General features: G+C 56.0%; 10 protein-coding genes, 5 long non-coding RNA genes and 1 other non-coding gene across 44 annotated transcripts; 9 read left to right on the plus strand and 7 right to left on the minus strand.

Moving 5' to 3' along the window:
• Positions 1–51,835: 51,835 nt before the first annotated feature.
• On the plus strand, positions 51,836–82,983 carry PDZD4 (PDZ domain containing 4). Of its 5 annotated transcripts, none has more exons than XM_077890108.1 (8): positions 51,836–52,214; positions 76,421–76,674; positions 77,641–77,731; positions 78,238–78,336; positions 79,263–79,325; positions 79,821–79,922; positions 80,229–80,339; positions 80,448–82,983. In XM_077890108.1, the coding sequence occupies exons 1-8, from the start codon at positions 52,155–52,157 to the stop codon at positions 81,972–81,974; spliced, it is 2,307 nt and encodes a 768-aa protein (XP_077746234.1). In that variant the 5' UTR covers positions 51,836–52,154; the 3' UTR covers positions 81,975–82,983. The 5 variants fall into 5 exon arrangements, with proteins under 5 accessions (XP_077746234.1, XP_077746235.1, XP_077746236.1 ...); XM_077890109.1 differs by having other exon boundaries at positions 76,421–76,656; XM_077890106.1 differs by lacking the exon at positions 51,836–52,214 and adding an exon at positions 52,980–53,183.
• Positions 82,984–85,316: 2,333 nt separating this feature from the next.
• Positions 85,317–90,387, minus strand: SSR4 (signal sequence receptor subunit 4). Of its 3 annotated transcripts, none has more exons than XM_077889658.1 (7): positions 90,299–90,387; positions 89,924–90,000; positions 87,907–88,025; positions 86,292–86,366; positions 86,011–86,100; positions 85,655–85,720; positions 85,317–85,477 (listed from the first exon to the last, which is right to left on the minus strand). In XM_077889658.1, the coding sequence occupies exons 1-7, from the start codon at positions 90,370–90,372 to the stop codon at positions 85,373–85,375; spliced, it is 606 nt and encodes a 201-aa protein (XP_077745784.1). In that variant the 5' UTR covers positions 90,373–90,387; the 3' UTR covers positions 85,317–85,372. The 3 variants fall into 3 exon arrangements, with proteins under 3 accessions (XP_077745784.1, XP_077745782.1, XP_077745783.1); XM_077889656.1 differs by lacking the exon at positions 90,299–90,387 and adding an exon at positions 88,486–88,684 and having other exon boundaries at positions 87,907–88,045; positions 89,924–90,192; XM_077889657.1 differs by lacking the exon at positions 90,299–90,387 and having other exon boundaries at positions 89,924–90,177.
• IDH3G (isocitrate dehydrogenase (NAD(+)) 3 non-catalytic subunit gamma) lies at positions 90,287–99,643 on the plus strand. Of its 2 annotated transcripts, XM_077889654.1 has the most exons (13): positions 90,287–90,451; positions 94,113–94,151; positions 94,430–94,441; positions 94,659–94,756; positions 95,131–95,243; positions 96,692–96,752; positions 96,853–96,985; positions 97,127–97,260; positions 97,595–97,697; positions 97,789–97,935; positions 98,919–99,013; positions 99,097–99,157; positions 99,443–99,643. In XM_077889654.1, the coding sequence occupies exons 1-13, from the start codon at positions 90,371–90,373 to the stop codon at positions 99,542–99,544; spliced, it is 1,179 nt and encodes a 392-aa protein (XP_077745780.1). In that variant the 5' UTR covers positions 90,287–90,370; the 3' UTR covers positions 99,545–99,643. The 2 variants fall into 2 exon arrangements, with proteins under 2 accessions (XP_077745780.1, XP_077745781.1); XM_077889655.1 differs by lacking the exon at positions 94,430–94,441.
• Positions 99,644–99,677: 34 nt separating this feature from the next.
• On the minus strand, positions 99,678–104,046 carry SRPK3 (SRSF protein kinase 3). 2 transcript variants are annotated; one of them, XM_077889652.1, is made up of 15 exons: positions 103,945–104,045; positions 103,732–103,862; positions 103,525–103,633; positions 103,348–103,435; positions 103,069–103,156; positions 102,554–102,660; positions 102,310–102,475; positions 102,189–102,214; positions 101,574–101,703; positions 101,241–101,480; positions 101,031–101,131; positions 100,564–100,671; positions 100,426–100,495; positions 100,253–100,345; positions 99,678–100,115 (listed from the first exon to the last, which is right to left on the minus strand). In XM_077889652.1, the coding sequence occupies exons 1-15, from the start codon at positions 103,998–104,000 to the stop codon at positions 99,931–99,933; spliced, it is 1,698 nt and encodes a 565-aa protein (XP_077745778.1). In that variant the 5' UTR covers positions 104,001–104,045; the 3' UTR covers positions 99,678–99,930. The 2 variants fall into 2 exon arrangements, with proteins under 2 accessions (XP_077745778.1, XP_077745777.1); XM_077889651.1 differs by having other exon boundaries at positions 100,253–100,495; positions 103,945–104,046.
• A 1,547-nt stretch (positions 104,047–105,593) lies between these two features.
• On the minus strand, positions 105,594–121,282 carry PLXNB3 (plexin B3). 8 transcript variants are annotated; one of them, XM_077889647.1, is made up of 37 exons: positions 121,129–121,282; positions 119,560–119,683; positions 118,283–118,399; positions 116,986–118,026; positions 116,464–116,643; positions 115,708–115,836; positions 115,514–115,614; positions 114,954–115,083; positions 114,637–114,793; positions 114,439–114,547; positions 114,242–114,356; positions 114,017–114,142; positions 113,831–113,947; positions 113,454–113,547; positions 113,201–113,370; positions 112,846–112,997; positions 112,481–112,586; positions 111,687–111,817; positions 111,260–111,436; positions 110,958–111,153; positions 110,586–110,777; positions 110,341–110,502; positions 110,100–110,251; positions 109,839–109,939; positions 109,537–109,760; positions 109,243–109,421; positions 109,010–109,076; positions 108,446–108,773; positions 108,213–108,316; positions 108,030–108,123; positions 107,495–107,679; positions 107,223–107,383; positions 106,899–107,046; positions 106,641–106,726; positions 106,498–106,573; positions 106,306–106,380; positions 105,594–106,006 (listed from the first exon to the last, which is right to left on the minus strand). In XM_077889647.1, the coding sequence occupies exons 2-37, from the start codon at positions 119,617–119,619 to the stop codon at positions 105,902–105,904; spliced, it is 5,847 nt and encodes a 1,948-aa protein (XP_077745773.1). In that variant the 5' UTR covers positions 119,620–119,683; positions 121,129–121,282; the 3' UTR covers positions 105,594–105,901. The 8 variants fall into 8 exon arrangements, with proteins under 8 accessions (XP_077745773.1, XP_077745772.1, XP_077745769.1 ...); XM_077889646.1 differs by having other exon boundaries at positions 106,641–106,705; positions 110,586–110,825; XM_077889643.1 differs by having other exon boundaries at positions 110,586–110,825.
• LOC144308732 (uncharacterized) lies at positions 105,778–113,125 on the plus strand. 2 transcript variants are annotated; one of them, XR_013375071.1, is made up of 5 exons: positions 105,778–108,815; positions 108,916–110,618; positions 110,730–111,325; positions 112,381–112,483; positions 112,763–113,125. It is a non-coding gene; the product is annotated as an uncharacterized LOC144308732 (long non-coding RNA). The 2 variants fall into 2 exon arrangements; XR_013375070.1 differs by having other exon boundaries at positions 105,784–108,815; positions 110,730–110,857.
• Positions 121,283–121,309: 27 nt separating the features above from the next.
• On the plus strand, positions 121,310–130,769 carry LOC144308731 (uncharacterized). Its single transcript, XR_013375069.1, has 3 exons — positions 121,310–122,668; positions 129,421–129,571; positions 130,199–130,769. It is a non-coding gene; the product is annotated as an uncharacterized LOC144308731 (long non-coding RNA).
• A 4,185-nt stretch (positions 130,770–134,954) lies between these two features.
• On the minus strand, positions 134,955–153,365 carry ABCD1 (ATP binding cassette subfamily D member 1). The gene is made up of 10 exons (XM_077889659.1): positions 152,038–153,365; positions 149,177–149,357; positions 143,143–143,285; positions 142,887–143,055; positions 142,205–142,299; positions 139,465–139,610; positions 138,905–139,050; positions 136,594–136,678; positions 136,222–136,347; positions 134,955–136,096 (listed from the first exon to the last, which is right to left on the minus strand). The coding sequence occupies exons 1-10, from the start codon at positions 152,935–152,937 to the stop codon at positions 135,886–135,888; spliced, it is 2,202 nt and encodes a 733-aa protein (XP_077745785.1). The 5' UTR covers positions 152,938–153,365; the 3' UTR covers positions 134,955–135,885.
• On the plus strand, positions 138,817–144,769 carry LOC144308736 (uncharacterized). Its single transcript, XR_013375072.1, has 2 exons — positions 138,817–141,143; positions 141,257–144,769. It is a non-coding gene; the product is annotated as an uncharacterized LOC144308736 (long non-coding RNA).
• On the plus strand, positions 148,595–183,733 carry BCAP31 (B cell receptor associated protein 31). 4 transcript variants are annotated; one of them, XM_077889662.1, is made up of 8 exons: positions 148,595–148,722; positions 154,916–155,051; positions 156,783–156,883; positions 163,827–163,974; positions 180,278–180,413; positions 181,279–181,402; positions 182,163–182,263; positions 183,343–183,733. In XM_077889662.1, exons 2-8 carry the CDS (start codon positions 154,960–154,962, stop codon positions 183,379–183,381), a joined length of 741 nt encoding a protein of 246 aa, XP_077745788.1. In that variant the 5' UTR covers positions 148,595–148,722; positions 154,916–154,959; the 3' UTR covers positions 183,382–183,733. The 4 variants fall into 4 exon arrangements, with proteins under 4 accessions (XP_077745788.1, XP_077745787.1, XP_077745789.1 ...); XM_077889661.1 differs by lacking the exon at positions 148,595–148,722 and adding an exon at positions 153,701–153,849; XM_077889663.1 differs by lacking the exon at positions 148,595–148,722 and adding an exon at positions 153,900–153,924.
• LOC144309260 (U2 spliceosomal RNA) lies at positions 165,842–166,026 on the plus strand. The gene has a single exon (XR_013375319.1). It is a non-coding gene; the product is annotated as a U2 spliceosomal RNA (small nuclear RNA).
• A 3,773-nt stretch (positions 183,734–187,506) lies between the features above and the next one.
• On the minus strand, positions 187,507–195,798 carry SLC6A8 (solute carrier family 6 member 8). The gene is made up of 13 exons (XM_077889927.1): positions 195,522–195,798; positions 193,750–193,881; positions 192,469–192,718; positions 191,912–192,044; positions 191,117–191,251; positions 190,931–191,034; positions 190,722–190,846; positions 190,212–190,324; positions 189,955–190,092; positions 189,772–189,874; positions 189,595–189,695; positions 189,341–189,511; positions 187,507–188,977 (listed from the first exon to the last, which is right to left on the minus strand). The coding sequence occupies exons 1-13, from the start codon at positions 195,781–195,783 to the stop codon at positions 188,837–188,839; spliced, it is 1,908 nt and encodes a 635-aa protein (XP_077746053.1). The 5' UTR covers positions 195,784–195,798; the 3' UTR covers positions 187,507–188,836.
• A 3,536-nt stretch (positions 195,799–199,334) lies between these two features.
• Positions 199,335–201,187, plus strand: LOC144309116 (uncharacterized). Its single transcript, XR_013375224.1, has 2 exons — positions 199,335–200,027; positions 200,180–201,187. It is a non-coding gene; the product is annotated as an uncharacterized LOC144309116 (long non-coding RNA).
• A 4,373-nt stretch (positions 201,188–205,560) lies between these two features.
• Positions 205,561–209,447, plus strand: PNCK (pregnancy up-regulated nonubiquitous CaM kinase). 6 transcript variants are annotated; one of them, XM_077887683.1, is made up of 12 exons: positions 205,561–205,632; positions 206,593–206,662; positions 206,822–206,953; positions 207,163–207,237; positions 207,323–207,461; positions 207,584–207,707; positions 207,895–207,970; positions 208,066–208,178; positions 208,268–208,346; positions 208,437–208,524; positions 208,670–208,814; positions 209,168–209,447. In XM_077887683.1, exons 2-11 carry the CDS (start codon positions 206,595–206,597, stop codon positions 208,805–208,807), a joined length of 1,032 nt encoding a protein of 343 aa, XP_077743809.1. In that variant the 5' UTR covers positions 205,561–205,632; positions 206,593–206,594; the 3' UTR covers positions 208,808–208,814; positions 209,168–209,447. The 6 variants fall into 6 exon arrangements, with proteins under 6 accessions (XP_077743809.1, XP_077743810.1, XP_077743807.1 ...); XM_077887684.1 differs by lacking the exon at positions 205,561–205,632 and adding an exon at positions 205,845–205,914 and having other exon boundaries at positions 209,089–209,447; XM_077887681.1 differs by lacking the exon at positions 205,561–205,632 and adding an exon at positions 205,845–205,914.
• A 16,704-nt stretch (positions 209,448–226,151) lies between these two features.
• DUSP9 (dual specificity phosphatase 9) lies at positions 226,152–234,884 on the minus strand. 5 transcript variants are annotated; one of them, XM_077887613.1, is made up of 7 exons: positions 234,717–234,882; positions 233,765–233,895; positions 233,201–233,468; positions 231,841–232,168; positions 229,621–230,022; positions 227,912–228,361; positions 226,152–227,668 (listed from the first exon to the last, which is right to left on the minus strand). In XM_077887613.1, exons 5-7 carry the CDS (start codon positions 229,985–229,987, stop codon positions 227,343–227,345), a joined length of 1,143 nt encoding a protein of 380 aa, XP_077743739.1. In that variant the 5' UTR covers positions 229,988–230,022; positions 231,841–232,168; positions 233,201–233,468; positions 233,765–233,895; positions 234,717–234,882; the 3' UTR covers positions 226,152–227,342. The 5 variants fall into 5 exon arrangements, with proteins under 5 accessions (XP_077743739.1, XP_077743741.1, XP_077743742.1 ...); XM_077887615.1 differs by having other exon boundaries at positions 234,727–234,881; XM_077887616.1 differs by lacking the exon at positions 234,717–234,882 and having other exon boundaries at positions 233,765–233,953.
• Positions 234,885–239,040: 4,156 nt separating this feature from the next.
• On the minus strand, positions 239,041–240,974 carry LOC144308006 (uncharacterized). Its single transcript, XR_013374653.1, has 3 exons — positions 240,733–240,974; positions 239,892–240,151; positions 239,041–239,549 (listed from the first exon to the last, which is right to left on the minus strand). It is a non-coding gene; the product is annotated as an uncharacterized LOC144308006 (long non-coding RNA).
• Positions 240,975–269,369: the final 28,395 nt, after the last annotated feature.

Raw genomic sequence — 269,369 nt, forward strand, 5'->3', positions numbered from 1 at the left:
ATACTATAGATGTCTTAGGGGGACATGGACAAACTAGAAGGTGGGAGATAAACCCCCATGAACGTTTAGGGTAGTAAAGCCTTCGTAGAGTTTCTGGAAATTTACTGCTCTAAAGCACATAACGATATCCTCTTCGAGGTGAAAGGCTAGATGCTACGCCTGCACCAACTACCTCTAAAAATAATGTCCGGTGGACCTTTTGGGATTGTGGAATATATATCACAAGTGAGTGTGATATGATGACTCATTTACTGTGTAATTCAAGGCTACCAGTTTGGCGTGGGGGAGCAAGAGACAACTCTGTGAGTCCAGACTTCAGGGCAAGCTACTCTTCCAACTGGACTTTGTGACCCAGCAGATCTCGGAATAATTGAAACGCCTGTGGAAAGTAGTGATATTGCACGGAGCCTCTGGCTAACACCAACAATGGGGTCACTGCGCAGACGTCTAGGGTTCTGTAGAAAGTCCACGCCTTTTTCGGATAACCACTGTCCTTCAGAGAAACAGATTTGGCTTCCTCCTGGGCCCTGGTAGAGGATGAATTCTTAAAACTATGGGTGACCATATGCCCTGAGTTTTCCATCAGGAGCTAGGTGTTTGCCTAACCCATCCAGCCGTAGGTTGAGCATGTGCAGCAGCGAACCGCAGTGAGCGGAAATGGAATTTTAGAGATGGAAACTCAGGTGGTTTCAGAAAGTACAAAAAGCTGCGTGAGCAAGTGCTTCTGATTCCCTTGGCAACCACCTCGAGCAGCATGACTTCCTCGCCCCTTCCATGTCTATACTTCAAAAGGAAGAAGTGTTGCTTTTTTCAAAAAAATATTTTATTTATTTATCCATGAGAGACACAGAGAGAGACGCAGAGACACAGGCAGAGGGAGGAGCAGGTCCATGCCGGGAGCCCAACGTGGGACTCGATCCCGGAACTCTGGGATCGTGCCCTGGGCCGAAGGCAGATGCTCAGCCACTGAGCCACCCTGGCGCCCTGGAAATGATTCGTATGATCAGCTCACTGAGGAGGAAAGAAATTCAAACCTGCTTTATAGATGGTTCTGTACAATCTGCCGAAAGTAGATGGCTGCAGTGTTACAGCACCACTCGCGGTGACCCTAAGGACAGTGGCAAAGGACAATTCTCCACACGGACAGACTCTTGAGCAGTAGAGCACCTTGTCCATTCTTTTTTAAAAATTGTTTTCCAGGGACGCCCGGGTGGCTCAGTGGTTGAACGCCTGCCTTGGGCCCAGGGTGTGATCCTGGGGACCCGGGATCGAGTCCCACATCGGGCTCCCTGCGTGGAACCTGCTTCTCCCTCTGCCTGGGTCTCTGCCTCTCTCTGTGTGTCTCTCATGAATAAATAAATAAAATCTTTAAAAAAACCTGTTTTCCAGAGGCACCTGGGCAGCTCAGTTGGTTGAGCATCTGCCTTTGGCTCAGGTCATTATCCCAGGGTACTAGGATCAAGCCCTGAGTCAGGCTTCCTACTCAGCAGTGGGTCTGTTTCTCCCTCTCTCTCTGCCCCTCCATCTGCTTGTGTGCATCTTTTTCTCAAATAAAAAAATAAAAACTTAAAAAAATTGTTTTCCAGGGGATAGAAGGTAGGCATGAATCAATCAATCTTTGCCAGCCTTATTGAGATATAATTGACATATACCATTGTGTAAATTTAAAATGTACGGGCAGCCCGGGTGGCTCAGCGGTTTAGCGCCGCCTTCAGCCCAGGGTGGGATCCTGGGGACCCGGGATTGAGTCCCACGTTGGGTTCCCTGCGTGGAGCCTGCTTCTCCCTCTGCCTGGGTCTCTGCCTCTCTCTGTCTCTCATGGATAAATAAATAAAATCTTTAAAAAATTTAAGATGTACAATGTGATAATTTGGTACACGCATATGTGCCAAATTTGCAGAATGTTTATCACACTAAGGTAACATAGCCTTTATTTCCTAAAATTACCATTTTGGGGTGCTTGGGTGGCTCAGATGGTTAAGCATCTGCCTTCAGCTCAGGTCATAATCAACAGGTCCTGGGATTGAGCCTCACATCAGGCTCCCAGCTCAGCGGGGAGGCTCCTTCTCCTTCTCCCTCTGCCCTTCCTCCTGCTGGTGCTCATTCTCTCTCTCTCTCTCAAATGAATAAATAAAAATTCTTTAAAAAAATAAAATTACCATGTTGTTGTTATTATGAAAACATTTAAAATCTATCGTCATAGCAACTTTCAAGTATACAAGAATGGGGAAAGTTAACAAGGCAGGAAACAACACATGTTGGAGAGGATGTGGAGAGAGGGGAACCCTCCTGCACTGTGGGTGGGAAGGTGACCTGGTGCAGCCGCTCTGGGAAACCGTGTGGAGGTTCCTCAGAGAGTTAAAAATAGACCTGCCCTAGACCCAGCAATTGCACTGCTGGGGATTTACCCCAAAGATACAGGTGCAGTGAAACGCCGGGACACCTGCACCCCGATGTTTCTAGCAACAATGTCCACAGTAGCCACACTGTGGAAGGAGCCTCGGTGTCCATCGAAAGATGATGGATAAAGAAGCTGTGGTCTGTGTATACACTGGAATATTCCTCAGCCATTAGAAATGACAGATACCCCCAATAAAAAAAATAATAATAAAAAAAAAAAAAAAAAAAAAGAAATGACAGATACCCACCATTTGCTTCAATGTGGATGGAACTGGAGGGTATTATGTTGAGTGAAGTAAGTCAATCGGAGAAGGACAAACATTATATGGTTTCACTCATTCAGGGAATTTAAGAAATAGTGACAGGGATTATAAGGGAAAAGAGGGGAACTGAGTGGGAAAAATTAGAGAGGGGGACAAACCATGAGAGGCTCCTAACTCTAGGAAACACACTAAGGGTAGTGGAAGGGGAGGTGGAGGGGATGGGTGACTGGGTGACGGGCACTGAGGAGGGCACTTCATGGGATGAGTGCTGGGTGTTATGCTATATGTTGGCAAATTGAATTTTAAAAAACATTGAAGTATACAACAGTATTTTTTTTAAGATTTATTTATTTATTTATTTATTTATTTATTTATTTATTTATTTATGATAGACATAGAGAGAGAGAGAGGCAGAGACACAGGAGGAGGGAGAAGCAGGCTCCATGCAGGGAGCCCGACGCGAGACTCGATCCTGGGTCCCCAGGATCACACCCTGGGCCAAAGGCAGGCGCTAAACCACTGAGCCACCCAGGGATCCCACAACACAGTATTTTTAACCATAGTCACCACGTTGTGCATTTGAGTCCCAGAACTTATTATCTTATAACTGGAAGTTTGTACTCTTGACCAACATCTCAGGACTCGTCCCCTAGGCCCTGACAACCATCATTGTATTCTCTGCCTCTATGAGTTCAGCTTTTTAAGATTCCACATGCAAATAAGGTCATACAAAAATAAAAAATAAAATAAAAAATAGAAAATAATAAAATAAAATAAAATAAATAAGGTCATACAGTATTTGTCTTTCTCTGACTTATTTCATTTAACATGATGCTCTCAAGGTCCATCCATGTTGTCTGAAATGACAGCATTTCCTTCTTTTTATGGCTGAATAATATATTAATATATATATACACACACCCACACATAATATCATCTTTATCCGACCATTCATTAACGAACACTTAGGTTGTTTCCATGTCTTGGCTACTGTGAATAGTGCTGCAATGAACACGAGAGCGCAGTTGTCTCTTTCATTTTTTTTAAAGATTTTATTTATTTATTCATGAGAGACACACGGGGGGGGGGGTTGGGAAGAGAGAGAAGCAGGCTCCTCGCAGAGAGCCCGATGTGGGACTCGATCCCAGATTCTGGGATCACGCCCTGAGCTGAAAGCAGACCCTCAACTGCTGAGCCATCCAGGTGTCCCCAGTTGTCTCTTTCAAATAGTGATTTCACATCCTCTGGATATATACCCAGAAGTGGTATATCCATATATCCATGTAGTAGGTTTAGTTTAGTTTTGTTTTGTTTTGTTTTGTTTTCTTGAGGAACCTCCATACTCTTTTCCACAGGGGCAGCACCAATTTGCATTTCTACAGAGAGTGTAAGAGGGTTCCCTTTTCTCTAGATCCTTGCCAACGCTTGTTATCTCTTGTCCTTTGGATGATACCTATTCTTTTTTTTTAAAGAATTTATTTATTTGTACCATCAATAAAGTATACTGTACCCAGCCAAAAAAAAAATTATTTATTTACTTGAGATAGAGAATGCATGAGCAGGGGGGAGGGACAGTAGGAGAGGGAGAAGCACACTCCCCACTGAGCAGGGAGCCTGACCTGGGCTTGATCCCAGGGCCCTGGGATCATGACATGAGCGGAAGGCAGATGCTTAACCCCCTGAGCCGCACAGGCCCTCCTTATTTTTTTTTAAGTGTATTTTTTTTTAGTAATCTCTACACCCAATGTGGCACTCAAACTCATAACCCTGAGATCAAGAGTCCCACGCTCTTCTGACTGAGCCAGCCAGGTGCCCCCCCCATGATACCTATTCTAATGTGTGTGACGTGATATCTCATTGTGATTTTGATTTGCATTCCCCTGATGATGAGCGGTGTTGAGCATCTTTACATGTGTCTGGTCGCCATCTGTATGTCTTCTTCAGGAAAATGTCCATTGAGATCCTCTGCCCATTTTTAAATTGGATTATTTGGGGGTTTTGCTATTGAGTTGTGGGGGTTTTTCCAAAAAATATATTTTGAATACTAACCGTTTATCTTATATATGGTTTGCAAATATTTTCTTCTATTTTGTAGGTTGCTTTTTGGTCGTGTCGATTGTTTCCTTGGCTGTGCAGTAGCTATTCATTAATTAATTCATTCATTCATTTAAAAGTAGGCTTCATGCCCAAACATGAAGCTTGAACTCACAACCCTGACACCAAGAGTTACATGCTCTACCAACTCAGTCAGGTGCCCCATGCAGTAGCTATTTATTTATTTTTAAAAATAATTATTTGAAAAAAGAAAAAAGAATTATTTGGGCAGCCCTGGTAGCGCAGCGGTTTAGCACCACCTGTGGCCCAGGGCCTGATCCTGAAGACCCGGGATCGAGTCCCACGTCAGGCTCCCTGCATGGAGCCCGCTTCTCCCTCTGCCTGTGTCTCTGCCTCTCTCTCTCTCTGTGTCTCTATGAATAAATAAATTCTTTTTTTAAAAAAAGAATTTATTTATTTGAGAGAGAACATAAGCACGCAGGAGCGGGGATGGGGGGGCAGAGGCAGAAGCAGACTCCCCGCTGAGCAGGGAGCCTGACTGGGCTCATGACGTGAGTCCAAAGCAGATGCTTCACCAACTGAGCCACCCACGTGCCCCTGCAGTAAGTATTGAATTTGCTGTAGTTGATTGCTCATTCTGACGGCCTGAGAGAAGGCTAGAAGTGTGGGTCTACACTGGAAACTGCTAATGATTTGGGTGAACGATCACGACTTGGAAAGAATAGGGTTGGAAATTTGGTGACAGACGTTTGGGGAAGAAGAATGTGGATGGACCTCTCAGAGGGCATCCACTGCTGGGGAGACTCTCAATACCCAGATGAGTAAAATGACACGCTTTGTGAATGCCAGTCAACCAGTTTCCCAGCCACCCCAGTATTTTCTCAATGGGCCCATGAACAAAGTGACCATGGTGACTGGAGGGCTTATGTATAGGACTTCAACAATATAGACTCTCCCTTGCCAAGGCCAACCTGGCCCTCACTGCTGCCGGGGCCCTAATCCACTAACAGCAGAGGCTCACACCGCCCCATTCGTGGCACCATTTGAGAGCAGCCAACTTCTGGTGGAGACAGCAGTCTGAAAGGTGTTCAGACCCTCAGGAATTAAAGTTGGAGAAACTCCACATATAGAACTGCAAGCAGCCAAAGTGCCAGCTGATAGTAAGAGAAATATGAAAAAGATAGCAGAAGAAGGAAGTTATAAAAATCATAAAATCTTAAAAAAAAAATTGGGGCAGCCCGGGTGGCTCAGCGGTTCAGCGCAGCCTTCAGCCCAGGGTGTGATCCTGGGGTCCCAGGATCGAGTCCCACGTCAGGCTCCTTGCATGGAGCCTGCTTCTCCCTCCTCCTGTGTCTCTGCCTCTCTCTCTCTCTCTCTATGTCTCTCATGAATAAAGAAATAAAATCTTTTAAAAAATCAATTTTGGACTGACCATTGATAGAAATAAGTGTTACAGCTGTGCACAATTTCTTCCTCTATTATATTATAATATAGTATGGTATAGACTAATCTCTTTTCTGCTTCCTCTCCTTTCCCTTTAGTACTTTATATAGCAATTGTTTTGATGAGTAATTTTACAATTTAATCTCTGGGTCACAGAATATTCAAGCAGGGCTCTGACTTACTTTGAGCAGAAATCAACATCATCAATACTGTGGCTGTGATTGGGAGATGATTGCAAAGGCAGTCAGGACTTTGTGTCTGTCGACCTTGAAGACAGGGTGTGAGCATATTTTTATCAATAATGCTGGCATTTTGTCAGACAGAAACAAAAAGTTGTCACCGTCGCTGATAGAAGTTCAAACACACATAGAAGGGTTTGTACTGATGCTGAGATGCCAAAGGGGCTTGGGGATGGTAAATACACCACATTTGGCTTTGTGATGCTCGCACTGGAACTCAGCAACCACATGTCTTCCTTGTCTTCTGGCTCTCTGTTAGGTTCCACCAGCAGGGACAGGAGAGGAAGACGGCAAGCCCGGAGAAAGGGGACAAGGATCTGTTCCTTCCTATTTGCTCTCTGTTCCTGTTGCTGTCCCCCAGCCTTGGTCCTCAGCCTGGGAGCATCAGTTGATTGCCAGCTAATTTCAGCATTCTCAGAACTAGTCAGAGGTCACCCTCCTTAGAGGTTGAAGTCCCAAACCTATGTGGCCCTTCCCCTAAGCCTTGGCAGGACAGGCAGCACCCATTCAGCACTCTCCCTCAGAGTCTGATTTCCTTTTTTTTTTTTTTAAAGATTTTATTTATTAAAAAAAAGATTTTATTTATTTATTCATGAGAGATACACAGAGAGACTGGCAGAGACACAGGCAGAGGGAGAAGCAGGCCCCACGCAGGGAGCCCGACGCGGGACTCGATCCCGGGTCTCCAGGATCACACCCTGGGCTGAAGACGGTGCTAAACCGCTGAGCCACCCGGGCTGCCCAGAGATGTCACTTTATACCCATTAGTTGGCAAATGCACATCCACACCTAGAAACATATATGACAGTAAATGCTGGCAGAGATATAGGGATAGAGGAGCACTTGTACAGTGCTCCTGGGAAGGTAGACGGGCACAGCCGTTCTGGAGAATAACTTAGGAGTATTTAGTGAAGCATCTACCTGGCCTATATATCTAATAATTCCACTTTCGGGTATACATCACAAAGTAATTTTTACACGAGATGTAAGGTGGCATGTGTGAGGAAGCTCGTTGCAGCTTCATTTGCAGTGACTGGGAAGTACAGGCAATCTGGACATCCATCACTGAGGAAGCAAATAGGACATTAGGGAGCACTATGCAGTATTTGCAAGCAATATTATATGTAGATCCAGCAATCTAAAGAAAGCCTAAAAGCGTGGTGCTGAATAACTTCTGTGGCCAGTAAGGACAGAGTAAGTAATTTGAGTTAACAGTTCTCACTGAGAACAGGGATCCCGGGTGGCACAGCGGTTGGGCGCCTGCCTTTGGCCCAGGGCGCGATCCCGGAGACCCGGGATCAAGTCCCACATCGGGCTCCCGGTGCATGGAGCCTGCTTCTCCCTCTGCCTGTGTCTCTGCCTCTCTCTCTCTCTGTGACTATCATAAATAAATAAATAATTAAAAAAAAAAACCGTTCTCACTGAGAACAACCAAATAAGCTCGACAAGATATGAAAAACATTTGCTTAAAAATATCCAAGTGATAGGGGTACCCAACTGGCTCTGTTGATAGAGCATGTGACTCTTGATTCGGGGTTGTGAGTTCGAGCCCCACATTGGGTGTAGGGATTACTCTAAAAATCTTAAAAAAGAAAAAAAATCTTAAAGAGAGAGAGAGAGAGAGAGAAAATATTCAAGTAATATCAGGTAGTGAAGCATTATGGGGCCAACATATGGGAGAAAGGGGAAACAGAGAAAGGTGAGCTTACTTACTGATTCCAGAAGATGTGGCTGAGAGCACGAGAAGCTGAGCAGTTGACTTCTGCGGCAAGGGATCAAGACTTGGAGTTCAGGGCCCTCCAAAAAGGTGGCATCTCTTGCTTTAGGTTGAAAACCCAAAGGTCTAGGAGTAAACATAAAGTATAAATAGATAAGCCCTCTGAAAGGACTGTAGCCTGTCCCTTATGGGACTGTAGTCCAAGATCTGAGCCATTTCAATACCTGGAAACTGGATTAAGGAAATCCAGGATTTCCATTGTCCTAGTTGCCTGCTGGAAGCAAATATAATAATATAATATAATATAATATAATATAATATAATATAATATCTTTTCTGGAGGAAGATAGTATCATCCTTGGCCTCAATTTATTGATGCAGTTTCCCATAGACAATATCCAACACTCACTTAAAAACAACCAGGCTATAGGGGGGGAAGAAATTGTAATAAAAATAAAGTTAGAAAAGCAGCAGATAAGAGTAGCAGAGGGGCACTTGGCTGGCTCAGTAAGTAGAGCGTGCAACTCTTGATCTTGGGGTTGTGAGTTCAAGCCCCACATTGGGGGTAGTGCTCATTAAAACCAACAGGGACGCCTGGGTGGCTCAGCGGTTAAGCAGCTGCCTTTGGCTCAGGGCATGATCCTGGAGTTCCAGGATCAAGTCCCACATCAGACTTCATGCCAGGAGCCTGCTTCTCCCTCTGCTTCTGTCTCTGCGTGTCTCTCATGAATAAATAAATAAAATCTTCAAAAGAAAAAAAAAACAGACAAACAAAGTCACGGTAACAGAGCTACAGAGACTCCAATAATGGAATCATCCAATGCAGACTGTAAAATAATGAAATCCAATACATTCAAGGAAATAAAAAGACAAAATTGAGAAACTAGTAGACAGTTTGAAACTACGAAAAAGGGATCCCTGGGTGGCTCAGAGGTTTAGCGCCTGCCTCCAGCCCAAGGCGTGATCCTGGAGACCTGGGATCGAATCCCATGTCGGGCTCCCGGTGCATGGAGCCTGCTTCTCCCTCTGCCTGTGTCTCTGCCTCTCTCTCTCTCTCTGTGTGTGTGTGTGACTATCATAAATAAATAAAAATTAAGAAAAAAAAAGAAACTACGAAAAGAATAAAATAAAAATTCTAGAAATGTAGAGTACAACCACCAACATTAAGAGTTCAATGGGGGGCGCCTGGGTGGCTCAGGTGGTTAAGCGTCTGCCTTCGGCTCAGGTCATGATCCCAGGGTCCTGGGATCAAGCCCCGCATCAGCTCCCTGCTCAGAGGGGAGTCTGCTTCTCCCTCTCCCTCTGCCCATCCCCCCACCACCTTGTTCATGCTTGCTCTGTCACTCTCTCAAATAAATAAATAAAATCTTAAAAAAAAAAAGAGTTCAATGGGTGGTTAAACATGGTCTGAAGAGAAAATCTGTGAACTGGAGTCTATGTGAGAAGAAAACAACCAGAACAAAGCCCGGTGAGGTATAAGGATAGTAAAAGACAAGGTAAAAGGAGGTGAGAGACGGAGGGAACACAGAAAGAAAGTCTACTGTATGTTTATTTATTTATTTATTTTTATTTTTTTAAATTTTTATTTATTTATGATAGTCACACAGAGAGAGGAGAGAGGCTGAGACACAGGCAGAGGGAGAAGCAGGCTCCATGCACCGGGAGCCCGACGTGGGATTCGATCCTGGGTCTCCAGGATCGCGCCCTGGGCCAAAGGCAGGCGCCAAACCGCTGCGCCACCCAGGGATCCCTACTGTATGTTTAATTGGAGTCCTGGAATGAAAGGAGAGGAAAAATGGGGCATAAACCACATTTCCAAAATTGACGACAGACATCCACTTACAGTTTCTAGAAATCCTATGAATCCGGAGCAAGATAAAACAAAACAAAACCACACCCAGGGACATCAGAGTAAAGTCTAGGAAAAGCGAAGGCAAAGAGAGAACAGGCAAAGCAGTAGGAGAGGGGGAGCTGGATTACCTTCACCGTCATGCCATTAGCCTGACGCCAACGTCTCAGTACAAACTACAGAAACCAGAGAGCAAAGCAAGGTAACGGGATCCCCGATTTGCTGACAAAAATGACTACTCGAGTGAGAGAAAATATCTGTGATGGATCACAAAAATTCTTCTTATTCCGTATTCATAGCCTTTTGTGCCATGACTTTGCAGCTCCTCCCTTGAAGACATGGAGTCCATTCCCGCAGGTTCGAATATGGCCTTGGCCATGTGATGTGCTTTGGTCAACGGGACACTAACAAGTGGGAAGCTTAAGAAGTGTTTGTACGTCAGGACCTTCTCCCTTGCTGCTCTCTGGGACGCTGTGACCGCTACCACGTGAATATGCCTGGGCTGGTCCAGTGGAGACGCAGGCCCCAGTCACGCCATCGCTCCAGCCGACCTGTCAGCTGGCAGTCATCACACCAGTGAGCCTGGGGGAGACAAAAGAAGAAGCACGCAGCTGAGCCTGCCCTAAATCGCTGACACACAGTTGTGAGTGGATAGATTATTGTTCGGTGGAGGTTCACTACGTAGCACACCTAGGGGGCTCAGTCAGTGGGGCGTCCGACTCTTGGTTTCGGTCCACGTCATGATTTCATGGGTCATGAAATCGACCCCTGACTCAGGCTCTGCACTGGACTCTCTCCCTCTGCCCCTCCCCCTTCCTGTCTGTCTCTCTCAAATAAATAAACAAATCTTTTTTAAAAAATAAATAAATCTTGGGATCCCTGGGTGGCGCGGCGGTTTAGCACCTGCCTTTGGCCCAGGGCACGATCCTGGAGACCCGGGATCGAATCCCACGTCGGGCTCCCGGTGCATGGAGCCTGCTTCTCCCTCTGCCTGTGTCTCTGCCTCTCTCTCTCTCTGTGTGTGTGACTATCATAAATAAATAAAAATTTAAAATAAATAAGTAAATCTTAAAAAAATAAACTTTGAGGAGGAAGTGAAATGGACACTTTCAGGAAGAAAACACCTGAGTGAATTCCTTATTAGTACAACTTTGCTAAGGAAAATCCTATGCTTTTTCTTTTTTTAAAGATTTTATTTCTTTATTCATGAGAGACACTGGGAGAGAGACAGGCAGAGGGAGAAAGAGGCCCCAAGCAGGGAGCCAGACATGGGACTCGATCCCGGGAATCCAGGATCACGCCCCGGGCCGAAGGCAGGCGCTCAACCGCTGAGCCACCCAGGGATCCCCAATCCTAAGCTTTTGAAACATTAACGGCAACTCAACAATGCTGAGACATCGGAATAGCGTGATCAGTGGCCTTGCCTTGTGGAATAGGATGTAGGTCAGTTGTGATGCTGTCCAACTCGGTGGTGAATCCCATGCGGAATGTTAGGGATGCACAGCAGGACCAAGTTACAAGGTGCGTCTTAATATACTTTGTCAACTGTAAACCTTAAAGTATATAAAATCTGAAATCTAGGGGCGCCTGGGTGGCTCAGTGGTTGAGCGTCTGCCTTCAGCTCAGGGTGTGATCCTGGGGACCGGGAATCGAGTCCCACATCGGGCTCCCTGCATGTCTCACGAGACATGGGACTCGATCCCGGGTCTCCAGGATCACGCCCTGGGCCAAAGGCGGCGCTAAACTGCTGAGCCCCCTGGGCTGCCCTAGGTAAAACTTTAAAATGAATATCTTTAGTTTATGAAAATCACTTTAAGAACTCCTTTTCCTGGGACGTCTGGGTGGCTCAGCGGTTGACCATCTGCCTTGGGCTCAGGGCGTGATCCTGGGGACCCAGGATCGAGTCCCACATTGGGTTCCCCGCAGGGAGCCTGCTTCTCCCTCTGCCTGTGTCTCTGCCTCTCTCTCTGTGTCTTTCATGAATAAATAAACTAAACTAAACTAAACTAAACTAAACTAAACTAAACTAAAAACTCCTTTTCCATTCCTGACAATATATCCTCCTTGTCCACCTAACATGACATTTTGTTTTGATTTTGGATTTTTTTTTATTAGTTTCAAAGGTAGAATTTAGTGATTCATCAGTTGCATATAACACCAGTGCTCATTGCATCAAGTGCTCTCCTTAATGCCCATCACCCAGTTACTTAATTCCCCCCCACCTCCCCTCCAGTAACCCTCTTTGTTTCCTACAGCTCAGTGTCTCTTAAATCATGACATTTAAAAAAATAAAACATTAGGGGCGCCTGGGTGGCTCAGTCGGTTAAGTGTCTGCCTTTGGCTCCAGTCATGATCTCAGGGTCCTGGAACAGCCCTAGTTCGGCCTCCTTGGTCAATGGGAATCTGCTTCTCCCTCTGCCTCTGTCCCTCCCCACTCATTCTCTTTCTCTCTCTCTCAAATAAGTAAAAATCTTTGGAAAAAAATAGAAATAAAACACTAAAACAATCGAGATGTATATTATCATTTGCAAGTAAATTCTCATCAATCTGACCTAAATTCAATAAGATAACATGCAAGAAGCAAGATAATATATCAAAATTTATTTATTTATTTATTTATTTATTTATTTATTTATTTATTTATATTTTTAAAGATTATTTTATTTATTTATTCGGGGGGGGGCAGAGACACAGGCAGAGGGAGAAGCAGGCTCCATGCAGGGACCCCGACGTGGGACTCAATCCGGGGACTCCAGGATCACACCCTGGGCCAAAGGCAGATACCAAACCGCTGAGCCACCCCAGGATCCCGTATATCAAATTTTAAAATTTAAAATATTAGTATATGGTATCCCTGGGTAGCTTCACGGTTTAGCTCCTGCCTTCAGTCCAGGGCCTGATCCTGGAGTCCCGGGATCGAGTCCCACATCGGGCTCCCTGCATGGAGCCTGCTTCTCCCTCTGCCTGTATCTGCCTTTCTCTGTGTGTCTCTCATGAATGAATAAATAAAATCTTTAAAAAATAAATAAATAGGGATCCCTGGGTGGCGCAGCGGTTTAGCACCTGCCTTTGGCCCAGGGCGCGATCCTGGAGACCCGGGATCGAATCCCACGTCGGGCTCCCGGTGCATGGAGCCTGCTTCTCCCTCTGCCTGTGTCTCTGCCTCTCTCTCTCTCTCTCTCTCTGTGACTATCATAAATAAATAAAAATTAAAAAAAAAATAAAATATTAGTACATATGGTATTCATTCCACCATGGAAGGGGTAGTGGTTTGTCTTTACTGGACCACACGCTGCTCAGGACATGGATGTGCCTTCCCAGCACACAACGCTCCTACCCCAAGCACCACCTGTGGACGTACAGAGTGCCTTATCCCCCCTCGTGGTCCTCCACACAGCATTGCTTCTGATCCAGGAAGTCACTTCACAGCCAAAGAAGTGTGTCCCTGGGCCTGTGCTCCCCGAACTCACGGGCCTTACCATGTTCCCCACCATCCTGAGGCAGCTGCGTTATTGAAGAGTGTCACGGGCTTCCGAAGACTCCGTTCCAGGCCTGGCTACGTGGCCACACCTTGCAGGGCTGGAGCAAGGTTCCCCAGAGAGCTTACGTGCTCTGAATCAACATCCAGTAAACGGCACTCTTTGTCTCACAGCCAGGATTCACGGGTCCAGGAATTAAGGGGTGGAGACGGAAGTGGCACCAACGACCCACTGACCCCCAGCAAACCCCTAGGGGGGTACCCCTAGCGACCCACTGGCAAAACTTTTGCTTCTTGTTCCTGTGACCTTATGCTCTGCTGTCCTAGAAGTTCCAAAGGGAGGAAGGTCTTATTTCCAACAGGAAGCACAACACTGATTCCATTGAACTGGAAGCTAAGACTGCCACCCGGCCACTTGGACTCCTCGTGCCTGCGAATCAACAGGCCGAGAAGGGGGTTCCTGCACTGGCTGGGGTGATGGATCTCGACTACCAAGGGGAAATTGGACTGCTGCCCCACAGGGGAGGTGAAAAAGACTGTGTCTAGAATACAGGCGATTTTATACATACCATGAGATTTATTATAAGAAATTGGCTCCTGCAATTATAGAGGCTGAGAAATCCCATGATTTGAGGTCAGCAAGCTGGAGACGCAGGAGAGCTAGCGGTATGTATTCCAGTCTGGCGTCAAAGGCCCGAGAACCAGGGCAGCGGATGGTGTAAATCCCAGGCCAGGGGCAGGAGAAGACCATCGGTCGCCCAGCTTCCACAGTCAGGCAGAGACAGCAGATTCTCCTTTCTCCGTCTTTTGGTTTTGTGCAGCCCCTCAAGGGATTGAACCACAGGTGCCCACATCGGGGAGGGCAATCTGCCTTCCTTTTTTTTTTTTCTTAAAGATTTTATTTATTTGTTCATGAAAGACACAGAGAGAGAGGGGCAGAGACACAGGCAGAGGGAGAAGCAGGCTCCATGCACCGGGAGCCCGACGTGGGACTCGATCCCGCGTCTCCAGGATCGCACCCTGGGCCAAAGGCAGGCGCCCAACCACTGAGCCAGCCAGGGATCCCCCCGTACAGGCCTCTGTGTGAACGTAACACTTCATTTCTCTAGGATAAATGTCCCAGATTACAATTGCTGGGTCATGTGGTGGATGCATGCTTAGTTCTGAAACTGTCCAACTGTTTTCCAGAGGAGCAGCTCAATTTTGTATTCCCACCAAACGATAGAAGGGTGATCCAGGTCTCTGCATCCTCACCAACATTTGGTGTTATCACTATTTTTTATTTTAGCCATTTTGATGCCTCATTACGGTTTTAGTTTGCATTTCCCAAGTGGATAATAACGTTGAACATCTCTTTATGTGCTTCTTGGCCAACTGTGTATCTTCTTGGATGAAATGTCTGTTCATCTGTTTTGCCCATTTCCTAATTGGATCATTGGTTTTTTATTGTCGGGTTTTGAGTTCTTTATGTATTCAAGATACCAGTCCTTTGTCAGATATGTGGTTTGTTAGTACTTTCACCCAGCCTGTAGCTTGTCTTTTCATCTTCCTACTTAGCAGAATCTTTCAGAAAGCAAAAGCTTTTAATTCTAATGGAGTCTTTTTGTTTTGTTTCGTTTTGTTTTTTTTTTAAATTCTAATGGAGTCTAATTTATCAGTGTTTCCTTGTATGGATCATGGTTATGGGTCAAACCTAGGAACTCTTTGCCTAGCCCTATGTTCCAAAAGTTTTCTCTTTTATTTTTTTCTAAAAGTTTTACATTTATGTCCGTGATCCATTTGCAGTTAAAATTTTAAGATTTCATTTATTTATTTGAGAGAGAAAGAGACAGAACGAGTGGAGGGAGGGACAGAGGGAGAGGGAGGAGTAGACTCCCTGCTGAGCAGGGAGCCCAATGTGGGGCTCGATCCCAGGACCCTAAGATCATAAGAACTGAAGGCAAACACTTAACCAACTGAGCCACCCAGGTGTCCTGAGTTAATTTTTGTAGGATGTGTGAGACTTAGATCAACGTTCGTTTTTTGGCCTGTGGATACGCAGTTGCTCAAGGACAATTCCTTGAAAGTCTATCCTTACTCCATGGAATTGCTTTTGCATCTTGATCAAAAATCATTTGGGAATATTTGTGTGTGTCTATTTCTGGGTTCTCCATTCTGTTTCTTTTTTTCTTTTTTTTTTCTCCATTCTGTTTCATTGATTTGTGTGTCTTTCCTGTACCAATAACAAACCATCTCAACTGGTGTAAATATAGTAAATCTTTAAATTGGGAAAACTGATTCTTCCCACTTTACTCTTTTAAAAAAGTTGTTTTAGTTATTTTAATTTCTTTGGCTTTCAATATAGATTTTAGAATAATATTCTCTATATCTATAAAAATGTTGCTGGGATTTTTATAGGAACTGCATTAAATCTGCATGTCGATTTGAGGAGAATTGATCTTTTCTATGTTGCGTCTTCCAACCCATGAATAGGTTATGTCTCTACATTTGTTTAGATCTTTCCTAAGCTTTTTATAATTTTCAGCATAAAAGTCCTATACATATTTTGTTAGATTTACACCTAGTATTTTTTGGGTTCTTGTAAATGATATTGTATTTTAATTTTGGTGTCCTGGGATCCCTGGGTGGCGCAGCGGTTTGGCGCCTGCCTTTGGCCCAGGGCGCGATCCTGGAGACCTGGGATCGAATCCCACGTCGGGCTCCCGGTGCATGGAGCCTGCTTCTCCCTCTGCCTGTGTCTCTGCTTCTCTCTCTCTCTGTGTGTGACTATCATAAATAAATAAAAAAAATTAAAAAAAAAATTTTGGTGTCCTTATGTTCATTTGTAGTATACTGATTTTTGTATACTGATCTTGTATACTGCAGCCTTGATGAATTCCTGTAATAGTCCTAGGAGTTTTTTGTAGTCTTTGAAATTTCCACATAAACATGCCATCTACAAATATATCTGTTATCTACAAATACAGACAGTTTTATTTCTTCCTTTCTGATCTGTGTGCCTTTTATTTCCTTTTCTTGCCTTAATGCATTGGCTAGAACTTCTAGCACTATTTTGAATAAAAGCAGACATCCTTGATTTGTTCCCTCTAGATCTTAGGGGGAAAGCAGTCTTTCACTTTTTTTTTTATTGGAGTTCAATTTGCCAACATATAGCATAACACCCAGTGCCCATCTCGTCAAGTGCCCCCCTCAGTGCCTGTCCCGCAGTCACCCCAACCCCCCGCCCACCTCCCTTTCAACCCCCCCTTGATTGTTTCCCTGAGTTAGGTGTCTCTCATGTTCTGTCTCCGTCACTGATATTTCCGACTCATTTTCTCTCCTTTCCCGTTTATTCCCTTTCACTATTTTTTATATTCCCCAAATGAATGAGACCATATGTTTGTCCTTCCCCGATTGACTTACTTCACTCAGCATAATACCTTCCAGTTCCATCCATGTTGAAGCAAATGGTGGGTACTTGTTGTTTCTAATGGCTGAGGAATATTCCATTGTATACATAAACCACATCTTCTTTATCCATTCATCTGTCGATGGACACCGAGGCTCCTTCCACAGTGTGGCTATTGTGGACATTGCTGCTAGAAACATCGGGGTGCAGGTGTCCCGGCGTTTCACTGCATCTGTATCTTTGGGGTAAATCCCCAACAGTGCAATTGCTGGGTCGTAGGGCAGGTCTATTTTTAACTGTTTGAGGAACCTGCACACAGTTTTCCAGAGTGGCTGCACCAGGTCACATTCCCACCAACAGTGCGGAGGGTTCCCCTTTCTCCGCATCCTCTCCAACATTTGCGGATTCCTGCCTTGTTAATTTTCCCCATTCTCACTGGTGTGAGGTGGTATCTCATTGTGGTTTTGATTTGTATTTCCCTGATGGCCAGTGATGCGGAGCATTTTCTCATGTGCATGTTGGCCATGTCTATGTCTTCCTCTGTGAGATTTCTCTTCATGTCTTTTGCCCATTTCATGACTGGATTGTTTGTTTCCTGGGTGTTTAGTTTACTAAGTTCTTTATAGATGTTGGAAACTAGCCCTTTATCTGATGGGTCATTTGCAAATATCTTCTCCCATTCTGTAGGTTGTCTTTGAGTTTTGTTGACTGTATCCTTTGCTGTGCAAAAGCTTCTTATCTTGATGAAGTCCCAATAATTCATTTTTGCTTTTGTTTCTCTTGCTTTTGTGGATGTATCTTGCAAGAAGTTGCTGTGGCCAAGTTCAAAAAGGGTGTTGCCTGTGTTCTCCTCTAGGATTTTGATGGAATCTTGTCTCACATTTAGATCTTTCATCCATTTTGAGTTTATCTTTGTGTATGGTGCAAGAGAGTGGTCTAGTTTCATTCTTCTGCATGTGGATGTCCAATTTTCCCAGCACCATTTATTGAAGAGACTGTCTTTCTTCCAATGGATAGTCTTTCCTACTTTATCAAATATCAGTTGACCATAAAGTTCAGGGTCCACCTCTGGGTTCTCTATTCTGTTCCATTGATCTATGTGTCTGTTTTTGTGCCAGGACCACACTGTCTTGATGACCACAGCTTTGTAGTACAACCTGAAATCTGGCATTGTGAGGCCCTCAGCTATGGTTTTCTTTTTTAATATTCCCCTGGCTATTCGGGGTCTTTTCTGATTCCACACAAATCTTAAGATGATTTGTTCCAACTCTCTGCAGAAAGTCCATGGTATTTTGATAGGGATTGCATTAAACGTGTACATTGCCCTGGGTAACATTGACATTTTCACAATATTAATTCTTCCAATCCATGAGCATGGAATATTTTTCCATCTTTTTGTGTCCTCCTCAATTTCTTTCAGAAGTGTTCTATAGTTTTTAGGGTATAGATCCTTTACCTCTTTGGTTAGGTTTATTCCTAGGTATCTTATGCTTTTGGGTGCAATTGTAAATGGGATTGACTCCTTGATTTCTCTTTCTTCAGTCTCATTGTTAGTGTATAGAAATGCCACTGACTTCTGGGCATTGATTTTGTATCCCGCCACACTGCCAAAGTGCTGTATGAGTTCCAGCAATCTTGGGGTGGAGTCTTTTGGGTTTTCTATGTCCAGTATCGTGTCATCTGCGAAGACGGAGAGTTTGACTTCTTCTTTGCCAATTTGAATGCCTTTAATGTCTTTTTGTTGTCTGATTGCTGAGGCTAGGACTTCCAGTACTATGTTGAATAGCAGTGGTGAGAGTGGACATCCCTGTCGTGTTCCTGATCTTAGGGGAAAGGCTCCCAGTGCTTCCCCATTGAGAATGATATTTGCTGTGGGCTTTTCGTAAATGGCTTTTAAGATGCTGAGGAATGTTCCCTCTACCCCTACACTCTCAAGAGTCTTGATCAGGAATGGAGGCTGTATTTTGTCAAATGCTTTCTCTGCTTCTATTAAGAAGATCATATGGTTCTTGTTTTTTCTCTCTTTTTTTTTTGTTTTTGTTTTTTCTCTTGTTGATATGATCTATCAGTCTTTCACTTTTAAGTGTAATGTAAACAGTAGAATTTTTGTAGATGCTTGTAATCAAGTTGAGGTGTTCCCCCTCTGTTCCTATTTTTCTAAGAGTTTTTAATCATGAATAGGTGTTGAATTTTGTCAAATATTTTCAATTAATACTATTATGTGGTTTTTCTTTTTTTAAAGCTCTTAATATGGTGGATGGCATTGATTAATTTTCAAATATTGAACCAGCCTGCATCACTGGAATAGACCCTCTTTGGTCTTGGTGTATAATTCTATATTTTGCTGAATTCTATACACTAATATTTCATTAAAGATTTCTATTTTGGGACGCCTAGGTGGCTCAGTGGTTTAGCACCTGCCTTTGGCCCAGGGCGTGATCCTGGAGTCCCAGGATCAAGTCCCACGTTGGGCTCCTTGCATGGAGCCTGCTTCTCTCTCTGCCTGTGTCTCTGCCTCTCTCTCTCAGTGTGAGTCTCTCATGAATAAATAAATAAAATCTTTAAAAAAAATTTTCTGGGTCTAGTCTAGAAGTTTCTTTTTTTGGTGGAGAGAGATTTTAAATCAACTCTATTTCCTTAATAGTTATTGGGTTATTCATATTATTTTATATTGGGTGAATTATGGTAGTCATTTTTGAGGAATGAGTCCATTTCCATTTATATTTTTGTCAAATCTATGTGTATGAGTTTTTGGTAGAATTCCTTATTATCCTTTTGATGCCTGGAGGGTCTGCGTTGACATCCTCTATTTCATTCTTGATAGTGGTCATTTGTGTCTTCTCTCTTTTTTCTTTGCTAGTCTTCTAGAGGTTTATCAATTTTATTGATCTTTTAAAACAACCAGCTCTTTGTCTTATTGATTTTCTCTTGTTTTTTTTTTTTTTTTTGCTTTGGGTATCCTCTTTTTTATTTTTTATTTTATTTTTTAAGCTGTATACCCAATGTGCGGCTTGAACTTGGAATCCTGAGATCAGGAGTTGCATGCATTACTGACTGAGCCAGCAAGGCACCACGTATGTCCTCTCATCTTTACTGTTTCCTTCAGCTTGCCCTATGTCCATTCTGCTCTTCTTTTTCGTTTTTTTTTTTTTTTAAGATTTATTTATTTATTTATTTGTGACAGAAATAGAGAGAGAGAGAGAGAGAGAGAGAGAGGCAGAGACACAGGAGGGAGAGGCAGGCTCCATGCCAGGAGCCCGACGTGGGACTCGATCCCGAGTCTCCAGGATCACGTCCTGGGCGGAAGGCAGACACTTAACTGCTAAGCCACCCAGGGATCCCCTGCTCTTCTTTTTCTAGTTCTTTGAGGTGGGAGCTCAAGTTATTCATTTGAGACTTACCTTTTTTCTAATGTGTGCATTTAGTATATAAATTTCCCTCTCAGCACTGCTTTAGTTGTTTCCCACACATTTTGCTATGCTCCATTTTCATTTTCATTCAGTTCAGTGTATTTAAAAAAATTTCCTTGACACTTCTTCTTTGACGTATGGATTGTTTAGAAGTGTGTGATTTAGGTTCTATGTGTTTGGAGGTTTTCCTGTTGTTTCTCTGTTATTAAAAAAAGTGTTAAGCTGATGGGTGTCAATACTGGAAAGGAGACCAAAATGCCATACAATCCTACATTTTTCTTGCCTGAATGCAAGGAAAACCAGCCTTTTCTATTTGGATGGCCAGAAAGCTGATGTCATTGAGTAGCTACTTGGTACTCTGAGGTCATCCACTTGTCTTTTTTGTCATCTGATATTACCCGTTTAAGGCCTTCTTCTGGAGGCACTTGGGTGGGTCAGTGGGTTAAGCATTCAACTCTTGATTTTGGCTCAGGTCATGATTTCAGGGTTGTGAGATCAAGCCCCCCATCAGGCTCTGTGCTGGGCATGGAGCCTGCTTAAGATTTTCTCTCTGCCTCTCCCTCTGCCCCTCCCCCCTATAAAAAAATAAAGCCTTGGGGTGCCTGAGTGTCTCAATCAGTTAAGCCTCTGACTCTTACTTTCAGCTTAGATCATCATCTCAAAGTCCTGAGATCAAGCCCTGCATTGGGATCCATGCTGGGCGTGAAGCTTGCTTAGGATTCTTTCTCTCCCTCTGCCCCTCCCTTCCTTGCTTGCTCTCTCTCTCTCAAAAAAAAAAAAAAAAAGAAAAAGAAAAGAAAAGAAAAGAAAGATGAAAAAAATAAATCCTTCTTTTTACTGTGCCCCAGAAGTTTGCAAAAGCACTTAGTAGTGTGTTTTCAATTTACAACCCCACACGTGGATTCTGCAACCAGAAGATGTTGCTCATTTGATGGAACAAGCATGTTGGCTTCTGGACACGACATCAAGGGGTGTAGTGAGCAGGGGAAGCCAACTAGCAACCACTCTCTATAACTCTGGAAGAACTAAAGGCATTCAGAGACCCATTGAGAGGGGTTGCTGACAGCCATACGTAAAAGGTGAGGTAAGAGAAGCTGCAGTAGCATACTCAGAAGATAGTGAGTCCCTTGTTTATTTTTGTCTCTCAAAATTAATTTTTATTTATTTATTTTATTTATTTCTAAGAAGATTTTATTTATTCACTTGAGAGAGAGAGAGAGAGAGTGTGTGCACAAGCAGGAGAGGAGGGACAGAGGGAGAGGGAGAAGCAGACTCCCTGTGGAACAGGAAGCCTGCCACAGGATAGATCCCAGGACCCTGAGGTCATGACCTGAGCCCAAGGCAAATTCCCAACCTACTGAACCACCAGGGGCCCCTGTTTCTCAAAATTTATTGTCATGGTTCCAAGGGTAAGTCAAAATCACTCTCTGGCCCTGACCACCTTTGTCTTGACTCTTGAAACTCAAATTGAGAAGACAAGGAAGAAAAGAGAAACTAAAAACTGCTGTTAGTTGCTCAGTTGGAACTATTTTCTAAAGACGGTGACTTCTCCTTTGGCCGACCTATAAGGAGGAAAAAGGAAGAAAGACACTGCATGTTCTTTTTTTTTTTTTTTTTTTTTTTTTTTTTTTATTTATGATAGGCACACAGTGAGAGAGAGAGAGGCAGAGACATAGGCAGAGGGAGAAGCAGGCTCCATGCACCGGGAGCCCGATGTGGGATTCGATCCCGGGTCTCCAGGATCGCGCCCTGGGCCAAAGGCAGGCGCCAAACCGCTGCGCCACCCAGGGATCCCCGACACTGCATGTTCTTATCTGAAGAAACAAGGATGCTGGAAGAGGGATTGTAGAAAGAGACTGGAGGAGGCAGGAATCACAAGGACAGGAGATCAGGAGCCTACAGGGACAAGAGGCTCAGCTAAGAAACAAAAGGCTCCACACTCGGGCACTTGGCTGGCTCAGCCGGTCGAGCATGCAACTGTTGATCTCTGGGTTGTGAGTTTGAGCCCCACATTGGGTGTAGAGATCACTTTAAAGTAAAATCTAAAACAAAACAAAACAAAACAAAACAAAAAACAATAACGAAAACAGCTGAAAACTCAAAGGGTGAGGGAATCTCAGAGGTGAGAGCTGAGGAATCTATGTTTCAACAGTGCTTCCTAGGGTAATTCATCCTTGCCTTTTTGGTTAGGTACAGGTTGCTGGTATCTTTTTTGTAAGATTTATTTATTCATGAGAGATAGACACACAGAGACACAGGCAGAGGGAGAAGCAGGCTCCTCCCAGGGAGCCCGCTGTGGGACTCGATCCTGGAATCACACCCTGAGTTGAAGGCAGACGCTCAACAGCTGAGCCACCCAGGCATCCCAGGTTGCTGGTATCTTGAATTAGCTTCCTACTCTTCCTCTTCCTCTGTGTTTCCCACAAGATAGGTTCTCTGACTGGGGTTGTGTGTTCTTACTTTCTTCCTAATTGCCCAGAAACTTGCTGGGGAGAGGCTGCCCTACTCTCCTCCCAGAGGGGATGTCTGAAGAGCTCCTAGAGGAAGATGCTTGCTTCCTTACTCTGCGCCTTCTGAAAGAAAAAGGGGATGGTAGAGAGTGGCCACCTCACACCACGCTGGAAAAGATCCCCACGCTGAAACAAATTATTGCATACTTTTGGGCCTTTGGTGGTTGACTTTGAGATACAGAACCAATAAAAAAAATACTTTACTGAAGAGATGAGCCATAATCATGTGTAAAACAATATCCTTTGTCAAAATCTCAAATAGAAGAAATAAAATCCATTATAAAAGAATTACAGGGCAGCCTGAGTGGCTCAGTGGTTTAGTGCCGCCTTCAGCCCAGGGCATGATCTTGGGGACCCGAGATCGAGTCCCACATCGGACTCCCTGCAGGGAGCCTGCTTCTCCCTCTGCCTGTGTCTCTGCCTCTCTCTCTCTCTGTGTCTCTCATGAATAAATAAATAAAATCTTTAAAAAAAAGAATTACAAAAACAAGAGAACACTTTGAAAAGACACTCACCCTCTAATACGTCCACACTTCCAATAAAAAAAGAAAAACATGCTTTAATCAGCTTCGGCTGCTATGAAAAAATACCAAAGACTGGGGGATTTTTTAACAACAGACATTTATTTCTCACAATTTGGGAGGTTGGAAGTCCAAGATCAAGGTGCTGGCAGATTCAGTTCCTAGTGAGAGCCCCAGTTCCTGTAGACAGCTGCCTTCTTGCTGTGTGCCCCAACAGCCTTTCCTCCAGATGGAAGAACCGGATCTCTCTCTTCCTCTTCTCATAATAGTGTTAATCCCTTCTAAGGGCTCACTCTCCTGACCGCTTCTAAACTTAATTATCTGCCAATGTCCCCACCTCCAAATATCATCCCACTGGGGATTAGAGCTTCACCATATTGTTTTTTATTTTTATTTTTTTTACCATATTGTTAAAGCAGAAAAATTCAACTGAGTAAATTCGAGGGTGCACTTGGCTTTATTGATTCATGATTCGGGCAGCATGCTGTCTAGCCAGTAGAGGCTCTAAGGAACTGTACAAAACGGAAAGTTTTTGTAGGAAGGAAGGTAGGCCCCAAAAGTTATTAGCAAAAGAAGAGAAAGATTATTCCAGATAGGGTCACCTTCCCTTAGGTGGAAGGACAAGGAGTCTTATTAGGTGGATTGCCTAGTCTTCCTTCCCAGGAAGGAGAAACCCCACGGACGGACTCCCTTATAGGCACTGGTGAGAAAATTCCCCACTGACTGTTAAGACTAACATTTCTAGGGGAGGTTGAAACTGCAATTAGATAACGTATTAAGGGGATCCCTGGGTGGCGCAGCGGTTTGGCGACTGACTTTGGCCCAGGGCGCGATCCTGGAGACCCGGGATCGAATCCCACGTCGGGCTCCCGGTGCATGGAGCCTGCTTCTCCCTCTGCCTGTGTCTCTGCCTCTCTCTCTCTCTCTCTCTGTGTGTGTGACTATCATAAATAAAATTTAAAAAAAAAAAAAAGATAACGTATTAAGCCGTTGATGAACTCAGCTTATCTGAGAGATGTGATTGAAATTTAAGGCATGGGATGTCTGGGTGGATCCATGGTTGAGCGTCTTCCTTTGGCTCAGGTCATGATCCTGGGGTCCTGGGATCGAGTCCCGCATCGGGCTCCCTGCATGGAGCCTGCTTCTCCCTCTGCCTGTGTCTCTGCCTGTCTCTCTGGGTCTCTCATGAATAAATAAATAACATCTTTAAAAAATTAAAAGAAAAAGAAAGAAATGTAAGTCGTTAGCGCTTCTTTCAACTATGGCTCTGTAGCTCCTCGAGCTTTCACTGAGCCTCTGTGTGACACTCAGAGGTCCGGGTTGTTGCTAAACCCCTGTGATCTTCACAGGCCACGAGTTCGGGTCCACAACCCTTTAGTCAGCCATTCTCTTCACTTTTCCTCTGAGGTTTCAGTCTCAGGGAGATCATTTGCTTGGTAGTTACTAGCTGTGGACAGGCATTTACCGCTTTTGAGAGGATACAATACACCAGGGAGATTATGGTAACTATAAGCAGGATAATTCCTAATGTTGAGTGCACTTCAGAGCCACGGTCTGCAAGACCCAAACCAATCAAAGAAAAACTCACTGAAGGAATCACGTTTTTAAGCCAAGTGGCTTGCTCAGTGATTGTACGTAACTGGATTTCAGCTTCCCTGGAAGTGTTAATCCAGATATAACAGGTGACGTTAGCCACAGTACAGACACCTCCTTGCTCAGCTGAAAAATAATGAGAGGCTATCCTATTAACAACAACTACTTGGGCTAGAGAATCTAAGGATCCTTAGCACCAGGTTCTTTTTTTAAATATTTATTTATTTATTTAAAGATTTTATTTATTTGTTCAAGAGAGACACACACAGAGATAGAGAGAGAGAGAGGGAGAGACACAGGCAGAGTGAGAAGCAGGCTCCATGCAGGGAGCCCAACGCAGGACTCGATCCTGGGACTCCAGGATCATGCCTTGGTCGAAGGTGGGTGCTAAACCACTGAGCCACCCAAGGATCCCCTAAATATTTATTTATTTATTCACAAGAGACACACACAGAGAGGCAGAGACACAGACAGAGGGAAAACAGGCTCCCCGCAGGGAGCCCAACATGGAACTGGATCCCCGGTCCCCAGGATCACGCCCTGAGCCGAGGGCAGATGTTCAACCACTGAGCCTCCCGAGGTGTCCATTTAGCAGCAGATTCTGCAATAATTTCAAGAATTAAGGAAAAACCCCTGGTTACAGCCTCATTTACATTTATCCCTACTTAGGGAAGTCGGGATAGGCCAAAGCAATGAATCCTAGTTCAGGAACACCTCCTGGTAGGTCCTTTCTAACTCAACAATGTAAATTCAGGGGAGTCAACCAATGAGATGTCATTTTGCTTGTGAAAAGTTGGGGGACATCTGGGTGGCTCAGCCGGTTAAGCTCTGCCTTCAACTCAGGTCCTGATCCCAGGGTCCTGGGATTGAGCCCTGCTCGGCAGGGAGCCTCCTTCTCCCTCTCCCTCTGCTGAGCCCCTTGCTTGTGCTCTGGATTTCAAATAAATAAATAACATCTTTAGAAAAAAATTGGGACAGTTACAATTTCTCTTCGGTTGAAATAAAAGGTTGGTCTAATTTCCAGAATTGACTTTCCCACTTAGCATGGCCTGGGAGATACATATTAGGACATTATCTTTCTCCACTAATGCTAGAGTAAAGGAGAGGAAAAGGAGAAAGGGTTTCATTTTTTTTAAAGATTTATTTATTTGAGCGAGAGCGAGAGCGATCACAGAGGGAGAGCTTTGCAGCAGCAGAAAGCTTCCACCTGTCTGGAAAACACAGATATAAGAACAAGAACATATTGACAACCCAGGCTAAGTGGCAGCTGAATGAAGTCCAGCTGCAGGTGTTTTAAGCGGCCAGAAGGAGACCTGAAGCCTCAGACAACAAAACCAGCTCTTCCAGGATGATGGGTCTAACAGTTCAGACACAGCTGGTAGATTGTTTTTATGACTTTATAGAAGTCTTTCCACTACTATCTTTATAAAATCTTAAAAAAAAGAAAAAGAAAAAGTCAGGCGGGGATCCCTGGGTGGCTCAGCAGTTTAGCGCCTGCCTTTGACCCAGGGTGTGATCCTGGAGACCCGGGATCGAGTCCCACATTGGGCTCCCTGCATGGAGCCGGCTTCTCCCTGCCTCTGTGTGTGTGTGTGTGTGTGTGTGTTTCATGAATGAATAAATAAAATCTTAAAAAAAAAAGTCAGGCAGTGAAGAGCCATTTTTTTTTTAAACAGATGTGTCTTCATGTAACCAAACCAACATGAGTCCACTCCTTGGGCCGTCACAGACACACCAGGTGTAGCTGTGGCATAAAGGAAACTTTACTGGTAAGAAATAAGGAGTTGAAGGGGAAGACCTTCCAAACCCATGATTCCTCAAGCAAGGGTGAGTGGGTTCCTTTCCTTTAGGGGTTAGGATGAATATTTAGATGGGGAAGCCTTGACACCGTGTGTAGAGATGGGCAAAAAAGCTGCTTGTGGGGAGCCTGGGTAGCTCAGCTGGTTAAGAGTCTGACTCTTTTTTTTGTTGTTCAATATTTTATTTATATATTCATGAGAGACACACACACAGAGAGGCAGAGACACAGGCAGAGGGAGAAGCAGGCTCCATGCAGGGAGCCCGACGTGGGACTTGATCTCAGGACCCTGGGATCATGACCTGAGCTGAAGGCAGATGCTCAATCTCGGAGCCACCCAGGCCCCCCGACTCTTTTTTTTAAGATTATTTATCTTTTTGGGGGTGGGGGGACTCGAGTGGGGTAGGGCAGAGGAAGGAGAGAGAGAAATAATCCTCAAGCAGACTCTGCACTGAGCGGGGAGCCCATCATGGAGCTGATTCCAGGATCCTGAGACCACAACCCAAAACCAATACAAGAGCCAGAGCTTAACTGACTGAGCCACCCAGGAGACCCCTAAGTGACTGATTCTTGATTGTGGCTCAGGTCAGGATCTCAGGATTGTGAGATTAAGCCCCAGGTTAGGCTCCCCTCTCAGCAAGGAATCTGCTCCAAATTCTCTCCATTTCCCTCTGTCCCTCCCCCTGCTTGGGCCCTCTTTCTCTCAAATAAATAAATAATAAATAAATAAATAAATAAATAAATACCTTAAAAAAGGTATAGGCTTCTAAAAATCATAAGATGTACTCAAACTTGCAAATCAAAAGAATCCTGGTGTAGGGATCCCTGGGTGGCGCAGCGGTTTAGCGCCTGCCTTTGGCCCAGGGCGCGATCCTGGAGACCCAGGATCGAATCCCACGTCGGGCTCCCGGTGCATTGAGCCTGCTTCTCCCTCTGCCTATGTCTCTGCCTCTCTCTCTCTCTCTCTCTGTGTGTGTGTGTGTGTCTCTCATGAATAAATAAATAAAATCTTAAAAAAAAAAAAAGAATCCTGGTGTATTTCATGATTCTTTCTTGTTTTCACTAGAAATCAAGGTTTCTAAGATTTAAGAATTCTAAGTAATATAAGTAATTAAAGCTACTAGAAATAATAAGGGAAACAGCTTTGAATGCCACGAGAGTAGATATGCTTTTGGTAAGAGAAGGTATAAGGAATGGAGATGTATATATATTTTATTGAGGGAAAAGAAAGCGATTTTGTCCTAAAGTGAGATTGATTGTTTAAGGAAGAAAAAACAAGGGTACCCAACTGGCTCAGTGGGTATAGAGCATGTGACTCGATCTTAGGGTTTTAAGGTCGGGCCCCACATGGAGTATAGAGATTACTTTAAAAAAATCTAAAATAAGGATCCCTGGGTGGCGCAGCGGTTTGGCGCCTGCCTTTGGCCCAGGGCGTGATCCTGGAGGCCTAGGATCGAATCCCACCTTGGGCTCCCAGTGCATGGAGCCTGCTTCTCCCTCTGCCTGTGTCTCTGCCTCTCTGTGACTATCATTAAAAAAAAAAAAAAATCTAAAATAATAAAATGAAGAAGAAAACATAGGGTGCAATCAGAATGTGGAAAGGAATCTTTGACAGGGAATTTTATTTTTTTATTTTTATTATTATTATTATTTTTTGACAGGGAATTTTAATGTGTGATCAAGTCGACTAAGTGTAAAATGAATTTATTTAAAAATGTGTGTTAATATCAAATGTATGTGGGGAGCTAGGGGCCCAGAAATCTGTACAAACAAACCTTGTTAAACTCACCTTTACCCATGTCTTGTCAATTTTTCAGATGCATTTTTTTTCTTTGTATATAAGGTAGAAATAGCTGCTTGTTCCGGTCACTTCCTCGGGTCTTCATGCTTCCCCGGGTACCTTCAAAAATTCAACAAAATCGGTGCTTTCTCTCCTGTGCATCTGCCTTACATCAGTTTCTTTCGTAGGCCCAGCTAGAGACCCAAGGAGAGTAGAACACAATCCCCTGGGATCCCTGGGTGGCGCAGCGGTTTGGCGCCTGCCTTTGGCCCAGGGCGGGATCCTGGAGACCCGGGATCGAATCCCACGTCGGGCTCCCAGTGCATGGAGCCTGCTTCTCCCTCTGCCTGTGTCTCTGCCTCTCTCTCTCTCTCTCTGTGACTATCATAAAATAAATAAATAAAAATTAAAAAAAAAAAAAAAAGAACACAATCCCCTACGCACTCCCATCCGGGTCACCACCCCTTCCGAAAGGCACAGATGCATTTGCAAAAGCCCCCTCCAGGAGCCGCAGGAAAGATGGGTGAGAAGGGTGGAAAAAACTGGGTGACGGGCACTGAGGGGGGCACTTGATGGGATGAGCGCTGGGTGTTATGCTATATGTTGGCAAATTGAACACCAATAAAAAAATAAAAAAATAAAAAATAAAGAAAGTAAATACAGCAAGTTGTTCTGGAAAAAAAAAAAAAAAGAAAGTTGTTCTCGGAGGCCACAGCCAGGTCTGTGCGGAGCTGGTGGGGCCCAAGGCACAGAGGAGAGGATGGGCCCATGGGAGAATTGGCAGCGGGATCTACTCACAACATCCACTCCGCAGGAACTCACAGGATGCCTGTGTTTCAGGAAGCAACCAAGACCTGGCCCTGAGAACTTCCAGGGGCCCCCTTACAATTTAAAAGTAGCCCAGACCCCGTATGGATAAGCAAATGCCTCTGCCCTCAAGGGGACTTGCATTTCAATGAACTTTGGTTTTTAAGAGGAGTGGAAGGTTGCAAAAGAGAGAGAAGGACAATATCCCCTCGGCGGGAGCTCCTCGTTTGCATTTACTCCTGGAGGCAATTGTGATCTGACCCTAAGAATTTCCAGGAGCTTCTCTTAAAATTTAAACGTACCTAAGACCCACGTGGAGAAGCAAATGCCCCCAGGTCCCCAAAGGGACTTGCATCTCCTTGCAACGTCCTTTTAAAGGAAGGGAGTACTTTGGTTGGCTTCCTGGCATTGTTAGAACAACAATCCAAACAGCCACCCTGGGCCTGGTGACGAGCCTCTATAGAGCCCTCCTGAGCATCTTCAGCCTGGGAAAGTCTTTTTCTCTCCTTTCCTTTCTTTCTTAGAAAAAAAAAAAAAAGAAAAAAAAAACTTGACTGCTGCCTGACACTATACATGAAACCAATTCCAATTGTATTGAAAATCAAAAAAAAAAAAAAAAGAAAGAAAGAAAAGGACACAACAACAACGCTTGTAGAAGACGATGAGAGAGCATCTTAGAGATCTCGGGGTTGGGAGAGACGTCTTAAGACACCGAAAGCACTAGCCCCAGGGAAAATGTTGATAATTTAGCGTCTTCTGAGCTCCATAGCACTGGGCCAACTTGGTGCTCCTCGGTGTAGACCGCCCCCCACCCCGCAGTGTGGATTCTCCATCTCCATCCTCTCCGCCTCAGTTCTCCAAGCTGCTGTTTTCTGCAAGACATGGAGATTTCCCACGTCGGGGCGAGTCCCTCAGCTACAGAAGTGTACTTCATTTCTGGTGTTTTCTTTTCTTTTCTTTTCTTTTTTTTAATTTCTGGTGTTTTCTGAGAAATGTTGCCCCTTGGCTGTTTTGCTATATTCTTTTTTTTTTTTTTAAAGATGGGAGGGAGGGATCCCTGGGTGGCTCAGCGGTTTGGAGCCTGCCTTCGGCCCAGAGTGTGATCTTGGAGTCCAAGGATCGAGTCCCACGTCGGGCTCCCCGCATGGAGCCTGCTTCTCCCTCTGCCTGGGTCTCTGCCTCTCTCTCCCTCTCTCTCTCTGTCTCTCATGAATAAATGAATAAAATCTTTAAAAAAATAAAGATGGGAGGGAGGGGCAGAGGGAGAGAGAAGCTCAGGCAAGCTCCACGCCCACCATGGAGCCTAACTTGGGGCTCGATCTCACCGACGAGGGGGCAGAAAGCGAGCTGAGGACAAAGCACAGGCTGACACCCCACCGCCTCCCCCTCCCACACTCCTGGGTGCGACGCTGGTGACATTCCTCCAGGAAGCTCCCAACCGTCTCAACGTTAATGCCTCGCTAGAGGGAAAAACAACCTCACCCCGACAAAGGCAAGGCCCCCAGTATCTCGCAGGTCCTCGTTAGCATATGAAAGTTGTTTTGAAAACCTCGCTTGACCTTACGTGTCCCCACCCCCGAGTATATAATCAGCCACCTCGCACAACCCCAGTGCAGCAGCTCTTTCTGCCCAGGGGTCCTGTCCCCGAGCTTTAATAGGAACCACCTTTGTGCACCAAAGATGTGGCAACAGTTCTTTCATGGGCATCGGCTCCGGACCTCACCCCACCAAGCCTCACCTGTGTTCCAAAACTACGTCGTATGGCGCTCGGACTCGGGCCTTTGAGTCTTTAAATCTGGACTCTGAGCTTCGGTGCAAAGCTGGTGAGTCTTTCCTCTCCTCTTTCTTTACTTTCATTCCAGGGGCTTTTCAAGGAGCACAGTCTTATTGGAGCACCTGATGCCAGTGGCTCGGGCTGCAATTCTCTAGCCTGTGGCTACTCTACGGGGAGGAGAAGGCCTGCCTTTTGGCTGGAAGTTAGTACCCTGGTTGGAATGGTAATAAGACCTACAGACTCAAAAAAAAAAAAAAAAGACCTACAGACTCGATGCCCTCTCTTTATTCCTGTCCCCCTACAAAGCTGTCTGTCTTGGGCACAGGACAGCCACCTAAGTCACCAGGACGGCTGCCAATCTTAGGACCCCCGCGTGAGCTTTCCTCCTCACTGGTCTAGTATGATCCCCTCTACATCCCTGTTCTGGCCACGTCTGGCCCTGGCCAAGAGACCTCCACTGGGAGCCATCCCAAACCAGTACCCAAGGGAATTAAAACCCAACTGGGGACCGTTTAGACCGTGATGGATTCCCTATCCTTACTGCTTTCCTCTGCTAACTACTTAAATTGCAAAATTCGGTCATTTCCCCTTGTAAAACTTTTCTAGTGTTTTCTGTGGGTTAAAAATGGCAAAGTGATGTCGCAACCTGCAAGGCATAGGAAATAAGGCGTGATCCTTGTGGCAGGGTGATAATGTGGCTTTCAGGGAACGGGACAGCCCAGTATGGTATTTTATTTTATTATCTTTAAAATATTTTATTTATTTCTTTATTCATGAGAGACACAGAGAGAGGCAGAGACACAGGCCGAGGGAGAAGCAGGCTCCATGCAGGGAGCCCGAAGTGGGACTCGATCCCGGGTCTCCAGGATCAGGCTCTGGGCTGAACCTCTGAGCCACCCAGGGATCCCCCAGTAGGGTATTTTAATCCATCCCCGAGGCACCCATTTGTAGCCTAGGCTGTGATGTGGAAGGGGAGGGAAGTTGGCATCCCTCCTACGGGGCCTTTACCCTAGGAATGCCTTCATGGTAAGGTAGGATGGTGATCAACAGCGATTTTTCGTTTGAGGGACACTTCCAGTGGCTTTTGACACGCGGAACCTCTGACATACCCTGCGCGGGATGCCACTCGGGAGTGTGGGGGGGGGTGGATTTAGGTAATGGGCCTTCTCTCCTTTTCTAGGACTATGGTCTCAGTAGGCTTCTTCAGTCCCCAAGGACTGTCCCTTGGGATGCCTTTTTCACCCACTGGAAACCATTTGGATTGCAAAATGTAGGAAAAGACTGAGCTCCTGTAAGGGGCATGGCCTCAGTGGGATCTATCTGCTAGATCTCTTCTGCAGGAAACAGGGCAAATGGACCTAGGGTACCTTCATTGCTCATCCCCAGGCCCTCATTACTCTACACCAGGACCCCAACCTAAGGGCCTCTTGCAGAACACGTTTGGTGGTAACTCGACCAGTAGACGCCCCTCCTGGAACATTGGATGATAATAAACCCAGGTTCCCGGAGGAACCGTAGGCCCTCCCTAGCAAAGGGGATGCTGACTCTGCCTCTCTCTCACTGTTCCTCCTCCTAATAGATGTGGGGCTTCTTCCTCACTTATCTCCTGGGTTAATGGCTATAATTGGAGCCAACTGAGGTTAGTCTACTCGGGACGGGGACTTTAAGGAATATTTCCAAGCAGCCGCAGCAAATCCCTTTGTTTTGGGGCAATTCCCTGTCTTCTCGGGCCTGACCTGGACGGCCCAATTCGCCTTGCTGGTGGGAAAACATGGCATCGGATCCTCTGTTGGAGCTGATGAGCTCTGGAACTGGGAACCCTTGCTCTGCCTTCTGGCAGCACCTCCCCTCTCCCCCTGTTCCTGTTCTGGCACCACCTTGGTGCGGCCTGCATAGCTGGCTTCTAGACCATTCTCAGTGCTTCTAGCGCCATTGACTCCTCCTATCCTCTCTTTCAAGGAGCAAAGAACAGCACCCATCCCCTGTGATGTGGGAAACAGGCAGAAAAGAAATCATTAAGTTTCCTTACTCCCTAGAGCCCATTGACAAGTCCTTGAAACGGGCAGTAACCTTCCTCTAGGAACTCAACTGCCTCGATGTTTATACTTTATACTTTGCTAAGGGCAAAAGGCAATCTTAGCCCAACCCCCAGGATCCTGTGGGTCCACTTTAACATATAAAAATTCCTTTAGAAGTTCCCTTATCTCTAAACCCCCCAAGATACATGTTGGCAATCATCTCCCAAGCATATGACCCGCCCATATACATCTGAAGGGTCTCGGCCCAACACTAGCTAGCCCCTCAAGGTCCTGGAAACCTGCCTTCCAGATTCCTTAGAGACTAAAGCTCTCCCTAACCCCCTCCCAACTTGAAAGAATGTAACGGGCCACCTCTCATGACCCCAGTGCAGCTCTTTCTGTCCAATAGTCCTGTCCCGGTGCTCTAATAACACGACCTTTTAGCCTCAAAGACATCTCAAAAATTCTTTCTTGGCCATTGGTTTCAAACCCTAACTTTCCTATATCACCCTGGATTTAACACAGCCGCCTGCCCACCAGTGTCTCAGGTAAAAAATTGACAATGGGGGATCCCTGGGTGGCACAGCGGTTTGGCGCCTGGCTTTGGCCCAGGGCGTGATCCTGGAGACCCGGGATCAAATCCCACATCAGGCTCCCGGTGCATGGAGCCTGCTTCTCCCTCTGCCTGTGTCTCTGCCTCTCTCTCTCTCTCTGTGACTATCATAAATAAATAAAAATTTAAAAAAAATTGACAATGGGGTTAAACAAATTGAGTTTTAAGTGGACCCAGCCGGAACATAATTCAGTATTTAAACTAAGTTAACTTCGTTGGCTTAAGGTAGACATGTTCTTTACAGTTCTTGGGATTAAACGTGAAACTTCCTCTACCAAGATTTGCTAAAGGTCAAATAAGCTCATGTTACCTCTGTAGCAATTTGTTAGTAAAAAGATGACTCAAATTGTGTTAATTTTCCATCTCAAAGTTTCCATGGATAATTGCTTTTTTTTTTAAATCTTATTTATTTATGAGAGACACGGGCAGAGGGAGAAGCAAGCTCCATGCAGGGAGCCCGATGTGGGACTTGATCCCGGGTCCCCAGGATCACATCCTGGGCCGAAGGCAGGTGCTAAACTGCTGAGCCACCCATGGGTAATTGTTAAGACAGCTTTCAAAGTCTTCAGTAGCCTGAAATTTTAAAGTTTTGTTTGGATGATAAATGGGATTTGATTCATTGGACATCTAGGTCTTTTCTAATAGGATAAAGTGCTAAATCATTGATTGCTAGACATAGACTTGTGCTTTTGACTTCTTATTGCAAAAAAAACTAAGAATATTTAGGCCTTTTGGTAAACATGCTTTGTGCTTAATCAGTTCCTAAGTCTGCCATCTAAAGAATTCTGGTGCAGCAGTTCAAAATCGCTTACTACTTAGCTTTCACTGGAGATTAAGGTTTCCTTTTTTTAAGATTTTATTTATTTATTCTTGAGAGACCCAGAGAGAGAGGCAGGGACACAGGCAGAGGGAGAAGCAGGCTCCATGCAGGGAGCCCGATGCGGGACTCGATCCCAGGACCCCAGGATCACGACCTGAGCCAAAGACAGATGCTCAACTACTGAGCCACCCAGGCGTCCTGAGATTAAGGTTCCTAAGGAGTTAATATTTCTGCTAAATGTAATTAAGACTGATGGAAATAAAGGAAGCAACTCTATGTGGAAGACAGACATAAGGAAAGTGAATGCATTTTTGTTGAAGGTAAAAAAAGGTAATTTTGTCCTAAATGAGACTGGTGGGTTGGAGAGACATGGCTTGGGACAAAATGTGAATGCAAAAAAAAAAAAAAAAAAAAGGCTGTAGTAGGTTTGCTGTAGTAGGTTTGTGAAGGGAAATCCTTGGAAAGGAATTTTAGATGTGGTCAGGACAGACTAAAATTGAAGTGAAGGGATTTTTTAAAAAGTACATTGGTTAAGATTGAAATTATGCTTCTCTCTGTGTTCAAAAGAAAGTTTTCTTGGATCCTTGATCTGCTCCTGATAAGAAAATGTAAACAAAGGTCTGTTTTTTTTTTCTGCCCAGAAAACCAGTTTCTCAGTTTTGTCAATTATCAGGTCTTCCATTGGCTAAAACTATTAAAGGAGCTAAGTTTTGCTAGCAACTATATAAGCGAACACATTTGCCTTTGGAGTCTCTTATTGTCACCCTGATTAAACACATTTTGAGTTTTGTAATGATCTGTAATCCTATTTAGGTGTGTGCTATAACTTTCTGAGTTTAAAAAAAAAAAAAAAACACAAACATCCCAAGATTTAAATTGTAAATGAAGTCTCTGACACATTAGGCCTTTTATTTGGTGTGTTAGTCTAGAAGCACTGTAAAATAATAAGCCTTCAGTTACATTTGGGTAAATGCTAGAAGTATTCTGGAGGTCATATGCAATTCCTAAGGTTTTAGTGTTTTTTTAAAGATTTTATTTATTTATTCATGAGGGACACACACAGAGAGAGGCAGAGACCCAGGCTGAGGGAGAAGCAGGCTCCCGGGGGAGGGAGGGGAGCCCCATACAGGACTTGATCCCAGGACCCCAAGATCACACCCTGAGCCAAAGGCAGATGCTCAACCACTGAGCCACCCAGGCGTCCCTATCATGTTTCTATAAGTCAGAGATACCTTAAGAGAAAGTTTCCTTAGTCTGGAAAAGCAAACCTTACAAAACCAGCGATGTTTTAAACAAGAGTCACAGAACTCTAATCATCTTCCTCAGTTCATCCCATGTTACTAATTCTTGTTCAGTTTGAATGCAACTTTAGTTAGTTCTGGAAATTCTTACCCATTTCAGTTTTAGGATTTTAAAGATATCAAAAACTTGTATTTGTCCTAAAAGTCCTTTTAATGAATCTCCTTGAAGATGAAACGTGGTTTTTTAAAATTTTTTTTTTTAAAGATTTTATTTATTCATGAGAGACACAGAGAGGCAGGGACACAGGCAGAGGGAGAAGCAGGCTCCATGCATGGAGCCCGATGCGGGACTCGATCCCGGGTCTCTAGGATCACACCCTGGGCTAAAGGCAGTGCTCAACCACTGAGCCACCCAGGCGCCCCATTTATGGTTATTCTGCTGTTCCTGAAAAGCTCCTTTCGGGAAGCTGGGCTTCTGGCCTGGAGGGGCTGCTAAAAGTTCAACCTAGAGATTCCTCATAAAAAAATTCCAGCAAAGCAGATTCTAAAAGATCTATACGATCAATCATTATTCTTGCTGAGCTTATGGAAGTCCTTAGGACCAGTTTGTTAAAACTGGACTTATTAAAAAAAATAAATAAAACTGGACTTGTTTTACAAATGATTTAGCCCTAATTTGGCTATCTCTGATTTAATGAGAGGTTTTATAGATAGAAAATGTTTCAAACACCCACCTGTGCTTTGCAATTGGCAACAGCACCTTGGCAGATGTTAAATCCTGGTTTGATTGCCCTTAAATGTTATTTACCTAAGTTAGACAACTGGGGTGAATTTCAGAGAGATTGACACAATAGCTCACATAGGGACAGATTTTGTGCTTTTTATTCTGCGGGGATAATAACAGGACCCCATGGGCATATAATTATTTGAACAGCTAAAAAAAAATGGGATTGATTCCCCAACAATTGAATAACCTATAGTTCAGCCATCACCTTGGCCAAGTCTGTGTGGCTGGGATGACAAAATCGCTCCTTAAAAACCAGAGCATACCTCACCCCACTTCATGGGGTTAAATATGTACTTGTGGAGATAATGGATGACCCCACTTTCTTTATGATTGGATTGGATAATGCACTTTGGGGATGCCCTTATCCCCTGAGACAAATCTCCCACTTGCCAATGAATCCTTGTAATTAGGATATTGTTAAGGCTGGACCGCTAACAAAAAGGGCTTCTTGATGGATTCATCCCTCATAGCCATATTTATCCTAGAAGCCACCTCTCTCTCTCTTTCTTTCTTTTCTTTTCTTTCTTTCTTTTTTTTTGTGAAGCCACCTCTCTTGAGTTACAATTGCAGACAAAGGCTTTAGCCAAGCACACAACAGCCCTCCTGGTGAAAGGAGGCTCAAAGCTCACCACAGAACAATCCCTGACTGTAATGACTTCACATCACGTCTGGAATGTTTTAGAGACCAGAGGCCACCAATGGATGATGGAAGGCCGACTTATTAAATGCCAGGCAATGCTTATAGATATACCTGAAAAATACTTAAAATCTGTCAAACTTCACTTTTTAAAAAAATATTTTATTTCTTTATTTAGAGATAGAGCACGAGAGAGCAATGGGAGGGAGGAACAGAGGGACAGAGAATCTGAAGCAAACTCCTCACTAAGTGCAGAGTCCAATGCGGGTCTCAATCTCACAACCCTGAGATCACGACCGGAGTCGAAATCAAGAATCAGACGCTTACTTGGCTGAGCCACCCAAAACCGCTCACCTCACCCAGAAGCCACCCAGGAGCCACCCAGGAGCCACCCCCAGTCAAACTCTAAACCCAGGTGCCCTTATGCCTGGGTAAGGGTACTTCCATAGAGCCCAAGTGTTCAGAGATTATTGATCTTTATTCTAGTTGAGCACATTTAAAAGATGTCCCTATTGAAAATGCAGATGACAGTTGGTTTACCGATGGCGGTAGTTTCGTGGAAAAGGGAGGAAGAAAAGCTGGGTAAGGGGCGCCTGGGTGGCTCAGCGGTTGAGCATCAGCCTTCAGCCCAGGGTGTGACCCCAGGGTCCTGGGATCGAGTCCCACGTCGGGCTCCCTGCGTGGAGCCTGCTTCTCCCTCTGCCTGTGTCTCTGCCTCTCTTTCTGTGTCTCTCATTAATAAATAAATAAAATCTTTAAAAAACAACAATAGAGTCATTCTGTGTTTCATTGGTATGGCCACCTAGTTCCCTCTTTGGCCATCCTTGTTCCCTCTTTGAGATTGGACAATGGCATTTGGCACGCGGAAGCTCTTAATCAGTACCCAGTCAAAGCCCTAAATGATACTCAAAGAAGCCTTTCCCTATTAAATACTAAAGTAATACATATGCGTCAAGCAGTTTTACCAAATAGAATGGCTTTCTCGATGTTTTAACAGTTACACAAGGTGGGCCTTGGGCTATCATAAAAAGAGAATGCTGTGCATACATTCCAGATTACCACAAAATACTTCTGGGTTTCCACCTTCCATCAATGCTCAGATTGGCCCTTTAAATGATCTCTTTTTCCTTTAATACTTGGTTGAAAGTCCTGGACTGGAGGAAATGTTCAAGCCTATTCAATTCCTATTTCTCATAATAATATTCATCTTTGTTGTCATTTCCTGTGTCTCCCTGCCTGGTGCCAAGACCTCTTCACTGCCATACCTTGCAGCTGACAGATGATCTTTTCTTCTCAAGGACTTTCGTATATGTTGTCCGCTTTGGATTCAGCTGCCTGCCCTTTCATAACTCCCTTATATGTCCCCCAACTGACCAATACTGATGCATAAGTAGGGACAGCTCTATACCCCTGTGCAGCAGGAAGAAGCCACAGAAGGTAAGACCTTCCATCCTCAGCAGCCTTAGAGATTTAAGGGTCAAAACTGCTCAGGGGAGAAATGACGAGGGGGCAGAAGGCGAGCTGAGGACAAAGCACAGGCCGACACCCCACTGCCTCCCCTTTCCACACTCCTGGGTACGACGCGTGTGACATTCCTCCAGGAAGCTCCCAACTGTCTCGGTGTTAATGCCCCGCTAGAGGGAAAAACAACCTTACCTGGACAATGGCAAGCACCTCCCCCCCAGTATCTCGTAGGTGCTCGTTAGCATATGAAAGTTGTTTTGAAAACCTCCCTTTTCCTTACCTGTCCCCACCCCCAAGGATATAATCAGCCACCTCTCACAACCCCCAGTGCAGCAGCTCTTTCTGCCCAGGGGTCCTGTCCCCAAGCTTTAATAGAAACCACCTTTGTGCACCAAAGATGTCGCAAGAATTCTTTCATGGTCATAGGCTCTGGACCTCACCACCCCCCAACCTCACCTGTGTTCCAGAACTACATCATCACAACCGTGAGACCATGACCTGAGTTGAAATCAAGAATCTGGACACTAAAAAAAATAATAAAATTAAAAAAAAAAAAAAAAGAGTCTGGACACTTAGCCAACTGAACCACCCCAAGCGCCCCTGGTTTGCTTTTTAACTGCATATATCCCCTAAGTGGCTTCTGTTCTATCTCCTGCTGTTCCCGAGGTCCTATAGCTCTTGCTCTATGCAAGGGACTAGGTTTACCCCCTTACAGTAAACCCTGTACTTAGACAAAGTGCGCTGGTCATATCTGGGCTATGCTATCCTGAGACAGGCCCGCTCTTTCCTCGGCATCCCCGTCCCCTGTGGCTTCCATGCAAATTCTAGCTGCTTTGGGAAACCCTTACATTCTGCTTGGGGCTCCATTTTGCCGAAAATGGAGTTGGTAGGGGGTTTCCATGCACCTCACTGGTTTTGTGACATCACCAGAAGGGTCAAAGCACTGTCTCTCTCCCCCACGTTCACGTTTGTACTCGGTTTTAACAAGTGAATGTTGAATTTTACGAAATGCTTTATCAGCACCTACTATTGTGATCAAATAGTTTCCTCTGTTTTCCTGAGTAATGACTTCCCAAGGTTGAGCTATCCCTGTATTTATGAAGTAGACCCTACTTGGTCATATGTAGTATCTTATTTTTCTATATTGCTGAAGTCTTGCTTATCTTTAGAATGTTTGCATTTGTATTCAAAAGTGAGAGTTGTCCATAGATTTTGTTTTGTACTCTTTTTTTTAATTTTTATTTATTTATGATAGTGAGAGAGAGAGAGAGAGAGAGAGGCAGAGACATAGGCAGAGGGAGAAGCAGGCTCCATGCACCGGGAGCCCGACGTGGGATTCGATCCCGGGTCTCCAGGATCGCGCCCTGGGCCAAAGGCAGGCGCTAAACCGCTGCGCCACCCGGGATCCCTGTACTCTCTTTTTAAAAAAGATTTATTTATTTTTATTAGAGACAGAGAATCCTCAAGCAGACTCCACACAGAGCACAGAGCTGGTCTTGGGGCTTGATCCTAAGACCCTCAAACATGACTTGAGCTGAAATCAAGAGTCAGATGCTTAACCAACTGGGCCATCCATGTGTCCATGTTCTGAACCCTCTTTTTTTTTTTTAAAGATTTATTTATTTTTTCAGAGAGAGAGAGAGAAGAGAGAGGCAGAGACACAGGCAGAGGGATTAGCAGGCTCCATGCAGGAAGCCTGATGCAGGACTCGATCCCGGGTCCCCAGGATCACACCCGGGCTGCAGGTGGCACTAAACCACTGTGGCACCGGGGCTGCCCTGTTCCGAACCCTCTTAAGTAGGTTTAAGTGTTACTTTTATTGTTGGCTTTATGGAAGAACAAAGGTCAAGACTAGGCAATACATGGGGCTCCCGGTTGGCTCAGTCAGAAGAGATCCTATTCTTGATCTTGGGCTCGTGGTTTCGAGCCCCATGTTGGGTTTAGAGATTACTTAAAAATAAGTAAATAGGGCAGCCCAGGTGGCTCAGCGGTTTAGTGCCTGCCTTCCGCCCAGGGCGTGATCCTGGAGACCTGAGATCGAGTCCCGCGTCGGGCTCCCTGCATGGAGCCTGCTTCTCCCTCTGCCTGTGTCTCTGCCTCTCTCTGTGTGTGTGTCTGTCATGAATAAATAAATAAAATCTTTTAAAAAAATAAGCAAATACATAAACTTAAAAAAGGACTATGTAATACACCCCTGAGGAAGATGAATGAACAGAAGCTTGCCCAGCATATAACCTGACTTGTCATAAAGTCATAAAATTTGTATAAGAAAAGGTATCTTTCTGGCCTTGGGGTCAAGAAGATCTCTGAAACCAGACATAAAAGATAGTAATGCCCTGAAAAAAAAAAATTGGTACATTTAACTATGTTAGAATTGGGAACTTCTACTTACCAAAGATTTCTTAAGGTGAAAAGGCAAACCACAGACTGAGGGAATATTTGCAGTACCTGTAACTGGCAAGGGATTAGTATTCAGAGTATGTAAACAATTCCCACAAATCAATAAACAAAGGGAAGAAAATACAAAAACTGGAAGAAGACAAAGCCAGGTATAACACAGAACAGAAAACACATATGGCCAAGAAACCCCTGAAGAACCACTTGACTAGTAATCAGGGAAATGCGAGACTGTAGAGAGAGACCATTTCTACCCACCCACCTGGCAGAAACAGTCTGAAAATACCAAGAGTTGAAGAAGATATAGCTTCCAAAGCATGTTTTACCTCTTGCTAGGAGTACAAATTGGTAGGGCCACTTTGGGAAGCAACTGGGCCCCACCTATCCCACTGAACACATGCAGATTTTCCACTCCTGGACATATATGGGAAGAAAAACTTCCCTACGTTGCACTATGAGATGTGCAGACAAATGTTCACAGCATTGCAATAGCACCAAACTGGAAACCACTGAAGTGCCCTTCAACAGGAAAATGGGTAAATAAATTATGGACTATTATGTATCAGTAAAAATGAATGAACTACGGCTACAAAAAACATCATGGACAAAAATCTTAGTTCTATAAGGTTGAGGAGAGAAAAGCAAGTCCCAGAAGACTACAGACAGAATTATTTTTCCATAAAGTCCCAAAATAGGTAACCATGGGACACTTGGGTAGCTCAGTCTGTTGAGCATCTGACTCTTGGTTTCGGCTCAGATCATGATCTCAGGGTTGTTGTTAGATTGAGCCCTGCATTGGGCTCCATGCTGGGTGTTGAGCCTGCTTGGGATTCTCTTCCTCTCCCTCTCCCCACTTCCCCTCAGCTCACTCTTTCTCTCTAAAAACAGAAATAAATGATAAACTATATTGGAAAAAAAAACAAGACAGAGAAAGATAAATGCCACATAAGTTCACCTGTGCATGGAATCTAAAAAGCAAAACAGACAAACAGTAACAGACTCGTACAGAAAAACTGGTGGTTGTCAGAGGGGAGGAGGTGGGGTGATGGGCAAAATAGGTTGGGTGGGGACGCCTGGGTGGTTCAGCGGTTGAGCGTCTTGCCTTCAGTTCAGGGCGTGATCCTGGGGTCCCGGGATCGAGCCCCACATGGGGCTTCCTGTATGGAGCCTGCTTCTCCCTCTGCCTGTGTCTCCGCCTCTCTCTGTGTGTCTCTCATGAACAAATAAATAAATAAAATCTTAAAAAATAGGTGAAGGGGGGGATCCCTGGGTGGTGCAGTGGTTTGGCGCCTGCCTTTGGCCCAGGGCGCGATTCTGGAGACTCGGGATCGAATCCCACATCGGGCTCCCAATGCATGGAGCCTGCTTCTCCCTCTGCCTGTCTCTCTGCCTCTCTCTCTCTCTCTCTCTGTGTGTGTGACTATCATAAATAAATTTAAAAAAAAATAGGTGAAGGGGATTGAGAGGCATAAATAAACTTCCAGTCATAAATAAGTCACAGGGTTGAAAAGTACAACGTAGGGAATACAGTCAATAATAATGTAATAATGTAGATGGTAGTAACTACACTTAGTGAGCCGAGTGTGATGTACAGAATTGTCAAATAGCTATGTTGTATACCTGAAAGTAATATAACATTGTATGTCACTTTACTGCAGTTTAAAATTTTCTAAAAAATAAATAAATAAAAAATAAAATAAAATTTTCTTTTAGGGACGCCCGGGTGGCTCAGTGGTTGAGCCTTTGGCCCAGGGTGTGATCCTGGGATGCTGGATGGAGTCCTGCCTTGGACTCTCTGCATAGGGCCTGCTTCTCCCTCTGCCTGGCTCTCTGCCTCTCTCTCTCTCTCTCTCTGTGTGTGTGTGTGTGTGTGTGTGTGTCTTTCATGAATAAATAAATAAAATATTTTAAAAATCATTTAAAAAATGAAATAAAAATAAATATTTCTTTTAAAAGATTAAAATTAAAAAATAAAACTAGGGATCCCTGGGTGGCGCAGCGGTTTAGCGCCTGCCTTTGGCCCAGGGCGCGATCCTGGAGACCCGGGATCAAATCCCACGTCGGGCTCCCAGTGCATGGAGCCTGCTCTGCCTATGTCTCTGCCTCTCTCTCTCTGTGTGTGTGACTATCATAAATAAATAAAAATTAAAAAAAAATAAATAAAACTAAAAGGTTGGGCAACATGGGTGAAAGGGAGTAGGAGGTACAGGCTCCCAGTTATGAGATAAGTAAGGTCATAGGAAGGCCACCTGGGTGGCTTAGTTGTTTAAGCATCTGACTCTTGATTTCTTTTTTTTAAATTTTTAAAATATTTTATTTATTTATTCATGAGAGGCATATATATATAGAGAGAGGCAGAGACACAGGCAGACGGAGAAGCAGGCTCCATGCAGGGAGCGTGATGTGGGACTTGATCCCGGGACTCCAGGATCACGCCCTGCACCCAAGGCAGGCGCTAAACCGCTGAGCCACCCAGGGATCCCTGCTTTTTTTTTTAAAGATCTTATTTATTTATTCATGAGAGACAGAGAGAGAGAGGCAGAGACACAAGCAGAGGGAGAAGCAGGCTCCCCACAGGGAGCCCAATGCAGGACTCGATCCCAGGACCCTGGGATCATGCCCGGGGCTGAAGGCAGGCACTTAACCGCTGAGCCACCCAGGCGTCCCAATGAGCTTATTTTTAAAGTAAAATGAAAGTGCACCTTGAGTGAACAAATTTGATGCATAGTGAGTAATCCGATTCTGTGCATCTGGATTAAAAAAAGAAGAAGAAAAGGAAATACCCATGTTCCCATAAGCCAGGATATGTTCTCACACAGAACATGAGAAGCCCCCTGGGCCCCCCATTTGCTTCCTCCACGCTATCAACAGGGTTTTCAGTTTTGCCAAGTGGGATAGCAGGAATAGTCCCTTACAAATGCTGTCAACTTACCTTTGAAGAGCAAAAGCAATTCAGTGGAGAAGGGATAATCTGTTCAACAAATGCTTTGGGAACACCTTGGACATCCGCATGCAAATAAAATGAATCTAGACACAGACCCTTCACAAAAATAAACTCAAAATAGATTATAGACCAAAACACAGAATGCGAAAGAACAAAATCCCAAAAGATGATAACCAAGGGGAAGACCAAGACGACCTTGGGTTTGGTGATGACTTCTTTGGATACGAAGTTTCCGCTGCCTTTGGAGAGGGCCCTCTCACCACTTGAAGAGAAGCTGGACAGAGTTTCTGGGCTGGGGTCTGGCCTCAGCTTTCCTGAGAGTTCCCCTCTAGGGAAGCCAGTGGGCAAGGTCATGAGTGACTACTGGGAAACAGGGTGTCCCAGATGGGCATCTGGCACATTAGGGATGGGAACAGGAGCCATATCTAGTGGGAAAATGATAAGTTAGCTCCTGACCCCCTTGCAGCAATCAATGTTGGGTTTAAGTGGAACTCTTCTATAGGGTGATGTAGGGTGATACAATGTCCCCAGGAAATCCAAGCTTCAGGGCATGGAGGGAAAAGGGCACAGAGTCATGACAGGACCAGTCTGGATAAGAACTCCGGTAAGGCTCCCCTTGGCATTTGTATTCACACTAAGGAATGCGATAATGGCCATGACAGCCCTCCTGCTGTGCGGGGATGTCCCTCCACTCTCCTCCTTGCTGAGCACAGATCAAAGTAGCTACCCCTGGTTCAATCAACTGTCTCTTGATCTCTTCCTCCCCCACCGTCTTGGAAGGCTTTGTATTTGTTAGGATTTTGTTTTCTTTTTTTTTTTCTTAGTTGAAGTATTTTTATTTTAGGGATGACTGGGTGGCTCAGCGGCTGAGCATCTGCCTTTGGTCCAGGGTGTGATCCTAGAGTCCTGGGATCGAGTCTCACATCTGGCTCCCCGCAGGGAGCCTGCTTCTCCCTGTGTCTGTGTCTCTGCCTCTCTCTCTGTGTCTCTCAGGAATAAATAAAATCTTGGGAAAAAAACAAGTATTTTTATTTTATGTATAATGAGATACTTAGCATTAAGGTAGGTATCTTGGATGACCCATTCAACGAAGCTCACTTAATCCGCCTTAATGAAGCTTGTATCCTTCAAGTATTTTTTTTAAATTTTTATTTATTTATGATAGTCACACACACACACACACACAGAGAGGCAGAGACACAGGCAGAGGGAGAAGCAGGCTCCATGCACCGGGAGCCCGACGTGGGATTTGATCCCGGGTCTCCAGGATCGCGCCCTGGGCCAAAGGCAGGCGCCAAACCGCTGCGCCACCCAGGGATCCCGTATCCTTCAAGTATTGTTGGAAACACTGGCGGCACATTTTGAAGCCTTATTTCTGGATCAGATCGTGCCAGGTTGAGCAGACACGGCAAGACCCTGGCCAGATTTCCTCAGATGGCTCCAGAAGAGCTGCTGGTGACCCATCTTGTTCTCGGATGCAAGGAGGAAAAAGGCTATAAGGATTTTCTGATTGCAAAAAGCAACAGACACTAACTCAAGAAAGAAAGGGGATGTACTTGGCATGACGCTGAGTAGATCCCTGAATTGATGGAATGTTTGATCAAGCAGGTCTTTGGGTGCAAAGGCGTGACCTGTTTTGAGTGGGGCGCAGAGCAAGAAAGGGTCCTGCAGAAGGTCTGGGCTGGGGTGCGGGCTGCTCAGCCATGACCCCCGCAAGACCTGTGGTGCGAGAGGACCTGTCCATGGTAGACCATGATGTTGTGGGGCATCCGTGGGAAGCCCCCATGGAAGGATCCAAGCACAGACCCGTAGAGGTCTGGAGCTGGGCCCTGACTTCTGTGGCAGAGCTACTTACAGAGCTACTTACTATTCAAAAAGCAGCTGCTGTCATGCTACTGGGCTTTGGTGCAGGCTAAGAAGCCGACCGTGGGGCATCAAGTGTCCGTTTGACAGGAGCTGCCCATGAGCTAGGTATTGGCAGAGTCACCAAGCCATGTGCCAGGCAGGCACAGAAACAAGACAGTGAAGATGGCACCTTCAGGACCAGGCCCACCTGGAACCAGAGGCTCAAGTCAGGTACATGGGGAAAAAAAAAAAAGAAAAAAAAGTCAGGTACATGGACAGGAAGTCCAGACCCCAGGTCACCTGCCTCCCTTGCACTGGTACTCCCTCTCCGGTAGCTCACACCTGTGGACTCCTCAGCGGTGGGAGGGGGGGTCACTCTGTCTGACAGGTGATGGGGAAACACTTCAACCTGGTTCATCCATGGGTCATCTTGGTACTAGTCAACACGGACTGCTGCCTAGCTACAGTCGCACTCAGGGTGGCCCTGGGGACAGTGATGAGGAGAAACCCTCTCCGTGAGCAGTACACTTGGTTTTCCACTTGGTAGAGAGAGAGAAATGGCCTGAGATAAAGCTGTCCATGGAAAATGATTTGGAAGATTGGTCAGGGGCCCAGGAGGATTAAGAATGGAAGGTCATGGGACACCCGGGTGGCTCAGTTGGTTAAGTGTCTGCCTTCCACTCAGGTCAGGATCCCAAGGTCCTGGGACTGAGCCCCACGACGGGCTCCCTGCTCAGCGGGGAGTCTGCTTCTCCCTCTGCTGCTCCCCCTGCTTGTGCTCTCTCTCTCTCTCTCTCAAGCCAATAAATAAATAAAATTTTTATAAAAAAGATCCGAAGGTCAGTAAAAAGCCTCCTGTACCCAATCCCAATGTGTGGTGGGAGTTTTTCCAGGGCACCAAGCAATTCCTGGCCACCATGTGGTGCCCTATAATTTAGCTCATTTCTGCCTGGAGATAGCATCAGATCCCACAGGTTAAGCCGTCATTCTTTTAAGACCTCACCCCACTTCAGACACCAGTCTCAAATCCAGGTGTTGTTGTTTTTTTTATTTTTTAAGAGTCTATTCATTTATTTGACACAGAGAAAGAGCACACAAGCAGGGGAAGAGGCAGAGGAAGAAGGGGGCTTCCTGCTGAACAGAGAGCCTGACGCAGGGTTCCATCCCAGGACCCCGAGACCATGACCCAAGCCGAAGGCAGATGCTGAATTTACTGAACCACCCAGGCGTCCCCCAAGTCCAGGTTGCTACCTGTACTTTTACCGACTGGCCATAAATCAGAGGTTCCCAAGACCCCCTCTGCGGGTTGGATTAATTTGCTGGAGCAGCTCACAGGACGCAGAGACACTTACTCGATCATCAGTTTATTATAACTCAGTAACAGCCCGTTGAAGAGATAGGTAAGGGGCACCCGGGTGGCTCAGTGGTTGAGCCTTTGGCTCAGGTCATGATGCCAGGGTTCAGGAATCGAGTCCTGCATCAGGCTCCCTGTGGGGATCCTGCTTCTCCCTCTGCCTGTCTCTGCCTCTCTGTGTCCCTCATGAATAAATAAATAAAATATTAAAAAAATATTTTATTGATTTATTTTTTCATGACTGACACAGAGAAAGGCAGAGGGAGAAGCAGGCTCCATGCAGGGATCCCAATGTGGGACTCGATCCTGGGACCCCAGGGTCACGCCCTGGGCCAAAGGCAGGCGCTCAACCGCTGAGCTACCCAGGGATCCCGAATAAAATATTTTTTTTTAAAAAAAGAAGAGATCTGCAAGACAAGGTATGGGGAAAAGGCACAGGGCTTCCATGTTCTTTTCAAGCAGGCCGCTCTCCTGTACCTGCAATCCGGGTCTCTAAACCCTGCTCCTTTTGAATTCTAAAGGAGGCTTCGTTACAAAAGCATGATTGATCAGATCATTGGCCATAGATTCAACCTCCAGTCCCTCTTCCCTCCTTGGAGGTCAGGGAAGGAGGCCTGAAAGTCCGAACCTTCTAATTATTCAGTTGCTTCTCCAGGCAACCATCCCCCATCCTTAGGTGTGGTCCCAAAGTCCCCTCATTCACATAACAAAAGACACCTTTATTGCTCTCATCACAGGAAATTCCAAGAGTTTTAGGATCTTTGGGACAAAACGGACAAAGACTAAATAATATATATTTTTTTCTTTATAAACCACAATGTTACAATCAGCGATCAGAAGGCTTGGAGGAGAGGTGTGTGGATATATCTCATGTACCTCGGGGAGTGCATAAGAAGGGTATGTGGAGGGACGCCCGGGTGGCTCAGTGGTTGAGCGTCTGCCTTCAGCTCAGGGCCTGATCCCAGGGTCCGGGGATTGAGTCCTGCATGGGGCTCCCTGCAGGGAGCCCGCTTCTCCCTCTGCCTGTGTCTCTGCCTCTCTTTGCGTGTCTCTCGTGAATAAATAAATAAAATCTTTTAAAAAAAGAAGGCTATGTGGATTTCTGTGTCTCCACCAATGGCCCTCAGCACAGCAGGAACTCAAACTCCGCCACCAGGCAAATAGAGGGAACCCCATGGTGGAGGTCAACCAGCTTCTCTCCAAGGTGCAGTGGATCCATGAAGGCAGTGGCCTTGGTGGGAAGGGCTGGAGGTTCTGCACGGACCCAAAGGGAAGGGTTCTCTCTCAGCAAGGCTGATCCCCACACTGCCACTACGCAATGCCCAACCCACCAGCAGCAGAGACCAATGCTGAGTTCTTGGTATGGCGCCATTCCTCAAGAGGACCAGCCAACCGTTTGGTAGCAGGAAGGTTACCTCAGGATTCCTCTCCCCGCAGAGGGGGCAGTAATAATTCACGCGTTGGATTTGGATTTGCCTTCCCCGTGCACAACATCTTTGCTAGCAATCCATCCGAGGGCTTACACAACACCTGATCTAATGACATGGTATGCCACACAATACTTCTGAGTAAGGGACTCTTTCCAAGAAAGATGGTGTGACAATATGCACTTGTGCATGGGAGCCACTGGCCCTGCCCTATACTGCATCACCCAGAAGCACCCAGGGCCTATTGAAGGCTCAGCAAAGATTCTGGCTCAGGGAAAGCACCTTATGGCATTGGGGGACCTTACTCCACAAGGTGACAAAGGCAGTGAATCAATAATCATACGTGGTGCTGTGAACCTAGGAGTGGCAGCAGGATTGGCTGCTCTCCCCATCATTTGCAGTGACCCACTTGAATCAGGGTTTCCCATTTCTGAAACCTTAGGCCTTCCTGGGCTTGAGGTCCTGCTTCTTGGGATAGGGGTACTGCTTCCATCAAGGGTCATGGTAAGGGCTCTGCTGAACTTGAAACAAAAGCTATAATCTGGGGGGGGGGGCGCTGCCTGGGTGGCTCAGTGGTGGAGCGTCTGCCTTTGGCTTTGGCTTCAGTTGGGATCCCAGGGCCCTGGGCTCGAGCCCAGCATCAGGCTCCTCGTGGTAAGCCTGCTTTTCCCTCTCCCTCTGCCTGTGTCTCTGCCTCTCCCTGTGTCTTTCATGAATAAATAAATAAAATTCATGAGACACAGAGAGAGAGAGAGAGAGAGAGAGAGACAGGCAGAGACAGGTAGAGCGAGAAGCAGCCTCCATGAAGGAAACCCGAGGTGGGACTCGATCCCAGGACTTTAGGATCACGCCCTGGGCCGAAGGCAGATGCTCCACCATTGAGCCACCCAGGTGTCCCAATAAATAAAATCCTAACGACAACAACAAAAGCTATTATCTGGTCAACGTAGGTTCCTCATGCCCATGGACCATCCAGTCAAGAAAAGATTGTCATATTGGTGGGGCAGTTGATCCCGTGTGCGTCAGGAGCTAGCCCTGCTGCTGCTCTCTAAGGACAAGAAGTATGCCTGCCACTGAGGACATCGATAGGGTGTCTCTGGGTGTTTTGTAAATAGACAATTGCACAACTGTGGCCCGCCAAGGAGGAAAGCAATGAAAGGTTCAGACCTACGTAGGATGAAGATCCAGTTCAGCCCTCCCGGAAAAAAAACCTAGCCTGGCAGTGAGGCTTTCCAGGGATGGGGGAATCAAGAACAGGTGATGCAGGTGCAGTCAATGGTAAAATGGCCACAAAGTCCTCCCATTCACGTGTTCGCAGACATTTACATTCCGAGGCAACGTGACTTCGTCCCTCCACTCAAGAAGCAGTCTATGTAGTCCTTAAATCTCCCCTCTGCCCCGTGTGGTGGGTACAATTATGCCCTCCACAAAGTTCAAGTCCCAATCCCTGGTAGCTGTGAACGTGATCATATTTTGAATTAGAGCCCTTGAACATGTGATCAAGTTAGGGGGAGGTCATGCTGGAGTAGGGTGAGCCCTAAATGCAACGACCGGTGTCCTTATGGACACAGGAGACACGAGGGGAAGAAGGCCAGGTGAGGACAGATGCAGAGACTGGTGTGATGCCGCTACAAGCCAGGGAACAGCAAAGGCTGCTGGGAGCCACCAAGAAGGGAGGAAGGGGCAGGGAAGGACCCTCCGCTGAGCCTTCAGCGGGAGCATGGCCCTGCCCACACCTTGATTTTGGACTTGGAACCTCCAGAACTGGAAAAAAACACATTTCTGTTGTTGTAAGCCACCAGGGTTGTGGTGGTCCTAGCACAGCAGTACCGTCTTTGGGTTTGGGGCCGAGAATTCTCAGATGCACTCTGTCCACCTCCTCGCAGGGTCAAGTCCCGGCGGCTCTGAGCCCCTCCAACCTGCATGTACCCTTGTACCGGCTCTCGGCTCTCCTCCCCTGAGACCACCGTCAGTGTAGGCCACCGGTGCACCAGCCCTTGCCCCGGGGCTGCTCTCCCGGACACTCCTTGCCCTTCTCCAGACCCCGCAGCAGGCCCGCGTCCCGATTTGTAGCCTCTAACCCAGGAGTCGGGGAGGAAGAGGGCTTTGGAGGGGCCTTCCCCAACCGCTGCCGTCTAATTAAACGGCTCCGTGCGGTTAATGATCCCATCACTTGCCAAAGCCTGGAAATGAAGCGTGCGGCAATTTAATCAAGCGACCTTCCGCGGCCGGGGGGCTCGGGCGCAGCGGCTCTGCCCGGGCACCCCTGGGAAACGAGCCCCCAGTCCCACGCTGCTTCCCAGGCGAGGGCCTTCTCTCGGGCTGGTCCGAGCAGAGGGCAGGCGGTGGCAGAGAAGAGCAAGGGATGGGGGGACAGCCCGAGCGCGGGGCTGCGGCGGAGACAGGTAGGCGGCGGACCGGGGGGGGCGGCCCCGCGCGCGCGGGGCTCCCAGGGCACCCCAAGCCGTGTGGCGGGCTCTGCGCCCTCTCTCCCCCCCCTTCTTTTTATCTTATTTTAACAAAGGTGTCGGTGTACAGGACAGCGAGGGAGGGCCGAGCGGAGGGAGGGAAGCAGTCACTGAAGGGAGGTCGGAGGGAGGGTAGAGGCACGCGGGCTGCGGCGTGGGGGCCCCGGGAAGCGGGCTGCGATCGCGGCCCCGAGCTCTCGGGGGACCCCGGAGGCGCCTTGCCGGGGCCAGGCCCCCCGCCTCCCGGGCCCGCCCCGCGGCGGCCGCGCGGCCGGAGCGGGGAGCCCGGAGACCCGACGCCGTCGGGAGCGGGGAGCGCGGAGCCGGGCGCCGGAGCCCCTAGCACCCCGGCCGAGGCCCCGCCCCCGGCCCTCCGCGCCGGCTCCCGCGGCCCCCGCCGCTCGCGCCGCCACCCCGCCCCGCTCCCCTCCCCGCGCGCGTGCGCCCCGTCCCCGCGCCCCTCCCCCCCGCCGCCGCCGCGCGCGTGCCCGTCGTCCCGGGCGGGAGCCGGAGACTGCGGGGCCGACTGCGGGCCGGAGAGCGGGCGTCGGGAGCGCCGTGAGCGCGGCCGGGCGAGGCGGGAGCGTGGGCGCGGGCCTGGCCGCGGGCGGGGGCCGCCGCCGCGCCGCCGCCCCCCATTCGGCGGGCCGGGCCGCGGCGCCGAGCGCGAGGGCCGGGCTCCCGGGGCCGGTGGCCATGGGTGGGAGCCGGAGGCGGCAGCGGCAGCGGCAGCGGCAGCGGCAGCGGCGGGCCCCGCGGGCGGGGAGGCGCGCGGCCCACGGCCCCTGACGGCCCCCGGCGGCCCGGCGCGCCCCCGCGCCTCCTGGGGGGCCGTCGCCCAGCAACGCCCGGCGCGCCCGCCCATCCCCCGCTGCCCTTTTTCTCCTGGCCGGGTGCGAGGGAGCATGCCCGCGCCTGGCCTCCGCCGGCCGAGGTAACCGGAGGGGCGTGGAGCGGCCCCTCCCTGGGGGGCGTCCTCCCCTCCCCCGCTCGGCGGCCCGCCCCCTGCGCTAGGGTATGGCCCGCGGCCGCGGCCCGGGACCCGCGGTCCCGCACTCCGGCCACTGAAAGGCGTCTTCCCGCGGCCGCCCTCCGCCCCTCGCTGGCCAGCACCATGGGATGTAATATGTGCGTGGTTCAGAAACCGGAGGAGCAGTACAAAGTGATGCTTCAGGTAGGGACCGCCGCGGCGGGGGCGTGGGCGCCACCTGGGGAGGCAGCCGGTCGCCTACCCGGGAGGGCTGGAGGGCGCGGAGAGGAAGAGGTAGGGAGCCATTCCCGCCCTCAATTCGGGGGGCTGCTGGGTGTTGGCGCTCCGTGGGAACCGCGCACAAACGGGGGGGCTGCGTGGGGATGGGGTGCCGCGCGCATCCCCCGGGCGCCCGGAGTACACTGGGGGCCTGAACCCTGGGTCCGGATCGGCCTGGTTCGGGAAGTTGGGCTCGGCCCGGGGCCGGCGCGCTTGCACCCCGGCCGGGGAGCGGGGAGGCGCGGTGCTGCCGGCGCCGGCGCGGGATGGAGGTTGCATAGCAACGGGCTCCGTTCCCTGCACACGCTCGCCCCGCTGGACCCAGGGCGGGGGAGGGAGCTGGGCACCCGCGGCGCGGGCGGCGGCCGAATCCAGGGCCCCGCGGGCGGGCGAGGGGCGCAGGAGCGCGCGGGGGCGCTGGGGCCGGGGCGCTCCTCCTGGCAGCCGCTCCGCTCCGGCCCTGCCCAAACGGCGCGCGCCCAGGCCGGGTGCCGCGGGCTCCGCGACGGGGAGGCTGCCTGCGGGCAGCGGTGCCCCGCTCGCTCTCCGCCCTGCGGGGCCTCGGGTCCGGAGCCGCGCGGGGCGTGGGCCGGGGGGTGCTCGGGCGGGAGGGGATCCGCCCGGCCGCGCGCGCGGAACCCAAGCCCAGCCCGGTGGCCCGGAGCGGGGCTTCCTTGCCTGTGCGTGGCGTGACTTCGTGAGTGCGTGCCTGTGCCCCGTCTGTGTGTGCGCGGAGGCTCCTCCGGCCCCGCGTGTGTGTACTTTCTGTGTGCGCTCAGAGAGGTGTCCAGGGAAATGTCCCGGATGGTGTGGCCTGAGACGCCCCCGGGGCCAAGTGGCGGGAGTTCAAGGTCGGAGGCAGTCGGGACCCAGGGGCGGACCGGGCGCAGACAGGTATGCACTTCAACTCCGGGTTTCTGGGTCACGACCGGGGAGCAGGCGCTGCTGCGCGCGGCGTGGGCCGGGGCAATGAGGTCTCCTTAGAAGAATGGGGGGAACTCCTGTAAGGGGGCGCGGGGGCGCGGGGGGCGGGATCGGTGTCTGGGGAGGGATGGGGGAGGCCGCGGGAGCCCCGTTGTGGCCGCCGGGAGCGGGCGGGGGCAGGACGGGGAACCTTGCTCTGCCCTGGCCGCGCCACCCAGCTCCCCTGAGGCCCTGTCCCCGGGGGCGCTCGCTGCCCCTCGCTGCCCCTCGCTGCCCCCCGCCTTTCTTCCATTCTCGCCGTGCGCCCCCGGGCTGTTCCTCTCGGCCTGTTCCCTGGAAATCTTGCCTGGCCATTGTCATTGCGCGCTCGTGGAACGGGCTCGGTGATGACCCGGGCAGGGACCGAAAGGCAGCCCGCGGGAATCCCAGTGGTGGGCACCCGGGCTGCACTGGTTGGTTGGTGCCGCCGTGGGATCCCAGCCTCACCGCTTTCTTTCTTGGAATCTTCCACCCAACGGCCAGCGATTCCAGAGCTGTGCGCTCTTGACTTCCTCAGACAGGGATTGAGGTAGTATTTCGTGTAAGGCCGACCTGGTGGGGAGGCGTGGAGAGCCCCCCGCGCTGCCCTACAGGCTTGAAAGGAGCCTTGGTTGAGGGACCACACTGGGGCGACCCTCGGGGCTCCCCCTGGCAGTGAGTTGGGGGGGCTGCCACAGTTGGGCTGGGACTGCCCTCAGGGAGGCTCCTTGTTGGAGGAGGGCTTGAGATGAACCCCGGGCAGGAAGGTTCTTGAGAGAGAGCCCCAGGCTCTTGGGGACACATGCCAACTGCCCTCTGCAGTTTCCTGCTCTGAGCCGCAGCCATCACAGGCCAGTGTCTGGGGACACCGCTCCCTTTTAAAGCTCCTGCTGAAGTTTGGGCAGAATCAGAGCCTGGGATGCAGTTTTAAAAGCGGGACTATCAGTGAAAATGAAGGGGAGGGGCGCCTGGATGGCCCAGGCTCTTGATTTCAGCTCAGGTCCTGATCTCAGGGTGGTGACATTGAGCCCCGCGTGGTGCCTGGGCATGGAGCCTGCTTAAGATTCTCTCCCTCTCCCTCTGCACCTCCCTCCCTCCCAAAATAAAATAAAATAAAATAAAATAAAATAAAGGGAGACAAAAGAAAGGGTGAATAAAAAGGAGCCGGAAAGCAGGGAAAACCATTAGTAGTCTGAGAAGACCCCGTTTCCGGGGTCTGGAGTCCCAGGCAGAGCAGGGAGGGGTTTCCTGGCCCAATCCGACCCTCTTCTCAGAGCAGAAAGAAGCTTTTGTCCCAAAAGACCAGTCGGACCCCTTGCCTGGCTCCCGTCCTCCCCTCAACACTGGTCCTCCCCTAGCGTCAGTGGTGCTTCTCCTGTCCGGTCTCTACGTGCCTGCGGCCTTGCACCCTGTGAGAGAAGGGGACCCCAGTGGGGTCCAGTGCAGCCCAGGGAAATGCACATGCACACCCGCATCACTTTGCCAGGGGACTTCCTTGTGCCAGGACCCGGACTCCCTGGGGCCTCTTCTTGGGTTCTCCAACCCCCAGGTTACCGCCAGGTGTCTGTCCCAGCCTTGGGTTCCACGCCCTTTTCTCCTCAGGGCTCCCAGGCACAAAACAACCTACAGCTTTATTGAGCTAAAATTCGCACACCCCGGTAAAGTGTGCAGTCAGTGGTTTTTAATAGATTCAGAGACTTGTGCAGCCATCACCACTGTCTCATTCCAGAACATTCTCATTACCTTAAAAAGAAACCCCGCCTTTAGCACTCCCGTACCCATTTCTCCCAACACCTCCCAGCCCCTGGCAACCAATCATTTACTTTCTATGGATTTACCTGTTCCAGACATTTCATCTAATGAACTGTATGAACCATACAATATATGATTTTTATGTGTGGCTTCTTTCTTTTATCATGTTTTTTTTTTAAATGTTTTTGTAAAGTAATCTCTACACCCAATGTGGGGCTCAAACCCACAACCTGAGATCAAGAGTCAGATGCTTTTCCAACTGAGCCAGCCAGGCTCCCCCTAAATTTCTTTTTATTGCTGGATAATACTCCATTGTGTGACTATACCACACAGTATCCATTCACCCGTTGGTGGACACGGGGGTTGCTTCCACCTTTTGACTATTGTGAATAATGCTGTGAACATGAGTGTACAAATATCTGTTTGAGTCCCTGCTTTTATTTATTTTTTAAAAGATTTTTTAAAAGTAATCTCTATACCCAACGTGGGGCTCAGCTCCACAACCCTGAGATCAAGAGCAGTACACTTCACCGACTGAGCCAGCCAGGCACCCCGAGTCCCTGCTTTTAATTCTTTTGGGTATATAGCCTGAAATGGAATTGCTGGATCGTAGGGTAAATTCTGTTTAATTTTTTGAGAACCTGCCAAACCCTTTCCCACAGGGGCTAAGCCACTTCACATTCCTACCTGGAATGTCACAGGGTTCCACTTTCCCCATATCCTCCCAATGCACGTTTTTGATTAGAGCCATCCTACTGTGCGTGAGGTGGTATCATTGTGGGTTTTTTTTTTTTTCATTGTGGTTTTGATTTGCAGTTCCTGATGCCTAAGTGATGCTGAGTATTTTTTCATGCACCATTGGCCATTTGTTTATCTTTTCTGGAGAAATGCCTATCTTTATGCCAGTACCCCTCTGCTTTTACTGTGGATTTGTAAGTAAGTTTTATTTTTAGGATCTTTAAAAAGATTTATTTATTTATTTGAGAGACAGAGAGAGAGAGAGAGAGAGAGAGAATGAGAGCATGAGCAGGAGGAAGGGCAGAGGGAGAAGGAGAGAATCTCAAGCAGCCTCCATGCTGGGTGAGGAGCCTGATGCAGGGCTCCACCTCATGACCCTGAGCTCACCACCTGAGCACAAACCAAGAGTCCGATGCTTTAACCAACTGAGCCACCCACGTGTCCCTGTAAGTAAATTTTAAAATCAAGTGTGAGTCTTCCAATTTTGTATTCTTCAAGATTGTTCTGGTTATTCTGGGTCCCTTAAGTTTCTATATGAATTTTCGGGTCAGCTTGCCAGTTTCTCAAAAGAAGCCAGCTGCAATTTTGTAGGAATTGAATTCAATCTGTAGATCGATTTAGGTAGAGTATTACCCATGAACATGGAATGTCTTTCCAAACGGGTCTTCAATTTCTTTAAACAAGGTTTTTTACTTTTGTTACATTTATTCCTTTTTTATTTTTTTATTTATTTTTATAAAGATTTTTCTTTTTTTAAGATTTTATTTATGGGGATCCCTGGGTGGCGCAGCGGTTTAGCGCCTGCCTTTGGCCCAGGGCGGGATCCTGGAGACCCGGGATCGAATCCCACGTCGGGCTCCCGGTGCATGGAGCCTGCTTCTCCCTCTGCCTATGTCTCTGCCTCTCTCTCTGTGTGACTATCATAAATAAATAAAAATTAAAAAAAAGATTTTATTTATGTATTCATGAGAGACACAGAGAGTAGAGAGAAAGAGAGAGACACAGGCAGAGGGGGAAGCAGGCTCCATGCGGGGAGCCCAACGTGGGACTCCATCCCGGGACCCCAGGATTATGCCCTGGGCTGAAGGCGGCGCTAAACCGCTGAGCCACCTGGGCTGCTCACATTTATTCCTGTTTTAAAAAAATATTTTATTTATTTATTTATTTATTCATGAGAGACACACAGAGATAAGCAGAGACACAGGCAGAGGGAGAAAGAGGCTCCATGCAGGGAGCTCGACGTGGGACTCGAGTATCATTGCCCTGAGCCAAAGGCAGGCGCTCAACCACTGAGCCACCCAGGCGTCCCTGTTACATTTATTCCTGAGTATTTTATTTTTTATGGTGCTATTGTGAGTGGAATTGTTTTCTTTTTTTTTTTAAGATTTTATTTATTTATTTATTTATTCATGAGAGACGCAGAGAGAGAGAGAGTCAGAGACACAGGCAGAGGGAGAAGCGGACTCCCCGCAGGGAGCCCGATGCGGAACTCAATCCCAGGACCCTGGGATCACACCTTGAGCCGAAGGTAGAGGCTCAACCACTGAGCCACCCAGACACCCCTTTTTTAAATTTTTAAAGGATTTTAATTTATTTATTCATGAGAGACACACAGAGAGAGGCAGAGACACAGGCAGAGGGAGAAGCAGGCCCCACGCAGGGAGCCCGACATGGGACTTGATCCCGGGACTCCAGGACTACACCTTGGGCCGAAGGCGGCGCTAAACTGCTGAGCCAACCAGGCTGCCCCCTTAAATTATTTTTAAAGATTTTTTTTTTTAGAAGTTCATTTATTTAAGCAATCTCTTCACCCACCATGGGCTCAAACACATGATCCTGGTATCAAGAGCCACATGCTCTTCTGACTGAGCCAGGAATTTTTTTTTTTTTAAGATTTGTTTCTTTATTTGGGGAGGGCACAAAGGGAAAGGGAGAGAAACAGAGTCCGTGCTGAGTCTGGAGCCCTAAGTGGGGCTCGATCCCAGGACCCTGAGATCGTGACCTGAGCTGAAACCAAGAGTCGGATGCTTACCTGACTGAGCCACCCACTCGCCCTGGGAATCGGTTCAGCTTCCTTTCATCTTGCTCATTGGCACTGTGTAGAAGCGCAGTTGATTTCTGTATATTGATCCTGTGTGCTGCAACCTTACTCACCTCGCTTATTAGCTCTGATTGCTTCTTAGTGGATTCTTCAGGATCTTCTGTATGTGGGATTATGTCATGGGCAAACAGAGACCGTTTTACGTCTGCCTTTCCAATCCGGATGCCTTTTATTTCTTGCTCTTGCCTATTTGCTCGGGCTAAAATTTCCAGTACAGTGTTGAATAGAAGTGGTGAGAGCAGACATCCTTCCCTTGCTCCTGATCTAAGAGCGGAAGCCTCCAGTCTTTCACCAGTGAGTTGGAAGTTGGCTGTAGATTTCTCATAGATGCTCTTTATCAAGTCAAGGAAGACCTTTTCTTTATGTTTTATTTTATTTTATTTTTTAAGATTTTATTCATTTATTCATGAGAGACACACAGAGAGAGGCAGAGACACAGGCGGAGGGAGAAGCAGGCTCCATGCAGGGAGCCCGACACGGGACTCGATCCCAGGACCCCGCGATCATGCCCTGAGCCAAGGGCAGACGCTCAACTGCTGAGCCACCCGGGCACCCCAAGGAAGACCCTTGTATTCCTAGTTTGAGTGTTTTTATGATATGCAGGGTGGTTAGACTTCGTCAGGTTTCTGGGTGGCTGTTGAGGCGCTCGCTGGTTTGGGCCCCTTATCCTGGTGAGCCGGCCTCCCGCAGGCGCCCAGCGCGGCCTGTCAGAGCTCCAGCTCCACTGGCATCGTGTCAGTCGTGTCCTCCACCGGCTTTAGCCGGGCACAGGTGCCAGGCTGGGGGCGGGGGCGGCAGTGGGGCGACACACTGACAAGCTTGCAAAAGGTAGAAAGATCCAGGGTGGGGGGCGGTCTTGCAAATTGAGTTAGGGAGAGGAAGGAACGGCTTACGGAGGGCGGAAGGTGGGGAGGAAGGGGCGTCAGCACCAAGGCACCCAGTGCCTTCGGAGAGCCCTTCCCGGTGCCCTTGCTCACCGGGATCCTTTCCTGGGGTCCCTCAACCCCTTTATTGTGGATCTAGTGTCGCCCCACTCTGTTGGGCTTCTCTCTGCTTCTTCGTCTTTGCCCTGCCACCCTAGTCTTCTAGATCTTGGTCCCCCTCTCTGACATCGTCACGTGCTTGCTCGCAGGCCTGGTGCACAGGAGACCTATGTGACAAAGGCAACTAACTGGCCTCCGGCCCACTCCACCTGTTCCCAACGAGGTCCTGCCGGACCTGTCCTCTTGTTTCAGCCTTGAGGCCTAGTGAGTCAGGACCACCATTGTCTCCTGTCTGTCTTCATCCAGAGAGGCCACACCACAGCCCCCCAGGTCTTTCCTGCGGCTCCTGCCGGCTGAGCCCCCCTGTGGCAGCCAGCATTCTGTGCACCGAGGAGCCACAGCCCCCTCCTTCCCTGGGGCCTTTTTATAATGGGAGAGACTGGTCAGGAACAAAGTGGCAACGGCTGGGGAAAGCAGGGCCCAGTGTGCTGCGAGAGCAGGGTGGGGGGCTGCGGGCCCACACTTGTCCCCTCTCTCCATCTTCCTCCGTCCTCCATGGAAGCCCCCCCACATGCTCCCTGCCCCCCGAGTGGGGGCTTCCTGTGAGCAGGGTTTGGTTCTGTCCTTGTGCCTTGCTGCTGAGCGCCCTGCCTGTCCTGAAGTGGGCCCTCTGGAAATAATCGTGCCGTGGTGAATGGGCCCTGAATTCCAATAGCTATCATCTGCACGGGGTCACCACGCTTTTCCATTGTCTCAGAATTTTAAGATGCCCTTCCTTCCTTACCTCAGTTCCAAGTGCTGGCTGAGGCATCAGTAGAAAATTCTAGAAAATGCAAACTAATGCATATGATGGAAAGCAGATCAGCATTTGCAGGGATGGGCTGAAGGCAGTGATGACAAAGGGGGCATGAGGATCCTTGAGGATGATGGAAATGGTCACTGTCCTGATGGTGATGATGGTTGCACAGACATATTTACAAAACCTTAAAGTGTTTGCTCTAAATATGTTCATTTGATCATATGGCAATTACACCTCAGTAAAGCTTTAACAACAAGAAATACGTGTAACACACACATCAAAGGAAAAACACATCAGAGCACTTAGCCCAGCATGGGGGCCTTAGTAGGGTTGGGTGGGTCTTTCTTTCTTTCTTTCTTTCTTTCTTTCTTTCTTTCTTTCTTTCTTTCTCTTTCAAGATTTTATTTATTTATTCATGAGAGACACACAGAGAGAGGCAGAGGCACAGGCAGAGGGGAAGCAGGCTCCCTGCCGGGAGCCCGGTGGGGGACTTGGTCCCAGGACCCTGAAAGCAGATGCTCAACCCCTGAGCCACCCAGGCACCCCTGGGTGGGTCTTCCCTTGCTTGTACTTCGGGGTCCCCACAGGGGAAGACAGTGCCATGTGGGAATAAAGAGTGCCTGCCCCCCAGGGTCGCTGCTGGGGGAAATCCGCAAACTTTGCTCCTGGCACTTGGTCCCCTGGGGTCTCATTTGGCTAGAGGGTGGAGTTGCTGCCATTTGGTGGGTGGCCAAGGCGTGGCGGTGGATGGAGACAGCCTTACTCACGGACTGGACACAGTTAGTGTCCAGTGACGGAGGACCAGTATGATTCCGAGGGTTTCTGTAACGTGAAAGGGGAGAAAACACCCAGGAAGGAGAGCCCTGAGTTGCGAAGGAGTGTCAGGCCCCAGACTAGTTAGGAGCTAGAGGAGGAAAGACAGAGGAGCTGGGGCCCGGGGGCTGCTTTGGGGCCGAGACCAGGCATCGCCCCTCGCAGGGCAGCCTGCCTCTTGCTCGGCTTGCTTTGAGCGGTGGGGACGAAGGGCACCTCACAGAGACTCTCATCCTGATGACTCCTGGACTCGCTCTGCTCATGCCCTCGGGCCAGTCGGGTTAGCCCAGAGGTGGGCGGGTGATGTTTTCACTCGGGAGCTTACACCCCGAGGTGGATGCTTTTTAAAAAAGATTTTATTTATTTATTTGAGAGACAGAGAGAGAGTGAACCCAAGCAAGGGGAGCAGCAGAAGGAGGAGAAGCAGGCTCCCCGCTGAGCAGGGAGCCCGATGCGGGGCTCAATCCCAGGACCCCGAGATCACGACCTAAGCCAAAGGCAGACGCTTCACCGACTGAGCCCCCCAGGTGCCCCCCTTCTCCCCTGAAGGTTGATTTTGATGATGATCTTAGGAATTGCTTCGCTTTTTCACACAGGCCCTCTGGGGTGCCATTCCTTGTCAGCCACTTCCAGGCAGCACGTCAGGCCTGCCCTCACCTACAAAGGCAGGGGGGCCAGGGCACTTGGACCAGATTTCAGCAGACCCTGGGTGGGCAGCACCATCCACTCAGCAGCTTTGGGGAGGGAAGGGTTGAGAGGGAAGGAGAAACCCTTTGAATCACTTGTCTGGTGTCTGAACCCCATTCAGGTATGTGTGCGTCCTTCCTGGTTCGTTGAGGGGGTGCTCTGGGCCAGCGCACCTCCGCCCTAAGGCCCTTGTTAAACTGCAGGGTTGGGGCAGGTCCAGGGCCTGAGAGTCTGCGTTTCTCACAAGCTCACAGGCGGCGTCTGTGCTGCTGGTCCTTGGACCCCCCGCACCAGGGGCAAGGACGTCCGGGGGGATCTTGGGATGAAGAAGTGCAGCCCTGAATCACATCAACATCACCTAGGAAGTGAGTTTCCTACAAATAAGAGGCAAGGCATCACCTGAGACCTACCGATTCGATTTCCAGGGGTCATTGCACCACTAAGGTCCCAAGGGACAAAGTGTGTTCCAGCTTAAGCAAAGCTCCTTTCCCGCCACCCCCGCCCTCACCGACATGCAGACAGCTCACCTGGGTACCCGGACCAGCATACCACTCCCGAACTACTTAAGAAGGCTTTGGAGATGAAGCCCTCCCACGCTTCCTTTTATTTCTCCTGCCCCTGGGCAAGAAGGGGTGGGCACAGTTCTGGGGTTGGATGCCTAGTTTGTCCAGGCAGCCACCGCTCGGGCCAAGCCATTGGCTGGGCCAGTCTAGTGATGATGGAACAGACTGTGGTGGCCCTGCTACAATTCTTACAAATTAAGGCATTTTGTAGCCCGATGCCATTCATTTAGGCAAGGATCATCGTGGGATGGTAAAACCATTACGTAGAGGTTGTTAGGGAACAAGATAGTCGCAGGGTCTCAAGGTGTTACCCCAGGTGTCTTGTAAATTAGGAAGGCAAAAGGAGAGACCTGGCAGCCATGACTTGGACCATGTGACCAAACCAAATCAAGGTCCCCAGCAGTGGGATGGCCTGATCCCGGTGTCTCCTGATGCTGTTCGTTGGGAGGGGGTAGGACCCAGCAATTTGTTAAAGCACTTAAGCTAAATCTAATGAGGGCAGATCCAGACTTGGGCATTCTGCAAGGCAGGTGCCCTGGACTCTGCCAAGAGGTCAGTGCCATGAAAGTCCAAGAAAAAAAAAAGTGGGTTGTTCTAGACTAAAGGATAGTAGAGACTTAACAACCACGTGTGATGTGTGTGGTCCTTGATTGCATCCTGGGTGCAGAAAGAAAAACAAGCTGTAAGGGCCTTAGTGGTACATTTGTGGAGGGGGTAGGGGGGCTGATGATGGCATCAGTGCTGAGTCCACGAGCATATCAGGGTGGTGTGGTTTCCCCCCGAATGGGAGCCCTGGTGTTGGCATCTTGCTTCCAACACGTGTGTGTAGGAAGGAGAGAACAGGTGTGACCATGCGCCCTCCGGGGGAGATCTGCCTGAAGGGCATGCAGGTATCCCCTGTCCCGTGTTGCAAGGGCCCTGTGCGTTGACCCTTCCCAGGATCCAGGGTGGGCAAAATAGGAGCGACGACCCGTGCTGGGCCATTGTAAAGGCGGGCTGCAGCCGGCCCTTGGCTGCGGCTTCCCTTCTCTGCTTTCTCTGCCCCTATGGGTGTGGGGGCCCCCTGACACTTGGCTGAGCCCCGGCAGCCAGACACAGGTCCGTCCTAGGTGTCCCTTGGACACGCCCGTCAGCGGAGCTGAGAGCCGTGGATCAGGACCTGGGCCCCAGGGCAGAGGGCAACTTCCAGTTTCGGTTGTGTCCTCGGTGTGTTTGTCCGTCCGCAGAGTGGGGTTAGGACGGTCGTGCTGTGGCAGCCGTGGGCCCCACTAGGTTGTTTTTTTAAGATTTTATTCATTTATTCGTGGGAGACACAGAGAGAGCGAGAGAGGCAGAGACCCAGGCAGAGGGAGCAGCAGGCTCCACGCAGGGAGCCCGACGCGGGACTAGATCCCGGGACCCCAGGATCCCGCCCTGGGCCGAAGGCGGCGCTAAACCGCCGAGCCACCCGGGGATCCCCCACTAGACGTTTGTGGAGTTGACCCCCTCGTGGCCGGGTGGGCTCGAGCGAAGGGGCCTTCCGCGGGCGTCCGTGGGGCGCAGGCCCCGCCCGGACGGCCAGGGCTCTCTTCTCAGCCCCTTGCTCCCGCCTCCCCGGAGCCCCCACCCGCTGCGCCCGCCTCCGTGGGTCGGGGGGTGGGGGAGGACTGGCGCCCACGGCCCGCCCTGCCCACGCCGCCACCGCCGCCACCGCCGCCGCCGCCGCCGTCGCCTTTGTCTGCGGCTCCGGGCCGGGAGGGGGCGGGGCGAGCGCGCCGGGGCTCCGCCCTCCGCCACCCGGGGCGCCGCCGCCTCGCGGGGGAGGGGGGAGGCGGGAGGAGGGGGCGCCACCCGGCCGCGCCCCCGCCCGAGATCGCGGCCCGCCGCGGGCTCCCCGCGAAGCCGCTGTGTCCCGCACCCTGCCGCGGGGCTTCTCCTCCGCCCCCGCGCCCCGCGCCTGCTGCCAGCGCCGCCCACGGGCTCCGGGCCGGTCCGGGTAGAGCCCCAAGGCGGCGTTCTCCCCCCGCCCCGCCTCCGCGACCGGTGCTCTGCGGAAGCTCCCGAAGGCGGCGTCTATGCGGGCCGAGCCGCACTCCCCGCCCAGCGCCCCGGGCCGTGTGCCCCCGTCCACCCCGAGCAGATGCCCACGCGTGCTGCCTGCCGCGCCCCCGTCCGTCCCCGCGATGCTCTGTCTCGTTCAGCCCTTCTCCCCAGCATCTCTCTGCCTGAGAAACCCTGGGTCTCGCTCTCCTGCGGCTCAGCGTCGGCGGCCTCGTGGGCTCCGTGGGCCTCTTCGGGGGACATTCCATCCCCCCTTATCTCCTCCATCTCACGATTTTATTTACATTTTTTTATATTAAAGTAAACCCTAGGCCCAGCGTGGGGCTCGAACCTACCACCCTGACATCAAGGTTCGCCGGCTCTACGGGCACACACGGCCAGGCGCCTGGTCTCTGCTTGCGTGGGTGCTTGCTTATTTTTTAATTACTTATTTTGGGACTCTTGGGTGGCTCGGTGGTTGAGCGTCTGCCTTTGGCCCAGATCATGATCCCAGGGTCCTAGGATCGAGTCCCGCCTTGGGTTCCCCACGTTCTCCCTCTGCCTGTGTCTCTGCCTCTGTGTGTCTCTCTCATGAATGCATAAGTAAAATCTTAAAGAAAAATAAGATTATTTATCTCGAAGACAGAGAGGTAGGGAGAGGAAGACGGAGAGAGAAACCCAAACAGGTTCCGTGCTGAGTGCACAGCCCATCTCAGAGCTGGATCCTCCGACCCTGAGATGAGACCTGACCCGAAACCAATACTAGTGTCTCAACCTGCTGCACCACCCAGGCACCCCGCTACCCCCCAATCTCATGCTTTACAATCAAGAACAATCCCTAGTGGAATTCGGTGACAATGGTCACATGACAGGTGATTTGGTGGCGTGTGTTTGGGACACATTTAAGTGCAGTGGTGCATTGGAGGTGTTTGTTTTGGGAACTTCAAATTGGAAGGAAAAAATTCCATTAATAAAGCATGCCCATGGCCCATGTGTACCCCAACCCCTGCCTCGCCCCCACTGACCCTGACCTTGGTGGTCTCTGTGGATCGGCACGGCAGCCCTATATTTTTATTGTGGGGGAAAAAGTATATGACATTAGATTTACCATTAGTGACACGTACGTTCTCAGTGCTGTGCAACCATCACCACTATTTCCAGAACATGTTCATTACCCCGAAAAGGGAACATGACAGCCATTAAGTAGGCATTCCCCATTCTCCCCATTCCCCCAACCCCTGACAACCACCCCTCTGCTTTCTTTCCCTGTGCATTTGCTTGTTCTGGAATCATACAGTACGTGGCCTTCTGGGCCTGCCTTTCACTTGGCTACACTGTCTTCACGCATGTGTGTAGCATGTGCCGGGCCTCCGTCCCCGTCCCTTTATGCGGTGGAATGATGCACCTTGTGGATGTTACCACATTGCGTCTCTCCATCTGTTGGTGGACATTGACGTGGCTTCCAAACTGGGGCTGTGATGAATAGTGCTGCCACGAACTGGTGTGTGCACGGTTTTGTGTGGATGCCTGTTGTCAATTCCTGCGGCATTGCTGGGTATTGCGGGACCTCTAGACTTTTCCATACCCACTGCCACATCTTGCGCCTGCACAAGCACATCAGCACTTCTCTTCCACTTTGTCATCCCAGCCATTCCTAGTAGGGGTGAGGGGGGGTCTCACCGTGGTGTTGACGTGCACTTTCCTGATGGTGAGTGATGTCAGGCGTCCGCTCTGTGCTTGTCAGGCATCCTTCCTCCCTCCCTAGTCCTTGTCCCTGGCCCAGCAGCAGGTCCTGGCGTCCCCGTCTCCGCTGCCACCTCCATCCCGGGCCAGGCCACCATGATCTCTGGTCTGGTCCACTGGTTGCCTGCTGCTCTTTCCTCTGCCTCCACTTGGTCCCCTCCTCCACGTTCTTCATAGAGGCCGGGGTGAAGGCCGGCCTCTTCCGTGTGTGCGCATTACTCTCCAGCGGGCACCAAGGGCTTAGCGCTGGCTGGAATGTTCTTCAGAGTCCCTACCGTGGCAGGCTCCTTGTCATCCCTCAGGTCTTAGGTCAAGTATCCCCTGGGAGGCTGTCCCTGCACACTCGTAAAACAGTCCCCACTTTCGCATTTTCCACCACGTAACCCAGGGCTCTAATGCGATCCAAAACGGCTTGTGACTTGTCTGGGTCCCGCTCCTGGCACTAGCCTCCCCGAGCACAAGGATCACGTCTGTCTTTTTTTTTTTTTTAAAGATTTTATGTATTTATTCATGAGAGACAGAGAGAGGGGCAGAGACACAGGCAGAGGGAGAAGCAGGCTTCCTGCGGGGAACCCGACGCGGGACTTGATCCCAGGACCCCGGGGTCACGACCTGAGCCGGAGGCAGCCGCCCAACCGCCCAGCCACCGGGGTGCCCACGTCTGTCTTACTTATGGCTGTTCTTCCCATTTTTCCAGCGCTAAGCTGGAGAAGGCAGTGGGCCTGCCATGCTCAGGAGCCTGTGCCTTCTGCCTTCCAGTGGTTCCCCGCTGACCGGGGACACAGAGGGTCACCTGTGCACGCATCGCCCACATCACCTCTTCCGCTGGGCTCTCTGCCAACCGGGCTTCTGAAATGCGGCTTTGCCCCCTCCCCCTTGCACCTTCCGACCAGGCTTGGAGCAGTCTGCCTCTCAGCTTCCAGAAGGGTGCCCTGGGGCGGAGGGAGCCCTCCCCGAGCGGGCTCGTCCTCCACTGTCCCCCTGCATCCTGGGGAAGCCACATGGAGACCAGACATGTTTGTCCCAGGAGTCCCTTGTCTTCAGCTCGCTGGGAACAAGAGAGACCAGTGGGCAGTGGCCCGGTCGCCCAGGTCCATCCCCACTACAGCCTCTGACACCCCATCTAACCTTCCTTGCTCACCCCCAACACCTCTGATTGCTAGAAAGTTCTTCCCACTCCTATTACAACTTCCTCTCCACCTTCCTTTAGAGCCTGGGTTGAGGTAGGTCCCTGCCCTAGCTTGTGTCTTGTCTCCTCAGCCCACTACCAGATTGGCTTGTCTGTTCGCTGGTGGGGAGGGGTCCCACCTCTGCGACCTGGCTTGCATTGAGGGGCCGGGGTGGGCACGGGCTCCTTCTGAAGGCAAGCCTGGGGCATGTCCGCTCTGCCTCCCTGCCTCATTGGCTGGTGCTTATGGGATCAGTGCTCCCCCGACCCTAGGGATCTCCTGTCCCCTGCTCACACGCTGGGGCCTACACCTTGATCACGCACAGAAGGCCTTCTGGAGGGCAGCCTGGGTGGCTCAGCGGTTTAGCGCCACCTTCGGCCCAGGACGTGATCCTGGAGACCCGGGATCGAGTCCCACGCTGGGCTCCCTGCATGGAGCCTGTTTCTCCCTGTGCCTGGGTCCCTGCACCTCTCTCTCCCTTTCTCTGTGTGTCTCTCATGAATAAATAAATAACATCTTTTAAAAAAAAGAAAGCCTTCTGGAAATCCCACCTCCCAGGGAGCAGTAGGAGGCAGGTAGAGGGGCTATGCTGGGGGCGGGAGGGTGTCAGCTCCGCCGCGTCCCCCGGGGCCTGAGACCCATGGAGGCTACACGGCCGGGCCCTTCTTCCGTCTCCCAGAGCCAGTCTCCCAGTGGCCCCGGGGGTGGGCGTGGGGCCCGCGTGGCCACCTCCTCTAGGGATGGGTGACTGCGATTTGTCCCCCCTCAACTGGAGCCCCCAGCCCGAGCTTCCCGGGGCCTCCTTCACTCCCTCTGGGACTCCAGCTCCTTTTTTGGGGACACCCAGGCGGGAAGTGGAAAGCAGTAGAGGGAGACAGCAGTGCCTCCTCAGATCGGGTGTGGATGTGGAGTGTGATGTGACTTCATTAGCGCTGCTCCCCTTTCATGGGCACCCAAGGGGCCCGAGCCCCGAGGCTACAGTCCCAGCCTGGGCTGCCCTGCAGCCAGGAGCACAAAGCAGTCGCCTGCCACAGAGTCTGGGGAAACTGAGAGCAACTCAGAATATATCATGGGCTAGATTGCTGTTGTGTGTTTTCTCTCCGATTACAAAAGCAGTGTTCATTGGAGAAAATATGATAGGGAAGAAAGAAAAGAAAAGTCTTTAAGGAAAGTGTTGTGTGGTGCTGAATGCACACGCGCATACCAATGACTGTACATGTGTAACGTCCACATCCATCTGTGAAAAAGTCTTTCAAAAGCCTGTGAGCTCCGTGCACCCTCCAAACTAGCACATCTGTGGCAGCACGATGTCCCAGCTGCCTCCCTCGCTCCCCACCTCTGCCCGAGCCAGGCTGCCTCCCACTCGCCCAGCTCCATGCTCGCAAAATTGGGATCACACTGGTCTAAGCAGGTCTTTGTGCTTAAATTTTATTGTGAGAATTTTCCAGCAATGGTCTTTTTTTTTTCTTGTTCATAAACGCTTTTTTCCTCTCAAAAGTATAGCCATGTTATGTAAAGTTTGGAAAGAAAGGGGGGAAAATCTCAGATTTCCCTCACACAATGTTTTTATATGTTTCCCAGGCTTTTTCCATAAACATTTTATATGGTAATCATCCTAGTTCAAATGTGTCTTTTTATATCTTTTTTTTAAAGATTTATTTATTCATAGACACAGAGAGAGAGAGAGAGAGAGAGGCAGAGACACAGGCAGAGGGAGAAGCAGGCTCCATGCAGGGAGCCCGATGTGGGACTCGATCCTGGGTCCCCAGGATCACACCATAGGCTGCAGGCGGCACCAAACCGCTGCACCACCGGGGCTGCCCAATATATCTTTTTTTAAAAAATGATTTATTTACTGGGGCGCCTGAGTGGCACAGTCAGTTAAGTGCTGGACTCTTGGTTTTGGCTCAGGTCAGGATCTCAGTTCCACTCATGAGATTGAGCACCTCGTGCTCCGTGCTCAGCACAAAGTCTGCTTGAGATCCTCTCCCTCTACGCCTCCAGCTCGTGCTCTCTTTCTGTCTGAAAAATAAAAAAAAATATTAAAAAAAGATAATTATTTTATTTTATTTTTTAAATTTATTTATTATTTATGATAGTCACAGAGAGAGAGAGAGAGGCAGAGACATAGGCAGAGGAAGAAGCAGGCTCCATGCACCGGGAGCCCGACGTGGGATTCGATCCTGGATCTCCAGGATCGCGCCCTGGGCCAAAGGCAGGCGCTAAACCCGCTGCGCCACCCAGGGTTCCCAAGATAATTATTTTAAAGATCATAATTTTATTTTATTTTATTTTTTTAAAGATTTTATTTATTTATTTATTCATGAGAGACCGAGAGAGAGAGGCAGGGACACAGGCAGAGGGAGAAGCAGGCTCCATGCAGGGAGTCCTACGTGGGACTCGATCCCGGGTCTCTAGGATCAAGTCCTGGGCTGAAGGCGGCACTAAACCCCTGAGCCACCCGGGCTGCCCAAAGATCATAATTTTAAAGGATTATTCGAGAGGGGAGGAGCAGAGGGAGAGGGAGAGAGTCTCAGGGAGACTCTGTGCTGCGCACGGAGCGTGACCCTGAGATCCTGACCTGAGCTGAAACCAGGAGTCTGACACTTAATTGAGTATGCCGCTCAGGTGCCCCGTTCTATCTTTTTTGAGAAACAGGATTGTTACTGGAAGATTCTGTGGTGGGTCAGCTGTACATTTTAATGAGGTAGACACTTAATGCTTAAGATGGTTGTAAGTTTGTTGGCATTTAAAATAATGCTGATACCTCACTGAGTTAAGTGCAGAATGAGCATAGGGCCCGGCAGTTCCCCTCCTAGGTATACATCCCAAAGATTTGCAAACAGTCTCAAAAACTTGCACACAGGGATCCCTGGGTGGCGCAGTGGTTTGGCGCCTGCCTTTGGCCCAGGGCGCGATCCTGGAGACCCGGGATCGAATCCCACATCAGGCTCCCAGTGCATGGAGCCTGCTTCTCCCTCTGCCTGTGTCTCTGCCTCTCTCTCTCTCTCTCTCTCTGTGACTATCATAAATAAAATAAAAAAAAAAAGTACAAATTTAAAAAAAAAAAAATAAAAAATAAAAAAAAAAACTTGCACACAAATGTTCATAGCAGCCTTCTTCACAGTGGGCAAAAAGTGGAAACAACCCAGTGTCTATTGACGGATGAATGGATAAACCAAATGTAGTCCATCCATATAAAGGGATATTATGGAATACAATGGGATATTATTCAGCCATAAAAGCCATGAAGCACTATTACTTACTACAATATGGACGAACCTAGAAAATGTGTCAAGGAACGATGCCAAACACATCATACTACATGTTGCACGATTCCATTTATATCTGGACAGAAGAGAGAGTGTTGGGGGCGGGGGTAACGTGGAGAGAATGGGTAGGGGTCCCTGGGGGACGAAAATGTCCCAGGAGACAGAGGTGATGGCTGAGAACAGTGTGAAGGAGCTGAATGCCACTTGCAAGATGGTCAAATGGCAAATGTTATGTGTGGTGTATTTTACCACAACAAAAAAAGCTGCTCTGAACATCCTTGTAATTCACGTAATAGTATTATTAATTAGGATCTCTTGCTTAGAGCAAGTTTATTGGATCCAGGGGGATATGGTGAACATTTGCAAGATTCTTTTTTTTTTTTTATTTATGATAGTCATACAGAGAGAGAGAGAGAGAGGCAGAGACACAGGCAGAGGGAGAAGCAGGCTCCATGCACCGAGAGCCCGACGTGGGATTCGATCCCGAGTCTCCAGGATCGCGCCCTGGGCCAAAGGCAGGCGCCAAACGGCTGCGCCACCCAGGGATCCCCATTTGCAAGATTCTTAATCATTACTGACAAATTCCTCCAGAAAGCTTGCCACTTTACAGGGCGTCAGACTGAGACCGAGACCGTGTGACTGGGTGGCAGGGTTAGCCAGGATGAGGGATGCTTAGTGCCCAGGGGCCTGGTGGTGGCCAGTGCCCTTGAGACCTGCGGAGACTGGGCTTGCAAGGCGCTTCCGTGCCTGAGGGCCCAGGGCAGCGAGTGCCCTCCCCGTGTGTATGCGGGGACCGGGCCATCTGCCAGGGGAGTGGGAGGGCCACCTGGGCCCCATTTGAGCAAAGGGGGCCTCTAGGGCTTGGATCCCCTCTCCCCGCAGTGGAAGTGAAGCGACTTCCAGCTCGCTGGCCTCGGGTTAGAGCTGTGGGTGTCAGGTCAACCCACTTGGGCGCATCTGGGCAGAGGACTGGATCCGTGCCTGGAGAGCCCCTGAGTGGAGAGCACGAGGCCTGTGAGGCGAGGCGGTGCTTGAGGGTTTGTTTGCCCTGCGAGCTCGCTGTGAAACAGCAGGACCGGCGGCCAAAAGCTCGCTCCAGCTAAGGCGAAGGATAATAACGCCTGGCACCTGGCACGGCTGGCAGCGCCTGCCCCGGGGTGCTCGAGGACATGAGAGTCCTCGGGAACTGGGGCGAGCGCGGATGTGGGACGTTCAAGTGGCCTTCAGGCGTATGTGGAGTGTTGAAAGACGAAGTGGATTTCTTCTGGATTGCTTCAGAGGAGGGAGGTTTGGGCAACATCTACTAATGAGGGTTTCCGACAAGGGGCTCGGCCTGCAAGTATTGCTCTCTGGGAACTGGAGATGACATTCCCCATGTGATCCTGATTCTGGATTCCTTCCGGCTATCAGAAGGTGCCCTGGGGGCACCTGGGTGGCTCAGTCGGGGAGGCATCACTCTTGGTTTCAGCTCAGGCCGTGATCTCAGGGGTCATCCGATCCATCCGATCGAGGCCCGCGTCTGGCCCTCGGGAGTCTGCGTGGAGATTCTCCCTCTGCCCTTCCCCCCACTCGGCCCTCTCTCTCTCCCTCTCTCTCTCTCTCTCTCTCTCTCTCTCATATAAATAGATACATCTTTAAAAATGTTTTGTAATTAAAAAAAATTTAAAAGGCGCCCTGGCCTGGTAGGAGAGACAGGGCCACCTTGGAAGCTCAGGTGGGGCCCCTCGGGGCCTGGCTTCCCCTCCTCGCTGAGGATGAGGATGTGCTGTCTGCCCTCAGGCCCTTGCTGGGACTTTGAGCTCCGCTGGGCCTTCTCGGGCCTTCTCGGGTGGGAAGGTGAATAAGTCCCGCGCTCGGCCTCCTTGGCAGCCTGACGGGGTCAAGTCTCAGGGCTGTGGAGCCCTGCCCACATGCTGGGACTACCCGGGTCCCCTCTGTGCTCCGCTTTCTCCCCGGGTGGCCGTTGGCCCTTTCGTGACTCCCTTGACATGTGCCCAGGAATAGGTACACCTGGCACCTGTCCTCGCGTGGCTGTAGGTGACGGGAGGGGGGCAGGAAGTGATGAGCAGCTACTGAGGGAGGAAAGAGGGATGCGTGAGGGAAGGGACAAAGGAGAGCGGCTGATCTAGGCCACCGAGCTGAAGCGGGAGGTGGCAGGGGGAAGGAGGGGGGGAGGAGACCCTCTCCAAGGAGAAGGGGTTCAACACAGGGTCAGAGACCCGCCCCTATTACCACCCACACAAGCCACCCAGCCCCAGGCCCCCACCCCCATGCACAAAGGCCACCCTGACACATCACCCTACCCCCACGTCTGTGCTCACACCCCCCTCCGCCAGCCCACATGCTCATGCCCTCCGCCCTCACCCCTCCCACATACCCCCAACCCCTGGGCCCCTGGGCCCGAGAAGACGCCTCTCCCCCCGCCACCGCCACCGCCACCGCCACCGCCACCGCCACCGCCACCGCCACCGCCACCGCCACCAGGGCTGGTTCCTCCACCTCCAGCCTCCGCTTCCTGTGCTCCCACCGCGCGATGCGCCTGTGCAGCCCACTCCCCGCAGCGCCGGGCAGAGCAGCCCGTTCGCGAGTGGGCCGGGGCTACGCTTAGCACCCCCAGGCCATGCTTCCGCGGATCTGGCCACGCAGGCCGCCAGGGAACCCCCTTCTCCTCCAAGAGCTGTGCAGCGGGCCTCCCTGGCCCCGGCTGCCCCTCCAGGTGCAACTGTGGTGAAACACTTTTTATCCTTTAAAGATTTTATTTATGTATTCATGAGAGACACACGGAGAGAGGCAGGGACACAGGCAGAGGGAGAAGCGGGCTCCCTGCGGGGCTCGATCCCGGGTCCCCGGATCATGCCCTGAGCTGAAGGCACACGCTCAACCGCTGGGCCCCCCCAAAACTTCTCAAGTCCAGAAAAAGTATCACATCATCTTGGCATCGGGGCCGTACAGCCACCCACCTCAGTTCTGGCCTGTGGGCCTCGGCATTTTTCCCTTAAAAAGGCGGATTTGGAGCCGCCTGTGCAGACTCATCCCTGACCCCATTCCTTTCCCTTCCCTCGCTTTGTCATTCTGATGCCTGTTTTTTCCTGTTCGTGCCATTGAGCGAGCGGGGAGGGCTTCCGGATACCGCAGGTGGGAACAGGGCCCAGGTGGGAACAGGGCCCCACTTAGGATCCCTCTGCGGAAGGTGGGCCCTTGGGCTGTTTCCAGGGTTGGTGTCGCGGTGCTGCTGCTCACAGCCCAGCTCCCTCTTCTGTGACCGCTGGTTCTCCTACCGTATTGGTTGCATTTTCTTACTGTTTGGTTGGAATTCTTCAGAGAATATTCCGGATAATCCTTTATCAGTTCTATGCCTTGTACGCATCGTCTCCTCGCCTGTCTTACCTTTTCACTGTGTTTATGTCCTTTGTTCAGAAGTTTGACCTTTTAACATAGTCAAATTTGTCTTTTCCATTCTTCCTTGCCCACTGTTCGTCTTAAGAATTGCTTCTCTGTTCCAACATCATTGACATTGTTCTCTCACCTCCAAGGTAGGCAGTTTTGCTTTGTCCATTTAGGACTTTGCTCCATTTCGGATTGTTTGTGGGGGGCTTGGAGTGGTGGCGGCAGGGGAGGGAGGTGGTGAGCAGGGGTGGGTCTTGGCAGGACGAGGGCAGGGCTTCCGAGGAAGACGTGTTAGCAGAACGCTGGGTCGATACTGTGTGCCTGGCCCCTGGACCCCGGCTGCTTTGCTCATCACCCCACACACTTCCCCACCGCGCCGGTAGCGCTCATTGGCTCTGGCAGGGGCTCACTTCCAACTTGTCACGGCCTGTCTCTGCCCCACTTATCTTCATTAGCTTGGGAGCACCCCCTGACTGAGGAAGAGGAGCTGAAGGAGCACATGGGTCAAGGGAAAGGCTGCCCGGCGTCCTGGGCATCACCGTGATGACCCCATCCTCCTCTTCAGGTCCCAGCCCACCCTGCATCCCCCCCCCCCCCACTGTCTGGGCCCAGTTTCCATAGCAACGCGGCTGCAGGAGAGCCAACAGATGCCAGGGAGAAAGACATTCCTGCGTTTCTCACTGTCACCTGAGCCTCCCCTTGCACACTTGTGGCTCTGCTCCAGGACTTTCGGGGGGACACCTAGCCCTTGGAGATCTCGAGGACAGCCCAGCCCTTCTGCGTTTTAGGGAAGCCCTTGAGTTAAGGGCGGTGGGGAGCTGGTGAATGTCCGAGACAAAAAGCCCTGGTCTGGAGCAGTTGCTGATTTCCGTGGTGGAAATAAATACTCCCATTGTGGCCACCAGCATGGTGTCCCTCAGCACGGAAAGAAATGCACGGGCACACGCCATCGTACAGTGTCTCCTGTCTCCACACACACGAGGCGTAAGTCACCCTAACAGTGCAAACAGGAGAGTGGAGTAAAATAATTAGAAGGTCATGAGCTTGGAGTACTTACTGCCTTTGTTTTTAATATAATTCATGCCGTTGGAAGATTATTCCATCAAATGTTGGTAACGGCCGCGCTGAACAGCTGGCTCGCAGATCTCCTGACAGCTTCACAGCCAGCTCTGCTGGGGTCTTCGAGGCCATTGCGCACGTTCCCTCTCTACAGCCTTGCCCCCGGCGCCCTGCCCACAGCTTTCCAGATTTCTCCTGGGCCCCCCCGCGCCGGTCCCCGGCTGGACCGAGCTCCTGCGTCTCCCCCGACCACACGGTCACACTTAACCTTTACTTGGAAACTAATACCTTCTTGGCTGATTTTTCTTTTCTTCCTTATGGTTTTCTGTATTTTTCAAAGGTTCAACAATGAACCTGTGTTTCTTTTATAATCAGACCACATTGGTTAAAAAAAAAAAATTCTTTTCTGACCAGGGAAAGTTTGTAGGGAGGGGAGCCATGGATACCGAGATTCTCTTCTACAAAGACATAATCAAGTAGCAGATATTTGGGTTCCATGCCTCGGAGGAGCCATCGGTTGGCCAGGGGGTCGTGGGACTCTTAAGACGGCCATCTCCCCGGAATGACATCCAGGGCTGGTCTGTTGAGTGGTGGCCAGGAAAGCCGAGTTGGATCGGGCATCTCCATGTAGAACTCCCGTCCCCCTGAGACCCCCGGGGACAGAGGTGGCACTGTGGGAATTCGGAGACTGGGACGACCCGGCCACTGTGCCCAAGTGCGGCGCTTCTCCCCTCATCCTGCGGAAGCTCTGTCCACGGGCAGGTGATGGGTGGCAGGTGCCGGGTCCACGGGCCCTGCATCCTCTGTGCTGACTGGTGAGGACTCCGCTTCCACCTGCAAGCAAGCCTCCCTCTCTCCCTTCCCCTGATGCGGGCCAGGTGCCCCCCACTCAGGGAGCCTTTCCTACCCGCCCCCTAGGTGGGGTGTGGCCGGCCCTCTGCTTCCTTAGGGGCCTCCCGAAGGTCCGGTTCCTTGGTTACCCACTGGGCGTAGCCATTTGGAGTATCCCCTGGTGGGTGTCCTGCCCGGGCCCAGAACAGCCCTTCCACGAGCTGCTGAGTGAACCAGGAGACCCTGCCATGCCCCCTCCTGTAGGACCCGCTTCCTGATTCCCACCTCCCACCCCTCACGGTCTCCTGGCACATGCCCTAAATTCTGACTGTGTTTGTTTGGTCCTAAGTCTACTGGCGTCCACACCAACGAGCCCCTCGAGGTCGCACTCACCCGACAGTGACCATCCCAGGGCCCGGTGCATATAGGCTGCTGCAGAAATCAGTGTCCGGACTGGGGCCAGCCTTGTGTCCCCAGTTCCCTTGAGGGCGCATCTTGCTCCACCCAGCTGGGCCCGGAAAGCACTGCACCCTCCACCCCCAACCCATTGTGGTTCTGCTCTTCCCGGGAGGCTTCACCAGGCCCGCCTTCTGCCCAGCTCTGACCACTACGCAGCCTGGTCCGGCTCATGACCTTGACTCACTGCCTTCGTTTTTGCTAAACTTCGCTTTCCTCATCTGCACAGTGGGTTCTTGGGGTCAGGATTCAGGGGAGATGCACGTCGGGTGCCCAAGAAATAGTGGTGGTCTTATGAGGGTCACTTCCTCGGCCCCTCCCTCAGGTCACCTTGCCATGTCAGGACGCTCTGTGCGTGTCCCCTTTCTCTTCAGCGATTCTGTTGTTGCCTTGAGGACAGAGGTCCTGTCCTTTGTGTCTGCGTACTTTTTCCAACCCTCCCGCCTGAACCCATTTATTGACTGACTCCCATTGGGAGAGGAATCAAGATCTTCTCCAGCCCTGACAGCAGATGAGCACAACTGGTGCACAGTCGCTGCCGAGGGCCACTCTCCGTGGATCTTCTAGACCCTAGCTCTGGCCTCAGTGCTGCTTGAACGACGAGCTGGTCCCGGAGCGAGGAGGATGGGAGCGTGGCTGGCTCCCGAGGGAGGAGAGCTGGAGGATGTTCTAGGGTGGGGGCTGAGCCCCCAGACCCGGTGCATAGTCACGGGGGCGCCCTGATCCCCAGACAGCCCTGTGTAGGGGCAGGGCTCAGGAGTGGGGCTCACCGGGGTGCGGGTGGGCGGGTTCTCACGGGGGCGTGTCTCTGCCACAGGTGAACGGGAAGGAGCTCTCCAAGCTGTCTCAGGAGCAAACCCTGGAGGCCCTGCGCTCCTCCAAGGAGCCTCTGGTGATCCAGGTGCTGAGACGCAGCCCCCGCCTCCGGGGGGACAGCTCATGCCATGACCTGCAGCTGGTGGACAGTGGCACCCAAACCGACATCACCTTTGAGCATCTCATGGCGCTGGGCAAGCTGCGCCCGCCCACCCCGCCCATGGCCATCCTGGAGCCGTACGTCCTGTCTGAGCTGTGAGTCGCCCTCAGGAGGGCCCCGGGCCCTGCCTCCAGAGAGGGCACGCCACCCAGAGGCTCCGTTGCCGCAGCTCTGGGCGTGGCGGGGAGACCCCGAGCGGCAGGCTCCTTGGCCTCCAGAGCTTGACCGTGGCATCCCAGGGCTCCGAAATCTCTAGGCCCTCTGCAGCCTCCGGCTGGACAGCAGCCGCTGAAGGGCCCGGGGAGGCTGCCACACAGGCTCCCTAGGGCATCTGCCCCCCAGGGCCGGGGGAGGAGCATCCCGGGACCTGGCTTCTGGAAGGTCGCGGGCCTCCGCTCCTCCTCCTCCATCCTCTCTCCTCCTCTGCCGTCCATCGTCTTCTGCCTCTCAAGCATCCTTCCTTGAATCTTCTCACATCCTTGTCTGTCCCATCTCTCCCCCCGCTCTGAACTTCCTCCATCTCTTCGGCTTCCTTGGCCCACTCGGAAGAAGGGCCTCTCATCCACGCCTGGTGGCTCATTCTGCTAATCCAAACCCCGTGCTGCAGGGCGGTGGTCCCGGGATCCCCTCCTCCGCAGAGAGTGAGGCCCCTGGCCGCCGGCAGCCACGCTTAGCCGTGGGGCAAGGAGGGCTGCCCTGGAGGTAGCGTGGGTCCTCCTCTACTCCCCAGCAGTCCTCTGAGGCCTGGATAACTCCTGGGGGCGTTGCATGAGTGGGGCCAGTGCCGGGCGGGAGGGGCACGTGCACTTCGGAGAGCTCGGTACCCTGCCGGCCGGGCTGGGCGACAGGGCGGGATGGGGTGGGAGAGCTAGGCATGCCTGTGTCCTCCGTGCAGCCCCCTGCACACCCCCGTTCAGGAAGCATTCCTGGTCTTTGCATGGATGCATGTAGCTCAGACGGACGGGCTCCACGCTGAGCTCACTGGGACCGGCCAGCCCGGGAGCCGGGGCTAGGGCGTTAGAGGAGCAGATGGCTGGCCTGACCCCCCTTCTCCTGGGCAGCCCCCCCATCAGCCATGAGTATTATGACCCGGCGGAGTTCATGGAGGGCGGCCCGCAGGAGGCAGACCGTATGGACGAGCTGGAGTATGAGGTGAGCCGGGCGGCCAGGCCAGGCCAGGGCCCCCCGCCAGCTTCAGGAGCCAGCCCCCCGCTGGCTGGCTGTAGCCCAGCCCGGGCCTGGCTCCTGCTGTCCCCAGGCGGCCGAGTCCCGTGGCCCTTGCCCACGCGCAGCTCGTTACTCCGGCTCACGGGCCGCACTGGGTCGAGCCGGGCCGCGTCGGGGAGGGCGTGGGTGAGGTCCTTAGTCAGTCTGTGTTGGTGAGTCTGTGTCCCACGCATGTCTGTGTCCCGTGTGTCCCGTGTGTCTCGTGTGAGTCTCGGGTGTGTCCCGGGCGTGTCCTGGTAGGGGAGACCACGGCACACGTGCGCCGCTTGGGATGGTAAGAGACCCTCCGAGCCGGAGGCTGCGACCTGGGCTCCGGTGACGCGCTGCTGGGGTCGGAGCCGGGCCGTGGCTGCCGCCCCTGTAGCGTGCCTCCTTGCTCACGTGTTTTGGGGGCTTTCTTCCTTTGCTTCTCCCCCCACTCCCTGTGGCAGGAGGTGGAGCTGTACAAGACCAGCCACCGGGACAAGCTAGGCCTCATGGTCTGCTACCGTACGGATGATGAGGAGGACCTGGGCATCTATGTTGGAGAGGTAGGAAGGCGGGGTGCGGGACTGGGGTCTTCTGGGAGGCGGGGGAGCTCGGTGCCTCCTCCTCGTGTGTGAGGACACCCAGGCTGGACTTTGACAGCGTTTGTCTGTCTGGCACCTGCAGTGGGGACGGGAGGGCACCGTGGTGGCAGGTGCTGAGGCGCGGTCTGGCACACGGAGAGTCCCCACGCCGTCTCATCCCTGTGGCCTCTCCATGCCACCCAGGGCTCTGCGGCTGCCCGTAAAGGCCCGGCTGCCCGGGGTGGGGCCTGCTCAGCATGGCACAGGGCCGCTAATGGCTTCAGTGCGTGTTCATCCAGGAGACTTGTGCCCAGGCTGGGACAGTGAGCAAGGCTGAGGTCCTGGCCAGGCTTCGTGGTCCCTCCCACGTCCTGCAGCCAGCCCCTCCTGGGACTCGCGGTGGTTGTGCTTCCCCACTTGTCTGTGGTGGACACACGTGTCCACAGGAGGGTGGGTGGCTCGCCAGCCAACCCCCAAACTCTGGCCAAGTCAACCTCTCTGTGAATATCTTAACAGCCTTGATCAAGCCCCAGGACTGGTGTGTGTGTATCTGTGTGTGTCTGTGTGTGTGTGTGTGTGTGTCCGTCCATCCAGCTTCCTCCATTTACCCAGCCTCTGAAATGGAAAAGAACGGTTTTTCATGCAGAAGAGTATAGGAGTGCCAGTGGGGGGTGTGGGCATGGGCCTGGGGGTGATAGGCAGGGGCTGGGGAGAGGTGATTAGCCCAAGACCCACCGTTTTGTCCCTGCCTCGTGGAGCTCGGAACCTTCTGGTCTGAGCTGAAGAGGGAGCAAGCAAGAAGGAGACCTTAGCTTGCTTCGGGAACCCCCAAGGCGAGGCTGCCCCCTGTCACCAGAAGGGAACCTGAGTGAGGGGCGCCAGGTCCCCATGATGCATCTGCCTTGCAGGTGAACCCCAACAGCATTGCAGCCAAAGACGGCCGGATCCGTGAGGGAGACCGTATCATCCAGGTGAGTGGGGTGGGCAGGCCTGACCGTGGTCCCCACCGCCCCGGCTGCCCAGCGACCTCTCGGTAGCCAGTCCAGCTCTCTCCTGCTGAGAGCCTCCTCCGATGGCCCGGCGTCCTGCCGTGCCTGAAACCAGGGCTGGGTCTCCTCTCTCCGGTACAACTGCCCCGGGTGGCTCCCACGTGTTGTCAGACCTGCTGGCGTCAAGGGCCTGTGCTGCGGTGGCACCTGGCCAGCCTCTCCCTCCATCCCCCAGATGTGAGCATGTGTCCCACTATACACTGTTCCCGGGGCACATGTGCCAGACAGGAGCACAGGCCAGGCTCCCGTCCCCCTGGGCACTTCCACTTGGTTTCCATACTGTCAGAGCTCAAGAACCCTTCCTAGCCCAGGGTGCTCTGCTTGCAGCTCCCTACGACGGGGTCCTTGCGGTTCAGCCGGGGCCCACCCCAGAGCCGGTGCCGGCATTCTCTTTGATTGTCCCTCGGCTTGTCACAGATAAATGGTGTGGACGTCCAGAACCGGGAAGAGGCGGTGGCCATTCTGAGCCAGGAGGAGAACACCAACATCTCCCTGCTGGTGGCCCGGCCTGAGAGCCAGGTGTGTGTGTGTGCCCGGCAGGATGTTCTGGGACCCCTGACAGCGGGCTTTCTGTGGGGGCTGCTGATCTGTGACCAGGGCACAGACATGCCAACAACCTGGCACTGGTGGAGGGTGGGTAGGGTCTTTGGGGCCCATTTCCCCTTCCGGCCTCTGATGGCCGAGTGTGCTGGGACCACCCTCTCTCTTGGGTCATTCAACTTGATCGAGACCAGGAGGCCGGGTATGGGACCTCGAGGCCCACTGGTGGGTGGTACCCGGGAAGGTCCTTAAAGCCGTGGGGACAGCACAGCCCTGTGTCTGCAGCTGGCAAAGCGGTGGAAGGACAGTGACCGGGATGACTTTCTGGATGACTTTGGCTCCGAGCATGAGGGGGACCTGCGTGCACGGAAGGTGAAATCGCCCCCTGCCCAGCAGGTGAGGAAGGAGCGGGGTGGGTGGCGGGGAGGGCGAGCCGGAGGCCCTTCCCATCCCGACCCCTGCCCGCGGGACCCACACTGAGCGCGGCTCGTCTCTCTGCCCCAGCTTGGCAACGAAGAGGAGAAAGGGGTCCCCGATGCGGGCCCGGGCCTGAGCAACAGCCAGGAGCTGGACAGTGGGGTGGGCCGCACGGACGAGAGCACCCGCACGGAGGAGAGCTCCGAGCACGACCTGCTGGGCGACGAGCCCGCCAGCGCGGCCAACACACCCGGGGCCCTGCGCAAGAGCCGCGACCTCCACTTCAGCATGGACTCCCTGCTGGCCGAGGGGGCCGGCCTGGGGGGCGGCGACGTCCCGGGCCTCACCGACGAGGAGTACGAGCGCTACCGCGAGCTGCTGGAGATCAAGGGCCACCTGGAGAACGGCAACCAGCTGGGCCTGCTCTTCCCCCGCGCGTCGGCGGGCAACGGCGCCCTGGACGTGAACCGCAACGAGAGCCTGGGCCACGAGATGGCCATGCTGGAGGAGGAGCTGCGGCACCTGGAGTTCAAGTGCCGGAACATCCTGCGGGCGCAGAAGATGCAGCAGCTGCGGGAGCGCTGCATGAAGGCCTGGCTGCTGGAGGAGGAGAGTCTCTACGACCTGGGGGCCGGTGAGCCCAAGAAGCACGAGCTGTCCGACATCTCCGAGCTGCCCGAGAAGTCGGACAAGGACAGCACCAGCGCCTACAACACGGGGGAGAGCTGCCGCAGCACCCCGCTGCTCGCGGAGCCCCTGCCCGAGAGCCCCCTGCGGCGGGCCGCCGCCGCCACCGGCAACTCCAACCTGAACCGGCCCCCCTCGGGCCCCGCCGTGGCCGCCCACCCCAAGGCCGCCGCCGCCCCGCAGGGGAGCCCCGCCAAGTTCCGCTCCCTGTCGCGCGAGCCCGAGGTGGGCCGGAGACCGCACCCGGAGGAGCGCGTCCGCCGAAGCCCCAAGACGGGCGCCGCCCTGGAGCGCGTGGGCCCCGAAGGCAGCCCCTACCTGGCCCGGCGCCACCGCGGCCAGGGCCAGGAGGCCGAGCACTACCACAGCTGCGTGCAGCTGGCCCCGCCGCGCGGCCTGGAGGAGCTGGGCCACGGCCCCCTGGGTCTGGCCGGCGGCCCCCGGGTGGGCGGGGCCGTGGCGGCCACCGAGGCGCCCCGCATGGAGTGGAAGGTCAAGGTGCGCAGCGACGGGACCCGCTACGTGGCCAAGCGGCCGGTGCGCGATCGCCTCCTCAAGGCCCGGGCCCTGAAGATCCGGGAGGAGCGCAGCGGCATGACCACGGATGACGACGCGGTGAGCGAGATGAAGATGGGCCGCTACTGGAGCAAGGAGGAGCGCAAGCAGCACCTGATCCGCGCCCGGGAGCAGCGGAAGCGGCGCGAGTTCATGATGCAGAGCCGGCTGGAGTGCCTGCGGGAGCAGCAGAACGGCGACAGCAAGGCCGAGCTCAACATCATCGCCTTGAGCCACCGCAAAACCATGAAGAAGCGGAACAAGAAGATCCTGGACAACTGGATCACCATCCAGGAGATGCTGGCGCACGGCACTCGCTCCGCCGACGGCAAGCGCGTCTACAACCCTCTGCTCTCCGTCACCACTGTGTGAGCCCCTCCCGACACCCCGGCCCCCACCCTCCCTTAGCATCTAGTGTGTGTCTGCGTGTGTGTGCACAGGACTGTGTTACCAGACAGCGGCCCCCGAGGAGAAGGGACACTTCTCTCCATCGGCCACTTCCTGCTCCCCAAGTGCAGCCACCACGTTGACACCTGGCACGGGGTGGGGGGAGGGGGCAGACGTGTGACAGGCACCCCTCCAGCTCTGTGCGGGCCGTGTGCGCGCACACACACCCCCCACCCCACCCCCGGCCCCCAGAGCTCTCAGCGTGGGTACTTGGGGACAGGAACGTCGGACTGCAAAGGAGAGGCGGAGGGGACTGTCCTAAGCACAAGAGAAGGCCTGGCTTCCAAGCTGAGCACAGCCTCGCCCCCTGCCGGGAGCCTTGGTTATTTGTTAGACAAAGGCAACCCTGAGTTTTGTGGTTTTTCTCCCTTTCTGTGCTTGCCAATTGTTGTTTTTCTGTTTCGTGGACCTGCTCTGGGGGCTGGCAGCTCCTTCAGGCAGCCTGACAAAAAAGTGGAACCCCCGGTGATGGCTGGGAAGGAGGTGGGTGGGGGGAAGGAAGAGAGGGAGGGCTGGGCTGGGGCAGGGGGAGGGAAGGGTTGGGGAAGAAGGGGACAATGGGAAGCAGCTTTCTCTGTGGTCTCCACTCTGAGGCGTGGGGACGGGGAGCCTCTGTGTGGCTCGGGAGGCCCACCCTGGGGGCCACTTCCTTCCCCGATGACCGAGGGAGAGCCAAGACGGAAGCAGCAGTGGAAGACCTTGGTGACAAGACCCACGCCGAGCTGAGGGAGAGGCCTGGACCCGAGAGAGACGGGCCCGGCCAGCTGGGCTGACTGGGGAGAAGATGCTCTGCACCCCACTCTGCAAGCGTGGACCAGGCCCAGCCCCCAGGGCCCCTGCGGCTCCGAGGGCCTCAGACTGGAGGCAGACAGGCTGCCCACCCCTGCCCCCCATCGGCATTGAGAGAATAAAGCAAGCTGCCTTTTTGAGGTGACTCCTGGCGTCTGTGTTCATTCTCACCGGGCGGGTTTGGCGGGGGTGGGGGGGCCGGGGGGGCCAAGGCGCGCCTCTGTGCTTCCCCTGTCCTCGAGGGACGGCAAGGCCTTCTGAAGTACCCAGAGCACAAGACAGTCCACCCGAATGATGTTAGAAGTGTGCCGTGGTCACACGGGTGACCCCGAGGCAGGCCTCCGCCCCGCGAGGCCAACCCTTGAGAAGCGGGTTCTGGCCTCCTCCACCCCCCAGTTCAGGAAGAGCCCTAGAAGAGGCACGGAGCTGGGACCCTCTGGGAGGCACAAACTACCCTTGCTTGTCTGGGGACCCGCACGGTGCCCAGCACGGAGATTGCCGAGTAGACGCCTTGTGGCCAGATGCCTGAACACCCGGGTGGCTGCGGAGGACCCTTCCGTGTTGGGAAGGAACTCCCAGCGGGGCAGCCAAATGCTCGAGGTTCCCTTCAGTGCAGCAAACCACTGGGCATCTGCTAGGTGCTGAGTGGGGCCCCGGGGCCCCAAAGAGTGCCATTCCGGGAGCCCCAGCTTGCAGGGGGGGGGGTGTACCTCCTGGGGTGGGCGGCTGCCAGCAGCTGAAGCGGGCAAGGATGCATTAAGATTCTAAGGAAACATCCGCGCAGGCTTCTCATCAATTCCCCTAATTTGCTGAGATGGGCGTGAGTGAGAAATCCGAGAAATCCAAGCAAGTGTTCCCAGAAGCCTGGGCCCTGCAGGGCAGGCTGGGCCCTGAGGGTGGCCGCATCTGTGGGAGCAGCTGGGCGTGGGGGGGGGGGGAGGCCCGAACAGTGGGAGGGACGAAAGCGCTTGTTGGTGACAAGGAGCCACGGGAGCCGAAGGGGTTGCGGGGGGCCCTGGGAGGCCTCTGGAGCCCAGCACCGGGAGGATGGCACATCTTCCTCGGGAGGGGTACCTGGGTCCCCGAGCAGGCCCTGTGGAGGTGGGGGCTCCAGGGGCCCATCCCTGCTGCGTGAAACTGGCTGGCCGTTGCTGCAGGCTCACCTGGTCAGCACTAGAGGCTGCCTCGGGGGACAGGGGAGGCCGGAGGCCCAGTGCTCCTGGGATGGAGGCCGACAGGAGGCTAACCTGCAGTCCCCTGCCGCCTAGAAGCCGACACTGGGGCTCTGGGACGCTGGCGCCAGGAGGGCCATTAGCTACAGCTGCCCTGGAGTAGTGACTTCACATCGGGGCCCTCTGGCCGCTGAGCAGAATCAAGAGCTGCTGAGCGGCCAACAGCTGCCATTGTCCACGCTGCCTGCCCTGCACGGGCTGCTGGCAGAACGGGAGGACCAGTCTCCTTTCACTCCTGGGCAGGGAGGGGGAGCAGCAGGCACCCCTTAATTACCACTGTGGGTCTGATTCCAGAAAGCTCTCCCCGCCAGGAGTCGTAGCCTGGTCGGATTATTAGGGGACTCAGCCCCAAGCGTCCTGCTGCAGCCCTCCCTTGGGGAATAAGGAGCCAGCTCCTCCCCACTCCACCCCACTTCCGGAGGAGTAAGGGACAAGGAACCGGGAAAGGCTAGTGTCCCCCAGTCTGGAGGAGGTCCCCAGGCAGTGCCGGCTCACAAGCCACCCTCCACATACCCGGCCCCTCTCAGTGCTAAGAGCAGTGGGTGCTCAGGAGAGGGGACACAGAGAAGGCGCCAGGCCAAACTGGAAGCTGGCTCTTCAGAGATGGGGGGGGGCCCACGTCATCTTTCCGACGTCCTGGGCCTTCCACGTGTCCCACCCGACGCCATGCCGTGAGAACCCACTGGGAGGCAACACAGAGGTGGGGTGGAGGGCGTGGAAGGAGCACTCCTCAGCCGCCAGGCGTCACAGCTTCAGCTACAGGAGTAAGCTAGGGGGACCCCTGGCGCTCTACACAACCAGCAAGAGAGGTTGTCGCCCCTGCCCAGAACCCCACACGGGGCACTCAGAAGGCAGCTCAGGCTGCATCTACACGTGTTGCCAACTGCTGGACCTCAGGGAAGCTGGGGGCGGCCCGACCTTGTCTGGCACTTGCCCTTCCAGCAGCAGGAGGTCGGGGCAGACCAAGGCAGTGGCAGGATGAACCCACACCCTGCCCAGCCCCATGGAGGCAGCTGGGAGAGACCAAGGCAGGCACCGGGGGCAGCAGGCAGGGCAGGCTGAAGTGGGGGCCGAGGAAGGAGAGGCTGCGATGGCCGAGCACGCAGCACACACGTGAGGCGGGGGAACTCCGGCCCCGTCCCCACTCAGAGCCTGCGCAGTCCAGGTGGAGCGGGGTGCCAGCTGCCAGCCCCTGCCGGTGTGTACATGACACGACAATGCGAGGCAGGAGCTCGTGTCCTGAATACTGGTTAGAGCCAGCAACTGTTTATTTAAAGTAGCAAGAGCCCAGGGGTGCCACCTTCAGGCCTGGATGTGACTCTTGGCACTGAAGGCCAGGTAGTAGATCACTAGGCCGATGGCTGCAGCCAACACCTCCGTAGAGACCCAGGGCCCGTTCCAGGTGCCCTGTGAGAGGAAACCAGAGTTAGCTCGGGGCAGAGCCGGGCAAGGAGCCAGCCCACCCTAGTCACTCTCCCTCCAGGGCACAAAGATACACTGGCCAACCAAAGCCCGATCCCACCCCTCAAAAATGGCAAGGCTTGCTGTGTGCTCCCTGCTTCCCCTCGAGACTGGGCCACTCACCCGATGGTCCACACTGACCGTGAACAGGGGTGGGATGATGGAAATGTCCTCATTATTTCTCTGAGCCTGCAAGGGAGATGCTGGTGTCAGGGGTGCTGCCAGGTGGGGCACGGAGGGGCCGGACAGGCAGCAGCGTTGGCCCGACGCATGGAAGAGAGGAGAACCAGGCAAGAGACGAACATGGGAGGTGCAAAGACAGGTGCGGCAGGCGGTCAGGAAGGTGCCCACCCGGCCGTTGTAATCTGTGAAAGTGAGGTCCCCGCTAAGAGGGGGCTGCAGGGTGGAGACGACTGTGGTAGTGGGGTGTGCCCTCCCTCCTGGAGGCCTGGGCGGGGCCCTGGGTGACTGATCCTCACCTTCCTCAGGAGGCTGTAGGACTCCTCATCGAAGAATCTGACCTCGTAGGTACCTGCATGGGCGCTCTTGTGGTCTAGGCTCCAGGATACCTGGGTTGGGTATGTTCGGCAGGGGGTGAGCACAGTGGACACACCAAGGTTCCCTGCTAGTGGTGACAGTACCACTACCAGCATCACGAGTCACAGAACCTCAATCCTCCACCGGGCCACCCCTGCACCTTCAAAGTTGTGCCTGTGAGCAGATGGCCTCCCCTCAAAATGACAACTGCAGCATCCCTTACCTGATAACGCCCCACGTCCTGGCCCCGGGTGACAGGAAACTGTTTTCCACTGACGTCAGCATAAAGAGCCATGTTCTGGGAGAGGGAACAAAGAGAGAGTCACCTTCTCCCCTCTCTGGTGGTCAGGAGCCCCCAATGTGGGGCCGATGGGCAGCAAGGCTGCACACAGTCAAGGACTGGAATGTGTCTGGCAGGGGGCAGCACGTGAGAACCATGGAGGTAGCCTGCCATGACCCAGAGACATGCCAGGAAGCCAACACCCAGATGCTGTTCCTGCCTCTCCACATGTCTCCCCTATGTGGGGGGCACATACCCCACCGTGGCCTAGCCTCCCTAACCCACAGCAAGCCTGTTAACTGCGAACAGAGGCAGGATGACTGAAGCGTACTTGTTATTCCTGAGCCTGGAAGCAGGTGTTAGGGTCAAGGGGTGCCCAATGAGCCACCCGAGGAGTGTTGTACCCAGAAAGGCCACCTTGGCAAACCGCAACCAGAAAAGGGATACAGGAGCCTGGGAGCTGGCTATACCCCTGCTGTTTCTTACTTCAGCGTCTGCTGTTATAAGGCACAACGAGAGATCTACCTATGTATTTCACATCTAGGCCGATCAGATTAGGAAAATGTTCTTTTAACACCTTTATTTATTTTATTTATTTTAGAGATTTATTTATTTATTCATGATAGAGAAAGAGAGAGAGAGAGAGAGAGAGAGACACAAGGAGGGGCAGAGACACAGGCAGAGGGAGAAGCAGGCTCCATGCACCGGGAGCCCGATGCGGGACTCAATCCCAGGACTCCAGGACCGCGCCCTGGGCCAAAGGCAGGCACCAAACCGCTGAGCCACCCAGGGATCCCCTTAACACCTCCTTTATTTTTATTTTTATTTTTTAAATTTTCTTAGCAACATTTTAAAAAAAATATTTATTTATTTTTATGATAGACATAGAGAGAGAGAGAGAAGCAGAGGCACAGGAGGAGGGAGAAGCAGGCTCCACGCCAGGAGCCCAACGTGGGACTCGATCCCAGGACTCCAGGATCGTGCCCTGGGCCAAAGGCAGGCACTAAACTGCTGAGCCACCCACGCGTCCACCCTTTTTTTAAAGATTTTACTTATTTTTTTATGAGAGATACACAGAGAGAGAGAGGCAGAGACACAGGCAGAGGGAGGAGCAGGCTCCATGCAGGGAGCCTGACGTGGGACTCGATTCCGGGGCTCCAGGATCACACCCTGAACTGAAGGCAGCGCTAAACACCTCCTTTAAACAGCCTGGCCTGGAGCAGCCCCTGTGGCTCAGAGGTTTAGCGCCAACTTTGGCCCAGGGTGTGATCCTGGAGACCCAAGATCGAGTCCCATGTCATGCTCCCTGCGTGGAGCCTGCTTCTCCCTCTGCCTGTGTCTCTGCCTCTCTCTCTGTGTCTCTCATGAATAAATAAATGAAATCTCTTAAAAAAAACCAGCCTGGCCTGGCTGTGCCCTGACCTTTCTCTCCTCACCGTCCGTCTGTTCACATGGGTCTGACCCCACCAGCTGCCAGTGAGGAATTGATGCCCCAGGTCCCAGGCTCAGTGCCCACCTTTTGCCCCACACTCTCCTGGCTGAACCCCCACTGCCTCACCTGGACCCTGTTCTTGCACGTCAGGGAGATCTCCACGATGAAAACAGTCTCAGTGGAAATGACGGCATCCGAGGTGGTGTAGTAGGAAGGGGTGATCTGGGGCTCCACGCAGGCCTCCGCTGTGGGGAGGTAGACATACCTACGTAAGGCCCAACTCGTGGGTAATGGGCTGGGGGGCAGGAGGGACCACCCAGACCCACTTCCCAGACCTTGTCAGCTGGCACATGGGGCCCTTTGCAATCTGTCAGGTGGGGTGTGGGCAACAGATCCAAATGCTCAGTCAGAAATGCAGCAGTAAGTGGGGGGAGGGTGAGACAGTTTTGAAGGAAGGCTAGGCAGATGGGGCAGATAGAAAGGCTATTTTCAAAAGAAGAGCAAGGGAGAGAGAGAGAGGGAGGAAGGGAAGAGAAAGAGAAAAAGATTATGTGTTTATTGGGGAGAGGGGCAGCAGCAGCTGGATAGATTCACTGGATAACTGGTGCCTATGCCTCGACCTATGGACAGGGAAGCCATGCGATGACTCTGGGCTGCAGCCTGCCCTGGAACACCCCAGAAGCCCTAGGGGAGGGGCAGACAGACCTCAATTCAGAGCCACGCATGGCCCTGGTCAGTTTACTGAAGGCATCCTCCGCAGACAGCAAGCGTGGTGCTGCCTGCAATGCATGCAGGCTTGAGATGAAGGGATCTCTGGCTCCAGCCACGGGTGATAGAAGGCCAAGACTGGACCCAGCATTTCCCAAGGGAAGGAAATGGGCCCAGTTTGTCCCCTTTAACAGGGCTGCCGGGAGAGAAAGGATGCTGCCTCAGCCACCTCCACATTGCTGGAGACTGAACTGCTACAGGTTAGGAAGGGCACTGCCTAAAACACAGGGTGCCAAGCAGATGCTAACCAGTGGGGAAGTTGTCAGCCAACTGCTCTTGGAATGTGTCCTGGCAGAGCCATGCATTAGGCTGAGACAGAGAAGCTCCTGAATCTGGGCTGGAGGAAGATGCCTGGGAACATCAGTAGGGAGTGATTGTCTGGAGCCACATATGTGGCTTCCACTAAGCTTGGCCTTTGCCCTATGGACCCTGAGGAACATCCAAGAGTTTCACAGCCAGGTTTGTCCTTTCCAGACATCGCAGGCTACACGGTGGGTAATCCCCAAGGGGAAGGTGAGGGGGGTGCAGGCAGGAATGCCAGTTAGGCTGATGAAACACTCCAGGCACCAAATGCTCTGGCCTGAGCAGGGCAGGTGAAGTGAATGTGAAGAAGGCATCCCCAACCGAGTCTAAGCACCCCCCAGGCTTAGCAGTGGTTCGGGCAAGGATCTCCTCCTAAACACACTTCTGGACTCCGGTTTGAGCTCAACCGTGCCACCAGGTGTTAAGAATCTCTCAAGAATGTTCATTGATCTGACTGTGGCTCAGCTCTGCTGAAAAGCCCCTTACCAATACACCAGGACCTCAGGGAAAAAGTCAACAGTCCGGCCTGGCACCCCAGCGCCGCACCCCCAATCTCTTCTACCTTTTTCCCCTCTTCTGATGCTCCTATCTAACTTGCCCATGCTCACGGTCCCTCTGCCTGGACCGTCCCTGCTTCCTCTCTTTACAGCTCCCTGCCTGGGGAGGCCTGGTCTCACCTCACCGGGTCAAGTGGCTCCTCTCCCCCCAGCCCAGTTTCTCACTCCGATCGCACTGCGCGGCAGAGTTTTGCTCTTGTCCGCCCCCACCCCCGCCCTCCGGGACTGGGAGCTCCGAGGGGGAACAGGGACGTGTGTCACTTTCCTTGCTGGGGCTGGGAAGCGGGCGCACAGGGCAGGCTCTGGGGCTCTTCCTCGCGGGAGGAGACGGAAGGAATCTCTGGCTGTTTCCCCCGCAGCCTGGCCGCTGGCTAAACGGTCGCCGCGCCCCGAGGCCACCTGCCTCTCGGAGGAAGAAGGCCCAGAACCCTGCTTCGCCCGCACCCCTCCTCCCCCACGCACCACCAGTCGTGGGAAAGAGGCTCGCCAGAAAGGAGCCCCGGCCAGGCCGCTACCTGAGCAGCAGGAGAGGCTGGACAGCAGGAGGAGCGCCAGGGCGCCGAGGGATGCCAGCGCCGCCATCGCCTCTTCTCTGCCGAGGGAAAAAAGAGACCGACTCCCCTCGACACGAGGGACAGACGAGGAAGCACGACGCGTAAGCAGCAGCGGCAGCCAATCAGGCGCCCGCGGGCCGGGCGGGCCTGTGACGCCGCTGGCGGCACTGACGTGTCCCCTCCCCAGACCAGAGTTCCAGGTGGCCGCCCCACCAAGATGGCGGCGGCGGCGGCGGCAGCGGCGGCGGCGGCGGCGCTGTCCGCGCCGGAAGGGGGCGTGGGAACCGGCGCGGCCGTGCGCGTGCGCACTGCCGGGTCCGTGCTCGCTTCCGGCACTTCGCACCCTGCCGAACTCTCGCGAGAGCGGTGTCTCTGTGTCTGGACGTGCGACGGCTCTCACGTTCCGTCATGGCGCTGAAGGTGGCGGCGGTCGTCCGCGGCGCTCCAAAGGCGGTGCTCAGACCCGCTCTCCTCTGCCGTCCTTGGGAGGTGAGAAGGGACAGCTGCGGCGCTCGCTGGCAGGCCACAGGCTTGCAGAGCGTCTTGGAGCCCGATTGGCTGTGGGCCCCGCGAGGGGCGGGGAGAGGGCTAGGCGCCGCACTTGATTGGCTGCCTCTGCTGTCAGTGAGGGGCTTGGGTAAAGTTGGCCCCTGTCCTGCTTTCCCAGGGGTCTGCATCTTGGGCGGGGGGAGCTCCGGACCGGCGAGGAGAGTGGGCAGCAACGGGCCAAGTGTCACCTCTTAGTGTCATTGTGGGAGCCTCGGGATCTTTGGTCCCGAGGCGGTCACGTGTCCCGGCCCGCGGGACTCTTGCCGTCTTAGGAATCCCGTTCCCAGTCCCCGTTCCTCCTCGGGATTTTCTCTTACGGACTGCTTTGTCGCTTGTCCCAGTGGAGTTGGAGAACCAGACTTTCCCGGTATCCCTGATACCACACCCTCCCCCTGGACATCTTTATAGCCCCAGATGCCTTCTCCCCGCAGGCGCCTGAAATGGAAGTGAGCTAGATTTTCTGAGACTGGGGAGGTGGGAAGCCGTGGGGGCTTTGCTTCCTCAGTTCTCCGTTTAGGATCTTGGTTATTCAGGTCTCATTCCTCTTTCTTTTCACACTTAAGCGAGGGTAGTTTACTCTGGGTGAGTCAGAAGCCATCGGAAGCATCAGAGAGCCCGGACTGGCTCTAGGGGTCAAGACGTATGACCTCCAGGCCTGGCTCCCCGCACTGACCCACAGTATGGCCACCCTCCTGTCTCTGAACTCCAGTTTCCCCTCCGGCTCAAAGGAACTAGCCAACCTTGACCTTCCAGAATCCTGTGACTTTGCTAACACACCTTGTGGACACATCTGCTATGCTTCTGCCGTCTGACCCCTCAGGAAAGCTATCCTGTGATAGCTTATGCTTTATGAAATTCTGATTTCTCTTAACTTAAACCCCTCTGAGGAGGGGTTTTCCAGAGGCCCTGGCGGCTCTGGCAGTTAGGCTCCCACGGGGTCTTGGTGAAGATATTTGTCTCTTCCCTGATCTCCTCTTCTTTGTGTGCTTGTGCCCATGTTGGGGTGGGGATGGAGGAAGGCAGCAGTGGGTAGCTGGGCAGTGCCTTACCCTGAGACCGTCCTGGGTATGGAAAGCTTTAGGGATGAACCTCAGATCTTTGGTCCCACCAATTGGGGTCTTGTGGGAAAACATGCAGCCACCATTGGCACTTGATCTAACAGAACACGCTGAAGAATGAAGCCTCACTAAGATTTGGAATGTGGGAATCCTTTTGCAGGGACACATAACCACCCTGGGCTCCTTTCTTTCTGTGGCACTGTCAGAGGATGACTGAGAACCCACCCTCCCACTTAATGCTCAAGCAGTAGCCCTGTGCATATATCCCATCCTGCTTTAAACGGGGCTTCTTTGACAAGTGGCTTCAGAGGGCGGCGTAGGTGCGAGGCAGAACTCGTATAACCCCCTGAAGGAAGGTGCCTGTATCTGTCCAGAGCAAGATAGGGAAGTCAGTCTTGAGAGCTCTCTGGGTCTTTGGCTAAAGCCTGGAAGAAACATCTAGCATAGGGACCAGGTGAAGGAGAGGTTTAGCTTAGGTGGTGATGTCATCCAAGGGAGAGGGTAGGGGTGGGGGTGGTTACCCAGATACAGAGCTAGGTGCAGATGGTGGCTCACCACCATGGCCAAGTTACTTGCCTGGTGCCGTTGGACTCCTAGGAGGAATTACTTGCTGGGAGCTGCAGGGGTCCACCCAGTGCTGAACACCGGCTTGAGGAACTGGTGGGGTGAAGGGGCGGGTGTGCCCTGCTGGGAACCAAATGGCTTGCTGCATCCTCCCAGCAACCACATAAAGTGGGCATCTCTATTCCATAGGTTTCAGGTAAGGACAGGAAGTTCAGCCAGGTTAAGCTGTTTGTTACCAGAAGCAGTGGATGGTGGATTTGGACCAAGGCCTCACTGGCCCCCCCAAACCCACCACCCTTTCCTTCAGTTTCTCATGTACTTGTTAATTTGGGAAATGTTTCTTATGTCCAAGCTCTGGACCAGGCATTCTGCTAGGTCTTGGGATGACAGTATGGAACTGGACAGACATGGCTTCCTCCCTCAGGGGCTTAGGGGTTGGGGAGGGAGCAAGGCAGTTGATAGGGACAGCCTAGGGAGATTGTGGTTGGTGGGGGAGGGAGTAGGTAGGGCTTTGGGAGCCCAGAGGGACCTCCAGTTCCACAGCCTTAACACATCAGGGAAGGCTTCCTGGAAGAAGGGCAGTGGGAACCTCCTTCTGTAAGTCGAATCAAGAGCCTACAAATAAGATGAATTCAGATACTGACAAGTGGTGGAAAGAAAACTAGGAAAGCCTCGAGTGTGCCTGTCACTGCAGGCCCAGGGGCCACATGGATAAGCAGGTACCTGCAGCCTTTTGTCTTAGTGGTCACTGCCCTCCTGGCCTCTGGCTTGGGTGGGTGACCGGCACACCAGTGCTGCCAGAGCTTGTGCAAGGGGATGGCTTGTGAATACCAGCCAGGTAGACCCCAAGGGGATGGTCACTCTCTTTCTGAGCTTTCTAGACTTCTAGCAAGAGGGCATGGCTCTTTGCAGAATGGCCGGGGGATTATGCTATTGGCTGGAGCACTCTGCTTTCCCAGTAGGCAAGGGGCAAGGGCATCTCAAGGGACAAAAGGGACCTTGGTTCTGTCCCTTCCCATTTGGGTTGAGGGACACCTGGGTGTGTTCCCAGGTGGGGCATAGCAGGGAGGAAAGTGTGAGGATCTGTAGCCCCACTGTAGAGGGACCTGGCACACAAGCTTCTGCCTCCAGACAATGTGGGGGACTCTAGATGGATCATTTCTCAACACCTGTCTCCTTTGGCCCAGATAGCTTTTACTCTGAAGCTGTCAGACAGGAGTGGTGTGGCTAAATGTGGCTGTTTCGGAGTCAGGGGGTTGGGAACATTTATCTTCCATGTAGGCTACGAAGCAGTTTTGCAATCCTTTATGAAACCCTTCTGAAAGCTTGGTGTCTGTGATTTTTCTAAAAATGGTTACGTTTTCCGTGGCGTGTTTGCTTTGGACTTGTGATTGTGGAGGGTCGTTCGCCACAGTGCCAACCGTGGTGGTCTCTGGGCGGCCAGGGGGCTGGGTGCTCTCTTTTTCTTTTGATCTTCCTGTTAGGACTGTATGCTGATTTTATAATAAGGAAAACAGATTTTAAAAAAGATAAAGTGGTTGTTGTGATGGCCTTGCGGTTGGTTATGATTTCCCTATCGTTCCACATTTAGTGTGCCAACTTTCCCGCGTTAACAGACAACACACATCACTGAGCAGGAATAATCGGCAGATAAAGAATCACACAACAAAAGGGGGAGGGAGACACATTTCTTAACTGACTGTGGAACTCAAGGAGGCATAAAGGGTTGCGGCGAGCCTCCCGGGTGCTTTGACGGGCTGGTGCTTGGGAAATGGAGGCTCTGGAGCCATTTGTGTGGGCACGTACTGTGTGCTCTTCACCAGATGGTGGTGCGTGGTTGAGGTGAGCGGATGACACGTGGGGCCTGTCTGGGGATGGTGGGGACGGTCCCTCTCCCCTGCAAAGAGTTCAGTTGGCCTTTGCCAAACTGACTTTCTGGGCTCGGCAGCAACCTCTGACATCTGGGTTCTCTTTCCCAGGTTCTAGGTGCCCATGAGGTCCCCCGGAGGAGCGTCTCGGTAAGTACCCGCCAGGGTGTGTGCTTGCATTCGCGCAGACTGCTGTTGATGCGTGTACGTCCATCTGTGCGTGTGGAGGTGTGTGCGTGCTGTGCCTCTCTGTTCCCTGGCCCTCGGTTTCCTTCCCTCGGAGGCGTGGTCTCCAGAGGTCGCCCACCCCTCCTCACGTGAACTGTACTACACAGTGTCCCCAGGGAAAAGGCCCTGTTCCCTGGGCACAGCCTTGTTCCTCCAACCTTGGCTGACTAGTGTCTTCTTCCTTCCTATTCTCTCTCTAGCAACAAACAATTGTGAGTATTCTTCTCATCTGCCTTTTAAGTTTTGGGGCTTTTAATTGCTGTCAGATTGACCCAAGTCCAGGTGGGGGTTGGGCCTGCTTGTGCTGCTGTCCCCCTGAGCAGCGAAGCCCCCAGGAGTAGCCCTGTCTGGGGTGGGGTGGGGTGGGGTGGCGGGGTAGGATACCCCAAGCTGGCACCTGGTCCCACCTTCAACCTCCCCTCCTTCCAGCCTCCATCGGCTAAGTATGGTGGGCGGCACACAGTGACCATGATCCCAGGGGATGGCATTGGGCCAGAGCTCATGTTGCATGTCAAGTCTGTGTTCAGGTAAGCAGCCCCTGGGCCCACTTCCCCTTGACCTGTACCCCCAGGGGAGGTTGTATCCCGGGCCACGGGTTGGGGGTGGCTTGAGAACCGTGCCAAGAGGGGCAGTAACCCCAGGCCTTTCATCCCAGTGCCTGTGATCCTGCCAGGCTGGCCTGGGCGTGGGGAAAGTGCCAGCAGTCCTGCTCACTGTGTTGTGGAGTTTGAGTGTCTCCCTGTTAGTTGGTGCAGATGGGCCTAGTCTCCTCTCAACCAGAGCCAGGTCAGGGTGGGCAACAGCAGTGGAGAGGCCTCTGCACCCAGTGGTCCGGGAAGGCTTCCGGGAGGGGGCCTGGCGTTCGCCTGGGGCCAGCTCCCTTGACCTGCTTCTGCTCCAGGCATGCGTGTGTGCCAGTGGACTTTGAAGAGGTGCACGTGAGCTCCAATGCTGATGAAGAAGATATCCGCAACGCCATCATGGCCATCCGGCGGAACCGCGTGGCCCTGAAGGGTGAGTTCAGGTTGGGGGTGGGCACAATGTGATACCATGCATGATTCCTTTCACTTTTTTTATTATTATTTATGAGACACACACAGAGAGAGGCAGAGACACAGGCAGAGGGAGAAGTAGGCTCCTCGAGGGGAGCCCGATGCGGGACTTGATCCCGGGACCCCAGGATCACACCCTGGGCTGAAGGCAGGCGCTAAACCGATGGGTCACTCAGGGATCCCCTGATTCCTTTCACTTTTAAGCTGACACTTGTCCCTAGGACCACACGACTCTGACCTCAGGGTTTTTCTGGCTAGGGAAGACCCTTCTGCTTGGAGAATGGACAGAAGCTTCCAGGGTCCTGTCCACCCTGCGGTTCTGAGATCCTGGTGGCTGTAGACTATGTGGGGGCCTGTTTAGTCAAGGGCTTCTGCCCACCCCCTTCCCTCCTGGGATGGCCCTGTCTGCTGGGGTCAGCTTTGACCCTCAGAACCTTTTTCACAAACCACATGTCGCAGAGATGCAGTGTTAGCCTTCTGCCTGCTGCTTTGGCTCTACCCACCACTACCGTGTGGGTGTTACACACGGGAATTCTAGCCCTTCCTGAGGTCACCTCGGTTTGGTACATGTCTTTAAACTCTTTGTATTACTCATTTTGTAAGCTAGAGCCCATCACCTGCTCTGTGTGAGCAAAGCCAAACCCGGCTAGAGTCCCAGGCCCTGGCAGTCAAGAGGTGGAGCTGACGTGGCATCTGCAAGGTGCCTAAGACACTGGGCGAAGGCAGCGTGGGCAGGATGTGACTCGGAGGGGGCCATGGGCCCCGTGGGCTCTGAGAAAAGCCTACTCGGCACCCTCGGGAGAACCGCCTTTTCCCAGTGGCAACTGGCCCCCTGCTGCTCCGTTCTCTTTTGCCCTGGGTCCAGCCCGGGCCAAGCTATAGTCTTCTCCAGGCAGCCCCCATGTGCCCCTGAGCTGGGGCTCATGTGGCACCTCGACACAGGGCCTGACAGTGACACTGGTCAAGGTCACATTGCTGGCGCCAGCCTGGCTAGCCAGCCTGTTAGTAAGCAGGAGTGGTCACTTTCTAACCAGCCAGACCCTGATCTTGCCGTTTCCTGCCCAGGGTCTGGCAAGATCTCTTGGCTAGCTGCCAGCCCTTGTTCATTCATTTGTTCATTCATTCAGTCAGTGAGTGTTTATCAAGTGCCTGCTATGTGCCAGGTGCTGCTCTAGGTCCTCGGAACCCATCCATGAAGCAAACGCATGCACACACGCACACCCTCTGCCCCCACGGGGCTTACGGTGCAGGTTACACTCTGGCGTTCTGTGAACTATTTCTGCCGTTGAAAGCCATCTTCTCTCCTGGTTGGAGCTGCCTCTGGCATGCGTTCCTTTGTTCAGGGAGGGGAATACGGTGGTATGACTGAGCCTGGGGCCCCCCTCCAGCCTGTCTTCGTCTGTCTTGCAGGCAACATCGAAACGAACCATAACCTGCCACCATCCCACAAATCCCGAAACAACATCCTTCGGTGAGAACCAGGTGCACAGGGTTGGGGCTCAGTGCAGGTGTGGAGCGTGCCGGCAGACAGTTGTGGAATTGGCCATCTCCTCTTCTCTCCGTGTCCCCAGCACCAGCCTGGACCTCTATGCCAATGTCATCCACTGCAAGAGCCTGCCAGGAGTGGTGACCCGGCACAGGGACATCGATATCCTCATTGTCCGGGAGAACACAGAGGGCGAGTATAGCAGCCTGGAACACGAGGTGGGTGAGACCCGGGCTGTCCCCTTCTCCCCTCGGGTCATCAGGGCTGGGGATAAGCCTGGCTGGGGTCTACAGTAACAAAGGCCAGGCCTCGAAGAGAAACCTGGGCCAGAGGGTCTCTTCTCCCTGTCCCTGTCCCAGAGTGTGGCTGGGGTGGTGGAGAGCCTGAAGATCATCACCAAGGCCAAGTCCCTGCGCATTGCTGAGTATGCCTTCAAACTGGCCCAGGAGAGCGGGCGCAAGAAAGTGACTGCTGTGCACAAGGCCAACATCATGTATGCCCCGCCGCTGCCGTGCTCCTGCCCGTTCTGCAGGCGCCTGGGAAACCGCTGAACCGAACACGCTCCTGGGGCTCGCTCTCAGGGACTTGGAGCCCGGAGCCCTGGCCGCCCACCGAGGGGCCACACTCAGGGCTGTGTCCCCTTGCCTGGTTCCCAGGCGAGGCTCTACCGCACTGCATGCTTCGGGGAGGGCAAGCGGGATTATGCCTGTCTCACAGGCGGGGGGCTGGTCGGAGGTTGGAACCCAGCTTCTATGGCCATCCGCACACCCCATTCCTCCAACTGGCTGTTAGAGTGGCCAAGCTGGTGTCTTGTGTCCCCCTCCTAGGAAACTGGGCGATGGGCTTTTCCTCCAGTGCTGCAAGGAAGTGGCAGCCCGCTACCCGCAGATCACCTTTGAGAATATGATCGTGGACAACACCACCATGCAGGTAGCTGGCCTGCTGGGCCCCATGGCCGCCTGCCTCGGGCACCGTGGGCTTCCCGTGCTCACGCTCCCGTCTGTCTCCTCCTTTCCTGTAGCTGGTGTCGAGGCCACAGCAGTTTGATGTCATGGTGATGCCTAATCTCTACGGTAACATTGTCAACAATGTCTGCGCGGGACTGGTGGGGGGCCCTGGCCTTGTGGCCGGGGCCAACTATGGCCACGTGTACGCTGTGTTTGAGACGGTGAGTGGCGCCTAGGGCTGCTGGCCCCTGGGTGCTCTATAGCTCGCAGACCATCCAGTTTACTGGAAGTGTGAGGATTCAGTGGTTTTAGGTTATTCAGAGTTGTGCAACCATCACCATTGACTCGTTCCAGGACGTCGTCATCCCCCCAAAAAGGAAAGCCTCGTACTTGTTATTTGTCACTGTCACCCACACACCCCCGCCCCCCCCCCCCCGCCCCTGGCCACCACTCATCTGCTTTCTGCCCCTGTGCATTGGCCTTTTCTGGCCATCTCCTACAAATGGACATGGGTTTTTATTTTGTTTTTTTTAAGATTGATGATTGATTTGAGAGAGTGAGAAGCATAAGCGCACATGAGTAGGGGCAGAGGAGACGAAGGAGCAGACTCCCTGCTGAGCCACACGGGGCTCTGAGATCATGACCTGAGCCGAAATCAAGAGTCAGACGCTAGCCACTCAGGTGCCCCTACAAATGGAGTCTTATGGCATGTGGCCTTTTATGATTAGTTTCTTTGCCTTAGTGGAGTTTGTTTTTTTATTTTGCCCCAGTCTAGTGTTTTTAAGGCCCATCCACGCTGTAGCACAGCTCAGAGCTTCGTTCTTTTTTATGGCTGAGTCACATTTCATTATACGGAGAAACAGACCACATTTAGCGGACCTATTAGTTTCTATTTTTTAGTCTTTTTTTAAAAAGTGAGGCAAAATTGACATAACAGAGGGAAACTATTTAAAATGAGTAACTCCGGTATTAAGTGCACACATGGTGTTGGGCCACCGTCTCTTCTGTCTAGTTCCAGAGCATTTCCATCACCCTGAGAGGGGACTGTGGCCACATTCACGAGCATCCCCGCCCCAGCCTAGGGCACCCACTGACTTGCTCTCTGTCTCTGTGGGCTGGCCTGTTGTGGAGGCTTTGCGCCAGCACAGTCACATACCAAACACTGTGACCTTCGCCACCGCCTCCCCTGTCTCACCCCTTCTAGGCTACAAGGAACACAGGCAAGAGTATCGCCAATAAGAACATCGCCAACCCCACAGCCACGCTGCTGGCAAGTTGCATGATGCTTGACCACCTCAAGTAAGTGACTTCTCGATGCCCCACTGGCAGCCCCCCTGGCAGCCCCCGGCCCCAAGGGTTTGAAAGCTGCTCTCCCTCCTTAGGCTGCATTCCTACGCCACTTCCATCCGTAAGGCCGTGTTGGCATCCATGGACAACGAAAATGTGAGGCTCCGCTTCTCCCCTCCCCTGCCTTCCCCCCAGCCCCTTCCCCCAGGAGGGCTGGAGCTGGTGTGCCATCTGAGGGGCAGGAAGTGGTGACCTGGCACCTCCCACTGCCCCCAAGGGGAGGGCGGAACCAGGCAGGGTAGGGCTTTCTGGACCTGAGCTGGTCCCGCTGCCCCTCCAAGCCATGGGAGATAGTGGGCCGCCCTCGGGCTGGCTACAGGGTGGGGGTCAGGTGTTGGCGGGTCCCGGGTGTGTGTGCCCGAGCCTGTCTGTCTCCCGCAGATGCACACCCCCGACATAGGAGGCCAAGGCACTACATCGGAAGCCATCCAGGACATCATCCGCCACATCCGCATCATCAACGGCCGGGCCGTGGAAGCCTAGGCGGTCCCTGGGACTGCCTCCACCCGCTACCCCTTCCCACTGCCGGCACTGCAGCCAGGTGGGTGGGCAGACCGAGAATAAACCACCCTCTGTCCCCTCTCTCGGCCGCCGCGCTCCTGTCACTCCAGGATGCTGACGTTTCAGCTCACACTTTATTAAGAAAAGAAATACGCACACTTCCCACTCAGGGCCCTTTGTGAGGGTTGGGGGCAGAACGAATTCTAAACGGTGGGCCAGGCTCCAGCATCTTCCTGCCCTGCCACGGGCTATGAGAAAGCTGGCACCCAGGAGGGTGGCAGGAGGCATCCCGCCTTCCCTGAAGGCACTGGGAGGGGCATGAGGGTGATCAAGGCCCGCCTCAAGCTGCACAAAGTGCCCGTCGAGGCCTAGGGGTTGAGCCAGGGGTGCTGGAGGCAGTCGGCGGCGCTGGCCCGCTTTTCGGGGATGTATTCCATCATGGGCAGCAGGAAGGCGCTGAACTGCGTGGCCTGCTCCAGGGGCCACTCGTACTTCTCCATGAGCACCTCGTACAGGCCCCAGTGCTTGAGGTTGTGGATGTGCCGCAGCTCTCCTGGGGGGTGGGGGGGCAGTGGCCTTGGGTGAGGCTCTGCCGGGAAGGCCCCGGGACCCGGCACTCCCCCTGCTTGGGAGCCTGTGGGCCCTGCCCTACCCTGGACATCCAGGAGAACGGAGCCTGCTCAGTCCTACCTCTCCGGTTGAAGAACTCCCGGGAGTAGCGGCCTGAGAGGGCAAAGGCTGGGGGGATGTCTCCCAGAAGCTCCACAATGTGGGCGATGTGGTCTGTAGACAGAGAGGAGGCTGGGGGGCAGCCGGGCGGCTGGGAGGCCCCGAGGCTGAGCCCAGGGCCGGCCTCCCCCTACCCTCGTCACGACTGTAGTCTTCTCCAGAGTGAGGCTCGAATAGGTAGTCGCCGGTGGCCAGCTCGAAGGCCTGGAAGGGGGAGAAGGTGAAGCTGCCAGCCGGTGGGCCGGCCCTGGGCAGCAGCAGCTGAGGCATACCATGCACGCCGTGCTCCAGATGTCGGCAGGGGGCCCGTATTCCGCTCCGATCAGCACTTCCACAGCCCGGTACTGGCGAGTCTGGATGTCCTCGGTGAAGTGCTTGTGCTGGAGGCAAGGGGAGCCCTGGGGAGCAGCCGGGGCCACAGCCGGCCTGCCCCCACTGGCCCCCACCATCTCCCACCGCCTCTGGGCCCATGAACCCAAGGAGCCCAGTGGGGTTCGCTCAGCCTCAGGGTCCCCAGAGGTCCCGAGAGGGACTGGCCTCCCCGCCCCTTGCAGTGGGTCCAGTTCTGCTGACTGGATGGGACAGATGCTGGTCTGGGCCCAGTCCTGGGTCTGAGTCATGAGGCAGACCCTGGGGTCTGGTCGAGTGGCACTGTGGGCCCCAACGGGCTCCTTGGGAGCGGGCCTGCGCCCCTGCCCTCAGCAGGGTGCCCAGCTCTGCTCTCCAGGCCAGCTCATACCACCCAGCAGGCGTTGCCCAGGTCTGCGATCTTGATCTTGATCTTGTCTGCGTTTTGGGGCTCTAGGGGGTTCACCAGGAGGTTTGAGGCACCAAACGGTGCTGGAGAAGGAAGAGAAGTGGGGAGAGACTGAGCTGGCCTGGGGTGGGGGCAGGCAGCCCTGCCCGCCGGCCACCCACCAAGTCTACCCACAGGCCCTGCCCAACTTACTGCTGGGTGACAGGAGGCCCCCGGTCTCCCGTTGGTTGGAGGAGCCTGAGAGGATGGAGCACGAGGCAGGAGAGAAAAGGGAGCCGGAGAAGCCTGAGGTCTGGGAGCCCGGGCTGAGGCTGCGCTCGCCCCCTCCAGCGGGGGAAGAGGAGGCAGGGGAGAGGCCAGCCCTGGTCCCCCCAGGGTGGCAGCCGGAAGAGGAGGTGGAGCCGCTGCCCCCCTCTAGCCTGGAGCCGGCGTCTGGGGAGATGGGCAGAGGCGGCGTGTGAGCAGAGGCCCTGGTGGCTGTGCTTGGTGGGCACGCCCTTGGGCCCTCACCCTCGGGGCCCTCACCCTCAGCCTGCGCCGCCGCCTCCATGGCCTCCAGCCTCTGCAAGTCCCGCAGCCGCTCCTCCAGCAGCCGCTTCTGCTGCTTCCGTTTGCGCCGCATCTTCTTCCTCTTGTTCTTTGACAGCTTACCGGTCTGCCAGTAGAGCCAGGGTCACCCCCGGGTTCCCTTCACCCACCCCCTGACCAACCCAAGCCTCTGCCGGTGCCTGCATGCCTTGCAGGGGCCAAGGTCTCCGGGCCCCAGGGCTACTTTGGGTGACTGAACATCACCAGACTCCAGCCCCCCACCCCTGGCACCAGCCCTTCACCTGCCTCCTGTCTCCATCCCCCTCTGGTCTCCCCAAAGCTGCAGTTTGCAAAGGAGCTGATGGGTCTGCCTCTGGGGTGGGGGGGCTCCCCTGGGGATGCTCTGGGCCCCACCTGGCCCTAGACGCAGCGTTCTTCCATTGAGGCAGTGGCAAGCCCAGCAGCCCCCGAGGACAGTTTAGGGTTTGTGACCCACGCTGTGTGTCACCCTCATCCTGGGGGGAGAGGTGGGGGGGTGGGACCAGAGACCCAAGGAGGGAGCTCTGAGGAGGCAGGGAGAGGAAGCCCAGGGAGAGGGGCACCCCAACTTACCAAGACCTCCTGGGGGGCAGTGCTGACTGGGAGGGCAGGGGAGCGTTGGGGGAGAGAGAGGAACAGAGACTCAGGCAGGGGCTGAGGCCCACAGGCCCCCCCGCCCACCAGCTCCTGCTACCTGTGGAGCGGGACGGGGGCGGTGCCCCTGACTGCTGCCACTCGGTGGCCTCAGTGGCCAGGCGCCTGATGTAGGCGTCACCCACACACAGCAGGATGTTCTCGGGTTTGATGTCGGTGTGGATGATCTTGCACTTGGTGTGGAGGTAGTCCAGGCCGTGCAGCACCTGAGGAGGGCCAGGTGAGCTCGAGCGGCCCCGTCCGTCTGCCTGTCACACTTGTCCCGTGGAGCACACGACGCTCACCTGCCGCACGATGCTCTTGACGCAGGGCACGGGCAGGCCCTGGTAGTTGGACTTGATGATCCACCTGAGGAGCTGGTGGCCCAGGACTTCCAGCACCATGCACACATCTGGGGCTGGGAGTGAAGGGCGGCCAGCAGGCACAGCTGGGGCGCAGGCCCCACCCACCCGAGGCTCTGCGGGTGCACAGTCACCACCCTCCTGATGTCATTAGAGGGTCCCTGTCGCTCTCAGGTGTGCCAGTTGGAATGGTACCTTCTGTGCTCGTCCCAGAGCCCGGGTGAGGCCACAGAGGCAGCTGCTGCCATTTGGGGTAACTCAGCAATGCCCATGAACAACCAGTGTCAACCTGGCCGTGTGCTCCCCCTCCCCCCACGTATAAACACAAACCCCCAAAGCGCTGGGGCTATTCTGTAGACTAGTGTCCCTGGAAGGGAGAAGTGCAGATCGGGAAACTGAGGACCTAGTGGCTGGGATGGCAGTAGCTGGCCCTGCCGTTGCCACACTGGGAAGGATACGGACCCCGTTAACCCCTGAGATCCTGAAGTCATCGATGAGCTGGACGATGGTCTCTCTCTTGGGGTCACTGGGGTCACTGTCTCGGACCTGGAGCGAAGGGGACACTACTGGCTCCGGCGTGCCCCGCGCCAGCTGCCGCCTGGGGCACCCCCGGGGCACCTCGGGCCCTCGTCTGGGCCTCGGGGCCTGCCTGCCAGCTGGAGCCTGCCCCTCCGGGAACTCCGGGAACTCCGCCCCGCCGGAGCGGGGAGCGGGGAGCGGGGAGGGAGGCGCCTCACACATTTCAGGAGCTTGATCTCATCCACGGCCGTCTCCGTGTAGTGCCCCGCGCTCTTCACCACTTTCAGGGCCACGAAGCGCTTGCGCCTGCAACCCCAAGGCCTGCGTCGGCTGCCGGCGGGCCAGAGCCCGGGGGCCTCGCGGCGGGCCCGGGGCCGGGGGGCGGGGGTGCTTACTGGATGTCCCAGCAGAGCCACACGGTGGAGAAGTGGCCCCAGCCCAGCTTGCGCACCACGTGGTACCGCCCATTGAACAGGTCGCCGATCCTCACCGGGTAGTAGCCGCCTGCGGACGGGAGCCGGGCGGTGGGCGGCGGGGCCCCGCGGTCGGGGTGCCGCGCCCGGCCCACCCCTCCCGCCGCCGGGCCGCCCGCCGGGCCTCACCCTTGCAGTAGTCCTTGGGGTCCTCCTGCTCCTCGTCGTCGGAGCCCAGCAGCCCCTGCAGCATCCGGGGCGCCGGCGCGGCCGGGGCGAGTTCGGAGCCCGACGACTCGGGGCCGCAGGACGCCTGCGAGCTGCGGGTGCGGCGGGCGGGCGGGCGGTGAGCGCGCGGTGCCGGGGTGCGGGGCCCCCCCGAGAGCCCGGGCCGAGCCCTACCTGCTGCTGCTGCCGCCGCTGTCCCCGCCGCCGCCGCCGCCCGCGCTGGCGCTCATCCCGGCCGCGGCCCGCAGCTCCCGCGCCCCGGCGGCTGCTCCCGTGGGGCCGGCCGCCGCCCGGCATTTATAGGCTCGGCCGCTGAGCTCACCCGCCTTTATAAATAGCCTCCCAGCTGCTCGGCTGTGGGCAAGGTATGCGGCGGGAGGAGGCGCCGGCCACCGGCGGCCCCCGCCCCACCCCCACCGGCGACGGGCCGCGCTGGGGACCGTCGGGGCCACTGGCCTCCACGCTCGCGCCGAGGGGGACACCCCCCGCCCCGGCAGGATGCCCTAACGCAGTGCCCAGGCTGAGGCCTTGTGGCGGGGCGGGGCGGGGGGGGGGGGCCCACTGAGTGGGGGTGTGTCAGCGGCCTGCTTCCCAGGCCGAGTCCCCACACGGCAGAGCTGGAGCCAGCTGAGGGGGGCAGTGGGCAACCTGGTCCTCAGGCCGCCCCCCGCCCCCCCACAGAGCTCACATGCCCTAGGACAGCAGTGACACTTGGAACATTCTCCGGTTTCCTGCTTGGCCCCTGTGGTCGCCTTCCCAGAGGTGACCCTCCCTGTTCCCTCGCAGACCCCATTCCCTGCGCACACTCCGTGCTCTTCCACCTTACGTGACCTCTTGACCCTTTAGGCCGGCAGGAGCCTCCTCCCCCCGCTCCCCCCCCTCTGGCCCCGAACGTGGTGCGTGGTGTCACTGGGGATTCTGGATGAATGAGTCAAGGCCTGAGCTGAGGGCAACTGGTTCCTCCCACCGGAGGTGCCGGGACCGGGTCAGAGCCTGGAAGCCTACCCGCTCAGGACTCCAGCACCGACCCCGTGTGCTCTCCCTTCCAGCTCCTCTGGGCCCTGCAGCCATCCCCGCCTTCCTCGCTGGGCTCACCATCCACCTTGCCCTGTCCTCGGATGTCCTCCTCTAGGGACCAGACAAGCCCACAACTCTCAGGACATACCAGAGGGATGCCAGGGTCGGGTCCAGCAGAGCCCTCTGGAGCCTGTGACTTGGGACTGCATCCAAGGGATGGGGGAGCGTTGGCTCCCCAGGAAGGGGTAAGTGGGTAAGCATCCAGGGAGGTGCGGGGTCTGGCTGGGGTGAGGCCTACAGCCCAACAGACAGGAGGACACCTCCTGGGCCAGAGTGGTAGGCGGGGGTGGGGTGGGGTGGGGTGGGGATGGGAGGGAGGCCGGGAGGCCTGGGCACTAGCCTGAGGCTCCCGAGGAGGCTGAGGGGCACTTGTGCTCTTTAGAAGGATCACTCTGGCTGCTCCCGGGAGGGAGTGGAGGCGCCAAGTGTGGAGCTGGGAGGCCAGCTAGGGACTGTTGGGGAGTCAGAGAGGCGCCGAGGGGGCTCGGCAGTGACGCTGGTTAGCCTAGGATGGGAGACACTAGGTCATATTGTCCCTGGGCCCGGAAAGAACTGGCAGGGCATGGTAGGCAGACAAGGGGGCTGGTGGGCCAGGGGAGGCGAGGGGAGAGAGGAGAGCAAGGCCTGGGGGTGCCTGGTGACCCCCTCTTCCTTAGGCAGGGAGTAACAGCCATGGGGCTGGGGGACGGCCAAGCGAGGAAGCGCTGAGTAGACTCATAGGGCCAGGCGGGGCCTGGGGATCGGGCTTTTGCTAAAAAGATGTATTTCTACTTTATTTCCAGATGTGATTCTCCAGCAAGCAAATAAATACAGTGGGGGAGGTGGGAGAAGAGGTAAGGATTCCTATAAATTAGAAAGAAGCCCAGGGAGGGGAGCGAAGGGCCGGTGGCCGTGGCGGGAGAGGTGGCAGGGAGCCTCCTGGTGGGCACAACCCCCTTCCGCTCCCAGCCGGCCCCTCCTCGGTTGCTGGCTCCATCCAGGGGTCAGAAGGCACCGTGGTGGGAGGGCCTGCTTGTTCCTCTGCAGGCCGCTGGGCGTCCGCTATGGCCCAAGCTTACAGGTCCGTCACCTTGTTCTCCACCAGCGCCGCTACCTGCTGCAGACGGCAGGCCAGCTGCATCTTCTGGCCCACAGGGTCCTCCTCCAGGGCGCTGATGATCTGCCAGGGAAGAGGAGGGTGCCCTGCCTGACGCCTCTGCCCTCGGTCCATCAGCTCAGGGACACCCCAGCCCTGTGTCCATCTCAGCAGAAGCTTCCGGATCCGGCAGGGGCTGCCCCATGCCTCCCTGAGGAGTCTGGATTGAAGTCACGCCTCTTCCCTAACATGGGCCCTCCCTCCCCTCCGCCTGTTGGGCCTGGATACCTCCTTCAGTCCCACACCCCACCCCCAAGGTCCCTGGGGCCTCCCTCTGGGCTCTGGGGGTGTGCCCCTCCCCCCTGGAGTACCGCAGGCCTCACCTGGTCATAATACCTGTGGATGTGGTTGTAGAGTTCTTGCAGAGCTTCCAGACAGTGGGGAGCAGACGTGTAGTTCTGGGGACCGACCGTGCAGAGGTGAGGCCCCAGCCTGGACCTTAAAGCCCAAGCCCCGCCCCTCCCCTCTGCACCCACGCAGATGTGCAGCCGTGTGTCCCCTGGGCCGTGCCTCACCCCAGAGAGCTCTGCCAGAGCCGAGTTCATCTCCTGGTAGCTCGCCGGAGAGCTCTGGCGGATGTCGGAGTAGTATCTGGCAGAGGAGACGCTGTTAGGGGCGGGCAGCCCCTGCCCCCCGGGCCTGGTGCCCCGACACCTACCTCTCCACCATCTGCTTGTAGCGAGGGATCTCCCGGGCATACAGCAGTTTGTTCACTGGGGAGTCCTGCTCCGGGTAGGAGTGGGCCTGAGCGGGGAGGTGGGGGGAGCTCCGGCCCTGTCACCGGATGTACCCCCAGCGCCCCCTCGCCCAGCCTCCTGGCCCCTGTTCTGTGCCACCCGTGCCCCAGCGCCACTCAGGGCTCTGTACTGAGCCCCCGCGGCGCTCACCCCGTAAGCCGGGGCGGCCCTGCCCTTACCCTGCCCACTTTATGCTCGGAGACCGTGCAGGAGTCGATGAAGGTTTGGGCGATGACGGCGAGGATGGCATCCACGTTGTCTGACACGCGCACGTCAAAGATGAGCTGCGGGTTCTTCAGGGCGTTCACCCAGAACCGCAACAGCAGGCTGGGGGGCACAGGCCCGCAGACGCGCCGTCAGCCCAGGCCCCCCACCTGACTTCCACGGGGAGCTGTCTGCCAGTCCGCGTTCAGGGTGGCTGGAGATCCAGGCCGGGGGCTGCCCAGCTCGGCTCCCTGTGGCCCCCGCCCTCCGCACGGGGTGGGGGACAGCCGGCGACCTACCTGTTGGTCTTCCAGATGTGCAGCGTCTCCGGGTCCTCGATGCCGTGCTTCTCGGCCAGCTCGTCCAGGAAGTCGAACAGGTACTTGATGGCGATGGGCACGGGCCTGTTCACGCTGAGGATGGCCTGGAAGGTGTCATCCACAAACTTCTGCAGGGTGCCCTGGAAGGCGTGGGCGGGCCGTGTGGGCGGTGTGCGCTGGCGCCAGGCCCGACCCCCAGCCCGGTCAGGGGCCCCCCCCGGGGCGCCTTCCCAGCCCCGGAGCCCACCCACCTTCATGGAGAGCAGGCGGGTGAGGTAGATTTCCGGGATGGCCTTGGCCCGCGCCCGCTCCCGCTCCCGCTCCCGCTCCCTCAGGCTGCTGCGCCGGGCCTTAGCTCCTTCTGGCTCTTCGGTGCCTTTCACCAGGTGCCAGAGGTGGACCCCACCCTCCTCACCATCCTCCAGCATGGGAATGTCTGAGGGCCCGGAAGTCTGGCCTCAGTCCCGCGCCCCGTCCCCCCTGCCCCAGCGCTGGCGGCCGTTGCCCAGCCTGCTCACCTGGCCCGGTGGGGCTGGGGGTGGCAGCAGAACCAGGGCAGCGGGAGGAGAGCTCAGCCCAACAGCCCCCGGTCCCGGAGCTGCCCGGCCAGGACGAGCTGCTGCCCTGGTCCGCCCCAGGTCCATGGCCCTGCGTACAGCTTTGGCGGCCCCCCTCCCCGGCAAGGTGTGGGGGACACCCAGGCGATGCAGAAGGCAGGACCGGTTGTCCCGCCTGCCCGCTCCAGGCTCTGGGGCACGTGGGGGCACGTGGGGGCACAGGACTCACTCTCCCCCGGGGTGCAGTTCTGGGCCAGGCTCTGGGAGACGGCCCCTCCGTTGTGCAGCTGGGGGATGAGCCCCACGGTGGCTCCATCCGGGACCTGGGGGGCAGGTGAGCAGAGGCTGGGCTCCTTCCTGGGCTGGCCCGGGGGCGGGGGCCTGCCCCCCCCAGCCCCTGCCCGCCTGGCACCTTGTAGTGCTGAAGAGTGTTGAGTCTCTTCCAGTGGTTCTGGGTCACTGAGGTCAGGTCCTCATCTGACAGGGTTAGGTGACCAGCAAGGCCCGAGCGCCACTCTGGGGGCACCCAGGGAGGCCAGTCAGCCCGCAGCCTGCTCTCCCAGTCTGCCATTTGGAGCCAGGCGGGGCTCAGCGTGTACAGGTGGCAACGGCCCCACGCAGGGACGGGGGGTGGTGGGCTCTCACCGAGATCTAGGGCGTGCGCTGAGGGCCTCTGGGAGAAGGGGGTGCCCTTGTAGACTTGCTCCAACACCTTCTCTTTGACCTGGGTGATGGTGTCTGTGTCGAGCACCCGGGCGGGCACGCGCTGCACCGCGCCGCCCCCTGCGGCCCCGCCAGCCCTGGGGCCCGCCAACACCATCAGCGTCAGGGGCCGGAACTCCACGTCCTCCCGAAGCAGCCGGCTGTCGTTCAGGGTCCGTTTTGCCTTGCCGGTCACAGCGTCCACGGGGCCCTTGTCCACCTGGTACTGTATGGCCCGGAGGAGCATGTACAGCGGCTCACCGGCCACTTCCTGCAACCATCAGGACGGGCCAGAGTCGGCGCCCGGGACAAGGTAGGGGCAGGGAGGGGCTGTCCACTGTGGAGGGAGGACGATGACAGCCGGCCTCTGCCTCACACCTGACCCTTCACTTCCCCACCCTTCATACCCCGAGGCCCCCAGGGAAACTGTGGGCACAGGTCGGGGAGGCCACAGCAGCAGCCTTCAGATGAGGGGAAGGTGACGGTGCCATCCCGGGCGCCCCTCACCTTCAGGAAGGCATAGAGACAGATGGACAGCCAGTTGGTAAGCAGCTTCTCCACCATGGTCTCTGTCCTGTGGGGAGCAGACCCCAGGTCAGAGAGAGGGTGTCACTGGGCCACCCTGTCCCTGGGCTGATGTGGGCAAAGGAGGGAAGGCGGGATGGGGTGGGGGGTGGGGGTGCAGCTCAGCGGGGAGCCTCCACCCCTGCTGCCAGGCCCACGGTGGGGCCAAAGCCAACCTGCGCAGCATGAGCTTGGGGTTCTTGTGCACGTAGTGGGCAGCCAGGTCACTCAGCAGCGTCCTCAGGATGTCCGTCAGGTACTCGAGCTTGCCGTGCAGCGCCAGGGACAGCAGAGAAGCCACGTGGCAGCGGTCCCGCTGGGAGAAGCTGGGCTGCTCCTCCAGGGTGTGGATGAGCTGGCGGGAGGGGCGCCGGCACTCAGGGGAGGCCCCCCACTGGCCCCCCCGCCCCCGTGCCCGCTGCCCCCCTTCCAGACCCCGCGGGCGCCCCGCCCAGCCACGCAGCCCTCACTGTGAGGAGGAAGAGCTTGCTGTTGAGCAGGTTGGAGAGCTGAGTGAGGCCCTGGCGCACGGGGGCACGGCGGCCCTCCTCCCCGGGCCCCTCGAGCGCAGGCTGCAGGGGGCAGCCGCCGTGCCCCGGGAAGAAGACCCGCTCGGCGTAGGTGTGGTAGTCCAGGAAGGGGATCCCGCTGGCCTCCAGGTCGCTGCTGAGGTCGGTCATCTCGGTCATCAGGTCTGCGGGCGGGGAGCCACCGAGGTATGCGCTCGGGCTCAGGTGGGCCCCCGGCGCCCTCCCCGCTGCGCTCTCCTCACCTGTGAACTCCTTGCGGCACTGGTCACCCACACCAATCTCCAGGTTCTCCAGTTGCACCAGAACCTTCTGATAGTCCCGCAGGGCCTGCTTGCTCTTGTGCCTGCACCCCAGGGGCCAGGTGTTAGTCACTGGCCCTAGACGGTGGGGCCCCTGAGGCCACCAGGCCTGGAAGCCCACCTCTGGCACCTTTCCCGAAGTGCAGAGGGGAGTTTGTGCAGGTGCCTGCGGCACCGGCAGCGGCACCAGGAGGGGCCTCTCACCTGTACATGAGGGTGAGGAGGAGGACAGCGGCGATCAGCACGGCGGCGCCCAGGCCCAGGCCCACCTGGGCCTCCACGGGGAAGGCAGACAGAGTGGGCTCAGTCTCGTACTGGACGGGGCCCAGGGCCAGGCGCACGTTGCCCATCTGAACCTGAGGGCAGGGTGGGGGGCAGGCTCCTGAGTGGGGGGGCCCAGGGCTCCGCCTGCCCAGCCACCCGTGCCCCTGGAGCCCCGGCTCACCACGAACTGCGGCAGGGCACTGGAGCCGTTGGCGGGCTGCGGGGCCCGGGAGGGCGGCTCGCAGTACAGGTGGGTGAGCGTGAGCGTCTTCACCAGGCACTCGCCGTCGCCGATGTGCACGCGCACCTCCTCCTTGCTAATCCCCAGGTTGAGGCCCTGGCCCTGGGAGAGAGACCCGAGCCTGAGCCGCGGGGCCCGGCCTGTGTCCCCGCTCCCCGCACGGAGCTCGCCAGCGGAGCCCTCACCTCCACGTCCAGGACGTTGCCCGGCTTGAGGCGGTAGGGGCGGGTGGGCTCCTCGCGGCTGAGGGGCGCCAGACGGGGGTTGGGCTGGTACTGGAAGTCCTGGCCCCCGTTGGCGCTGGCAAAGTCCACGTGCACGTTGTCTAGGGTGAAGAAGACCCGCTGGGGGTGCACCCCATCTGGCACGGCAGGGCTCTGGCACAGAAGGAGGCTGGACGAGTTGATGGAACAGACAGTGGAGCACTGCGAGGCGGCAGGGGCCGGGACAAGGAGGGGTGAGCCGGGGCTCCCTTGCTCGCCCCCAGGGGCAGAGTGGCCCACCCCACCCCCGCCCCGGGTGTGACCAGCCCTGCCGCCTGCCTGTGGGGTGCTCACCTGCAGCAAGCCCTCCCGAAGCTGGATACAAGCCTGGGGCGCTGCGGCGGGGCCCCCACAGCTCGTCCTCGGGGTTGGGTCCCGGGGCTCGGCACCTGCAGCCTGCACCTCCGCCGTGGCCGCCAGCCACACCGACAGCAGGGGCTGCTGCACCACGTCCAGGCCCGTGCCCCTGACTCGGATCAGCCGCCCGCCCCTGTGTCAGGGTGGCAGTCAGCAGCGGTGGGGGTGGCAGGTGGCCCGGCCCGGCCCCACCTTCCCGGCCAGGAGCAGAGGCTGCCTTGAGGGCGCGAGGTCCTCACCCCCGGAAGCTGACGCTGGGCTCCGCCGCCACCAGCTGCGGGTTGGCCGTGTACTGGAAGGGGCTGGTGAGCAGCGTGCGCTGGGCGTGGCCAAAGACCACTCGAACCACAGCTTCTCCTGGGCTGGCCTGGGACATGGTGTGGCACACGATGGCCTCAGGACACACCGGCTCCTGGCTGCAGGGCGGAGGGGCTGGCATCTCGGCCTCTAGCCTGGGCCTGGCCACCCCCACCCAGAGACCCACTTGCCACCCTCAATGAGGGCACCACTAGGGGTGGGCACAGCGACCATTTCTCTTGGACTCGGTGGGGGGCCTTAGAGAGCCCCGCGCCCACTGCCCCCACGTACACGAGGGGATGATGAGGCCCACGGCGCATACCCCCAGCTGACAGCAACTCGGTGGGGACCGGGAGGAGAGATACTCACATAGGGCAGGGCTGTGCACCCACAAAGGCACTGATGTTGCCTCCCGTCTGGAGGTGCTGCCCGTGGATAGTGAGCTGGGTACCCCCTGCCTGGGGGCCCCACTGAGGACTCAGGCTCAGCAGGATGGGGTCCTGGGGGACAGAGCAGGCTGGGGCAGCCATGGCAGCCTGGCCCGACACTCACCCAGGCTCCAGTCCCCGAGGTGCTTGGCCTTTATCCCTTGGGCTACAGCTGACCTCCCCCTCCCCTGACCTCACAGCTCTGCTCTGCCCCTCAGGAGGCCTCGTCCTCTGCCACGGGCCTCCGCCTCCCGCCCCCCCCACCCCCGCTCTAAATCCTGAGATGCGGTCGCCAACCTGGGGGGCTGCAGACCCCTTGATACTAGCCTGCCGCTGCCTCCCACTGCTCCCGCCCTGGGCCTCCTGGCTTCCACTCTCCCTCAGTCCCCTGCTAGGCCTGTAGACACCAGACGTGCAGCGAGTCCCCACCGCTCTGAGTCCTGCAGCGGCTCCCTTCCCTTGTCACCCCCACCCTCGCCCTGGCCTGCCTGCCGCACTCGCTGCTTCCACCGCCCTCCTTCCGCCTGGACAGATGCCAGCAGTAGGGTCCCCACTGTCCTGCTGCTGCCCCTCGCCCGTCCTCCACTCAGCGGCCGGAAGGCTCGATCAGATCACATGCTTTTCCTCCTGGACAGGTGGGAACTCTGCCCGCTACCCCGAGGCCAACCTTGAAGTCCTCACCTAGGTTTCGCTCCGGCCCCTCCCTCCTGCTGCCCCCCCGGGCTGGGCACTGACCTGGTAGGTGAAATGCTGGGTTGAGATGCCTGGTGGCCGATTCTTAATGGCCACTTGGATTGGCCCAGTGGTGCCATTGGGGGCGGGGGATGTCACACACACGATCCTGTGGAATGGAGGCCCCGGAGCGGCTCAGGGCTCGCATAGACCAGGCCCCTGACTCAGTGGGAGCCATGGGCCACCCACCAGCCACTGCTCAGAACCTCCCCCGTCCACCCCTCTTTCCCTCCCCTGGCTCATCTGTTGGCGCTTCTGACCCGGGCCCACGTTTCTTGGCTGCAGGTCGCCCCTCTCTCTCGGTAGCCACTCTCCGAGGGCTTCCCCAGGAAAGCAGTCCTCAGCTCCTGGCAGCCAGGATGGCTCACCGGGCAGAGGTGCGGTAGAGAGAGGGCTCGGGGCTGCAGGGGCGGCCGGCCACGTTCACGGCGTCTTGCACCTCGGCGAAGTCCCGGCCCAGGTTGGAGCCCCAGATGGTGAGGGCCAAGCCGCCCTCGGGGGGCCCCGTCAGGGGCTCAATCTGCAGCGGGGAAGGATGGCGATGGAGTCTCCCCAACCCACCCCCACTGTGTGGTGGGGGTGCCCCAGCAGCCAGCACCTGGGGCGGGCTAGAGCTGCTAGGGCTTGGGGGCCTGAGCTGGGGGAGGCCAGGACGGCGGGGGGCATGGGGCAGGGAGGGCAGACAGGACGAGGCCGGGCGGGGAGGGAGGGCTGGAGGCTCACTCTGTCGATGCGGGGAGAGGGACACAGCAGCTCCACGGCCTCCGGGGGGCAGAGAGGGCCATAGCGACAGGCGGGCTGGCGGTGGCTGCACCACACGCAGCCCAGGCTCCCATTGGCCGCCTGGCAGCGGCTGCAGTCGGGGTGGCCCACGGCGCAGTCGTACAGGGTCACTGGGGAAGGGCAGGCAGCGCGCTGAGGCACCTCCCCTCTGCCACATGCCCTGTCTGGCCGGCCCTGCCGCCCCCAAGCTCACCATGAAGAGTGTGGGCATTGTCCAGCCGCTGAGCCTTGCCCCGGGTGACATAGATGGGCACCCGGAGCTCCCGCTGGGCCACGGACGGGCGGAGCTGTGGGTGGAGGGTGGGGTCAGGCCGGGCCCGGCTCGGGACACCCCGACCCCCGTCTCCTCCGGGGCCCTCCTCCCAGAATGGGTGCCTTTGTTCCGTGCCCCCGGCTCCCACCAGACCGCAAGCCCGGGGCGGAGGCCGTGGGTGCCGTGTTCCTGCCGCGCGCCCAGCGCCCGCACCGAGCCTGCCTCACGAGGGACGGCGAGACCCTGACGGCTCGGAACACTGTGAGGTGTGGGGTGCGTCTGAGGGCGGCAGGTGAGGCTGTGGGGCGGCCACACACCTGCTGGGCCTGGCAGGAGATGAGGCCCACGTCCCCGGACGTCTCCTCCAGAGAGGCCGGCAGCCGTTGAAGTTCTCCGGGCAGCTCCAGCCAGCAGTGGTAGGAGGCGGGCAGGCTCTGGGAGGGGACACCGTCAGGCCCCTGGACACGGCACCCCGCCCCCACCCCTGCCAGCCCCCCACTCACTCCGAAATGCTGAAGGTTCCGCACACGCAGGGCCAAGCGGCTCTTCCAACCCACGGGCAGCAGGACGGGGCCGGCCAGGCCCTCCACCCGGGGACAAGCCCCCGGGCCACGCACCTGGACGTCCGCCTGGGGAAAGGAGACCTTTTAGCCCTCCAGAAGTTGAGAGGCTCGGGCAGGGCGTGGGGCGGGTGTGCGGTGGTGGTCGGGGCGGCCAGGCCCACCCACCTCCTGGGCGCTGTAAATGGTCCCCTCGCCCTCTGGGCAGTGCTCCCCGTACACACAGCGGCTGCTCCGGGGGCACCAGTGGCACCGCCAGATGCTGCCCACACAGGCACGGCACCTGCAGGGGAAGGCGGGTGCTGCTCAGGTCGGGCTCCATCGGGGGTCGCCACCCCTCCCCGGCTGCCAAGCCCAGCACTCACGGGGCGGCCACCTCCAAGGCCTGGACAGCACTGCAGTCGTAGAAGGAGAAGTTGGTGGCAGCCACAGCCACATCCTCAAACATCAAAGCCAGGGGCAAGGTGATGTGGTCTGGGGGTGGGGGTGGGGATGACGGTGGCACGGCGCGTCATGTGGCTCCTGCCCCAGCCCCCTGTCCCCTTGCCCCAGGGGCCCCTCACCTGTGCCTGGAGGGTTAAGCGGCAGCTGGTCTTGGGGTGGGGTGACACAGGCCACGTGGGGCCCTTCCACGTGGGCCAAGCTGTCATAGTCCCCAAAGGCACAATGGAAGTATTCATCCGCGGCCAGGGTGGGCAGCCGGGGGACAGACAAGGTGACCTGGGATACATGCAAGGAAAACAGAGCAGGCAGGGGCTCCTGGGTGGGGGGGGTGCGGCTCTGTTGCCGAAGGAGCTGGAGCTAGGGCAGAGTGGGGTAGGAGCAGAGGCAGCGGGGAGGAGGAGGAGGACGGGGGGCAGCCTAGGGGCCGGCGGCTCACCTGGCCCTGCTCCTGGCGGGGGCGGTAGGCCGGCAGTAAGCTCTGGACGTGTGGGCAGTGGCTGTCCTCGTAGCTCCACAGCCACTGGTTGGCCTGGGCTGCCCGCCCGCATTGGCCCTTGAGGGTGCACCTGTGGGCAGGGGCCTGTGGGGTCACCGTGTGGGTCTCAGGCTCCCCAGGTGATCGGAGGCACAAGGGTGGGCAGGGTGGCCCCGCTGGGGAGCGGGAGCCGGGGCTCGTGGGGGGAAGCTCAAGAGGGAAGGGCTGGTGTGCAGGCTTGGGCCTTGACCTGAGTAAGAGGGGGCCACCGCTACAGAGGGGAGGGTTGCCGGAAGGGGTTCCTAGAGCCCAAGTGGGTCTGGGAGCACCTGGGTGAGGCGACAGAGGCCTGATGGGGCGGTGGGGCCACGTGGGGCGGGACGCAGGGACTGCACAGCGGCCCTGCACCTCCACCTCAGGAGGCCAGGCTGGCCTCCCGGCACGGCCAGGGCCACTTCCGGGTGTGCCCTCCCTGCACCGGCACCTGTTGGCCCAAGTCCAGACGCAGGCCTTGTGCTCACCTGCCCTGGAGGACGCACCAGCCGCACAGCGGGTCCCGGGCCTGGAGGCAGCTGGTGCAGTCAGGGAACTCGGGGCAGGCTGCCACAGGTACCCGGTCCACCTGGATGGGCAGCGAGGGACAGGGGCAGTGGGTGCAGAGATTCGTGCCTGTGTGCTGCCCCCCCGTCCCCCCCATCCCGGGGACAGGCCTCACCTGCTGGGCAGTGAGGACATAGACGTGGCTGCCGTTGCCGTCCACCAGCAGGTCTGGGCTGATAGCTGAGCCCCGAGGCCCCACTTGCTGGGAGTGGTACACGTGGCCATGGGAGCCATTGAGGAAGACCTGGAGGGACGACGAGGCCTGCTCTCGAGATGGCCACGGGCTGACCGTTCACGACACGTGCTCTCCCCTTGGTTGGGGCTCCCGGGGAGCATCCCGTCCCACAGAGCCAGCTCTCCTTCCTGCTACCCCAGGGAGGCCAGGCCAGGCCCCTGGGCATCTTGCTCTGCTCGCATCACCTCCCCCTGTTCGCCATCACCCAGCCACCCTGGGTAAGGAAGGGCCTTGGGTGCCAGGGGCAGGCGGGCAGCTGCAGGGAGATAAGCGGGCCAGGGGGAGACAAGACTTCTGGGGCCAGGTGGGCTCTGGGGACCAGGCACTGCCCAGCCCGCCCCGTGGCATCCCTGCCCACCCGGACTGCTCTTGGCTAGAGAAATTGGGAGCCTCCTGGCAGTCATCCTAAGTCATGCAAGGAGGAGCCCCGAAAGGTGGCACCCGGCCAGCCAGCGGCGTGTGGCATGGCCTTTCAGCCTGCCGGCGGGACACAGCCCGAGAGGTGGAAGGTACCCGGGGCTCCCGGAGCCACGGTGGGGCAGGGCACACCCAGGCAAGCCAGCAGGCCGGGCCTAGCCGAGCAGCGGGAGGGCTTGGTGTCGGGGGTCCAGGGCTGGGGCGGCCCGGTCACCTCACCTTATGCAGCTGACCCTGCGTGTCCCCCAGGAAAGCGATCGTGTGCCCGTCTGCCTGGAGGCCGGCCACGGCGCTGACGGGCTGCTCGAGCTGCAGCAGGGGCTCGGCCTCCAGGGGCTGGCAGCCAGCAATGGGGCTGGGGGTGTGCTCGTCGCCGCAGGGGTACGACTCGGGGGAGTCCTGGGTGGACAGGGAGGGCAGGATCAGCCCCTGGAAGAGGCGGGGGGTGCCTTCCCGGGGCCCAGAGCTAGTCAGGGCCGCAGGGCAGGGCCAGGAGCCCTGGGGGATCCGGGCCACAGTGGTCACGCCCCCCCACCCGTGGCAGGACAAGCCGACGCGTCGGAGGAAGAAACACCAGAAGAAGCTGGCCCAGGGCAGCTGGGAGCCGGCGCCTCCCTGACATCCTCCACCCAGGCGGTCACACGCGGCTGTCACACGACAGCGCCCGGCCACCCGCAGCCCGGGACTACGGCGGCAGCTCCCCGAGACCGCGCGGAGGGACTGGGCGGGAGGGGCACTCACGGCGGGCAGGGCGGCGCAGCGGGAGGTGACTCCGTACTCCACGGTGGCTTCCTCGGCGCCGCCGGGGCCGCGGCCACCCGCCGTGTAGCACAGGCGCCGCGCGTGCTCCATGCTGGCGTCCAGCCGCGCCAGGGGGAAGGCGCACAGGGCGGCGCCCGCCCCGCCGGGGCCCGCGGCGAATGCCCCCAGCAAGGTGCTTGGCGTGACGGCGGCGGCCTGGATGAGGCCCTGGCCCCGGCAGGCGAGGGGCACCTCCACGTACGAGTAAAGGTTGGCATCGCCCAGGCACACGCGGGCCGCGTAGGAGCGGTAGTCGGCCTGCGCCCGCGCCCCGCGGCGGCGGAACACGAAGTAGGCCGAGCGGCCGGCCGCGAAGGCCCCCACGTAGCTGTTGTTGTAGTCCGAGAGGTCGCCCACCACCAGGCGGCCCAGGCCCTCGCTCGAGAAGGGCTGCGGCCCCGCCAGCTGGCGCACGGTCAGGGGCGGCACCCCCGCCGACAGCTTGCCCGCCAGGCCGCGGGCCACCAGCAGCAGGTCCCGGTCCGGCGCCTGCACCACCAGGCCCACCGTGGCCACTCCCGGCGCGTTGGCGGCCACAAACTGCCCGTCGCCGGGGTCCTCGGCCTGGTACAGCACGTGGGCCACGTCGTCCAGGCGCCGCTTGTCGCACACGCCCTGGCGCACCTGCCCGCAGGCCACGAGCTCCCGCGCGCGGCCGCTCACCAGCAGCAGCTGGTTGGCGTTGTCGGTGAGCCGCGCGTGCGGGCAGTCGGCCGGGTCGCGGAAGGGCACGCAGTCGGGGCTGTCGAGGACCGGCCCGGTGACGGCCACCGCCTGGAGCCGCAGCTCGGGGCTGAGCTGGAAGAGGCGGTTCACGGCACCGACGTAGAGCGTGCCCAGGCCCGGCGCCAGTGCCAAGTGGTTGAAGGTGGCGTTGGGGGCCGAGAAGTGACGGGCCCGCGTCGGGGGCGGCGGCAGGCTCAGCAGCAGCGCGAGCAGGAGGTGGGGGCCGAGGGGAGGCCGGGGAGCCATCGCAGGCACCTGGGGGGGCGCGGAGCAAGTGAGGCCCGGCGGGGAGAGCACCCCGGCCTGCGCCACCAGGGCGGCCAGAGGCCCAGAGGAAGGGGGCGGGGAGAGAGTCCCAGAGGGAGGGAAGACCCCGGGAGAGGGACAGCTACAAGGGAGGGAGAGGACAGAGCAGACAGGGGGAGACGCGGAGGAAGGGAGGGCCCGAGAGGCGGAGAGGGTGGGGGCCCCCCCACGTGTGCCCAAGGAAAGAAATGCTTTCATCTCCTACTTTTTCTGCATCTAGATGGTTGGAGGAGGGGCAGATCCCGGACAGCCGCAGAACACGGACAGAAGGACTCCCGCGGACAGAAGGGCGGTGGGAGAGGCAGGGAAGAAGCCAGAGGTGCTGATGGGGAGAGACCAGGGGAGGCAGGGGGTGGGGCGAGGGGAAGGGGGGGCAAGGACGAGGATGCGGGACCAGGAAGGGTGGCGGAAGGCATGTCACGGGGATCCTGTGCCTGCCACTCAGGCAGGAGGCCACCGTGCTGGGGGGGCATCCGTAGCGCAGGGGACATCAAAGGCGGGGAGAGAAAACTCAGCCTGGGCAGGCAGGGCCAGCTGTAAAGACTGGACCCTTGGCGGTGGGGACAGGCAGTGCGGGCCATGGGAGAGACAGCCAGGGAGAAACTGAGGCAGCCAGAGACTGGCAGGCGGAGACCGCCCGCAGCAGCGGGGGCAGAGCAGGGGCTGGGGTGGGGGGAGATGTGAGAGCCAGACAGAGCGGGGGCTGGGGGAGGTGGGGAGGGGTGCAGGGGGAGGCCTGTGGGCCCCAGCCCCTGGGGGTGTTGACCTGGAGGCATGAGAGAAAAGAGGGGCGAGCCTCGCTGAGGAGGGGGCAACCCCCCCCACGACCCATGCGGAGCCCTTCGTTCACACCACAGGGGTATCTCCCGTGGGCCTTGCGGGGGGGGGGCGGGGGGTGCAAGCCTCCAGAGAAGGCTCGAGCGGGGCCCCTGCTGTGGACCCACACCCCACCTGCTGGCCGGGGCCGTGGGCAGCCACCCCGCTCAGCCACCTGGGCCCCGGCCGGCTGTCTAGGGGACCAGGCGCCACAGGCACAGAAGGAGAGCCCGTGCCGGCCGGAGCTGCTGGGCACGGACCCACGGAGAAGGGGACAGAAGCCAGGGCCCGCCGTGAGCTAGGGTCCTGCACAGCCGGCCACGTGCGCCTGTGCCAGCGGGGTAGGCCCACCGTCAGTCCGCGCCCTGCAGCCTGGCAGCAGAGACGGAGCCGGGGCCCTGGTGGGTGTGCCAGCTGGGGCAGGGCCCCGAGGGGGGCCCCCAGCCCCTTATCTCCGGGACACAGGCAGGAAGGTCAGGCCTGGCCTGAGGACAGGGACATTTCCTCTAGATCTGGGATACTGGCAGCAGCGTCTGGGGCGTGTGGGTGTGGGGGTGGAGGGACAGCATCTGGGGCCCCACGCCCGGGCCCCCCTGTGCTACGGGGCCGGGCCCGGCCCTGGACCGCCCGGGGACATCCGTGTAGACGGGGGCCCCAGACACTTACCGCCTCGCAGGGGAGCAGCGGAGGGGTCTCCCGGGCAGTGTGGCACCAAGGGAGGCGCATCTCCGCAGTTCAGCTGGCCCAGGGCAGTGGTGACGGGCACGAGACGGCTGTGGGGGGCATTGTCCTGAGCGGGAGGGAGACAGTGGAGGCTTGGCCCTGAGGGAGGAGTGAGGCCAGGGGGGCCAAGGGCCTGGCGGCTGGGCTCCACCACAGCTGGCAGCTTTGTCAATAGTGGCCCTGCCTCCACCCCAACAATGTCCTCTCTGTCCACGGGCCCAGGCCAGGGACTCACTATCTGGTGCTCTTACCCCCCACCCCCGGGGCTGTTCTGGCCAGGGGGCTCCCTGCCACTCCCCACCCCCAGAGAGACACCCCCTGGGACCTGGGGACAAAGGACAGGGTTTCTTCCAGCCAGAAAAATGGGACCCACACAGCCCGCCCCGCCCCACTCCCGCCCCGTGCCAGCCAGCGTGGTCCTCTCTGTGTCCCCCTCCCGGGTCCCCGCCAAGGGCGCAGGGTAGGCCACCGAGCCTCCGCGGGAAGGTCAGGCTGCTGAGCCCCTGCCATGCCAGCCTTAGCCTTGGTAGCCTGGGCGCCTGGTCCAAGTGCCAGTCGTGGCCCTCAATGCCTGCCTTTGTCCGGGCTGGGGGCAGGGAGGTGCTGACGAAGGCAGCGCGTCCAGGAGACCTGCTACCCCCCTGCTCCCCCCCCGCCCCCTCGGCCGGGAATAAGACTGGCCAGAGAGCAAGGGACCTGTCTCCATCCAGCCCCACCCTGGGGGACCCATAAATCGTGCCAGGTACGGCGTGATGGGAGTGGGCAGTGCCAGGGGAGGATGCTGCTGGAGGGGCCGAGGCAAAGGGGGTGCACGGGACGGGTAGGGGCCCGGTCCCCAGGAGCTCAGCACTTGGCTTCAGGCATGGCAATGGTTGCCAGCTGTTCCCTCCCCCCCCAGCCCCCAGGGGAGCAGCATCCCAGGATGCTGGGCTCCCCTCTGAGCGCGGGGTGCCAAGGGGGTGGGGGAGGGAGTGGCGACCGGCAGCTGGTCTCCTGCCAGCCGCGCCGGGCACCGTCTGCCCACGAGGCTGGCGGCGCAGGGGCTCCGGCCTGTGGCGCAGGGGCAGGTGCGCTCAGGTTGGGGTCCCCGCTTTCTCCGTGGCGCGGCGGCGGCCACGGCAGGCTCCAGCAGCTCGCTCCGGGGCGAGGTGGCAGCAGTGGGGCTCGCTGCCACCTGGCTGGGCCGGTTGGGTGGCTGTGGGGGTGGGGAGCCAGGCGGGCCTCCTCCCTACCCTATGCCTTGCCCCCCGCCCCGCGAGCTTTCCCATGGGGGTTAGAAGCCAGGGGTCCTCCCCCAGCTCCAGGGCCACCGCCTGGAGGGGTACCGGGCCCCTGAGGCATCGGGGGCTGTCGTCCCGGGGCTCTGGCTGGTGCCCGAGGGCCTTTGCCCTGTCGGGCGAGGCGGCTCTGCAGACCCCTGGCTTCTCCCAGGTCCCAGCACGGCCCGTGGCGGTGCCCCGCGACGCGGCGGCCCCGGCCCCCCGCGCCCCCGCCAGCCCAGCCCCTGCCTACCTGGGTGGGCCGCTGGCAGGGGTGAGGAGCAGCTGGCAGTGCCAGAAGTGCGGCCCGGCGCAGCCCCGGCCTCCCTCCCCACAATGCAATCGCGCCCAACCCGACTTATCCTGGCGGGGCCTGCCGGGCTGCCCAGCCCCTCCCCGCCCGCCCAGTTGCCTGCTGGGGCAGGGCGGGGCGCTGCTGCCCCCTGCCGGCCCTGGTGGGCACCTGGCCGAGCAGGTGAGGGCGGGCGGGCCCTGGGGCTGGGGCCGGCGCCTTCCCGCTCCCAGGGTCTCGGGCCTCGGGACGGAGCCACCTGCCGCGGCCCCACTGCCGGAGGAGCCCATCTCTGGGGGACACCCCCCACCTCTGGAGGGCGCCAAGGCGGGGAGCCTAGTCTCCGGGAGAGTGAAGCTGACCTTGAACCACACACTTCTGCTCCTGCTGATGCCTTCCTGACAAGCGGGGCGCTCTCCGTGTGCGTTAACCCCTTCGCTCCCTCCGATGAGCCCGGAGGGGGTACAGTTATTTCCTCCAGTTCACAAGCGGGGAAACGGAGGCACGGGAGGTTAGGAAGCTGCATGGCCAGTTGGTGGCCAGGCCGAGAGTCCACCGCAGGGCCCCTGTACTTCACCATCGGGCCACGTGGTCCCGAGCCCTGAACCAAGCGGAGAGGGCCTGCGGGTGACACGCGCACGGGGGTTTCCCCCTGCCCGGAGCACAGGCGTGCTCGAGGTGGGTGCAGAGGTGAGCAAATGAGGGAGGACCTGGACTTACGTACGTCACCACGACCTTGTAAATAGCTGTGAATTTGGACAAGTGTAAGCTGGTGGCCCTGGGTGGAGAACGTGGGGGAGTGTGGAGCAGTGGTGGCTGTGGGCATGGAGAGAGGGGGGTGCGTGGCAGATACACTGGAGGGGACGGAATCCTAGAGGCCTGGTGTTGGATGGGTGGGGGCAGTGGATGGAGGAGAATCCAGGGGACCCCGGGCCCTTTCTGCTGGAGCGTTGCTCCCTTCAGGGCAGGGGTGCCAGCGGAGAGGGGTGGGCAGTGTGGGGAGGGACGGGCGGACTGAGGGCTCCGTGAGCAAGAGGAGCCGGCCAGGGGAGTCGTTGGGGTCTGAGTGTGAGAAGCTCAGCACTGGGATGGGGGCGGGAACTCGGAGGGGAGATCGGGGTGCCCCGGGAAGCGGGCGACCCAGAGCCCAAAGGCCCGGCAGATGTGGATGTGACTGCCTCCAGCCATGCACTCTCCAAGGGGGAAGACCAGGTGGCTGAGAGGGGGCCAAGGGAAGGATCTAGAAGCTCCAGGCGGGGCAGGCTGTTGGGGAGGGCCGAGGAGGGGCTGGCTCTGACCCATAGGATGGGAAGGACTGCCCTCAGCAACCCCGTAGACAGCTGGCCCTCTCTCCCCAAACCTTTCTCCGTCCACACCTAACACCCACGTGTGTCCTCGGTGACGTCAGGAAAGACAGCTTCTGGCTCAGCGGTGGGAACAGCTTTCCTACCTCTCCACGGAAGAAAAGAAACCTGCCCTCACTCCACCCGGTTTTTAACAGGTGTGTGTGCGTGTGGCCTGCAAGGGCCCCTCGTCCCAAGGCGGTGGCGCCCGTGGACGCCGCCCGCTGGCTTTGTGGGCTTTCCTCCTACAGAAAGGGAGTCGAGCTGGAGGATTCGGGCGGTGACCCCGGCCCCTTGCCACTGCCTTGCCCGCGTCCCCGGGAGGGCTGGGGGGCGGCCTCCGCCATCCGTCGGGGCGCCCTGTGCTGCTGCGCCCAGCGTCTGGGTGAGCACCGGGGTCCGGGGCGCCGCGAGGAGCTCCCTGGGTCCCCGGCCGCGGGCACTTGGGGTTTCCAGGCTGGGGCATCGTCCCAGCTGCTGTCCCACGTCCGCCGCCGCCACCGCGTACGCGTTTCTGTGGGCCGCATGGTCACCGACACTTGCTACGAGGGCTTTTCCTTAGTCCTTCCTGTCCGTGCTGTGGGTCCAGGTGGTGACACCTCGTGGCGCTCTGACTTGTCATCCGCTGCCTACCAGTCCCGTTGAGCTTTTCCATGCTTCCTTTGCTGCAAAATGCCCAAGCGTGGCTTTGCCAGGGTTTGTTTTTTTGTTTTTTGTTTTTGCCAAGGTTTTGATGTGGGTTGTCTTTCCCCACCAGCTGACGGGTTCTGTGTACAGTGTGGGCACCAGTGTCCGATCTGTTGCGTCTTCTCCGGGCCTGTGACTTGTCTTCTCAGATTGCCAGTGGCATCGTTGGGTAAGCAAGTCTTAATGTAGATTTAATTGCCCCTATCATTCTTCTCTTTTATGCTTTGTCCTTTTAGTCTTGCTTGAGAAATCTTCCCCTACCCGAGGTCAGAGAAGTTGTCTCCTGGGTTTCTTTTCTCAATTTTCTTTAAAGATTTTATTTATTTATTCGAGACAGAGAGAGTGAGCACACAGGCAGGGGGAGTGGGAGGCCGAGAGCAGGGAGCCCAATGGGGGGCTCCATCCCAGGATCATGACCCTAGCTGAAAGCAGATACTGAACCCACTGAGCCACCCAGGTGCCCCGTTTCTAAATATTATAAAATTGGTTTTCATATTCAGGTGCTCTTTAATGCCTCTGGAGTGGGTTTGTTTGCAGCTGGTGTGAGGTAGGGGTCACGTTTTTCTCCTTTTCCATGCGGAGGGCTGTCCACTGATGTGCACTGAGCCCTTGGTCACATGCCCTGTCCCAGGTCTGGGAGGCTGGCAGCTCTGTCCTCTGTCCCTTTGGTGTCTTTGTCTGCCTCTACTACACTTACGAAAGCTTGAAGGCTTCCTTTTCCTTCTCCTTGCTTTCCCCGTCAGATTGTTGCTCCCCCTCCTCATCTTCCAAAATTATCTTGCCAGGGCACCCGGGTGGCTCAGCAGTTGAGCGTCTGCCTTTGGCTCAGGTCGTGATCCCAGGGTCCTGGGATGGAGTCCCACATCTGGCTCCCTGCGAGGAGCCTGTTTCTCCCTCTGCCTCTGCCTCTCCCCTGGCTTGTGCGTGCACCCTCTCTCTCCTGCTCACTCTCTCAAATAAATAAATAAAATCTTTTAAAAAAATTATCTTGCCTATTCTAGGGCCTTTAGTTTTCCTTAAAACTTAAAAAAAAAAAACCCAGCTTGTCAAGGTTTAGGAAAAAGTCTGTTGGGATTTCTTTGAAGGGGTAAATAGAGATTTTGTTGAATTCTGAATTACTTTGGAGACTAGCTGTCTCTAGAATACTGTCTCCCCATCCATGAACATAGTGTATCTCTCTCTTTATTAAGATAGCTTATTTTTTTAAAAGATTTTATGTATTTATTTGAGAGATTTAGAGAATGAGCAAGGGTAGAAGCAGACAGAAGCAGGCTCCCCACTGAGCAGGGAGCCTGATGTGGGGCTCGATCCCAGGATCCTGAGATCATGAGAGCTGAAGGCAGACCCTTAACCGACTGAGCCACCCAGGCACCCTTATTAACATCCCTTAAATACATTGTTTCCTAGAGGACTGGCATGTCATTAATTATGATGCCATAGTAAATGCTATCTGTCTTCTTTCTCAGTGACCTTCTGTGTCACTGGTGTGAAATACTTTTAAAAATATTTTTAATTTATTTATTCATGAGAGGCACAAAGAGAGGCAGAGACACAGACAGAGGGAAAAGCAGGTTCCCAGCAGGGACCCTGATGCAGGACTTGATCCCAGGACCCCGGGATCATGCCCTGAGCCCAAGGCAGACGCTCAACCACTGAGCCACCCGGGCATCCCACATTAATTGATTTTCTAATGTTAAACCACCTTTACATCTTCTGGGCTAGACTCAATCTCATCATGGTGTGGGGTTTTTTTTTAGGATTTTATTTATTTATTCATGGAAGACACAGAGAGAGAGAGAGGCAGAGACCCAGGCAGAGGGAGAAGCAGGCTCCTCGCAAGGAGCCTGATGTGGGACTCGATCCCCGGTCTCCAGGATCACTCCCTGAGCTGAAGGCGGCGCTAAACCGCTGAGCCACCAAGGCTGCCCGTATTTTTAAAATATATATATATATGTATGTATAGTTCTGGATTGGCCTGCCTGCCTGTCTCCCTGCCTTCCTTCCTCTCTCCCTCTCTTCCTCTCTCTCTCTCCCTCCCTCCTTCCCTCCCTTCTTTTCTTTTGTTCTTTCTTTTTTTCTCTTTCTCTCTCTCTTTCTGCCTTGTATTACTCTCGTTGAGTTTTGGTATAGAGACATCATAAAATATGTTGGGAGAGCGTTTTTTCTTTTTCTGTTCTTTGGAACAGTTTATCAGAGAGGGGATATTTGTTTCTTGAAGATCTGATAGACTTCATCTACAAACCTTGGTTTTGCGGTCTCTTGCCCCTCTATCCATACATTGTAAACTACTGATCCAGTTCCTTTTTTTTTCTTATTTAAATTCAATTTGCCAACATATAGTATAACACCCAGTGCTCATCCCATCAACTGCCCTCCTCAATGCCCGTTGATCCAATATCTTTTTTTAAAGATTTATTTATTCATTTATTTATGATAGACATAGAGAGAGAGAGGCAGAGACACAGGAGGAGGGAGAAGCAGGCTCCACGCCGGGAGCCCGACGTGGGACTCGATCCCGGGACTCCAGGATCATGCCCTGGGCCAAAGGCAGGCGCTAAACCGCTGAGCCACCTGGGGATCCCCTGATCCAATATCTTTAATGATTATGGGACCATTCAGGTTTTCTGCTTTATCTTGAGTCAATTTTTTTGGCAGTAAAAAATTCATCACATAAAATTTCCCATTATAGTGACTTTCTAGACTTTTCTGACCTTGATTCTCAAAGCTCTCAAAGTTTACTTTCACTAAACTCAGAACAAGGCAGAAGCATGTGGATGGGGGCTCACTGGCATCTGAGCAGTAGGGACTGGTGTTGGGCCCGCTCTTGGGCAGGGCCAAGCGTGTAGTTTTAAGTGCACAGTTCAGTAGTGTTAAGTATGCTTAAACTGTTATGAAACAGATTTCCAGAACTTTCATCTTGCAAAGCTGCAACTCTATACCCATCAAACAACTCTCCCTCGGCCCCTCCCTCCAGCCCTTGGTACCTATCGTTTTACTTTCTGTTTTTAGAAATTTGATTACAGGGGATCCCTGGGTGGCGCGGCGGTTTAGCGCCTGCCTTTGGCCCAGGGCGCGATCCTGGAGACCCGGGATCGAATCCCACGTCAGGCTCCCGGTGCATGGAGCCTGCTTCTCCCTCTGCCTATGTCTCTGCCTTTCTCTCTCTCCCTGTGTGACTATCATAAAAAAAAAAAGAAATTTGATTACATTCACTACCTCATAGAAGTGGAATCATACAGTATTTGTTATTTATGACTGGCTTCTTTCACTTGGCATCATGCCCTCGAGGTTCATCCATGTTGTAGAGTATGTCAGGATTTCCTCCCTTTTTCAGAAAGAATAATATTCTATTGCGTGGATAGGCCACATTTTGCTCATTCATTCATCAGCTGATAGGTGCTCAGGTTCTGTTGTGAATAGTACTGCCATGAACTTGGATATACAAATATCTCTGCTTTCAATCTACACATTCAATGCAATCCCCAGACTTTCTTCACAAAGCTGGAACAAATAATCCTAAAATTCATATGGAACCAGAAAGGACCCTAAATAGCCAAAGGAATGTGGAAAAAGAAAACCAGAGCCGAGGGCATCCCAATGCCTGACTTCAAGCTGTATTCCAAAGCTGTGATCGTCCAGACAGTGTGGTGCTGGCACAAAAACAGACACATAGATCAAGGAACACAATAGAGAACCCAGAATAGGCCCTCAACTCTATGACCAACTAATATTCAACAAAGCAGGAAGAATCTCCATGGAGGGGATCCCTGGGTGGCTTAGCGGATTAGCACCGCCTTCTGCCTGGGGCGTGATCCTGGAGTCCCGGGATCGAGGCCCACATCGGGCTCCCTGCGTGGAGCCTGCTTCTCCCTCTGCCTGTCTCTCTCTCTCTCTCTCTCTCTCTCTCTGTCTCTCATGAATAAATAAATAAAATCCTTAAAAAAATGAATCTCCAATGGAAAAAAGACAGTCTCTTCAACAAATGGTTGGGAAAACTAGCCACATGTAGAAGTATGAAAGTGGACCATTCTCTTACACCAGACACAAAGATAAACTCAAAATGGATTGAAGACCTAAATGTGAGACAGGAAGCCATCAAAATCCTAGAGGAGAACACAGGCAGCAACCTCTTGGACCTCCCAGCAGGGTGCTGGGATCAAGCCCTGAATCGTGGTCCCTGCTCAGTAGGGGATCTGTTCTCCTTATCCCTCTGCCATGTCCCCACCTCCTGCTTGTGGTCTCTGGCTCTATCTCTCTGTCGAGCAAACAAATAAAATAAATAAATAAATAATAAATAAATAAAACAAATAATAGATAAAACAAAATAATCTTTAATTATTTAAAAATATATTTTTTTAAAGGAAACAAACTGAGGGTTGCTGGAGGGGAGGTAGGTAAAGGGACGGGGTCACTGGAGGATGGCCATTGAGGAGGGCAGGTGATGTGAGGAGCACTGGGTGTTATATGCAACTGATGAATCACTAAATTCTACCCCTGAAACTAATAATACACTATATGTTAATTAATTGAATTTAAATAAAAATCTAAAAAAGTTAAAAACCCCACAAATATCTCTGCTTTCAATTCTTTTCATAAGTAGGATTGCTGTATCATATGGCAATTATTTTAGGTCTTTTAGGTACTTAAAATTTTTTCAGGAACCTCTATACTGTTTCCAGAGCACTTGCACCATGGTATCATTCCCAACAGTGCACAAGTTTCCAATTTCTTCACATCCTTGCCAACACCTGAGATTTTCTGTTTTTTTTTAAAGATTAATTAATTTATTTGAGAGAGATGGAGAGAATGTATATGAGCGGGGTGGGGGGCAGAGTGAGAGGGAGAGAATCCTCAAGCAGATTCCTTCACCACCCTGAGATCATGACTTGAGCTAAAACCAAGAGTTGGACCCTTAACCAACTGAGCCACCCAGGCGCCCCCTTCTGCTTTTTTTTTTTTTTTTTAGGATTTTTAAAGAGATTTTATTATTTATTCATGAGAGACACAGAGAGAGAAAGAGGCAGAGACACAGGCAGAGGGAGAAGTAGGCTCTCTGTGGGAAGCCCGATGTGGGACTCGATCCCTGGACCCCGGGATTACACCCTGAGCTGAAGGCAGACGCTCAACACTGAGCTCCCCAGGTGCCCCTCTTCTTCTTCTTCTTTTTTTTTTTTTAAATAGTAATCATCCTAATGAATGTGAAGTGATACCTTTTTGAGGTTTTGATTTACATTTTCTTAAAGATTTTATTTATTCACGTGAGACACACACGGAGAGAGAGAGGCAGAGACACAGGCAGAGGGAGAAGCAGGCTCCATGCAGGAAACCCAACATGGGACTTGATCCCGGGTCTCCAGGATCACACCCCGGGACCGCTGAGCCACCCGGGCTGCCCTGATTTACATTTCTTGATGATCAGTGACGTTGAGCAACTTTTCATATACTCGGCCATTTGTATGTCATCTCTGGAGTAATGTCTATTCGAGTCCTTTGCCCATTTTTTAATTGGGGAATTTGATTTTTTTGTTGTTGAGTTGTAGGAGTTCTTTATGTATTCTGAATATTAGGCCCTTGTCGGATGTGTGATGCGCAGATACTTTCTCCCATTCCAGAGGGGGCCTTGCACTCCTTTGATTGCACGGTCCTTAGACGCACCACAGTTTCTCTGTTTGGTGTAGTCCTCCCATTTGTCTACTTTTTGCTTTTGTCACCTGCACGTTTGGTGTCATTTCCAAGAAGTCCTTGCCAAGTCCAATGTCATGATGCTTCCCCTCCTCATATTTTCTTCTAGTTTTATAGTTGGAGGTCTTATGTTTAGGCCTCTAAACAGTGTTGAGTTGATTTTTGTGTATGATGTAAGGAAGTGGTCCAGTTTCATTCTTTTTTGCATGTGGCTGTCCAGTTGTCCCAGCACCATTTGGTGAGGAGACTGTCCTTTCCCCATTGGATGGTCTTGCGCCCTTGTCAGGATTTATTCCGGGGTCTCTATTCTGTTCTGTTGGTCTATTTGTCTGTCTTGACGCCAGTGCTGCACTGTCTCGGTTCCTGTAGCTTCGGAACATGTTTTGAAATCAGGAAGTGCGACTCCTCCAACTTTGTGCTTCCTTTTCAGAATTGTTTGGTTATTTGGGGTCCCTTGAGATCCTATATGAATTTTTGGATGACTTTTTCTATTTTGAGTTAGTTTTTTTAAAAAAATTTTATTTATTTATTTATTTGACAGAGAGAGAGAGAGATCATACAAGCAGGGGGAACAGCAGGCAGAGAGAAGCAGGCTCTTCACTGAGCAGGGAAACCGATGCGGGGTTCGATCCCAGGACTCCAGGATCATGACCTGAGCTGAAGGCAGACGCTCACCTGACTGAGCCATCCAGGTGCCCCTTGAGTTAGTTTTTGATAAATAATATTTTCTTAGGAGCATGCCCACTCCATCACCGTTTACATCTATTAGCATAAAGCCTTTTGGGTTTTTTTAAAAGATCTTATTTATTTATTCATGAGAGACCCACAGAGAGAGGCAGAGACACAGGCAGAGGGAGAAGCAGGCTCCTTGAGGAGAGCCCGATGCGGGACTCGATTCCAGGACCCTGGGGTCACTCCCTGAGCCAAAGGCAGATGCTCAAGCACTGAGTCACCCAGGCGCCCCAGTTTTTTGGTTTTATATTATTATCATGAAATTTGGTAGGTCAAAAAGCAGATGAAACTGCTTAACACCCAGCTATTTTGACCTATAAAAAATGGCAGGTTCATCCCATTCAACTACACGCATACACGAGAGCACACAGCAGCTCTGTGACTTGTCTAGACAAGTGGGAAAAGCCCGCTGCCCGTGTCCCCACCAGCAACTGGATGACCCCACTCTCCCAGCCTCCGAGGCCCGGTGGCCCCCTCCTCCCTCAGCAGAGGGCACCGCTACCCTTTCCTTGCCTTCCTTTACACTTTTCCCCAGTATGCGTTGTCCCTAAACAACGCCGCTTAGTTCTGCATCTTTTGGGCTTTAGACAAATGGCATCAGACCAGGTGTGCGTTCCCGCAAGTCGCTGCTCAAATTGCATCTGCGACGTAAGCCACGTTGGTGCATACAGCCGTCCTCTAGTCACTCCTGTGGCGCGCTCGCTCCGGCGGCCTGTGCACGAGGCTTGGAAGGATACGGAGGAGAAGACCGCGTGGCCCCTGTGCAAGGGTGGCGCTGTCCTTGCTGAGTCGCTTCCCGTCGTAGGACTTGGGCATCGTGCGCTTACTCTCCTGCTAACGGACGGTTGGCTTGTTCCTAGCTTTGGTGTCTCATCAACAACGCTGCCCCGAACTGCTCGTGCACGTGATCTGGTTCGTTCGGGGAGGCCCCAGAGCTGCCCTAGGATGTGCCCGGGGGTGACGCTGTTAGCTCATGACCACGGACACCTTCCACTCTACTACATGACGGCAAATTGTTTTCCAAAGTGGTTATACCAGTTTCCAGATCACGGCCCCCCTCCCCTGCAGGGTACGGATTCCCGCCAGTCCGCGTTCCCTGCCACGCTTTTCCTTCCTGCCAATCAGTGGCAATAAAAGGATATTTCACTGTGACTTTAATTTGCATTTCCATGGGCCTTCTTCTTTTTTTTAAGATTTATTCATTTGAGAGAGAGAGAGAGAGAGGAAGGGGCAGAGGGAGAGGGAGCAGCTTAAGCAGACTCTGCACCGAGCCTGGAGCCTGACACGCGGGTTGATCCCACGCCCCTGAGACCACAACCCGGGCCGGAACCAAGACGGCTAACCCACGCACCCCCAGGCGCCCCTGCATTTCCACCCTTCTGTTCTAACTTGATGGAGAGTGAAGTCTGGTCTTCTGCAAGAGGTGGGGCAAAGATGGGGCTACGTAGCAGCTTTTTTTTTTTTTTTTTAGTTTCCGTGTGTGTGTGTGTGTGATCTAGCAGCTTTTTTTTTTTTTAAAAAGCTTATTTGAGATAGAGTGAGAAAAAAAGAGAGAGAGAGTGAAAGAGAGAGCATGAGCAGGAGGGGCAGGGGCAGGGGGAGAAAGAGACTCCACGCTGAGCAGGGAGCCTGATGCAGGGCTCGATCCCAGGACCCTGAGACCACAACACGAGCCGAAGGAAGACACTTAACCAACTGAGCCACCCAGGCGCCCCTCATCTAGCAGCTTCTTATACAAATTTTCAGTCCACCCCCCCAATACATGCATATTCTCTTCTGAGATATCTGCCGCTTCCAGTTCTTGTGCAAACCAGTCCCTGCTCCCGGCTGCCTCCTCCTGCTCGGTTAAGAGTGTGCTCTGGTCTCCTACGTCACTTGTTACTCCTCCACCGGTTTTCCAGCTTCTAAAACATTCTTGGAGGGCAGCCCATGTGGCTCAGCGGTTTAGTGCCGCCTGCAGCCTATGGTGTGATCCTGGAGACTCGGGATCGAGTCCCATGTCGGGCTCCCCGCATGGAACCTGCTTCTCCCTCTGCCTGTGTCTCTGCCTCTCTCTCTCTCTCTGTCTCTAATAAATAAATAGAATATTAAAAAAAAATAAAACATTCTTGGTAGGCACTCCTCTCATTTTCCGTGGCGAACTTCTTCCACTGTACATTTGTCACCCCCTTACTGTCATTTTCGCGGTGTTTTTAGGAGCAAGGGTTCCACAGGTGTTCGAGCTCCCCTGCTTTACAGCCTCCCACTGCACCTGAAATGGCTGTCGGTGGAGGGCACCTGGGTGGCTCAGTCTGTTGGGCGTCTGCCTTCGGCTCAGGTCATGATCCTGGGGTCGACCCCATGCCGGGCTCCCTGCTCAGTGGGATGTCTGCTTCTCCCTCTCCCTCTGCCCCTCCTCACCCCCCACTTGTGTTCTCTCACTCTCTCAAATAAAGAAAATCTTTTAAAAAAACTGGCTGCTGTCTCTGTGGCTATACCCCTCTTTCCCTCCTCCCATCACTTTACTTGTGCATTCTCTTTTCATTCCTGCCAGAGACTTGTTTATTTTACTAATTTTGGAGAACAAACTTTTTTGGCTTTATTGATTTTTCATTTTTCCATTTCCTTAATTTTTGCTGTCTTTATGATTTGTTTTTCTACTTTCTCTGGGTTTATTCTGCTGTGGTTTTTCTAGCTTCCTGAGTTGGTGCTCATCGTATTCTTTTTGAGGCTATACATATCCTCCTAAGCTACATCCTATATGTTTTTTTTTTTAAAGATGTTATTTGACAGAGAGCAGAGTGACAGCGAGCATGAGCTGGGGTGGGGGGTGGTTTGTGAAAAGGGAGAAGCAAGCTCCCCGCTGAGTGCAGAGTCTCATGAGACAAGGGGCTCCATTCCAGGACCCCTGGGGGTCATGACCTGAGCCCAAGGCAGACGCTTAATCAACCGGGCCACCCAGGCCCCCCCTGTTCATTTGCACATGTAGTGTTTTCATTGTTGCTCAGCTCTGTTGTTAGGTTTTCATCATAATTTTTTTTTGCACCAGTTACCTGGAAGTGCATGTTAAAATTTACATCTGCACATTAAAATTTCCAAACATATGAGAGGATGTAATTTTAGTTTTATTGTGGACTAACGATTTTATTCTATCACAGTTGGAGAATGTGATTTGTACGATACCAATTCTTTTAGTACGGTCCTCCGCTCCTACCAACTGAGCTATCGAAGGCTCCGCTAAATTCCTTATTTGTCGAGACTGGTTTGGTGGCCTACGACATGGTGAGTTTTAGTAAATGTTCAAGGTGAACTTGAAAAGAGTATGCAGTCTCTAGTTTGGGGTTGTCCATTCATCGAGCTCGCTCAGTTTTTCCTATAGTCTCGCAAGCTTTGTCTTCTCGAGCTCCCGATTGCAGTGAGAAGTGGTGGGATGTACTGTGGCAAATGTCCTATTTAATTTTTCTTTTTTCTGCTTTTTGTTTGACAGATATTTGAGGTTCTACCATTAGGCAGGTGCACACATGTTAATGGTTAATGCTTGTGAGTTATTTCTTTAATCACGCAGTGACCTCTTTTATTCCTAACAATGATTTGTGCCCTGAGGTGTACTTTGTCCAAAGTTAATTTCTCTCCACTAACTTCCTTGTGGACAGGATCCGCTGGCTACGTCCCTTCCCATCTGTATCAATTACGGTTTGGTGGCAGACCACAGAACCATGCTAACTATGTAAGTTAAAAAAAAACAACAAGGATTTATCATCAGGTAGGAACGACCTCAACAATCTTCCGAAGAAAAGGAGGGAAAGCTCCTCGCCCTCCAGATTCGCTACCTCTCCCGGGATCGAGAACAAATCCTAACCCCTCAATTCAAGTCACACGTAGGCTATCTCCCATCCCCCAGATGGAACGCCAGGCACCTCCTCCCCAGGTTGTCCACTTCTATCTTCTATCACGGACTGTCCTTTCCTCAGCTAAGGGTGCCCTTGCTCCCCTGGCCACCTAAGCCAGAGTCCAAGGGTCACCTGGGCAGTCCCGCTCCACTCCCCCCAGAGTCTGACCCCTGCCCACATCTCGACTTTCATCTACCCTCACTCTAGTACATCCGGGATTCCAAGCGTCAACACACCTTGCGTGGGCTGCTTTAAGTGGTTGCTCTCTCATCTCCGCCCCTATCTATCACCAATCAGCTCTCTGTATATACCATGCCTCTATTATCTATCAATCAGGTGTCATCTAGCTATCATCAATCAATCAATCAATGTCTCCGTCGTCTATTATCCATAGATCGATTTTTTTTTTTTTTAGGTGAAATTCACATAACATGAAATCAATAAAAAAAAAAAAAAAAAAAAACATGAAATCAAGCCTTTTAAAGGGCAGAGTTCGGTGACATTTAGTACGGCCACAATGTGTAACCGTCACCTCTACAGCTCCAGAACATTGCCCCGAAAGGAAACCCAGCCCCTGGCAACAGCTCCTCTGCTTTGTGTCGCTATAGATTTGCCTATTCTGGACATTTCCTACCCACGAACTCACACAGTGCGTGGTCTTCTGTGTCTGGCTTCTTTCACTTACTGTCATGTTTCTACAGTCCGTCCATGCTGCAGCGGGGCTCAAACCTCATTCTTTTTTAGCCAATAGCATCCTATCGTATAGACAGACCACATTTGGTTGGCGCATTCCTGCTGATGGACTTCTGGGCTGTCTCCACTTTTGGCTTATCATCAAAAGCCCTGCTACGAACGTTCACGTCTAAGTTTCGGACTGAGCACCTGCTTTGAGCCTCACTTCCCTTCCCACGAGCAGCGGACGGGGACCCAGCTGTGCGCTCTCGCCTCCCCGCAGCATCACTGTATGCGGTTTCCATCCTGCCTCCCAAGGCCCCGCGCCTTCCTTCCTCTCCCTCCGCATCACATTGACCATGATGCCCTGTGGCGTGCTCAGCATGCACCTCTGGGCGTCCCTACGAGTGTTCCCTCTCCCTAGAAGGTCTAGGACCACTTCTTCACTGCAGCCCTCCTCCCGCTCTGTGCCCGCCCTGCAGCCCCCCAGCCCACTTTGCAGCTCACGGCTTTTCCCACAGCATCTTTCCAGAAGCTCCTCCTGCAGGGACCGGGCAAGCGTCCTCTCCGCTCCACCCCAGCACCTGGCCCACGATTGCTCCAGAGTCCTGTTTGTGCTCAGCCAATATTTTTGTGAGATGTTGCTAAATCTACCTCCCCACCGAGTCAGCTGGAGAATATGCTGAGCTGTGTCTTTGCGTGGGGGCAGGGGTGGCAGTGCCTCCTTCCACCCCAGGCAACCTCATGCTCCTCCCCGTCTGCCCCACAAGCCCCGCCAGAGAAACAGGCCAGGAGGCAGGACTGCACTTTCTGTGGGAGGCTTTTACTGAGGGATTGAGGGATGCTCCCCGGCCAGAGGGCAGAGGACCTGGAAAGGCACATGCGGTGGCTGTGGTGGGGTCTCCCTCTTGGGTGGGGGCCGGCTCTGCAGAGACAGCTCCCCTGGCTGACCCCTCTTTGGCACTGAGCTGGGCACACAGGTGCCCTCATGCCCGGCAGCCCCAGCCCCTGTTTCCCCGTTCGGTTGGCCTGTGCCCCCCACCCCACCCCGGGAGGTGGCTGGCAGTGTACGCTGGTGGGGCAACAGGCCACCGGGGGCTGGCTCAATGGCTGGCAGGGTGCTTGTGTTGGCAATCGAGATGGCTCCCGACGGGACTCCAGTAAATTAGCTTGTAGAAGGAAAGAAGGCCAGGGGCCAACAGGAGCAGGGGCTACATTCTTACCAGCGCTTGCTCAGAAATGTTGTGCAATCCTTCCTCCCGAGGGCTCTTAGAGACAACCAGCAGGGAGAAGGGGTACACGCGAGGGGCCCTGTCTGGCTGCTTCTATGGCAGGAAGGGTGTCCCGGGGGACGGGAGCCTCGCTGGGCCATCCGGGCGGTAGCAGTGGATGGCCCGTGGGGTCTCCAAGGGACTGAAGAGGAGGGCGCTGGGGGGACCGTGGCGTCAGGAGAGCAGGGCCCCAGAAACGCAAGGCTCTGCACGGACTGGCTGGCGGTGCGAGTGGGGGGCTCATCTCCACCCCCGCCCCCAGGAGAGAAGGCAGGACCACCTGGCCCGGCCAGGGGAGGGGGCCCGGGGACAGGCACGTGGTTTTGCCGGCAGTCCTCGAAGCGGGGCAGGCCTGTGGCCAGGAGGCCTGGGAGGGAGAGGCATGCAGGGTGGGCCCGCGGCAGGGCTGGGTGCAGGGGTCGGCGGGCAAGTGCCGCTGTTTCCTTCGCGTGACCGCAGGGCTCAGGGGGGGACGGCACCCTGGAGGACCCCGGAGCCTTGGCCCAGGATTTGGCAGAGCTCCTGGAGGCGCCGCTGCATCTTGGGGATGCCCGCCAGCTGCTGCTCCAGCCGCTGCTTCTCCTCTGTCAGGCTCAGGCGGGCGGCAGAGTCCAGCTTCTCGAACTTCCAGCCGCCCTCCCCGTCAAACTGGAGCAAGTGCGTGTGGTACTTCCTGGGCCGGCAGAGGGACGGGGGCAGGGGCTGTTCAGCAGGAGACACTTGGCGGGTCTCTCCCCAGCTGCCAAGGCGTGGGCGCGCATGTGAGAGCGAACGCGGGCGGGGAGGGAGGGCACCTACCAGAGGGAGGGCCGGTGGGTGATGGAAAGCAGGGCAATGCCAGCGTCCTTGGCCGCCTGGAAGATCTTGCCTTCCACGTCGATGCTCACGGCGCTGGTGCACTCATCCAGAAGTGCGTACTTGGGCCTTGGGGTGGGGTCGAAGGCGCCAGGCTGTGGGGTCCTTCCAAGCCTCGGCCTCCCCCGCCGCCACACAGTGGGCACCCCGCTCGGCCTACCGGATCCCGCTTCTTGGGGCTACGGTGAGGCCTCCTCGGGGCACCCCCCACCTGGCTGCCCTGCCCGGGCCCCTGGACACCCCACGCTGCCCCTGGTGCCTGCTGAGGGCTGGGCGCCCGAGGGAGCCCCGCTGCCCCCCGACAGCCCAGCTCACCTGTGGTAGAACATGCGGGCCATGCCGATTCTCTGCTTCTCGCCCCCCGACAGCACGTCCTTCCAGTCGCACACGGCCTCCCAGCCTAGGCAAGGACAAGGGGCTTCTGTTCAATTCCGCAGGGGCTGTCCCTGACCCAGGGACAGTGGGAGGGGCCGAAGACGCTAGTGACCGTGGGATACGGGGCTCGTGTGGCCCAGATGCTTATCCATCTGCAGGTGACACTTGAACAGTCAAAAAAGACTTGGGGACAGCATCGTGTCCCCTCCAAGACAAGATATGTGGGACCCCCATGCCCCAGGGCCTCCTGGGAGCCGCGGCCTTCCCAAGGGGCCCGCTGTCCGAGGTCGGGGGGCTGCGCCCGGATCCCACGGACCTGCCTCCTGACGTCACGGGGCCCTCTGGACCCCCAGAGGGTGGCCACGGGCAGACGCAGGGCGAGGACCGCCGCCTGCGAGCCAGGGACCCAGGCCCGGCACGGTCTCGATCTCAGCCCGGAGACCCCTGCGCTTCCGGCCGCGGCCCTGGAGGGGCTACGTGGCAGGTGCTCGGCCACCGGGGCCCCGTGTCGCAGCCGCCCTGGCCGACGCTCGCAGGATGCATGCAGGACGCGGCGGGCGCGGTGCTGAGGGCCAGCCAGCGCTTCCAGCGGTGGCCCAGTCCCAGGGATGCCACAGGGGTCTCTCCAGAAGGCTTCTCACCCGCAGGGACCGGCTGCTGGTGTCATCGCCGGGTGCCAGGGCCTCAGCAAGTCTGAGCAGAAGTGAGTCCTCGTGTCCTACCTCCACTCTGCCTCCCACGGGCCTAGAAGTTTTGTCAGGCCGTGTGGCCACCCACAGAACACTCTCCTCGGTAGCTTGTCTGGAGGTGACGTGTGACCATGTGACTGAACTCTGGCCAGTGGGGTGTAAGCGTGTTACACGTGTCAGCTTCTGGAACTTTCTCTCAAAGACACAGGGCAGGTACCCCTGGCCCTTTCCCCCACGCCGCCCCTTTCTCCATCCCGCGGCCTGGGATGTGACGTGATGGCTGGAGCACCCGTCTTGCACCAGGAGGTGACCTTGGGAATGGAGGCCACACACCGCTGAGTGACCCGAGGGGCCCTCACACGGCTGGGGATGCGCCTGCTTCCCTCAGGACGTCTGTGTCGCGGTAAGATAAACCTGCGACCCATCTGAGCCCCTGTTGGGGGGCGGGTTCTGCTACTCGCAGCCGAACTCAGTGCTAACAGCCCGGGGGGGCCCCCGGAAGACAGGAGGAGGGGTGCGCTCCCAGGTGCGGGGCGGCTGGAACATGAAAGACAGAGGGAAGCTGGGGATGAAGCCCGGGGGTCCACGGCACCCAGGGGAGGCCCGCGAGGGGCGGCGCCACCCAGTGCCCCAGCTCGGGCCAGCCGTCTTTGTGACACGGGGGACGACACCCGGGCAGGAGCCTCGGGAATCACCTGCGGTTCCCTGCAGGCCTGCTCTGAGCCCTGATGGGGCTCACGGTGGCGTTTACTGCTGGTGCTGAGAGAGGGACCGGTACCTGCCCTTCTCGGAAGGAAGAGTCAGGGGCCCAGGTCACTGCTTAAGTAAGGTCAAGCGCCCCTTAAGGGATGGAGGCAGGGGTGGGACCCCACTTGTCAGATTTCCCAGAGGAAACTGGGCCCAGCCCCACCTTGGTTTCTCCCCTGCGGCTGGGCCACCCTCCCCGCCTCCTGCCCTCTGGGCACCATGGGTATTTGCAGACAAGCCCGGTAGGCCCTCGAGCAGTGCCTTCTCCGGCTACCAGGCTGTCCCTGCACTGCCGCGGGCTCCTACCCAGGGGCTGGCACCTCCAGGGCTCTGTCCTGCCTCCCATGCCGGGGGTCCTCTGCACACACACCTCGTGCTCACCCAATCCCCAGCTGCCCTGCTGACGCCCAGCGTCCGTCCTCTTGCTGAAATGTGACACTGACCTGTCACGTCCCTGCCTAGAAGCTTCCAAAGGCTTCCTTCACTGTCAGGGAAAGCCCGGGCTCCCTGCTGGGCCCACTGGGCCCTCCCTGCCATGAGCCCCAGAGCCTGGAGAGGGTGTCCTGGGCCGAAAGCGAGCGCGCCCGCTGGATGCCTCCCCTGCCTCGGGGACTCAGGTCCACACTGGTGGGTGGGGCTTCCAGGGCTCCTAGCACTTTGGACTCCTGGACGGCGGGGCCGTGTCCCTCTGGGGCCGGGGCGGGGGTGGCGGGGGGGAGCAGCAGCAGGCCCTTCACCTGAGTGTTGGGACAAAGGGCAATGTTGAGGGCTCGCTCCGTGGCGCTGCCAGGTGAGACGCACCGCCGCCTCCCTACCTCCTTCCCGCTGCAGGATGTGGTTCAGGTGCACGATGTCCAGGATGGCTTCCAAGTGCTGCTCCGAGTAGCCTTTCCTGCGCATGTCCTCCACGGAGTCTGGGTAGATCACCTGGTCCCGCAAGGAGCCCACGGACATGTAGGGCCTGTGGGAAGGCTGCGTGTCTACCCGGGGCAGGGCTGCCCTGTGCGTCAGCGGGGCCCTGTCACCGGCCCTGGTTGCTGGGGGCAGGGCCGACCCCCGCCGCTAAGCGACCCGGGCAGTGCTCACAAGCCCCCTGCACGCACGCTCACAATGTGCACCCCCACACCCCCACACCGTACAGCACACGTGCACAGATGCCTCGCACCCCCCTCCTGCGCGTGCACACCCCCCCCCCCAGCTACCAAGTTGCCAGGTGAGTAGGCCACGGCCCGACGGCAGGTGGAGGCACCATGGCCCCTCCGACTCCGGGGCCACGACCTCGCTGAGCTCTCCCGATGCCCCCCGCTCTGCTGCTCCTGGGTGGCAGGTCCCACGGGTGAAGGGGTAGGGGCGGAGCGGCGGGACCTCCCCTCACCTCTGAGGGATGTAGAACATGCGCTGGGGCGGGGGCTTGTACAGCACGCCGCCGTAAGTGGGCCAGAGACCGCCGAGGATCCGGAACAGAGAACTCTTGCCGCAGCCGTTGGGGCCGGTGATGAGCAGGTGCATGCCTTCTTCCACCTGCGGAGGCAGCGGTGCTGGTACCTGGCGGGGGGGGGGGGAGGGGGCTGCACGGGCCTCCGTCCCCTCCCCCGGGGCCCCCATCCGGGGCCGTGCCCAGGCTGGTAGGCAGGCCATTCTCGGGGTCTTGGTGTCGGACAGCAGGGCATGAAGGATGAGGTGTGGCAGCCAGAGCCCTAGCCAGACGCCTGTTTGGGGTCCGGGCCTGATCCCTAAGCCCCTGCCATGCACCAGAGAGCAGGGGGCCAGCGTGAGGAAGGCCCCAGGAGGTCAGCGGCACCCTCTTGCCCGCCGTCCCAGCTCACCAGGACTCCCAGTGTCTTGGCTTCCCAGGCAGACTTGCTCTCCCGGGAGGCCCGGGCCCGGGCCAGGGGCTTTCTTTCGAGTTCTGGGTGGACAGTGATAACCCCCCACTCTGTTCCTAATGCCTGGCTAGTCCCCCTTCCCCCTGGGCCTCTCACTGCCCCCGCGGGTGCTAGGGCGCTGGCCGGAGGCCGCTGTGACCCCTGCGCTCAGCGTGAAGGGCCTCGGGCTCTCCAGTTAGCCCACTACACGGTGCCCACTGGCCTTAGGGAGATGCCTCCCGTAGGAGAAAGGCCAGCCGAGCTTGGGCGGAGTGTGCAGGAAGGAAGGGGTCAGGCGGCAGGGCACTGAGGCCACAGCTCCCCCCCTCGCCAGGTCCGAGTGGCAGTGTTGTGGATTGAGCGGGATCGCCCCCAGACGCCTGTGTTATGGTCCTAACCCCCGAGACCTCAGAACGTGACCTTATTCGGAAAAAGAGTCCTTGCAAATGCAGTCAGTTAAATTTAGACGAGCTCATCCTGGAGTGGGGTGGGCCCCTCATCCGCTGTCACCGGTGTCCTTAGCAAAAGGGGACTTTTGGACACGGAGACGTGCACACGGGGAGCAGGCCACGTGACGAGGAGGCCGAGACCGAGGTGAGGCTTCTGGGAACACCACTGATGGCCAGTATGGCACCCGGACTGGGAGCGGCCGGGAGCAGACTGGGAGCGAAGCGCTTCTGCTGTCCGAGCCCATCACTTTGTGATCCTTTGTCAAATTATAAATGCCCTGGGGCGGGGGGGGGGTGCTGGGCCCCCCTCCTCCATGGTGGATGCGCAAGGGCCAGTGCCTCAGGCCTGGCTCCCCCCCCACCGTGGCGCCCCGGCGGCCTCCCTGGTCCTCTTCCCCGGGCCTCTCCCTCCTCCGCCGACCTGCCCCACGGCCTGGCCCATCATGACCGGGAACTGCTCCCGTCTGTTCCCGGCATCTCCCAGCCCCCGAGCCCAGCTTCCGCCTCGCCCCGCACCCCGGCTCCTCCGTCCAGACACCCCTCCTCACCTGGCCTTGCTCCCTAACCAGCTGCACCCTGGAGAGCCAGGGCCCCTGGTCTTTGCCTACTTGGCTGCCGCTGGGCCTGCAGGGAAATCGTTTGCCTTGGATAAACCAGCCATTGGTGGCTCCCTGTCACACCCCAAGAGTGAGCACGGCCAGGGGCGACGGGGATCACGCCACCGTCCTGTGCCGCTCGGGGTAACGGAACGTGCCCAGCCTCCAAGCGGCTCTCGGGGCCCCTCTCGGCAGACCAGGGCAAGGAGCCCCCACTGGCCCCAGCAGCCGCTGACCCTCCACTCGCCTCTCCCCAGGTCCTCCCCGCCGGGCCCCGGCTCCAGGCCACCCAGCTGCGGCCCCTCGGCTCCCCGCTCCTGCCACCACTGCCTGCCTCTGGGGGAGGCCTTCTTCCTCATGCTGCCCACCTCCCCGAGCCCCCGTGCAGCTTCCTGTGACCTCTGCTCACCTCGGGGATAGGACCATCCTTCCCGCGGCCCCCACGGGATCCCGCGCAGCTCACTGGGACCTTGGCACTACTTTAGGGGACCCGGCGTGGGGCCTCCCTGAAGGCAGTGCCCGTCCAACTTACGTCTGCTTCCCAGTGCCCAGCCCAGGAAGGAAGGAACGATTCCCTCTCACTGCTTACACGGACCGCCCCAACCCCAGGCCTCTCCTTCTATCAGGCCCCGACCGTGTCGGAAGCTTCAACTAGGGACGCCGGAGACTGGTGGGTGTTGGCCTCCGGGGCTTCCTTTCTGCAGACAGCCTCTGCAGTGGCTGGGAGCCCTCCCGCCGGGCCAGGCTGTACCCAGCACACACCCACGCTGGAGGCTCCTTAAAGCAGACGGAGGGGACCCTAAGCCCAGGTCACTGGAGGAATCTATTTCACCATAGTTACAGTTGAAGCAGAGCGCCCAAGTCCTGGGCTTCTCGGGGATGGGGGCGGGGGGGGGGATGGCAACATGGGGCCAGGGCCAGGAGCCCCTGGGTGCCCCTTGGCTCCTCCTAGTAGTCGCTAGTCACTTTTATGACTCTGCTGCGATAGAATCAACAGTCAGAGACACGTTGGCATCTCACCTTGACCTTAGCCCACTAGCCAAGTAGATCTGGGGAATGACAACACATCCAGGCCCAATAAGCCAGACACCGAGGGTTGGGGCTTGCAGCTACAGAAGGTTAGGCCCAGGGCCCCATAGCTGAGCCCAGCCAGGCCAGCACTCCTGGGTCAGGCGACCCCCCACCCCGTCCCCCACTTGACCTACCCTGATATTGAGGCTGGCCACCACCACCTCTCCCGTGGGCGTGATGATGGGGATGTTCTCACAGATAATTCCCTGTTCCACATCTACCACTTGGCCTGGAGAGAGAACGCAATGAAGGAATAGAGGGAGCAGCAGCACTCCCTCTGCCTTCTGGTGGGTTCCACGTGCCACTCCACCGCTAACGGCATGCCAGTGTGTGGTCCGGGGACCCTTGGGAATATGGGTCTTCCGGAAGCCTGCCCCCAACCAGCATGTGGTGCTCTCCTCTGGACAGGGGAGGGGCAATGTCACTTCTCTGGCTTCTGGAACCTGAGGCACGGAGTCCACCTTTGCTCTGTAAAACCCTCTGCTCCTGGCACTATTTTAATGGCAGCTTTGACGTTTGGGCCCCTCTTCCACAGTACCCGGCCCCTGCTGTAGTCTCGAACTTTCGCTTGCTGCCCACATGGGAGAGTGATCCCTTCTACTCAGGGACTGCATCTCCCTCTTTTGCGAAGAGAAACAAGAGAAATCTCTGGCCAGAGCACCGGGAAGGAGCTGGCAAGTGAGGGGGATGACTAGCAGCTACCACTCGGGGAAAGAAGGTGACGGGGGTCACGGCAGGCCCCGGAAGCCCTCCCTGGGACACAGCTCAAAGATCCTGCCCTCCGGGTGGGGGTGTCCGTGGGGAGCGCGCCCTTACCTCGGATCTGCAGGGGCCCCTCTACGTGGACACCAGACCTCGCCACAGCCCCGGGCCCTGCCTGAGTGTCCTCCAGCTCCCCGGGCCTCTTGAAACGGCAGTGCTGGACATCTTCAAATACCTGGAACATCTCGTGTACTCGGGCTGTGTAGCCGGCCAGCTCTGTCACCTGCGGGGATGGTGACCTGGCTCAGACACTGCCAGCTGGGGGAGCGGTGGGAGGCATGGCAGGGGGCGGTGCTGGGCTGGGGGGTACCTCCTTGTAGGATGACATGATCCGCTCGATGGCATCCGCAGCAGCTGTGAGGAGGTTGCGGGCAATGGTGAAGGCCTCCGTGCGCTCGCTCACGAGCTCCTCCTCCCTCATCTCCAAGGCTGCCTTCTTCACTGCCTCTGAGTCTATGGGGCACAGGGGAAAGGAGGGGACTGTGGGAAAGCAAAACTGACCCCCTGGGGAAAAGAAAAGTCTCTCCAGCAGATGGTGCTGGGACAACCGGGTATCCACTTGCAAAAGGATGACCCCTGCTTCACACACCCCCAAAACTAACATATGGCTCCTTAAACATGATGCCAAAAGCACAGGCAACAAAAGAAAAACAGATCAATGAGCTTCATCAAAATTAAAACTTTTGGGGTTGGGACGCCTGGGTGTCTCTGGTTGAGCACCTGCCTTTGGCTCAGGGCGTGACCCTGGGGTCCCGGGATCGAGTCCCACATCGGGCTCCCCAAAGGGAGCCTGCTTCTCCCTCTGCCTGTGTCTCTGCCTCTCTCTGTCTCTCTCTGTGTCTCTCATGAATATATAAATAAAATCTTTAAAAAAATTAATAAAAAATAAAACTTTGGGCAGCCCCGGTGGCTCAGTGGTTTAGTGCTGCCTTCAGCCCAGGGCGTGATCCTGGAGACCCGGGATCGAGTCCTACATCAGGCTCCCTGCGTGGACCCTGCTTCTCCCTCTGTCTCTCTCTGTCTCTGTCTCTCTCTAATAAATAAATAAAAAATAAATAAAACTTTCGGGGGCACCAAAGGGAACCATCCGGAAAGTGAGAAGACAGCAGCCTATAGACTGGGAGAAGACTATCTGCAAATCACATATCCGAGAAGATCTCGGATCCAGAATACCGTAAGGAACCTTTTCCACTCAACAACAAAGAGAACCCGATGAAACCGTGGGCAAAGGATCTCAACAGATGATTCTACTGTATTCTGAGATCTACAAATGGCTAAGAAGCACGTGAAAAGATGCTCAACATTATTAGTCATCAGGGAAATAGAAATCGAAGCCACGGGGAGATACCGCCCCACGCCTACTGGGATGGCTGGTGGGGATGTAGGATGGTGCAGCTGCGTGCAAACCAGCCAGGCAGGTCCTCCAAAAGTTCAACGTAGACTTCCCACGGAACCCAACAACTCTCCTCCCGGGCATGCATCCACGAGACACAAAAACACGCGTTCACACCAAAACCTGTACACAAATGGTGATGGCAGTAGTGCTCGTAATCATCAAAACGTATAAACGACCCGAATGTCCACCAGTGAACGAACAAACTGCGGTACGCGTAAATAATGGACGATTATTCGGCCATAAAAAGGAGGTGCTGATTCACCCTACAATGTGGATGAACCTTGAAAATGTGATGCTGAGTGAAAGAAGGCCGACACAGAAGGCCACAGATTGTGTGATTCTATTCATGTGAAATGTCCACGAGAGGCAAATCCACAGCAAGAGAAAGATGAGTGGGTGCAGGGGGCTGGGGAGTGCTGGAGAGTGACTGCTAATGAGTCCAGGGTTTCTTTTTGGGGTGATGACGATGTTGTGGATTTAGTGGTGATGGTTGCACAATTTCCTGAATATATTAAAAACCACTTAATTGTACACTTTAAAAGGCTGAATTGTACGGTATGTTAATTACATCCGAATAATCTGGATCAGAAGATGAGCCATAAGCATTTGCCTTTCTTTTTTGGCACAACCAGCTCCTTTTCCCTAAAGTGCCCTCGCTCTGTGTCTTATGCTAAGGATGGCAGCCCCTCTCGGGGCCACACCTGCACCCCATCATCCAACACCCAGAGCCGTCGTCCCCCCGAGTCTTTCCAACATGTGTGTCCCTTTTGGACCTCGTTTCTCCCTCATCTCATGCCTCGACACTGTATTCTGTGGCCCTAGTGAGAATGGCCATCCTCGACGCCCCTATTTCTCCCTGGGAGCCTGTTTCTGTCTCGACTTGCTTTTCTAGTTCAGTCTAGACTCCGTGGTTGCTCCCTTTAATCCTCTTCTGTCAGTGGCCTTGATTCCCTTGACCCTTAGAGCTCCTGAGTGGGCAGGGCTTTTACACAAGGAATGTTCTGGAAATGGTGATGGGGAGCAAGGGGAAGGCTGACTCTGAGCGTCCTGGGGTGTGGGAGAGTGAGCAGTGCTCACTGGGGTATCCAGGGGAAGCTGAGGCTCCTGGGGCTGAAGTGGTGGGAAGGAATTTCCCATGATGGGCCCAAGGACTCTATCCGGGGTGGGGGCATATGTCAATATGTCAATTCAAGGTGGAAGCCTTAGAAATATGACGGCAGAGGTGGGGTGGGAAGGTGGGAAGGCAGAGGTGGGGTGGGAAGGTGGGAAGGCAGAGGTGGGGTGGCCTCAGGGCAGTACAGGGTGGAAAAGGCACGGGATGGACGGCCTGACTGCCTCGCATTGCCTTTTCTTGGGCCTGGCCCAGCAATCCAAGGAACAAGACACGGGTGGGGGTTAATCCTGACAGTTTATGGCCCTGGGCCTGCCTTCCCACTGTGCCCCCAGGGTCATAGCCCCCAACAGGCAGGGGGGACATAAGCTGTCCTCCCCAGACATCCTAAAAGCCGGACAGTGCTGCACAGAAAGAGAAACGGTTCGCCGTTGCTGGGGGCGTCCTGGCCACAGCGGGCACCTCCCCGGAGACAGCACCGACTGCCCTCTGTGGGCTTCCTCAGAGGCTCAGGCAGCTAAGACCAGAGCCCCGGGGCAGGACACCAGGCAGCCGTTCACGGTAAGGCCATCCTCCCTCTGGGCCCTCCGGCCTTGCAGCTCCGGCAGGCCAAAGGGATCTGAATTTCCCGCATTTGGTAAGTGTCTAACTCCTCCCGTAGGTCCCCAGGGCCCCCAGCCTCCTGGAGGAGGCCCTCGGAGCCCTCACTGGCCACCGGGTCCTGGGGACACGGCAAGGACAAAACAGACAAAAATCCCCGCCCCCAGTGAGCACGCATAGCCTAACGTGACAAGAGTGACGACAAACCAAATAGAGAAGTGGAATAGACAGTGTGGTCGGCGGTGGGAGAGCAACGGGCGAGCGGGGAAGGAGAAGAGGGCGGCGGGGCGGTGGGTCCCCAGAGGAGAGAGCGTTCCCGGCAGAGCCCTGCTTCAGGGGAACAACGAGGAGGCCAGTAGGACGGCAGTAGTCAGGAAGGAGCCTGGGGACCAGACAGGGGTCTGGGGCCCAGGGACAGCTACAGAGGAAGGGGGCTGCAGGCGCTCCCTTGCAGAAACCACAGGTCGGTGTCCTCGGGATGGATTCCCATGCTCCAGGCCAGGGGTGCTGACTGGGCCCGGCACCTGTGCCTAAATCAAGGCCACCACCCTCATGTAAGGCCTTTGCAGCCGAAAGTAATATCCCCCTCCAGTTAGAGCCTTCCTCTTGGGGGTCACCCAGGGGCGGACAGGTAGCAGAGGGTCCAGAAGCCCCAGGGTAGAGACACAAATAGGGAGAGAATCAGACTTCTGGTTCTGAAACAAGTCAGGCTCTCTCTCTCTTATATGCAATTGAAAACCCTCTTACTACCAAACTGCATGAAAGAACACATCTTTAAAAAATTTTTTACAATAGGTTTTGTTTATTCTTTTTTTTCAAGATTTTATTTATTTATTCATGAGAGATGGAGAGAGAGAGAGAGGCAGACACACAGGAGAAGCAGGTTCCCCACAAGGAGCCCAATGTGGAACTCGATCCCAGGACCCCGGGATCATGCCCTGAGCCGAAGGCAGGTGCTCAACCACTGAGCCCCCCAGGCGTCCCTATTTATTCTTTTTAAGTAAGCTCTACACCCAACGTGGGGCTCCAACTCACAACCCTGAGATCAAGAGTCGCCCACTCCAGCAATGGAGCCAGCCAGGCGCCCCAAAGTATAACACCTTTTCAAGCAGAGCTGTGCTCCAAGGGAAGCAAGGAAATTTCCAGGAGCACAAAGAGGAGCCAGTATTCGGGTGCTCCCGTGAAATCTCCAGAGATGGGAGAAGACAGGGAAGTCTCTCTTGCATAGCTGGGGCTCTGGGTGCACCAAACAAAAGGTCTCCCCTAAGAATATGTAATTATGTGTCTGGAGTTCAAATTAATACCGCTGCCAAGGTCACGAGCCCCTCCTCCCCAAGCCGAGAAGCTAAGGCGAAAGGGCCTCCAAGTGGTTAATTACCCTGGCAGGCAGGTGTGTGTGGCCTGAACAAAAAAGCAAGTACACACCTTGCTGGGGAATGACCCCCCAGTTAGGCCACGCAGGGTTCCCACGGAAGTCTGGTAGCAACACCCACGGGGAAATGATCCACTGTGAGTGAACAGCAGCCGGTGGAAAATAAAGCTGGTTTACACGCCCAAGAATCCCCAAGCTGGACAGACACCATGGAGCGTAAAAAAGGAGCAGTCCAAGAATTGAGAGAATCAGACATCTACGAAAACAGTTTGAAATTCCTATTTGAGGGACGCCTGGGGGGGTCAGTGGTTGAGCATCTGCCTTCAGCCCAGGGCCTGATCCCGGGGTCCCGGGATCGAGTCCCGCATCGGGCTCCCCGCATCGGGCTCCCCGCACGGGGCCTGCTTCTCCCTCTGCCTGTGTCTCTGCCTCTCTCTCTCTGAGTCTCTCACGAATAAATAAAAAAATCTAAAAAAAAAAAAAAAAAAGAAATTCCTATTTGAAAAAAAAAGATGTCTGTTTTCAAATTTCTGTGTGAACAAGAAGCAAAAAGAACTTATAGAAATAGTCACTGAAATTTCAAAAAATTTCAAATCAGATGCAGCAAAAGAAAAAACTGATGGACAAGTGAGCATAAAAGATCTGTGGGGACGGCCCCGAATTCATACGGCAAAGTGGTGAGGAGTCGCAACGGAGTCAGTGAGAAGAAAAGAGTAAAAGAAGGAGACCAAGGCCATATTTGAAAAGATCACAGCTGAGAATTTTCCAGAATGACAGGACACCCTGAATATCCGAAAGCCATACAACAAATCCCAAGCAGGATAAACAGAAGCCTACAGGTAAATACTTCACAGGGAAGCTGCAGGATGCCAGGGAGGAAAGTCCAGAAGTAACCAGAGAGACAAGGCAGACTGTCCAACAGGGACAATGGAATATTGTCAAGGGGCAGAGATAGCAATCGTCCCCCAACTCCCACACCCAACTAAACGTTAGTCTAGGAAAAGAGTAAAATAAAGATGTTTTCAGACAACAGAACAATCTCAATGTTTCCATAACAAAAGCTTTGTGGGGGGGAAAAACTTCTAGAAGACGTCCCTCTGGAAGAAGGTAACTGGGCTGTGGGAAAGGACCAGCGAGCAAAGAAATCGGTGACCAGAGGGCTGAATTTAAACACACATTGACCCAATCAAGCAAGAAGCAAAGTGTAAAAACAACAGGAAGGCAAACTTGACCCCGGGCTACATCACACATGGGCATGGCGGGGCCCTGAGCTAGAAGATTCTAAAGGCTGGGTGGAGGAGGAGCTCCCGGTTAGCGCGGTGTTAACCTTTCAGAGGGCGGCCACCAAAAGACTGCCAGCAGAGGGACAAAGGGGAATCCTGATGACCCAAGAGCTAGAGTGACAAGCAAGGTAGGCTTTCCGGTCTCTCCTCACCCCCACCGCAGGCCTTAGGGCCGAGGTCCACGCCCGTCTATACCCGCGGCAACCCACGAGAGTTGTTTTAGGCACAGGAAAGCCAGGGCCCAAGCGACGAAGGAGCCGAAGCTGATTCCCCCTCCTTCCACTCCCAGGTGGCGGCGAGCCGAGGCCAGGACCAGGTGGGCGAGGGTGCGTGCGTCTGAGAAAGGGACACAGGGGCTCCCTGAGTCACAGTCCCCAGGCTCAGCGGCGCGGTGCCACGGGGCGTGGAATGGCGGAGAGGGGAGACAGGCCGAGCAGAAGGCAACCAGGAGCTCCGGGACCCCGGCAGGGGCGCGGGCCTAGCAGAAAGGGCAGGCAGGTCAGCCAAGCTCCGGGGCCTCCCCAGCCGGGGAGGACAGGCTAGGGTTCGCGGCCCGGCCCCCTGGGACGCCGCGGCTCTCACCTGACTCCGAGTAGCCCGTGGCAGTGATTATGGGGACGGCCACCATGAGCAGGCCCGAGGCGCTCCACACGTACTTCATGAGGAACTGCTCCAGCATGATGTACCACAGGCGTTCCAGCAGGATAAGGTTAATCTGCGAGGCCAGGTCCTGGTACGAGTGCTGCAGCAGAGCGAGCTCCACCTGCGGAGGGCGGGAGAGGGAGGCCGGGCGGCCTCCTGGTAAGGCCCACGGGCACCACCAGAGTCTCCAAGCACCGCTCGGACACGCTATGCCATTTGGTGGCCACGACCAGGGCAAGGGTAGGGGGTTACGACTGGGCCCTATTCACAGGGGCCGGTTTCGAACTTCGGGACTGCCTGACGTCATAGTACCAGGGTTCGGTCGCCACCAAGAAGGGCCTCCCCACCCCCACCTTCCGAGGCCCATGGCCCCATCCTTTCTTTCCACCACCTGTCTAGCTGGCATGTTTACCACACCCCTGTTTTGCCCCGCGCAGCTTTGGGGCATCTCTGGGCAACTGCTGGCGGGGAGGGGGGTGCTAACCCTAACTAAGCTGAGGGCGGCACGGGAAAGCAACAGGCGGTACTTGGGTTTGAGGAACTCAGTTCCAGAGTCTCCCCATCTCCTTGGGCCCCACTGCCCCAACCTGCCCAAGGTTCCCCTGGATGAAGACCCGACACCGTATTGTCCCCCCAGAAAGCTGAAGGGCAGGCTCCTCCGCCGGTGCCGCCCTTCCCTCCCCATTGCCGCAGGGGCCACCACCTGCGACCCCAGGTCGCTTGCACAGCCGGGGAAAGGGGCTCCCGCAGGGTCTGGAGAAGAGAGCGGTGAAGGGAACGGAAGGCAGACCAGAGGGGTCTGGAACTGGTCATGGCAAGGCGGCCATTCGGTGGTGGCTTTCTAGGCTCCTTACAGGGGTCTGTGCCCCAGCCCCGCCTCCCACCCCCGGCTGAGCCCAGCTGCCCAGCCTGGCACCGTCTCCGTTGCTGAGTACTTCCGCACCTGACTCTCCACTTGACTCTCATCACACGCCACAGCGTGTGTGCTCTCACGTCCACTGGACTGTGGGACGACGAAGCCCAAGAGCCAAAGGGACCTGCCCGAGGTCACACCACTTGGAGGCAGCAAGAGGCGTGACTTTGCACCATCCTGGCGGAGCCATCAGCAGAGAACCAGGTTCTCATAAACCTGCTTTGGTGCTTTGATTTGCTGAGAAAGGTTCACCTTGTTCTCCAGCCAGCGGCAGTTTGTGTGTACGTGTGTACGCGAATGAAATCTAACTCGGCCTCCTTCAGGGAGCTCAGTGAGAACAGGACACTGTGATGTCCGCCCGCCAGCCAGCCAGTCACCTCTGCCCTAACCTGTTGAATGGAGCCTGGGCCAGTGTCCATAGGGACATCAGCTGGTGGAACTGGGGTGAGCCACGTGCCTGCTCAGTGAAGGCACCTGACGCACCCACGAGGGCCCATCACCCCACACCACTTTCCAGCCCTTGAGCCGAGGTGGAAAGAGACAGGCTGTGGACACACGCCGGGGCCCTCCTGCCCCTACCAGCCAGGTCTGGCACACTGATTGGCTTTGCATCGAGTCCAATCCCGGTTCCTGAAGTGAGCACGCCTTCTCCGAGCACCCTGGCAATCCAGGCTCGTGCTGGGAGCTGGCAGGAGCGCCAGCCGGGGCTGACAATGTAGCTGCGGGTAAAGTGCCAAGCGCCTCACCCAAGGCCGTGGCTGACCGCCAAGGCCCTGCAGTCCAGCATGCGGGAGACGAGACCCGGGTTGTAGCTGCAGACCAGGCATTTTCCCCCAACCTGGAGCCCAGCCTACACCTGGGATGCCCGCTGTGCACAGTTTAGGGACAAGCCTTTAAGAAAAAAAATCACGGCCCCTGCCCAACGTGCAGCCAACGGGACGAGGTCGGGCGACAAGAGGCCACCTGAGCCGGGAAGGACACACACGGGCCTCCTCCAGGAGGCGGCTATACCGTTGTGCCTCGTGCCCTTCCCTCCAGAAGCCCTCGGGAACCGAAACCGGAGTCGCAGAGAGCAGGGCCCGAGGCAGCTGCAACCCCAGGCACGAGGAAGGGGAGGGGCGAGGCGAGATAAAGGGAGCACTGGCCCCGAGTAACCTTTCCCAGCGCCAGGCTCCCGGCCGGCCTGCTGGGGAGCTGCGCGCCTGGGACCCGGGCGGAAGGGCGGCCGCGCGGGGGGCAGGGTGGCCGCCGGCGGGCAGGAAGTGCGTCCCGCCGCCGCGGCGGCCTGGGCCGGGCGGGCCTGGGGAGGCAGCCGAGCAGGTAGCCAGGCCGCCTGCGGGCGCGGGCGGGGGAGGCTCTGACCCCGGGCGCCCAGCACCGCCGGGGCTGCGGCCGCTCGTTAACGCCCGCTCGGGCTGAGTCATGCCCGTAACGCCGGCCTGCCGGGCCCACCAGCTGGGCCAGATGCCGGCCTTCAAAGGGCCCGGGGCCCAGCAGCCGGCCGTGCCCCCCCCCCCCCCCGGGTCCCTGCTTCCAGATGGCAGGAGCCTCCTCCCGGCTGGCTGTAGGAGCGGAGCAAGCAGGGAGCTCCCGCACCCCGAACCGCTAGGCTCCACCGCCCCGAGGCCAGGATAAGCACCCCGAGGGGGGGAGGAAGCAGAAGTGGCCCCGGGCGGTCCCCACCCGGCCTTCCTGCTTCTCCATTTCTGGGGCCTAAGCCTGGCTGCCCCAGGCCCTGCCATCCCCAGGCTGGTCTTCTGTGGCCTACCCACACCTCTGGCCTCGGCCCCCGCCAGCGCTGCTGTCCGTGGCCGCCTGCCCCCCGCCTGCCCCCCGCCTGCCCCTGCCACCGGCTCTCGTCTGCGCCCAGTACCCCGAGCTGCCCCACCTCGTGGCCCCCATAGAAGGCGATCTCCTCTGAGTTGGCCACCACTCGGGAGTGCATGTAGCGCAGCTCTCCCTTCCTCCGCGCCTCCTCTGCCACCAGCTCGCCAAACTTGGGGGAGAAGGCTCGCAGCACGTTGGCTGTGAGGAACACAACGAGGCCGGCAATGGCCGAGGGCCAGGCTGTGCCGGCCCCACGGGAGCGGGCCGCCCGAAGCAGGGTGTAGGCGGTCACCGCCACGTCCAGGAGCGGCTTGGTGAGGTTGGAGTACAGGTGGGCCACAGAGGCGGCAAAGGCCACCACATCCTCGGTCAGGGACTGGTCAGGGTTGCGAAGCCGCCCGTCCATGTTGCTGACTCGGTAGTACGTCTGCTGGGAGAAGTAAAGGCTGTAGGCATGGGCCACTAGACGGCTGCGGAAAGACAGGGCCAGCTGGCCCTCGAGGTACCGGATGGCACTGTTGATGAAGGTGGCAGGGAGCGCGATGAGCAGCCACTGCAGGAGCTGCCAGCCGAAGGCCCGCGGGTCCTTGCGCACGATGCAGCGGGCCAGCCGGCCGTCCAGGCGGGCCACGTACACTGACAGGAAAGTCCGGCTCACCAGGGAGGCCGAGTGCAGCGCCAGCAGCCCCGTTTCCCGGCACAGTGTCCTGGGGAAGAGCAGCCGCAGGAGTCCCAGGAGCCGCTGCAAGAACACCCGGTTCACGCTGGCCTTGGCCGCTGTGGCCCCAGACACCTCCTGCGTGGACTCCCCTGCTGGTACCTGAGGGCCCCTGGTTGCAGCCAGGTAGTGCCGCACCAAAGGGTAGATTTTGTGGGCTCCATAGGCCGTGAGGGCCAGGACCAGGGCTGTGCGCTTCAGCGTGGTCACCCGCGAGGACCGGGGGGTGGAGAGCACCGGCATGTCACCTGGGTTGGATGCACGGGGCTGGGACTGGTGCCTGAGGCAGAAGTCGAGGCAGGTGGCTGGAAGGGTTGTTGCTCTGACCCCCGGTTCCTTGTCTAGGCAACTGGAAACCTTGCAGTGGTTCCTGAGACTGTCGCGTTAGGCCACCGGGGCGGTGCTGGGGACCCTGGTGCGGTGGGCTCGGGGGCCCTCCAGCGTAGCGGCCTCTTCAGGCAGCCAAGGTGGAGAAACTTGTCAGGCCCCCAGCCCCTGGGGGCAGAGCCTCGGGGGTGGGGGTAGGGGGTGTCGGCAGAGAGGGCGGCTCTTCCTCTCCACCTCCTCCTCCTCCTCCTCTCCCGGTGGCGCCCCTTCCCGGGGCACCGGGCGCGTCCGTCCGCTCCGCAGCCTGGCTGAAGCCGACAGTGACTTCGCCACCCGCCCCGAATCCCCACCCACCCACCCCTCCCCAGGGGCGAGTCGGGGGGAAGGGGCGGAGGCGGAGGAGGGGCGGGAGGCGGAGCCCGGGCGCGGCCGGCCCCACCCCGTTCTCGCTCTCCGGCTGGGCTCCGCCCCTTCCCCGACCACTGAGACGTGGGAGGACCGCGCGGGCCAGAGAAGCGCGCGCTGGCTTTCCCGCCAAGGCCCCGCCCCCCTCCCGGCGCGCCCGAGGCGTCCCCGCCCAGCCTCGAGGCGCCTCTTCTCCTCCAGTCCTGGGCTTTGGAGCCTCGGCTTGGGGGCGGGGCTCCAGGTGGCCGTGGGCGGAGCCCCGGGGCCTGGGTGCGGCTGGGAGCGGGGGGGCGGGGGGCGGGGCGCGGCGGGTGCTTCCGGTTTCCGGCCGCGGGGGAAGGGGCGGGGCCAGGGCCGTGTGGGAGCGTTGGTAGCGGCGGCCGCGGCGGCGACGGGGCGTGTGCGTTGGCTGTGGGGAGCTCGGTGAGCGTGGTTGCGCGCCCGGCTGGGCTCTGCGGACAGCCCGGTCCTCCGGGCCTTCGACGGGGGCGGCGGCGGGTAGCGCGGAGAGGCGGGAGTCCGGGGGCAGGGCTGGGCGGAGGGAAGTCGGGGCGGCGGCCGGAGTTGGGCTCTGGGGGCGTGAAGGCGTGGGGGCCGGCCGCGGGGCTGAGGGGCGGTGGCGAAGCTCCTCGCGACGGGCCGCCGGCCTGAGGCTGGAGGAGGGCGTGGCGGGCCAGGGCCTCGTCGGGGGCCGCGCGGGGGCAACGCGGGGGCCTGGAGCCGGGTGGGCGGCTGTGGCCGACCCGCGCTGCCGTGAGGGCTTCGTTCCTCCGGTTTCTCAGGAGACCGCTTTTTCTAGAACTTTCTCTAGACGGGGCCAGGAGATACTTAACTCGAGACCCGCATTTGCGCTTGGCCCCGACTCCCGCCCGGTAGGAGTCGCTCTTGTGGCTTTTCGGAGGTTCCCTGAGTTCTCCCACCGCCTCGGGAGTTAGACGAGCGGCGGCGTCGGAAGGTTTTTTTGTTTTGTTTTGTTTTTAGCGCCTGCTTTCGCCCGAGAGAGGGAGGCCGGAGGTTTTCTCTCGGCTCCGTTCGAGAAGGCTCGGGAGGGAAGGGCCTCCGGGGTTCCCTGGGGCTGGGTGTGGGGGCGCCGCGGCTCCTGGAGAAAGTGCGTTACTGAAACACTGCCGCCCTGAGGCTGACTGGGAAGGGAGTGTGCCTGATGGATGTCGAGAATTTTCTCCCGTTTATATAATCTTTATTAACGCTTTCCCAGTTAAGCAGGCGTAAGGAGTTTGCTGGACTCCGTCGGGAAAGGAATTCGCCGGAAAGGTGGCTCTTAATGCGCATCCTGGAGGGCAGCAAGCAATTCTGTCCTGGCAAACGGGAGTTTGTCAGGCCTTTGAGCACTGTTGGCCAAGTATCCCTGCTAAGTCGAGGCCAGTTTCAGTCAGTGGCTTAAAAAGACCCGAGTAGAGTGTTGGGGTAGAGGGTAAACAGCGGCTGCTCAGCTCTCACAACAGCTTCTGTCCCTTTTGTGTCCTGTCAGGAAACAAGCTCGCATCCCACTGTTGGAAACCTTCTAGCAACAGCATGAGTCTGCAGTGGACTGCAGTCGCCACCTTCCTCTATGCAGAGGTTTTTGCTGTGCTGCTTCTCTGCATTCCCTTCATTTCTCCCAAAAGGTATGGTCTGTGCAGCAAGCAGGCAAGCAAAAGGGTGATTGTTGCTGAGCCCCAAAACCTTGTGCATGCACAGTTGGTAAGACCCTGGAATTGGGGCCAGATGGAAACAGGTAGAACCTGTCTGGGGTTGAGGTGGCAGGGGTTGTATTTATTACTGCCAACCTTCCACACAGTTTTGCTTCGTCACATCTTTTTGAATTCCTTTCCCGTGCACACTGCCTTCTGGCCTTCAGAATGCTCCAAAAGAGAGAAGACCTCTCTCTGATTATGTTTCTTTCTTGGAATGATACCCTCTGCCTTCCCTCGGGGATTCAACGGGGTGGCAATATGGCATCTGGAACACTTGCACTATGGGGTCATGTTGTAGCTGATTTGGTAACTTCTGTTCTTCTAAGCAGCCCCGCTGGCACTGCGTAGCAGCCTCATGAGCATTACTCAGCCTATGAGAGATGAAGCCATATTGCTTTTAATGAGCAAGGATCTGTTAAAAGTTAATTGGAAGTTAATGTTTAATTACACATAATACGTGAACATTCTCTGATTTTAATTAGACAATTGTAAATAAGGTAAATCTTTATAGATATTTTTAAAAATGATTTTTAAAAAGATTTTATTTATTTATTCATGAGAGAAACAGAGAGAGACGCAGAGACACATGCAGAGGGAGAAGCAGGCTCCATGCAGGGAGCCTGACATGGGACTCGATCCCGGATCCCCAGGATCACGCCCTGGGCTGAAGGCGGCGCTAAACTGCTGAGCGACCCAGGCTGCCTCTTAAAAATGATTAAAACAAAAACATAGATCTCTGACGTGATATAATAGGAAGCATATGATATTGTCTAGGACATATTTTAGCCAAAAGCCAGATCTGAATTTCTTTGCGCTTCATACAGTTCAGAGGAAATATAGAGACAGAGGCCTTTTTGGAGCTGCAATCTGGGCACCTTTGTGGGAAAAACAACCTGGTTTCTGCAGAAAGTCAATTGGGAAAGAAGGTGGAAGAGGGCGAGGAGAGATTGAAGCTACTTATCAACTAAATGCAGAGTCAGAACCTTGTCTGTTCAAATTCAAACGAACCAAGTGTTAAAAAAAAATTGCAGCAATTAGACTTTGGGACTCTGGCTCTGATAATGAGGGATTCTTGTTCATTTTCTTGAGGTTTCGTGATAGCATCATGATTGCATTAACCGTTCCTAAAGGTTCTTTTCTAACAGTTACCTCCTGAAGTATTTATGGAAAGAAACAAAGGGAGGTCTTGGGTCAGCTTCATAATAATCCAGGGTGGTGGAGGAGAAACTGTTTGAGGAAATAATGGGTATGTGGCAAGCATTTTGAACATTACATAGAGGAATGCAAAGAAAAGTTTAAGTTTTCTGTTTCACTGCCTCTGAAAGCCATATGTTAATTATCCTTGAATAATAGTAAAAAAGAACATTTTTGTTGCCTTCCCCAGAGACTACTAGTGTTTTGTTTTCTTTTTACTACTAGGGTTTTTAAGAGAGTGGTTTCACAGGAATTTCTGTATATGGCCAAGCATTCCCCCCCCCCCCCCCACACACACACACACTCTCAAACAGATGTCCTACATTGAAGAACTGAGGACACTTGAGGCTGAAGCCGTTCAGGATATTTAGCCATTGGAGATGAGTGCAAGACTGGCTTTCTGTTCTCAGGGTCCTGGGTCCCAAGTGTATGTTTCTGCAGCTTTTTTTTTTTTGTCTTCCTTCACAGATGGCAGAAGATTTTCAAGTCCCGCCTGGTGGAGTTGGTAGTAACTTATGGCAACACCTTCTTTGTAGTCCTCATTGTCATCCTTGTGCTGCTGGTCATTGGTGAGTGAGCAATGGCTGAGGGCAGCTACGTGCCCCAGCCTCTCTGCCACAGCATGGCCTCTGCTGTAAAGCCTTGTGCAGTGTTCCATGTATAGCCTATAAGTTGGATTTCTCCGAGATAGAACACCTCAGTGCCTCCGTCTTCCTCTTGGAAGGAGGATCCCTCATCCCCGAAGAGAGTGCTCCTGACTGTTGGCAGGGCCTTTACTTTGACCGGCAGCCTTTTTGCATCCTGTGATGACCACTTCACCTTTTTGGGGTGGCTCCTCAGGTCATTTCAGAACTGAATCCGAGAGAAGCTGACTGGCTGATGTTGATCTTGGTTTAAGCAGCACTGCTTTTCAGTTATGTAGACAGGCTGTGAATAAGGGACCAAGTGACCAAATGGTCAGGGAGTGGGGCTGGAAAGGAAGCTGCTGTGACCTGTAGCATAGTGGGGACTGAGGTCTGGCAGTGTATCCCAGAGCCTTCTGGATTGGGTCAGGCTTCAGGGTCTTTATGGGTCCTTCTAACTGTGGAGTTCTGTAAACACCATGTTGAGGTACACACTAACCAGGCTTGAAAGATAAGCTGGTCTCAGGGCATTCTCAGGGATGGGGCTTGGGGCCTTATATGGTACTAAGGTGGAAGGCAGGCATTTTGTGACGTGGTGATGTGATTGTTTGGAGACCAAAGGCAGCAATATAGCTTTCATTTGGCTGTTAAATATGTGTTTTGTTGTACTAAGTGGTCAGCATATCCCTCAGCTTGGACTTTAAAGTATTGGCTGGGTTCTGTGGCAGACAGTGGTTCTGTCTCCAAGGTGTTGATATCTGCTTAGGCTCAGAGCACTCCTCTCTACCTGAGTCTCCAGGAGAAATGTGGCAGTGGATCGGAGGCCAGGGAGCTATAGTTTGGCGGGGCGGGGTGGGGGGAATGTGTAAGGCACCATCCACTAGCTGTAGCATTAGGCATTTTTCCTCCCTAATGTGTTGACACCTGATGGAATATGTTCAGACTTTTCTGAACAGGCCAGGTGCAGCCTACCCGTTCCCACTTGTATAGGGTGGGCATCAGCTGCCCACATGTGCATACTGTGCTGTTCTCGAAATACTCGGCAAGGCCCCATAAGTAGCTCTTTGCAGTCAGAGTTCCTTCCCTGTGTGGTCTCTGAGGCCAGAAAGGGTAGAAAATAAGGGTGTCATCCTTTGAGCATTAAAAAACCAGGCTTTAGAGTTGTGGAATGGAGTATGTGTGATTCTGCTTTTAGGTGTAGGATAGGGGTAAGGGGGTGGGGAGAGGCTTGCCAGGGTGCTGCCTCCGGGCCTTGCTCCTCTGTAAAGGATCCATGAGCTCCACATGTCTTGGCATAGCTGATGGGCCAAGGAGGTCCTGTGAGAACCTAGGAGTTGGCAGAGGTGCCATTCTTCTTTTTTGAGGTCAGGGAACTTGGAAGTTCTAGAGAGACACTGGTTTTGATGACTGGCTCCTTCCTACCGTAACAGTAAGAAGTGTGATCTAGATAAGTGTGTTAAAACTTCTACAGGTATAAATGTTACCTAACAGAATGTTTTTTATTCTTTTTATTTAAAAAAAATTTTTTTATAAGATTACTTCTTTTTTTAAGAAGATTTTATTTATTTATTAATGAGAGGCAGAGAGAGAGGCAGAGACATAGGCAGAGGGAGAAGCAGGCTCCTTTCAGGGAGCCGGATGTGGGACTTGATCCTGGGACTCCAGGATCATGCCCTGGGCTGAAGGCGGCGCTAAACTGCTGAGCCACCCGGGCTGCCCAGCTAGCAGGAATCTTGATGAAAGGTGATGAGCATAGCTAGCTGGAGCTGCAGCCCTGGCTGGCCCCTGGAGGGGAGGAGTCTGGGCAGGTCTAAGAGGGAAGATGGGGGAGTGGGCTTGATGGGCATCCATGGTCAGCTGCCCTGGTCCAGAGCCTTGAGATACGGAGGGCAGCACTGTGTTGTGTGATTTGGACTAGTGGCCTAACACCCCCATCCCCAGTCTGCTCCCTGCCGTTGACCAAAGTGGTCCTTAGGGTGTTGGGGTCCCTGGATGCAGATGATGGAACAGAAAAACCTATTTTTGTTTTATTTTAGTATTTTGTTTTTTATGGATTTATTTATTTTAAGGAGATCAAGAACTTGAGTGTGGTCGGGGTGGGACAGAGGAGGGAGAGGTAGTCTTAAGCAGGCTGCACTGAGCATGGATCCCAACCTGGGGCTTAGTCTTATGACCCTGAGATTATCACCTCAGCTGAAACCAAGAGTTGGACGCTTAACTTACTGTGCCACCCAGGCACTCCAAACATGTTTTTGTTTTGTTTTTTTTTAATCACAAAATAACATGTTTTTTTCCTAAGATTTTATTCATGATAGACATGGGGGGGGGGGGCAGAGACACAGGCAGAGGGAGAAGCAGGCTCCATACCGGGGGCCTGACGCGGGACTCGATCCCAGGACTCCAGACACACGCCCTGGGCCAAAGGCAGGCGCTGAACCACTGAGCAACCCAGGGATTCCCCACATGTTCTTAAAAATTCAGAAATTTAACCAGAAAGTCCTCCCATAATCCCATATCGCAAGAAAAATGATCATTGATGCTTTGTTGTACATGTCCATAAGCATTTTTTGATGCTGACATCTTTATTAAAATACTATATACTGTTTGGGATTGGATTCAGATCATAGTACACCCTGTTTTGGATTGTGCATTTTGTTTTGTGTTAGATCTCTTTTTACAGCAATCTCCTCCTTTTTCAACATTGTGTGGTATCCTGGGGCACTTGGCTGCCTCCTTTAGCTCAGGTCGTGATCTTAGGGCCCTGGGATCAAGCCCCTTGTCCGGCTCTGAGTTCAGCGAGGAGTCTGCTTCTCCTCCTCCTTCTGCCCTTCCCCCCACTTGTGCTTTCTTTCTCTCTCTCAAATAAAATCTTTAATATTAAAAAATAAATGTTATGTGGTATCATAACACACGTTTTGCTGTGATTCAATTTTTTAAAAAAATTTTATTTGAGAGAGAGCATGAGAGAGCACAAGTAGGGGAAGGATAGAGGAAAAAGGGAAAAGCAGGCTCCCTGCTGAGCAGGGAGCCCAATCGGGCTCTAGCTCAGGACCCCAAGATCATGACCTGAGCCGAAGTCAGATGCTTCACTGACTGAGCCACCCCTCAATTCTTTATAGGTATACCGGTAAGGTCATATATTTATGCAAATATTTACATAGGGTAGATCCATAGAGGTGGAATTTTGATGAATCCAAGGATATGAATGTTTTCAATTTTAGGTCTTACAATGGGCTGCTATAACAAAAATATAATAGACTGTTTACTTAAACAACAGATGTGTATTTCTCACAGTTCTGGAGGCTGGAAGTCCAAGGTCAAGATGCTGGCAGGTTTGGTGCTGGTGAGGGCCTGTTTCTCAGTTCATAAAGCCTTCTCACTTTGTCCTCACATGGTGAAAGGGGTGAGAGAGCTCTGTGGGGTCTCTTTTATAAGGGCACTAACTGGGCAGCCTGGGTGGCTCAGCGGTTTAGCGCCGCCTTCAGCCCAGGGCCTGATCCTGGAGACCTGGGATCAAGTCCCGCATTGCTTCTCCCTCTGCCTGTGTCTCTGCCCCCCCCCGCCTCTGTCTTTCATGAATAAATAAGTAAAATCTTAAAAAAATATACAAGGGCACTAACCCCATTCATGGGGGCCCCACTTTCATGACCTAACTCTCCCAGAGGCTCCACCTCGTAATCTTGTAATACCATCTTTCGGGGGGTTAGGTTATCAATATAAAAATCTTGGGAGGGAGGCAAGGGACAGGAACATATAGTTCATAATAAATAGCATGTTTTTGGCCTGGTTTAGATCTCTACTAATAGGATAGGAGGATGCTTGCTTCATGATACAGATTAACACAAGGACACCAGTAAAGGGAGGCAGGTTTTTTACTAACGTAGTATCAGCTTAAAAAACAAAGCAGGCTCTTGGGACACCTGGGTGGCTCAGTCGGTTGAACATCTGCTTTTGGCTCAGGTCGTGATCCCTGGGTCCAGGGATCAACTCCCCCAATGGGATCCTTGCTCAGCAGGGAGCCTGCTTCTCCCTCTGCCTGCCGCTCAGAGAAAGAGCGTGTCTGCACTCGGAAAAAGAGCATGTCTGCGTGCTCTGTTTCTCTGATAAATGAAGTCTTTAAAAAACAAAAAATAGTCTGAAACCAAAAATTAACCAAACAGTATCCATATACTGTGGTACTGCGGTACCTTGTTCTCTCCCGTTTGGGGGGGCGGTTCTCTTAAGAGACCTTTCTAGGTAGATCCTTATGTACTGACTTAAAAAGATGTCTCAGGTAAAGAGTGGGGAGTAGTAAATGGTTCCTTTTCCACAGTATAGACAAATATGTAAATATACTTGTATACTGGAATACTGTATTCCTATTGGTGCCTCTCAGGAGTAGAGGCTGCTCACAATTCAGTTATTTGCATGCCCCCTATGCACCCAGAACTGTGCTAGGTCCTGGGTGTAGTAGAAAAGACTTCTGCTCTCGTGGTTTGTAGTCTAATTCAGGGGATATGGACAACAAACCAGTAATTAGGGTAATTTCAGCTTAGGTGTATATTACAGAGAAAATAGGGTAATGTGGCAGAAAGTGATTGCTTTAGGTAAGATGACTGCATGTCCTGTGTTTGTTGGGGGTGCTTATGTCATGGGATTCTTTCTCTTTAAACATTTCTGGTATATTTGAATTTTTGAGGTCTGTACATTTGTGTGTTTTTTTTTTAAAGATTTTTATTTATTCATGAGAGACACAGAAAGAGAGAGGCAGAGACACAGGCAGAGGGAGAGGCAGGCTCCATGCCGGGAGCCTGATGCAGGACTCGATCCCGGGTCTCCAGGATCACACACACCCTGGGCTGAAGGCAGCGCTAAACCGCGGAGCCACCCGGGCTGCCCCTGTACATTTATTTTCTTTTTTTTTTTTTTTTTTTTTTTTTTATTTATTTATGATAGTCACAGAGAGAGAGAGAGAGAGAGAGAGAGGCAGAGACACAGGCAGAGGGAGAAGCAGGCTCCATGCACCAGGAGCCCGATGTGGGATTCGATCCCGGATCTCCAGGATCGCGCCCTGGGCCAAAGGCAGGCGCCAAACCGCTGCGCCACCCAGGGATCCCTGTACATTTATTTTCTAATCAGAATAAGACCGTTCTATTTGCTTTTTTAATTAAAATTTTTTTTTTCCTGTTCTGTAGGTTGCAGTTTAGTTTTGTTGATTTTTTCCTTCACCATGTAGAAGTTTTGTATTTTGACGTACTTCCAGTAGTTTGTCTTTGCTTTTGTTGCCTTTGCCTCAGGGGACAAATCTAGAAAAATGTTGCTATAGTCGATGTCAGAGAAATTAATGCCTGTGCTCTCTTCAAGGATTTTCATGGATTCAGGTCTCACATTTATGTCTTTCATTCATTTTGAGTTTATTTTTGTGCCCTGGTGAAAGAAAATGGTCCAGTTTCTTTCTTTTTAAAAATTTTTAGGGGATCCCTGGGTGGCTCAGCGGTTTAGTGCCTGCCTTTGGCCCAGGGGGGCGCAATCCTGGAGTTCCAGGATCGAGTCCGACGTCAGGCTCCTGGCATGGAGCCTGCTTCTCCCTCCTCCTGTGTCTCTGCCTCCCCCCCCCCATCATAAATAAATAAATAAATAAGTAAATAAATAAATCTTTTAAAAAAAGAATTATCTAAAAAATAAAAAATTTTAAATGATTTTATTTATTTATTCATGAGAGACACACAGAGGCAGAGGGAAAAGTAGGTTCTTCCCTGTGGGGAGCGTGATGCGGGACTCAGTCCCTAGACCTGAGATCACACCCTGAGCCGAAGGTAGATGCTCAACCACTGAGCCACCCAGGGGTCCCGAAAATGGCCCAGTTTCATTCTTCTGCATGTGGCTGTCCAGTTTTCCTAGCTCCATTTGTTGAAGAGATTTTTTCCACTAGATATGCATTCCTCCTTTGTTGAAGATTATTTGACCATACAGCTGTGAGTTTATTTCTGAGTTTTCTATTGTATTCCATTGATGCCTATTTTCATGCCAGCAGCATACTGTTTTAGTTATTACTGCTTTGTAATATAACTTGAAATTTGTAATTATGATACCTCCTACTTTGTTTTTCAAGATTGTTCTAGCTCTGAAAAATGCTGTTGGTATTTTGATAGGGATGGCATTAAATCTGTAGGTGTTTCTGGGAGATATGGACATTTTAATGATGTCCATTCTTAGAATAAGGCAGTTTATTTATTTATTTATAAAGATTTTATTTATTGAGACAACAAAGAGAGAGAGGCAGAGACACAGGCAGAGGGAGAAGCAGACTCCATGCAGGGAACCCAACATGGGACTCGATCCTGGGTCTCCAGGATCACACCCCTGGCTGCAGGCGGCGCTAAACTGCTGCGCCACTGGGGCTGCCTCAAATAAGGCAGTTTAAATAGTAAAACGCTTCATGAACCTTAGAAATGGAAAAGCTTGTCTTTGGCAAGTGGCTCTGGGGTCTTGACTCCTAGGCTGCTCATGCCTCCTTCGTGGGGATTTACATGAACAGGATGACCCTGGCTTGTCACTGGGGTAGCTGATGGCCAGCCTGACTTGAGGTAGACGGAACCAGACACTGAGGGCTCCATGGCTGTTGTCAGCAACACCTCAGACTTGGTTAGCACCTTGATACAGAGCAGGTTTGTGGTCTGGGTAGGAATGGGGCCAAGGAGTGACATGAAAAAAGCCGGAGGAGAATGGGTCTCGAGGCCAAGCTTCTGACAAGGCATCCCCTCAAGGTGTGTATAGAAGGGGAGATACCTGGGGTGACAGATGTGAGGGAAGTGGGGTCACCTTGACTTGTGCCATGTGTCTCCCCTGGACAACCCGGTCTTGTCTGAGCAGGAGCTGATGATGCCCTTGTGTTTCTTCTGTGCTGCAGATGCTGTACGTGAGATTCGGAAGTACGACGACGTGACAGAGAAGGTGAACCTGCAGAATAATCCTGGGGCTGTGGAACACTTCCACATGAAGCTTTTCCGTGCCCAGAGGAATCTCTATATTGCTGGCTTTTCCTTGCTGCTGTCCTTGTGAGTGAGGAGGAACAAGGGGCTTAGGGTTGGGAAAGGACTCGTGGGCTAGCCAGTGACTTTGGCTTACTCAGTCTCTGGCCTTGAACTGGGGACCCTCATTCCCCCAGAGGCCTCTGATTCTCCTTCTGACCTCCAGGGGCAGTGTGGTGAGTGGGAAAGGTCTGACCAGAACTGCAGAAGACTTGTGTCCTGGCTCTGCCGTAACTTGCCACGTGCTCTTTTAAGGCAAACACATGCCAAGCTTGCTTTCTCTATGTAGGCTGAAGTGAGTGATGAGGTGTTGCCCTCTGGGAGAGGGTCTTTGGAGGCCAGTCTAAAGGGACCAGTGGAATAGGGGCCTTTGGGCATGGGAACCTGACCTGAGAAGAGTGAGCAGAAGTGGCACTACGAGGCTGAGACCGTGTCTATCCCTAGTGCCTTCCCCACTGTAGTTCTGTTGCAGGAGCATTTTGTGCTCCGTGGCAGCCTGAGTATTTCTGGTGGGTTTTCTGGTGAAACTGAGGGCCTCAGTCAGGGCCGTGTGGGTGGCTAGCCTGGGTAAGACTGAACTGATAGCAAGTGCCTATTTGAGTCTGGAGGCCTTCTGCTCACAGGGGTTCTTTCTCATCAGAGGGGCCTGGCTGCCATTGAGTGTGCTGATTGGCTGGGAGTAAACATTGTACTCAGGCCAGGGGCTTCCAGAGGTTGGCAGGGTAGTGTGTAAATTCTTGAGTTAGCCTCTTTTGCCTCTGGTCTCCGGGATGCCCCTTTTCACTAGGCCTTAGAATGACGGCCTGCCTGGGTTTCAGGTTTTCAGAGGAAAAGACAATCAGGTGACCTTCACCACTCTGGGTCCAGGTTGGAGTGTGGCAGGGTTGGAGCTGGGAAGGACAGAGCTTTACCAGGTGGTCTCTTGGATCACTGAAGGGGTCTGCAAGCATGCTGTCTTCAAACTGGAAATTTCAGTCAGGCAGTGAGAAGGCTGGGAGGACAGGTATCCTGGAGTCGGGTTTCGGGAAGCTCTAAAAAAGAAGCATGATATGATTTTATGGTCTGAGACTGAAAGGGAGGCAGGTCCAGATTTGAGTTTAACTACAGGTGAGCTCCAGGGAGGAGGAAGAGTTCACTGTGTGTAAAGCGCCCGCAGAGGTGGGGGCGCCTGGCTGGCATAGTCGGTTGGGTGTCCAACTCTTGGTTTCGGCTCGGGTCCTGATCTCAGGATTGTGGATCATCAGGCTCTGTGTTCAGTGCAGAGTTGGCTTCAGATTCTCTCTCTCCCTCTGCCTCTCCCTGCTGCGTGCCCGCGCATGTGCTCTCTTTTCTGTCTCTCTCTGCCTTTCTTCAATAAATATTTTTAAAAAATAGCCCACAGAGGCTGGGGGGCGGCGGGGTAGGAGGGGACTCCCAGGCAAGCCTATGTTTTATGAAAGATAGGAAGGACAGAAAGAGAACTAAGGACTGCTCCAGGAGAGCACGCAGAGCTTTAAGAAAAGCAGCGTCAAGAAGACAAAGCCCTCAGTGGGCTCTGGATCATGAAACACAGTAAGACCTGGGGCAAGGGTAGTTTCCTTGATGTTTTTATGTAACATAAGGAAAGGGTGGGCAGGAGGTCAAGGATAAAGGAAGCCTTGGAATGAGAGAATGGAAATCTCAGGTGGGCAATGTAGCTTTCACTAACACTGATGAAATCATGGCCAGAGACTCTGGCGGTCTTCTGCAGGTGGAATTGTTAGTCCTTGAGGAGCTGCAGGGTCGGATCGATGCTGGAAGGCTGCAGACAGGCAAACATCCTAATTTCCAAAGGAGGGAGAAGGCCGGTGAAGATGGAAGTAGAGCAGGAGGGTCTGACTTGATTTCAGTTCACGTTCTAGAAAGAGCATCTGGTATTGCTTCTTGGCCTTTTGGCCAAGATCAAGTGTAGTATCTGTTCCTACCAGTATAGGAGTGGACTCTATCAGAGAACAGTAGAGTAAATGTGTTTTTCCAGCAGGGAAGTGGAGTAGGAGCTTGTTCCTTCTACTCCATGCATCCACTGGGTATTGCAGTACCTCCGGGAACGGTGCACCTCCACCTTAGAAAGAAAGAAAGAAAGGAAGGAAGGAAGGAAGGAAGGAAGGAAGGAAGGAAGGAAGGAAGGAAAAGAAAGAAAAGAAAGAAAGAAAAGAAAGAAAGAAAGAAAGAAAGAAAGAAAAAGAAAGAATAGCTTGTATGCTTTCAGAGAAGAGGGAGGGACCATTCGGTTACCATGAATTAATAGAGAACGAGTTCTGTCGGGCTTGCCCTGCCCTCCGTCTGCTTCACCATGGTGGATTTTCTGCACAGTGTTTGCCAGTCTCTCGTTGGATATCTAGGGACCGGATGCCGAAGCGTGAGCAGGGTGCCGACCTCACGGTGTATACTCAGGTGGGATCCTCACTGCTGTGAGTGGCTGCTGCTGGGAGCCACCCTCAGCCTGCCTGGCGTTTCTCTGCTGAGGATGCTGGTGGCTTGTCCAGCAGATGCAGGGAGAGATGGACTTGAGGTGGTGGGCAGCAGGCAGGTTAGCTCCCGCTGGGAATCCACAGCTATCAGACAAACTCAGTGATGGGGCCAGTTCTAATGAGACTCGAGTTTTGAGTGGGGACACGTGTGTAAATAAGCCTACAGGTTGACAGAGGACCATGGAGCTGTGGCTGGTCAGGGACTCGGTCAGGTGTGGGGTTGTGGCTTCCTGCACCCTAGAAGGAGTTCTGGCAGAAGTGCAGGAGCTCCTAGTGCCCTTTGTGAAGGCTGGGGCCGCCAGGATGGAGGTGCTCTAGCCCTGTTGAGCTCTGTGTCGGCCAGCACTATCTGGAGGATTGCATTTGGGGCCCCATGTGTGCAGAGAGGCTGGCAAACTGCAGGTTGCCAGTTCAGTAGCAATCGCGGTGGTGGATGGAGGAGTGGTGTTTGTTCTGCACATCTGTCTTTGAAGTCACACTTCTGACGCTTCTGTTTTTGTGGTCTCTCCCAGGACACCTCTGGGGCAGATACTGTGTGGCTGGGCCAGGGGCCAGTGGGTGGCCAGCATGCCAGGCGCGTGAGTGCGTGCGCGACTTGTCCTCTCTCCGCAACACTGTGTGCTTGGGCATTCCAGCTTCATTCCCACGGTTGAGTTCGGTTCTAGGAGTGTTTTGACGAATGCAGAGTCAGAGTCAGGTAACAGCGTCACCATCAGGGTTACAGAGCAAGAGCAGTTGGCAGTTTCCTTTGTAACCTCAGAGGGGTAGCCTTGGAGAGAAGCAGTCCTTGTTTACACACCCTGCTTGTTCCCTGAAGGACGCACAGAAGTTAGGAGAACCGAGTGAAATTTGGGCCGGCCGTTCCAATCTGCTCTTGCAGTCCCACTCTGCCCTTTGCCCCACTAGCTGCCTCCTCACTTTGCTGTGACTTGTCCATTTCACAAGCATGCAACAGTCGGTTGAGTTTCCTTTTAAACAAGTCAGACATGACAAGTTGGGCCTGTGTGTTCCAGCAGCCACAGATCTCTTACCTCTCTGTTGTGGCTAGAAGATGCTCTGCTACACCCTCCCATGTCCCTGTCCAGTAGCCGATCCAAAAACAGGCAAGGTTGGTCTTGTGCAACTTCTTAGAAAAGGAAACAGTGACTCTCAGGAATTAGTGTGGATTCACCAGTTGCCCGAAAATGACCTATTGAGATGTTTCTAGAATTTTCTAGAAATACATATCCTTCCCTAGTCTAGGGCTCAGATCCTATGTGGCAGCTGTGGTCCTTGAGCAACTTCTCTTTGCACAACGTTAGCTATGGAAAATTCTTGTCCAGACTTGATGTCCACACAACCCGTATGTAGCTTGCAGGAAATACTTTAAGAACAAAACTATAGTCTTTGTTCCTCTGATTATAAAGTTATTCTTGCTCATCATAAAATAAATAAAGGCCCCTAAACTTCAAATAATACAGAAATGTCAGGCACGAGAATGAGTGCTTTGTCTCATCCACAGAAGACGGGTAATAATGGGATGTTTCCGAACTTTTAAAGTAGTGTTTTATATGATGTGTAACTTTGCTTTCATAAGTGCCTTGGGGTTTTTTGCTCTGCTTTGACTTGCCCCTTTTCACTCAATGATATGTTTTAGTGATTTTTCCATGACTCATGCAGACCTCTCTTGTTTTTAACAGTCATGTAGTCTGTCATGTGAGGGGACCATTGTGTGTTTCACCACTTCCCTGTTCTCAGATACATGAGCTGGTTTGAAATTTTCACTGTAATTATTATTGTTACTATTATTTTAAGGATTTTACTTATTTGAGAGAGGGAGAGCACAAAGGAGGAGGGAGAAGCAGACTCTCCACTGAGTAGAGAGCCTGATGTGGGGCTCGGTCCCAGGACCTTGAGATCATGGCCTGAGCCAAAAAGGCAGGCGCTTAACCGAGCCACCCAGGTACCCCAAATTTTTACTGTTAACAACCACTCTCAGACATCAGTCCTTCGAGGCATTCTGTTCTTTTTTGCCTCTTACTCTTTTTAGTCGTTGGAACTGGATCGGTAGTGTCCTGCTCCCCTGGTACCGTGCTGCTCTGACGGCCTGGAGCCCAGTAGTAGCCTCAGTGGGAACTAGAGGCTTGTTGGAAATGCAGACCCTTAGACCGTCCCCTGGCCTTCTGGCAAACAAGCTCCGGGGTGAGCCTCATGCACATGTGTGCTTGGATAGCGCTGCTCTGGCACATTTGCACTGCGCACTTCCTGGAGCCCACTTTGGATGGCAGCTCTGGCTGTGTCGAGGGGTTTCACTACCTGGGATAGGATTTCTCTGGGTCTGGATATAGTCAGATGCATCTAAAACACCAGGAGCACGGTCTTGCTCTCCTCATTTAACCTGGGTGGTTCAGAGACTGCTGTGCCTGCCCTAGAATGTTTGACACACTTTCTCTTTGAAGAATGTCTTCTCTCATCTGTGCACACACTATCTGCCCAGTGCAGAGGGCTCCTTCCTTGTTTTGTTCTATAAGTCTTTTTATGGGCCTCTCTGAGCTTTCTTTTTTAATATTTTAAAATTTTTACGTAGTCTCTACACCCAATGTGGGCCTCTAACTCACAACCCCAAGTATTAAGAGTTGCATGCTCTACCTACTGAGCCAACCAGGTGCCCCGCCCTCTCTGAAATTTTACACAGATGCGCTACTAACTTGTTTCTTAAAGTTTATTTATTTATTTAAATAATCCTTGCACCCTGTGTGGGGCTCGAACTCAACCCAAGATCAAGAGTCAGTGCTCTACCGACTGAGCCAGCCAGGCTCCCCTGAACCAGCTGTAACTCTGGTTAGCTGTATGCAAACCTGTGAAGGAATGAGCAAGAGAGGTCTCTTTCTTTCTCTGCTGGGTCAGGTTTGGTTATATTACAGCAGCTGTTTTGTGGGGTCCCACTCAGTCTTAGCTTGGTGGACACGTGAACATTATTCAGCATGAGACAATAGCTGGGTTATTGCCACAGAAAGAAGATGACAGAGTAGTTGCCAGAGGTGTGCATGTGAGTAGCCCTTACTGCCCCGTGTTGGAGTTATAGAAGAGGGGTGTCCCTGGAATGCCATTCTGTACAGATCTACACTTAGAGGGGCCGACAGTGACTGAAGAAGGACTCAAAATTGAAAGTCAGGAGACTGGCTCCACCAAGTCAGGGTGTGGCTTTGGGTTAGCTCCTCCCCTTTTGCTTGAAGTGTTCACAACCTGTTACAATGAGGGCTTATCTCAGACTGCAGCCATGTGGCCTCTCCTCTTTGTGAGCTGTTTGTGTGTTTTGTTTGGGTTCTGGTTTTTTTCAAAACCAGTAAGAGCTTTAATGACTTGAGTAGTTCCGGGGGCTTATGAATGGAAAAGGGCAGCCCGAGAGAGATGGAGTGGCTTGAGCAGCACAGGTTCTAAGTGGCCATGCCCAGGTTCACACCTAGTTCCAATCGACTGTTCACATTCCAGCTTGTCTGCATTGGTGTGAGCTGCCAGTACTAGGTTGTTGGTTTTCAGCCCACCTCTGACTGTAGACCAGATACTGGGCTATTTCTTTTCTCTAAGTAGTTACTGCCTGGCTTTTGGTAGAAAGGGTCTTGTGCTATCTGTAAGCTAACGTGTACTTCCCTGCATGTCCTCGTCATTAGTCTTGGTTTCACGAGTCTCATGACTCTAATCTTTTAGATGGTTCTGAGTCCCTTTTCATCCATCTGAAGATGGTCATCTGATAACCATAGTCTTTGGAGGAAGATGAGGCTTTAAGTAAATGAAATAAGTTCTTTGAAATGTTACTACTACTGTAACTGCTGCTGACCTATATATACCTTTGCCGTATATCTTCCTAGAGGTTTTTATACCTTGATCGCAGCTACCACTTGCTAGGTGTTCCATATACTGCAAAATAATTTTAACAGCTCTCCAAAGAAGAAACGGGGGTTTAGAGAAGCTCAAAAACCTCTCCTGAGCCCCCACAGCTGCCTGTTGGCAGAGCCAAGAAATCAAACTAGAACAATGTGACTTCCATGCCTGGGTTCTTTCCCTATAGAGTCTGCCTGCTTCTACCTGTTTCTAAGAAACAGGATCAGGGGGGTGCCTAGGTGGCTCAGTTGGTTAAGCATTCGACTCTTGATCTTAGCTCAGATCTTGATCTCAGGGTTGTGAGTTCAGGGCTCCCGTTGGGCTCCATGCTGGCACCAGTTGCCCACTGTTGAACATTGAGTCTGTCTTCCCCCGTTTTTCTGGTCATAAACAATGGAAAACCTCCCTCAATTGCTGTTTTGCATGCTCATCAGCTAGGCCAGATGCTTTGGGCCTCTTGATGCTGTTTGAAGCATCTGCCAATGTTGCTATGTTAGCACACATTGCACTGGCAGGACTGAGCCCCAGTAGCCTCCAGTGGAGTGCGGGGAAGGGTGGGCTGAGTGAGCAGGGTGGATGGGTCAGGAGTGGTGAGAACTGGGGTGCAGCATTTTGAATGCTGGTTCTTGAGTTTGTACCTAACCTCCATGTGGTTGAGGGCTGGGTTGCTCCAGTGGCACTGCCCCATGGTCACAGATGTGTGTGCATGTTTGAGCAGTGGTCAGAGGTTGGAGTGGAGCAGGAGAGCCTAGATGTAGGGAGACCAACTTGGAGGTTACTGGAGGGAGAGCTGCCGGTGGCCTGAACCAGGGCATGGTAGCAGGGGTGGTGAGGGTCAAGTTGGAGGGGTATTGACGAGAGAAGGGGAGAAGCTGGTAGGAATGCCAGGTTTCTGAGGCTGAGGTGCTGGTGGTTCTGCCGGGGGGCACTCGCAGAGTGGCAGTGCCAGAGATGCGCTGGGAGAGAGGGAGCCAGCAGAGCTCACTGAAAGGTGGCTGGTCAGCAGGATGGCGTGCTGTGGCAGCTTCAGGGAAGGGGAGAGGGATGTGCTGGCAGCACGGCTACTTCCCTTGAGATGGAGGGGAAAGGAAACATGCCAGGAGAGGCAAGCCTGGGGTAGAGACCTAGAGACTGCAGGTTGGAGGATGTGGGTGACACAGAGGAAGAGAGGGATGCTCAGAAGAGGGACTGGTGGCAGTCCTGGTTCCTCACAGGGCCCCCGGGCAGGAGCATGTGGTGGTGTGGAGTTGGGTGGAGCAGGCCTCCTCGTTGGAGAAGTTGGCCTCATGCTTAAGGAAAGCATTGCATCTTTAAACAAGTTGGCTGCAGTGGTGGGAGCGGGGTCTGGGCTTTGGTCTTGTGTCTACTATGCCTCAGCGCTGATGTGGGCAGCTTGTTCCCTGCCCAGGTCCTTGTGCTCCTTTCTCTTGAGTTTGAGAACTGCTTTCCCAGCCCAGAAGCCTGGGGGGGGGGGTGCTCTGTCCTTTTTCTTTCTCCCATGTGATCTTCCCATGTGGGTCTTTCTAAATTGTGGTAAAATTACACGTATTGTCCAGTTAACCATCTGAACCATTTTTCAGTGTCCGAGTCAGTAGTGTTGAGTCTCTGTGCACTGTTGTACAACCAAGCTCCAGAATTCTTTTCACCTTATGAAAGTGAAACTATACCCATTCAACAGCCTGGGGCTCTGACCTCCTGAGCCTGCCTTTCTCCTGGTCCTTGGAACCGCTGTTCCAGTGGTGCTGGGATTGTTCCAGCCGGGCTTCCTGATGCTGTTTTTGCTCCCCCAGTTGGTCCCCCTTTCCCTGGAAAACTGACCCTGCTACCCCTGTTTCCAGTGCCTTCCTAGCACCTTTGGCATAAACGCTTGACACCCAGTTTTTTCAGGATGTGATCCCTCCCTGCAGCCCTCTGCTCTGTGCTCTGGCCTCCCCAGGTCATGAACTGGCCATATGGGTCTCCATCCTCAAGTGTTTCTGTGGCCTCTGCCTGGAAACCCACCCCCCTCTCATGGTGGCCCAGCTAATAACATCACCTCTTTGTGCTTCTCTGAGGTTTCTTAATGCTGAGTCTACTCTGTGAGGTCTGCGCCATTAGCCGGCTTAGGTGCCGGGCAGCCTGTGAGGGGCGGCATGGGAACCTGGTCTTTTCTCCTGTAGGCCAGTCAGCTCTGCGCCAAGGGCCGGGCACACGCCAAGGGCTGCCTAAACCTTAGGGACTGTATAGTAGGGGTAGGGAGATTGGGACAGCGTCAGGCCTGCACCCAGGTTGAACTTGTCAGACTGCTGTGCCAGGTATTGTAGATTGGAAGCCCACCTCTTCAGGTCTCCTGAGCTCCCACAATAGGGACCCCAGGGGTGTTAGAAAAACACAGGGTCTAGACTCCCCCAAAGTGCTCACTGGGGGCCCCTGGTCTGAGACAGGCTGCTTCTGAGTGCTGATCTGGGCAGCTGCGGGCTCTGGCTAGTGAATTATTATTGCACACTCGTATCCTTGGTCTCTACATCCCTGCTTGGAGACTGGCAGCTGGCCATCGTCCCTCTGGAGTCGCTGGGAGTGTAGCCACACGGCAGCTCCTACTGGGCTGTTTCGAGTGTTCAGAGGGCCACACTTTTCTCTACTTTTGCTAAAGTGTTAGAGTCAGAATAGTGCTCACCATCCAGATGCAGGAAGGTCCACCCCTCCATGTGTAATGACCTGAATTTGATCCACAGGGATCTCTTCTTTTCTGCCTACCCCACCGGGCTGGATGGTGTCACTGCAGTCAGCCCCTGCAGTCAGATGGGGCTGCCTTTGTGCTTCTCTGCCAGGTTCCTCTCCTTCATGGCCAGTGATCTGAAGGCTAGGTTGTCTGTTTGAAGGCAGTCGAGTCCCTTTTAACCCACAGGGTAAAATCCATCCAGACCCTCTGAGGCAAGCAAGGGGTTCTGTTTTGCCTTCAGGTCAGCGCTGCATCTCCCTGATGTTCAGCTCTGCAGATAGTTAATTCCTATGTCACGACTGGGGTGTGCGTGCGTGCGTGCATACACTCTGGGCAGGGGCCAGTGGCCAGTCTGGGCTCTGTCATGCTTTAACCATGGCCACTTCCCCCTCCTCTCCATAATGACCCATGCCCTGAGAGGCAGGCTGGTATGACCAGAGTGGGATTTGGAATTGGACCTGAGTTTGGATCCTGGGTCTGTTATTGGCAGTTTGGTAACCTTGGGAAAGTCACTTAACTTCTTGAACTTTTCCCTGGTGTGAGGATTGAGGTGATTCGGGTGATGTTCTGCACATCATTTCTGGCACATGGGGAGTATTTAGTAAATGGTAGCACTTCTCAGTATCCCCTGAATAGTGATAAGGGTTTTGTGGGATTTTCCCAACTGTGTGGTAGGCTATGCCAAGCTCAGGCTAAGAGAAGAAAAGGCCCAGTTTTGGCCTCAGGGACCTTGTGTTCTGAGTTGGGCATGGGGGTGGCAGAGTAGAGTGAGATAGGCTATGCAGTAGGAACAGAGAGGGTTGGGGGACACACATCCTGAGGACACCCAATTAGATGGTACTTGGGGGCTCTCAGCACTGGCCAGGCACTGGAAACAACCCGGGGCTGCTACTAGCTTTGTTGACGTAGATGACATAACCATTTATAGAGGCAGAAAAGGATAGCCCCCACCTCCCCAACATGACAGCTTCAGCAGTGGGAGTCTCCTGGCCACTCCCATTTTATCTCCCCACCTCCACTGTGCCCTGGCTGTGGATTATTTGGGTTTTTAAAAAGATTCTATTTATTTAATTTTTATTTGAGAGAAAGAGTGTGTGTGCACGCACACGCCCTAGTAGGGCAGAGTGCATGGGGCAGAGGGTGAGGCAGTGTCTCAAGCAGACTCTGCACTGAGTGGAGCCCAGTGCAGGCTGATCTGTGTGTCTCTCATGAATAAATAAATACAACCTTTTAAAAAAATAAAATCATAAGCAACATTAACATCTCACCTATAAGAACTTTATAGTAACAAGTTCATAATGTAAACTTGGTAGTGTCTACTCACGGTTCCCTGATTGCCATGCAGGTTTGGGGTTTAGGTTTTTATAGTTTGTCTCTTTAAATTGTTGTCTAGAATAAGGTAACTAGGGGATTTTTAAAATCCTGATGCTCAGGCCTGCTGGAAGATCAAGTGATTTGGGTGGAGGCCCCATCACAGAACATCAGGTTTGGGTTTGGCCTTCAGTTCTATTGGTCTTTCACTCCATCTGCTGCTATATTGGCTGTTGTCATTTTTCTAAGACTATGACTAGAATAGAAAAGTGCTGCAGACCTAGGCACTGGGTAAGTCTTTACAGAAGTCTTCCCTGCAGCTGCCCAAGGCCCACTCATCCCAGTTACAGCATGCAGTGTCCTGTGGGTGCTGGGCCAGAAGGGACTCTCATGACAGGACAGCAGTAAAGCAGGTGGGGGGGGAGTTCTCTACACGTTGTCCAGGAAAGACCATCTGACGTGCATTGGAACAAGCGTCAACTTTTAAAATACAGATCGTTCAGTTCTTTGGGACTGAAGAATTCTCTTCCTCATGCTCTAGAAGCAGATGGTGAATGAGCTCCTCCTTTTTGGGGCAGGGTGCCAAGCAAACAGAGATTCCTTCTTTCTGATTCCAAGGTCACTGAAAAAGCCTGACGTTCCAGGAGGGCCCCTTTCTGAGGCAAAGGGTAGGGGAGTGGGGAGCAGGTTTCTAGTGTGTAGGCTTAAGGTGCTCAGGCTGTGAAGGAGCATGCTGGTATCACTGATGAATTGGGCCTGCCACTTAGTCATTTTAATTCATTTAAACTGAAAAGGACACATGTGGCAGGTGGCGTCCACATCATCAGTATAGCTGAAGCCACCTCTCAGTCCTTTACGCTGATGCCCTGGTCCAAGCATGTTTCCCAGGCTCTGAGCATGGCATGTTGCCTGCGGGAGGCACTGCCTTGTTTCCTTCCGACTCAAGTTACTACTGTGTTGGGCACACCCAGGGCTGATGGCTCCCTTCCTCCCACTTCCTCAATTTCTCCAGTCACCAGGTAGGATACCCGCATATTTGAACCCTCCTTGTCTGCCCTCATTCAGTTGCTGTCTGTCCCCTGGGTTACACAGCTCTCCTAACAGGTTTCAAGAAAGCAACATGAGAAAGCTCAAGAAATAGTTTGCTCCTGTCCACTGGTTCTCTTTAGCTCTAGGGGGTGCATGGCCACGTGCTTCTGCTCCTGTCCCTTCCTACTGGCTTCACTGGCCTCAGGGTGGGTGAGCACTCCCTGGCCATGAGCTGGAGTTGAGGTGAGCATCGGTATTTATCCTCATCCTAGTCCCCCTCCCCATTTTCTACAACCTCTGTACATGAGAGCTAAGAGGCCATTTGAGGTGACTTTCCCTGCATCTTAAACTATTTCTGCTGTTCTCCTGCCTTCTTCTCATGATTCTAAACTGTTTAAGGTTGTGTGTTTCCTGGGATCGTTTCTGTCATTATTATCATTCGACTTTGCCCAAAGCCTTTCTTGGGACATCACCTGGCTTTTGGTTCCTTGTCAGGGTGGCCTTTCCTTTCTTCTCCATGTTTTTTCCTGGACAGGTGGGCTGGGTTCACCCAGAACCCACCAGCAGCCCTGCCAAGCTTCGTCTGGCACAGGGTTGCAATCAGCCTGGAAAGTCAACAGGTGGCACTGTGACACTAGCTTGTGCCCAGTGGGCAGTGGGCTGAAGGGGAGTTGCCTGCCTACTTGTCCCTGTGTTGGGGTCCCAATGACTCAGTGACCCAACTCACCTGTGGGCATGGCACCTAGGAGATCCCTGGTAAATGCTAAGCGGGCAGTATTAGCAACAGGGTCAAGGTGAGGGTGTTACCACAACCATAGAAAATTTTAGTTGGCACTTTGGAGAATGCTCCCCTTGCTTGTGCCTCACACCCTATGAAGCCAATGTTTGCCTCCTCTATTTGCCCACAGGAGGGAGATGGGATTGGTGCAAAGCACATATGAACCTCGTCTTCCCTACTTGATATGGTTGGCACTGTTTCTTTAGTGTCCACATAGAGAGTCTGTTTCTCTCTCTTTCTGTTGTTTATTCAACCTTTTATAAAAGCATGAGAGCTCCACTCAGAGTCCAAGAACATCTTACAAGAAAGCTGAGTTGAATTCAGGTATTTGGGGATGACCTTGGTCTGCCAAGGACACATCTAGGTGTTCTTAAGGTTTGTGTGCTGGCTTTCCCATCCATCACTGGGTGCATTTAACCTGGTCCCTGGGTCCCTCTGTCAGCCTTGTACTTCAGCAAATCCCTTTGGCTTGTGGGTTCTCATGTGCTGTCCAGAAACAGATGGCTCAGAACAGTTTTGTGCGTGATAGTACTCGGGTAGTAGAGCAGAGAGTGTTGGAGGTTAAGGGGCAGGAGACAGCAGAAAGCCAGTACATCAGCCTTTCCTCCAGGATGATGTCTTGGGGGCAGGTGCAAAGACTTGGGCCCCGTATATGAAGGGTAGTTCCAGGAGGCCAGCCCCTGGGCTCGCTGCTCTTGGCTTGGCCCTAGGCCCCCCGGCCTTGGTGCTGAGTGTTTTTCCACCTGCCTCTTAGCTACCACTGCAGTCCCAAGCCTGGCTTACTCATCAGCACGGTTTTCCACTGTACCTCTCCACTGCTGGTTCCTGTCACCCTGTTGTTGCCTGTGTCCTTGTTGCTGTGGCTGGGCAGAGGGAAAGCAGAGCCAGGGAGAGCTGTGGCTTTGGGGAACAGAGGATGACTTGGAGAGGTGGTAACGGGGAGCACAGAGTAAGAGCAGTGTGGCCAGCCACGTGGGGGTGTGCGGAGATGCTGTGGGAGAGCCGAGACGGGGACCCAGGAGGGGCAGGAAAGGGTTTTGGGGGAAGGTGGTGATTGAGTTGGTCTGAGTCATCAGAAGAGGGGAGGCTATCACAGACGAGTGCTGTGGCATGGAGACCAGGCGAGCAAGAAACCGGTGTGTTCAAGAACAGTTAGCCGTTGGTGTTCCTGGAGCAGAGCAGGGCCCTCCATGGTTGGCAGGGGGAGAAGGCCCAAACTGGCATCGGAGGGTTTAAGCAGAGGGGTGACGTGATCAGGTTGCCTCGGAGAAAGATCACTCTGGCTTGCTTTTGGAGTGTGGATTGCAAAGCCATATGGTCATGGATAGGAAGGAGGCTACTGGGAGCTGTTCATCACCCAGGACACGAACACTGAGGCCGTCCCCGTTGGCAGTGGGGATGACCTGGAGGTGGTCTGTGTGGAGGTGATGTGGACAGGACTGGGCTGGGGCTGGGGGGAGAAGGGCGCGATGGGGCACATGCAGACTGTGGGTAGACCGGCTACACCCTTCAGTACAGGGGGGTACAGACCGACTGTGCTTGGCTCAAGGACCCCCAGGGGCCAGCCTTTAGGAGACAGTTGGGTGTGAGGGCCTGGCCTGAAATGAACCCTGTCAGTGATGAGATGGGTGGGCAGTGAGGGTTGCTTGAGTCAGGGGCGGGGGAGAATCCTGCAAGGAGGGCCACCTATCAGCTGCGCCAAGTGCTGCCGAGCGAGTGCTCCAGAGGTTTCAGGGCACTCCTTGGAGCAGGTGGTTAGGCCAGCGGTGGTCCTGGTAGTGACTTGAGCAGGGCAAGTCCTAGGTTGGTGTAGGTTGCCAAATGGAGGGAGGGAAGGAAGAGAGGAGAAGAGTGGCTTGGGCCAGCAGGAGGGAGAGCTCCTTGAGAACAAGGATCCTGGAGGGAAGAATTAGCATAGCAGAGTTGTCCAGGGCAGGGTTGGAGGAACAGGTCTAACAGGAAGCCGGAGGATGTGGACTCAGGCTCTGGGGTTGGCAGGTGCTGGAGGGCGCCTGCTCTGGTGGCTCCTGTCCTGCACTGAGGGAGAGATCCTGAGGAAGGGCTGTGAGCCTGGGTGCGGGGCTGGAGCAGTCTGCGGTTTCAGGAGGCTCTTTGATCAGTTCTTGTGCTAGGGTCTTTGTGTTTGCCTGGGCTCATGGTGGTAGCCCTGGCTCTCCATAGCTGGGGACGGGCTTGGAGGGCACTGAGGAAAGCCGGACCCCTGCTGCATTGCTACTGTTGGCACCACCACCCTGGGCCCGGCCTCCCTGGATAACCTGGGGGACAGCCATGGTCACTTACGACGCTGCTGGAGTCCTGTTCTTGTCGGCCACCTGCCTGGCCTTGTTGTGACAGGAGGTGTGTCACTCTTGGGCTTACTTGCCCTATCTTTGCCTGCTGGGTCCACCAGGTGGCACACGTGCCCTCCCCCCAGCTTGTCGCCATCTGGGAGGAGGGGCCTCTTCAACATCACCAGGATCTGCTGAGAGCTGCCGGAGTGCTCAGAATAGGGAGGTTGGGGCTTAGTCAGACTTGCCTTTCTTTCTGGGTCCCTCTGGTGACTTCTGCCCTGCTGACATAAGTCAAGTGTGTTGTTTCTCTCTGGCTTCTGGGGTGCTTGGTAGCTCCTTCCTCTTCCAGGGCTCCAGCCCAGTGGGGGGCAGGCTGGTGTATAGTCAGGGGCTGAGACAGGGAAACCTGAGCCCTGGGCCACGAGGTCCAGCTGCTAATTTTAGAGAGCACATGTCATTGGAAACTCTCCCATCCTGCCAGGAACCAGCAGCCTGGCTTTCCCCATGCTGCCAGGGGCCCCTGGAGCCTTTCCGCAAACCAGGAAGCATGATGGGCTTCTGAGAGCCCCTGTGTGCCCACCTCTCCTGCCCCTGCCCGGTACTTATTCATGACGGAGTCTGTGCCACAGCCCATGCCAGCAGGGGAGTGCGCCCGGTTTCTTGCCCCATGCCCTCGGGCCGTCTAAACTACAGGTGTCCACGAGAACCCTGTGAAGGCTGGCCCAGGAGTAGGCATCCAAGGCTGCTTTATCTCCTCTGAGCAAGCCCTTTGTTGTGGAAACACTGTACAAAGCAGTCTTTCCCTGTTCCCCAGGGGTGCTTATAGGTGCCTTCCTCATAGCTATGACCAGCCAGGGCCTCTTGTCTCAGGTGTGTGGGGAATGTGCCCTCCCTCCTCCCCACCCCATTTTTTTCTTTTTTCTTTTTTTTTTCTTTTTTTTACTGTTTGAGCTGTGCCTTTCTCTGTTCCTCTCTTCTCTTGTCAGGTAACATCTCGAGGACAGGGCTGGCTATCAGGGAAATGGAGTGGCAGGTGCCCCCAGCTGCCACCTGTTTGCCCTTCGTGGCTGGTCTGGACCTGAGATGTATGCTTGGGTCCTGCTTCCTTTTCTGTTCCTCCAGCCCCAGAAGACCTTGTTGTAGCAATGTTCTCTAACAGCTGCCTGTAGACCATGTGTAGAGAAAAGAGTCATTTTTGTCCTCCTCTTACTTGGCTTGGGAGTGGTTCCCTCCAAATTGAGAATGGGTGATGGTTCCAAGCTTGGATTTTGGGGTCAGACAGCCTACAATGGGGGCTTTGCCGTGTCCATGTTTGGCTCTTGACCTTTACCAGTTGCCTTAGCCAGTTTCCCCTCTCTGAAATGGGGCAGTGATCATGCCTACCCTATGAGGTGGGTGTTGAGGATTTGGACCAGAAGCTGGAAGTGCCTCTGGACGTTGGCTGCTCTCGTTTACCAGGGCAAGCCTGACTTCACAGCTAGAAAGATGGTGCTGTGGCTTCTCTGGAACATCCAGGCCCTGAGCTGGAAAGGGCTAGGTTCAGGGTCCTCCAGCTGTAGCCAGGCCTGGCCTGGGGTATCCTGTCAATCTGCTGCTTCCTGTGCCTTTGGGACTGAAGGACAGCCTTAGCTTCGAGCAGCTGTTTTGGGGTAGTATTAATCATTCTGGTGGCAGAAGATGGTTCTTAGGCTCCACCTTTTCCCTTTTGTTGCCAGACCCAGGCTGGCGGCATCTTGCTTGGCTGCTCTGGCAATCCAAGAGGACAGGTCTAGGCTGGAGGCAGGCTCGGGGCAGGGGCAACCAAGAGAAGTTCATGCCAGCCATTTCCCTTGCTGCTTCTGTTCACTTCTCCCTTCCTTTTCATTTGCAGCCTGCTTAGACGCCTGGTGACTCTCATCTCCCAGCAGGCCACGCTGCTGGCGTCCAATGAAGCCTTTAAAAAGCAGGCAGAAAGTGCCAGTGAGGCGGCCAAGAAGTACATGGAAGAGAATGACCAGCTGAAGAAGGTGAGTTCTACCTGCTGGACTCTGCCACGTGACATTCCCTCCGGGCCGCAGTGTCACCACTGAGAAATGTGTGACACTGCAGCTGTTGGCAAAGCTGAGGGGTTGGGTAGAAGGGACAGGGGTGGTTCTCAGTGGGGGTATGTAGGGAGAGGTTGTGGGACTTGACAGGGAAAGGGGCACTCTCGTTGCTCCCTTGTCTCTATGTGCTACATCCAGGTCAGACTCTTTCCTGATAAAACTGACTCTGGTGAGCTGAGCCCTGTGCTATGAAGAACCATGGGCAGGTTAGCATAGAAGAATGCAAGATAAGGCCTGTGGTTTCCTGAGGATTGTATCAGCTCAGGGCAAGACAGGGATGGGAAGTGGCCAGTCTCAGAAGGCTTATCCGAGGAGGTGAGGTGTGAGCTAAGCTGGGAAGATGGGTAGATGGGGTTGGATTCATCCACAGGAGGGATAGAGTTGCACGGGCAGGGATGAGTTTGCTGCTTCTGTCCAGAGTGAGCTGTGGAGCCTGGGGAGAGGAACAGAGGTCATTGGTCAGTTAGGGGTGACTGGCAAAAGTCTCCAGAAGGTAGCAGATGGAGTCATTGGGTGGACTGGTGAACTCCCAGTGCTGCTAAGGAAGAGAGGTAGGGTGTGTGGCCTGTGAAGTGTGGCAGGTGGCCCTGCTGGCCCTTCCCCTTGCCTGGTAGCTGGGAACAAGCAGTGGCCCAGTTCTGTGCTGACATTTCTGAAGGGGCAAGTGCCCAGTGCAGCTTGAGGAATCACACTCAGTGGGGGAGACGGAGCTGGATCGCCTGTCTCCCTCCCTCCCTCCCTCCCTCCCTCCCGCCCAAGTAACCCGTGCCCTTGGCGTTCTTCCTAGGAAGCTGCTGCTGGCGGGGTCAAGTTAGATGGTAAGGATGCCGAGGAGAAGGTAGAAGAGGAGAACAGGAGCCTGAAGGCTGATCTGAAGAAGCTGAAGGACGAGCTAGACATCAACAAGCAAAGTGAGCATTGTCCTCAGGTGTCCCCCAGCCCCTGAAAGTCTGGAAGCTCCACCAGTGCTGGCTGCCCCTCTTGTGCCAAAGTATTAATAACAGATGTGCACTCGGGCTCAGGAGCTGAGTGAGAACATACAAATGGCCCCCTGCTTATCTAGCTGCTGGGGCTCAGTGGTGCAGTCTCTGTCTGGAGGCCCGGGGTGTCCCAGGGGCTCCGAGACTAGCTCTGGAGCATGTTGGCCAGCAATAGGCCCAGGGAACAGTGCTCTCCGCATGTGGCAGTGTCACCAGTGTCCTTGGGGCAGGGACGGGGAAAACTCGGGAAGCTACCCCAGAACGGCTGGCAGTGTTACTGAAGAGTTCATCTGTTCCCTTCCTGAAAGCCCCTCCCAACACGCTTTTTGCTCTCAGCATTCTGCTCCCTATCTCCTGCTGTCACCTCAATGTTCTCAGACTGTTGGTTCCAGGCCCACAGCCTCCCCGAAGTCACCCATGCCTAGGGCCACTTGGAGTCCCTCCATCAAATGGGCCAGGGGGTCCTTGGTGTTTTCCCGCTTCCCCCATCTGTGCTGGCCAGCCCTCCCCTGCTTCAGGGGCTCGCCCTACAGCTGGCAGGGGAACTTTTCTGGAGAGGAGCGCCCTCCTAGACAGCCTCAGTGGGGACACATTCAGACCTGTCTCTGGTGTCTCCAGCAGCTGGATTTTTTCTTCCTAACTAATCCCTATCTTTGTGTTTTCTTTTTCTCCTTATCTGCATCATCTCCAGAACTAGAGAAAGCTGAACGCGAGGCCGTGGCCATGCGGAAGCAGTCTGAGGGCCTTACCAAGGAGTATGACCGTCTGTTGGAGGAGCACGCAAAGTTACAGGTCAGTGGCATGTGTGCTCTGCTCTGCCGGGTCGGATCTGCCCCCCGCACCCTGAGCAGCACTGAGCGGGCTCATCCCCAGCCTGGCCTCCCTCGACAGAGCCTTCAAGAGGCCCTGGTGGTGGGGCTGGCTGCTTTTTTCTTTCCCCCGTTCCCCCTTTCTTCCTCCATTGCTGCTGACTCTGGGTCTAGAGAAGAGCCTGCCAAGCAGTGCCAGTTTGGGCTCAGCAGCTGGAACTCTTTCTCTAGCAGGAGGGGTGTGGCTTGGCAGATGGCAGCCACTTGCTAAAGTGGCCTTGGTAGTGCGGTGGGCCCTCATGCCTGGCATCAGTGTTTCTGAGAAGAGCACCTTCCCTCACACGTGTACCTGGTCTGTGGTGTGGCGCTCCTGACTGGTCCAGGTCCATTGCAGGGACACTCTGCGACTGGCAGCTTGCCTCTTCTGCATGTGGGTTGTGGGGGTGATGCAGGGCTGGGGCGGCCTACCTGCCCCACCCCCCTCCTAGGACCTGTCAAGAGTCCTCAGATTGGCTGAATCTGGAAGCTCAGGTGGCCTGAGAATTGGGCCTGAGGGCCATGTAAATGCCCCTAAGTTCTAACAATTTGCCTTGTCACTTGGCCTAAATTTGGCCACCACAGTGGCTGAAGAGATAGGGCCCAGGCCCCAGAGGAGGACTGCTTGGCCTCAGTGTAGGGTGGGATCACCAGCAGGACCCATAAAAGATGTGCAGAATTGTGCAGGGCCTGAGCTGGGACTTGGGAGGGACTTGAATGCCGGGTCTGCCACGGGCCCAAGACGGCGGTTGGTGTGGGGTCCTGTGGCTTAAAGAGAAGCGTGACAGCAGAGGCGCCCAGCTACACCCCTCTGGTTGGCCTTAGGGTCACAGCCTTTGCTAGAGAGGGTCCACAATCACCTGGGCAGGCCTTTAGGCGTTGCTGCAGGTGGGGTCCCTTGCTCACCTGGTACCTGTTACCTGGGGAGAAGCCAGCAAGCTGGGCCTTTGGGGTGAAGGGGCTAGGGGGTGAAGGGGAGGGGTGCACCCTGTCGACCCGTTGCCTTGTGGTTTCTGTCCCTTCCAGGCAGCGGTGGATGGCCCCACGGACAAGAAGGAGGAGTGAGGCTGCTCCTCCCCACCTGCCACCTGGGCTGTGCCCGCTGCTGCCTGCAGCCCGGCCTCCCCGGTACCTCAGTTCGCCCCCTCTGCTTCCTGTCCCCTTGCACAGCTTGCAGTTCCACGCTCTCCCGGCATACCCCAGGGGACCCAGTTTCTGCCTGCGCAGGATGAATTTGCTGCCATCCCAGCCGGCCAGGCATGAGGCAGGCATTGCTTCCCACTGGGTTGTGCCTCTTTTGTGTTGCGTGTTGTTTGGAGTTCCAGGGCCCCTTGTCTCTGATCCTGCAGGAGGGTAGACGGTGCAGGCAGAGTAGAGTTTTCCTGGGGCAATAAAGTTCGTTGTTATGTGACTATGATTCGTGCGTGTAACTGAGGCCACCAGGAAGCCGCGTCTCTCTCCCATCACTGGAGGGACCAGGAAGGGAGTGGCGGGGAGTTCTGATAGAGACCCCCAATGTTGGGTCCTAGAGGCCTTCAGGTTATTTTCTTTCAATTTACTAATCTCTAAAGACCCCCTCATCCTAGGTTGGGCCCAGGCTCATACTTGCTCTCCCTGTCCCTTTGCCTTCTGCTCCCCAGGCAGGCCCTATTTTATGACCACTTGGGGTGTGTCTGACCTGTTGGGTTGGCCACTGGGTCCACGGAATCTTGGGAGACTCAGTAAACTGCTGGGGCTTCCGGGTGGCAGATTTGCCTGCCTCCTCTGAGTCCTGTTCATCACATTTTAGGACAGATAGAACATGGCAGAGTGCCACCAGTCACTCCCTGCCCCACTTCCTCCTGAAGGTTTGCAGGATGACCTCTGACTCACGCCTACTAAGACAGGAGACTTGCCCTTGACAGTGACCTATGACTGGCCCAGGATAGAGCTAGGTGGTGGGGAGGGTGCCCCCTCTGCTACCTGCAACCTTGGGAACATGTTGGACGTGCGTACCTGCTTGGAGAGCCTGCTTCTGCTGTGGTCTCCCCCCTTGGCAGTCTCCCTCCCTGCCCCCTCCCACCGGCCAGCTTCAGGAGGTGGCCTTCAAGACCAGCCTGAGGGCCTGGGTGGCTGGGGCTGCTGTAGCCCCTGTCTTCGATGCAGTGCTCATCCTCTGCTGGCCCTGAGGACTAGGCAAAAAGAACAGGTTGGAGGTATTTTCTTTGGAATTGGGGAGCCCCTGGAGATGTTCGTGTTAGTGGCTAGCTTGTACTCCTACTCCTCCTGGCCAGGCCTTGGGCCAGTGGCTGCCTTCTCCTGTGTCCCCTCCCTGTGCTTTCATGAACAGCAAGGTGGTGTCTGATGGGTGGTAGGGGTGGGGGACTGTGGGTGAGGCTGTGTGGTTGCTATGCTAAGGCTGAGGGATAGTCCCACTTTTCCAGGAAGTGTTCCCTGACTACCTTGCCCTCCCCCTGAGCTCACCGTTCTATGAATTTCTAGAGGCCAGAGTCCAAACTGTGGGTTCTTCCCTGGCCAGCTTCGGGTGGCCCCTGAACCCCCATGGTGTCAGGCCCTGGGCCAAGCAAAGAGAATGCTGCACCATGCTGCTTTTGGCATACCCCGCCAGGGGTGGGGGGGGGGGATGAGATGAGGATGGGGGTAACAGCCCCAACTGGAGGACCACCCACAGAAACTGGCCCGTAGGTTGTTCCAAGCACCGTTTTTTAGCAGCCTCCTGCTCTTGAGTGGGCCTGCACCACCCCCCTGTGCCCCCTCCCCTGGCTGTGGTAGCCCAGTACGTACCAAGTCCTGGGCTGACTGTTTTTTAAAATATTTTAAGAATTTTTTCATTTGAGAAAGCGAGAAAGGGAGAAGAGCAGCAGAGGGAGAAGCAGACTCCCCGCCTAGCAGGGAGCCCGATGTGGGGCTTGATCCCAGGATGTTGGGATCGTGACCCCAGCCCGAGGCAGATGCTTAACCCACTGAGCCACCCACGTGCCCCAAGGGCTCACTGCTTTCCTTACCTGTCTCCCACTAGATGGCCAGACCCCACATTTGAAGCCCCTACCACAGGGGCAGGTTCCAGAGTAAATGGTGACTACCCGCTGCTTTCAGGGCCCCAGCCAAGCAGTCCAACCTCTGTCGACTTCCCTTTTTATGATGTTGATGTTTTCGGAGTCTGGTGGCATTGTGGCAGGTGGCTCATAGGCCATTTGGCAAGAGCCAAAGGTACAGTTGTAGTTGGGGGAGTGGGGATGGTAAGGAGTTGGTGTGAGCCCAGGGTGGGGAGCAGAGCAGGCCTGAGGATGACCCTGGGCTGCAGGCTCTGTTCTGTGGACGACGAGGCAGGAGCTGTTGCTGGAGGAGTCGACAGGGCGAGGCATGTGTGAGGGGCCCGGGACATTGCTCGCATGGCCCGCTGGGGAAGCGCCTCCACATGCCAGCACAGGCCCGGCTTGAGTTGCAGTCGGGCCTGCTCAGCCAGTGTTCCTTTCTGAGTTCTGTGGGGACCTGTCCCCTGGTTATTGGTGACCCTCAGACATGGCCCACCCTTGGCTGTATAGTTGAGGGCTAAAGCTCCTCCTCAGTAGGGGGGGCCATGCCTTGCTGGAGAGCAGGGACTGGCCAGGGAGGAACTGCAGGGGCAGCAAGCCAGTCCCTCTGAGGGGCCACCACTCCTTCCAGGCTGGCGTCCAGAGTGCGCACCAGGCCCCCAAACCTTGACGAGCCATCGTTCTTTCTCTGTGGGTGTGACCACTCTTGTGTACCTCGTGGACGCAGACTGCCCCAGCGTCTGTGTCTGGCTGCTTTTCCTCAGCATGTTTTCGAGGTTCTTTCACATCATAGTACATGTCAGGGTTTCCTTTTCCTTAAAGCTTTTAGGTATTTAAGGAATCTCTACCCACAATGTGGGGCTCGAACTCACGACCTCGAGATCAAGTCTCCCGCTCTTCCCACTGGGCCAGGCAGGTGCCCTGCCCCGTTTCTTTCCTTTTTAAGGCTGAATAATATTCTACTATGTGGATAGGCCACATTTTATTCATCCATTTCCTCTATCAATGGACACTTGGGTTGCTTCTACACCGCCTTTCTTAATCCCACTCCGGTCAAGCTTTTGCATGCACCCAGCACCCCGGGCCTCCTGTGTGGGTCTCTGGGACCCTGTTGCCGGACCCAGCAAACTTTCTCAGGGCCTCCTGTTCCTTGACCATCAGTGGTCCCCTAGCGCAACCCTACACCCCCAGCTTCCTAACCATCTCCCCTCTGGGGGGGGGTGGCGTGGAAGCGGGAGAGGGGTGCTCATTCCTGTGCCAGGAGGCCACCCTCCCCTCTCGGGGTCCCTCCTGCCCCTCCCCCCTCTCCACTGCCAGCTCCCTCTCTGCCCCCTTGTGAGTGTCCCAGGGCCCCAGGGCCGGGTGATTGGGCCACTTCTCCCTCTGCCCCTGCTCTCAGTCACCCGTGGGGAGCTTGGCGGGGCGGCTCGGGGCTGTCAGGGCTGTGTTTGTGCTGAGAACCGCTACTGTTCTCTCCAGTCCAGACTCCTTGTCCACGTGCTGACTGGATGTTTGCACTGAGGCGACATCTCTGATACAGCAGGCCCAGTTAGCTGCCACCGTCACCCCCACACCTTCTCTCTCATGTCCCTGGGTGCAGGGCCTGCCACCGCCACCCTTCCTGGTGCCCAAGAGCTCAGGATCTGTGTCTCACGGAGTCTCCTGACTCCTGTCTGAACCCCTCATCACAGCCATCCACACCTCCACTGGCTCCGCTTTGCACATGGGTCCCTAATCTGAAGACTTGGCCCTTACGGTGCTAGCACCCCGGTCCCAGTGCTGTTCGCCTTCTTGGGTCCTGCTGCAGCTGTCACTGGCCGTGCCAGCACTCCTGCTCACCTTCCCTTCCGGAGGTCACCTGTTCAATGCAGCATTTGGGCAACCTTCAGGAATCTCAGCACCCACGACTTCCCACCCTCGCGTTCCTCTTTACCATCCTCGTCATCCTTTCTCCCCAAGTATGTCAGCTCCGGGGGGAAAAGGCTTCTGCCAGCTTCAGTACCTGCTCTCTTCCCAGCTCCCGGAACGGCACCGGGTGGGCGCGGGGACCGAGGAAAGCCCGAGGGGAGGTGGCCTCCCCCACCCCACCCCTGCAGCCCCGACACCCTCCCCGCACACCCCCCTCCTGACAAGCAGAGGTGGAGCAGGAGGCAGCTTTGGAAAATGACAGGTTTTTATTGCTATGTTTGCAGTGGCTTTTTAGCACAGTAAGAATGTCCCCGCCGGACCCCCACCCTCACCCGGTCCCACCCCTCCGACCGACGTCGGGGTGGCGTGGGGGAAGCCTTTCTAGGGTCCACTCGGCTGTCTCGGGATCGGACGTGACACACACGTGGGTTAATTAAAGCTGCTACATGGAAGACTCGAGACGTGGGAAGCGCATCAGCTTTAAGCTCGCAGGTGGGAGCCCGGCCCGGGATCCCTTCCCCGGCTGGTGCCCACCTCAGATCCCTGCGGTCGTGCCCGGCCCCGGGGGCAGGGCGCACGTGCCAGGCGAGCGGCCCCGGGGTCCCGGCACCGCATCCACCTGTGGGCAGCGGGGGCGTGGGGGGTGTCCCCGGAGGCCGCCCGCCGTGCACTCTCCCCCCCAGTCTGGGGCCGGGGACGACACATGCACACCCACGCGACAGACTCGCACGCTCCACGGCTTGAAGCTTTTGCCTATGAAAATTAGATCTATAAATTCACACTCCTTGGCTGGGGCAGGGGACTAAGGGGACGCTGAAAGGGACGGGTGGGGAGTGGCAGGGGGAGGGAGGAGGGGCTGTTTTCTCTTTAGAAATATACAAGCAGAAATCTCTTTCCTCAAGTTTTTATAAAATGTGCAAAATACAAGCCTCATTTGCCCACAGGCACAGTTTACACCTGGTATTCACCTTTGCTAAGAGAGATCTAGGTTCACCCTACCTACATACTCACGCACACATGCACTCGTACACAAGCTCACACAATTGATATTGGTGGCAATTGGCGCGGGAACCGGGAGGTTCCGTTGCTGGCTGGCTCTCTAAGCTTCTAGAAGAGGGACGGGGAGAGGGGTCTAGCCCAGCTGAAACAGCAGCCTTGGTTCTGGTTCTGCTGCCCCTCCCCCGCCTCCCTGCCCTGTGTCCCCCCCCTCCCGCCACTGCTGCCTCCAGGGTGGGCCCCCCCCCCAGAGGCAGGCGTGGTGGGGCTGGGGAGACACATCTGCAGCGGGCACGAGGGGGCCGGCGGTCGGCAGGGCCTGGGAAGCAGCGTGTGTACCAGCTTGGTTGGGGGGTGGGGTGGGGAGGCATCTATTTTTGGTGGGTTGTGATATTTTTGGCGTTTTATTAAAAATGGAAAAAAAAGTTATTTTAGTTAGCACTCGTGGTGCTTCCTCCCCCCCTCCCCAGGCAGACCCCAAGTGTCAGGGAAAGGCAAGCCCCCTGGAGGGGTGGGGGGGCTAAAGCAGGGGCTGCTATGGCTACAAGAGGGTGAGCTGGTGATGGGAGCCCGGGTGCCCGTCACATGACGCTCTCTACCACCACCACCTTGCTGCTCTCGGACACTGGGGTCAGGGTGGTCAGGCCCCTGACGTCGGAGTCCTGAGCTCTATACTCCAAGTGGTGGAGGCCCCACACCGGCTGCGTCAGGTGCTGCCAGCGCTGCGGGAGAAAGGGACGCGTTGAGTCCCCGGGCCATGGGGGTCGAGGGGGCACGCATGCTGGCCCTTGGCCTGTCCGCTGCCCACCACCTGCCGCGGCTTGGGGACAGGGGCCCCTCCTGCTGTGGGGACTGACTGCACCCCGCTCTCTGACTAGGGAAGGGGTGGGAGGCCGGGGACAGACCTCTGCTCCCCCCGCCACGACCTCAGGCCCCGGAGGGTCTGCGTCCCCTCCATGCCACCCTCCCCCAGCTGGCCCGGAGACTTCTAGCGCACTGGTGCATCCTAGCGGGTGGGAGACCGGGCACTTCGGAGCTGATGCCTCGGCCCGGGGGCGGGGGGGTGTCGCGCAGGGCACACTGACCTCGGCCATGGTCCCCTTGGCCCTGAGGAGGCAGCCCAGGAGGTGGAGGGGCACACACAGCATGGAGGAGAGCGCGAAGCCCCAGCCCACGGCCTCGCCCCACCACGGGTACACGTAGGTGTTGTTGTAGACCAGCGGCTTGTAGTACACCACGTTGAAGATGAAGATGCCCTGAGGGGGAAGACCCCTGCTCAGCCGGGGGCGGGCCCTCGGCGCTGCTCCCCCGCCCCGCCCCCGCCTCCCCCGGCCCTTACCATGCAGACCAGCGGGGTGAAGAAGGACCAGCACCATTTCATCCAGGGGCAGGGTCGGTAGCCGATCATGCAGGCGACGTCGTCCATGAAGCGGTCGGCTCCTGGGCGGGAGGGCTGCAGCTGGAGACCCCGGCCGCGCCCCGGCCGCGCCCCGCCCGCCCCTGCGCCCGCACCTACCGTACACCCAGGCGACCACCACGCACTCCCAGAAGGCCTGCCAGAGCAGGGTCGTGCCGCTGGCCGAGTAGTAGTCGAACAGCTGGAAGATGTACATCCCGCCCTGGGGACAGAGCCGCGTCAGGGAAGGCGATGGGCGGCGGCGGCCAGAGGCCCGGGGCGGCCCCCCTCGCCCCCACTCACATCAGTCACCATGGAGAGGTCGATGACAAAGCAGAGGGCACAGCACAGGGCCACAGAGATCTCCCTTTGGAAACGGAAGTAGTAGGAGGCCGGGAGGAGGTCGAGCAGGCCGGTGATGAAGCCTTCCACACCTACAAACTGTGGCCGGGCGCTGAGGCCACGCCCTCCGCCTACGCCAGCGCCCCCCTGCCACCCCCCCACCCCCTGCCCTCCCGCAGCGCCCCCCCCCCCCCCCCGCCCTGTCGCCCCCTGCAAACCTGGCTGTCCAGGCCGAGCAGCAGCAGCATGAAGAAAAACAGGGCAGCCCAGAGCGGGGCCACGGGCATCAGCGTGACGGCCCGGGGGTAGGCGATGAAGGCCAGGCCGGGCCCTGGGAGGGGAGGGCACGTCTGCACACCCGGGTGCCTCGCCGGCTGCACCATCGCCCCGCTCCCCTTCCCATGCCCACGGACGGCGCGGCCACCCGGGGCCCTCCCGCATCGACTCGAACCCCGTCCCGGGTCACCGGTGGCCCCGAGGCCCCCCTCCTCGGCAGCCTCTGGCACGCGGGCGGGGCATTCTCCGAGGCCCGGGGCTCAAGGCTCCGCGTGGCCGGGGGCCCCGGGCTCCCGCACCGAGCCGGCGGGGACAGCTGGGCCGTGCAGCTGCTCGGCCGGGCCTCCCCGGGCCCAGGGTGACGCGGCCAGTGCGGCGGGCGCTTCGCCCGCTCCCCAGGGCGCCTCTGCACGGGGGGCCACGGCGGGCGCGGGGCCGGGGGGGGGCCGTACCTGACTCGGCCACCTTGGAGATGTGCACGCCCTGCTCCGTGGCCATGAAGCCCAGGATGGAGAAGACCACAAAGCCAGCAAAAAAGCTCGTCCCGCTGTTGATGAGTGCCAGGATGATGGCGTCCCTGGGGACACAGGGCCATGGGGCGGGTCAGGGCGACCGCCTCCCGGGGGCCGGGGGGGGGGGCAGCGGCGGCGGCGGCACCTACTTGTAGCAGTTGTTGTTGAAGCGGTTGTAGCTGCCCAGCGCCGTGAGGGCCCCCAGGCCGATGGCGTAGGAAAAGAAGATCTGGGTCCCGGCGTCGATCCACACCTGCGGGGGGGCCGGCCGGGACGGTGTGAGGGGCTGTGTGGCCCGGCCGCGCCCTCCTCCCGTTCCGCGCACGTGCCCTCACCTGCGGGGACCCCAGCTTGGACCAGTCGGGCTTGAGATAGTAGATGATGCCATCCAGGGCGCCGGGCAGCAGCACTCCGCGCACCAGCAGCACGACGAGGACCACGTAGGGGAAGGTAGCGGTGAAGTACACGATCTGCGGGGGGCGGGCGGCTCAGAGGGGGCCCCGGCCCGGCGGGATGGCCAGGGGACCAGGCCGGGGGCTCCGAGGTCCAGCGGGAGGCCGGCCGGCGGCCGCGCCGTCCTCCTCGAGGCCTCGGCTCCTCCCGGGGAGGCTGTGTGCTCGGCTCGGGCAGCAGCAGCAGCCCCGCGGCGCGCAGGTGACCCACGGGGGTGGGGGGGACACGGCCAGGGGCAGGGCCCACGCCCCCTGGGCCCCTGATGCCAGAGAGGCAGCATCCAGCCAGGGACAGGGGCAAGAGCCACGTGGACCGCAGACCTCTGCCTCCCGCCGCACGGAGCGGAGCGGGCCAGGCAGGAAGGGCAGCCGCAGCCCAGGTCCCCGCAGAGGCCCGGACAGCAAGTGGGGGAGCCGGGGTGGCCCCTCACTGACAAGGGACAGTTGCCGCCTGGGCCTCTCCCCCGAGGGAGGGAAGGCTCCCGGGCTTGAGCGTGCAGGGGGGCCGGGCCCTCCAGCCACAGGTGGGGATCCGGCGGCCTGGGTTCGACGACCCGCGCCCTGCTGGGGCCCCGGCCCCCTCCCGTTGCAGCAGTGGTCCCTGGCAGGGGCGCCCCTCCTCCCCCCCACACCCCCACCGCGGCCATCACCCCCAGCCCTGCCAGCCTCCGGCCGTACCTTTCCCGTCGACTTGACCCCCTTCCAGACACAGAAGTAGACCAGCACCCAGCAGGCCAGCAGACACAGGGTCACCTCCCAGTTGAGGGCCCCCGGCACCTCCAGGCCCCCGGAGAGCCGCAAGACTTTGTTCCTGGGGGAGGGAGGGTCCATGAGGGGTGCAGGCAGCGGGCAGAGAGGCTAGGGGCGGCCCTGGGGGCGGTGCGCCCCGTCCAGCCCCCCTCCCTCCCACGCCTGGGGCCCGGAGGTGCTGCAGGGTGTGAGCGTGAATGGGCCGGAGGCTGTAGGGCTGGGAGCCTGGCCTCGCAGCACCCGAGGCACCCACAGCACCCACAGCATGCCCGCGAGCCACCCCCTCCCAGGCTGGCGGGCACGATGGAGTGACAATGCCTGGGACTGAGACGTGAAGGAGCCAGGTCCACCCGTTCCCGCTCCTCTAGGGGCTGTGCTGGGGGCTCCCCGAAGACAGGCCGGGCCCCAGCACACGCAGACTCCGGCCATATGTGGAGCCCGCAGCGGGGGACAGGCAGGGCCCGGCCCAGAGGCGCCTGACTCACTCCCAGAACTCGATGACAGGGGACCGGCGGTCAGCAAGCTGGTCACATGTGAGGTTGGCCAGGCTGGCATTGGCACAGTCTTCATGGCGGAAGATCTCCACACAGTCGGGAGTGTTCCAGGTATGGCCACATGTGGCCCAGGGCAGCGTGGTGGTGAAGGACTTCACCAGGTAATAGAAGCCCCAGGCCAGCACCATGATGTAGTAGGTGTTGCAGTAGAAGACGATCACCATGGAGGCGTAGCCCAGGCCTGGGGAGGAGTTTTTGCGTGGGCTTCTCACGAGCCACTCCCCCCCCACCCCCCTGCTTATCTACCCTACCAGGCTCAGAGAAGCCTCCAGAGCACGACTGCGAAGATCTGGTGGGAGGATCGTGGGGAGTGGGAGGACAGCAGATGCAGAGAGCCCCCTGGACCCTGGACTCCCTTGTGCAAGTGTGGCAACACCAGGGCAGCTCCCCCATCTGTGTCTGGCCCCCTCAGCCTCCCCGCCAGCAGAGACCTGCCCCTGCTCCCGGCTTCACCTCCTGCAGCCTCCCTCGAGTCCTCCCCTCTGGCCCCGATCTCAGCCTCAGTCCTGTAAGTTCCCTAGCCTCACACACCTGTCCCCTCCTCTTGGGTCCCACTGCCACCATGGTGGTGGAGGGAGGGCCAAGCCTCCACCTGGGCCCCCAGTGGCCTCCAGTCCTCAGTGGCTGGGGGCTTCCTGGTGACCTGGGGCCGTTTGGGACATAGTCCCCCTCTCCGTCTCGGCAGGCAACCTTGGCCAATCACTGACTCTTCCTCAGGGTACTTCCTAGGGCCTGAGAGAATGGGAGCGCACTGCCCACACGCCCAAGGAGCTCTAAATTGACCTTTGCCAGTAGTCCCCTCCAGGCCCTGGACTGCATGGCTCCCATCCAAGCTCCTTTGGTTGGCCCTCTGGCCTTGGGGGAGCAGGCCCTTGGCGGCGTGTCTTGCTGTCAGCTCTTGCACCCGCCACTCAGCCTCGGGGGGCCAAGTGTGCTTGGCAGGGCCTGTTCTCAGCCCTGCCGGGCCTGGGCGTCCTGGCCTCAGCGGAGAGGCCAAGTCCCTGGCTCCCGTCCCCACCTGCCCAAGATCATGCGGGTGGTCTGCAGGTCCTCTAGCTTTCCCCTCGTGACGTGACGGGCCCCCGTGGAGCCCCAGCCTAGTGCTGAGATAGGACAAGATTTCTCAAGTGGGTGCCAGCTTTGCCCTCGCAGTGGGAAGGGCGAGGGATCCCAGAGCGAGAGGACAAGAGGGACCAGCCTGGGGCCGCTCACCTTTGAACAGGGGACAGATGTTCCAGACGTTGATGCTGCCGGCCTTCATGAACTGGCCCAGTGAGATCTCCAAGAAGAAAATGGGGATTCCTCCAACTAGGGCGATCAGGACATAAGGGATAAGGAATACACCTGGGGGAGGAAGCAGAGGGTGGGCACCTGCACAGGCAGCCCCTTAGCCCCTGGCTGGCTGGCCGCCTTCCGAAGGCCTGGGAGGTCAGGGTGGAGCCAGCTCTGGGCCCCACCCTGGCCCCATCACAACTTCCCACTGGGTGAATCAGTGCAGGGGGTGGCCACTGACTCAGAGGTGCAAGGTGAACAGCCTTGTGGGGAGAAGGCTGGAGTGTTGGGAGGGCTGTAGCAGTCCTCGGCCCTTGCAACCCTGTTTCTTGGGGTGGGAGGGGGCCCTATACCCACAAGGCTTCTGGCTCTACCCTCACCTACGGTGACCTAACAGGCGTGGAGGACACACACACACCCTCGTGTCGCAGTTCCCTGTTTGCTGGGCAGCGCAGGGGAGGACGGGCATGTGTATGTGTGCTCCTGCGCGTACGTGCGCTGTGGCTGGCACTCAGGCCTGGGGGACTGGCTGGCTGGGGCCAGGACAGGAGCCCTGGGGTCCCGTGTGCCCAGGCAGTCGCCTGCAAGTATGAAGGTCCGGGGAAGAGAGCAGGTGGGTGGCTGAGTGGCAGTCCTTTGCCAGGGAACATAGGGGGTGTCTGGAGGTGTCGGTGAGCAAGGACAGGGGGAGATGAAGTGGGGTACAACAATGTCTGGTGAGTGGGGCTCGAGGCCCCTGGCGCGGCAGGGCCAGAGGGCATAGGCCGGGGGGGGGGGTGTCAGGGGAGCTGGGCACCAGCAGCCCGCCTGCCCCCCTTCCGTCTCCAGGCCCCCTACCGTCGGCCCCGCTCAGCTCTGCACTCCTCAGAAGTCAGGCTTGGCTGCAGCTTGCCTGGCTCCTGGTCCCAGCATCCTTCTTGTGCGTGACCTTGGGCCAAGGCCTTCGCTCTGGGCCTCAGTTTCCCAGCCATCGCCCAGTCCCCGTGGCTTCCCCCCAACCCCAGTGCCGCTCTGCAGTCACAGGACACACGGGTGCCTATCGCTGTTGCTAAGCTGGGCCCGGGCAGGCGGGCATGGGCTGTGCATGCAGCGTGTCCAGCGGCGGCGCCAGGCGGCCCAGGCCGCAGGCTACCCAAGCCTGGCTCAGGCACCCAGTGTTCCAGGCCCAGGCTGGAGGGGAGGGGAGGGGAGGGGAGGGGAGGGGAGGGAGGGGAGGAGGGGAGGGAGGGGAGGGAGGGGAGGGGAGGGAGGGGAAGAGAAGAGAGGGGAAGGGAAGGGAGGGGAGGAGAGGGCAGGGGGAGGGACAGAGTAGCCCATTGTGTGTGTGTGTGTTCGTGTGTGCACACGTGGGGGCCCCGCACAATGTGCCACTTGTGTGCCCGAGCAGCGGGGGCAGCCTGGGCTCCTCACCTCTGGGAGCCCCCCAGGGGCAGGCCTGGCCTTCCCACCTCGGTGGCCAATCAGTCCCGGGGCTTCGGCAGGAGGCTCGCCGGCCCCCTCCCCCCACACGCTGCCAGGCACATGACCGGCCAGGGGGGTGGAGGCCGCCAGCCCGGGCCACCGAGCGGCGGCGGCCAGCGAGGGGCGGCCTCCGGGCCCCCGGCCCCCGGACTTCGGCCCTGCGCCCCGCTGGGGCCGGCCGCGGGCAGGGGGCGGGGGCAGCGGGGGCCCGGCCGGGCGGAGCGGGGCCGCGGCGGGGCGGGGGCGCTCACCTCCGCCGTTCTTGTAGCACAGGTAGGGGAAGCGCCACACGTTGCCCAGGCCCACGGCGAAGCCCACGCACGACATGATGAAGTCCATCTGGCGCGTCCAGGTCTCCCGCGGCGGCACGGCCAGGCGGCCGCCGGGCGCCCCCAGGCCCGCGGGGCCGTCGCCCTTGGCCGGGGCCCCGTCGGGCCCGGGCGCGATCAGGGGGCCCTTCTTCTCGTCGCCGGACACGCTGTAGATGCCGTTCTCGGCGCTCTTCTTCGCCATGGCCCCGGCGGGCCGCGCGGCCGGGCCGGGGGGCGCGGCGCCTCGCGGGGGCGGGCGGGCGGGCGGCGGGGGGCGCCGGTGGCGCGGGGGGGGCCCCGAAGGCGCGGGCCCTCCGGGGGCCGGGGGCGGCCGGGCCGGGGGTCGGGGAGGCGGGGCGGCGCGGTCAGAAGCAGTCCACGAAGCACTTGAAAGTGAGCCTGAAGAATCTCATGTGTGTCGGGGGCCCGGGGGCGCGCGGGCGGCGGCGGGGCCCGGCCGGGCGGCGGCGGTGGCTCCCGAGACTCCTGCCCGCGGCTCGGGCGGCGGCGGCGGCGGCTCGCCCGGCCCGAGATTCAGCCTAGCGGGGCGCGGGCGGCATCGGGCGCCCACGGTCTGCAAGCGGCGGCCGGAGCAGGGGCCTGCGGCCCGCGCCCCCCGCCCCGGTCCGGGCCGGCGCGGCTGCCCGGCTCGCTCGCGGCTCCGGCGGTGGCGGCGGCGGCGGCGGCGGCGGCGGCGGCGGCGGCGGCGGCGACGACGGCTCGGGCGCGCTCGCCCCTCCTTCGCGGCGGCGGCGGCTCCAGCCGCTCTCGGGGCCGCGGCGGGCTCAGCGACTCGCCACCGCGCTCCGACCGTCCCTCTCTTTCCCGGTCCGATCGGCTGCCGCTTAAGAACCGACTCTGGGGTGATGTCACTGTCGCCCCACCCCCACGACCGGGCTGGTCCCCCTCCCCCCCGTCCCGCCCTCCCCGTCACTCCGCCCACCTCCTCCTTCCCTCCTCCCGAGGAGGAGACGCGGCTCCAGCGGGAGGCAGGATGGCTGCTACCTGGGGCGCCCGCCAGTGCCTCGCTCCGGGGACCCCACCGCGCCTAGCCCCAGGTTCACCTGGGCCCGCCTGCCGCCCAGGGCGCCCCTCCCAGCCTCCCTTCCTGGCTCGAGGAAAGCCACTCCCCTGGCTGCCTGCGGCCATCCTGGGCCCCTCCTGCTCTCCCCATCCTCGCAGGCCGTGCCATCTCCCTGACCCTGGTCTGACCCCCAGCGAGGGCCTGGGCCAGTGCTGGTAGGAGGCCTGCGGCTCCCGGCTCCCTGCTCCCGGGGGGCTGCAGGCCGCTCCGGCCTCCCGAGGGACCCCTCGGCTCCAGGCAAGGGACAGGCTGACCCCGGCTCTGCCTCCAGGTGTGCTGGGGGGCTTGGCCACGGGCACCACCTGCCTCCTCCTGGCAGCCAGCGAACGAACCCTGGGAGCTGGAGGTCGGGGTCCCAGCTCTCGGGGTGACAGGTCTCTCTATGAGTCTCCCAAGTGGGCAGAGACAAGCCTGCCCGGTAAAGCTACACGTTGTCACCAAGGAGGGGTCCCGGGGACCCTGGCTGCCCCCCACTCCCGCGAGACCCGCAGGAGATTCCGGCTGGAATAGGCCAAGGCTGCCCCCTGGTGCCTGTCGGCTGCACAGACCCTCCCCCCAGGCGTCAGCTGGGAGGCCCCAGTTCCCCACCTGCAGAGCTTCTCTCTCCAGGGACTTTCGGGCCTTCCTGGCAAGGGTGTTGGGCCACTTCCCCACCGGCACGGGGCAGCCAGTTGGGGATTTTGTAGAGCCAAGAGCAGCCATGGGCGTGGGGGGGGCGGGGGGAGGAAAGGGTCATTGTCCCGGCAGGGAGGTGAAGTGCGCCCCCCGCCCCCAACCGGTCCTACACTTTGATCACCAGGCTGTAGTCCCCAGATGGCTCATCCCGTTAAGCTAAACCCTCGGCCATCCAGCAGCTTTAGGAAGAAAAGCAGTTCTGGGCCGAGCCAGATTGAGCCTGCCGGCGAGGGAGGGGCAGCCTCTCCACCCAGAGTCGCTGGAGGAGCCTCCAGGGTGGCCTGTGCTTAGGTCGGGTGGGGGCGCAGGGCGCTCGGGGACCCTCGAGGCAGCAGGGCTGCACTGCTCATCAGAGACCCCTAACCTGGGTGTTCTCTGGCCCCGACTCGGACCGACGCTGGCCCAGAGACAAAGGGGCCGCGGAGAAGTACAGGGGCCGTGGGAGGCCCGGGGCAGGGGGGCCGCGGGGAGCACGGACGGGGGAAAGACGAGCAGCCCCAGCCCGGGACCGCAAGCCCTTCTGTGCTCCTGTGCGAGGAAAGAGGAGCCAAGGAAGTAGGCTGAGGATCTTGTCCCAGGGGGAGGAGGAGGGAGGAGGGGCCGGGAGCACTTGCAGGAGTGAGGGCGGCAACTGTGATGTAGAGGTTCGGGCAGAGGTCAGACAGCGCCCTGAGGAGCCAGGGGAAGTGCGGACGTGGCCGGGTGCAGGCGGCTCTTTCGAGAATTTTAACATCTCGCTCATCTGAAGAGACTGGTGGGGGGAGAAGGCGGTGGCTGGAGAAGGACGCCGGCAAGTGGGTGGCACTTTGGGGAAGTAGCTCAGCTGCTGGGAGGGCAGAGGGGACAAAGGGCCAGGCCTGGGGAGCCTGCGAAGGGCCTGCAGGAGCCAAGGGTGGGGACTCTTGTCTCCCCTGGGAGGGGAGGCAGGTTCAAAGGCCAGTGGCACAAGTGCGAGTGAGCTGCCACCCAGGCTGCTGCTGGCTTTGCCAGGTTAGAGGGTGTCAGGAGGGAGGGCGGCTGGCCTGCAGGGGGCCAAAGGGAGACAGGAAGGGCGCGGTGGATGCCGACAATGGCCTGCCTGAGCTCCAGGACCCCTAGGACCTAGGCCCCCAGGGCCCCAGGGGGGCCTTCACGGGGCGCATCTAGGCCCACGTAGGCCTCCGTAGGCCTCCGTATCTGGGGGTGCCACAGGCCCCAGACCCGACTTGGCAGGGCTGCACCTTCCCTCCGCCGCCGCCCCAGTGGTCCTCAGGCAGGTGCTGATGCCACCCCCATGGCTGTCCCGGGCCCGGACCCCACTGGTGGCTTCCTCCCCTGGCCGAGCGCCGCGGGCTTGTCTCAGCGGCACAAAGCCGCCCTGTGCCTCCGCGTCCGCTCTTCCGGGGCCTCGTCGCTGCGCCCGAGATCAGATGGAGCTCAGGTCCCCTCCAAGGGGTGCACAGTTGGACAGGAGCCGGCCTGCGGGCCCCGCGGCGCCGAGGAGCGGGGTGCCCCTGGGCCCACCCTGTGGGCGGACCTCCCTCCCACCCGCAGGCTCGGCTCAGCTGCCGCCTGTCCCAGGACGGAGGCCGAGCAGGTGGGCGCGCGCTGCCTCCCACGCAGAGCCGAGTCGGGCAGCCTGACGGGTGCCCGAAGTTCGCGGACCCATCCTCGCCTCTGGCCAGGGTGACTTGGCAGGAGCTGCCCAAGGTGGGAGCTGGAGGCCGGAACTCTGGCCTCCGGTGTGCTGACCCGAGCAGCCCGCGCCCAGAGAGGCGGCTACAGTGTTCCCGGGGCGGCTCCCGCGGAGGGGCCGTGGGCCTCGATGGGCTCTCGGGGCTCTGCGGCCGCCCTCCCCGCCCCTGGGGCCCTGGCTGCTGGGGTGAGCGGGGTGCCAGGGCCCCCTGCCTGGAGCCCCGGGCGCGGGCCTGGCACCGGGAGCTGAGGAAGAGGGGGAGGAGGGAAGGAGAGAGCTGGGGGGAGGGCAGGAAGGGAGTGCGAGCGGAAGGCCCTCATTGTCCCGGGAGGCCTGGGAGTGCCCGCTGGGAACTGGGCCCGGGCCTGGGGCGTGGGGCCCGCAGGGCGCCGGGCGGGGGTGGGGGTGCGAGCGTGCACGGGTGGGAGGACGCCCCACCCCGGGGCGCCTGGGATCCCTGGATCCCTGGAGAGGCCTGGGGGCAGCTGGAGATCGGGTGGGGGCTCAAAGAGCTTTGGAATTCAAAATAGCCGGAGTCCACCTTGAAGGGCTTTGTGCTTTTGGCAGCTGGTGGGGGGAGAGTGGCTCGAGGGCACCCCTGGGGCTGGGGGCTGGAGCCTTGGGAGGGTCCCCAGTGCCGGGGAGGGGCAACCTGACCCTCCTCCACCGTGGAGGCGCAGCGGCTTCCCCTGGTACCCACACTGCCTCGGCGGGGTGCCTTTGAGAAGGGGTTCTGCTGTCTCCACCCTGACCTCAGACTTGCCAGTTGGGGTCCGCCTTCGGGCTGGGCTCTGGGCTCGGGTGGCGGAAGACCCCGAGGGCAGAGCATCCCCAGATGGGCTCCCGAGGGCTGCCCGCGGGCGAGGGACTCCCCGACCTCGAGCCCTTTGACCCTCCCTGCCTGCCAGCAGGTGCGGCGCATATTCCTTCTGGAACCTGGAAGGATTTTGGGTCTTCTGGAAACGTCTTTGACATGCAAGTCCGCTCCCTTCGGGGCGTTGGCCTCCCTCAGGTAAACTTTCCCGATTCAGTCTCTGGATTTTGCCCCGGGGCCCCGCGGTCACCATCATCAACCAGCAGCGCGCAGTGCTCCCCGATGACCGGAAGCCCCCAGCGACAACTCAGGTTTCCTCGACTTACCCGAGTGTCCTTTCTCCGCCCCAGGACCACACTGCCTCGTGCTTAACAACCTGGACACTTTGGTGTTTCAAGAGGAGACGCGCGGGCGGTTATTGGGAGGACGACCGCAGGGCTAACGTGCCCTTCCCATCACATCCTTGCAAGGCTCCATGCCCTCAACGTGACTCGCCCCCGGCCACGGCCACGCCGGTCACCTGGCTGGGGTCCCGCTCGCTCTTTGGGTGTCTCCACTGCAAATTGAACCTCCCTGTTTCCGATCCATCCCGTTTGGAAGGAAGGCACTCTGCACAGCCCACACTTGAGTCCATTATTTACAGTTTTCTGTGCCAAGGTTGTCCCTTCCCCCCTATTTATTTATTTGACCATTTATTTATAACAGTAGATATTTTTATTTTCTACTTTGGATCACAACCCGATGCTACTTTATTTATTATGTGGCTCCATCTTTGACCCCTGGGTGCTCTTCCAGTTGACTCCTGCGGTCCTTTGTCATACCCTCGTCACTGTGTGTGTGTGTGTGTGTGTGTGTGAGCAACAGAGAGGAGGAGAGAGAGACAGAGCGAGTGGGAGCTTGAGCACTCTGCCTTTCCTAACTTTCTGGCAGTGTAAGTTGCTTCAGGCTCCTCGTGTGCACTTCCTGTCCCAGCCCTACACGAGGAGCCCTTTACGGGAGAAAGCTGTTAGAGACCATGGTCGTGGCTCTAGTGTGCTCAGGGCTACTGGGGTGTCATAGCTTCCACGTCTCTTAGCTGCCAGAGCAAGGAAGTTTACGTGCATGCTAACACGTATCTATGAACATACCTATACGTGATGTCGAAATATAATATACAACAAATTGCTGTATGGTATATAGGTAGACACGGTGTATGCATCTGTTATACATTCTATATATACATACGCACCTGTATAGTCACGTAAACATCCATTCATACTGATGTCTCCAACTCTGATCCATCGCCACATGGATCCTTCTAGCACCCCCCTTGCTTGTCTGTATCATCCCACTGCAACAGTGAGAAACCTGCCTCCCTGTCTCTGCCTTCCGTGTACTTAATTGTTGAATGCCAGTGTACGTGTCAAGGGATTTCAGCATTGTTAACCCCTACCCTTGTGGGGAACAAGAGTTGCTAGAATGTACTGTTCCTTTAGCCTTTGGTCTTACGGACTCCACTCAGTTCTTAGTGACTCACATCAGCCCCCTTCCCCCCAGTCCCCTTCAGTGAAATGGTTTCATACACTTGAGATACAATTAGCTTCTTTTGTCAGAGTCTATTCCTTCCTGAGATCTCCCAATTTCCTAAAAGATTATTTTTAAATTGGCAGATTTTTAAAAAAGATTTTATTTATTCATGAGACACACAGAGAGGCAGAGACACGGGCAGAGGGAGAAGCAGGCTCCATGCAGGGAGCCCGATGTGGGACTGGATCCTGGGACCCCGGGATCATGCCCTGAGCCAAAGGCAGATGCTCAAACACTGAGCCACCCAGGCATCCCTAAATTGGCAGATTTTTTAAAAGATTTTATTTATTTATTTATTTATTTATTTATTTATTTATTTATTTGAGACAGAGAGTGAGCATGAGTGGGGTGAGGAGCAGAGGGAGAAACAGACTCCCCACTGAGCAGCGAGCCTGATGTAGGACTCGATCCCAGGACCCTAGGATCACGACCTGAGCTGAAGGCAGATGCTTCACCCACTGAGCCACCCAGGCACCCCAAAGTTTGTTGATGTTAAGCTTCGCTCTTTGTGCTGCACACTTCCCTGGGTCTTGACTTATCCACAGCATCCACCATCACAGCACCACATACTGTAGCCTCACGACCCTAAACATCTCCTGGGCTTCCCCTAGTCAAACGTTACTCCCCTCTCTCCAACCCCTGGCAACCCCGTATCTGTTGACTGTCTCCATAGTTTTGCTTTTTTCTGGAATGTCATATAAGGGGACTCACACAGTCTGTCACTGTTTGCAGACTGCCTTCTTTCACTTAGCAAAATGCGGTAGGTATTCAAGAGTCAACCATTTCTTCATGGCTTCATAGCTTTTCATTGTCTGGATGGACCATAGGTTTTTGGGGTTTTTTTAAAGATTTATTTATTGGGACGCCTGGGTGGCTCAGTGGTTGAGCGTCTGCCTTTGGCCCAGGGCGTGATCCCAGGGGCCCGGGATCGAGTCCTGCATCGGGCTCCCTGCAGGGAGCCTGTTTCTCCCTCTGCCTGTAGTCTGCCTGTCTCTCTCTGTGTCTCTCATGAATAAGTAAATAAAATCTTTAAAAAAAATATTTATTTATGTATTTGTTTATTTGAGAAAGAGAGGGAGCGAGGGGAGGGGCAAAGGGAGAGAGAGAATCTCAAGCAGACCCCCAGCTGAGCAGAGTGGAGCTCGATCCCACGACCCTGAGATCACGACATGAGCCAAAGCCAAGAGTCGATTGCTCAACTGACTGAGCCACCCAGGTGCCTCCGGATGGACCACCCTTTTCTTTTTCTTTTTTTAAAAGATTTTATTTATTCATGAGAGACACAGAGAGAGAGAGGGAGAAGCAGGCCCCATGCAGGAAGCCCGATGTGGGACTCAATCCCCGGTCTCCAGGATCAGGCCCTGGGCCGAAGGCAGGCGCCGAACCGCTGAGCCACCCAGGGATCCCCACACCCTTTTCTTTTTAATCCATTCTCCTACCTAGGAACATCTGGGTGGCTCCCAATTTTTGCCTGATTATGAATAAAACTGCTCTAAACCTTCAAGTGCTAGTTTTTGTGTAGACATAAATTTCCGACTTCTTCGGGTTGAATCACACAGAAATCACCCAGGAGTGTGATTGCTGGGTCATATGCTAAGAGTACGTTGACTTTTGTAAGAAACCGCCATAGGGTAGGGGTATCTCGCTGTTTTAATTTGCAGTTCCCTGCTGACATAAGATGTAGGATGTGGAGCATCTATTCATATCCTTCTTTTTCATCTGTATTTCTTTCATGGTGAGTTGTCTGGTAAGGCCTTTTGCCCATTTTTTAATTGGGTTGCTTCTTATTGAGTTTTAAGAGTTCCATATATATATATATATATATATATTTTTTTTTTTTTTAAGATTTAATTTTTTTTGAGAGAGAGACAGGAGTGAGAGAGAGCATGAGCAGGGCAGAAGGGCAGAGGGAGAAGGAGAAGCAGACTTCCTGTTGAGCAGGGAACCTGACTCCGGGTTCGACCCCGGGATCGAGACCTCAGCCGAAGGCAGAGGCACTTCACCAGGTGAGCCACCCCGGCGTCCCTGAGTTCCTCGTATATTTTGAATACCGGTCCTTTATCAAATACATGTTTTGCAAAGATCTCCCCCGCTCCTGTGGCTTGTCTTCTCATTCTCTTTAACACCGTTGTTGCAGAGCAAACATTCAAAATGTTGATACAGTCCAATTTCTCGTGTTTTCTTTCATGGGCCGTGCTTCCCATATTGTATCTAAAAACTCATCACAAGCCCAAGCTAAGACAGATTTTTCTCTTCTGTTTTCCTACAAGAGTTGGGTGTTTTACATTTAGGCCTACGGTCAACTTTCCACTGATTTTTCTGCAAATGGGCCTCTGAAAGGATTTGGAAAAGCTCTTTATCCCAACCACTCCGCGCACGCGCGCGCGCGCACACACAAGCATTTCGAAGTGGGAGTCTACAATACTTCAGCAGATGTTTAAACAGTTGCAAAGGGGGTGATTTCTGGTGTATTGTAAACACTGTAAAAAAGCCCAGCAACCGTGATACCTACCACCTCTGCCGTGAGGCCAGGGGCCTCAAAAGCACCTGCTGAGCTCGGAGCCGTGTCCATCGCAGACTCCGATGCCGCCTCTTCCTTCCATGCTCCCTTTGGAAGTGAGCCCTTGTCTTCCTGCCTCCACATCTCACGTGCTGGCCCGCGGGGACGTCTCTCTCCAGGCGGGCAGGCTTTCATTTCTCAGACATCGCACTTGTCTGAAACACAAACACACACGTATGTGAATTATATTCCTTGTTATCACCTGTGACCACGGGGCTCTGATAATCTTTCTTCTGGCTGGGCCAAAGCGGCCGCAGTGGATTCGACACGTTGATGGGTAATTATTAGACGAGCAGGTAAGACGAGGCTCGGGTTTGTGTCAATCGGTCCAGGCATCCCGAAACAGGCAGGCCTTCCGGTCAGGGTGAGCTGGGGGTCGCGGTCAATTCCATTCCTAGGAAACCCTGTTCACAGAGGTGAGCCAGCTGCCGAGGGCTAGGGCCCCGGGAACGTTGTTGGGTGAGCTTGGGGGTGCTTCTCAGATTGGCCAAGTATTAGAGACGTGTCCGAGCTGAGTTCTGCAAAGATGATCTTGACAAATGTCTGTTGGGCCTGGGGAGCCTCTTAAAAGACTTTGTGTCGGGCAGCCCCGGTGGCGCAGCGGTTTAATGCCACCTTCACCCCGGAGCGTGATCCTAGAGACCCGGGATCGAGTCCCACGTCGGGCTCCCTGCATGGAGCCCGCTTCTCCCTCTGCCTGTGTCTCTTTCTCTCTCTGTGTTTCTCATGAATAAATAAATAAAAAATTAAAAAAAAAGACTTTGTGTCACGGCGGGGTCAGCAGACCCCTGCGAAGAGACATTCAGCAGGCCACCCCTGGCCCCTGTGGCTCCGAGAAGCCCTTGCAGCCCTGGCCGGTCTGCATGAGCTCCGGTCAATGGCCAGGACACCTGCGTCCCTGTCCCTGGTGGGGCGCGGACGCCCCTGGACCCAGTGCCCGAACTGAGATGGAGCTGGAGGGGAAGAATCTGCCAGTTGTTGGATGAAGGACTGAGTCCAGTCACCCGGCGATTATTTTCTGGAGCTGGGTCAGCAGAGACACTTTCGGGAGTGGGTGCGTTGAGGAGGAAGACAAGACTGAGGAGGTGACACGGCAATGATGGATCTTCTGAGGACAGGGCAGGCAGGGTGGTGTACTAGGGACTGGGGTGGGCGGGCAGGGAGGCCTGTTCCAGGAGAGGACCCTGGAGCTGCGGCTTGATAGAGTGAGGCGGCAGGGACGCAGAAGTCTGAGCGAAGCGCGTTCCAGGCGGAGAGGCAGCCAGTGCAAAGGCCCTGGGGCAGGTGCGCCGGCGCTGTTTGAGGGCCACTTAGGGGGCCGGCGGGGTCGGAGCTGCTAGACCTAGTGGAGGGGGGCGGGGGTGAGAGGGGCCTGAGCATGATCGAGAAGGAGGACCAACCATGCAGCGCCCTTGGGCCCCTGCGGGGACTTGTGCTCTGGCTCCCGGTCACGTGGGGAGCCCTGGGAGGGTGTGGAGGCCGCGGGAACCGTCCTGGATTCGGGAAATGGCCTGACTCCTTGGAGGGGAGGAGACCGGGCGTGGGGGGCAGGGGGGGCAGGGGGAGCCCAGTGGGGAGGCTCCTCGCGGCCGCTGGGGGCTCAGGCCAGGTGGCAGAAGTGGCGGGGCGGGGCTAGGGAGGAGACCCGCAGGCAGCAGGGAGCCCGTCACCATGCGGGTGAGCCGCGGCGGCGGTGCAAAGGCCCTGGGGCCGGTCCAGCGGGGCGCCCGGGCGGAGGCGGCAGGAACTGGCGTGGCGGGCCCAGGAGGGAGGCGGCGGCGGCGCCGGGCCCATTGCCTTACAAGGCGCCCTGCGGCTCCGCGGCAGCGCTGGGCCACCGCCCGCTCTGGTCGCCGGCGGCCGGCGGGGGCGCGCGCGGAGGGGGCGGGTCCGGCGGGGCGCGGGCGGGGGGCTCGGCGCGGCGGCCACTGCGCGGCGACGCTGCGGCTTCGGCTCCAGGTCCGCACCGGCGCTGCCGGGAGCGGGGGCGCGCGCGGGCGGGGGCGCGTGGGATCCCGGCCCCGCCGCCGCAGCCCCCGCGCCCCCGCGCCCCCGCGCGCACCTGTCAAGCCCGGCGCGGCCCACGCAGCGCGGGACGCGGGAGGCCCGGGCAGCCGAGTCCCTCCCGCCCCGAGGCGCCGAGGCCCGCGCTGCACTGGGGCGGCCGCGTGGGTGGCCGTGGCCGCGGCCGGCGGCGGGGCGCGGGGGTCGCAGGTGCATCTCGGGGGCGCGGGAGGCCCCGAGAGGCGCGTGCCCGGCAGCGCCGGGCCGAGGGCGGCGGGGCCAGGCGGGGGGTGGAGGGGGGCCGCCCGTCTGTGGGTGGGGTGGGCCCGGGGGGACGGGGTGGGGGTGCGCGGAGCCTTCTGGAAGGCGGCCGACCGCGGCGGGGCCGCTGTGTGGAGGCAGAGAGCGGGTGTCGGTGCCGACCGCCGTCGGGGTGCGGGGGTGGGGGCACCGGGTCGTGGCCTCGCGTCCGGGAGGGGGCAGCGGCCGCGGTGGCCTCGCTGGGAGTCGCCCGCCTGGGGGTGCGGGCCTGGGCGGTGGGGGAGGGGCGGGCGGCTTCCTGGCTCTCGCGGGGCTGCCACTGGGGTGGCTTCCCCAGGGGGCGCCCCTCCATCTCCGCCCGGCCCCCCGCAGACATGCTGCTGCTCAAGAAGCAGACGGAAGACATCAGCAGCGTCTACGAGATCCGGGAGAAGCTCGGCTCGTGAGTGTGTGTGTCAGTGAGCGCGGGGTGCGTGTGCGCGAGTGTGTGAACGTGTGAGGCGCGTGGGGGCGGGCGGGTGGCCTGGGCCCGCGGCACCTCCCGTCTTCGGCCTCCCCACCCCTCCCCCTTCCCTCCTGTCCCCCGCGGCCTGCCCCCCAGGGGCGCCTTCTCGGAGGTGGTGCTGGCCCAGGAGCGCGGCTCCTCACACCTTGTGGCCCTCAAGTGCATCCCCAAGAAGGCCCTGCGAGGCAAGGAGGCCCTGGTGGAGAACGAGATCGCGGTGCTCCGCAGGTGCGCCGGGCCTGGGGCTCCGCCTTGCTGCACTGGGCAGGGGTGGCAGGGGTGGCAGGGGTGGCAGGAACGGCCGGGGGGGGGGGGGGGGGGGGAGGACGAGAGGAGGGAGGAGGGCTTGGGGTGGCCCAGGACCGAGCACTCCTAGGCCCCGAGAGGCGCGGCTTGGGCTGTGGGGGCCCAGCGGCGCCTTCCTCCTGCCGTTGCAGGGTCAGCCACCCCAACATCGTGGCCCTGGAGGACGTCCACGAGAGCCCTTCCCACCTGTACCTGGCCATGGAGCTGTGAGGGGGGCAGGGGCAGGCTGCGGGGCGGCGCTGGGGGGGCGGTGCGCCGCGGCCCGATTAGCTGAGCCCCGGCTCCCCCCAGGGTGACAGGGGGCGAGCTGTTCGACCGCATCATGGAGCGTGGCTCCTACACAGAGAAGGACGCCAGCCACCTAGTGGGCCAGGTCCTCGGGGCCGTCTCCTACCTGCACAGCTTGGGTATCGTGCACCGGGACCTCAAGGTGCCTGCCCTCCCGCCTGCCCGCCTGGGCCTCGCCCGGCAACCCTGCGCCCCGAGCGTCTGGGGGACTCCAGGGGGCCCCGGGGCTCACTGGCACTTCCTCTGGCGCCCCGTGTGTCGCAGCCTGAGAACCTCCTCTATGCCACGCCCTTTGAGGACTCCAAGATCATGGTCTCCGACTTCGGCCTCTCCAAGATCCAGGCTGGCAACATGCTGGGCACCGCCTGTGGGACCCCAGGATATGTGGGTCAGTGAGGGGGGCACGCTGAGGCTTGCTGGGGGCTGGGGCGGGGGCTGGGAGACACAGCGGGAGCCGTGTACCAGGGTAGGGCAGGGGGTGGGTCATTTGTGGGGTTAGCTCGGCCGAGCCTGGCAGCACTGAAGGCGCGGTGCGTGTGCGTGCGGGTGTGTGTCTGTCTGTCTCTGGCCGCCAGCCCCGGAGCTCTTGGAGCAGAAACCCTACGGGAAGGCCGTGGATGTGTGGGCCCTGGGTGTCATCTCCTACATCTTGTGAGTGACCCCTGCGAAGGCTCCTCTTCGGCCTGCCTGCTTTCTGCTGGGTTGGGGAGGGCTGGGCAGCTGGGTGATTCATGTGTGGGTGCCAGGCTCTGTGGGTACCCCCCTTTCTACGACGAGAGCGATCCTGAACTCTTCAGCCAGATCCTGAGGGCCAGCTACGAGTTTGACTCTCCCTTTTGGGATGACATCTCAGAATCAGGTGAACTTGAAGCTGGCCCCGAGCTGCGGGAGGGGGGAGTGACGGGGGGAGTGGGGATGGGGTGGGCTGACCTGGCGTCCCCACTCCAGCCAAAGACTTCATCCGGCACCTTCTGGAGCGAGACCCCCAGAAGAGGTTCACCTGCCAGCAGGCCTTACAGCATCTTTGGTGAGTGGGGACCCCTGCCAACCTGGCCCGCGCCCGGAGGGACCACACCCTCAGAGGCTGCCCCGCCACTGACCCTTGGCCTCCCTCTAGGATCTCTGGGGACGCGGCCTTGGACAAGGACATCCTGGGCTCTGTCAGTGAGCAGATCCAGAAGAATTTTGCCCGGACCCACTGGAAGGTCGGTGAGGGAGGGGCCCGTGGACCTGGCTCAGGGCGGCCCCTGCCCCTCAGGGAAGAGGGCCCGGGTGGCCGGTGGCCTCTGGGCTCCTGGGAGTCTTGGGGCCATGGCCGGGGCCTGGCCCGACAACCCTCTGTCCCCACAGAGAGCGTTCAATGCCACCTCCTTCCTGCGCCACATCCGCAAGCTGGGCCAGAGCCCGGAGGGTGAGGAGGCCTCTGAGCGGAGGATGACCCGCCACAGCCACCCCGGCCTCCAGTCCTGCCAGCCCCCCAAGTGGTGATGCGCAGGTGTGCAGGGGTGGGCCCCGCACCCACGGGGACCTGACTCCCTAAGGCACTTACAGGGGGCGGGCTCCGTGTGGCCAGGAGCTCAGCAGGGCGACCCCAGAGAGCGGAGGGCGGCGGCAGGGAGGGGATGGGAGCTGGTGGCCGTGGGCCCATGAGGGTCAGTGCGGGCCCCTGCCAAGGACCCAGTGGGTGCCGCTGCCGAGAACCTTGACTGGGAGCAGGGGCGCAGGGCAGGCTGGGGGCGCCCCCTGACTGCCCCCCCCCCCCCCCGCAGGCAGGTGCTCGGGTGCGCGCAGCCTCCCGGATTCCCTTCTCATGGGTGGATCCTTTCGGGCCTCTCTCCCCACCCCCAGGACCCTGCGGCCTCTGCTGGCAAGTCGGAGAGGTGTGGGTGTGGCGCACGGCCCGGGCAGGCGTGGGACTCCCCCATCTGCCACCCTGTGCCCTGGCCTCCGTGTCCGCGGGGACTCCCCCACCGTCACCACCACGCCCCATCTAGGAGCCGAGGAGGCTTTGGGGGCAGTTCCTCCTGCACGCTGTTCTGTGCTTTGCTGACTGTGGTGGTCCCGCTTGCGTCATGGCCCTCCAGCCCCACTCGAGTTGTCCCCAAATCAATAAAGACAGACAGAGCAACGGGCCCATGGTGAGCTGGAGGGAGGGGTAAGGGACAGGGGTGGGGGACGAGTGTGGAGGGGATGAATGTCACCTGTGGAAGGAAACCGAGGAGGTGGCCCCGCTGGCCGCAGGCCCCCACCATGCGACCTCGCCCACCGCCACCTGAACTTGTGTTCCCTCCCATGGTGGCAGGCGAGCTCCCAGCTGTTCAAGAACTTCCTGTCCCTGTCCCCCCAAAGTGCCAGCGACAGGCGGCCCGGCTGCCAGCTCTGCTCCCCTAGAGGCCGGCCTGCATGTGGCTCTGGCTCCACGGAAATGGAGGGCTGCCAGCCGAGGGCAGTGGCGGGGGGCTGAGTGGCGGTCTGGGGAGCCCTGTCTCCGGTGCCCTGGGGATGGGTTTCGGGGACAGGCTGGGAAGGGCTCACAGGCAAGGGGAGACTGTGTCCCCCAACCTCTCCCTTCCGTCCCCCACCTTCCACAGCCTTGGCCAGACAGAGAGCATTTCCAGTGGGCACCTCCTATGTGGAAGGCTAGGGAACCCCGGAAGGTGGGAGGAGCCCCCTAGCCAGGACAGGGCACCAGCGGGGACTCAACACCCATCCCGTACTGTGGCTTACAGAGCCCATGAGCTGGGGGGGGGAGGGCATGACATCCCCGGGACAGGAAGATGACACGGGACACCCAGCCTGGGTTGTGATGGCTTGCGGCGTGAAGAGCGGTGGCCAGTCCTCCGGGCTGTGTGGCCCTTGCCCCTTGCAACCGCACTGTGGCCGGGCCAGGGCTCCAGAGTCCTACCTTCCAGGCCCTGAGCCTTTCCTGGCCCCACTAGGCCTCCTCCCTCCTCCCTCCTCGTCCTCCCTCCTCCCTCCATTAGAGGAGGACCCCTAGGGCCGCTCTTCAGCCCTAACCGAGCAGAGGAGCACCCTGAGTCCCGGCCCAGCTGGCCGGCGCTTCCTCCCCACTGAGTCCTGCCCGCTGCTCCCTGCCAGCCCCCGTTGCGGAGCGCGATGGGGGAGACCCTTCTCCTTGTGAAGCTCTGGGACCCGCGAGGAGGCAGGGAGGCAGGGAGGCCCAAGCAGGGCCGGCCTGGGTGTCGGCGGGCGAGGGCAGGGGGCGCGGGAGGCCTGCAGCGGTGCTTGGGGTCGGGGCCAGGGGGCCTGGCACCTGTCGGAACCGCCGGGCATAGCGCACCTCCAGGCGGCCGGCAATGGGCACATCGTAGGGTGGGAGTCCCAGGCGCACCAACCCCTCTAGCTCTCTTCTCCTAGCCTCCCCTCACCCCCTTCCTGCTCCCTATTGCCCTTAGCTCCCATGGGCCCTTGCGCTCAGGGCAAGTCCAGAGGGTGGCGGGCAGTTTCGTCCTTTGTCCCCGTGGCCCACTTCTAGGCCCACTTCTAGGTGATGCTGCGCTCCGGGCTTTTGGGTCACATGATCCAGTCCTACCATGCCTGCGCCCCTTTCCCGGCCCACAGTCCAGGGGCCCTCAGACAGCCAGGGCCGAGGCCAGGGGACCCCAGCAGCTTGGGGTCCTCAACTCCAGTGACCTGTTTGTCCCCCCCCTCAGCTCCTACTCGGGCCCTTGTCACCTCCTGACACCTCTGACGTCTTCACCCCGGAGTCTCACGACACCTGCTTGTTCTTGTTTTGTCCATCAAGTATCGATTGGGCCTCTGGTTTGTGGCCGCCGCTGGGCCCGGCGTGCAAGGTGCCTGCCCTCGAGAAGGTGGCCCCGTAATGGAGGGGGTGAGCTTGCTCGGACGATGCGCATGACCTGCGTGGGGACAGGCGCGCCGGCTGCTCCGGGAGCCCTGCGCAGGAGCCGCTGGGTTGGGAGATGGCCAGACCCTCGGCCGCACGCGGGTGCCACTTGGCCTCCGGCCAGCAGGCGGCGCCATGGCCACATCTAAAACCATCCATCAGGCCTCCTCGGGCGTCACCACCCGGGCAGCCGCTCAAAACCATTCCTCTCCCCCACTGCCCCCCTCCCCGCCCCACCCGCACCCCTGGAATCCGGCCCTGGGGGAGAAGTCCTGTCCTTCCCATCCAGGAGCCGGGAGATAAGGGGACCCCCAGGGCAGGCGGGGGTGGGTGCCCTGCATCCCTCCCAGGGGGCAGTCTGTGAGAGGCAATCTTTGGGTCGCCCAGGTGCCTAGGCCGCAGGTGTCGCGGTCTGGGAGAGAGACTGGCCCCCGAAGGCCGGAGCTGGGGGTGGGCCACGGAGAGGGAGCTGGGGGGCGCTCTGTGAGACCGTTGCAGGCTCGGGGACCGGCAGGTGCTCAGGCCTGGCAGGGTAAGGGCTGGACCTTAGTCTGGGAGCGGTGGCCAGCCGCTGGCGGGTGGCAGGAGCTGAGCTGCGGCAGCTGGAGAGGGTGGGTGCTGCTTGGGAGCGGGCCCCAGTGCGCTCGCGTCCTCCCAGCTGTCAGGGACCAGTCCGGCAATGGGAGGACCCTGTAGCCCTGGTTCTGGCCCACACAGGGTGGGTCCCCGCGAACCTGTGGGTGGCGCTGGGGCCGGGGACACCGGCTGGGTGGGGCGGGGATGCTGGTCGGGTGGGGGTGGGGAGCGAAGGAGGTGCGGCCCGGTGGCCTAGACGGGTCGGACCATTTACCAGGAGGGGTTGGATGGGGTGGGCTTGGGGGAGAGACAGGGTGGGTGGTGGGCACGCCAGTTTCCCTGCAGGGCCCGAAAATAGAGCCAAAGGGACTGTTTCTCGTCCTCCTCTGCAAATGCGGATGCAGCTTTACGTCGGGCCACCCGCCGCCTCCGTGTGTCACTCGAAGCCCCGTCACCATCTCCACCTGACACCTGCGGAAAGGGCGGCGCAGAGAGGCCGAGGGCCGGAGCCAAGGCCACACAGCCGCGTGCTTGACGCCCCCGACTGCCTGCGTGCGAGTGACGAGGCTCCCTGGGCGCATGAGGGTGCCTGGGGACTTGCGGAGAACTCGGGGGGCTCTTCACACTTCCCTGCGCGGGTGCAGGCCGTCAGCGCGAGGAAGAACGGGGAGCCGGGGCCTCGGTTCCGTTTCATGACATTTGCTGGCCAGTGGGGACCTGGAGGTCGTTCCATGGAGCCAGAGGCCGAGCGTGGGACCCGAGCCCTGGAGAGACCCCGCGGAGCTCGGCGTGGCGGCGCTGGCGGCAGGGACGCGGGTCGGGTCCACGTGGGGGCCCGAGGCGGGACATGGGCAGCGGAGGCGGGCCTGGAAAGATGGGGATCACTCGTGGGTGACATGGGGGGGTGAAGGAGTCCACCCCGGGAGAGAAGCAGCTCCCTCGGGAGGCGGAGGGGAGCACGCAGGACCGCCAGCCACTGGTGGCCACAGGCCAGCCACGTCCTCTGCCCATTCCTGGCTTAACCCGGGCAGCCGTGCCTCCGTCCCCGTGGCTGCAGGTGGGCGACACACGAAGCGCGAAGTGTTTGGGAAAGAACAAATAACCCGCTTTGGTGGATTGAGGGCGCTTGTGCCCAGTGGCTGGCGACTGGCCTGGAAAGTGAACTTTCTCAAGTGGGTGCTGGGGAGCCGTTGCACGGCTGCCTGTAGGCAGGGCAGTGACGGGATTAGATTTTTGCCTTAAGAGAGGTTTTCGGGGATCCCTGGGTGGCGCAGCAGTTTAGCGCCTGCCTTTGGCCCAGGGCGCGATCCTGGAGACCCGGGATCAAGTCCCACGTCAGGGTCCCGGTGCATGGAGCCTGCTTCTTCCTCTGCCTGTGCTCTGCCTGTCTCTCTCACTGTGTGCCTATCATAAATAAATAAAAAAATTAAAAAAAAATACTTTTAAAAGAGAGGTTTTCGATATTTTTCAACCCCACCTGGCCTTTTGCGATGAATATAAAAACCTCATCTCCGGGGGGGGGGGGTTCCTGGGTGTCTCAGCGGTTTGGCACCTGCCTTTGGCCCAGGGCACGATCCTGGAGTCCCGGGATCGAGTCCCGCGTCGGGCTCCCTGCGTGGAGCCTGCTCCTGCCTGTGTCTCTGCCTCTCTCTCTCTCTCTCTCTCTCTGTCTATCATAAATAAATAAATAATTCTTAAAAAAAATCTCCAGAGCCTGTCTCCAGACCCCACGGAGATTTCAAAAAAAAAAAAAAGAAAGAGAGAGAGAGAGAATCCCAAGCAGGTTACACCCTCAGCACAGAGGCCGAGGTGAGGCTCGATCCCACGAGCCGACACCATGACCCAAGCCGAAATCAAGAGTTGGGCGCCCAACCGGCAGAGCCACCCGGACGCCCCGAGGCCCCATGGAGATGTCCCTGAGTAGAGGCCTGATGGCCCTTTCTCATTCCTCCAACTACTGCTTTGTGTATTTTTAAGTTAGTAAGTGCGGGTGCTACATATTTCAGGTAAGTTGAACATTTCATCAAAACGGAGTGACACGGGGATCCCCGGGTGGCTCAGCGGTTTGGCGCTTGCCTTCGGCCCAGGGCGTGATCCTGGAGACCGGAGATCCAGTCCCAGGTCGGGCTCCCCGAATGGAGCCTGCTTCTCCCTCTGCCTGTGTCCCTGCCTCTCTCTCTCTCTCTCTCTCTCTCATGAATAAATAAATAAAACCTTTAAAAAAAAAAAAACAGAGTGACACGCGCATTGACACTGCAATGCTTTTGCCTCATGGTCCACTTGGCCTGACAGTGACATAACAACAGTCACTTTCTTTTGGCTAATATCTGTCCGGTATAGGATCTTTGATCCTTTCCCTTTCAAAGTTAGAATTTGCTTTATTTTATGGAGATATAATCCACATATTGTAAAATTCACCCTTGGAAATGTACAGTTTGTTGGTTTTTAGCATATTTACAAAGGTGTGCAAACCATCACCACGATCCAATTCCAGAACATTTTCATCACCTCCCAAAAAAACCCTGTAGCCGTTAGTGGTCACTCCCCATTCCCCCCAGCACCCCCACAGCCCCCACTAGTCTACATTCTGCCTCTGTGGATTGGCCTGTTCTGATGTTTCACATGAATGCAATCCTACAATACGTCACCCTTCGTGCCCGGCTTCTCACGCCCAGCGTAACGTCTCTGGGGTCGTCCACCCTGTAGCATGGAACAGTACTTCATGACCTCTTCCTAGCTGAACGATGTTCCACTGTATGCGGGGACCACGTTCTGCTCATCCGTGCACCCACTGATGGGCCTTCGGGGTGCCTCCACCTTCTGGCTGTTGTGGATAATGCTGCTATGATCGTTTGATGCAAGGTTTTTCTTTTTCTTTTACACGCAAGTTTTTCTATGGACATAGATTTCCGGTTATGCTACTTCATGGAATTCACCCGTGAAGACTTCTGGGCTTGGATTTTCTTTGTGGGACCATTAAGTGATTAATTGGTTGATGAAATCCCAGGATAGTCAACACACAGTGTTCTGTTAGTTTTAAGTATACAATCTAGAGATCCAACATCTCAGCATTGCACACACCACCCAGTGGCCGTGGGGACAAGTGCACTTCTTTTTAATTTTTTTTTTTAATTTTTATTTATTTATGATAGTCACAGAGAGAGAGAGAGAGGCAGAGACACAGGCAGAGGGAGAAGCAGGCTCCATGCACCGGGAGCCCGACGTGGGATTCGACCCCGGGTCTCCAGGATCGTGCCCTGGGCCAAAGGCAGGCGCCAAACCGCTGCGCCACCCAGGGATCCCACAGCGCACTTCTTAACCCCGTTACCTATCTTACCCATGCCCCTCCCCTCTGGTGACCGTCAGCTTGTCCTCAGATGTAACAGGTCTGTTTCTCGGTTTGTCTGTCTTTATTTTGCTTGGTTTTTGTTTTGTTCTGTTGTGGTTGGGTTTCTTAAAGTCCACAGATGAGTGATATCATATAGTATTTGTCTTTTTCTGACACACGGCCCTTAGCATTATACTCTCTGCTCCATTCGCGTTTTTGCAAATGGCAAGATCTCTTTCTTTGGGAGTCCTAATCCACTGGGTATATACCACGTCTTCTTTATCCATCCATATGGATGGACACCTGGGTTGTTCCCATAATTTGGATATTGTAGATAATGCTGCTTTGAACATAGGGGTGCCCATATTCCTTTGAAGTAGTGTTTTTGTATTTTGGGGGTAAATATCCAGTGGAGCTATCACTGGATTGTAGGGTAGCTCTATTTTTAACTTTTTATAAAAAAAATTTTATTTATTTATTCATGAGAGACACACAGAGAGAGGCAGAGACACAGGCAGAGGGAGAAGCAGGCCCCACGCAGGGAGGACGACGTGAGACCCGATCCCGGGACTCCAGGATCACGCCCTGGGCCGAAGGGAGGCGCTAAACCCCTGAGCCACCCAGGGATCCCCTATTTTTAACTTTTTTAAAAAAAAATTTTTTAAATTTTTAACTTTTTGAGGAACCTCCATACTGTTTTTCAGAGTGGCTGCACAGTTTGCACTCCCACCAACAGCGCAAGAGGGTTCCTTTTATTCCTCATCCTCGCCAACACTCGTTTCTTGCATTGTTGATTTTAGCCATTCTGACAAGTGTGAGGTGATATCTCAGTGTCATTTTGATTTGCATTTCCCTGATGATCGGTGATGTTGAGCATCTTTTGACGTATCTGTTGGCCGTCTGGATGGCTTCTTTGGAGAGATGTCTGTTCATTTCTTCTGCTATGGAACATTGGAAATTACTAATTCAATTTATTTGCTTATTATAAGTCTGTTCAGATTTTCTCTTTCTTTGAAAGTCAATTTTGGTTATTTGTGTCTAAGAATTTGTCCAGTTCACCTGAAGTGTCTAATTTGTTGCCATGAAGTTGTTCAAAACATTGCGTTAGAATCTTTCAAATGTAAGTCAGTGGTAATGTCCCACCTTTCCATTCTTGATCTAGGTAACCTTTTTCCTTAATCAGTCTAGTTAAGATTGGTTTAGTTGATCTTTCCCAAGAGCAAACTCTTGTTTTCATTAGTTTTCTTCTGTTTTCTATTTCAGTCATTTCTACACTGATCTTATGTTGGCTTGCTTTGGATTTAGTTTGCTTTTCTTTTTCTAGGTTGTTAAGGTAGATCACTACTAGGCTGTTGACTTGGGACCTTTCTTATTTGCTGGTTGAGGCATTTAAAGCTACAAATTTCCTTCTAAGTACTGCTTTAGCTGCATCCCATAATTTTGATGTGTTGAATTTTCATTTTCATTCTGTTCAAAGTATTTTATAATTTCCCTCGTAATTTTTTAAAGATTTTATTTATTTATTCATGAGGGACATACAGAGAGAGAGAGAGAGAGAGAGAGAGAGGCAGAGACACAGGCAGAGGGAGAAGCAGGCTCCGTGCAGGGAGCCTGACATGGGACTCGATCCCGGGTCTCCAGGATCATGCCCTGAGCCTTAGGCAGGCACTAAAACCACTGAGCCACCCAGGGATCCCTCCCTCGTAATTTTTTCTTTGGCTTGAAGATTACTTACAAGTGTTCTGTTCAATGTCCAAATATTTTTGAATTTTCTAGATGTCTTTCTGGTTTTGATTTCTGATTTAATTCTTTTGTGGTTATTTTATATAAAATATAAATATAATATAAAATATAACACATATTTTGAGTTATTTCATTTTTTTTTGAGTTTTTAAAAAAATATTTTATTTATTTATTCATGAGAATACACAGAGAGGAGAGAGAAGCAGAGACACAGGCAGAGGGAGAAGCAGACTGCATGCAGGGAGCCTGATGTGGGACTCGATCCCGGGTCTCCAGGATCACACCCTGGGCTGCAGACAGCGCTAAACCACTGAGCCACCAGGGATGCCCTGTTTTGAGTTATTTCAATCCTTTTACATGTACTGAAACTTGTTTTATAGTCTAAGTTATAATCTGTCCTAGAGAATGTTCCATACATATTTGAAGAGTACTCTGCATTTGTTGAGTGGAGTGTCCCATAGATTTTAGTTAGGTCAGCCTTGTGGATAGTGTTGTTCAAGATTTCTGCATCTTGCTGATGTTCTTTCTAGTTTTACCAATTATTGGAAAGTCGGGTATTGAAATCTCCAACTGTCATAGTTGAATTGTCTCTTTCTCCTTTTGTCTGTTTTTGCTTTATGTGTTGTTAGATGTGTATTTGTTTATAATTGTTATATCTTCTGGATGAAATGTCCCTTTTTTCTTTAATAATCACTTTAGTCTTGGGCAGCCTGGGTGGCCCAGCGGTTTAGCGCCGCCTTCAGCCCAGGGCATGATCCTGGGGACCCGGGATCAAGTCCCACGTCAGGCTCCCTGCGTGGGGCCTGCTTCTCCCTCTGCCTGTGTCTCTGCCTCTCTCTCTCTCTGTGTCTCTCATGAATAAATAAATAAAATCTTAAAAAAATAATCGCTTTGGTCTTAAAGTCTATTTCATCTGATATTAATATAGCCACTACAGCTCTCCTATGGTTATTGTTTGCATGATATATTTTTTCCATCCTTCTATTTTTAATCTATTTTTGTCTTTGAACCTAAGATTTGTCTTCTTGAAACAATATACAGTTAATGGACTCTCGCTTTTTTTTGATTCTCTGATTTTTGAGTGGGGTATTTAGACTATGTGCATTTGATGTAACGATTGATGCCGTTGTGTTTGCATTTGCCACTTTGCTATTTGTTTTCTATATATCTCCATTCTTTTTTGTTCCTCTCTTCTTTGACTACCTTCTTTTGTATTAAATATTTTTATTTACCAGTTTATATACCATTTTATTTTCTGTGTTGATTTTTTAAAAAGGTTTTATTTATTTATTCATGAGAGACACAGAGAGAGAGAGAGAGGCAGAGACGCAGGCAGAGGGAGAAGCAGGCTCCATGCGGGAGCCCAACGTGGGACTCGATCCTGGGTCTCCAGGATCACACCCTGGGCTGAAGGCGGCGCTAAACCGCTGAGCCACCGGGGCTGCCCTGTGTTGATTTTTTAACTGGATATTTTTGAATTACAATTGCATTACTCAGTTTTGGTAAAATGTAGAGGCTTTGCCCCAATATAGCTCCATTCCTTCCCTCCTCTTTGGTGCAGTTAATGTTATGCATATGTTTATTGCATACATAGGTTATAAACCCAATAATACATTGTTATGGTTACTGCTTTCTTTATATGATCTTATGTCCTTTAAATACGTTAAGAGAAGAAAGGAGGAAAAATATATTGAGACTTTTATATTAGCACATATATTAATCATTTTTGCTGCTCTTCATTTCTTCCTTCAGATTTGAATTACAAACTGGTGTCAGCCTGAAGGACTTCTGTATTTCCTGTAAAGAACTATATGAGCAGTGAGTTTTCTCACTCTTTATATACCTGGGAATATCTCTTTTTAAAAAAATCTTCAACTTTTAATTTTTAAAAAGATTTTATTTTCAAGTAATCTCTACACCCAGTGTGAGGCTTGAGCTCATAACTCTAAGATCAAGAGCATGTAGCAGGCGCCCCATTTAACCGGCAACTTTTAAAGGATAATTTTGTTGGATATAGAATTTTTGATTGATGGTGTTTTTTCCCCAGTTCTTTGATTATGTCATTCCACTATCTTTTGGCCTCTATTGTTTCTGATCAGAAGTTAACTGCTAATTTCCTTGTGGTTCCCTTCTGCATGGGTCATTTTTCTCTTACTCCTTTCAAAATGGATTATCTTTGGCTTTTATCTTTGACTTTTATCTTTCACCAGGAAGTGTCTACGACTAACTCTGTGTTTATATTACTTGGGATTCATCGGACTTCTTGGGTCTGATTAATGTTTCTCATAAAATTCTGAGTGTTTCTTCCATTATTTCCTCAAATGTTTATTCTGCCTTTTTCTCTTTCTCCTCCTCTTCAAAGCATCCCATTATACACATTTTAGTATACTTGTTCTATAGGTCTCTGAGTATCAATCATTTATCTCTCTGGTTTTCAGATTGGATAATTTGTGTTGATCTATTTTCAAGTTCACTAATTCTTGAGTATCTTGAACCTGTTCTTGAATATCTTTAGAGAAGTTTTCGTTTTAATTATTGTACTCTTTGACTCCATGATTTCCACTCATTTAGTTATTTATTATTGCTTATGACTTTAAATATTTTTAAAAAATTTATTCAAGAGAGAATAGAGAGAGCGTGCACAAGCAGGGAGAGCAGCAGAGGGAGAAGCAGGTTCCTTGCTGAGTGGGGAGCCCGACATGGAGCTTGATCCCAGGACCCTTAAATTATGACCTGAGATGAAGGTAGATGCTTAACTGACTGAGCCACCCAGGTGCTCCCTTTTTAAAAAAGTTTTTAAAGAATTTATTTTAGAGGGACAGAGTGGGCATGAGCAGTGGGAGGGGCAGAGGCAGAGGGAGAGAGAGAATCTTGAAGCAGACTCCCCACTGAATGTGGAGCCTGATGTAGGGCTTGATCCCATGATCCTGAGATCATGACCTGAGCTGAGATCAAGAGTTGGATGCTTAACCAACTGAGTCACCCAGGTGCCCCTCCATTTAGTTATTTTTTAAAAATAACCTCTATACCCTTATCAAGAATATCTTTTTGTTGATTCATTGTCATTATGCTTTCCTTTAACTATTTAAAGGATAGTTTTCTTTAGTACCTTGAACATATTTGTAATAACTGCTTTGAAGCTTTTATCTGCTAATTCCAACATCTAGGAGCATGCAGAGGTAGTTTCTTTTGTTGATTGTTTTCCTGAATGTGGGTCACACTTTGCCATTTCTTTGTATGTCTGTAAATTTTTTTGTTGAAAATCAAACACTTTGGAAGATATTTTCCAGCAACACTGAATTCTGATATTCCAGTTCCCTCTAGAGGTTTTTTTTCTTTTCTTTTCTTTTTTTTTTTTTGCTGTGCATGAGTGTGTGTGTGTGTGTTTTGTCACTTGTTTGCTTCTTTGTTGTGTAACTTTTCTGGACTAAATCTGTGTAGCCTGTCCCCTTCAGTGTGCAGTCACAAGTGTCTGTTTGTATTTATTTATTTATTTATTTACTTATTTATTTATTTATTTATTTATGAGAGCACATGAGAGAGAGCATGAGGAGGGGGAGGGGCAGAGGCAGAGGGAGGAGAGGGAGAGAAGTAGACTCCTGACTGAGTGCACAGTCAAGGTGGGGCTCGATCTCATGATCACATCCTGAGCCAAAATAAAGTCAGAGGCTTAACTGACTGAGCTACCCAGGTGCTCCCCCTTTCTAAGTAGGCTCAACGCCTGGTGTAGAGCCCAATATGGGGCTTGAACTCACTACCCTGAAATCAAGACCTAAGCTGAGTTCAAGAGTCAGATGGTTAACCAACTGAGCCACCTAGGTGACCTTCTGCTTTTTTAATATATTCTAGTTTAAAATTTTAAGCCTGGTTTTGTAGGGGCTGCCCCTGTATCTGCCTAGCTTAGTGGCTGGCCATTGATTGGATGGAAACTGGTAATCACATCTTCACCTAGACAGACTTGTGTATACTGCTGATGGATCTGTGCATGGGTAGGGGAGCTCTTTCAGTGTTCAGGGTATTTGCAGGTCTGTCTGTTTTCTTTTCCCGGGGTTCTTTTGAGTCTCTTTTTTTAAAAATTTATTTTATTTTTATTTATTCATGATAGAGAGAGAGAGAAAGAGAGACAGGCAGAGGCAGAAGCAGGCTCCATGCAGGGAGCCCGACGTGGGACTCGATCCCGGGACTCCAGGATCGTGCCCTGGGCCAAAGGCAGGCGCCAAACTGCTGAGCCACCCAGGGATCCCCCCTTGAGTCTCTTTTATATGCATGTGTAGCCTCAAGATAGTCCAGGAGAGCATGGATAGGAGACCTCTTCATTCTCTGGCTAGCCAAGAATATGCTTGCCCCAAGCACATTCACAATATCAGTCTAAAAGAGCTGTGTTGTTGGCTGTTTTGCCTTTGAGAAGTCACTTCCACTGAGAATGCCCTGGATGCAGGTATTATCCACCACTCCGAATTGAGTTAGCTTTCCTCAAACCTAGGCAGAGAAGCTGCTGGTCTTCATCAGCTGCCTTGCCCTGGCCCATGCCAAAACAAGCTGGGAGGGATGGGATCAAAGCTAGATCAGAATGACACAGAGTCCCCAAGTTTATTTTATTTATTTATTTTAAAGATTTTGTTCATTTATTCACAGAGACAGAGAGAGAGAGAGAGAGAGAGAGGCAGAGACACAGGCAGAGGGAGAAGCAGGCTCCCTACAGGAAGCCTGACGTGGGACTCGATCCCGGGTCTCCAGGATCACACCCCAGGCTGCAGGCGGTGCTAAACCGCTATGCCAGTCCCAAAGTTTAGCTTCTTGGTTTATTATATACCTTCAGTTGATTTCCAGGTCACCAAGGTTGTTTTTGTCAATTTTGTCCAGCTTTATAGTTTAAAAAAATTTTTTTTATTAAGTAAACTCTATTCCCAATGCGAGGCTTGAACTCATGACTCCAAGGTCAAGAGTTGCATGCTCTACTAACTGAAGTTAGCCAGGTTGTTTTTTTGGGGGGGGAAGAGGGAGACTATTTTTTATATATTTACTTGGCCATAGCTAGAAGTCCGGCCCTTTTAATCTTTTTTTTTTTTGATCCTATTATTTAGATGTGTCTCTTAGAAATGGCTTATAGCTGGATCTAAAATAATCCTGTCTTGGGACACCTGGGTGGCTCAGCGGTTGAGCATCTGCCTTGGGGTCAGGGCGTGATGAACCCCCCCCCCCCCCGTCTCTCTTTCTGTGTCTCTCATGAATAAAAAATAAATTTAAATAAATAAATAAATAAATAAATAAATAAATAAATAAATAAAATCTTTTAAAAAATAAAATACTCCTGTCTTTTTTAAAAAAAGATTTTATTTATTTATTCACGAGAGACAGAGACAGAGAGAGAGGCAGAGACACAGGCAGCGGGAGAAGCAGGCTCCCCGCAGGGAGCCCTATGTGGGACTGGGTCTCAGGACCCCAGGGTCATGCCCTGGGCTCTAGGCAGGCGCTAAACCACTGAGCCACCCAGATGTCCTTAATCCTGTCTTTAGCTAGAGAGTTTAGTCTATTTATTTTGCTTAAGTGATGTTTGGATGAATTTCTAAAATCTTACTTTATACCTTCTACTTATTCCAGTGTTTGTTTCTTTATTTTCGTCCTTGACTTCTTTAGGATTGAGATTTTCCCTCAATGTTTGAGACTTTTCCTCTACTATTTTAAGAGTAATACACTCTATATAATCTTCACTCTAGAAAATCTAGCATTTAGCGTATTTATCTTAACAAAGCTTAATATTATTCAATGCTGATATGGCCATGAGGGAGTAACAGGGTCCAGAATTTACCCTCCCACCACGCAAAACTGGAAACCTTGGCAAAATATATGAATCAACTGTTCTTAGAAGGGAGACAACAGTCACTGAAGACCCTGTGGTACCTGAGAGAAAGGAAATAAGTTAAGTCAGACCCACCATCCAGACTTTCTGACTCAAGTAGAAGAAACATAAAATGTAACCTACAATAATAAAAAAAAAATCAGCCAATCAAATCAGACTCGGGTGACTTCCAGCTTCTGGTCGGGCATGGAAGGAGCTTGGGAGTCACCACTGCACGCCATCAACAAGTAAAAAGCTGAACACACTGAAAAGTCAACAACTCTCCTTAGATCCACGAGAGAAGTGAGATCCACAGGGCGAACCACTGTTCCAAACACTGGCAGGCAGATACAGGGAGAGTCATAGCCTAACAGAGCAGAAACCTGGGAGAGAACAGTGCTGGGGGGAGGAAAACCTGAACTTTAACTGATGAATTGCTTGAGGTTCAGTGTCGACACGTCTGAAAGTTAAAAAAAAAAAATCTGGGGAGGGGAGTGGCCCAATCTTAGGGAGGTTCCCATACTTTTATACATTTTCTCTCCAGGGGCCCTAACGGTTGGCACAGTGAAGATGCGAGAGAGGTCTCCTGCTTCTGGCAGCGGGAAGGGGAAAGTAGAGATTTTGAAATACACCATTCTGTTCTTTTTTTTTTTTTTCACCATTCTGTTCTTAATAAGGCCTGCCTTCGGGACAAACTCTTGCATCAGATCCTGAGCTACTGGGGCTGTAGTAACAGAGGGCAAATACCCAACTACAGCCCCCCTTCATCATCCTAGCCCACCTTACAGGCCCATACTGAAAGGACGTCCCCGCACAGAGGATTTGTGCTTGCTCCTGCCAGGCACTCTGGGGGCAATACAGCTTCTGGACCACTTCACTTAGAACTTTTAAAAAATGTATTTTCAGGGCAGCTCGGGTGGCTCAGCATTTAGCGCCACCTTCAGCCCAGGGCCTTATCCTGGAGACCAGGGATCGAGTTCCATGTCAGGCTCCATGCATCAGGCCTGCTTCTCCCTCTGCCTGTGTCTCTGCCTCTCTCTCTCTCTCTCTCTCTCTCTCTCTCTCTGTGTGTCTCTCATGAATAAATAAATAAAATCTTAAAAAAATGTATTTTCAAAACTTTGCTATTTTTATTGGGCTGTTCCATACCAAGTGAAATCCGTGTGCAAGCTAAGCAAATGGAGCTTCCAGACAAATCCCGGAGCTGTGCCCCCCTTCAGATCACTCACTGTCCCTTAGTCCCTCCAAGAAAAAAAGCTGTGGAGTGTAGTCCTCTATGCCTAGATTCTTTCAGTTAAAAATTAAGCTTGTAGGGCAGCCCTGGTGGCTCAGCGGTTTAGTGCCGCCTTTGGCCTAGGGTGTGATCCTGGAGACCCGGGATCAAGTCCCACGTTGGGTTCCCTGGGTGGAGCCTGTTTTTGTCTCTGCCTCTCTCTCTCTGTCTCTCATGAATAAATAAATAAAAAATCTTTAAAAAAATTTCAGCTTGTGGCTATAAATTCTTGAGGGCCAAATTTCCCTTTTTTTTTTTTTCACACTTCTACCCATTTCCAAGGGCAAAATAAGTAAATATCCTCACCTCTTTTGGCGGGGTATTTTTTTTCTAGGTCACCAGTTTTTTTCATTTTCCGCTGCTGCTGTTGTCAAATCGCCATAAACCCAGGGGTTTATTTTATTTTTCTTAAACCCAGGGGTTTAAAACAGCAAAAATGTGTTCTCTTCCAGTTCTGGAGATCAGCAACCCAACATAGATTTCACTGAGCTGAGCTCGAGGTATCAGTCGAGCTGATTTGTTGTTTTGCCTTCTGCAGCTTCTAGAAGCCACTTGCATTCCTTGGCTTGCAGCCCCTTTGTCCACTTTCAAAGCCAGTAATGTAGCCTCTTCCCATCTCTCATCGGCTCTGATCCTAGTTTCCATTGCTGTGTCTCCTCCCCTCACTCTCCTGAATCCCTCTTTCCCTTATAAAGATGCATATGATGGTTTTTGGGCCCACCCAGATAATCCAGGACAGTCGCCCCATCTCAAGATCCTTGACTTCAGCACATCTGCAGTGTCCTTTTTGCCACTTAAGGTAATGTATTCACAGTGGCCTGGAATTAGGATGTGGCCGTCTTTGGGGGGGCCAGTAATCTGTCAGCCATGCCTGTTGAGAGCATTGCCCTTCAAGGGTACTGGCTTTTTTTTTTTTTTTAAGATTTTATTTATTTATTTTAGCGTGAGAGTGAGCGAGTGAGGAGAGGGGCAGAGGGAGAGAGAAAATCTCCAGCAGACTCCCCGTCCAGCACAGAGCCTGCTGTGGGGCTTGATCTCCTGACATGTGATCGTGACCTGAGCTGAAACCACGAGTCAGACACCCAACCGACTGAGCCACCTAGGCGCCCCAAGAGTACTGCTTTATGCGGGGCCCCAGGCATTATCTCCTGGCTCCCATGGGAGGTGTCTGGGTAGCTATAGGAAGAGGGTGTCCAAGGAGGAGGGGTGGCCTGGGCTCCTGCTTCCTGGGCATGCATGCCCCCTGCACTTGTCCACACCCACCTTCCAGCTTCACTTCCACCTCTTGCCACATCTCTGTGGTTGGGAGTCATGGTTTTAAAGATTTATTTCTTTGAGAGAGAGAGAGAGAGAGAGAGCAGGCACGAGTGAGGAGAGGGGCAGAGGGAGAGAGAAAATCTCCAGCAGCCTCCCCGCTGAGCACTGAGCCCAACATGGGGCTCGATCTCCTGACCCTGAGATCACGACCAGAGCCGAAACCAAGCGTCAGACAGTTAACCGACTGCGCCCCCTGGGCGCCCTGGGCATCGAGGCTTGAGAAGGACCACCTGAGCTTCAGGGGAGTTGTCCGGCGCTGAGCCCAGGAAGCCAGTGAGGAGCAAGCCTCCTTTGTCCCTTGAGGTGGCCCAGCGGCCGCTGCAGGTTCTCCCTGCCTCCGTCCCGGGATCTGCAGTCCAAGGAGCAAATTCCACGCGGTGCCAGCCAGAGGGACATGAGCTTGGCCACGCAGGTGTGCCCCCATCCCTCCCTGGCTCCCATCCCCTCACCCTGAGGCTCAGCTCCGACTCCGCGCTGAGCCTTGGGGCTTGGCTGCCAAACCCTGAGGTCACTGTTGGGGGGTCCCCGCTCCCTTGCTCCCTGCACAGAACCAGACACTCAGCCTCACTGGGGTCGGCTTAGAGTCCTCCCTGCCCCACCAGGAAGCCGGCTCCGAGTGGGGAGCGTCTTTGGCTCATGCGGCCTCCCTGTCCCGAGCAGCGTGTGGCCCGGGGTGGGGGCTCCGTGGCTCAGGAGCCGATGGGTGGCTCTGCTGGAGGCTGGGCCTACAGGCTGCGTGGGTGCCCGACGGCAGGTCACGGCTGAGGGTGGGTGCTCAAGTCCCCCCGCCCCCCGCAGTCCAGCATGGGGCTCCAGCATCCCCGCTCCGGGCCTCTCCCCAACCTTCCCCCAAACCCTCCAGGGTGCTCAGGAAGCAGTTCCCTCTGCTCAGTATCTTACATAAACCGTTTATTCAGGAACAATTAAAGAAAGCAACCGTGGTGTGGATTCCCAAGGGTGAGATGGTCCCGCAGGCAGCAGGGACTGCCGGCCCCGGGCTGGGTGTGGAAACAGGCTGGCGTGCGTGTGTGAGCACTGGCACATGCACACACACATGCATGCGCGCCGCCCGCGAGGGGTGTGCGCTGCAATGAATGACTCTGTATATGCAGCTTGGCCCCTTCCCCGCCCCCCCAGGCCAACCGTGGCTGTGTGGGACCCGCAGCGGCAAAATCCAGGCCTTCTTCCCCTTCCCCGCCCCCAGCTCTTGCTCCGAGACCCCCATCTCCCGCGGCAGCAGTTTGGCCACCCTCAGTCACAAAGAGCCCCAGTGATCCCGTTAAGACATCTGGGGGAAGAGGAAAAAAAGGCATCTTTTCAAACGTCAAGTGGATAAACAGGGCGCCAGATGTGTGGCCAGGAACCCGCGCGGCAGCCCCCAGGCCCGCACCCTCCCCTGAGGTGCGCCCACCAAGGAGCCACCCAGAGAGGGGCGGTCCACGTGGACCCTGCGCTGCCGGGGGGCGGGGGGGGGCACCCCACCCCCGGTGCCGCATCTCCTGGGAGGCCCTCGCCCCAAGAGGCCTGAGGCCTTGGCAGAGAAGCAGGGAGGGGACTAACTGGTGGGGAAGCCTCCCCAGGAGCAGCCATCTGGGGACAGGGATGGGACTGGGGGCAGGTCTCTGCAGCAAACGAGGGGGCCAGAGCAAGCACACACCCTTCTGAAAGGAGAAGCCACAGGGAGGCTCGAGGCCCAGGAACGGGCAGCCATCTGGATGGTCCCTTGGAACGGGAATCCCCCCACCCTCACCCCCCTAAAGAAAAAGGTAACAGTCGCAGAAGAGGCAGGTTCTGGAGCGTGGTTCCGCCCGAAAGCGGCGCGGGTCAGGCTGGCGGCCCTGGGCCCGGCTTATAGGCACATTTAATAGGATTCCCGTGGATGTTAAAAGTGGGTAGGACAGGTGTCTCCCCGCGGCCACTCTGGAGGGGCTCCTGGCTCCGGCCTCTTCCCAACAGCCCTCCCATGAGGTATTGCGCACCCCCCACCCTCTGCTTATGGCTGAGACCCCCTCCCTCCTCACCCCCCACCGCCCCGCTCATGGGTGGGCGAGGGCACCCATGCGGGGGTGGGACGGGGCCCTATGTGGGGTCCAGCTCGAAGACACCATCGCTGGTGGGGGTGGTGAAGAAGGAGGGCGGGTCGGAGGCAGCGGACTCCTGCCCCCCGCTGCTGCGCTCCCGGGCGCGCCTTTCCTCCAGCCGCAGACTGCGCTCGAAGTCCAGGAGCTGCCCCATGAAGTTGAAGTTGGGGGAGATGTTAGACTTCTTCCGCTTGACCAGGTCGTAGGCATCGTTGAGTGACAGGTGGCGCTTCTGCATGAGGTAGGCCACGGTGACGGTGACAGAGCGGCTGACGCCTGCCAGGCAGTGCACGAGCACCCCGCAGTTCTGGGATAAGGCCTCGTCTGGGGGGGGCGGGGGGCAGAGCGGGAGGCAGCGTGACGCGCGGGCCCTGCCCCTGCGCTGCTGCGAGCCAGGTGGCCCCGGGGGCCGTCCTGCCTGAGGGGTCCTAGGGCTGTCGCGGGTGGCCGGTCCAGTCTGGGGCTCTGCGGACAGTGGCGAAGCCCAGGAGGGGCCCTCCCGGGAGCCCGGCCCCGTGGCGGGGGGGGGGGGGGGGAGGCAGGGAGAGGAGGGCAGGGCCGACTTACCAATGAAGGCGATGGCCTCAGGAAAGAACTGGGACAAATTCTGGCTCCAGTGGTCTGAGATGGGGATCTGCTTGTAGTGGAAGTCGCCGTTCTTCTCGAAGAGGTTGGGCAGGTTGGGGGTCACGTTGAGGATGTAGCGGATGCCCAGCTTAGCCAAGCTCTCCACGTTGGCTGAATCCCGGGCGCTGCCCAGGTAGAGGTTGGGCAGGATCTGGACGGGGAAGGATGGCAGCAGCCCCGCGGGGGGCGGGGTGGCACCCTCGGAATCCAGGCCACAGCTCAGCGAGTCGCGGTCAGGCTCGGATTCGGCGTCAGAGCAGTCGGAGCCCAGGCACAGGCCGCCCAGCCCCACCACCGGGCTGGGCACCGGGGCTGTGCTTGTGCCGCCGCGGCCGCTGAGGCTGGTCTCACACAGGTGGGGGCATTCGGCCTGGAATCTGCTGAAGCCACCTGGCACGGGAGGGGGAGCGTCCTGTCCGACTGGCCGCCTGGGCAGCCAAGCGCCCCTGGAGGGGCATCGGGAACCCACCCCAGGCAACTGCAACACCCAAGGGGGCTTGCAGATGTTCCCAGAGGGAACTCGAGGGTCGGCAGCCCGGTCTATACTGGTGTCCCCCGGGGGGCGCATTGTGGGCAGCCCGACCACCCTCGCTCAGGCTGGTGGCTCTTCCTCTGGACCCTGAGCGCCCACTTTGCTGCGGGGGTGCAAGCTTCTGGGCTCACGCAGAGCCACCCAGAGAGCATCCTACAGCGCCAGGGCCAAGCCAAGGCAGCCACGAGGGCTCCTCGGGGTAGATATACCGCCAGCCTTGGGGAGGACAGCCACCGTCAGTTCCAAAGGGGGAAAGGTTCAGATGGGAGTTCTCTGCCTGGGGGCCACCTCCCATGCAGCTCAACCAGGAGCACCCCGAGAGGTGGGAGCCTGGGAAAGAGCGCAACATTCCACCCGGGCCAGGGGTGGCGCGTGGAGACCCAGCACTTGCTGTTTCTGTATCCCTGTGCCTTCAGGACGGAGCAAGGGCGACACTCCGGTGACCCCCCTGCCCTTGATGGGGAGGTGGCGAGCTGGCGCTGTCGGTTCATGGGAACCCTGTCCCTGCCCTGTACCTCTGGGTGTGTGTTTGACTCATTAAGGGGCCAAGGGGCCTGTCTCAGCCTATCCCCCTCCCTGCTCAGCCCTGCGGTGACTATGGTGGGATAGGTCTCTGTCCTGCCTTCACTGCTTCTCTCTCTCTCTCTCTCTCTCTCTCTCTCTCTCTCTCTCTCTCGCTTTCCCCTTCCCTGTTCTGGAGCCTTTGCAGAGCGGGACTTGGCCTCCTGTGGCCCCTTTCTCCTTTGCCCTCGGCTGAGCAGCTCTTGGAAGTGGTGACACCAACACCCCCGCCCCAGGGTGGCAGGGAACTGAGCGCTCGCACTTGGTCCTCCACTCCTTGGCATCCCCGAGCCAGGGCAGCTCAGGTAGATTCTCCCCACCTTCCAGACTCACGGGCCGGGGCTCCCCCCAAGGGTGAAGGACTTGCCCAAGGTCGTGCTCACGGGAGGGGGTCTCACGTCCACTTTAGACAAACACGGCTGGGCTGGCCCAAGGCGAAAGGAACCCAGAGGAACCCGGAATCCCCTCGGAAGGCGCCCGGCCCTCCCCGGCCGGACCTCCCGCGCTCCCCACCGCGCTCCCCACCGCGCTCCACCGCGCCAGCGCCCGCACCTACCCTGCAGGTAGTACGCCAGGTAGCCTTCCTCCCGCAGCTTCTGGAGCAGGGTGCCCAGCACCGAGTCGGCCTCCCACTCCTCGGCCTCGGCCTCCCCGCGCCGGGGCCGGCCGCCGCCCTGGTCGTACAGCAGCACCGGGGCGGGCGGGGGCGGCTGCAGCGGCGGCCCGGGCAGGAGCGCGCGGACCGACAGGCTCCCCCGCCGCAGGCGGCGCAGCAGCAGCGCGGGCAGGGCCACGCTCAGCGCCCCGCCGATGCGCGCCGACTCGTACAGCTCGCGGCTCCGGCAGTCGAGGAGCAGCAGCCGCGGCCGCGGGGGCGACAGCTCCCGACGCAGCCACAGGCACGAGCGGCCCAGCCCCTCCATGGGCTCGCGGCTCCGGGCACGTCGGACCGCTGGCGCTGCGGAGACAGGGCGGGCGCCGCGTGAGCCCGCAGCCTCGGGCGGCCGCCTGGGGCCCCGCAGGGACAGCCCCGCGCCGCCCGGCCCTCCTCGCGCCCGTCCCGCGGCGACGACGCGCACAGGGGCGCCCCGGCTCCCCGAAGGGTGCGCCGCATGCAGCCCCCCGGCGCCCGGCGCGGGAAGGGCAGGGCGAGAGGCCCCGCAGCCGAGGGAGCCCGGGCGCCCCTCCCTCGCGCCCGGCCTGCCTGCGATCGCTCCCCAAGTTCGAGAGTTCCCGCCCGGGGCGGGGGGGGGCGGGGAGGCCTCAGCCTTCTCGGAGCGCCCGGCCCCGCTGGGCCCCGCGAGGACAAAACGGCGGGACAGAGACCTGGAGCGTGGGCCGGCGGCGGGCGGCCGCGCGCGGAGGTCGGAGCCCAGGCCAGCGCGCCACGCGGGGCGCCGTCCCCCGGTGGGGGCTCCGGGACACGCGGCGGCGGAGCAGGCGCGCACGTGGAAGCCGCGGCCCGCGCCGCTCTCGAGCCGGCGGCTTCCTGGCAGCGGGGCCCAGCTTCCACCTTGGAAGCCGCTGCCTTTGGACGTGGAGTTGCCGTTCGGAGGGGCGGGGCGCTGGGGGCGGGCTCAGGGGGGCCAGCGAGCCAACGGGTGCCAGCGAAGCAGTCGGGTGGGCCCCCAAGTGGCGCGCTGAGCCGGGGCTTCCACCCAAGCGGGACGGCGGGGCAGAGGCCAAGGGCAGGTCAGGGGCCCAGCAGGGGAGCGGCCTCCGGTCTTCGGTCTTCGCCGCACCAGTGGGCTGGAGGCAGGGGGAGGGGCTCGGGGAGGGATCGGAGCCCAGGGCCCGGCCCAGGAGCTGCCTCCAGCCCCACTCACCCGTTGGCCCTGGACTGTCATCTCCTCCGACTGGACCTCGCGGCCCCATCTATACAATGGGCTCATCACAGCCACCACCTTGGGCTGCCCTGGGCTGCCACTGAGATCACAGTCGGAGGAGGAAGCAAGGGCAGAAAGCCACTGCTGTCTTCTGGCCCTGAACTCTGCCCAAGGGCATGTGACAGCTTCTGGGGACCCCCGAGGGCCTCCCTCGCACAGGAGTGAATGACCCCAGGCACCCAGGAGCTCTGAGTACCCAGCCCTAAACTTGGGTGCTCTGCTCTTGCCACGTTACTGTCCCGGGACTCATCCCTGGCATCTCCCTCTGCCTCCTCCCTGGTCGCGAGCCAGCGACTTTGTACTCAGCGCATCTCTCACACCTGCACGCTCCGTCTGCTCCCTGCGCGAGCTGAGGGCTTGCACTGGCCAACTCTTGGCCAGGTGGCTGTCGCGGCTTCCAAAGCCCCCTGTCCCTGCCTCCGGGGAGGCCAGTCCGCCTCAACCACCCCCCCACCCCGCTCTGCCCTGCCCCAGGCCATTTGTTCATTAAACACCAGCGGCTTCCATACCTTCCACGGACACAGGATGACACACAGGGCAGGACGCACAGGGGCCCTGCTTGCACCGCACTCCCAGTTTAGCCGGATAGGTGCGTGATAAACAGGGACACAGAACAACATAATGCTGGGTGCGATAAGTGTCCCTTCCCTGCTTAAAGCCCATTGAGAGCAAACGGCCGGGTTGAAGGGAAATGTAGAGCAGATAAGATAAAGCTCATACAAATTAATCAAAAGGTTAAGACTCTGATAAATGGGCAAGGAACCAGAAAAGACCGCATGAGGGAAGAGATGCAACTGAGTGCACCTGGGCGCAGGACGTCTGGGGGAAGGTTCCAGCTCAGGTATGGAAGGCAGGCAGGCACATTTCAGAGACAAGGCAACACTCCCCACCTGTCACATTGGTAAAATGTTCTCCCAATGAGTACACTCAGTGCTGCCAACGATGCTGCAGAGTCAGCCTGCTGCTCTACTGCTGCTGCTGGAGGATTCTCTATCTGTGTGGCCCTTCTGGGTATTCATTTGGTCATAGGCGTCCAGAGCTACGAAGACACCTACACCCTCTGGCCACTTCTGGGAATCGACCGCAGGGAACCGAGTAAAGGCAGGCACACAGGACGGGCACCACCAGATGGGAAACTAAGCCGCGGAGGACGCAAAACCGCGGGCAGGCCAACGTTTACGATAACCAGGTTCAGGGCCGCGGATGAAGACTCCTCTCCTGAGCCACGGAAATAAGAGAAAACTGGAGAAGTAACACTAGGGAGAGGGCAGGTTACGGGGAGCCAGGCCCTCCAAGGGGCCTCCAGGGTCCCCCTCCTCTTGCGCTGCCAGCCCAGGGCTCCTGTGGGGCTGCGGCCTACGGCCTGGCCTCTGGGAGGAGTCCCGCTGTGTCCCCCTGCCCCCAGCCCAGACCTCCCTCCTCCGCAGCCTAGTCAGATTCCGCTCCTTTTGCAGCGGCCCCTCCTCCTCCCCCAGGTGCCCTCCTCCAGGCAGCCTTCCTGTCCTCTCCTTCCTCTCGCTCTGGGCCTCAGTTCCCTGAAGCTGCAAAGCCTAAGAGCTGCAGCTTGGGGGTTCCTGAGGTGCCCAGGCATGCTTTCTGGAGAGGGCTCCCTGTAAGGCTGGGGGGGGGGGAGCCTGGCTGGGAAGATGGTGGAGGTGAGGCGAGGTGGGGTGGGGTGGGGGGCAACTTTCGCACCCCTGAAGGGAGAGCAAGCTTGGCTCCAAGAAAGTCCCCCCGAGTGGGCTGTACCGAGCCTGCGGCTCCCAACGCCCGAGGAGGGGCTCCCCTGCACCCTGCTCCCGCCGCTGGCAAGCCCACCAACCGGGAGGGAGCGGCCCGGGGGCGGGGGGGGGGGCGCAGTATCCAATCTCGCAAGTGAGTAGTCGGTGCCCGGCGCCAGCAGCGCCCGCTGCGCCAGCAGCAGGACAAACTGGAACCTGTTGCCACCTCCGCAGTGCAGGGCTGCGCGCAGCCAAGCCCCCCACCCCCTGACCCCCGCCGGCCGCCCGCACCCGCACCTCTGTGGGCCCGCCCCGCCGCGCCCCGCGCCGGCTCCCCAGGCCCGCAGGCCGCGCGCTCGCCGCAGGGTGGGCGCCGAGCCGGCCCCTCCAGCACCCCCCCCGGGCGCCCCCCCAGCCTCCACCCCGCCCGGCCGGCGCCCCTGGGGGGCCGCAGACCCCGCGCGCCGCGTGCGCCCTCCGGTGCCCCGGAGCCCCGGGGAGCGGCGCCCCCTCCCCCGCCACCCCTCACCCCGAAGCGCCCGGTTCCCGCCGGGCCGAGCGGCGGGCAGGGTTTCGGCTGTGGCGGCCCAGTCACATGGCCGGGAGCACAAGTCCCAGCGCCAGCGTCCCTGGCAGATCCGGCGCCTCGTCCACAGATCCACTTTCCGCCGCGGATGCTTTCTGCCTTTCCCGGTCGGGCTCCTCGCAGGACTGGGAGTTCCTCCAAGGCGGAGCGGCCCCAGGCTGCCCCAGCCCCCCGCGCAGGGCCTGGCCGGCGCTCCCAGAAGAAATGCTCGCTAACAAAGAAGTCATGAATGAATGAAACCAATTGTTGCATGAGGGAGCCCCGGCGGGTGCTGCTTCTCCCGGAGGCTCACGCGCATTTTCCCACCCCACAGACCCCCACGCACACGCACACACAGCCCGCCGCTCACCGCGCATGCAGGCGCACACACTGCAGCAGACTCCTGTCCTCGCCCAACCCACCTACTACGTGCGTGCCCGGCCACCCGCGGCGTGTGTTTGGCCGCAGCTGGGCCACCTCGCCCTGCCTCGCCTCCCCCCACCCGCACCCCACAGCTAAGTACGGTACCTTGCACCCCAAGTGCCTTCTCTCTTAGGGAAGAGGCAAGCCAGTCGCTGGGGAGACTCAGGATCGCTTAGCTTGGCACCCAGGGGGCCTCAGGACGCGAGCTGCTGGCGCCAAAGGCGAGCCAGAGGCACCTGGCAGGGATGCCACCAAATGCTGCAGCCTCTAGAGCCCGAGTGCCAGGTGTCAGGGGGTGGCGGTGGGAGGGACTCGGGCATGTGCTGGGTGGGGGGGGGGGTGCTGGGGGCTATTTGCCACGGGGTTGGGGCAGGGTGCCAGAGAGGGTAAATCCAGCAGGTGTGCATACGTGTTGGGGCGTACGAGTGTGCACTGCTGGGGAGCAGGAGGTGTGCGCCTGGGGAATGGGCCTGGCTGAGGCGGCGGGGAGTGTCGGCTGCTGGGGCATGAGTTAGTTTTGGGTCTTCACTCGGGGGTAGGTGGATCGCAGTGTCTCTGGGCTGGGAACGTGGGTGGGGTGTCTGTAATGAGCATATGGGTTGTTGGAGATGGTGGTGGCACGGCGAGGGGAGCTATGTTAGTGCAGCTATGGCAGGGATGTATCGCGTGTGTGTGCGCGCGCGCACGCGCCTGGGTGTGTACTGAGGCATGGCAGGGTCTGGGATGGGTGCTCGCCTGAGTTGGGGGCAGTGCCGGGCGGTGGGTCAGGGGCTGCTGCTGCGTTCGCTGCAGGACTAGGTCCCCGGTGCGCGGTTTGTGCGCGCGCGTGCAAGTGGGCAGGGGATGTGCGTGGCCGAGGACAGGGAGGTGCACGGGCGGGATGCGGGGGGTGTGAGGGGGCAGGATCGAGTGGGGCTCGCAGGGGCGCGTGCGTCGGCCCGTGGGGTGCGCGCTGGCAGACTTTGGGGTGCAGGGTGGAGGCGCTCACGTCGGAGGGGGCGGCCGGGCGGGGTGGGGGTGGGGTGGGTGGGCGCCGGGAGCCGCGTGCTCCGCTCACCTCCGCTCACCTCCGCTCACCCCGGATCCGCTCGGCTTCCTGCGCCCGGCTCCGCGCGTCGCGGCCGGGAAGTTTCCGAAGCCCGGGCGGCGGGAAGCGCCACCGCCGCTGCCACCGAGCGCCACCGGAGCCTCAGGCGGCGGCCTCGCCTGGAGCCGAGGGGCCGCCGCCGCCGCCGCTGCGGAGGGAAACTCCAAAGCCCGCCTCCGCCGCCGCCTCCTCCCCTCCGTCGCCGTCTTCTCCGCCCCCTGCCCAGGAGGGGCGATGTCGCCGGCGGCGCGCGGGGAGGGAGCGCGGAGCGAGCGCGGAGGGAGCGCGGCCTGCACCTTCCCCGCCCCGGGCCGCCCTCCTCCCGCCTGCGAGACTGGCCGCCCCCCCCGCCCCGGCCCCCTGCGGGATGCTCCGCGCGGCCCCGGCCCGGGCCTCGGGCGCAGGACTGGGGGGACACCTGACCCCGGTGGGACCTGGGCTGGGGGAGGGTGGCACCAAAGAGTCCACGCGGGAGGGCAGCCAAGGGGCCCGTGGAGGACCGGGCACAGCTTGGCCCCCAGGGCCACCGCCTACTGCCACACAGGGTCCATCTGACAGTGCTGCCCCCCCCCCCCCAGTCCCAGGTCCGTCTGCACTGGCTTCTCCCATTCTCCTGTATCAGATTCTGGCTAATAATAATAGCGTTTGAGCCTCAGTGCCTGGAAGGGGTGGAGCCAGGGCGTTGGGGGAGGGCCCGAGAGGGGGCACTGTGGCGGCCCACTTCGCTGTCCTCCGCAGCCGAGGCCCCGAGCATCTCCACCAAGGACCTCATTTTGTGCCCACACCAGTCCGGGAGTCAGAGGGGACTGCCCCCCCTGCCCCGGAGAGCTAGGGACACTGAAGCAGTGGCTTCCTGGGGTCAAGCACGATGTAGTGGCAGCACCAGAGTGGGTTCGGAAGCCCCCCTCCAGTGTCAACAGCAGGACGCACTGGGTTCTGGGCCTCACTCACTGCGGGGGGTGGGGTGGGGGAGAGGAGGCAGGGAGGGGGCGCAGGGGGCTCCCAGGTCAGTGGTAGCTGACTTGCCCCCCCACGTGGGGCACGGGATAGAGAAGCAGCAGGAGGCTGCGGGCTGCTGTGGGCCAGCTGCTGGCAGGCCTCCGGCGTCTCTGCTCAGGGAGCCCAGAGCGAGGCGACGCCAGGCCGGGATGGCATCAGGAGGGAGGCGCGCAGAGCAGGGATGCCAGCAGCGCCATGGATGAGGGGGCAGCCAAGGGAGGCCGGCTCCTGCCTGCAGCTGGGCCGAATTCCCCTGAGTCACTTCCTGGAAACCACAGGAGAGGGGCAGCTTGGTCTCTGGTGCCTCAGTTTCCTCACCTGTAGAGCTGGGGAGAGGGGAGGACCTCGTGACCTCCCAGGGCCCCACGAGCTTTGCTGCACTTTGGAGGCGCGATGTGTGAGCCCCCGGGGGGGCCTGCTGCCAGCGCCCGGCATACCTGCCTTGTCCTTTGCCCCTTCCAGCGTCCGCAGACGCTCACCCCAAAACCCCCTTTGCTCTGGCCCCGGGGCCTTGCAGGTGCATCTGCCAGGCAGGCCCCGGGAGCCGCAGAGCCAGGCTGGTGCTGTCAGCTGCCCTTCGGCCTTAGGGGCTCCGGGTCCAGCGTGGAGCCAAACGGCGCAAACAGGCTGCGCAGATGCGTCCAGCGGGCTGTGTGTGGGCCCTCCTGCTGCGCGAACCCCGCGTTTCTCTGCCAGGCCGCCCTGCTGGTGCTCCGAAGTCAGGCGCCTTGGCCGCGATCACCATAGGCTGGCAGCTGCGCCTCATGGTAATAGGACCATTTTATCAGGCGAAACGTGAAAACATACAGAGACCAAAAAAGAGGGGCGCTAGTTTTCATCCCACCCTCCCCCTGCCCCATAGGTCCTCCCATTTGGGGAAGATCCATGGTGGCTGCGCCCAGGGCCCAAGGCACTCAGCCAGCCCCCAGCAAAGACCTGGTGAGCTGATGCAGAGGGTTTTTTGCCCCCGAAAGGTTGGATTAACCGATCCCCAGCTCCCCACCCCCACCCTGCGCTGGAGTGACTCAGGGCTGAACGCTGGAGGAGGAACATTTGGATTGAATGAGGCCGCCCCCCACCCCTGCAAAGTTCCCACCCCAGCCCTCCCACGGCCTCTGCTCTCCAGGCAACAGGACCCACCCAGGGCGCAGGAGAAGAATGCCAGCCCACATGGCCAGGCCAGCCGAGGGCTCTGAAGGCGCAGGCCTGCTAGGCCTCAGGTGAGCGGGCCTCTCCTCCCCTGCCCCAGGGACTGCTCTCGGCTGGCAGGGCGCGGCCTAGACCCTGTTGGGGCACAGAACGCACAGCCTCCTCCAGGAGGGCTTGAGCGCCAGGCCAATTGGGTCAGAATCGGGGTCATTCTGAAGGCGCAGCTGGGCCTGTTTGTGAAGCAGCCGAGCCCACGTGCTCACTCCTGTGGGGTCCCGACAGGCATCTCTGGCCGAGTTACCAGGCCGCTACTGTAAGCCTCTCCTCTGCCGCCCCACCCCCCCTTTGCACCAGAACCCCAAGGCACAGGGCAGGATGCCCCAAGACCTGCCAGCCCTACGCCAGGCGGAGGGACAGAACGCTGGGCCTCGGTTGGGATGGAGCGATCCCTAGCCTGGCCTGGAAGTGCACGGTCCTCGGGCAACCCCCCTCCACGCTCCGGCGCCCTGGGCACCCCGGGCCTTTGGCTGAAGACGGCCCTACCGTTAAAGCACACCTTTCTCGGGTCCCCATTCTGGGCCACCTTCTAGCAAGCAAAGCTTTGAGGAGAGGCCTACCTCTCTGGTCCGCCATGGAGAGCCTGCTCCCGTCTGGGGGGCGGTGGCACTGGGGCGCACCACCCTTGAGGCTTCACTTCCGGGCAGCCAGGGGTCCCACCCAGAGCCGTATGTGCAGCTGAAGCCGCGCGCCACATGCCCCCCCTTGCAGGCCACCTTCACTCCACCACTGGGTCACAGGCTCCCCACCCGGGGGGCTTCAGAGGGCGTCTTCTAGACACCTCTCGCTCCCGGTGCCGTGCCTTTGGAGCCCATGCTAGACTCTGTTCTGGAGCACCCCACCTGCCCGGGGCAGCTCCCGACAGGCCCAGGGCCAGACATTTGGAACCAGACGGCCCTGTGGCAGCTCCCGGGATCTGCACATGCAGGTGAAAGGGTGAGAGCCTGCTCCAGGCGAGGCGGGGACAGGAGGGAGCCAGACGAGAGGAGGGAGGGGAGAGCTGCGCAGCAATTGATTTCTGAGGGGCTGTGACCTCGGGAGCCATTAACACCCCCATTCTGGGAGGGCTCAGGTTCAGGTTCAATAACCTGGTTATAAAGCCCCTCCGGCCAGCTGTGCGGGCTCCCTCTCCTTGTCTCGTCCTCCCGAGAAGCAGTGCGCCTGTCTGGATATACATTACAGATGATATAATCCTTTTACCGGGAGAGAGCCAGACACCCACGCCCATTGGCTGGCCGGGCGAAGGGAGGTGAGTGGGAAGGGGGCAGCGGGGGGAGCCCCTCCGGCCCGTGCTGTGGAGGGTCGGGGAGGGAGGCAGACGACTTCCTGGCTCGTCCAGTCCAGAGGAAGTTGAGGGAGGAATGGGGGCAGGAGGGAGGGGAGCCGGAATGGCCAGGGAGGTGGGGGCGCCCAGGGCCTGCGGGGAGTTGCCCCCCTGCTCTAGAACCCCCTCCACCAGCTGCTGTGAGGAAGGCCCCTCTGGCCGCGTCTCCACACCGCCACCAGGACCGTGTCCCTGAGTGAGAGCAGCGCATCCTTGGAAAGAAGATAATCTGCGGCCCCGGCTCAGAGGTCTGCGGGGCTGGGGAGGGGGTCCTGAAGGTGCTAGGTGTCCCCAGCCCCGCCCGACCTCGCTCCTCAGAGCTCTGGGCCCTCCCACCCCAGCACTGGGGCGCGCAGTCTGGCTGCTTCCACCCGCCTCGTGGCCCTTCCCCTGCTCCTTGCTTCCTTGTGCCCCAACAGGCCACCAGGCTGCCTGGGTCCCGGGCTCTGGGCTCAGGGCCACCGAGCATGGGGCCACCGAGCACCGCTCTGCTTCTCTCCCTGGAGAGACACGGTCTAGGACCCGCGCCGGGCCGCGGCCTCCGTGGAAGGGACTGGACGGGGTGGTGGCCCGGAGCAAGGACGGCGCAGGGGCCCCGGAGAGCCGTCCACGGAGTCCGAATTGGCCAGGAACGTTCTGCGGGAGGGCCTGCTAGGGCGGGGAACTCAGGCCGAGCCTGCGGGGCAGTGGCTCCCGACCCCGATTTCACCCAGCGCAGGTTCACCCCGGGCCTGCCCCTGCCGCCCCCCACAGCCCCCTCCCCACTTTCCCGCTTCAGAGGCTGCCACGAGGAGGGCTCGGGATATTTCTGCCAGCACCGTGGGGATTTTTCCGGTCTAAATTTAGAGAGCTGCTCTTACCCCGCAGTACCTGCTTCCCACGTCGGTGACTGATGTGCACCCAGAGCACCCAGCGCGCAGAGGAGAGGGCGCAGGTGCGGCGCGCGTGACCACGGCCCTCCGGGGCCAGCCCTGGGCAGAGACGGGAGGGACAGGGAAGGGAGGCCCGTGGGGAAGCAGATGGGTGCCCCGAGGCCTGCGCAGGATGGGCTTCGGGCGACAAGGGCTCAGCCGCGGCCCCTCTCTCAGTGTCAGGCACGCAGCCCGGACCCCATATAGGCCCCTCTGGCGGGGGACTGTGATGAGTCCCTGAGTCCCTCCCCGGGGCAACTCCTTCTGCCTGCGGGCGATCGGGTACCAGTCCTCAGAGCCATCTCCCTGTGTCACCGTGTGCCTCAGTGGCGTGGTGAGTGCGCTCTCGGGGCTTGTCGCCTCCTGCAGGGATGCACAGGACCTGAGCCACCACATGAGCAGGTGCGGAGAGCTCAGTACCTGCCAGCTGGGCCCTCCCCGCCCCGCCCCTGCCTCGCCCATTGCCAGCATCATGCCCTCGACACAGAGACAAAGGACAGGGCCTGTGGGGGCCGTGAGCGTCGGGGTGTGGCCCGGGCCACTCCGGGGTCCCATTTGACTCTGCTGTCACCAACTTGGAGCAGTGGCCTGAGACTGGTCTTCTAGCAGTGGAAGCCTCTCTTCACGGTACCCCCACTCTGGGGACAGCGGTTGGCGCTATCAGGGACTGGGACCATGAGGGTAACACGGAGCCCAATTTGTCACCTGTAAGAGGCAGCCCTTGGGACCTGCTGTTGGAGACCTGGCTGGAGCCGCAGGGACAGTGATGGGGACCTTGGGCTCCCTGCGACACCCCTGGCTTGAGCTGCCTGTTCTCTGTGGCCCTAGAGGAGAAAGGGGGGGGGGTCCAGGATGCGGTCCCCAGGCTACAAACCTAGGACGACTTCCCAATCGTCAGCGGGAACTTCCTGGGCTCTGCTCTCGGTGACGGCCCCATCGGCTGCCGTGGCCGGCCTACCCAGGCTCTGCAGATTACAACGGGTAGAATTATCCAGAAATTGTCCTCAGGCCGGGGGACATGTGGTGCCCAGAATGCTGTCTCCTGCTTAGCCAAGCCTGCCCTGCCCCCAGGGCTCCCTGCCCCCCGCCCTCCCCAGTGGCATCACGGTGCCTCCCGAGACTGTGGCTTCTGGAAGTGATTGGGCCACCCTCCCGTCGAAGCCCAGGACCTTCGAGTTTTCCTCCTCACGCCTCAGCCCCCGGTGGGAGGTGGCAGGTCCGCTCCTGGGGCCGGGACTCTGGCTCACAGCCTCCTTCCGGCCATGCCAGCCCCAGCCTGCTCCGGGTGCCCCTCCGGCGGCCCTGGCCCGTCTGCGCTGGGCACCCCACCCTCAGCCCGAACGCTCCCTCACTTGCCCGGCCGCCTTCCTGCCTTCCTTCCTTCCCACGGTCCCCCGTGGCCGCTCCAACCCACGCGGGTGTCCCGGAGCCCAGCTCAGGCCGCCCCTCCCAGCAGGCGTCTCGGCCACCCACATCATCAGGCCCCCCAGATGAGTCGGGGGAGGGCCCCCACGTTTCCAGCCCCTCCGCAGAGGGCAGAAGTCACCTGGCATCCAAGCTTGGGAGAGGGGGAGTCCTCTACTTGTCCCTCAGTGGCCCCATCTCCTGTGCCCTGCCACCTCTGGCCTCCTCAGTCTCGCTCCTAGACCCTTGGCGCTCTCCTGCTGGAACATTCTCCTCCTCTGTCCCGAGCTCCTGGTTTTCTTCCCACCACTCTGGCCATTTGTCCCAAGTTTGTCTCAGGCTTTCCGGCCCTCATTCCTCTCTCTGGGTTCCCACGGGATGACCTCAGCTCATCTCCTGGGTGATGACTGTGACATCAGTGTCTCTTGGGGGAGAGGCACACAGCCCCAGCGGGCACCTGGCCCTTGCCACCTAAATGCCCCACAGCCCTTCAGATGCATCGTGTCCCACAGGGACCTCGCGGTCTCCAACCTGGTCACCCAAATCCTCATGTCAGGGGTTGAGATCAATTCCCTCTCTCCCCAACACCCCTCACACTCTCTGACGTGTTTACCACTTCAAGAGCTTGTGAATGTGTCCGCCTCTGATCCCCTCTGGTCCCCTCTGGTCCCTCGCCGGGCCCTGCCCCCTCCTCACTGTTGGAAGCCTCCAGGCTCAGGCCCCCCACTCATCCCCCCGCGAGGAGGAGGAGGAGGAAGATGCAGCCATTGTCCTGCAGCAGAGGTCAGCGCTCCTCCCCAGCACCCTTCAGTGGCCCCCGAGTGGCCGAGTGGCCGTGAGGACAAAGTCCACCTGCTGCAGGCCACTGGCCTCCACAGAATGTGCCAGGGTGTCTTGTGTCCCTTTGCCTCGTTCGAAATAAGCTCACGTTCTGAGGCTCCACGGAGGCGGACCTGTGCTTCGTGAGTGCGTCCTGCAGCCCGCTGCGGCCTTGTCGGTCCCCAGCTCTGGCACGCGGGCAAAATCCACTGCCAGCGTCCTGGCCTGCAGGCCCCTCGGCCCGGCAAGGGCTTCCTGCGTTCCCGCCTTGGGACCATGTGGTTCGGGCCGCCCGTGCCCTCCCAGCTGCCGACCACCGAGGCCCGTGGCCGGGGAGCGCCCCTGCGAGTTGAGAGCACGTGTGCGGGACAGTGGCCGCTTCGTGTTGTGCCCAGCCTGGCTCCGAGACGGGCTCGAGCATCGGGTGTAGGCCCCGGGTCCAGAAGCTTGGCTAGGCGACCTCGACGTGACTCCCAAAGGCAAGCAAAGTGGCCAGAGCCCTGTGGTCCGAGTCCCCAGCAGCCCGGGTGAAGGTGGCTCGCGGGGCTCCCACCTCTCCCTGCCCCTTCCTGACTCGCCAGCTTTGTTTTCCCGCCTCTTCCTCGGGAGGCTCCGGCGCCCCTGTAGACCCGTCTAGCGAATCCACCCAGGCCCCTGGACGGCCTGTCGGGCCCGGTTGTTGCCCTCCCGCGGCTGCTTCTGTGCTCTGCGCCCTGTGCACCGAGTATTCTCCTCCTGGGGGGCCCTCGCCGCCTCCTCCTCCTCGGCCCCAGAGCTGGGAGCACCTCCCGCAGGTGTCACCTGGCTTCCCAGTCGCCCATAGAAGGGCTTCCCTGTCTGTCCCCTGCGCCCGGCCAGCTGGCCCGCCCCGAGATGCTGTAGATGCCTCCAGGCTCTGGGGCGCCTGGCGTCGGCCTGGGCACCGCAGCCACTTCACAAATGTCCCCTGGGTGAACGTGGTCGGGTTGGAGTGGCTGTGAGCCCCACATAGACCTTCGTGGCACCCCACTCTGTGTCTGGCTCTAGGCTGGCCCAGTGGGGTACAGGGCAGATTGGGAACCGGACCTGCCTCTGGGAAACCCCCGCCCGCATGTGAGACTCACGGCACGTGCCGCTGTCCCAGCGCTGGTCCGAAGCTCTCTGTCACCACCTGCCAGGGGCCCTCCCTGCCCGGGCCTGCCCTTACTCCTCCCTCACCCCTGGCACCTGTCATGCCGCCTCCTCGTTCCTGTGGCCTTGTCCTGGCTGCAGGTGGGGACTGTGAATTCCTGGGGTGAGGCTCAGCCTTCAGACCTCTTCTCTGTGCTCTGGGGCCCCCCATAGTCTGCAGGCTCCGTTGGATGGCTTCGGTGACCCCCCAGCCTCCTCCCCGGCACCCGTCGGCGGCCCACCCATCCTGCCTCTGCTGCGGGCAGCTGGCCTGGACCCTGTGGCTGCCCCTGTCCTCATGTGGGGAGGAAAGGTGTACAGGACAGAAGGTGGACGAGCTGCCATGTGGTCCCATTGGTGGTCCCCGGGACACCGGTGCCATTCGTTCTGTGACCAGGCTGTTGAAGGCCTTGCTGACCGCAGAGACCGAAGCCTCATGTGAGTGCTTGTCACCTGGGAGTGCGAAGACGAGCAGAGCACACCTCTGTGAGGGACGAGGGGTGGGGTGTCCAAGTGACTGCCCAGAACCCCACTGGATGGGCCCCAAGCTGTGTTTGGAGAGCCTGGCTGACTCCCAGGGCTGCGGGGACCCGGTGTGGGGGGCTGGGGTGTGGGGGGCTGGAATGGGGCCCTGCAAGCGGCAAGCTGAGGGAGAAGGCTGGGAGCACCTGCTGCTTCCTTGCGTTGGTGCTAGAACGTGCGTTAGGAGTAGCGTTGTGGTAGTGCGGGCTCGAAACCGGGGCAGGCGTGCGGTGTCCATGCGTGAGTGTGCGTGAACTTTCCCAGGACATAAACACACCTCCCGAGCCATCCAGACAGAGCAGCAGGGAGCCTGCCAAGGTCGAGACACAGTCACATGCACACGCTCACATACATATTAGTGTAATATGTTTGTGCAAATATATACGCCTTATGATTTCATCGGACCCCATAAGCTGTAGCCAGCAAGAGAGACCATAATCCGAAAGACAACAGTGTTCCAAAATAACACTAATATAGGGCCTCTTGTGGGGTTGAATTGTGACTCCCCCCCAACACACACTGGCCAGATCGACTGGTCAATTCTGAAACCCCTGCACCCGCAGATGTGGCCTGATTTGCAAATGGAATCAAGGTGTGCTCAACCACAGTGGGGTGGGCCCGGAGTCCAAAATGACTGGGGACATTTGGACACAGACACGCGCAGGAGAACACGGTGCGAAGGCGGCCGGCGCGCCGCCAGCCGTTGGCGGGGACGCCTGGCTCAGAGCCTTCCCCAGCGCCTTCAGAAGGAGCTCGACCCAGCAGTGGGGGACAACTCATGCCTGTTGTTCCGAGCCCCCCCCCCAGTCTGTGCTACTTTGTTCCCGCGGCTCCAGCAAATGAATACGGAGCTTGTCGGCTTTCCAAATGCTTTCTCGCGTGTTGTAGCATTTGAGGCTCAAACAGCCCTGCGAGGTAGATGGGCTTAGCATTTTCCAGATGAAGAAAGTGAGATTCGGCACATTTGAGTGACTTGCTTAGTTAGAGTAATTGCGTGAGTTTCAGGTAAACCCAAGCAGGGCTTAAGGCAACCCTTTCGATTTTATTTTCTTTTTTTTTCTTTTGATTTTGAATCTAGATTCAGTGAGATGGGCAACGTCTAAAGTCTCCCGGCCTTTCCTGGGGCAGCCACATTTTAATTTTACTTCCAAGTGTGTTATTTTCGCGTGGGGTGGGGCTAAAGTCTATATTTCTTTTTTTTTAAAGATTTTATTTATTTATTCATGATAGACAGAGAGAGAGAGAGAGAGAGAGCGAGAGAGACAGAGACACAGGCAGAGGGAGAAGCAGGCTCCATGCGGGGTGCCCGACGCAGGACTCGATCCCGAGACTCCAGGGTCGCGCCCTGGGCCGAAGGCAGGCGCTAAACCGCTGAGCCCCCCGGGGATCCCTAAAGTCTGTATTTCTAAGATTTTATTATGTTTAAAATTTATTTGAGGCAGGGAGGGGCGGAGGGAGAGAGAGAGAGAGAGAGAGAATTTCCAGCAGACCCGCTGCTCCGCGCAGAGCCCCACGCAGGGCTCGATCCCACGACCCTGAGATCAGGGCCTGAGCTGAAATCAAGTCGGACTAGAGTGGTTCTTCCTGAAGCTGTGAGCCTCACGGCTATTTCTGATTGCTCGAGTCAAGGCAAACTGCCTCCCGTACTCTACGGGCTGGTCCTACCCTCTGATAGATAAATCGATCCCCCTTTTGGGAGAGAAACAATCGCTTTTTGCCATAGATGTGCCTCCTCGGGATTGCCTCGGCCACATACCACCAATTTTGCTATGGTGTAGTTTGATCTTCGTTCACTTCAGTGTCTTCAAAACTCTTTTCTTCGGATTTCCTCCTTGCCCCCCGGATCGTTTAAAAGGCTTTAGCTTCCGAGAGCCTGGAGATTTTTCTGTTAGCTTTCTGTTACTGATTTCTAGCTGGAGTCTGTTGCGATTGGAGGACACGCTCGGTACGATTCCACTTCTGGGCAATTTGGTGAAGTTCGCCGCACGGCCCAGGACGTGGTCCGCGTTGCCACGTGGCCCGTGGCTCTCGGCTGGCGTTGGCGAGAGCGGTCTGTAACCGCCCATCAGGTCCTGTTCGTTGCCGGTGTCGGCAAGTCCTTCTAGATCTTTCCCTTCTCCTTAGTTGTTCTGTTAAGTGGTGAAGTCTCCACTTAAGTGGATGTTTCTATTTCTCCTTCCAGTTCTACCGGTTTTTTTCTCCGTGCTTTGCAGCTCTGTTGTATGGCGCACATACATTTAGGAGTGTCATGTCTTTTTGGTGGAATGACCCTTTCCCATGAGAAGGTTTCATTGTCCTTGAAACAAATTTTTTGATTATTTTTTATGAAGATGAATTTTTTTTTGATCAGTTGTAGTTTTTGCATTGTTGGGGGACCAGCAGGAGAAGAGGGTCTTGGAGGGAAAGGAAAGTCCATTCAGAGGAGGTAGTTTTGCTGCCTTTGGCTCTACTAGGCCCAGAGTGAGGAAAAGGCAGGGCAGCCTGCACTCCTCTCTGCTCCTGTGCGTGGAAAAGAAAGAAAGACACTAGCAACCATTCCTGTCTGTTTGGAACTTCGACATAAAAGCATGAGTGGGGATGGGGTTTTAATGAAAAAAAAAATAAACTCTGAAATTCCACAAACAGGTGTTCCCTTATTCCACCTCCAAGACAGAATAAGCGACAGTGGCTCCTACTTGACACTGAAAGGAGGTCCTAGGGCACCTGGGTGGCTCAGCGGGTTAAGCACCTCCCTTCAGCTCAGGTCATGATCCCAGGGTCCTGGAATCGAGCCCCATGTTGTCCAACTCCCTGCTCCGTGGGGAGCCTGCCTCTCACTCTCTGATCCTCCCCCCTGCTCACACACACACACACACACTCTCAAATAAATAAATAAAATCTAAAAAGAAAGAAAGAAAGGAAATCTTCAAAAAAACTGCAACCAAAAAAAAAAAAAAAAAGCAACCCAAGGTCCTTAGTTTGTTCTTAATTTATGGCATTTCTTTAAACCTTGCTCTAATTTATAGCGTTTCCTAAATATGCATGTCAGTGTAGTGATCTACAGACCTGCTCACGGCGAGCTTCTCTGTAGGGAGGAGCCACCTGACCCGTGTCTGTGGAATAAATGAATGAACCGACTCGATTCGTTCCCAGGTCTGGGGACAGCTACCGACAGGGTGGCCGACCACCCAGGAGGAAGTGGACGGCTTGTGACAAGTGACCCACACGATCCGCAGATAGGGCAGGGGCAGGATGGGGAGAGCTCCGTGGGGGGGGGACCCCAGCGCGGGCTCTGGAAGCAGGAGCTCCCCGGGGGGAGCAGAGGGGACGGCGGGCCGAGAGCACGGGGGGCGCAGAAACGCTTAACCTGCTCAGGGACCTGAACACTCTTGCCCTGGGGCGTGCATGCGTGTGTGTTATTTAGAGTGAAATGAGGTTGGAGGTGCAGCAGAGCCAGACAGACGTGGCCCCGTGGCTGCTGGATGGGGGCGGGGGCTGGGGGAAGGGAGGCGGCGGAGGCTGCTGCCTTTGTGCAAGATGCTGAAGATGCTTCCCGAATGCCAGCTCATCTCCAAGAGCCTTTGCCTCTGCTGCGCGAAGGCAGGCTTGTCCTTGGAGGTGCCCCTTCGCGTTGCCTGTCACTCCTGACAAGGGCTCTCAGCTGGCTGGCCTTGCCCCCTCGTTGCCAGCCCCTGGCTCCCTGTACCTCCGAAGGGGTGGGCGAGAGGAAGGCGGGCAAGGTAGGGCAGGGGCCGGGGTCCCAGCGGGGTGGGTGGGTAGGCCCGCTCGGGAGGCCACCAACCCGCGGCCAGGCCCTAGGTGCCCAGCGCCTGCTGCTGGCCCTGCCGGCTCGGTGTTCACCTGAGAAGCTCACTTCGGGGGCCAGGCACCTCCCGGGGCCAACGGGATGCTGACCATTTGGCTGGTCCCTCGGAGTGGTCCTCTTGCAAGATCTGGTTGTGCGGAGGGTCTCGGCTGCAGGGCCCAGGCTCCCTGCCTGCCTGCTGTGGGGATCATATGATTTCCACCCATATGTGCAGGGTAAAAGCAGGTGTGTGTGTGTGTGTGTGTGTCTCCCAGCCTTCACTCAGCTCCTCAGGCTGCCGCTGGAGAGAAAGGGCCAGAGCTTTCCAGAAACCCCTAAGCAGCCTACATTTGTGCTACAAGGAGTCGGCCTTTGGGGTGCCGTGGCCATAGCCCAGCCTCCTGGCAGGGGCCTGGGTGTGCGCTTGAGGAGGGCGTGCGGAGAAGTGGACGGGCCCACAAGACACGCAGGAGGGAGAAGCGATTGCACCCGGAGCCGAATTAGGGAGCAGGTGGAGGGTGCTGGGCATCGCAGCATGGCTCAGACGCTCGGCCAGGGTGCTTGGGTGCTGGAGGTGTGTGCGGGACCCCTCCCCTGCGGGCCGGAGGCCAGGGCGCTCCCGTGAGGTGGTAGGTGGGCCGTTGGGGCCACGGGTCGGGGGCTTGCTGCGAGCCTGGGCTGGCACAGGGAATGGCAGGCGGTGGGGGCGCAGGCCCCAGGGTCAGCACACCCAGCTTCCTCCCTGCCCACCCCCTGAGGCTCCGGTTCCACACACGCCTGACCTTTGCTCCACGTTGACGCACATTCCCTCTCTTCTGCTGACGACCTTGCCTCCCCTTGACTCTGCCTCCCCGTGTGGGCAGGCGCCCCAGGGCTGCTGCTCCCTGCGCCCCCCACCCCCACCCCAGGACTCTGCTTCCCACGTGTGGCCCTTGCTGACACCTTCCACCCACACTGGCTTTTGACCTGGTGGGGACCAGGGGCTGATTTGTGAACTCAGAGCTCCCGGGCATCCCCATGCAGCAGGCTGAGCCCGGCTCAGGGCACCCCCAGGCCCCCTGGCTCCAATAAAGGGGGGGCAGATGGGAGGAGAAATGGGGTACGCTAGCCCGGTGCCGACTGCTCCTGTCGCTGACTGATGTGTCCGTGGACTTTCAGGAGAAACTCTGCTCTCCCGCCCACCAAGCCCACGCGACACCCTCTGTGGCTCTGGGGCGGTGTCCACTTCCTGCAGGCACTGCCTGGACCCCTGCGCCCCGCGAAGGCGGCCCGCTGATGGCTCGGACCCCTCCCTCCCCAGGGGCTCACTCCCTTCCCGTTGGTCCCTTGGCGTCCCCCGGACGTTTGCTCTGGGCCCCTTCCCCGCTGGCATCCCCGGGACCCGCTGCACACTGGGCACCTCGCCCCTCGGAGGAGGTGGCCTCTGGCCTGGCCAGGGACCCCAGGGCACCGAGAGGGCGCCGGCGCCCCCTACACCCCCGCTACCCGGCCCGCCCATCCTGGGCCAAGCTCAGACAAGGAGGGGGGCGATGGCCAGGCCAGCCAGCTGGGGAGAGGGCCAGCCGGGGTGCCGGGCCGAGGAGGAAAGCACACCTCTCCCCTGCCGCTCCCCGCTCCTCCTCCCCAGCTCCTCTCACGTGCTCCCCGACATCCTCCACCCTCGCTCCTCCGCCTCTAGAGAGGAGACGTCTGCCGTGGGGGGCCCTCTGCGTGGGGCCTGCGTGCCCGGCATGCAGCGGCTCAGAGGCCAGAGCCCTGAGAGGTGGGCCCGAGACCCGACCAGGGCGGAGACAGTTGGGTCCAGCGGCCGCAAGGACCTAGAGCAGGACTTCGGCCACGTGTCTCCAGGGGCCCCGAGGCTCCAGGCTGAGGTGGCTTTGAGCAGGACACTGTCCGCCGTGTCCTGATCCCCAGGCTACCCCCACGGAGGGAGAGGGCGCAGCTAGCGTGCTTCGATGCCAGTGGCCGCTTGCAGGCGCTGCCCAGGCCGTCCTCTGCCCCCGCTCGTGGCGGGTGCTGGGCGTCTTCGTGCGTTCCTCCAACAGTGAAGCAGGCACCCACGGCGTGCGAGTGCTGTGCTGGGTGCTGCTAGAGAGGTGAGCAGAGCCAAGTGACATTCCAGCGGGGGAGCTGGACACTTGCTCTGATGGAGGGCAAGTTGCCCAAAGGCCAAGGCTCACCTGGGCCCAGGCACCCTTCCGGAGCCGCTTGGGGCCAGCGTGGCTGCGGCAGCGCCCTGAGTCCCCACCCCGGCTCCTGGGTGACTGGAGGGTCCTAGGTGGCAGCGTCTGTGCAGCCACGAGGCCATCCTGGGGGCAGAAACTCTGGGCACCTGCTTTGCGGTGAGCCTGGCTGCTGCTTCCAGGCCTGCCCGGCCTGAGGAGGGGGTGCAGGCTCGGGGTGGCCAGCGCCCCTCTGCAGCGCCCTCCCCTCCTTGTGCCCTCCTGTGCCTCGAGTGAACATTCTGTGTCTCTGGTTCCAGCCTTGGCTCCTCCTGCCCCCGGCGCCGAGTCCCCGTGTCTGCCTGCAAACCCCAGGCCTTCTCCGAGAATGAAGCGCTCGGGCGGGCCCGGGGCCCAGTCCAGGCCCGAGACCCCGGAGCTGGAGCCCCGGACAGACGGCCTGAGGCTCGTGGGGAGGGTCCGGCGCCCTGAGGCCCGAGCCGTGAGGACCACTGGGTCTGGCAACACGGAGGGCACCGGCCGCCCTGGCCACAGCCGTGTCGGGAGGGGTGGCTGGCAGTGGAGCGGGTGCCGGTCTGTGAGGAAGAAGGTGATGGTTGGAGGGGAGCCCCACGGGGCCCCCGCGCCCCCTAACTCAGGCCCGACCCTCACTGCGGGCTGAGGGTGTGCGGAGCCCGAGCCGAGGCTGACGGCCCTTGTCTCCCGGGTCAGGAGCAGAGCTTTACTCACACCCCGATTTCTCTCACTGTGCAAATGTCCTGGGGCGGCCCTAACGGATCACCGACTTGCGGGGAGGTGGGATGGTGCTTAAAACAGCAGAACTGTCCCAGTTGTGGGGGCCGGGAGGCTGAAATCAAAGCATCGGAGGGCTTCTGGAGGCTCGAAGGGAAGATCCTTCCCACCTCTTCCAGTTTCTGGGGGCCCCGGGGGTCCCTGGGCTTGTAGAAGCCACTCCAAAGTCTGCGTCTATCTATCTTCACTCGCCTTTCCTCCTGGTCCTCTTCTGTCTCTTCTAAGGTCACTTGTCTTTGGGTTTAGGGTCCACCCTGATAATCCAGGAGGATCACATTTCCAAATCCTTCGTTTCATCACATTTGCAAAGGCCCTTTGCCCTGACAAGGTCACACTCACAGGATCGCGGCTGCGGACACATCTCTTGGGGGCCCCGTTCACCCTACCACCTGCGCTGTGCGCCACACTCTCGGGCACCCCACTCCTGAGGACAGCGGCTCATGGGGGGGCTCGGTGGCCCCAACCGCACCATGACGGTGCTGTCCTCTTTGCTGAAAGTCTGAAAAGCCGGCCACCCAAGCCACAGGCTCTGCGGCTGTTTCCCACCCCGGCTACAGGGAGCCGAGTGTCCTCCTCCTCAGTGTCCCCTCGCCATGGTCCGGCACGCAGCCGGGTGGCGTCCTGTCCTCTGAGTAGCCTAGCTGTGTCCGTGGCTTGGCAAGTGCACGGGCTGGTGTCCGGGAGAGGAGTGGGCCTCGGGGTCGGCCAGTGGGGAAGGGCTGGTGCCCCCGAGGAGGGGCAGGCCACAGCCGGGCGCACGGACAGGCCATCGGGAGAGACAGGACGGGGTGAGGGGCAAGCGGCAGGCGGCGGCGGGTTACGAGGCTCGGGCAGGGGGGGATGGCGGGAGCGGGGGAGGAGCGTGGGGAGCTCAGGGATGATCCTCTGAGCCCGAGCCCGGGAGCATTGGGAAAGAGGGCCCAGCCCCATCTCGAGAACCCTCTGTAGGTGGCCACCCCGCTTTGCTCCCGAGGTTGCGGGTTGCGGGCGCCCTTACAGTCCCGCGGGCTCGGAGCCTCCTCTGCAAGACCAGGGCTCCCCGCCCCCTCCCAGCTCCCCATCCTTGAAAATTATGCAGCTACATAAATGCCATTCACAGTTAAGCCATGCAAACCATGGTTACTTTTCTTCTCTGCACAGCATTTTGTTTTCCCAGGAGTTAATAATTGTCCTTTGGCTAGCTGTTTGCTTAGCTTCCCGTGCACTTATCACTAATTCAACCCTAGACTCGTCCTGGTGTGTAAATGTTCTCTCAAGACATTCAAACACACCAGGCATTCTAGCAATTTCTTCTTTAAGAAAATTTTTTTGTGGCAAAGCCCTCTAATTGACTGCAGGCTGCTCAGCTGCCTGGTCCCCTGTCCCCGGGGGCTCCCTTTGCCATGTCCTGCGAGGAGCTCCCCCATTTGGAGTCCTTGGTGTATGGGCAATTTTCTCTTTTTTTTTTCTTTTTTGTTTCTTTCCTTTCCTTTTTTTTTTTTTTTTTTCAATGAGCATGTGTGCTTGTACTGCTTGTGTAAAGTTTAAAAAAAATATGAGCTAGCCTAGAGATCAGGAGCCCTGGCTTGGACTCTGCTATTCGGTGCGGCCTTGAGCAAGCCTCTCCCTCCCCAAGTCTTGCTTCCATTATCTATAGAACCACGGGTTTAGACTGGGGTTATTCATTAAGCTTTCATTTATTCATTCAACAGACATTTGTTTAGCAGTGACTCTTAAGAAAACTGTTTATCATGGAAAATGTCAACCTTAAACAAAGGTAGAGAGAATCGTTACTGAGGCCCCGGAGACCCTGGAGCCTGATCAGCCAGGGTCAACAATCATCAACAATTTGCCGGCATTTATCGTCTGCAGCCTCCTTTGTTTCCTGGAGTATTTTTTTGGAATGCCCTGTTTTGAAATAACCCGCTTCACGGGCAGTTGCCCCGAGCATGAGCACCTTGCACGTCCGGCGGATGACAGTGACACCCGCGTGCCTCTCTGAACCGTCGTCATCGGTGTCGAGCCATGGGATCCCACCACGGCCAAAATGTCACTGCTTCAGCGCCCCGCAGACCCCCCTGCTGCCTCTTTCTGGGTGTGCCTTGGTTTTCTTTTCTTTCTTTCTTTCTATTTTTTTTTTCCCTTGGTTTTTCAAAGAACCTGCCAACCTGTCCCCCGGCAGGGGCAAGGGAGCATTGGCTACTGATACTATTTTTTACGGTCGCCCTTCCGACCGATGCCCAGAGCTATCGCCTTGCTTGGGCTTTAGACTTGCATCTCCCAGGGCCCAGGAAGTCCAGCACCTTCTCTTGCCCCTGTTTGCCACTCGCAGGGCCTCTTTGGTGAAACGGCTCTTGTTGATTTTCTAAGCAGACTGTTTGCCTTTCACTGTTGGATTTTGCCCATCTTGTTCACCTATACTCCCCCCACCCCGCGCCCTGCTCTTTTCCGTGGAATACAGCTTTAAATGATGAGCTTTTGTACAATAATTTCAGTTGTACAGAAATGTTATGAAGACACTACTGAGAATTCCCGGGTACGCCCCACTGTCGCCCAACTCGCGGCCAGGCTTCATTCAGACCTCACCCGTTTTGCCACTACTGTCCTTTTTCTGTTTCAGGACCCTGTCCGGGACCCCACATTGCTTTTATTTATTTATTTATTTGTTTTTTAAACGATTTTTTTGATTTCTTCATGAGAGACACAGAGACAGGCCCAGACACAGGCTTCCTGCAGGGAGCCCGGTGTGGGATTTGGTCCCGGGACCCCAGGATCACGGCCTGAGCTGAAAGTGGATGCTCAACCACTGAGCCACCCCAGCGCCCCCCACATTGCTTTTAGTCTGGAACATTTAAAAATAAATGCTAATCATCTTGGCATTTCACACAGGCACACTTACCTACGGATTGCCAGCAGAGAAGGGCTTTTAAAAACAACCCCACAATGTCATTATCGTACCTACCAATTGGTATGGAAAATAAGTCCTTAATGCCGCCTAATATGCACCTTTCTTGATTGTCCCAAAGATGCCTTTTGAAAGCGCTTGGTTCCGACGTGAATGCCAGCAAGGTCCACACTTAGCATGCGGTCAGCATGCCTCATGTGTCTTTTTTTTAAAAAGATTATTTTATGTATTTATTCATGAGAGACACACAAAGAGGCAGAGACACAGGCTGAGGGGGAAGCAGGCTCCCTGCGGGGTCCCCGATGCGGGCCTCAATTCTGGAACCGGGACCATGACCTGAGCCGAAGACAGACGCTCAACCGCTGAGCCACCCGGGCGGCCCACCTCCTACGTCTTAAAACCTAGAACAACAACTTCTTCTACTTTTCTGCATCGTCGTTTGTTGGAAAAGCCAAGTCCTTCATCATAGGGCTACAAAGAAGTGATTTTCCGATTTGATCATTCTTCCTGCATTTTCTTTTTCTTTTTTTTCTTCCTGCATTTTCTAGTTGGAATTCTGTAGCAGAAAAAATTTCCCTCGTCAACTATTGGGTTATCAAGAAACACAGGTAATCCGGGACGGGCAGCCTAGGGGCATGAGCCTTCTTTCTCTTTAGTCCCCTCCAGTGTAGGGACTTGGTCCCCCCGAAACTTCCAGAATGGCCAGTCATTAAGAATGCCTGCACTTCTACACATGGAGTGTGTGTCTGCGATGGCCATGTTCTTCCTTCTGAGGCTCAGGTGGTTCCATCTGTGGCCTGTGCGAGCTCCTGCAAGGTGGCTCCCAGGTCATCATGATGTGGCCTTCCCGTCTGAGGTCTCCCTCACTTCCTGCCATAGCGGAACGTCCCGGGCTCACGAGTACACTTGGTGCTCCAATCCGAGTTCCTGTTGGAAGGTGATATCCGGGAAGACCACACCTGGACACCGCTGAGTACGGTTCAGATTCTCTTGTAGTTCTTCTGCTCCTTTGGGTGTATCCCACTACGTATGTACAATGAAGATTCCGTGTTTTCGAGACACTTGAAACACTTCTTTTTTGCACGGTTATGCCAAAACTGTTATATGTCTATGTTCATTTGTTTCTGTTTGTTTTTGACTCTGAGGGATTGCTTTGGCTTCCTTTTTTCTTTTCTTTCTTTTTTTTTTTTTAAAGATTTTATTCATTTATTTATGAGAGACACAGAGAGAGAGAGGCAGAGACACAGGCAGAGGGAGAAGCAGACTCCACGCAGGGAGCCCGACGTGGGACTCGATCCCGGGACTCAAGGATCACACCCTGGGCCGAAGGTGGGCGTTAAACCACTGAGCCACCCAGGGATCCCGCCTTTTTGATTTTCTAATAATAGAAAACATTTTTCACGAAACAATACGTGTTTAGTTATATCCTCCTATTTCTTATACAAGTGTTTTTATATATTGTGTCACACTTCGCTTGTGGATGTATCATTACATCCTGGAGACATTCCAGGGGGTATAAGGAGTGCTCCTGCGTCCCTTTATCCTACTGCAGAGTGCTCTGAGAGGCAGGCCTAGCAGAGCAGACTCAACTAGGCCTGAGTGGTGGGTGGTGGCTGGTTCCCAGTCGTTTCTCATTACTGAGAAGTATCTACTCTTGACAGGCCAGTAAGACTCCCTCCTTTCCGCCTCCTCCTTCATTAGTTCAACACGTGCAGAGTGCTGGTCAGGTGCCAAACCCTGGGCCGGGCTCCCTGGATGTCGTGACTGGGGTGGACACTGCTGCTTGCTTCCCCAGCATCTGTTTGCCCATTCTCCTCTGGTGACAGATTCTTAGCTAGGCCCACGGCTGCCTGAACTTCTGAACCTATCCTTCTGAGCCTCCTTTACAGCTAGTTGCAGTCACATGACCAGTTCTGGCCAGTGAGATTTAACTGGAAGTCTGGTATAGCACCTTCTGGGAAACTTTCAGACACGCTGGTATTCTCCTGTTCTTCTTATCGACTCTTTCCTCTATTCCCAGCCTCATCTTTCTTCTCATGTGACGGCTGGAGCTCTAGCTGCCACCTTGAATCATGGCATTGAAGGCCGCACCCTAGAGATTAGTGAGTTGGAATGGTCTGGAAGTACCTTTGAACCCTAACGATTCTGTGGAATATCCATGCTAGCCCTGAACGTTTTACCCCCGGACTTCGTTAAGACACAAGACAAATAAATGTTTTCCTTGGTTAAGCCACCATTATTATTATTTTTTTTCTCATGTGTGTCCCTAAACCTAATCCTAATGGACAAAGGACAAAACAAAACAGAGGTCTCTGATATTATCAGTGGGGGGGGGGGGAGGACAGCCAGTTAATGACACATCTAATAGGTAAGTAATTATGATTGCAAAAATATCTACGAAAGAAAAGTACCAGGCCACCCCCCAACAAAAACAAATAAACAAACCAAGACTGAGAGAGAGATTCAATTTGGATGAATGTATATCCAGAATGTTGCAATCAGAAAACCAAGAAGGAAAATGGTTTTTTTTAAAAGATTTTATTTATTTATTCATGAGAGACAGAGAGAGAGAGAAGCAGAGACACAGGCAGAGGGACAAGCAGGCTCCATGCAGGGAGCCTGACGTGGACTCGATCCCCGGACTCCAGGATCATGCCCTGGGCTGACGGCAGGCACCAAACCACTGAGTCACCAGGGATCCCAAGGAAAGTGTTTTTAAGTGAGTGTGCGTGCAAGGTTTGTGACATTTCAAAAGATACAAGTTGCTTTGTTTCCTTCAGTCTTATACACTAGATGCTCTGAGTGTCCATTAGGATGAAAATAGCCAAAAGTGCTGACAAGAAGGTGTTAAAATCATCTTTTTAAATGCACCAATGGGATGGTGAAAAAGTCAGGAAGCCCAGAGTCCAAAAATTAAGTCAAGACAGGACCCCAGAGAGGTAAATAGAACACAGAGGCCAACTTTCATCCTGAGGGCACTGGTGGACCCTGGTGACCTTAAGCTTCAGTTTTCATGGCCTCATGGGATGTGGGGACAGGCCACAAAGCCCAAGTCTTGCAAAATAGGAAACCTTCATCCACCTCCCCCCGCTGCATGAAGGTGAGACATGAAAGGTTATGTCATCGTTGGAGGGCTGGGCTAGGGACACTGACCACCACCTCTTGGTCCACCAGACTGCAAGCAGAGTGGCTTCTTTCTGAACCTGGCGTGAGAGGGAGGGGAGAGTTTCTGCTCTGCAGATTCGTGCTCACAAGCGAGCACCACGTGGATTTGCAGCTAGGAGTAGAGTACCTGGGTAGTCTGTAAACTCCTCAAACTGAGACTTTGGTTTAAAATGGTTCTGGGTCGCAGTGCCTCCAGAAAAATCACCAGAAGCCCATGCAAATGCTCTCCAAAGGAATCTGCCTTCAATCTAGGTTCCCACTATGAAGTTTTAAGGAAGAAAAATATCCAGTCAGAAAGTTGAAGCACACAAGTGAAAATGGGAACAGAGCCCCACGAGGGAGTGACAGCAGATTAAAACCCCAAAGACTTCAAACAGTGCGATTATTAGATGCAGAGGATAAAATAAGCATACTCAATATGTTCAGAGAAATAAGATATTGAAAATATAATAAAGGGCAGGATTCTATAAAAACAATCAAATAGACGTGAAAAAAATAATACTTCTAAATTTGAAAAATAAAATAGAATTAAAAAATTCAGTGAAGGATTTTCACTTCTGGTAATGATGAATTAGTTAACTCATGCCTAATTCCTGATTAGGACAATTAGAAAAGCTGGAAAAATATAAAAGTCGCCTGGGGATCCCTGGGTGGCTCAGCTGTTTAGCGCCTGCCTTCAGCCCAGGGAGTGATCCTGGGGACCCAGGATTGAGTGGAGCCTACTTCTCCCTCTGCCTGTGTCTCTGCCTCTCTCTGTGTGTCTCTCTCATGAATAAATAAATAAAATCTTTAAAAAAAAATATAAAAGTCACCTACTTGAAGGCATCGTAGAGAAAAAAGAGAATTTCCAGGCCAGGATACAAAGAAGAACAGGAACTGAGGAAGGTGAAGCCAGTGCTTGGAGCTAATTATCCTCTGAGGGTGTCTGCAGAGTCTAGAATGGGTGGGTTGGAGATGGCAGAGGGCTATTGACAGCTACATGGGGCTAGAAGGATAGGCATTGGAACCTAGGACCTGCCCAGAAAACACCCTGGTGAATCTGCCTCATTTCAGTTGAGACTCTGATGAGCTGCTCCCTAGGAGTAAGGCGATCCAGAAATACAAAAGGCCTCCTAGGGACACCTGGGTAGCTCAGTGGTTGAGTGTCTGCCTTTGGCTCAGGGAGTGATCCCGGGGTCCTAGGATCGAGTCCCACATCGAGCTCCCTGCATGGAGCCTACTTCTCCCTCTGCCTGTGTCTCTGCCTCTCTCTGTGTGTCTCTCATTAATAAATACATAAAATCTTTAAAAAACCACCACAACAAAGGGTCTCCTAGGGTTTTAGCTAGCTTTTTATCCTCTCAATCACTGAAACCAGATTAGGATGGTCCTAGATTGTTAAGAGAAGCCACACTGGGTTCAGAAGCCAAGTGGAATCTTCTCTGGAGGAAGATAACATCAGTCTCGCCCTCAAGTTATTGCTACAAACATTGTTTTCAATTACAATGTTCAGGAAACAATAGAAACAAGTAGGCATATGAGGAGAGGAGACAATAGGAATGAAAAACAACAGAAATAGTAGACAACAGAAAAAGACCCACATTTGCTCCAGACATTGGAATTATCAAGTATAAACTTTAAAATAACTAAGTACACATTGTTCAAAGATATAAATGACAATATTGATAATTATGGCAGAAGACTAAAACTATGAGCCATTTGAAAATTCTAGAACTAAAAATGACTGTGACCAAAATTAAGAAATTAATGGATGAGCATAATAACAGCATACGTGCAGCTGAACAGAGTGTTGAACTGGAAGGTAAATCAGGAGAAACTATCCAGAATGAAGCAAGGAGGAACAAAGGGATGGAAATTTTTTAAAAAGAGGAGACAGGGACACCCCACCTGGGTGGCTCAATGGTTGAGCGTCTGCCTTTGGCTCAGGGCATGATCCTGGGGTCCTGGGATCAAGTCCCATGTTCGGCTCCCCGCAGGGAGTCTGCTTCTCCCTCTGCCTGTGTCTCTTTCTGTCTCTCTCGTGAATAAATAAATAAAATCTTAAAAAGAGAGAGAGAGAAGGAGACAGAGACGTGACAGTAAAACATAACACATGTGTAATTAGAGTCCCAGAAGCTTCTCCATCTCACTCTGCCCTTCCCCTCACTTCCCCCCACCTCGCCATTCATGCTCTCTGTCTCATAAATAAATAAAGAAATAAAGAAATAAAATCTTAAAAAAAAGAGAGATGATTCCTGAGAATTTTCCAATGCAGGGCTTGAACTCACGACTCTGAGATCAAGACCTGAGTTGAGATCAAGAGTCAGATGCTTAACCGACTGAGCTACCCTAGCCTCCTTCCTTTTAACTTTCTTGAACATAATTTTAAATTTATAAAAAGGTAACAAAAATAGTAGAAATAAATAGAAGGGAACATCTCCAACCTGATAAAGAGCATGAGTGAAAAACCCATAGATAACATCATACTCAATACTGAAAGACTGAAAACTTGCTCCCTAAGAACAGGAGCAAGACAAAGATGTCTTCCCTTGTCACTTCCAGTTAACGTTGTACTGGACATTGTAGCCAGAGAAATTATGCAAAAAAAAAAAAAAAAAAAAAAAAGAAATAAAAGCTATCCAGATTGGAAAGGAAAAAGCAAAACTATCTATAGTAAACAGTTGAGATGATCTCATATAGAAAATCCTAAGGAAGAAAAAATGAGTGGGAAATATCAGAAAGGGAGACAGAACATGAAAGACTCCTGACTCTGGGAAACGAACTAGGGGTGGTGGAAGGGGAGGTGGCCGGGGGTGGGGGTAACTGGGTGACGGCCACTGAGGTGGGCACTTGACGGGATGAGCACTGGGTGTTATTCTATATGCTGACAAATTGAACATCAATAAAAAATAAATTTATATAAAAAGAGAAAATCTTAAGGAATCCACTAAAAATGACTACAACTAATAAATGAGTTCAATAAGTTTGCAGATATAAGGCCAATGCACAGAATGGCAAGGTTTGTACAACAGTATATTGCTGAAGGACGTTAAGGAAGATCTAAATAAGCAGAAAGACATCCCATGTTCATGAATTAGATTATTAATATAAAAAATATTATTAATATTAAGATGGCAATACTCTCCAAACTGATCTACAGATTCAGTGCAATGCCAGCCAAAATTCCAGCTGGTATTTTTGCAGAAACTGATAAGCCAATCTTAAAATTCATATGGAAATGGAAGGGATGCAGAATAGCAAAAACAGTCTTGAAAAAGAAGAACAAAGTTGGAAGATTCAGACTTCCCTATTTCATTTTTTTAAAGATTTTATTTATTTATTCATGAGAGAGACACACAGAGAGAGGCAGAGACACAGGCAGAGGGAGAAGCAGGCTCCACGTGGGGAGCCCGATGTGGGACCCGATCCCGGGACTCCAGGATCACACCCTGGGCTGAAGGCGGCGCTAAACCGCTGAGCCCCCCCCGGGCTGCCCTACTTCCCTATTTCAAAACTTAGCACAAAGCTACAGGAATCAAGACGGTGTGGTATTGGCATAAGGATAGACTTATAAATTAGTGTAATAGCACTGAGAGTCCAGAAATAAACCTTGACATTTATGGTCAATTAATTTTTCAACAAGGTGCCAAGACCATTCAACGGGAGAAAGAACAGTCTTTCCAACAGGTGGTGCCGGGACAACTGGATATCTACATGCAAAAGAATGAAGTTGGACCCCTACCTTACACCACACACAAAAAGTAACTCAAAATGGATCAGAGACCTACATTTGGATGGGGAGGTCTCTGGTGCAGTGTTCTGTTTCATAATCTGTGCACAGATCATATGAGTGTATCCACTACGTAAAAATACATTCTGTGGTGCAATTATGATTTGCATACCTTTTTACATGTTTTACTTTAATAATGTTTTCAAAAATAAAATAAAAAATAGTAATATAAAATTTTAAAAAAAGAGCTAAGTCTATGCAACTTTTAGAAGAAAAATAGATGTAAATCTTCATGACCTTGGACCAGGCAATGGTCTCTTAGCTATGACGCCAAAAGCACAAGTGACAAAAGATAAACTAGATAAATCGCCGCATATGATACTATCAAGAAAGTGAAAAGACAATCCACAGAATGAAGGAAAATGTTTGGAAATCATATTTCAGATATGAGACTTGTATCTAGAATATATAAAGAGCCCTTACAACTCCACGATAAAAAAAATAAGTGACTCGATTCTAAAAGAGGGCAACGAATTTGAATAGCTATTTCTCCACGGAAGATCTACAAGTGGGTAATGAGCACAGGAGAAGATGCTCAACATCATTAGTCATTAGGGAAATGCGAACCAAAATCATCATGAGATACTACTCCACACCAACTAGAATGGTTAGAATCACAAAGAGGCCCAAAACATATCGATGAAGATATAGAGAAATTGAAATCCTCATACTTTGCCGATGGAAACGTAGAGTGGCACAGCTGCTTTGGAAAAGCTTGGCAGTTTCTCAAAATGTTAAACATAGAGTGTCCATATGACTCAGTAATTTCACTCCTAGGGATAGTCCCAATAGATAAATTGTATGGCATGCGAATTATATCTCAATTTAGCTAAAAAAAAAAAAAAAAAAAAAAAAAAAAGCATAGTAGATAGATTTCTTCCATACCCTTCATACAGATTCCCCAAATATTGACATTTTATGATGTTTGTTTCATTCTTGTCTCTGTATGTCTACGCCCTCCCACCCTCCCACCATCCCACAGTCCCCCCCAAGCATCCCCCCCACCCACACACTTATTTTCTGAATCTGTCTTTTTTTTAATTTTTAAGATTTTATTTATTTATCCATGAGAGACACAGAGAGAGAGAGAGGCAGAGACACAGGCAGAGGGAGAAGCAGGCTCCCTGCGGGGATCCCGACTTGGGACTCGATCCCAGGACCCCAGGATCACACCCTGGGCCAAAGGCAGATGCTCAACTGCTGAGCCACCCAGGTGGCCCTTTTCTGAATCTTTCAAATCAATTGAGACATTATGCTCCTTGATCTCTGAAAACTTCAATGTGTATTTCCTAAAAACAAGGAACTTTCTCTTATTGAACCACCGTACAGTTACCCACATCGAGAAATCAGCATTGATACAATCCTACAGTCTACAGACCTTATCCAGAGTTGGCCAATTGTCCCAATAGTGTCCTTTCTAGAAAAGGAGCATCTCTGATCATGCATGACTTTCAGGTATGATATCTGGAGTAGCTCTTCGGGCTTTGCGTTTTATGACATTGGCATTTTTCAAGGGCACAGGGCAGTGACGTTGCGGGGTGTCCCTCTGTTTGGTTTTGTCCAGTGTTTCCTTACCATTCGATTCAGGTTTTGCATTTGAGGTAGGAATGCCAGAGAAGCGATGTATCCTCCGTGCATCGGGTCCGGGGGCACACAGTGGTGGCTTGTTCCATTACTGGTGAGTCTGTCTTTGTCACTTGGTTAAAGTGATGTCTGCTAGCTTTCTCCACTATCAAGTTGCTATTATTTTCCTTTTGTGGGGAGACATTTTGAGACTATTTAAATATCCTATTCCTCATCAAACTTCCACCCACTACTTTTTTCATCCATTGATCATTTTTGCTGGAATCAGTCATTACTATCATGATTGCCAGATGGCGATTTTCCAGTTCCGTCATTCCTTCTACATTTATTATTTGGCTTTCTACCGTGGGGAAGAGCTTCTTTTCTCCCCCATTGACTTACTTATTTATATCACTGGAGACTCATAGATTCCTTACCTTCTGGAAGAACAAGACGTTCCCTGTCCCCCCATTCCTAGAACCAGCCATTTATCCTAGGATCCCTCGTTCAATTCGAATGAGTAATTGCACTTAGAAACCTATCGGAAGATCTCACACACGCAGCCCGTACATATATGCACACATATACACATTTATTACTAAATGTAGAGATAAGGTACATATATGTATGTACACTTACACATTTCCTTTTTTTTAAGGATTTATTTATTTATTTATGATAGACATAGAGAGAGAGAGAGAGGCAGAGACACAGGCAGAGGGAGAAGCAGGCTCCATGCCCGGAGCCTGACGTGGGACTCGATCCTGAGACTCCAGGATCGCGCCCTGGGCCAAAGGCTGGCGCTAAACCGCAGAGCCCCCCAGGGATCCCCTACTTCCACATTTCTACGTATCTATCATCATCCATCCACCTCTGTGAGTTCATACTGACACCCCTAATTCCAAGTTCATCCTAGCCTTCCTCCCACTTGCTTATTTGTAACTTCTCTGTCACTGAGAAAGCTGACTCCCAGGCATCCACACTATATGTATAAGTATTTGTTCAACCCTAGAATCCTCAGAAAGCAGTTTCAGAATTGTCACCCCGTGTGTCTGCAAAAAAGAAAACTATTCCCTAGAGTTCAATATTCGTTTCTTTTCGTCTTGAGGGCATATCATCCAAGGACACCATTCAAAAGTTGCTTGAGTTAGTTCTTTTCTTCCCCTTCAGGGTGGTTATGGTATTGTCTGATGTATGGCTTTGTCCATTTGTTCCCATTTGTATTTCATTTTTGGATAATTCCCCGCAAACTTGTGATTTTATTTACTACAGATAATTTGAAGTTGAGATGCTCTCTGTCTTCTAGTGATGCTGAGGCCACGGGTTTTGTGTGTTTTTGTTCTTCCTTTTTTTTTTTAATTGATTTTTGTTTGGAAGCTATGTTGAGGGTTTTGCCATTATCTTGGTTACCCAGAATTCTCCAAAAAAAAAAAATCAATGTTTTGAACATGCCAATTCTCTTCCATTTGATTTATAGGTTGAATGCAATTGTAATCTAAATGCCATTTTTAAATGAAGCTTGACAAGGTGGTTCTCAAATTTATGTGGAAGAGCAAGTGGCCAAGAAGAGCTAAAATGCTCCTAGAGAAGGAGGTGGAGACCGTTGTTGCCTTAGCAGATTCTAAGAATTATTCTAAAGGTAGTGCATTTAAGATGGTACAGTAATGGCAAAATGTTGGGCAGATAGACCAGGGGGAAAAAAAATGGATAGACCAGGGGACAGAGTAGAGAATGTGGAAGCAGACCGACCGTGTGTAGAAACTCCACTTACGACAAAGCTGGCGCTGCAGCTCAGGGGAGGAAGGGGCTTTTTTCCGCATGTAATGCTGAGGGATTGGTCATCCATATGGCAAATGAAGTGTGACAACGTCAGGTGTTGGCAAGCCTGGGGAACCGCAAGAAGCCTTCGATCCTGCTGGGGGGTCTGGGCCCTGGTGCAATCACTAGTCCTCAGCAACGGGAGCGGGTGCGTGTTTCCCGTGGCACGGGGACACCCCCCCGGTGTAGTTACTAGAGGAACTCGGGCTGGGCGTCAGGACACCTGTTGGAGACCTCACAAAAGACGGAAACGAACCCAACTGTCCATCGGGCTCACGTCCGCTGGCTCATCAGGCCCACAACGGGACCAAAGTGAGGGAGGGTGGGGGGTTAGTCCCACTGGGGACCAGACCGCTCAAGGACGAAGGGATTCCAGCTCTCCTGGAGCAGCATGGGAGAGTCTTGGGAATCTCGTGTTCAACGGAAAAGCAGGTTGCGGGACTATACAATCGGCGTGATTCCATTTCTGTAAAGTTCGAATCAGGCAAAAGGAAAGCAGATGTTGCTCGGGGCTGCGCACGAAGGTGGTGAAACTGTAGGGAAGAGCATGGGACTGGTCAGTGCACACTGCTCGGGAAAGAGGTCACCTCTGAAACGGGGTGGGGGGTGACGAGGAGGGGCACTCAGGCTCCTTCGCAGGTTAGTAGTGTCACCTTTCTTTTTTCCAAGCTGGTGAGCACACGGAGGCTCACGGGATTCTGGTAAGCGGGCGCTTGCGTTTCCTCAATGTCTCATAGAAACCCTTTTAAACACGAAGAGTTCCGCTGAATTACCGACGGGGAGCCCCTGTGACCCAGTTGTGGCTGGGAACCTCGGAAGTAGCCCTCGGGCTCTGAGGCCTGGCTGGGGAGCAGGCCCCCCCCCCCCCCCGCTCTGACCCTGCGGTCTGGGTCACAGCAGCTGACAGCGTGGGTTGGGGGGTACTTCCCCACCTCAACTGCTCCCCACCTGCCTGTCGCCCCAGCCTCCCCTGGGTTGGGGGGCGTCCTGCCCCCATGTGATTCTGTAACTAGCGCTTGCTCTCTGGATCCTGTTCCAGCCCCGTGAGGCCTCCCCTCCTGGGCCTCAGGGTCAAGTGCAAGGAATATTCATGCTGCCCACCCCCAGCTCTGCAGCAAGGCCCGGCACCCCCACTCTCGGAGGAGAGAAGACTCAAGGTTACCTCCGCACACCGGATCCATTTGCCATCCAGTCCACCCACAGCCAGTTTGCCTAATGACTAGTTGGTCTAATTACCGGGTCACCTCCAAGCCGGGATTTGGAATTCAAATGAAGGAATTTATTTTCACCTTTTATTCTAACAGTGACTCCAGCTTAATCAGTCCTTTAATGATCAATTTGCCCAATTAAAAAAAATCATGCATTTGCAACCAATTCACCGAAAGGCCCTTCTGTGGCCCTGGTGCGTTTCCAAGGATCCCTGCGCAGCTGGGTTGGGGGTTCCTCGCTCTCCTGGGAGCTCTTTCTCGTCTTGCCATCTTGCCAACGTGGCCGGGTCCCTGCCGCAAATGTGTCTCCACGTCGCAGGGTTTCCTAGAGCTGCCCATTAGCCCCTGCAGCACCGGCCACATGGTGGGGAGGGGGGCACTCGCGCCACCGCCACCAGTTTTGTCCACTGAAGGGGCAGGTGGGACAGCCAGTTACTGCCCTTGGCTGCACGTTATGTTGCACTCTATCGAATTCACAAAGGAAATGGGTTTGTGAAACACAAAATGTACAAAACATGTTAATAAAATATACTCATGTCTAGAACAAAACAACCTTTAGGGAAAGATCTTTATATACCAAAAGGCAAAGAAAAGTCCTTGATGTAGTCCAAAGAAGATAGAAGTGGACAAATGTGGTGGGTGTCCCCCTGGCTTCTCATGGCCTCTGGATCCGATGACTCTGCTGTCACTGGCCCTTGACCCCGGACAGGTTATACCAACCTCCTCCTCCCTAAAATGGGGCAAGAACAGCGTGTCCTTCAGAGGAGGAGGAGTAGGCGAGTTAATCCATTTACTGTTTGCTGTGGAGGCCAGCAGATCCACTTTAACTACTATAGAAACACAGATTAAAGCGAGCTACCCTGGGAGGAATGCTTTGTTTTCCTCCTTTTTTTTAAAATTTTAATCTTTAAAATGCCAAAAAGTTGGGAGAAAATAAAGCCCTGGATATAGACGGGGTTTGATGCACCTGATGCCTGGGATGGGAGTGGAGGCCCCTACAGCCTCTGGGTACCTTCCTGGGGCAGCCTGGCTTCCTCCCGTTGAGTTGAGTTTCTCTTGCCTTTCCCTTAGCAAGGAGAGTTCCACCCAGACCTCTAGATCTTTCTCTTCCTTTACTATCCTCCCCTACAAGCCGTTGCTCCCCATGAGCCTCCACCACCTTTGGGGGGCAAGGCCTTCTCTGCTGTCCTTCACCCAGAAGCTCTTGATGGTCTTGTGGGGGGAAGGGTGATCCCCAGCCCAGGGTCGAGGGGGCTCAGAGTGTCACTTGGGAAGAAGGACCCCTTGCTGTGTCACTTCAGGGCTGCCTCCCAAGTGGGAAGTGAGGTATGGGGAGTGAATTCTAGGGAGAGCTGGGCTAGTGGCCCTGGGAAAGTGGGCGCACATGGACTCAGGCGTGGGTACCTGCGGCTGCCTGCTGGGGCTTCTGGAGGCACGGCATTTGCTGGTGGAGCTGCCCAGCTGGCCCAGGAGGGACTGTGCTGGGAGAGAAAGGATGGGGCACCCGTACCCTGGCTCCACTCCACCCTAGAGGCAGGAAACCTTGGGTCCAGAGGGCCGAGATGGGGAGCACTGCCTGGACAGCGGTCCTTGCAGGGGGGACTCACCTGGGGTGCGGGCTGTGGACGTGGCTGGGGCCCCAAGAGGATGGGGCTTGCCAACCTTAAAGAATTATCAGCAAAGAGGGAGCTGAGCCCACCCTGGGAAAGAGGTGACCCCCTTGGCAGAAGCCACAGGCAAAGATGGAGCACCCTCCTCCCTTCGACCTTGGGCCCGAGACAAGGCCTGCCGGCCTCAGCCCAGGAGGGGGTGGGGAGGGGAGGGGAAGTCAGAGCACCCTGTCTCTATTCCAGTCCATTCCAGTCCTGGGGCTGGGGAGGGGGAGTTTCAAATAGGATGTGAATCTGGGCTGAATTTTAATCACCCAAAAGAACCAGAAAAGTTAATGGTCAGGGGTGAGGGAGTGGGGGTCGGAGGAGGTGCCGGAGCACACCTGACTTGCATAAACAAATGTTACCCTGACTTCCCTTGGCAGGAAATGTCTGGAAAGGTTGGTGGAGCCCCAGGAAGTGCCAGGGCGGCCGTGGGCCCGGGTGCACCCCCTCTTGCGGGGCTCTGTATGCCCTGCCCCCCCCAGATGGGGCCATGGGCCATGGCTGGGGCTCACCCGTGGCCGAGCAGGAAGCATTGCAGCATGTGGGGCAAGGGCCCCCTTCTAGGAGGCAGCCAGGATGGGGGTCTGGGGGCAGTGGGGCCGCACCCCAAATGACTCTCTATTTTCCTAAAGCCAAGCCAGGCTGATGTGCAGCCCCAGGAGACATCTACCCTAACTGAGGCTACGGGGACAGAGTCGGGGAGACAGTCAGTGAAGACAGAAAGGTCACTGGGCTGTGCTTTCAGGGTAAACTGGGGCAGAGGTGAGGGTCCCAGAGCCGGCCCAGGGCAGCCTGTAGATCTGGGGGGCAGAGGGGACTCAGGTGTTTACCCGCTCTCCTGGGAGGGTGGCAGGTTGCCCGGGGTGGGCAGGCCTACAGGGCATCCCTGGGCCCTTGCAAAACAGACCTGGCTCAACAGCGCAGCCGCAGCCCATGGGGAACCCCCTTGCCCGCACCCCTGCTCCGACCTACTAGCAATTTCCTAAGGCTCCAAATGTCAGGGCGGAACAGAGCTGGACCTCAGAGTCTGTGGTGCTGCAGCGCAGGCTGGGGCCCCCCAAGACACTCCTCCCGTGGGTAGCATGGCCTTTGGCGCTCTCCCCTCTTGCTCTGCTTCCCAGGCCCGGAGAGAAGAGGGGCTCCCCGGCCGAGAACCCAGCCCTGTGGCCAAACCAACTGCACCCCGCCCCCCCCCCCCCCCCCCCCGCACCCAGCTGTGTTAACTTTTGACTTTTTATTTATGAATTGTTTTGATGGTTTTTGGCAGTGCCTCTCTTCAAGGCCTCTTGATCGGTGTGTGCTCTGGGAGTGTGTCACGCCCTGACATTTACTCTGGGGCGGGGGACCTCGGGGACCAGGGGTGTTCCCTCCGGGGCCAGCATCCAGTCGCAGGAAATGGCTCCCGAGCCGGCTGCCGGCTAGCAGGGTGGAAACCATGGCAACGGGAAGCTGGGAGGATCTTCCCGTCACCCCGCGGAAAGGGCAGCCTATTTCTGGGACCTGAGCCCAGTTATTCACTGGTTCTGCATTTTGCTGTGAATTTCAATTCTGGAGAGCTGGCGTCGGGGTGACTGGGCCCGAGCTTGGGGGCGCGGGACGAGGACGCGCTCCCCTTCTTCCTCGGAGGCCCCGCAGCTCCGGCCCCCAACCTTGGCTCCCCGCAATTCGATCCCTGGCTCAGGCGGGACGGGGGAAGATGGGTGCTTTGGAGGGGCCTGGGGGGCGGCCCGACCCCGCTGGGCTCCCCCTCCCGGGCCTCCCCCAATTCTTAGGGGCCTGCTTTCCGGCTTTCAGCAGAGGGGACCCTCCGAGCCGCCTGGCTGGGGGCAGGAAGCTCTGACGCGGTGGGGGACACAGCTGAGTCCCTTCAACCCCGCGAGCAGCACGGCCCCAACGCGCGGGCACAGGCGCTCGCTCGTGCACACGCGCCAGTTGTGTGGCTTTTGGGGTGGACTCGTGTGCCCCCTCGTGGTCAGCCTCCGCCAGCACCCCGCGCTCAGAGGCAGGTGGCTGCCTGCGCTCCCTGGGATTCCTTCCAGCCAGGACGTGGGACAGAGGGCTTGGGGGACGCGGGAGACCCATGGGACACTGGTCCTCCGAAGCGCGGGCCGCGGAGAAGATCGCAGGCTAAGCTGGGGGCGGGACAGGGTGAGCAAAGCATCCCAGGAGGGGGGACCACAGCGGGACCCTGCCCAGCCAGTCTCCACTTGCCCCACTGTCTTCTGGGGTGACTTCGGTTCCTCTCCTGTCTGCCCAGGCCCTTCCACTGGGGTCGCCCCAGACCGGGAACAGCTCCTTGATGCCCCCCTTCCACCTTCCAGCATCCAACTCCTCTCCCGTTCTGGGGGGCTTACATCCCAAATAGCATTCATTCATTCACTTGCTTATTTTTAATTCTTCTTTCTTTATTTTATTTTTAAAAAGATTTTATTTATTTATTCATGAGAGACACACACACACAGAGAGGCAGAGACATAGGCAGAGGGAGAAGCAGGCTCCATGCAGGGAGCCCGATGTGGGACTCGATCTCGGGTCCCCAGGATCAGGCCCTGGGCGGAAGGAGGTGCTAAACTCCTGAGCCACCCGGGCTGCCCCATTTGCTTATTCTTAAATTCTTTATTTATTGATTTATTGATTTTTTAAAAAAGATTTTTATTTATTTATTCATGAGAGACACACGGGGGGGCGGTGGGGGCAGAGACACAGGCAGAGGGAGAAGCAGGCTCCTCGCAGGGAGCCCAATGCGGAACTCGATCCCAGGATCCGGGATCCCACCCTGAGCCAAAGGCAGATGCTCAACCGCTGAGCCACCCAGGTGTCCCTATTGATTTATTTTTAATCACAGTATGGGTGACACACACCGCGACATTAGTTTCAGGAGTACAGCAACATAGCGATTCAACATCTCTGTATGTTATGCTATGCTCAGCACGCGTAGCCACCATCTGTCCCTATACAATGAAACAGCTTTTAAAAGAATCCATTTGTGGAAAAAAAAAAAACCAATCCATTTGCGGTAGGCATGATTTTGGCCCTTGTGACCTTTGCCCTCTGATGGGATGCCTGTGAATATGTTACATTGCGTGGCCAAGGGGACTTTGCAGATGTAATTAAGGCTACTGACCACTTGGCCTGAGTATAAGAATATCAGCCTACATCATAGGCTGGACCCACTGCCGTCACAGGAGCCCCGACACGCGGAACTTTCCCAGCTGAGACCAGACGGGAGTCCGAAAGATTCAAAGAGGGATCCCTGGGTGGCCCAGCCGTTTAGCGCCCACCTTCAGCCCAGGGCGTGATCCTGGGGACCCGGGATCGAGTCCCACATCGGGCTCCCTGCGTGGGGCCTGCTTCTCCCTCTGCCTGTGTCTCTGCCTCTCTCTCTCTGTGTCTCATGAATAAATATATATATATATATATAAACCTTTAAAAAAAAGAAAAGAAAGACTCAAAGATAACGGGAACAAT

Source organism: Canis aureus, chromosome X (assembly GCF_053574225.1).
Source record: "Canis aureus isolate CA01 chromosome X, VMU_Caureus_v.1.0, whole genome shotgun sequence".
Taxonomy (NCBI): Eukaryota; Metazoa; Chordata; class Mammalia; order Carnivora; family Canidae; genus Canis; species Canis aureus.

What these genes read in the sequence shown, in the direction of transcription:
- PDZD4 (XM_077890106.1), top strand. Translation starts at nt 53,085, where the DNA reads ATGTCCCGGATGGTGTGGCCTGAGACGCCCCCGGGGCCAAGTGGCGGG. An exon ending in AGGGAGACCGTATCATCCAG is followed by an intron (nt 79,326 to 79,820) that starts GTGAGTGGGGTG and finishes GGCTTGTCACAG; the next exon opens with ATAAATGGTGTGGACGTCCA. An exon ending in TGGCCCGGCCTGAGAGCCAG is followed by an intron (nt 79,923 to 80,228) that starts GTGTGTGTGTGT and finishes CTGTGTCTGCAG; the next exon opens with CTGGCAAAGCGGTGGAAGGA.
- SSR4 (XM_077889656.1), bottom strand. Translation starts at nt 89,990, where the DNA reads ATGGCGGCGCTGGCATCCCTCGGCGCCCTGGCGCTCCTCCTGCTGTCC. An exon ending in CAGCCTCTCCTGCTGCTCAG is followed by an intron (nt 88,685 to 89,923) that starts GTAGCGGCCTGG and finishes CTCTCCCGGCAG; the next exon opens with CCCTGTTAAAGGGGACAAAC. An exon ending in CGTGCAAGAACAGGGTCCAG is followed by an intron (nt 86,367 to 87,906) that starts GTGAGGCAGTGG and finishes TCCCTCTCCCAG; the next exon opens with AACATGGCTCTTTATGCTGA.
- IDH3G (XM_077889654.1), top strand. Translation starts at nt 90,371, where the DNA reads ATGGCGCTGAAGGTGGCGGCGGTCGTCCGCGGCGCTCCAAAGGCGGTG. An exon ending in TCCTCTGCCGTCCTTGGGAG is followed by an intron (nt 90,452 to 94,112) that starts GTGAGAAGGGAC and finishes TCTCTTTCCCAG; the next exon opens with GTTCTAGGTGCCCATGAGGT. An exon ending in CATGTCAAGTCTGTGTTCAG is followed by an intron (nt 94,757 to 95,130) that starts GTAAGCAGCCCC and finishes CTTCTGCTCCAG; the next exon opens with GCATGCGTGTGTGCCAGTGG.
- SRPK3 (XM_077889651.1), bottom strand. Translation starts at nt 104,000, where the DNA reads ATGAGCGCCAGCGCGGGCGGCGGCGGCGGCGGGGACAGCGGCGGCAGC. An exon ending in AGCGGCGGCAGCAGCAGCAG is followed by an intron (nt 103,863 to 103,944) that starts GTAGGGCTCGGC and finishes CCGCACCCGCAG; the next exon opens with CTCGCAGGCGTCCTGCGGCC. An exon ending in GGAGTTCTTCAACCGGAGAG is followed by an intron (nt 100,116 to 100,252) that starts GTAGGACTGAGC and finishes CCCACCCCCCAG; the next exon opens with GAGAGCTGCGGCACATCCAC.
- PLXNB3 (XM_077889643.1), bottom strand. Translation starts at nt 119,619, where the DNA reads ATGCGCCTCCCTTGGTGCCACACTGCCCGGGAGACCCCTCCGCTGCTC. An exon ending in CCATTTACAGCGCCCAGGAG is followed by an intron (nt 114,143 to 114,241) that starts GTGGGTGGGCCT and finishes TCCTTTCCCCAG; the next exon opens with GCGGACGTCCAGGTGCGTGG. An exon ending in GTGCCGCAAGGAGTTCACAG is followed by an intron (nt 109,761 to 109,838) that starts GTGAGGAGAGCG and finishes CCCCGCCCGCAG; the next exon opens with ACCTGATGACCGAGATGACC.
- ABCD1 (XM_077889659.1), bottom strand. Translation starts at nt 152,937, where the DNA reads ATGCCGGTGCTCTCCACCCCCCGGTCCTCGCGGGTGACCACGCTGAAG. An exon ending in CACGGGCTACTCGGAGTCAG is followed by an intron (nt 143,286 to 149,176) that starts GTGAGAGCCGCG and finishes TGTGCCCCATAG; the next exon opens with ACTCAGAGGCAGTGAAGAAG. An exon ending in GGGGCCCCTGCAGATCCGAG is followed by an intron (nt 142,300 to 142,886) that starts GTAAGGGCGCGC and finishes TTCTCTCTCCAG; the next exon opens with GCCAAGTGGTAGATGTGGAA.
- BCAP31 (XM_077889660.1), top strand. Translation starts at nt 154,709, where the DNA reads ATGCGCATCCTGGAGGGCAGCAAGCAATTCTGTCCTGGCAAACGGGAG. An exon ending in CCCTTCATTTCTCCCAAAAG is followed by an intron (nt 155,052 to 156,782) that starts GTATGGTCTGTG and finishes CTTCCTTCACAG; the next exon opens with ATGGCAGAAGATTTTCAAGT. An exon ending in GCTAGACATCAACAAGCAAA is followed by an intron (nt 181,403 to 182,162) that starts GTGAGCATTGTC and finishes CATCATCTCCAG; the next exon opens with AACTAGAGAAAGCTGAACGC.
- SLC6A8 (XM_077889927.1), bottom strand. Translation starts at nt 195,783, where the DNA reads ATGGCGAAGAAGAGCGCCGAGAACGGCATCTACAGCGTGTCCGGCGAC. An exon ending in TTCAACAACAACTGCTACAA is followed by an intron (nt 190,847 to 190,930) that starts GTAGGTGCCGCC and finishes CTGTGTCCCCAG; the next exon opens with GGACGCCATCATCCTGGCAC. An exon ending in CTCCAAGGTGGCCGAGTCAG is followed by an intron (nt 190,325 to 190,721) that starts GTACGGCCCCCC and finishes CTCCCCTCCCAG; the next exon opens with GGCCCGGCCTGGCCTTCATC.
- PNCK (XM_077887683.1), top strand. Translation starts at nt 206,595, where the DNA reads ATGCTGCTGCTCAAGAAGCAGACGGAAGACATCAGCAGCGTCTACGAG. An exon ending in ATCCGGGAGAAGCTCGGCTC is followed by an intron (nt 206,663 to 206,821) that starts GTGAGTGTGTGT and finishes CCTGCCCCCCAG; the next exon opens with GGGCGCCTTCTCGGAGGTGG. An exon ending in GAGATCGCGGTGCTCCGCAG is followed by an intron (nt 206,954 to 207,162) that starts GTGCGCCGGGCC and finishes CTGCCGTTGCAG; the next exon opens with GGTCAGCCACCCCAACATCG.
- DUSP9 (XM_077887618.1), bottom strand. Translation starts at nt 229,987, where the DNA reads ATGGAGGGGCTGGGCCGCTCGTGCCTGTGGCTGCGTCGGGAGCTGTCG. An exon ending in CCTGGCGTACTACCTGCAGG is followed by an intron (nt 228,362 to 229,620) that starts GTAGGTGCGGGC and finishes CTCCCGTGCCAG; the next exon opens with GTGGCTTCAGCAGATTCCAG. An exon ending in TGAGGCCATCGCCTTCATTG is followed by an intron (nt 227,669 to 227,911) that starts GTAAGTCGGCCC and finishes CGCCCCCCCCAG; the next exon opens with ACGAGGCCTTATCCCAGAAC.